Here is a 235198-nt window from a genome sequence, read left to right as displayed (position 1 = left end):
GTCAGAGGGGAGCCCACTGTCCTGAAGGGTGAGTCCCAGGCTTGGCAGCATTCATCATAAGCGGAGTAAACGGCCCTTGGGCCTTAACTGAACAGCAGTTGTTCACTGACAGTACTCCCTGTGGGCCTGTGGTGGTGGTAGACATGGGGAGAGACTCCTCTGCCTGGGGAAAGGGGAGGAAAGAGGGGGAAGAACTTTGTCTTGTGGTTTTAGCCACAGTAGAATAGAGTGCAAGGTAAATTTCTAAGGTTTTCGACTCCAGGCCCTGGCTCCTGGACAGCACCTCTGGACCCAACCAGAGTCTGGGGGACCTCACTACCCTGAAGAGAAAGACATGAGACTGACTGGCTGACTTTACTACCTGCTAATTGTAGAGCCCCAGGGCCTTGAGCAAACATAGAGGGTAGCCAGGTAGTGGTTACAGCAGGCCTTGGGCAAGACCCAGTGGTGTGCTGGCTTCAAGTCTGATCCAGCACAGTCCCAGTGATGGTAGCCACAGGGGTGCTTGTGTTACCACTCCCCCAGCTCCAGGGAGCTCAGCACAAAGAAAGAGACTCCATCTGTTTGGGAGAAAATAAGGGAAGAGAACAAGAGTCTCTACCTGGTAGTCCAGAGAATTCTTCCGGATCTTATCCAAGACTACCAAGGCGATACCTCTACAAGTTTGTAAGAACCACAGTGTTACTGGGCTTGGCATGCCTCCTAATGCAGATACAGCTACAGTGACCAAAAACTTAGATCACAACACTTAAGTCCCTTCAAATTGAAAAGACTTCCCAAAAAAGGCCAGGTACAAACAAGCCCAGACTGCGCAGACTACAATAAATACCTAACACTTCAATGCCCAGACACCAACAAACATCTGCAAGCATCAAGATCATCCAGGAAAACATGACCTCACCAAATGAACTAAGTAGGGCACCAGGGGCTAATCCTGGAGAGACAGAGCTATGTGATCTTTCAGACAGAATTCAAATTGGCTTATTTGAGGAAACTCAAAGAAATTCAAAATAACATAGAGAAGGAAGTCAGAATCCTAGCAAATACGTTTAACAAAAAAATTGAAATAATTAAAAAGAATTAAGCAGAAATTCTGGAGTTGAAAAATGCAATGGACATGTTAAAGGATGCATCAGAATCTCTTGATAGCAGAATTGATCAAGCAGAAGAATTAGTGAGCTTGAGGACAGGCTATTTGAAAATATAGTCAGAGGAGACAAAAGAAAAATACAATAAAAAAAGAATGAAGCACACCTATAAGATCTAGAAAATAGCCTCAAAGGGGAAAGTCTAAGGGTTTTTGGCCTTAAAGAGGAGGTAGAGGGAAAGATAGGAGTAGAACGTTTATTCAGAAGGATAATAACAGAGAACTTCCCAAATCTAGAGAAGGATATCAATATTCAAGAACAAGAAGGCTATAGAACACCAAGCAGATTTGGCTCCAGGCATTTAATAATCAAACTCCTGAAAGTCAAGGACAGACAAAGAAAGGATCCTAAAAGCAGCAAGAGGAAAGAAACATAAAATGGAGCTCCAATACCACTGACAGCAGACTTTTCAGTGGAAACTTTTCAGGCCAGGAGAGAGTGGCACAACGTATTTAATGTGCTGAAGGAGAAAAATTTTTACCTTAGGATGGCATATCTAGTGAAAATATCCTTCAAACATGAAGGAGAAATACAGACTTTCCCAGACAAATAAAAGCTGAAAGATTTCAGCTGGGCATGGTGGCTCACGCCTGTAATCCCAGCACTTTGGGAGGCCGAGGCAGGCAGATCGCCAGGTCAGAAGATTGAGACCATCCTGGCTAACATGGTGAAACCCCATCTCCGTCTCTACCAAAAATACAAAAAATTAGCCAGCCGTGGTGGTTCTGTTTACCTTTTAATCTTTCTACTTAGGGTATGAGTAATTTACACACCAGAATTATAGTGTTATACTGTTCCATGTTTTTCTTTGTTACTTACTATTAACTGAATTTTATACCTTCAAATAATTTCTTATTGCTCATTAACATCCTTTTTTGGCCAGACATGGTGAAAACAAGTGAAAATCACCTTCACTAAAAGGAAGACAAGAAGGGAGAAAAGAAGAAGGAAAAGGCCAGAAAACAAATTAATCAAATGGCAGGAATAAATCCTTACTTATCAATAATAACATTCATTAAACATGAATGGACTAAATTCTCCAATCAAAAGACATAGAGTGGCTGAATGGATTAAAAAACAAGACCCAACAATCTGCTGCCTACAAGAAACACACTTCACCTACAAAGATGCACATAGACTGAAAATAAAGGGATGGAAAAGATATTCCATGCAAATGGAAACCAAAAAAGAGCAAGAATAGCTATAATTATACCAGACAAAATAGATTCAAGACAAACACTATAAAAAGAGATTTAAAAGGTCATTATATAATGGTAATGGGGTCACTTCAGCAAGAGGACATAACAATTGTACATATGTATGCACCCAACACTGGAGCAACCAGATATACAAAGCAAATATTATTACAGATAGATAGATCCCAATACAATAATAGCTGGAGACTTTAATGCTCCACTTTCAGCATTGGACAGATTGTTGAGACAGAAAATTAACAAAGAAGGCCAGGCGTGGTGGCTCACATCTGTAATCCTAGCACTTTGGGAGGTCAAGGTAGGTGGATTGCTTGAGCTCAAGAGTTTGAGACCAGCTGGGCAACATGGCAAAACCCCATCTCTACAAAAAAATACGAAAATTAGCTGGGTGTGGTTGCATGTGCCTGTAGTCCCAGCTACTCAGGAGGCTGAGGTGGGAGGACTGCTTGAGCCCAGGAGGCAGAGGTTGCAGTGAGCTGAGATCGCACCACTGCACTCCAGCGTGGGCAACAGAGCCAGACCCTGTCTCAAAAAAAAAAAAAAAAAAGAAAAAGCAAACAAAGAAACATCAGATTTAATCTGCATTATAGCACAAGTGGACCTAATAGATGTTTACAGAACATTTCATCCAATAACTACACAATTCTTTTCTCAGCACATGGATCATTCTCAAGGATAGCCCATATGTTAGGACACAAAACAGGTCTTAAAATATTGAAAAAATGGAAATAATATCAAGTATCTTCATTGACCACAATGGAATAAAACTAGAAACTTGCCAGGAGCGGTGGCTCATGCCTGTAATCACAGCACTTTGGGAGGCCAAGGCGGGCAGATCACCTGAGGTCAGGAGTTCAAGACCAGCCTGACCAACATGGAGAAACCCCATCTCTACTAAAAATACAAAATTAGCCAGGCCTGGTGGTGCATGCCTATAATCCCAGCTACTCGGGAGGCTGAGGCAGGAGAATCACTTGAATCCAGGAGGCAGAGGTTGTGGTGAGCTGAGATCGTGCCATTGCACTCGCCTGGGTAACAAGAGTGAAACTCTGTTTCAAAAAATATATATATATAGAAATCAATAACAGAATAATTTTGGAAACTACAAACACATGGAAATTAAACAATATGCTCCTGAATGACAAGTGGGTCAATGAAGAGATTAAGAAGAAAATTGAAAATTTTCTTGAAACAAACAATAATGGAAACACAACATACCAATACCTATGGGACATAGCAAAAGCAGTAATAAGAAGGAAGTTTAGAGCTATAAGTGCCAATATCAAAAAAGAAGGAAAATTTTAAATAACCAACCTAATGATGCATTTTAAAGAATTAGAAAAGCAAGAGCAAATCAAACCCAAAGTTAGTAGAAGAAAAGAACTAATAAAGATCAGAGCAGAAATAAGTGAAACAAAGAAAACAACACAAAAGATCAATATAATGAAAAGTTGGCTTTTTGAAAAGATCAACAAACTGACAAATCTCTAGCCAGACTAAGAAAAAAAAAAGAGACAAAACCCAAATCAATAAAATAGGGGTGAAAAAGGAAAATTACACCTGATACTGCAGAAATTCAAAGGATCCTTATGGCTACTATGAGCAACTATATGCCAATAAATTGGAAAACCTAGAAGAAATGGATACATTCCTAGACATATACAAACTACCAAGATTGAACCATGAAGACATCCAAAACCTGCACAGACCAGTAACAAGTGAAAATTATTTCCTTTAGATTAAAGCCATAATAACTCTTCCTAGAAATAAAGAAGGAAATACTTCCAAACTCATTCTATGAGGCCAGTATTACCCTGATACTAAAACCAGACAAAGACACATCAAAAGAAGAAAACTACAGGCTAATCTCTGATGAATATTGATGTAAAAATGCTCAACAAAATACTAGCAAACCAAATTCAACAACACATTAAAAACATCAGGCCCGGTGCAGTGGCTTAAAGCTGGGTGCAGTGGCTCATGTCTGTAATCCCAGCACTTTGGGAGGCTGAGGTTGGGGAATCACCTGAGGTCAGGAGTTCGAGACCAGCCTGGCCAATATGGTGAAACCCGTCTCTATTAAAAATACAAAAATTAGCCGGGCTTGGAGGTGGGTGCCTGTAATCCCAGCTCAGGAGGCTGAGGTAGGAACATCACTGGAACCTGAGAGGCTGAGGTTGCAGTGAGCTGAGATAGTGACACTGCACTCCAGCCTGGGCAACAAGCACAAAACTCCATCTCAAAAAAAAAAACATCATCCATCATGACCAAGTAGGATTTATCCCAGGTATGCAAGGATGGTTCAACATATGCAAATCAATCAATGTGATACATCATATCAACAGAATAAAGGATGAAAGCCATATAATCATTTCAACTGATGCTAAAAAATCAATTGACAAAATACAACATCCCTTCCTTATAAAAACCCTCAAACAACTGGGTATAGAAGGAACATACCTCTAGCTGGGTGTTGTGGCTCACACCTGTAATCCCTACACTTTAGGAGGCTAAGGTGGGTGAATTGCTTTGAGTTCAGGAGTTAGAGATCAGTCTGGGCAATATGACAAAACCCCGTCTCTACAAAAAATACAAAAATTAGCTGGGCATTTGTGACTCATGCCTGTAGTCCCAGCTACTCAGGAGGCTGAGGCTGGAGAATTGCTTGCACCTGGGAAGTGGAGGTTGCAGTGAGCTGAGATCATGCTCTTGCACTCCACTCTGGGTTACAGAGTGAGACCCTGTCTCAAAAAAAAAAAAAAAAAAAAGGAACATACCTCAACATAATAAAAACTATATATGACAGACCCACAGCTAGTATCACACTGAATGGGAGAAAACTGAAAGCCTTTCCTCTAAGATCTGGAACATGACAAGGATGCCCACTCTCACCACTGTTATTCAACAAAATACTGAAATTCCAGCTACAGCAATCAATCAAAAGAAAGAAAAAAAAAGCAATCAAATTGGAAAGGAAGAAGTCAAATTATCCCTGTTTGCAAATGATATTATCTTATACTTGGAAAAACCTAAACACTCCACCAAAAAACTATTAGAACTGATAAATTCAGTAAAGTTGCAGGATACAAAATCAACATACGAAAATCAGTAGCATTTCTACATGCCAACAGTGAACAATCTGGAAATCAAAAAAGTAATCCCATTTACACTGAGCCATGATTGTACCACTGCACTCCAGCCTGGGTTACAGAGTGAGACTCTGTCTCAAAAAAAAAAGAAAAAGAAAAAAATAAAATTAGCCAGTCTTGATGGCGGGTGCTGGTAGTCCCAGCTACTCGGGAGGCTGAGGCGGGAGAATTGCTTGAACCTGGGAGGCAGAGGTTACAGTGAGCCGAGATCCTGCCACTGCACTCTGGCCTGGGCGACAGAGCGAGACTCTGTCTCAAAAAAAGAAAAAATAACTAAAAGATTATAATTGAATTGTTTGTAACACAAAAGATGAATGCTTGAGGAGATGGATGCCTCATTTACCCTAATGTGATTATTACACATTGTATGCCTATATCAAAATATCATATATATTCCATAAATAGATATACATACTATGTACCCACAAAAATTAAAAGTTAAAAAAATCATGAGATCTATAAACTTGGAGAGAAGAGCTGCATTTCCTATAAAGGGTTGCAGCCTGCACGTGGTCATCCTGACAGGCTGGGAAACACATCCTCTCTCAGAGACAAAAAGTAGGCACTTTAGAGAAAAAAAGGAGAGGCTGTGATTTGTGCCCAATGAGATTAGCTATATGTACATATTCAGTAGGTTACAGGATAATCTTACAGATATTTGTGAGGGAGGCCTAATGCATGCAGACTAGATAAACATATATGTTACATGTGACCCATGTTCACCTTGAAGTGGAACCTTAATATTTCGGATGAGATCAGGCACATTCAGGTCGTATGGCCGTAGACAAGCCTTAATATTTCAGTGCATTACAGTCAAGCCCTATACGTCAAAAAGTGAGTCAGGGATGCAAAGGCACTCAGTGCACAGCCTCTGTGAACCAGCCAAAGCCAGTCCGTGGTCAGTGGTCTCTTACCAGGAGAAAGGTACTGAAATCAGTCTCTTGTCCAATCAAAGCTGTAGCTACGGCTGGTGGAAAGAGGGTGTGGGGGGCAGGTAGGCAGTGTGTGGAGGTCAGAGGAGTTGTAATTGTTTCGATACTGCTTATCTCCAGGCCAGTGCTTGTTTCGCTGCTAGAGAAAAAAATAAACAAACAAAATCCCTTGTGGCAGTTAGAGCATAATTTATTCTTTAAATGTAGGGGTTCACCACTTAACCCTTGCCTGGCATGGTCTTGTTTATAATTTGGTATCTTATTGCCACAAAGACTCCATTCTGTCAGTCTTATGATCTCTATTTTACCATTAATGCTGGTCAGTTGTGTTTAATCCACAAAAGGGAGGGGCTGTAATGAGGCATGTGACGCTACCATCCCATCATGGTGAGGTACCCCGTTTTTAAGGGTTCTGTGGGGTCCTCTTGCCCAAGGGAGGAATCTGATCAGTCAGGTTGCGGGGAGGGTATTTTTATTTCTTATCCCTTAGTAGGAAGCCAGGTCTGAGGGAGGGGTGGGGAATCTGGGGTGAGGAGGAAGGGGCCAAAATTTTGCAGGCAGAGCTCCCAGATGGAACAGCATGACCTGTGCAAATGTGTGCTGAGGTTCACAGAGAAACGCAGGCTTGGGGCAGGCCGTCTAGAAGGAAGGGCTATGGAGATGAGGTGGGGCAGGAAGGCAGCTGAGCTGCAGGGCCTACGAAGCCTTCGTTAATGCCTCATCATTCGGACCATTCAAGTGTATGAAGCAGATTTAATTTTCTAAAGGCTCACTCTGTGGACCGGAGGCAAAGGGAAAACAAAGAAAGAACCAAAGCTGCACAAGAGCAAACATTTTCTCTCTGTGTTCCCGAGTGCTTAGCACAAAGAAGGTTATCAGAACAGGTTTGTTTCTGGGCGAGCACAGGAATGAAAGAGTGTTTACAGAAGGCTGGAGGAGGGCAGGGGTGTGTGGGGGTAGCAGAGGGGAGGCTGTGAGCTAATCCAGGTGAGAGTTGAGGGCAGGATGTACACGGAGGAAGGTTAAAGGAGTGAGCAAACTGGGTTTCCAGCCACAGGTAATGCCTCTGCTTCCTGAACCGGCTCCACATCCCTTCTTTTCTTCCTCATCCCGCCCTAAACCTGCTCCCTTTCCTTCTCTCCCTTCCCAGAGCATCACTAAAGAGTGCGGACTTGCAATTTTCCCTAACTCACTTGTTCCTAAAGCAAGACGTGGCCCTTCTGAAGTTCTCAATTTTGATAGTTGGTAGTGTAGGGGAGAAAAGATTTCTCACCCAGTGCACATTTCATAGCTGAGGCACCTGTCATAAAAGACAGATTAGCAAGAGGAAAGCATACACATTTATTTAAGTTTTATGTGACACAGGAGCTTTCAGAAATGAAAACCCAAAAAACAGGACAAACTGAGTTTTTTATGGACAGTCATGTAGAATTATGATTGGAGGACAAATAGCAATGAAATAGGGGGGAATTAGCAAGGCCAGTTTGGTTCAGGTTGTTGGCATCTCTGTGTCTTGAAGGATATACTTCCAAATATAGGGAGGGCACCTCCCTAATGAGGGTCTTATGGCCTACTTCAGAGAATTCTTTTATGGCCTGCTTTAGGAGGGAAGGATGGGTCAGAGACACCTTCTTGTTCTGGTTGTTCCCTCAAATGCCAAGGTGCCATATATTGGGGTAACATGTCCTGAACCCCATCAGTAGAAAGACAAAAACATGGTTTTATGGGTTTGTCTTTTTTTTTTTTGAGACAGAGTCTCACTCTGTCACCCAAACTGGAGTGCAGTTGCGCGATCTTGGCTTACTGCAATCTCCACCCCATGGGTTCAAGCAACTCTCCTGCCTCAGCCTCCTGAGTAGCTGGGATTACAGGCGCCCAGCTAATTTTTTGTATTTTTAGTAGAGACGGGGTTTTGCCATGTTGGCCAGGCTGCTTTTGAACTCCTGACCTCAGGTGATCCACCTGCCTCGGCCTCCCATAGTGCTGGGATTACAGGTGTGTGCCACCGTGCCCAGCCTATGTTTTTTCATATATTCCAGCCCACCCCTCCGCCACTTGGATGAGTTGACATATTCAAAGGGCTGCACAGTAAGATTCAGCTCACTGCTGCAGGAAGCAAGACCCAGGACCTTGTGTGCCAAGTCCCTCTTCCACAATGTCCAGATTGGAATTTTATTCTGTCTATTAAGTTTTAAATTTGACAGCAATATTTTCTATTTCAAAGACTTGTAGTTATTATTTTTCAAATCCACCTGTTGTTTTTTGTTTGTTTGTTTTTTGTTTTTTTCTTAGACGGAGTCCCGCTCTGTCGCCCAGGCTGATGTGCAGTGGTGCAATCTCAGCTCACTGCAACCTCCGCCTCCCAGGTTCAAGCAATTCTCCTGCCTCAGCCTCCCGAGTAGCTGGGATGACAGGTGCCCGCCACCATGCCCGGCTAATTTTTGTATTTTTAGTGGAGACGGGATTTCACCATCTTGGCCAGGCTGGTCTTGAACTCCTGACCTCGTGATCCACCCACCTCAGCCTCCCAAAGTGCTGGGATTATAGACATGAGCCACTGCGCCCAGCCAAATCTACCTGTTCTTTTCCCATTTTTGTCTATTATTTTGTTTCCAAATTTTGTGCAATTTTCAAATGGAAGATATTCCTTCATTTACTTCTTTGTACAAGCATGCTGAATACTGTTTTTAAAAGTCTTCATCAGACTGCTTCATATAATTAATTTTATTTTGAGTGAACTCTAGTTCTGATTGTTGATTTTTATTTGCATCCTTTTTCAGTATTAGATCTCTTCATGTGTTTTAAAATTGTGGTTTAATTTTGAACTAGTGAATTGTTTGTATTTTCTTCTTCACTCTTTCCACATTTATATGTACATGGTTTCCATAAACCCCGTCTAATCGTTTCATAGCTGCCTCTACTTGCCCTCATTCTTCCCCAGCTCTCAGTCCAGAACTAGAATTTAAAATGGTATTTTCAGGTTCCTGGATGGTGGTTATAATGGGGAAACCACAGATCTAGTCCCCAGGCTAGTTGGCAGCTTGGTTTACTTCCAGGTTGGGGAGCTGCATGGTGTCCTCCAGTCTCCATGAAAAGCCATTATCCTAGAGATCAATCAGCACAATTCTCTTTTGTTAGAGAATGGAAAGGGATAGAGGTTGGGGATGAGGGTTTGAGGCTGACTTTGTCTTTTGTTTTCTATCTACCATTGCTATGTTTTGGAGTACAGTGGGTACATCAAAGCTGGCCTGAAGTCCTAAGTAGCTTCCTTGTTTTTTTTTGGAGAGAGTCTTGCTCTGTTGCCCAGGTTGGAGTGCAATGGCGTGATCCCAGCTCACTGCAACTTCCACCTCCCAGGCTCAAGCAATTCTCCTGCCTCAGCCTACGGAGCAGCTGGGATTACAGGCGCCCCGCCACCATGCCCAGCTAATTTTTTTTTTTTTTTTTTGTATTTTTAGTAGAGATGGGGTTTTACCATGTTGGACAGGCTGGTCTCAAATTCCTGACCTGGTGATCTGCCCACTGTGGCCTCCCAAAGTGCTGGGCCCACAGGCGTGAGCCATCGCACCCAGCCCTAAGTAGCTTTCTTATTACCTTCTCCACTGCCACAAATCAAGGTCAGGCTAGCATCATCTCTTGCTCTACGACTGCAACGGCCTCCCAACTGGTTTCCTTGCCTCTAGACTTTCCTCCCTCCAATCTGTTCTTCTTACCACAGCCAGAGTGATTGTTATAAAATGTAATTCTGCTCACGTCACTACACTGCCTAAAGTCTTTAAATGATTCCCTGTTGTCAAAACCAGTAGCAAAGATGGAGTGAAATCACAAGCCCAACATGGAAATGGAAGGAAGGGGTTTAAGATACTGGCTTCTATTGCTCACAAGCAAAGAACATTAATTCATGTCTGTAACCATTTACGACAGAAAGAGTCCAAAATAATAAAAATATTGCCTCCTCAAAAATGTGTCTGTCCTCATTGTACAAGGACATAGATCAGAAATATTCTCTAGATCCCACATAAATCACCTTAGAATATGTGGCAGTCATTTAGAAATCAGAAACTGGTCGGGCACGGTGGCTCACAAAAAATACAAAAAATTAGCTGGGCGTGGTTGTGTGTGCCTGTAATCCCAGCTACTGGGGAGGCTGAGGCAGGAGAATCGCTTGAACCAGGGAGTCGGAGGTTGCAGGGAGCTGAGATTGCACCACTGCACTCCAGCCTGGCAACACAGCAAGACTCTGTCTCAAAAAAAAAAAAAAGAAAAAGAAAAAAAAGAAATCACAAGCTAATGTAATCTGGTTGGCAACGCCAGAAGTTAGGAGGAGTAACTGGATAACAATAGAAAACTTTAAATATTTGTTCAACAATTTCTTACTAAATATTTCCTACTGCAAGTCACTGTGGATGTGCAAGAAATACTTTCTACCTTCTAGAACCTTACAAGGTAGTAGGCAAGATCACATATTTCAATGAGTATCAAAACTATTGGCTGAGCGAGGTGGCTTAGGCCTGTAATCCCAGCACTTTGGAAGGCCGAGGCAGGCAAATCACTTGACTCCAAAAGTTTGAGACCAGCCTGGCCAACATGGGGAAACCCCATCTCTAGCAAAAATACAAAATGCAGGCCTCACGTGGTGGTGCACGCCTGTAATCCCAGCTACTCGGGAGGCTGAGGCATGAGAATCACTTGAAGCTGGGAGGTGGAGGTTGCAGTGAGCCAAGATCACGTGACCGCACTCCAACCTGGGTGACAGAGCAAGACTCTACTGAAAAAAAAAAAAAAAAGAATGTGGCCTTATTTGGAAGTGGGCCTGTTGTAGATGTAATTAGTTAAGATGAGGCCATACTAGAGTAGGGTAGGCCCTTAACCCAATATAAGGGGAGAGACAGGAAAGGAGAATGCCACCTGAGGATAGCGGTAGATATTGGGGTGATGCCACTGCCACTGCAGGTCAAGGGATGCCATGGACTAATGGTCACCACCAAAGGCTAGGAAGAAGCAAAGAAGAATTCTCCCCTACAAGTTTCAGAGGGCACATGGCTGTGTTAGGTCATTCTTGCACTGATATAAAGGAATACCTGAGACTGGGTAATTTATAAAGAAAAGTGGATTAATTGGCCCACAGCTCTCCAGGCTGTACAGAAAGTATGGGGTCAGCATATGCTTCTGGTGAGGCCTCAAGAAGCTTCCAATCATCAGTTGGAGACAACATTGGAGACAACAGCAACAGGAAGGTCCCTCTCACCTTCCTCTCGCTCTTCTCCCCTGAAGCAGGCCATAGCACTAGCAAAAGCGTCTCAGGCCTTCCCCTGAAGGCAGACCTAAGACTGTTATTCAAGAGGTGCCCTCCCTCTACCCAGACAAAGGAACATCCTTATCTCTGAAGACACAGGACCACAGAGATAGACTTCTGCCTTCTCGGCAGAAGGCAAAGGGGAGCCAGCATGTCACATGGCAAGAGAGGGGGCAAGAGAGAGAGTGGGGGAAGGATCAGGCTCTTTTAAATAACCAGATCTCATGTGAACTACTAGAGAAAGAACCCCTCATCCAAGGGGATGGCACTAAACCATTCATGAGGGATCCACCCTAATGATCCAATACCTCCCACCAGGTCCCACCTCCAACACTGGGATCACATTTCAACATGGGATTTGGAGGGGACAAACATCCAAACCATATCCAATATCCTTGCCAACACTTTGATTTGGGACACCTACCCTCCTAAACTGTGAGACAACCAATTTCTATTATTCCCCAGTTTTGTGGTACTTTGTTATAGTCACCCTAGGAAACGAATGTGACAGTTTTATAGTTAGGTTATAAACAAAATGTCGTGAAAGATCATTTCTAGCAGCCCTGGAGCTTGTAAAGGACATGGCTTTGTGCTGAGCTCTAGCAGCATGGTTTTGGTACGTAGAGATGACATAGAGGAGAAACGGCTTTATGTTCTTCCATGTCCATCCGAATTCTATGTTGAGGTCTAACCCTCCTAAGCAGCCTCTCTGGAAAACTAGTTGAACTTGAACCTAAACCTACTGTCAACTAGGCCACTAACTAATATGACTTTTAAGGCACAAAATCAGGGAGAACAGAATCTTTTATACATGCTTTATTACTCAAGCAGCAGTGTGCAGTGATTAAATACTTACTCGCTTTTACTACATTTCTCTGACACAGCAAAGGGTGACGTCTTCTTCATGGAGACTTTAGTGAGCAGTAGCTAATTTAAAGCTCAGTGTAGGCCGGTCGTGGTGGCTCACACCTGTAATCTCAGCACTTCTTTGGGAGGTGGAGGCGGAGAGGGGTTGGGATTCCTTGAGCCTTGGAGTTCAGGGCCAGCATGGCAACAGGGCGAAACCTAGTTTTTACAGAAAATACAAACATCAGCTGGGCATGGTGGCGGGCCTGTAGTCCCTGCTACTCTGCAGGCTGAAGCAGGAGGAGTGCTTTAGCAGGGAGGTCGAGGCTTAAATGAGCCCAGGTCGTGCCACTGCACTCCAGCTTGGGCGACAGAGCGAGAAGACCCTGTTTCAAAAAACAAACACAAAAATTCATTCTAACCAAAACTGAATGCTAGTAGCAGGAACTGGTATGAAGATTGCGGTCTGGAATCCCTTCTAATGCGTCTGACCTTGCATTGTGAAGTCTTCACAGTGATGCTTCTGGGTTCTATATGATTATCGTCATTGCTTAGCAACCTCTAGTTGTAAATAAATTCTTTAAATTTCCTTAGTCGTTTGCGGGGCAAGGAGAGGGTCATTTACATGCCCTTTCCTTCTCGCTACTCAATCTTAAATTTGGGTTACGAATCAAACTGATGGACCCTACATGGCTTCTACCCGAAATTACAGGTATCTACCGTTCCATCTTCAAGAAAGGGAGGGGTTCCGCCAAGATGGACGAACATAAAAATCACAGGAGGAGCCTTCTAACAATGTGCATTCTTCGCACACTGAGTGGGGAATGGCCTTGTCATGTTTGAAACAGTGCCCCAACTACTCAATGTCCCAGGAACCCCAGTGGAGCGAGTTCTGTACACAGAGAGGGCCAAGATCCACAAATCAGCTAAGGAATCATTTCCATAGTCTCCCTCCCCTATTGAGTCTCGATCCACAAAAGCTATCCCCTGTCCCTCTCATCCATCAAGGGCGTGTTTTTCGCCTCTCCTTCCCCGGCCTCCCGCGTCCGCCCAGCCTGTCCGCATCCAGCCCCGCCACGCCCCATGGGCGGTCCCGAGCTGCGGCCCCGCCCCCTCACCGCCTCCCCGGCCGCGGAAACCCCGCCCCAACGACGCGGAGACCGGGGGCGGCCCGCGGCCCGCGGCGGGCGGGCTGGCGGGGACGGACGCGGGGGGAGGGGGGCGACGGGATGTGGGGTGGGGGCGGGGCCTGGCTGGGCGCCGGGACGGGAGGAGTCCCGGCGGCGCCTCGGACTTTTGCTCCCACAAGTCCTGCCTCGGAGGCGGGGGAGCTGGACCAGCAGCCGCCTGGAGCGTCCGAGTCACCGTCGCCGGGGCTCCCGCGCTCCCCAGAACGGTGGGACGCGGGGCTCGGCAGCCGCCAGCGGAACATGGCGCCCTGGACGCTGTGGCGCTGCTGCCAGCGCGTCGTGGGCTGGGTGCCGGTGCTCTTCATCACCTTCGTGGTCGTCTGGTCCTACTACGCGTACGTGGTGGAGCTCTGCGTGTGTGAGTACCGTCCCCGGGGACTGCGGCGGGGCGCGGGCCGCGGCTAGGGCGCGAGATAGGCCTCTGCGCCCCACACCCGCCGCCTTTCTGGAGCCAGCGCCGGACGCCGGGCGTCCGGCCCCGAACGCGCTCGGAAGCGCCGAGGTTGCTGCACCCGCCGCTTTGTTCAATCCTGCGGCGCGGCCTTGGGGCGACCTGGGGCTCCTGAAGCCTTGCGGCGGCTTCCCGGGTGCAGGTCTGGCCCAGGGAGGCCCCAAGAGCTTCCTGGTTCCCGCCGACACCGGGGGTCTGCATCCTTCTGGGAAGGAACGTGCAGAACGGGAGTAGTCGAGCTTCTTAGAAGGTTTAGGTTGTGTTTGTGGCTTTTTTGGCTTTTGTTCATTTTTTTTAAAAAACCAAATCTGTTCCTTCTGGATTGTTTTTGTTCAAACTGCGCGAGAAGAAACGCCTGTTACCTGTAGAGCCGGCTGTGGCGGGTTGGGGGAAGGGAGGTGTGTCTTTTGGTGGCCTCGGGCTGGAGGCGGGTCAGACCTGGAGGACGAGTAAGCTCCCACTTTTGATTTTTGGTGGTACTCGACTCATTGTAAAATTCGTTTATTTCTACTCTGAATCCAGCCGGCTTTTGCAGAAGGTTAAGACAGAAAGAATGGGTGGGAGGAGACATAACCTGATTATTTTTTTCTTGGCTGATTATTAAGGAGGCTTATATTTCTTATACTCATATTTTGGCGTGTTAATTTTCGTTACTTCCATTTTCCTGATAAGTTCTTAGCACAAAATTCTCATCTGATTCCCTGGAAAAAAGGAGTAGCATTGCAGTATACTTCAAGGATTTAACCTACTGGCTTGAATTGGTTGCCTTTAAGATTGAAGGAAATTGGTTGTCATTAATCAAAAACACTGTTTAGGGGTGACTGCTACATTTGTGATATTGGGCAATTTCTCCAACATTGTTTTGTCTTAAGTAAATTGTTCTTAGGCTTTGAGTATGTGGGTATTTTACACTTAAACTGGCCTCAACTAGGGTGTTCTGTATACATCTGCTGCCTATATCAATTTTTTATGAAAACCTAGGACCAAATGGTAAGTGGTGTTTGTAAACGTTATTGTTATTCCAGAATGTTCTACTCTTAGTCCTTAGACTGAATCTACCATTTTATGAAGGACTGTTAAGTGTTCTTTGAATAACGAACCACATCAGCTAGAAACTAATGTTATGAATGAGAAGAATCTGTACCACCCACTCTTGAAAGTGGCAGAATCAAGACTTCAATTATGTTTGGATTTGTACAGCTTTCAACCAAGTATTTGGTTAAAACCCTAGTTCTATACATGGAAGAGAATGCTTTGGCTCAGAAAATTTATAAGTTTTGAAATTAAAACATCCAGTTTTAAAATTACTTTGTACCTATAGAACGTTTAATTTTGGGACGACTATCCCTGCAGGTAGGCCCAGAATAAATTAGTTGTGGAATACATTTCCAAATAATATTAATCTTTTCAATATCATTGTTTAGTCTCATGCTTTTGGATACCAGAATGTTTACTAAAAATGATGTTTGAGTCAATTAAAATTACTAGATTTTAATATTTCTGGGAGCTACTTCCAGAAAGTGGTAGTGATCATAGGATTCTCATCAACTTATGATGATACCTCCTTTATCTTCTTATTTACTCTGAAGTGGGCATTTATTCTAAAAGTTATGTCATTCCTATTCTGTCAGAAGATTATTCCTACCGTATTTTAATTCCCGTAGTGGTTTTGAAGTAAAGCTGAAGGAACACTAAAAATGTGCATTTATGTTGAGATTCCACAGCTTAACCTGTAGATGGTTTTTGTCAAAAATATTAAGAAATGAGATCAAACAGTGCTGTGAAAAGTCTTAAATTGCTTCTGATTTCTTTCACCACTTCAAATAAAGAAGGAGAAATGAACATGAATTGAGAAGTGCCATGTGCTAGTGGGCATAGAGGGGACATTTCATTCACCCTCTCCTTTAATTCTTTCAGTATGTCACAGCATAGGTATCTCTACAGGTGGAGGACGTGAGACTGAGCGAATAGGTCCTTTTGGTTAGGTCACACAATTGATTATTGGAATGTGACCCACATCTTTCCGTTCTTTCATATAACTTCAGTAAGCTATGAGGGTCAATGGAACTGTAATTGTTTGGTCCATAATGGTGTGGGGGGATAAAGGGGTTGGCATATTTTTGGAGATCACTTAGTTAGGCTTGAGGCCCATTCTGTAGAGATTATACCCTACAATTTCATTAAGTTAAAACATTCTATAACTATGGCCTGATGCTTGGCAGAATCTTAAAATATTTGGTGGTGAAAGGTCTTATGTAGAGGCTGTATTAACTTCTGAGTTATCTCATTTTAACTAGAGAGAATTTGGGAGGTCTGCAGTGTCACTGGAGTATAAAATAGTTGAGCATAAAAGTGCATTTACTCATATTAAAACTATCCTTTAAACTACTTGTATGTATTTGTTTTCATAAGTACTGACCCTCCCACTGAAATATGTATAGATATATTACTTTATAGGAGGACTTAAATGGAGGGAAGTGTGAGTTTTACTTAAAAGTGCTGTTTTAATACTTTTATAGGATATTCTTTTTATTTATATATGTATTTTTTGAGCCAGAGTTTCACTCTTGTTGCCCAGGCTGGAGTGCAATGATGCGATCTTGGCTCACTGCAACCTCTGCCTCCTGGGTTCAAGTGACTCTCCTGCCTCAGCCTCCCAAGTAGCTGGGATTACAGGTGCCCGCCACCATGCCCAGCTAATTTTTTTTGTATTTTTAGTAGAGACGGGGGTTTCACCTTGTTGGTCAGGCTGGTCTCAAACTCCTGACCTCAGGCAATCCACCCACCTTGGCCTCCCAAAGTGCTGGGATTACAGGCATGAGGCATTGTGCCCGGCCTATAGGATATTCTTAGATTCTGGTATTCTTTATCAAACTAGGAGGAGAAGATCATAATTATATCTTTACATGTATGTATTAATTCATTTAATCTTAATAATGATCCCCATAAGGTTAAGTAATTTGTCCACGGTTATAGAGCCAGTAAGTAGCATGGTAAGAATTGGAATTCAAGGGGTTTGGCTCCAAAGCCCATGCTGTTAACCACTATACAATTAATGACTAATCTATTTGGTGTCCAGATCTGGACACTCAGGGCAGATTTCAGTCCTGTATATGATATATTTATATAAAGTACTTTTCTCCTAAAAGGCAGCTGCAGAAGATTCCTAAATATCTCAGACAATAAAAATACCTGGCCCACAGTTGGCTGTAAGTTGAACAAATTGTTGATTACCAAGAGGCCCTCATTCCATCTTACCCTCTGTAACTTGCTAATTGTGTAATTAGACACACACACACACACACACACACACACACACACACACACCACTTCACTGGGAGTAATACTGAGGACAAAATTGAGGAAGAGGGTAATGCATGTAAAACGGCCATCTCACAGGAGTGATAAGCTGAGAAGCGAAGATTAAGTAATTAGTAATATTGGTCCTTGATTTTAAATTAGACTGAAATTCTCGTATGATTTTTTTTCCCCAGGGTTGATATTTAAAGTACGAATGGATTGAATAACTTCTTCTCTTTGGTCAAGGTGGTTATTTTTGAGGCAAGTGCTAATTCTGGTTCCCAAGGTTTTATCAGAATATCTTGTTGTTCAGGTCATCTTGTTAGTGGATGTGTACCTCTTCTTTGGCATGTAGAGAATCTTAGAACTTAAAGAGATTTTAAAGATAATCTCATTCAGTCCCTTTACTTCTGATGAAACTATTGCTCAAAAGAGCTATGTTGGCCAGGCGTGGTGGCTCACACCTGTAATCCCAGCGCTTTGGGAGGCCAAGGCAGGCGGATCACGAGGTCAGGAGATCGAAACCATCCTGGCTAACACGGTGAAACCCCATCTCTCTAAAAATACAAAAAATTAGCCGAGTGTGGTGGCGGGTGCCTGTAGTCCCAGCTACTCGGGAGGCTGAGGCAGGAGAATGGCATGAACCTGGGAGGCGGAGCTTGCAGTGAGCAGAGATTGCACCCCTGCACTCCAGCCTGGGCGACAGAGCGAGACTCTGTCTCAAAAACGAACCAACAAACCAACAAACAAACAAACAAAAGAGCTATGTTGTTTGTTCAAGGACAGGTATACCTTTTATATTTTTTTCAGACAAATTTGTGGAGTGGACTCTAACCTTTGAGTCTGTATTAAATATTTACTTGTGTCTCCTGCATAACTTCTTCAAATTTAGAGGCAGATTAAGATAAATAACTTAAGCACTATCATTGTACATGCTAGCTTGACACTGTTGATTCTGAAGTATTTTATTGATATTGAAAGAACCAGTTTTCTATTTCATTGATTTTTCTCTTTTCTGTTTTGTTGTTTTCCTGTCTGATCTTTACTATTTCCTTTCTTTTACTTTGGGTTTAATATGCTCTTTTTCTAGATTAATGTGGAAACCAAGGTCATTGATTTGAGCCCTTTCTTAGGTAGGTAGTCCTATAAATTTACCTCCAAATACTGCTTTAGTTTTATTCTATCAATTTTGATATGTTGTGTTGTGGTTGTCATTCAATTCAAATTATTTTCTTGGGCTGGGCACAGTGGCTCACCTCTGTACTACCAGCACTTTGGGAGGCTTGATGAAACCTCATCTTTTTGTTTGTTTGTTTTTGTTTTTGTTTTTGTTTTGAGATGGAGTCTCATTTTGTTGCCCAAGCTTCAGTGCAATGTGGCGATCTTGGCTCACTGCAACCTCCTCCTCCTGGGTTCAAGCAATTCTCCTGCCTCAGCCTCTTGAGTAGCTGGGATTATAGGCATGTGCCACCACGCCCGGCTAATTTTTGTATTTTTAGTAGAGATGGGGTTTTGCCATGTTGGCCAGGGTGGTCTTCAACTCCTGACCTCAAGCGATCCACCCACCTCGGCCTCCCAAAGTGCTGGGATTACGGGTGTGAGCCACCATGCCTGCCAAAACTCCATCTCTACAAAAAATACAAAAAATTAGATGGGCATGGTGGCTTGTGTCTGAAGTCCAGCCTACTCAGGAGGCTGAGACGGGAGAATACCATGAGCCCAGGAGTTCAAGGCTGCGTTGAGCCATGATTGTGCCATTGCACTCCAGCCTGGGTTACAGAGCAAGACCCTTTCCCAAAGAACAAACAAATCCTTTTATTTTGTTTTGTTTTAAGACAGTTTTGCTCTGTTGCCCAGGCTGGAGTGCAATGGCGCAATCTCGGCTCACTGCAGCTTCCACCCTTCAAAATTCAAATTATTTTCTAATTTCACTTTTGGTTTGATCTTTGACCCCATGGATTTAGTTTCCATTTATTTGGGGGTTTTCCAGATATCTTTCTGTTATTGATTTCAAATTTCCTTGTGGTCAGAGAACATACTTTGTATGACTTAAATCCTTTAAAATGTATTCAGGCTTGTTTTATAGCCCAGAATGTGGTCTGTCTGAGCTGTGTTCCATGTGTGCTTACGAAAAATATGTCTGTACTCAGCAATGTATTGTGCTGTTTGTTGCTGGGTGGAGTATTCTGTTATGTCATAATGCTCCATAAATGTCAGTTAAGGCAAGTTGGTAGTGTTATTCAAGTCCTCTATTTTCTTGCTTTCCTGTTTGTTCTCTCAGTTATTAAGAGAGGTATAACTATAATTGTGATTTATTTCTCCTTGTAGTTCTATCAGTTTTTGCCTCGTATTTTACATCTGTGTAATTAGGTGCATAAAACATTTAGGATTGCAATATCCTATTGACCAGTTGGCTCACTTAACATTATGAAGTGACTTTATTACCCCTGGTGATATTGTTTACTCTGAAATCTGCTTTGGCAGATATTAACATGGGCACTAATCTTTCTTTTAATTATTGTGAGCATGATGTATCTTTCTCTGTCCTTTTAATGTGTATGTGTCTTATATTTAAATTGTAATTCTCGTAAAGAGCATATATTTGGGTCTTTTAAAATCCAACCTGAAAATCTCTGCCTTTTAATAGGGGGTTTTGACCATCTACATTTAATGTGATTATTGATATAGGCTTAAGTCTATCATTTGCTCTTTTGTTTTATTGTCTGTCCTCTTCTTTGTTCCATTTTCTCCTTCTTTGACCTTCTTTTGAATTAATTGATCTTTACAATTTTTTTAATTTTGATTTTTAAAAATGATTCTATCTCCTTATTGGCATATTACTAGTAATTCTTTTTGTTACTTTATTGATTGCTTTAGGGCTTATAACATGTGTCTTTGAGTTATCACAGTCTACCTTCAAGTTACGTACTGTTTCATATATAATACCTTATAAAAGTATACTTCTATCTCTTCCATCTTGGCCTTTATGCTATTATGGTGCATTTTATATGTTGTAAACCTCACACTGTATTGCTACTATGTTTAAACAGTTGATTATATTAATAGTTTTTAAAGATTTAGGTTTAAAAAACCCAAAATATATGTATTTATTCCTATAGTTACCATTTCTAGTTCTCTTCATTCCTTTTTGTAAATCCATCTAGTGTCATTTCCTTCTGCCTGAAGGGCCTCTTTTAACGTTTATTGTAGTGCAAGTCAGCTGGACTGAATCATTTCAGTTTTTGTATGTTTGTAAAAGTTTTAATTTTGCCTTTAGTTTTTAAAGACAACTTGATCGAGACATAGTTTGCATGTCATAAAATTCACTAATTTAAGATGTACAATGCAGTTATTTTTAGTAAATTTGCCAAGTTTTGCAGTCATCACAACAATCCGTTTTTTGAAAATTTCTGTCGCACATTAAGATCCCTCATGCCCATTTACAGTTAATCCTTCTTCCCACCCCCAGCCCAAGGCAACCACTAATCCATGTTGTCTCCAAATGCCTTTTCTGAACATCCCATATAACTGGAATAATACATGCTTGCAACACATATACTAAAATTGGAAGAGTACAGAGAAGATTAGCATAAAAACCAAGAAAAATTTAAAAAGGGAAAAAAATAAATGGAATCATACAATAAGTGTTTTTTTGTTTTTTTTTTGGAGATGGAACTTCACTCTTGTTGCCCAGGGTGGAGTGCAATAGTGTGATCTCGGCTCATTGCAACCTCCGCCTCCTGAGTTCAAACGATTCTCCTGCCTCAGCCTCTCAAGTAGTTGGGACTACAGGTGTGTGCCGCCATGCCCTGCTAATTTTTTTTTGTATTTTTAGTAGAGACAGGGTTTCACCATGTTGGCCAGGCTAGTCTTGAACTCCTGACCTCAGGTGATCCACCTGCCTCAGCCTCCCAAAGTGCTGGGGTTTCAGGTTTGAGCCACCGTGCCCGGCCAATAAGTGGTCTTTTTTGTCAGGTGTATTTTGCATAGCATAATGTTTTTGAGGTTCATCTGTGTATTATGTATCAGTATTTCTCCCCTACTCTTCACTTCACATCCTAATTTGTATTTTTCTGTTTTCAAAACATATTCACAGTTTTATTTAGGAATATATTTCTAGTAAGCCTCCTCACATCATTTGTACATTGAATTAGAATATAAATTAAAAGTATGCACTTTCTTATATTTATTTATGTACCTGAATAATCCTGCTTACAAGACTTATAGTATAATTGGGTCCTGTTTGTTCTTGTATCCATTAGAGCCTAGTGCTAGTAGACTTTAAATTAATATAACTTGAATTGAATTGAATCATACTCTTGTAAACTCACTTGAATCGTGTTTGAATGTTAGGACACACAAACATCTAGAATAATAATACTAATTATAGTTACAAAACATGTATTTCACAATCTTTAGTGGTAAAGGCTACGTGAAATGGCTTATTGGTCCTACATACAGTCTTTGTTTTGGGTTATGAAACAGTGATTCTTTGAAATTATGCCGACATGGTTTAAAAAACCTATTTCCCTAAATCTTATCCTCAGTGGTTGGCATACTTATAGGAAAAGTTAAATGTGAATTAGAATTAAAAACAAAAAACTTTTGGCCAGGCATGGTGATTCATGCCTATAATTTCAGTACTTTGGGAAGCCCAAGTGGGAGGATTGCTTGAAGCCAGGAATTCAAGGGCAGTTTGGGCAACATAGCAATACCCTTTACAAAAATAAAATAAAAAATTAGCCAGGCATGGTGGTACCCACCTGTAGTCCCAGCTACTTGGGAGGCTGAAGCAGGAGGATTACTTGAGCCCAGGATTTCGAGGCTGCAGTGAGCTATGATCACACCACTGCACTCCAGCCTGAGTTACAGAGTGAGACCCTGTCTCCAAAAAAAAAAAAAACCACCTTTTTATTAATTTTATCATTTCGCATCTATTTTCAGATGCGAGAGTGTAGTAATTTTCTAGATAACTTGCCTTTGAAAGATACAGTGGCCAGAAGACCTGTTTATTTGAATTCTGCAGTTACCTTAGCCTTCTCTTTTACTTTTTGTTATTTTTGAAGAAAAAGTTTTTTTTCTCATGACTACTAGTGAGTTAATCTGTCCTGGTATTATTTTCTGTGTTACCAGATAGCATACTGGTCTGAGAGAGCTCTGTAAATATATATATTTAAAAACCCACCTAAAATCAAATGAAAAAAAAGATCTGTTTTATTTCCCCACATAAACTCAACCTTCTCTGGGGCTTCCCTGCTTTCTTGAAAGACAAGAAATGTGGAAGAGAAAGATGCTGGACAACCTAGAAACCAAGTCAGACTGTTCAGAAGAACCTTATGCCCTAGTCATGCAAGTAAAAGCCTGGCTGCTTCTCTGCCCGCTCCCTTTCCGGCAGAGAAGTAGTAGTATGCTGAATTCCGGACTCTAATCTGTTTACTTGACATCTCTGCTTGGAGATCTAATAGGCATTGTAGACAAAACTCTTGATTTTCTTTTTTTTTCTCCCTTGAACCTGCTGCTCCTAATAGCTCAGTAAATGACAGCTGTATCCTTCTACTTCTTGGGTTGAAAAGTCATTCTCCATCTGGATAATCAGCTTGTTCTGTCATTAAATGTCTAAAATCCAGCTGCTTCTCACCACTACTACTGCAACTGTTACACTCCTTTAAACCACCATGATCACTGCTTAGTGTAATAGATTGAAAAACATGACTATAATAATTTGCACCATCTGGGTGCAGTGGCTCACGCCTGTAATCCCAGCATTTTGGGAGGCCGAGGTGGGCAGATCACCTGAGGTCAGGAGTTCGAGACCAGCTTCATCAACGTGGCAAAACCCCATCTCTACTAAAAATACAAAAATTAGCACACACCTGTAATCCCAGGTACTCAGGAGGCTGAGGCAGGAGAATCGCTTGAACCCTGGAGGCAGAGGTTGCAGTGAGCTGAGATCATGTCACTGCTCTCCAGCCTGGGCCACAGAGTGAGACTCTGTCTCCAAAAAAAAAAAAAAGTATAATAATAATAATAATTTGTACCTTCTTCCATCAAGAAATAGTCTGTTTACCGCCCATTGAATCTGGGCTGGCCTTGTACTTGCTTTGGCCAGTAGAATGTGGTAGATATGTGAGTTCTGGAACTTAGGCCTCAAGACATCTTCTGCCTTAGCTCTTTTGGGACATTCCCGTCATCATGTAAGGAGTCCAGACTAGACTGCTGAGTGAGAGACCACATGGAGAAGAGGCCCAGCCAAGAGAAGCCAGAACCCCTAATGTGTGAACAAGGCGATTTTAGACTCCCACCCCATTCGAGCTGCCTGATGACTGCTATTAGTAGAGAAACATTCCAGCTGATCATAGCCCAAACTGCTGGCCCACACAATTGCAGGAAATAATGAACAGTGGTTGTTTATTTTTATTTATTTATTTTTTTTAATTTATTTTTTTATTGATAATTCTTGGGTGTTTCTCACAGAGGGGGATTTGGCAGGGTCATGGGACAATAGTGGAGGGAAGGTCAGCAGATAAACAAGTGAACAAAGGTCTCTGGTTTTCCTAGGCAGAGGACCCTGCGGCCTTCCGCAGTGTTTGTGTCCCTGATTACTTGAGATCAGGGATTGGTGATGACTCTTAACAAGCATGCTGCCTTCAAGCATCTGTTTAACAAAGCACATCTTGCACCGCCCTTAATCCATTTAACCCTGAGTGGACACAGCACATGTTTCAGAGAGCACAGGGTTGGGGGTAAGGTCACAGATCAACAGGATCCCAAGGCAGAAGAATTTTTCTTAGTGCAGAACAAAATGAAAAGTCTCCCATGTCTACTTCTTTCTACACAGACACGGCAACCATCCGATTTCTCAATCTTTTCCCCACCTTTCCCGCCTTTCTATTCCACAAAGCCACCATTGTCATCCTGGCCCGTTCTCAATGAGCTGTTGGGCACACCTCCCAGACGGGGTGGTGGCCGGGCAAAGGGGCTCCTCACTTCCCAGTAGGGGCAGCCGGGCAGAGGCGCCCCTCACCTCCCGGACGGGGCGGCCGGCCGGGCAGGGGGCTGACCCCCCCACCTCCCTCCCGGACGGGGCGGCTGGCCGGGCAGAGGGGCTCCTCACTTCCCAGTAGGGGCGGCCGGGCAGAGGTGCCCCTCACCTCCCGGACGGGGCGGCTGGCCGGGCGGCGGGGCTGACCCCCCCCACCTCCTTCCCGGACGGGGCGGCTGGCCGGGCGGGGGGCTGACCCCCCCACCTCCCTCCCGGACGGGGCGGCTGGCCGGGCGGGGGGCTGACCCCCCACCTCCCTCCCGGACGGGGCGGCTGGCCGGGCGGGGGGCTGACCCCCCCACCTCCCTCCCGGACGGGGCGGCTGGCCGGGCAGAGGGGCTCCTCACTTCCCAGTAGGGGCGGCCGGGCAGAGGCGCCCCTCACCTCCCGGATGGGGCAGCTGGCCGGGCGGGGGGCTGACCCCCCCCACCTCCCTCCCGGACGGGGTGGCTGCCGGGCAGAGACGCTCCTCACCTCCCAGATGGGGTGGCTGCCGGGCGGAGAGGCTCCTCACCTCCCAGACGGGGCGGCTGCCGGGCGGAGGGGCTCCTCACTTTTCAGACGGGGTGGTTGCCAGGCAGAGGGTCTCCTCACTTCTCAGACGGGGCGGCCGGGCAGAGACGCTCCTCACCTCCCAGACGGGGTCTCGGCCGGGCAGAGGCGCTCCTCACATCCCAGATGGGGCGGCGGGGCAGAGGCGCTCCCCACATCTCAGACGATGGGCGGCCGGGCAGAGACGCTCCTCACTTCCTAGATGTGATGGCGGCTGGGAAGAGGCGCTCCTCACTTCCTAGATGGGATGGCGGCTGGGCGGAGACACTCCTCACTTTCCAGACTGGGCAGCCAGGCAGAGGGGCTCCTCACATCCCAGACGATGGGCGGCCAGGCAGAGACACTCCTCACTTCCCAGACGGGGTGGCGGCCGGGCAGAGGCTGCAATCTCGGCACTCTGGGAGGCCAAGGCAGGCGGCTGGGAGGTGTAGGTTGTAGTGAGCCGAGACCACGCCACTGCACTCCAGCCTGGGCACCATTGAGCACTGAGTGAACGAGACTCCCTCTGCAATCCCGGCACCTCGGGAGGCCAAGGCTGGCGGATCACTCGCGGTTAGGGGCTGGAGACCGGCCCGGCCAACACAGCCAAACCCCGTCTCCACCAAAACCAGTCAGGCGTGGCGGCGCGTGCCTGCAATCGCAGGCACTCGGCAGGCTGAGGCAGGAGAATCAGGCAGGGAGGTTGCAGTGAGCCGAGATGGCAGCGGTACAGTCCAGCTTCGGCTCCACATGAGAGGGAGACCGTGGGGAGAGGGAGAGGGAGACGGAGAGGGAGAGGGAGAGGGAGAGCGCTCACATCTTCTATCTGTCCAAACTGGGACGAGTCCTCGGCCTCGGAGGCTCCACGCTCCCTCTCTCACAGCCCGCACCTCGGCGGTCTCTGGTTGTTTAAAGTAACTTAAGTTTTAGGGTGGGTTGTTAATGCCACATTATCACCTATATTGTAGTATCCTTGTAAACCTGTCTCTTCCTGTGCTCCACCCCCACCTTTATTCCATGTATTCTCCAGGAAGCAGTCAGAATGGTCTTTTTCAAATTAATACCAGTTTGTTACTCCTATTCTCAAGATCTTGACTGGCGTCCTTTCTTGCTCAGCAAGATATCTAAAAGCCTTACCATGGCCTTTAAGGCATTGTGTATTCATTACTTCATTACTTCTCTGACATAATTTCCTTTCCACTCTTCCTCTAATTTTATCTCTAGCTTAAGAAATCTATTTTCTATAGACAGAGGTGTGGGAGGGTGTGTTGTCTAAGGGAGGGAGCCCTCCACATCATCACCATGTGGGATTTTAAGATTAATACCTGACGCTATTCCTGTAAGCATATAAGCAACACATTTAGATACTGCTCAAATATGTAGAACATATACTTGAACAGATGGGCATTACACTTAAATGACTGATATAATAAAGAATAAAGGTGACTAGTTTTATGGAGAATAGATTCCCTTAAATAGAGATCCATAGGTCTTTAAAATAAAATTTAAAAAAAATTTGGTTTTAAAACATCTCTATTTTGGCTTTCCCAATGCATTTTACTATCGTAAACTTTGAACCACTCATTGGAATCATAGGAAGAATTAATTTTTATGGACATACTAATTCAACAGCATATAAAAACAAACACAAACTTATTAAATGTGAAGTCTTCTGGGAAGCTTTTAAAACTAATTGCATGAAAAGGATATCCTCAGCATCTGAAGGAAATAATACCAAATACACCAAAATATTAACAGTGTATGTTGCTGGGTTTGAGATTATACTGATTTTTTCCTTATGCAATACATAGCCTCTTAATAGACTTTCATATTTTCCCCTTACAGCATATTCTTCCCTTATCCCCCGAAGAGCTAATGAATCTGCTAAAAAAATACAAGTCATGATTATTACTCCTCTGCTCAGCACCCTCTGATGGCTTTCCACTTTGCTTAAAATGAAATTCAAAGTTGAAAATATATAAGGCTCTAGATGCTGTGGCCTGCCACTGCTTCTGACCTAATTTCTTCCTTTGCTCATTCTGCTTCAGCCAACAGGCCACCTTTCTTTTCATCTGTCAGGCCACCTGAGGACCCTTGAACTTCCTGTTCCTTCTGCCTGGAATGCTTTCCTCCCAGATTTCCGCATGGCTAGCTCTCACTTCGTCTAGATCGCTGTTCAGGTAGTCACCTATCAGAGAGGCATTCCTGACTACCCTCTGTAAAAGAAGTACTTCGTCTTTTAGTCTCCTCACCCTGCATTTTTCCCCCCTCATAGCGCCTATTATTACTTGACATACAGTTATTTTTGTTTCTCTCCAGTCGTATATTCACTGCTGTATTTCCAGAACCTAAAATAGGGTCTGGTATAATATGTTCTCAATAGATATTTGTTGAATGAGTGAATTGATTGTGTAGCCGCCAATTCGCATGCTAGTAGAAGAGGGAGAATTGGAATGTTTTCATATAGTAGACAACTTGCAATTATTGATAATCGGTATTATTGATAATCTTAAAGTTGCTTCTGGATTTCAGATAGCCTGTTCATTAGGCAGGTGAGGAAACTGTCTTGAATTGTCAGGAGGAAATGTTAATTATAATAGCTATTGTTATTATTGTTTATTGTATGCCCGTTGTGTGTCTGACATATAGTCTGAGGCAGTTCACTTATGTTAGGTCTTTTTTAATTCTAACTCTATTGGAGAGAGATTATTAGCATTATTTTGTGGATTAAAAACAAAGACTCATAGGTTAAAGATCTCTTTTGAGGCCATACAATTGATACATAAAACCAAAGCTCAGATCCACATCTGTGTAACTCTGTAAGTTTTGCCCTTTCCATTATACATTTGTCCATTAAAATATTTAATAATTTATAAGCTCTATTTGCAGGCCTTTCATTATATTTGTTATAACTAGTCAAATCTTGTGTTTGGGGCATGTAATGCAAATAAGACAAAACCTCTCCCATATATATATATAAATATATAAAACATACATGTAAAACATGTATGTGTGTGTGTGTATGTGTTTTGAGACAGGGTCTCACTGTGTTGCCCAGGCTGGAGTGCATTTGGCATGACCACAGCTCACTGCATCCTCAAACTCCCAGACTCAAGCAATCCTTCCACCTTAGCCTCCTGAGTAGCTGGGACTACAGGCGCATAACACCATGGCCGGCCAATTTTTGTAATTTTTATAGAGACGAGGTCTTGCTATGTTGCCAGGGCTGGTCTCCAACTCCTAAGCTCAAGCAGTCCTCCCACCTCAGCCTCCCAGAGTGCTGGGATTGAAGACATCAGCCACTGTGCCCAGCCCTATATTTTTATACAGGTGACATTTGGTATAACAGTACCTATCAAGAGCAGTTTGGAGGAAAAAGATCATAAAACGGTAGGGGACGGATATACCTACTAACTTTCACGTAGAGAAGGCTGATTTACTGGCTGTTTGTATTTATAACTATTTCAGATGTATCCTTATTTCTTGGGTTTATGGCCCAATACGAATAATTTAATTTAGTAGAACAACATAAATTTACTAATTTTATCATATATAATGTATTTTTTGAAAGTACCCGTTATTATCACTATCATTTTATAAAAGGATATTCTAATATCAAAGTATGAGACATAATCTGAATGAAGACTTCAGTGCCTTTAAATTATTGCAGTTTATGAAAAATTCTCTCCCTTTTGCTTATGTTTCTTGTTTTACTGTGGCCTGGGTCATGGACTTGGATTTGGGAGTCATTTCTTTAGCACGCCAATTTATCTCTCCAACTAGTTTCTATGTTGATGTACATAATAAACAAGTAACCTTCTGTGACTTCCAGGCAGTCTGTTTAGAGCCTAAAGCCTTAACGTGAAACCAGGGAGGTGAGGTATTCCTGGTTCTAACAACAAAATTTTACTCATTTATTTACTAATTTTTTTGAGACAGAGTCTCGCTCTGTTGCCCAGGGTAGAGTGCAGTGGCACAATCTCAGCTCCCTGCAACCCCCACCTCCCGGGTTCAAGCAATTCTCCTGCCTCAGCCTCCCAAGTAGCTGGGACTATAGGCACACGCCACCACACCTGGCTAATTTTTGTATTTTTAGTAGAGATGGGGTCTCACCATGTTGGCCAGGCTGACTCCTGACGTCAGGTGGTCCTCCTGCCTTGGCCTCCCTAACTGCAGGAATTACAGGTGTGAGCCACCACACGCAGCCAAAATTTTAGAACACAGACTAATCATAAGATGATGTTATCTATAGCCACATGTGGAAGTTCTAGAAAAATGAGTGTTGGCAGATAATATTTTAAATCCTTCTGAACAATATTGAAGGACCCCAGGAAATGGTAATAATTATCCTTACTATTCATGCATTTAATGCGCTAAGTAATTAAGTGGTCTGTCTATATCTTTTGATCTTTACAATAACTCTACAAAGGAGATGCATATTTTTCTTCAGTTTATAACTTGAGAAGTTGACTTAGTTCCTCAATTCAGACCTTTCCACATATCCTTCTAAAACCCATACAGATTAGTAAGAGCAAATAAAATCAACTATATAACCTGGGCCTATGGCATAGCTAGGACATAGAGAATTTTTGAAACCACAGTTTATATGTGAGTGGGGAAATAGTCATCTAAGAATAGCTAGGTGAACTCTGGTGACTGTATCAGAACTAAGAGTAAGGGACTCTGCAGAGGATAACAGGCTCTTTGTTCATCCTCAGAAGATGAGAACCCTATCCCGAGTGGGAAATACTGAAAACAGGTCTGTAATCTGGTGGATCAGAGCATAGCAACTGAGAATGCAAAAGAAAAGGGACTTGGAAAAGTGTTTATGACTTGAGATGGCAGCCTTAAAAAAAAACACCACTCCTAGGGGAGAAGGTAGCACCTTGGAAGTTGAAAGTGTCCCATGAAGTATTAATATTTAATAGTAAAGAGAAAGAAGGAAATAGCTGGAAGGATACAGCTGAAACCAAGAGTATCAAAGCGATAGAGGATAAATAAATGCACTGTCCATCTAGCAAATAAACTGTACTTCATTGAAGTAACAGAAGAAGGCACTGGTAGAAATAAGAAATTAAGCAAGCCCTTTTGCCCCAGAGGGTTTCTTGCTGTGGATGGTCCATGAAAATCAGTGTAACTCAGCATGAACAATAATTAAAACAGCATCCATGTAGATTTCTCTGATTCAAAAATGAGAATCAGTCTTTTCAGTAGATGAAAATACATTAAAAGGCAACAAAGAAGAGAACTAATTCAGTATCCAGACATAAATATAAATAAATATCTGCTGAATAAAAGAAACTGCAAGTCAAAAGTTTTTTGTTTTTTTTTTTGAGATAGAGTCTCGCTCTGTCGTCCAGGCTGGAGTCCAGTGGTGTGATCTCGGCTCACTGTAATCTCTGCTTCCCGGGTTCAAGCAATTCTTGTGCCTCAGCCTCCTGAGTAGCTGGGATTATAAGCGCATGCCACCACACCCAGCTAATTTTTGTATTTTTAGTAGAGACAGGGTTTCACCATGTTGGCCAGGCTGGTCTTGAACTCCTGACCCCAAGTGATCCACCCGCCTTGGCCTCCCAAAGTGCTGGGATTACGGGCATGAGTCACCGTGCCTGGCCACGTCAAAAGTTTTTAAAACTCAATAAAAACAGTCAGCGAGCAGGAAGATCTGAAATAAGAGCTGTTCAAACTCAGGAAAGAAATGGAAAATAAGACAGTATCAGAAACGAAGACTAAACTACAAGATGCCCAAAGGTGAACAGATGTGATTGAAGATACAGTAAAGGCATAGAGGATAGAAATGGAAAAAGCCAAGAACCTGAAATCACGATAAAGGGAAAGGTAAAAGGATTGGAGGAAAAAATGATAGATATACAAGCTAGGCTGAGATTCATTATTATAATTCACCATCTTAATGCATCTAGTAAGAAAAATCATTATTTCCATATATACCAAAAAGGAATTTGAAAAGTCCAACACATCCATTCTTGATAAACAATAAAATAGGGATACATAACGTAAACAACGTAAACAAAATTTATGATACCTAACGTAAACAAAATTTATGTACACACAAAATACTTGATAATATTCCACTATAAAACCAGGAATAATGATACCTACTATGTCTATTACTTGGTAACATTGTATTGACGGAATTAATTACCACATTCATTCAAGAGAAGATAATCAGGAGCATGAGACTTTGGAAGAGGGAAAACTATTTCTGTGTGCAGATTATCTGATAGTGTATGTTGAAAAGCCAAGAGAATAACAACAGAAAACCCAGACAAAAAGAATTGAGTAAAACGGCAGAATAAAAAAATTAGCAACAAAACCCAATACTTTTTATATATACAATAATTTAGTTTGAAAATATAGTGGAAGAGGGCTGGGCGTGGTGGCTCATGCCTGTATCCCAGCACTTTGGGAGGCTGAGGTGGGCGGATCACGAGGTCAGGAGATCAAGACCATCCTGGCTAACACGGTGAAACCCTGTCTCTACTAAAAATACAAAAAAAAAAAAAAAAAAAAAAAAAAAGCCGGGCGTGGTGGCGGGCGCCTGTAGTCCCAGCTACTTGGGAGGCTGAGTCAAGAGAATGGCGTGAACCCAGGAGGCGGAGCTTGCAGTAAGTGGAGATCGCGCCACTGCACTCCAGCCTGGGCGACAGTGCTAGACTCCGTCTCAAAAAAAAAAAAGAGAGAAAAGAAAATAGAGTGGAAGAGAACTATCCATATCTGGTAACATCAAAAAGAGAAAATACCTTAGAAAAAAAAACAAGAAAAATGTCACATTCACAAGAGGAAAACATTCTTAAAAGACCCAAAATGTGACTTGAACAAATGGAAAGACATTTCATACTTTACGTTCATAGACAGAATAATTCAACATTACAAAGATGCCAGTTCTCCCCCAATTAATGTATAAATGAATTCTAATTCCAGTAAACATTTTTTTGTTTCTGGTGCTAGACAAGTGGATACCAGAGGTCTTATGGAAAAATAAGAAAGAATAAGCAATCAGGAAATCTCTGAAAAATTAAGAGCAATAAGTAGGGGAAATCCCCCAGATTTTAAACCAAAAAGCCTTATAATTAAAACTGTGGGGGCAGGAAGTATATGAGGAACTTTCTACTTTCTGCCCAATTTTGCTGTGAACTTAAAACTACTCTAAAAAATAGTCTCTCTCTCTCTTTTTTTTTTAAACTGTGTGGTCTGGTGCATGGACAGATGTATTGACTAATGGAACAGTATATAATGTCCAGAAATAGACTAATTAAAGAAATTTAGAATATTGTAAAAATAGCACATCAAATTACAGAGGAAAAGATGGGACAATTGGATACATATTTTCTAAGAGTAAAATCAGGTCCATACCTCATGCTATGTTTTAGTATAAAGTACAAATGGATAAAATCTTTCTTTTGTCATATATATATATACACACACACACACACACACTTTTTGTTTGTTTGTTTTTGGACAGAGTTTTGCTGTTGTCACCCAGGCTGGAGTGCAATGGCATGATCTCGGCTCACTGCAACCTCAGCCTCCCGGATTGAAGTGATTCTTGTGCCTCAGCCTCCCAAGTAGCTGGAACTACAGGCGTGTGCCACCATACCTGGCTAATTTTTGTATTTTTAGTAGAGACAGGGTTTCACCATGTTGGCCAAGCTGGTCTCAAACTCCTGACCTCAGGTGATCCACCCGCCTCGGCCTCCCAAAGTGCTGGGATTACAGGTGTTGAGCCACTGCACCTGCCGTATCTTAAATTTTTAACTTTTTATTTTAAAATAATTTGACTTTTGAAAAACAGTACAAACAATAGTCATATAACCTTCACCCACATTTTCTAAGTGTTACTATTTGTCATATGTGCTTTGTCATTCATTCATTCACTCATTCTCTCTCTGAAATGTATGAGAGTAAGTTGTAGAGCTAATGCCCCTTTACCTATGTTTACCTTTATTTCCTAAGAACAAGAACATTGTCTTTTTTTTTTTTTTTTTTTTTTTTTTTTTTCTGAGAAACAGTCTTACTCTGTCGCCCAGGCTGGAGTGCCATGGCGCGATCTTGGCTCACTGAAACCTCTGCCTCCTGGGTTTGAGCAATTCTTGTGCCTCGGCCTGTTGAGTAGCTGGGATTACAGGCGCATGCCACCAAACCTGGCTAATTTTTGTATTTTTAGTAGAGATGGGGTTTCACCATGTTGGCCAGGCTGGTCTTGAACTTGTGACCTCAGGTGATCCACCTGCCTCAGCCTCCCATATTGCTGGTATTACAGGCATGAGCCACCGCGCCTGGGAATTAGAATATTATATAACCAGAGTGCAGTTATTAAAATCAATAAATTAGTATTGATTAAATACTACTCTTTAATCTGTAGGCCTATTCAGACTTCATTTGTCCACTCAGTTCCTTGTTCTGCTCCACAGTTCAGTCTAGGATCACACATTGCAGATGTCATGTCTCTTTAGTGTCCTTATATTTGGAAGAGTTCTTCAGTCTTTATTTCATAATCATGATTTTTTAAGAGTACAGGTTTGTTTTACTTTGTTTTGTTTTGTTTTGAGACAGGGTATCACTCTGTCATCACTCTGTTGCAGTGCAGAGTGCAGGCTGGAGTGCAGTGGTGTGTTCGTGGCTCACTGCAGCCTAGACCTCCTGGGCTCAGGCAATCCTCCTGCCTCAGCCTCTTTAGTAGCTGAGACCACAGGCATATGCCACCATGCCTGGCTAATATTTGAAATTTTTGTAGAAACAGGGTCCCACTATGTTGCCCAAACTGGTCTCAAGTTCCTGGGCTCAAGCGATCCTCTTGCCTCAGCCTCCTTACGTGTTGGGATTACAGGCGTGAGCCACTGCACTCGGCCAAGGTTTATTTTGTAAATGTTCCTCAATTTAGGTTTATTTGATCTTTCCTCATGATTAGATTCAGAGAATTGCAGGCATACCTTGGTGGGAAAATTGCAGGTTTGATTTCATACCACCACAATAAAGCAAATATCAAAATAAAGCAAGTCATACAAGTTTTTGGTTTCCTACTGCATATAAAAGTTACGTTCACCCTATACTGTAGTCTGTTAAGTGTGCAATAGCATTGTGTCTTTAAAAAATACTTTTTGCTAAAAAAATGCTAGCAATTAGCAGTCACCTAAGCCTTCAGCAAGTCTTGATCTTTTTGCTGGTGAAAGGTCTTGCCTCGATGATGATGGCTGCTGACTGATCAGGGAGGTTGTTGCTGAAGGCTGGGGTAGCTGTGGCAATTTCTCAAAACGACAAGAACGAAGTTTGCCGCATCTGTTGACTCTTCCTTTCACAATATTTTTCTGTAGCATGTGATGCTGTTTGACAGCATTTTACTCACAGTAGAACTTCTTTCAGAAATTGGTATCAGTCCTCTCAAACCCTGCTGATACTTTATCAACTAAGTTTATGTAATATTCTAAATGGTTTTTGTCATTTCATCAGTGTTCACAGTATCTTCACCAGGTATAGATGCCATGTCAAAAAAACCATTTTCTTTTCTCTTCCATACAAAGCAACTCCTCGTCTGTTCAAGTTTTATCATGAGGTTGCAGCAATTCCATCACATCTTCAGGCTCTGTTTCTTATTCTACTTCTCTTGCTGTTTTCACCACATCTGCAGTCCCTTCCTCCACTGAAGTCTTGAACTGTTTAGTGTCATCCATGATCTTGGACTGGAATCAGCTTCTTCTGTAGTCCTGTTAATGTTGATATTTTGACCTCCTCCCATGAAAAACGAGTGTTCTTAATGGCATCTAGAAATGATGAATCCTTTCCAGAAGGTGATCAATGTAGTTTGCCTAGATCCATCAGAGGAATCACTGTGGCATCGATAGCCTTATGAAATGTATTTCTTAAATAAATAATAAGGCTTGAAAGTTGAAATGACTCCTTGATCCATGGGCTGCAGAATAGATGTGTTAGCAGGCATAAAAACAACATGAATCTCCTTGTACATCTCCATCAGAGTCCTTGGGTTTCAAAGTGCATTTTCAATGAGCAGTAATATTTTGAAAGGAATCTTTTTTCTGAGCAGTAGGTCTCAACAGTGGGCTTAAAATATTCAATAAAGCCGCTGGGTGCGGTGGCTCACGCCTGTAATCCCAGAATTTTGGGAGGCCGAGGCGGGCAGATCACGAGGTCAGGAGATCGAGACCATCCTGGCTAACATGGTGAAACCCCATCTCTACTAAAAATACAAAAAATTAGCCAGGCGTGGTGGCGGGCGCCTGTAGTCCTACCTACTTAGGAGGCTGAGGCAGGAGAATGGCGTGAACCCGGGAGGTGGAGGTGGCAGTGAGCTGAGATTGTGCCACTGCACTCCAGCCTGGGCGACAGTGTGAGACTCCATCTCAAAAAAAAAAAAAATTCAGTAAAGCATACTGTAAACAGATGTGCTGTCACCCAGGTTTTGTTGTTCCATTTCTAGAGCATAGGCAGAGTGGATTTAGCATAATTCTTCAGAGCCCTAGGGTTTTTGGAACGGTAAATGAGCATTGGCTTCAACTTAAAGTCCCCAGCTACATTGGCTCCTGAGAAGAGTCTCCCTATTCTTTGAAGCTGGACATTGACTTCCTCTCTCTGGCTAGGAAAGTTCTAGGTGACCTCTTCTTCCAATAAAAGACTGTTTCATCTGCAGCGAGCATCTGTTATTTAGTGTAGCCACTGATATGGCGTGGCTCTGTGTCCCCACCCAAATTTCACAGTGTGAAAATGGACTAATATAGCTACCTTCATCAATTATCTCAGCTAGATCTTCTGAATAACTTGCTGCAGCTTTTACATAAAAACTTGCTGCTTCGTCCTGTACTTTTGTGTTATGGAGATGGCTTATTTCCTTAAACCTCATAAATCAACTTCTGCTAGCTTAAGACTTTTTTCCTGCAGCTTTCTCATCTCTCTCAGCCTTCACAAAATTAAAGAGAGTTAGGACTTTGCTCTGAGTTAGGCTTTGGCTTAAGGGAATGTTTGTGGCTGGTTTGGCTCTCTGTCTAGAAAACTCAAACTTTTTTTGTATCAGCCTCATTGCACTTTCTTATTCATCTATTCACTGGAGTAGTACTTTTTTTAAAATTAATTTTTTTTATTATACTTTAAGTTCTAGGGTACACGTACACAACGTGGGCCAAAGTTAGTGCCACTCCACTGGAGTAGTACTTTTAATTTTCTTCAAGAACTTTTCCTTGGCATTCACAACTTGGCTAACTTTGGCCCAAGAGGCCTAGCGTTTATCCTGTCTTGGTTTTTAACATGTCTTTCTCACTAAGCTTAGTCATTTCTAGCTGTTGATCTAAAGTGACAGGTGTGTGACTCTTCCTTTCACCTGAACACTTAGAGGCCATTGTAGGATTATTAATTGGCTTGATTGCAGTATTGTTGTGTCTCCGGAAATAGGGAGGCCCAAGGAGACGGAGAGAGATAGAGGAATGTCTGGTCAGTGGAGTGGTAGAAACACCACATTTATTAAGTTTTCCATCGTATATGGATGCAGTTGGTGGTACTCCAAAACAATTACAATAGTAACGTCACAGATCACTGATCACAGAGCACCAGAGCAGATATTATGATAATGAAAAAGGTTGAAATACTGTGAGAATTAACCAAAATGTGACACGGAGACACAAAGTGAGCACAAAGTGTTGGAAAAATAGCACAGATAGACTTGCTTAATGCAGGGTTGCCACAACCTTCGATTTGTAAAAAACATAATGTCTGCAAAGCACAATAAATCAAAGCACCTTATGAGATGTGCCTATATGTATTTTCAGCAAGAATGTCACAGAAGTAATGCTGTGTCATTATAACATTTTGGGGACCATTAATGTTGATCAACACCCAAGGTAGTGTGTGCTATGTTTCTCCATTCTATAAAGGTACAGTTTTTCTTTGTAATTAATATTCTATTAGACCACCACATCACACGGATTCCTTTTTGAGGAAGGACTTGTTGCTCAGTTTTGGTCAGTGCAGTCAGCAGATAGCTTCCAGCACTTTCTGCATGACTCATATCACCCAAGGTCACACCCTTCCTGGTGCAGCTTGCACACAATGCCTGAGTGAGATGGGGTGGAACTGCCCACTTCAGAGCTCCCTGCCGGTTGCTGAAGCCAGGACTATATTGCAGTGAGATTGCTCCCTTAGCCCAATTATACCTCTTCCCCCTTCCTTTCACATATGCTGGTCCCTAGTAAATACATTGCACCCCAAACTCTGTCTTAGCATCTGATTCCAGAGAACCCAACCTGAGTCATTTCTTATTGGGAGACATTTTGAAACCCTGTGAATAATCTGTTTGTTATTACTTTCACTTACTCCTTTTAGCATCTATTGAGAATTCTTGCTTGAAACAGTTATTACTGTCCTGGTTGCCAAATGGTGGTTTTCTAATTCCATGATTTCTTCTACATTTACTAGTTAGAATTCTACTGTATGGAAGAGATTATCCTTCTCCCATTTACTTATTTATTGATTCACTCACATATATCAGCATGCACCGGCAAATTCTATTTTGTGAATTATAATCTAACACGTATTTTATTGTTCAATTTGTCCCAGATTTGGCCAGTAGGAGCCAGTTTCCATCTTGTTTCTGTGTGCTTTGATGTGTCCTTATTGTTTTTTTAGTACTTCCTTTCTTTCTGGCAATATATTTCAGCATTGTTTGATACTTTTCCTGCCCCTGGAATTGGTCATTTCAACAGGGACCAAGAATGAATATAAAAAATGGAAACATTCAAGCATTAGAAGAAAATATGGGTGGATGATCTTAAGGCAATGAGGAAAGCCTCTAACATCTCAGAATCACCAAGCACAATAGAAAAAACAAACAAACAAAAAAGTAAGCAGATGTTTCACAGGAAAAAAAAAATGAAAATGACACATAAGCATAAGAAAAGATACTGACCCTCACTTATAAGATAAATACGAGGTAAAATTATCCTGCCATACCAAAAGATTGAAAACTTCATTGAGTAGACTGCAGAGAAACAGTCAGTTTCATTCATTGCTGGTAGAAGTATAAAATGGTACAACCCGTATAAAAGGGTTTTTGCAAAAAGCTAAAGACATGGTGGACAGATTTACTTTTGGTTCAGTAATCCCACTGTTAGGAATCTACACTGAAGATAAACTTCCACAAATAAACAACACATGCACAAGGTTATTTATTGCAACATTGTAGTGGCAAAGGATTGGCGACAACACAGATGCCCATCAATAGAAGGCTGATTGTATAACTGGAATATCCACACAACGGAATATTGTGCAATGCTTTAAAAAAAAAAAAAGGATGTCTCTGTGTGCTAATGGGTAGCGATTTCTAGAATTTGTAGGACATTTCACAAGACATCTGGCCTGATCTTTTCAAAAAGTCATCATCATATGGATTTAGGGAAGATGGTGGTAATAGTACATTATTTTTGAGTCACTCCAAATCACTGCATAAAAACAGAACATGAACAGTATCTGTAGCAAAACTAGTTTGCTAGAGAATGACAATGAGCTTCAGACAACCAAATTGACTGCAGAGATACAAATTAAACTCTAATATGAACATTAAATATTTATTTTCTTGTGGACCCAAGACTAAGACTAAATGAGGAATAATGTTTGTAATGGATACTATATGCTTTAACAATTTTGATTCAGCACAACTACTAGAGAATGGAGAGAGAATATATGAAAAAATTATTCAAACTTTTAAGTAATCATATTACTGGCAGTGTTATTGTCATTATCTCGAGATTATTGGGTAAGCAATATGGGGTATTCTAATTCTTCATCCCTTGTGTCCTTGAGAACCAGAATTCTCAATGGAAAAAGGAGATACAAATGTGAGATAGAAGATGTTAAGTAAAAACCCTGTAGACTTTAATTTTAATTGGAAATATCGGTATCAACTTATCAGGTATTTAATCTTCCTTTTAAAATGGTGTGCACGCACACACACAGACACACAGACACACACACACACACACGTAGGAAAGGAAAACAAACCCTGTTGATTACCAGACTAGTCATTTATGTAGAAAATCCCAAAGAAACTGCAAACAAGCTACTAGAACCGAAAAGTGAATTGAGCCAGCATACAAGGTCAATAAAAAAACTAAAACATATTTCTAAATACTATTCTATAGCAATGAGTAATTAAAATTGGAATTTTTAGAAATGCTGTTTATAATAGCATCAAAAACATGAAATATTTTAGGGATAAGTCTAATAAAATATGTGCAAGATTCTGTGTGATAGAGAAAATCTAAAATGGAGAGCTACGCCATGGTCATGGGCTGTAAGACAATATTTCAAAGACATTACTTCTCCCCAAGTTGATCTGTAAGTTCAGCCAGTCAAAATCCAGGCATCAGCCAGCACTGGATCTCCCAGAACAAACAAACAAAAAACAAAACCAGGCAGATTTTTGTTTGTGAATTCCCGCCTCCCACCCCCACCAGATGGAGTCTTGCTCTGTCACCCAGGCTGGAGTGCAGTGGAGTGATCTCGGCTCACTGCAAGCTCCGCCTTCTGGGTTCACGCCATTCTCCTACCTCACCCTCCTGAGTAGCTGGGACTACAGGCACCCGCCACCACGCCCGGCTAATTTTTTGTATTTTTAGTAGAGATGGAGTTTTACTGTGTTAGCCAGGATGGTCTCGATCTCCTGACCTCATGATCCGCCCGCCTCAGCCTCCCAAAGTGCTGGGATTACAGGCATGAGCCACCATGCCTGGCCTTGTTTGAGTATTTTTTTAAGGAAATCAATAAGATGAGTTTAAAATTTACATGGGCCAGACACAATGGCATGCAAGCTGTCTAGCTACTCAGGAGGCCTATAGTCCTAGCTACTTGGGAGGCTGAGACAGACAGACTGCTTGAGCCCAGGAGTTTGAGACAAGCCTGGGCAATACAGCAAAATCCTGTCTCTAAAAAAGGTAAAAATAAGTAAGTATTTATATGGAAATGCAAACCTAAAATAGCCAAAATACTTTTGAAAAATAATAAGTTGGAGGACCCATACTATCTGATTTCAAGATTTACTGAAAGCTATATGTAATCAAGACTGTAGTATCTGAGTAAGAATGGACATATAGACCAGTGGAACAAAATAGAGTTCAGAAATAAACCCTTACACGTATAGTCAGTTGATTCCCATAAGAAAATTCCAGGTTAATTTAATGAAGAACAAATAGTTATTTCAACTAACACTGTAAGAACTATTCACCATTCATATGTAAAAAAATTAACCTCAACCTTTACCTGTACCATATACAAAGTATCAACTTTTTAAAATGGATTACATGGGGGGGCATGGTGGGTCACACCTGTAATCCCAGCACTTTGGGAGGCCATGGTAGGCGGATCAGTTGAGGTCAGGAGTTCAAGACAAGCCTGGCCAACATGGTGAAACCCTATCTTTATTAAAAATACAAAAAAGTTGTCCAGGAGAGATGTCTCATGCCTGTAATCCCAGCACTTTGGGAGGCCGAGGCAGGTGGATCACGAGGTCAGGAGATCCAGACCACCTTGGCTAACATGGTGAAACCCCATCTCTACTAAAAAACACAAAAAAAATTAGTCAGGCATGGTGGTGGGCGCCTGCAGTCCCAGCTACTCAGGAGGCTGAGGCAGGAGAATGGTGTGAACCCAGGAGGCAGAGCTTGTAGTGAGCCGAGATCACGCCACTGCACACCAGCCTGGGCTACAGAGCGAGACTCTGTCTCAAAAAAAAAAAAAAAATTAGTGGGACACTGTGGTGCATGCCTTTAGTCCCAGCTACTTGGGAGGCTGAGGCAGGAAAATGGCTTGAACCAGGAAGCGGAGGTTTTAGTGAGCTGAAATCGCACCACTGCACTCCAGCCTGGGCGACAGAGCGAGATTCTGTCTGAAAAATAATAAAATAAAATATGAAATAAAATGAGAGCAAGACTCTGTCTCAAAAATAATAAAAAATATGAAATGATATAAAATGAAAATGAAATATATTACAGACCTAAATATAAAACCTATAAAACTTCCAGAAGAAAACATATGAGAAACTGTGACTTTCATAGGTTGGCAAAGATTTCCCAGGCATGAATGATAAAAGAAAAAAATTGATAAATTAAATTAAGACTTCATCAAAATTAAGAGTTTGTGCTCTTCAAAAGACACTGTTAAAAATATAAAGAGGCAAGTTATGGCCTAGGAGAAAATATTGGCACACACATATCAAGATTTGTATCCAGAATATATGAAGAACTCATGACTCAATAAGCAATACAGTTAAAAGAGGGGCACCATTGAACATATAACTTCACAAATAAGGGATAGTGATTGTTAAACACATGAAAAGATGCTGTAGTTATTAGAAAAACACAAAAGTGAAATGAAGATACCACTGCATATTTTTTAGAACAGCTAAATTTTAAAAACTGTCAATTCTAAGTATTGGTGAGGATGTGGAGCAACTATAACTCTGATCCATTGTAAGTGGAAGTGCCAAACACTTTGTGCCAAATACAGCCACTTTGAAAACAGTTTGGCTGTTACTGGTAAAGTTAAGCACATATTTAACATTAGACCCAGCAATCCCATTTTTAGATATTAAGTAATGAAAATTGATATTGTTTGGCTGTGTCCCCATCCATATCTCATCTTCAGTTGTACTCCTGTAATTTCCCCTGTGTTGTGGGAGGGACCCAGTGGGATATAATTTGAATCATGGGGGTGGTTTCCCCCATACTGTTCTCGTGGTAGTGAATGAGTCTCAAGAGAGATCTGATGGTTTTATCAGGGGTTTCTGCTTTTGCATCCTCATTTTCTCTTGCCTCCACTGTGTAAAAAGTGCCTTTTTGCCTCCAGCCATAATTCTGAGGCCTCCCCAGCCATGTGGAACTGTGAGTCCAATTAAACCTCTTTTTCTTCCTAGTCTTGGGTATGTCTTTATCACCAGCGTGAAAATGGACTAATACAAAAATATTATGTCCACCCAAAGGCTTGGTGAATACACGAGTAATCATAATAGACAAAAAGGTGAAATCACTCAAATGCCTATGAACTGATTAATGGATAAAGTTGTCATACCTCCATATAACAGAATGCTATTCGGCAGTAAAAGGACAAGCAGGGACTTCCAGTTCTGAGACAAGATGAAATAGAGACTTCTTCCTTTTCTTAGTAAGTACAGCTAAAATCCATGGAAAGTGTGCAGAAAACAAACCTGAGGAGACTCTGAAAGGTATCAAGAAGAAGCCAGATCAGCTAGGGACCTTGCGACCTGAGGAATAACATGGTGGTGTGTTCCCTAGATTTTTTTTTTCTTCATATATGTGCTAGAGAAGCTGTCAACCTGGAAACACCAATGAATACAGACCAAAACAAACCCTAGAAAAGACCAGTTTTATTAGTCAAGCCAGGAAAGGGACAACCTAGTAAGACAGAAAACTTGTAGACAATAACTGCCCTACTCTAGCCAAAAACAATAGACAAACTGTGCTCCATCCCCCACTCTCACCAGCAAAGACTGAGTATTGAGCTTAAGACCTCTCCTGCTTGCCCAGCTGTAACAAGACCCCCCTCCTGTGTCTCTTCCCCAGTATTCCTGCTGGGATAGTATCAGAAAAGGTGAAGCCCTAGTCAGGAGCCTAGATTTTCATTCCCACTGGGCAGTAATGATGTGTCCCTTCCATCCCCCCACCCCAAACAGTAACAAGTTCCCTCTCATGGTGTCAATGGAGGCTATCTGGGAAGCACTAAGGAGGCACCTCTACCCTTCCCAGCCAAGATATGTGTGCAGAAGCCTAGCAGGGAGCTGGGACTTGGACTCCCACCTGATGGCAACAAGGTGGTGCTCCCACATCTCTCACTGCACGGAGTCAGACGAGGCCTGCAAAAACAAATTTAAATAAGATCTAGAGTCTCAGCATAATACTAAAACATTTCAGGATACAATTGAAAACCATCCATCCTACCAAGAACCAGGAAAACTAAATGAGAAAAGAGAATAGATACTAAAACCAAAAAGACACAGATGTTGGAATTACTTGACAAGGACTTTAATGCAGCTATCTTTAAAGTGATTCAATTTGCTATTGAATTATGAAAAAATAGAATTCTCAACAAAGAAATAGAAGATGTAAAGAACCAGATGGAGATTTTTAAACTGAAAATACAATAGCCAAAATTTTAAAAAGTCAACTGAACAGCAGAATGGAGAGGGCAGAGAAAAAAAGTGAAGTGAATGAACTTGAAGATAAAACATTAGAAATTACCCAATCTGAACAAAAGAGAGAAAATATACTGAAAAATAAAAATGAACAAATCATCAGGGACTTGTGGGACTATTTTTAAAAGTTCTAATATTTGTACCATCAGAGTCCCAGGGGAGAAGAAAGACGATATGGTTGAAAAGGTATTCAAAGAAATGATAGCTTAAAATTTTCAAACTTGGCGAAGGACATATTCAAGAAGAACTTAAGAAGTTCAGCAAACTCTGAACAGGAAAATCCCAAAGAAATCCACTCCAACATACATTATAACCAAATTTCTGACCACTAAATATAAAATCTTGAAAACAGTGAGGACACTTTACCTATAGGGGAAAAACAGAATAACAGCAGATTTGTCATCAGAAACCGTGGAATTTAGAAGGAAGTAGTACATATTTAAAGTACTGAATGAAAAGAACTGTCAACCCAGAATTCTATATCCAGCATATAACTGGCCCATCAAGGTTGAAAGTTGACAGTTGTACATTCAGATAGCACATCCTCACATTATAAGAATTCAAAGCAAAAACAGGATAAAGGAAATAATAGAGCTTCTTTCTCACGTGCTTCTCACTTGTTAAGGAGGGCAAAAAAATTTTTTCCCAGTGACAGTTTTTCCCTCCCTCAAGATGTATCCATTTGCAAGAACTGGATCCCATAGCCATAGTAGATACAAGTATACTGATAAAGTGAGTATCTGATATTTTCAGGCTCAATAAGTGGGAGACAGGCAAGAAAAGGGGGCAATGAAGTGAAGAATAGGACATAGCCAGCCCTCATGTTCACAAAGAACCATAAATTAATGTTGTCTCTAAATGAGGTTAGTGTCATTGACAAGATTGAAAAATGACATTTCTTACATAAAAAAATGTATAAACATTTAGTGTGCCTAATAATTTTTGTTGTTGTTGGGTTTTTTTGTTGTTGTTTTGTTCTTTTGTTTTGTTTTATTTTGTTTTGTTTTTGAGGCAGAGTGTCACTCTTTCACCCAGGCTGGAGTGCAGTGGTGTGATCTTGCCTCACTGCAACCGCCTCCCAGGTTCAGGCGATTCTCCTGCCTCATCCTCCTGAGTAGCTGGGACTACAGGCGCACGCCACCATGCCCAGCTAATTTTTTGTATTTTTAGTAGAGATGGGGTTTCACCATCTTGGCCAGGCTGGTCTTGAACTCCTGACCTCGTGATCCACCTGCCTCAGCCTCCCAAAGTGCTGAGATTACGGGCATGAGCCACCACGCCCAGTCCTAATAGTTTTTATAAGCTTGGTTTTGTCATCAAAAGAATTTTTAAAAAACATAGTTTGGGCCTGGGTGCGGTGGCTCACGCCTGTAATCCCAGCACTTCAGGAGTCCAAGGCAGGTGGATCACGAGGTCAGGAGATCAAGACCATTCTGGCCAACATGGTGAAACCCCGTCTCTACTAAAAATACAAAAATTAGCCAGGCATGGTGGCGTGCACCTGTAATCCCAGCTACTCGGGAGGTTGAGGCAGGAGAATTGCTTGAACCTGGAGGGTGGAGGTTGCAGTGAGCCAAGATCACGCCACTTTACTCCAGCCTGGGTGACAGAACAAAACTCTGTCTCAAAAACAAAACAAAACAAAAAAGAAAAATATATTTTGGGATCCCCATAAAAAGGAATAGCCTCGTCTCACTGAGAGAGGTTCTGCAGATTGCTGTTCCCAGCCATGTCTTTGTCTCTGTAGTTAGAGGTGCCATTAGCAAATATTAAGAGTGTGTTCCATGCCGTACACTGTTTCAGATGCTGGTGAAAAAGTCATGTCCTCTACCTCCAGGAAAAAAACCTAGGAGGAACTATGAACTGTAAACCAGTAATTACAAGTGTCAGGGGTGTTATGAAAGGGAAAGTATAAAGTGTTGTAGGAATATATACCGAGATTTATTTAACCCATTCTGTGGTCAGGAAAGTCCTCTGTGAAGAAGTGATTCTAGCCATTGTTGGTTTGGTTTTTTTTTTTTTTTTTTTTTGAAACAGAGTCTAGTTCTGTTGTCCAGGCTGGAGTGCAGTGGTGCAGTCTTGGCTCACTGCAACCTCTGCCCCCTGGGTTCAAGTGATTCTCCTGCCTCAGCCTCCCGAGTATGTGGGACTATAGGTGCATGCCACCATGCCTGGCTAATTTTTGCATTTTTTAGTGCAGACGGGGTTTCACCATGTTGGTCAGGCTGGTCTCGAATTCCTGACCTCAAGTGATCCACCCATCTCAGCCTCCCAAAGTGCTGAGATTACAGGCGTGAGCCACCGTGCCCGGCCTAGCTTTGTTTTTATATGAAGCAGTTTTATTGTTCCCTGAATATCTTGGTGAGAAGCTGAAAGAGACAACCGCTGGAAACTATTAGCTAGATGTTATTTTAAATTCAGATTTTCTACTTGGAGGAGGGTGATAACACAGTATATTATCAAGTTTTCATCCTTACCAGTAGTCTGAACAGACTTTTAGTTCAAATCCCATCTATACTACATATACTAGCTCTGTGACCTTAGGAAGGTCATTTAATTATTTTGAGCCTTAGTTTACTTATCTGTAAAATGGAGCTAATGATAACTTGCAGGGTTGTTACTATTCTAAGACATGATTCCACACTTCAAGGAGCATTTATTCCAGTAAGGTGAGACAGACATATTGACAAGTAATTGAAAAAATAAAAAGAAAAAAAGAAAAATGAGATGGTGTGGTAAAGATGGAAGAGTGATCAGTGGTGATATAAAGGAGTGATCTACTCTGGCTAAAGAGGGACTCAGGAAGACTTTACAGAGGAGTATTCAAAACGGGCCTTGAAGGGTGAATAGACAAGGTACATGGCACATATGAAACAGCTTGATGCATTTGGGAAACCACAATTTGTTTAGAATAATTACACCAGAAATATGGGCAAATGACAGAAGAAACTAGAGAGGGCCTGGCGCGGTGGCTCATGCCTGTAATTCCAACACTTTGGGAGGCTGAGGTGGGCGGATTCACTTGAAGTCAGGAGTTCGAGACCAGCCTGGCCAACATGGTGAAAACCCATCTCTACTAAAAATAACAAAAATTAGCCAGGCGTGGTGGCACTCACCTGTAATCCCAGCTACTCGGGAAGCTGAGGCAGGAGAATCACTTGAACCTGGGAGGTGGAGGTTGCAGTGAGCCAAGATTGTGCCACTGCACTCCAGGCTGGGCAACAGAGCTAGACCCTGTCTCAAAAAAAAAAAAAAAAGAAAAGGAGAAAAAAAGGAAGAAACCAGAGAGGTAGACAGATTGTAGATTACAGAGGGCTTGTAGTGTTTGCTACCCTGAAGATTTTGGACTTCATTCTGAAAGTGACTCACAGGTATTGAAGAGTATTCATCAGATTTGCTAGTGGTGGTGGTGTGTTACACTGACTGCAGGAAGATGCCTTAAGCTGTTGCATTTGAGGAAGACAGTGGGGAGGGACTGAAGAATAGGTGACATATTATAAAGAGACTTAGATAGTAGAACCAACAGGACTCGAGGCCATTGAATTATCCAGGAAGAAAGAGTAAATAGCAGTTCACAGGGTTTCAGGCTTGGTAGACTGAAGTGGTTGTTGGCTTTATTCATCACAATAGTAATACAAGGTGGAAGAAAACATAAGAGAGGTAGACACTGAATTACCTTTTCTGTGCGTAGTCTGACTTCTTCAGTATTTGATTATTCAGAGGAAAAAAACACTAAAAATTAGCAGGGTAAGTTCCTCTACTTTTTTCTTTAGAAAAATACATTTGTCTTGAGTATAGATTCACAAAGAGGTTGATAAGAGTACATCACAGACTAACAAATAAGTTATGGGGGTCATAGAGGACAGTTCTGTTCATTCTGCAGATATCATTAAGGAAAGAGCTAAAGAAAACATTGCAGCTATAAACATGTTGATACACTTAAAATTAATAAAGTTCTGAAAACATTTAGTGTGACTGTAGCGTTAATGATAAAGAATTTGGATTTTAGTATTTTAATGGTTTTGGAGTTTTTTAAGTGCAATTTTGACTTTGCATTAGTGTCTACAATTTATAACTAAAGTTTATTTTTTTGAAAATGATATTAAGATGAATATTCAACCTGAAATAAAACTTACATACAAAATGTTTAAAGTATATTTATTCACTATTTTTTCTTCTATTCTAGTTACTATTTTTGGAAATGAAGAAAATGGTAAGGCACTTTTAGTTTCAATTTAAGTTAAATGCTTAATGATATTTTAATTGGAACATACTTTTTATTTAGTGATGAATGCATGTGTTTTTGTTTTTTAGAAATAAAATCCCTATCTTTACATTTTAAGTAATTAAAAGGAGATCTAGTAATGGGGTTATTTCCAGACCAAGACATTTCATGTATTCTCATTTTGTGTTATTTATGTAAATTAAAGTAGACATTATTTTGTACAACACCTAGTACTCAAACTTCTTTGTGTATTTATATAAATATTTGTCTCATATGTTCTTCAAAACTTTTTATTTAGATTTTTTTAATATGAGTTCTAGCTAGGTTGAGGAGACAATTCTGCTTTCATGATGTCTAAATTTTATTGATGGTTCTCGTTTAGGCATTTGTTAAAATCGCAATTTACAATGCACAGATATTTAAGAAAATAACCAGACTGTAAATTTGTAAATTGCATTACCAGTTTAAGGAAGCTAAAGTTTTTATAACAACTAAGTAAAAAAGATAGTGCCCAGAGGGAAAAATCATCTCTCAAAATTTCACTGGGATAAAAGCAAATTTCATAAGTCTGTTGAGATTAAATTTAAACAAAATTTAATTGGGCATACAAAACTCCAGAGGATTTCTAAAATACTTGAACAGTTAGAAATTATTAATAAATAGTAATTCCTCTTACTGGAGACAATTAGGCATTAAGTATGTAAATATTAAATTACCTTTAAATTTAATTTGTCAGTAACAGAATAAACGCAGACTCAATCTTGGTTGGCTTATTTTCTTTCTTTAAATCAAAAATGTTTCCTGTATGTTGGAAGCACAGATACAGAAAGCAAAGAATTTCAGAAGTTCTTATAAAAGAACTTTTAACTTAAATCATTATCTCTTGGGGCTATTTTTACCGTGTCTCTCAGAGTCTTTTTTTTTTTTTTGAGACAGAGTCTCGCTCTGTTGCCCAGGCTGGAGTGCAGTGGCGCAATCTAGGCTCACTGCAAGCTCCGCCTCCCAGGTTCACGCCATTCTCCTGCCTCAGCCTCCTGAGTAGCTGGGACTACAGGCACCTGCCACCACGCCTGGCTAATTTTTTGTATTTTTTTAGTAGAGACGGGGTTTTACTGTGTTAGTCAGGATGGTCTCGATCTCCTGACCTCGTGATTCGCCTGCCTCTGCCTTCCAAGGTGCTGGGATTATAGGCGTGAGCCACGTTGCCTGGCCAAAGAGTCTTTCAATACAGTCTTTTGTTGTTGTTAGCTTGTTTGTTTTTAAATTCAGTTACGGGTGATTTTTGAACTTCTGAACACAGAGTTTGGTATATAGGTTTCAGGTTTTTCTTTCAACTTTGATTTAATTTTCTCAGTTAACTATGATTTTACTTCCTATATTACTTGTAACCAATGGTTTAATAGCATGTATATGTAACCAGAAGTTTGCCTATTGATAATCACATTAATTTGAATTTAGTGAAAAGCATTGTTTTCTGTTACTCTTTACTCATTATAAGTTAATGATAACATCTTTTAAGTACTTACCATATTCTAGGTCTCGTGTTAAGAGCTTTATTTTATCTATTTTTTAACAGAATATATTTTTAAGCAAAACCATTTTCTTTTGTTTTCATGAAGAAAGGAAATATTCTAAAATTATATTAAATGTTTTTAAAACTATGAAGAGTATATTGTTTTTACATTTAAAGTATCTCAAAGTTACCATCTATCTCAAAGTTATATGATAGTGTATAGATGAGGAACAACAAGCCTGATTTAATATGGGGTCTAGGCAAAACTATTTATGAAGGAAGTAAGCAAAGTGAAGATAACATTGCATAGTTGTTAAATGGTCTCAGTGTTATCATAGCAGTAGGAAACTAAGTTCTTGCACACTTTTCCAAAGGAAAAACAAATGAAGCAATTATATGTAATATATAAAATATACATATAATATATATATTTTTTCTTTTTCTTTTTTTTTTGAGATGGAGTCTCGCTCTGTCGCTCAGGCTAGAGTGCAGTGGCACGATCTCGGCTCACTGCAACATTTGCCTCCCAGGTTTAGGCGATCCTCCCACCTCAGCCTACCAAGTAGCTGAGATTACAAGTGTGCACCACTACGCCCAGCTAATTTTTTGTATTGGTAGAGATGGAGTTCTACCATGTTGGCCAGGCTGGTCTTGAACTCCTGACCTCAAGTGATCCGCCCGCCCCAGCCTCCCAAAGTGCTGGGAATACAGGCACGAGCCACTGCACCTGGCCAAAGCAATGATACTGAGTCCATTGGGTACACCATGGGGTTCAACCTGAAGGGAACTGACAGGATAGAGAGAGCAGATTTTGAGAAACCAGTTTTTAATGTGTATGACAATCAATGTTAGTGGAAACAAGAAGAGCACATTTGAAAATAGAAGGAAGTTAGGGTTACGATTTTATCTTGGCATCAGATATTGGCTTAGAAGTGGAATATGACCATTAAGATGATGGTTTAAAACGTGGAGGAAACTATAATTTTAGCTAGGACATAGTGAAAAGAACCTTGGATTTTTGTCAAACAGATATGAGTTTGAATTCTGGCTTCATCATTTAATAACTAAGTGACGTTGGGCAAAGTATTAAATTCTCTGAGCCTCACTGTTTACATCTGTAAACTGGAATGATACCTTAGAAGACTTACTGTGAGGGTTAGAAATAAGGCATAGATTATATGCCTTCTAGTTGGCTTTCAGTACATAGGAATGGTGATTTGAGTACCTATAGTCAAATATGGTGACTGAGTAGTCCCAGGGTTTTACTAGGATGTGCTGGTCATGAGGTTGGAATTATTTCTTAGGAATTCCACAGCCAAGAGGGAAAAGAAACTATGAGCAACATATTTTACATCAACCACTGAGATGGATTGGAAGCAAGGAGACCAATTGGCTTTTGCAGCAATCCAAAGAACGTAGGCAACAATTTATGAAGTATGCACTGGCAGTGAAAATAATGATAATTATTGAAATTATTGAAAAATAACGAAAATAATAATAATGAGTTCACTTGGTGAGAAATTTTAGGAGCTAGAATTAGTAGTATTTGTACTGATAAGCTGTGAGATACAAGGAGTCATTTCAGGCCTGGATTTCTGCATTGGTCAACTGCGTGACTGGAGTTTCTGTTCTCTGAGATCTGGCATGAACCCAATACAATTTCAGAAGAAAAGGTTGGGTTGCAACAGGGTTGTCAATTATTATTATTATTTTATTTGAAAAGTACAAGCAATTTTTAAACCAAAAACATAAAGGAAAATAAACCTCAGTCCAAAGGAAGGACAGTACTTCAAACTGAATACATGTTAGCTTTTACAAAAGCTTCCTTACATTGTTCTTGGTCTTTCTTTTCTTTTTTTTTTTTCAGCGCAGACCAGTGAACACTTTATCACTTCTTAAAATTGAGAAACACTGATAAAGGGAATGCACAAAAAGGACCAAATTTTGGAGAAAATCATTAAAATACCTGGATAAGACTAATAGTAATAATATTAATAATCAGTATTTATTGAGGATTTATTGTGTGCCAGGCATCCTTCTAAGTGTTTTGCATGTATTACCTCATCAGTATTAAGCAGCTAACTTTACTGAAATAAGTACTTTAATTGAAATCTAAGCAAATTATTTGGAGAGTGCAATATGAAGAAGTAATGAATTCTGAAAGTAACAGAAAAGACCTTTGTGGAAGGAGTAGCATTTTATCTAAACTTTAAAAATGAGTAGAATTTCAGACTTGTCTGAATTTATTATCTTCAGTGGGTTTATGGTGCTGCATTACAAACTGAAAAAGAGTTTAAGCATCTGATAGATAGTTCTTGCTTCTTAAAGAAATCAGTACTGCTTCTTTCAAATATATAGAATACAACAAAAATCTTTTGAAATATTTTGGAATGTTAACATTAATCTACTTGGGAAACAGTTATGTTAGATATTCAAAATGGCCAAAACTTTTTCTTGTTAGCCTGTATTGAACAGGGGAATGAAATTTAGGTCACTTTTTCTGAACAATACAGGGAATGAGTTACTCAGATGTATTCATCATTTATGGTGATGGTAACTTATTTACTTTCAGTTGACAGTTCCTTGGATGTAATGTTCATAGTAATAGATTCTGTTTTAAATAATTTTAAGTCATTTAAAATGAGCTTTTGGAGAACTTGAAATATAGTGCGTGAAGAAAGTGTTTTAGCTTAAATCTTCAGCAATTTAATACAATCAAATCTCCTCTTAAATCTCATCTTATAAACCAGACTGATAATCCTTAAATATAGGAACAGAATATTTCTTCATATCTAGTAATGTTTCCTCATGCAAGTAAAGTTTATATATTTGATGTTTCAGTACATTTTAATTTAATTGTTTATTGGATTCGGCCTCCTGACCCAATTATTGTGTTTTAATGTAATGCTTTTTGCTGTTTTCACCTGGATTCAATGAACTGTTATTTGTTTTTATTTACCAGGAAAGACCGTTGTTTACCTTGTGGCTTTCCATCTGTTCTTTGTTATGTTTGTATGGTCCTATTGGATGACAATTTTCACATCTCCCGCTTCCCCCTCCAAAGAGGTAAATTTAATGTTGGTAAATTACCAAATGTTTTAACTGATTATGGAATTTTTTTTCCCTTGTGTTACCTTTGTTAAAACTTTACATAATGCATGTGTTCTGTTTCCATTCATAAAACTGCTTGGTTGCTCTGTACTGTGAATGTGAGTCATCAGCCTATTCTCAGATACAGTCCACTGACACAGCATAGTAAAAGTTCAGCGGTATAGAAATGCTTACTATTTTTCTGCCATGCTATGTGTCTTTAAAGACATACTTTATATTACTGGAATAAAAAGTCTCAAGGAACAGAATTGCGTTAGGAAAGTAGAGTTTATTTTTAGAAACTCTCAACATTTATATTTTCTCAGGCATGAACAGATATGCTGCAATTAAAGAAAGTTTTGTGATGGAAACAAATTGTCTAGGCTATTGCTTGCTGCACTTTAATATGACTAGTGTTTCTTCTAATTGGAGGTTCCATTTGGAAAATAATATAGGTAAACATTTATGTGGAGTAGGTTTTATGACCAGTGTCTCTCTTACCTCTCCATAGCTGACTGAATTCTTCCTTCACCGAAAATTTCTTATAGCAAGGTGGTTAAGAATATATTCTCTAGAGTTAGAGTTGTCTGAGTTTGATCTTTTGCTCTAACAATTTAATCTCTCCAAGCTGCAGTTTTCTTATCAAAAAATGGAACTAACAATTGTGCCTGTCTCTGTAGGATGTTTGTAAAGATTGTGAGGTTTATTCAGTTAAAACATGCATGTATTTATATATTTATTTATTTATTGAGATGGAGTTTCGCTCTTGTCACCCAGGCTGGAGTACGATGGCACGATCTTGGCTCACTACAACCTCCGCCTCCCAGGTTCAAGCGATTCTCCTGCCTCAGCCTCCTGAGTAGCTGGGATTACAGGCACGCATCACCATGCCCGGCTAATTTTTGTATTTTCAGTAGAGACGGGATTTCCCCATGTTGGTCAGGCTGGTCCTGAACTCCTGGCCTCGGGTGATCCACCCGCCTCAGCCTCCCAAAGTGCTGGGATTACAGGCGTGAGCCATTTACGCCCGGCCTAAGCTTTTAAAATACTAGTGTACCTGCCACATTGTTAGGACTCAAATATTAGATGATGATGATAATGTAATCGTTTCCCTTTGTGTTAAATTTATCAAAATCATTAAAAATTATAGACCATATGTTTAAAAATAGTATCAACTTCTATTTAACTTTGCAGTGAAGAACATATATACAAAAAGTATGCATATGTGTACACACCTGTGTAACTACCACCCAATTCAAGAAACAGAACATTACCAGAACCCCGTCAACCCCTGATGCTTCCTTTCAGTCATCCACTTCATAAGAGGCCACTCTCTTGCCTTCTAACAGCATAGATTAGTTTTGCCTGTTTTTGTATTAAATATAAATGGAGTTTTCTAGTGGTGTGTGTATGTGTATAGTCATAGTCATATGTGTGTGTGGCTTCTTTCATTAACATTCTATTTGTAAGATTCATCTGTGTTACGTATAGTTGCAGATCATTCATTCTCATTATTGTTTAGTATTCAGTTGTAGTATGTAACACAGTTTGTTTACTCGGTCTACTGTTGATGAGCATGTGGGTAGCCTCCAGCTTAGAGCTGTTACAAATAGGGCTGCTATAAACATTCTAGTGCATGTCTCTTGGATAATATATATGTAGTTCTTTTGGATAGATGCCTAGGAGTAGAACTAGTATATATACATTTAACATTAGCAAGTAATGCTGTATAGTCTTTTGCCTGCTTTTTCTATTAGATGCTTTTGTTTTAAAAGGTAAAGTAAACTATAAGTCAAATTTTAGTGTTGCTTCAAATGTATTCATCAGGCATTTGTTACTAATTAGTCAACCCTTAAAGTTATGTTACAAACTATCCATTTCTTAATCTTGAAATTGAAAAGGACTTAATTTTATTTAATCAATTACTAGTAGTGATGACTATTGAAAACATAGCATGTGTAAAAAGTAAATAATTCTCATTTCAGGAAATAAGAAATAGAATAAGAAAAATAATTGGTAGTACTTTTGAGAAGCAGTATAATGTAGAGGTTAAGAATGCAGGCCAGGCGTGGTGGCTTATGCCTGTAATCCAGCACTTCGGAAGGCCAAGGCAGGCAGGCAGATCACTTTAGCCCAGGACTTTGACATCAGCCTTGGCAATGTAGCAAACCCCATCTCTACAAAGAATAAAAAAAATTAGCTGGGCATGGTGGCATGCACCTGTAGTCCCAGCTACTCGGGAGGCTGAGGTGGGAGGATCACTGAGCCCATGAAGGTTTAGCCTGCAGTGAGCCGTGATCATGCCACTGCACTGCAGCCCAGGCAGCAGAGTGAGACCCTGTCTCAGACAACAGCAACAACAACAGTACCACACAGACTCTGGACTAAAACTGCTCAGGTTTAGCTCATACTTCTGCAGCCTACTAGCCATGTTAGCTGTGTGACTTTGGAGACTTTCCTTAGTTGATCCCTCCTCTGTAAAGTGAGGGTGATACTAGTACCCACCTCATAGGATAGCTATAATAATTGAGCAAATTAGCAATCTATGTAATTAATAATAGATATTAATATATGGAGTTAATAGTGTATATAAAGGGCTCAGAAGAATGCTTAGCACCTAATAAGTACCATCAAAATGTTGTTGTTATTTTTTTTGGTGGTGGTTCTAGCATATTGCATCCATTTAGCATTCAGCCCAGAGCTTAAGCCTTTACATCAACTTCTCCTTCATTCTCCTCTACTCCTATAAGGTCATCTGACTGCCCAAGCCTGTATCCAGTGACCTTGCTGTGGCATGCTCCATTTGCCCTGTCAGAGAACTTATCATCTGGTATTGTAATTGCCTGTTTACTAATATGCATCACATTATTAAATTTTAAATATTGTGAGGGCAGGGATATTTACGTTGCATTCTGCACTATATCCCTTCCCACACTATCTGGCACATAGTGGATTTTCAGTAACTATTAAATTAATTAATTATTAAATCTTCATGGGCCAGCTAAGCTAAGCTCTAGAGACAACCAAGAACAGGAATTTAAGATTCTCTTTGTCACTGAGCTTACAGTGTGCTGACTGAGGTAGGCCTGTATAAGCAATTACAAAGCTGTGAATTTGATGTTAATGTAATACCAAGCTCACAGCTTTGTTAGGAGGATTCTGTCAGCTCAGAAGTTGGTGCTAATATAACACCAAACTCACAGCTTTTATTAGGAGGATTCAGTCAGCTCAGAGGTTAGAACAATGCTTGGAGATCTAGGTCTAGGGGAATTGATTGGGTCTAAAAAGCAAAAACTAGGGCCAGACGTGGTGGCTCACCCCTATAATCCTAGCACTTTGGGAGGCCGAGGCAGGTGGATCACCTGAGGTCAGGAGTTCGAGACCAGCCTGACCAACATGGTGAAACCCCATCTCTACTAAAAACACAAAATTAGCCGGGTGTGGTGGCATGCTCCTGTAATCCCAGCTGCTTAGGAGGCTGAGGCAGGAGAATTGCTTGAACCTGGGAGGCAGAGGATGCAGTAAGCCAAGATTGCGCCATTGCATTCCAGCCTGGGCAACAAGAGTGAAACTCTGTCTCAAAAATAATAATAATAATAAAAAGTAAAAACTATAAATCTTTAAGGAAGTTAAGTTATAAATACGGGTGGGGTGTCTTTTCTTTTTTTCATTGTTTCAATCCAGTACTTCTTGACCACCCACCGGATATCAGACTGTGCTAGGCTTAAAGGTAGAGACAGACAGTAAACAAATAATTAAAAATTGTGATAAATTTAGAAAAATAACATGGTAATATGATAGAGTAGAACAAAGTAAAAGCTACTTTCGGGGAGAAAGAGCTACTTTAGATAGTATAGTCAGATAAATCTCCGAGGAAGTGGTATTTAAGCTGAGACCTTTATAAGTATCTCTTCCACTAAGCTTTTTGAAGGAAAAATCTTTGTTGTTTATTCCTGTATCCCCAGTACTTAGAATCAGACCTCGTATATAACAGGCCGATTGATAAAGACTTAAATGAAGAAATGGTGAGGAAGAGGCGGCAGCATGTGAATAGCTGATAGGTATTTCCCATCCCTTCCCTGACTATAATCCTACAGAGTTTGCCAGTTAGCTGTAAGATAAAGGTCATGTTCGTTTGCATGGTACACCAAATCCCTTCATGAACTAAAATCTTACTAATTTAATCTTCATTGCTTCTTCATGGAACTCTATACTCAAGCAGTGTATTGAGCTGAATATACTGTACTATTTTCACATCCTTGTGCTTTCTGTATGCTGTTCCCTTTGCCAAGATTTTCTTTTCTTCTCTGTCTTCCTGAAAGATTCCTGTTTATCTTTCAAAACTTAGGTACACTGCCTTCAAGAAACTTTCATTGATATCTCCCACTGCCTCCCAAGGGAGCTTTTATCATACCTTGTAATATATTATTAATGTTGTACTTTATGCTGATTCGTATTTTGTAATTCTTTGTTTATATGGCTCTCTTACTAGACTATAGAAATATACTTTTTGAAGGCAATGGTTGTTTTTATTCATCTTTGGATCTCTGATATCTGGGACAACACCTCACTCTTAATTGGCATTTAATATATATTTAAATAGAACTGTCTGAACACTGAATTTAAGACAATAATAGCATTTCATAGTTTGAATTCTGTTCACTAGTTTTGAATAAAAAGACAAACTTGTAGTACTAATTCAAAATTATGATCTGTTTGAATATTTGTTTTGTTCCATTCCTCATCTAAAATTCTGATGTCTCTTGAAATTTTCGTTTGGTTTAAGCTTTTCATAATTTTATAACCTTCATTCTTTTTTTTTTTTTTTTTTTTGAGATGGAGTCTCACTCTGTCACCAGGCTGGAGTGTAGTGGTGTGACCTCGGCTCACTGCAACCTCCACCTCCCGGGTTCAAGCAATTCTCCTGCCTCAGCCTCCCGAGTAGCTGGGACTACAGGCGCATGCCACCACACCCAGCTAATTTTTGTATTTTTTTTAGTAGAGGCGGGGGTTTCATCATGTTGGCCAGGCTGGTCTTGAATTCCTGACCTCGTGATCCACCAGCTTCGGCCTCCCAAAGTGCTGGGATTATAGATGTGAGCCACCACACCCAGCCCATAACCTTCATTCTTAAGGAAAAGTAATGATGTTGAGTAGCAGTAGAGAGGCTTGAGGCCTGGGATACTACTGCAGACTAGGAATAGGATAGCCCAGGGAAATCTGTTGAAGTTTTATAAGGAATCTGTAAAATTTGATCAGAACATCTTCTATTCAAATATATTTAACATGTTACCATGTGATTTTTATACTCTACTATGAATATGTAAGAGACACATCATGTCAGGAAATAACTTTCTAACAAGTTAAAATTCTCTTAAAAGAGAACATGCCATCTTGCAAAATAGAAAAATATTTCTCTCAAAGTATTCAAGAGGGGCCCAATCTGTCAGAAATGTCTGAAGACCCCTGCTTGTGATGGAAGATTAGATAAGGGGCCTCCATTGTCTTTAAGACTTTTTCATCTTTAAGATTATGTGAGTCTTTCCTGACTTCTTACTGTCCTGTTCATCTGTCCATGTTGCTTCTTGTCCCCCATAAGTAATTTGGGGGTTTCTTGTCCCATCACACTTTGCTTGTGGAAGCTGAGCTAGGTAATCTAAATAGACTCTTCTATTTCCTAAAGTATGGTGTTTTAGTCAGGTTAGAGTAACTATCTATAAAAAGCAAAAACATTTATTTTACACTGTAATATAGAGGAAAATGTACCAGAGTAGAACACAGAAGACCCGTATTTTACTGTTGGCTCTGCCAGTAGTTCTGCAATCTTAGAAAATTGCCTAAGTCTCTTAGAATCATAATTTCCTCAACTCAGAGCTCTCTCTACTATGCCAAGCTATTGCCTTGTTTATAGCAGAATACCGTGTTGTTAAGCTAATACCATTAGCAATGATGGGGCAGCAAGAGGAGGAGACATTTTGGTATTTGAGTTAGCAACTAGACCAAATACTCCTTAAACATGGAAAGTCAGGATTCCTTAGGGCTTTTTAAGCAGAACCTTACAAGTAAATAAAAATTGAGGAATTGTATTATTAAAATATAAAACACAATGAAGAACAAATCTCAAGCCATTCTTAGTTTTGTTTTTTTTTTAATCTATGAAATAAAGACTGATAGAAACCTGTAGTTCCTGGTAACATGAAATTAAGGTGTAAAACTTAGGATCCTTGAGATGTTAGGATGACATATGAAAAGAACAATTAAACATAAACAAGTACTCTGAAGGGAAAATGCTATTAAGAGAAACGAACCAGAGGCTGGCCACACATGGGAACAAACAGTAAGAAGTGAAAACAAGAAACAGCCCTAGGCCGGGCGCGGTGGCTCACGCCTGTAATCCCACCACTTTGGGAGGCCAAGGCGGGCAGATCACGAGGTCAGGAGATCGAGACCATCCTGGCTAACACGGTGAAACCTCGCCTCTACTAAAAATACAAAAAAAAAAAAAAAAATTATCCGGGCATAGTGGCGTGCGCCTGTAGTCCCAGCTACTCGGGAGGCTGAGGCAGGAGAATGGCATGAACCCGGGAGGCGGAGCTTGCAGTGAGCCGAAATCACTCCACTGCACTCTAGCCTGGGCGACAGAGCAAGACTCCGTCTCAAAAAAAAAGAAAAAAAAAAGGTCTATAAAGGACTCTGTCCTTGAAAAGGCAACTATGCTTGCCTTGACAATCTTTCATAATTCTGGTGAAACTAAGTCCTATTGGTTAACTTTTCGAAAGCTAAAAATGGTTAAAAAAAAAAAAAAAAAGACTCCTTGGCCTTCATGAGACATTTGGCTAGAAATTAGCGGGACCCCATGACTGTGATTTAGCCTTTCACCCAAAGCAAGTAAATCTTTGGACATTCTTGCAAAAATTAAAAATCTCTTGACAGTAACTTTTAAACAACTAAAATTTTTACTAATGGAGACTATATATTAAGCCTTTCCTGTGTAGAAATTTAATTTTATTTGTGAAAAACGAAGATGGAAAAATATTTAGTTCATATTCTTTGCCATCTGGTGTGGAGGGCAAATATTTTTTAATATGCCAAAGGTATACAGTTTTTGTTAAAATGTACTTGATTTATCTGCTTTTTTTTGAAGACAAGTTTTGTCTTCATAAAATAGTTTTTGGTTTTCTTTTTTCTAGATAAAACTTTTTCTGAGCATGATAATTAACATCATGGGATTAAAAAAATTTAATAGTCCTCTTTCCTTTTATAGTTCTACTTGTCCAATTCTGAAAAGGAACGTTATGAAAAAGAATTCAGCCAAGAAAGACAACAAGAAATTTTGAGAAGAGCAGCAAGAGCTTTACCTATCTATACCACATCAGCTTCAAAAAGTAAGAAAAAGAATAAGTTTTCCTTTTCAAATGATTTTTAAAGTATGCTTATTCCTGCCAGGATATATTTGCATGGTTTGACTATTAAATGGATACTATGATTGCCATAAATAATATCTGTAGCAACAAGACTTTCCTGTTTCCTTACTGTATTTCAGATGCAGAAATAGATATATAAAAATAATAATCAATATAAATTGTTTAAGGGGCCCGCTTTAATATGAATCTCTTCTGTACTTGTTTTTTTCCCCCAACTCAACTTTCATGGCTAAAAATTTTAATTATTATTCTTAGTAAACTGTCATTTGGAAGTCTGAATTTGAGTATTATGTGTCATCACTGAGTAATTAAAAAAAAATCCAAAAGTGTGCTAAGAATGGGGAACAGTAAGAGACACAAATAGGAAGAAACTTGTTCAGATGTATAAGGCTAATATTCTGAGAGTCAGGCTGTGAACTCAGGTTTGTCTAGTTCCAAAGCCCTTGGTGTTTCCTCTGTACTAATGCTTCCACTGAGATCCATGACTGTAACAGCAGCTTCCTGTTCCTAGGTTGTAATCTTATGACAGGGAAGAGTCTATAAGTGGCTGGTCGTTTAAATACAGGGAATTGTTTTATTTTGTTTATTTAAAAGAATTTTTTTTTGTTGTTTGGGAAATTGTTTTTTTTTTTTTTTTTTTTTTTTGAGACGGAGTCTCGCTCTGTGGCCCAGGCTTGAGTGCAATGGTGCAGTCTCAGCTCACTGCAACTTCCACCCCCAGGGTTCAAGTGATTTCCTGCCTCAGCCTCCTGAGTAGGTGGGATTGCAGGCACATGCCACCAAACCCGGCTAATTTTTGTATTTTTAGTAGAGATGGGGTTTCACTATGTTGGCCAGGCTGGTCTCGAATTCCTGGCCTCAAGTGATCTGCCCACTTTGGCCTCCCAAAGTGCTGGGATTACAAGTGTGAGCCACCGTGTCTGGCCTATTATTTTATTTCATTTTCCCTTGATTGTAGGTCTTCTAGGTGGTCTGTATCCAGGGCCTCACTTCCTTCTAGTGAATTCCAGGCAACGGGCTTTCATTCTCCCTACCAGGATCAGTGGCGTTTTGTCATTCTGTCTTCTTGAAACGCTTTCCTCTTTGTGTTTTTCAGTAGTTTTATACTTCTGTTTTTGTTTACTTGTATGATTGTTCTTCTTCATCCCACATTTGTTGTTTTCTCCTATGTCTTAACTTCACAGTGGTGCCTTACCCCATTTTTTCTGTACTGTCCTTTCACCTGTTACTTTTAGCCTTGGAATTCTAGTACCACAATATTGTGATCATTTGCTTATTGTGCTGCATAATTTGTTTTATTTAATAGTTTTCAGTAATGAGTTACCTTCTTAATAGAAATTACAACAGATTCAAGGATGTTAACATACTGGCATTCACCTACATTCCAAACCCTTTCTTGTGTGCCAGGCCCAGGGGTAGATTTGCAGCTGCATTCAAGGATTGCACGTCTACAGAGTGGTCTGCAATCTAGCTGCACCCTGGGATGCAGCACCCTTCCTGTTGTTTCAGAGGTGGGAGCTGCAGACCTCTGCCCAGAGCATCCAATCGCCACTATCAAGACTTCATCATTCACCTTGGCATGTGCCCTTCAATCCAGCGTTTGTAGCTCTCACTAGAGCTCCACTCGTGTATTTGCAGCTTCCAAAGGATAGCTGTACTTGAATGGCCTATTATGCAAAGCTTCAAGCTCCTACAATACTGGATTCATCATTTAAAACCTAATATCTTGGGGGAGGGGCCAAAAGTCTGCCTCGTTCACTTCTATATTTCCTGCATCTAGCAGTATTTGTCACGTGGTAGAAACTCTAAATATTTGTTAATGAAAAACACTACCCTCACACAAACTCAGCTCTATTTCTATCCTTGGCACCGTCATTCTTCTAGCTACCCTAGAAACTCAGATTTCCTTTGATTGCTACTTTTTGAGTTCATTCTGCTCAGTCATCAAGCCTCCTTTTCTTACAAGGTCTGTTTGGTTTAATCCCATCTCAGAGCCTAGGTAATTTCACAGCCTTTGCAATGTCAGAATGTTGAGTGGAGAAGGGTAGGGGAAAGAGAAAAGAAGATACTCATTCCTGATGTTACCACTCGCTTAGCCATACAACCTTCAACAGATGACTTTCTAACCTTTGGGGTGTCTTTGATCTGTAAAATGGAGAGATTGAACTAGGAAATCTCTAAGGTCCTTTATAGCTCTACTTTTTCTACATTATATGGTTTTACCTCCCTAGTGCCTAACCCAGGCAAGGTGTTATAGAAGGCCCTCAATAAAATATAACATACTCGGTCAATCGGGGCAAGATGGCCAAATAGGAACAGCTCCAGTCTGCAGCTCCCAGTGAGACCAACGCAGAAGGCAGGTGATTTTTGCATTTCCAACTGAGGTACCCTCTTCATCTCATTGGGACTGGTTAGACAGTGGGTGGAGCCCACAGAGGATGAGCAGAAGCAGGGTAGGGCGTCGCCTCACCCGGGAAGCACAAGGGGTCGGGGAACTCCCTCCCCTAGCCAAGGGAAGCCATGAGGGACTGTGCCGTGAGGGACAGTGCTATTCGGCCCAGACACTATGCTTTTCCCACGGTCTTCGCAACCCACAGACCAGGAGATTCCCTCGGGTGCCTACACCACCAGGGCCCTGGGTTTCAAGCACAAAAGTGGGTGGCCATTTGGGCAGACACTGAGCTAGCTGCAGGAGTTTTTTTTCGTACCCCAGTGGCACCTGGCACGCCAGCAAGACAGAACTGTTCCTTCTCCTGGAAAGGGGGTTGAAGCTAGGGAGCTGAGTGGTCTTGCTCAGCAGATCCCACCTCCACAGACCCCAACAAGCTAAGATCCACTGGCTTGAAATTCTTGCTGCCAGCACAGCAGTCTGAAGTTGACCTGGGACGCTGGAGCTTGGTGGGGGGAGGGGCTTCTGCCATTACTGAGGCTTGAGTAAGTGGATTTTCCCCTCACAGTGTAAACAAAGCCGCCAGGAAGTTCCCACTGGGCAGAGCCCACCACAGCTCTGCAAAGGCACTGTAGCCAGACTGCCTCTCTTGATTCATCCTCTCTGGGCAGGGCATCTCTGAAAGAAAGGCAGCAGCCTCAGTCAGGGGCTTATAGATAAAACTCCCATCTCCCTGGGACACAGCACCTGGGGGAAGAGGCAGCTGTAGGCACAGCTTCAGCAGACTTAAACGTTCCTGTCTGCTGGCTCTGAAGAGAGCAGCTGATCACCCAGCACAGTACTCGAGCTCTGCTAAGGGACAGACTGCCTCAAGTAGGTCCCTGACCCCCATGCCTCCTGACTGGGAGACACCTCATACAGGAGAGCTGCAGCTGACATCTAGAGGGTGCCCCTCTGGGAGGAAGCTTCCAGAGGAAGGAGCAGGCAGCAATCTTTGCTGTTCTGCAGCCTCCGCTGGTGATACCCAGGCAAACAGGGTCTGGAGTGGACTTCCAGCAAACTCCAGGAGATCTGCAGAAGAGGGGCCTGACTGTTAGAAGGAAGACTAACAAACAGAAAGCAGTAGCATCAACATCAACAGAAAGGATGACCACAAAAAAACCCCATCTGAAGGTCACCAACATGAAAGACCAAAGGTAGATAAATCCACGAAGATGAGGAAAAACCAGTGCAAAAAGGCTGAAAATTCCAAAACCAGAATGCCTCTCCTCCTCCAAAGGGTCACAACTCCTTGCCAGCAAGGGAACAAAACTGGACCGAGATTGAGTTTGACAGATTGACAGAAGTAGGCTTCAGAAGGTGGATAATAAACTCCGCTGAGCTAAAGGAGCATGTTCTAACCAAATGCAAGGAAGCCAAGAACCTTGATATAAAGATATGGGAACTGCTAACTGGAATAACCAGTTTAGAGAAGAACCTTTGACTTGATGGAGCTGAAAAACACACCACGAGAACTTTGTGAAGCATACACAAGTATCAATAGCTGAATCGATCAAGTAGAAGAAAGGATATCAGTGATTGAAGATCAACTTGATGAAATAAAGCATAAAGACAAGATTAGAGAAAAAAGAATGAAAAGGAACGAACAGAGCCTCCAAGAAATATGGGACTCTTTTAAAAAAGATTAACAAAATAGACCACTAGCCAGACTAATAAAGAATAAAAGAGAGAAGAATCAAATAGACACAATAAAAAAATGATAAAGGGGATATCACCACTGATCCCACAGAAATACAAACTACCATCAGAGAATACCATAAACACCTCTACACAAATAAACTAGAAAATCTGGAAGAAATGGATAAATTCCTGGACACATATACCCTCCCAAAACTAAACCAGGAAGAAGTGGAATCCCTGAATTGACCAATAACAAGTTCTGAAATTGAGGCAGTAGTTAATAGCCTACCAACCAAAACAAGCCCAGGACCAGACGGATTCACAGCCAAATTCTACCAGAGGTACAAAGAGGAGGTGGTACCATTCCTTCTAAAACTATTCTAAACAATAGAAAAAGGGGGACTCCTCCCTAACTCATTTTATGAGGCCAGCATCATCCTGATACCGAAACCTAGCAGAGATGTGACAAAAAAAGAAAATTTCAGGCCAATATCCCTGATGAACATCAATGTGAAAATCCTCAATAAAATACTGGCAGACTGAATCCAGCAGCACATTAAAAAGCTTATCCACTATGATCAAGTTGGCTTCATCCCTGGGATGCAAGGCTGGTTCAATATACACAAATCGATAAATGTAATCCATCACATCGAACCAATGACAAAAACCACATAATTATCTCAATAGATGCAGAAAAGGCCTTCAATAAAATTCAGCAACCTTTCATGCTAAAAACACTCAATAAACTAGGTATTGATGGAACGCATCTCAAAATAATAAGACCTATTTATGACAAACCCACAGCCAATATCATACTGAATGGGCAAAAGCTGGAAGCATTCCCTTTGAAAACTGGCACAAAACAAGAATGTCCTCTCTCACCACTCCTATTCAACATAGTATTGGAAGTTCTGGCTAAGGCAATAAGGCAAGAGAAAGAAATAAAGGGTATTCAAATAGGAAGAGAGGAAGTCAAATTATCTGTGCAGATGACATGATTGTATATTTAGAAAACCCCATCGTCCCAGCCCCAAAACTCCTTAAGCTGATAAGCAACTTCAGCAAAGTCTCAGGATACAAAACCAATGCGCAAAAATCACAAGCATTCCTATACGCCAATAATAGACAAACAGCCAAATCATGAGTGACCTCCCATTCACAATTGCTACAAAGATAATAAAATACCTAGGAATAAGCTTACAAGGGATGTGAAGGAGCTCTTCAAGGAGAACTACAAACCACTGCTCAAGGAAATAAAAGAGGACACAAACAAATGGAAGAACATTCCATGCTCATGGATAGGAAGAATCAATATCGTGAAAATGGCCATGCTGCCCAAAGTAATTTATAGATTCAATGCTATTCCCATCAAGCTACCATTGACTTTCTTCACAGAATTAGAAAAAACTACTTTAAATTTCATGTGGAACCAAAAAAAGAGCCTGTATAGCCGAGACAATCCTAAGCAAAAAGAACAAAGATGGAGGCATCACATTACCTGACCTCAAACTATACTACAAGGCTACAGTAACCAAAACAGCATGGTATTGGTGCCAAAACCGATATATAGACCAATGGAACAAAACAGAGGCCTCAGAAATAACACCACACATCTACAACCATCTGATCTTTGACAAACCTGACAAAAACAAACAATGGGGAAAGGATTCCCTATTTAATAAATTGTGTTGGGAAAACTGGCTAGCCACATGCAGAAAACTGAAACTGGATCTCTTCCTTACACCTTATACAAAAATTAACTCAAGATGGATTAAAGATTTAAATATAAGACCTAAAACCATAAAAACCCTAGAAGAAAATCTAGGCAACACCATTCAGGATATATGCATGGGCAAAGACTTAATGACTAAAACACCAAAAGCAATTGCAACAAAAGCCAAAATTGACAATTGGCATCTAATTAAAGAGCTTCTGCACAGCAAAAGAAACTATCATCAGAGTGAACAGGCAACCTACAGAATGGGAGAAAATTTTTGCAATCTATCCATCTGACAAAGGGCTAATCTCCAGAATCTACAAGGAACTTATATTTCCAAGAAAAAAACAACCTCATCAAAATGTGGGCGAAGGGTATGAACAGACACTTTTCAAAAGAAGACATTTATGTGACCAACAAACATATTTTAAAAAGCTCATTATCACTGGTCATTAGAGAAATGCAAATCAAAACCACAATGAGATACCATCTCACACCAGTTAGAATGGCGATCATTAAAAAGTCAGGAAAGAAACTGGGTGTGGTGGCTCACACCTATAATCCCAGCACTTTGGGAGGCCGAGGCAGGTGGATCACAAGGTCAGGAGTTCGAGACCAGCCTGACCAACATGGTGAAACCCCATCTCTACTAAACAAAATACAAAAAAAAATTAGCTGGACCTGGTGGCGGGCACCTGTAATCCCAGCTACTCAAGAGGCTGAGGCAGGAGAATCACTTGAACCTGGGAGATGGAGGTTGCAGTGAGCTGAGATCACGCCACTGCACTCCAGCCTGGGTGACAAAGAAATAGAAACACTTTTACACTGTTTGTGGGAGTGTAAATTAGCTCAACGATTGTGGAAGACAGCGCGGCGATTCCTCAAGGATCTAGAACCAGAAATACCATTTGACCCAGCAATCCTATTACTGGGTATATACCCAAAGGATTATAAATCATTCTGTAAAGACACATGCACATGTATGTTTATTGCAGCACTGTTCACAATAGCGAAGACTTGGAACCAACCCAAATGCCCATCAGTGATAGACTGGATAAAGAAAATGTGGCATATATACACCATGGAATACTATGCAGCCATAAAAAAGAATGAGTTCATGTCCTTTGCAGGGACATGGATGAAGCTGGAAGCCATCATTTTCAGCAAACTAACACAGGAGCAGAAAACCAAACACTGCATGTTCTCACTTATAAGTGGGAGTTGAACAATGAGATCATATGGACACAGGGAGGGGAACATCACACACTGGGGCCTGTCGGGGGGTGGAGGGGAAGGGGAGGGATAGCATTAGGAGAAATACCTATTGTAGATGACAGATTGATAGGTGCAGCAAACCACCATGGCACATGTATACCTATGTAACAAACCTGTATGTTCTACACATCTATTTTATAACAAAGTATAATAATAAAAACATAGAAAAGCACAAATAACAGAAACCTGGTTGAAATGCTTAACTAGAGTCAATTAGATGTGCAGGAGTAAGTAGTATAAGAAGAATCAAGTCCAGGAGTGATCGGGAAATGAGTATTAAACAGTATTTGAAAAAGAGAAGATGTCCCAGGGCCCAAAAGTCAGAAGGGACCCACCAGCCAGGCAAGTTGCTTAGATGCTGTAAGTAGGTGTAGCCAAGGGAAGCCAGGAGTATTTGATATATGGCAGCAGGGGTTTATGGCTGCCAGGGGGAAATAACTGGTCAAGTGTTGGGCTTTCAGTTAAGATCTGATTTAATTTCCTTTCCCTCATTCTGCAGCAATCAGAATACACAATCTTAACCACTCAGTCCTTAGTGGTTTTGTTCCATTTTACGTTGGATGTTTTCACTGCCTCACAGAGTCCGTTTCAAATGTTTTGGCTGAAAGGGCTTTTTGCATTTGTATGTTCTGAGTTCAGATCCTGCTGGTGCACCCAAGCATTATGGAAGCAGGGACTTAACTTAGCCCTTCCAATTAAGTGATGAGGGATTCTGCTTTTAAAATTTGTAGCATTTATCTTTTTATATAAGGTTTTCATTTACAGTTGAATAGGTCTCCATATTTTTCCATCATTAGACAAATACTAAAATGGACTAAATAATTTTAAGCGATAGTGGAGGAGAGGGTGTACAGATTTCCTTCTTAGAGAGTGTCAAAGAATATGCTCCCAGTAGTGGAAAAGGAAGATTTTCAGTCTAGCAGCTAAGTACCTCCTACACATTGCTCATCAATCAGAAAACAGGTGCACTAAAAGCACCCTGAGAACTCATATGGTAATTTCAACACACCCAAAATCAAGGGCCCAGATGCCAGCAGCTGCAGCAAACAGGTTTTTCCTCCCTGTTGATCAAGACAGGTGAGTGAGACAGAACTTGGCTTTCTTATGTGATGTGGGATTATCTTGTGACTTGTGTCTTTTTCCCTAATGTGCTAGAGGGAAAAAAATAGCTGAGCTAGATTTCTAAAGCGGTAGCTCTCTATTTTTAAATGAATTTGAAAAGTCAATTAAATTATGTATTTTATTGCCTCTGTATCATATTAAATGAATATTTTATTTTAAAGGCTTAAATAAATGAAAATGATTTTTGTTAAAAATAACATTTAATAAGTAGATATTTGTGTAAATTCCCTTTGTTCTAGAGAAATTCTTATTTACATTATAGAAGTAATACATGTCCATTATTTAAAAAAAAAAATTTTTAGGGGCACCAAAAAAGATTGAGTCTACACATCTCACCCATGACACCACTCATCAGAGGCTACCACCTTTTCTTGTGTATCCTAGCAGAAATGTTTTATATATAACAGAGTATTGTAGAACTATATACAAGTGACAATCAAATAGCTAAATATTAACTAATGCAAATTTGGTTACCTGGATAGAGCTTTCTATGAGCTATAGCTTCTAACATTGCTTCAAAGTATACTCTGTTTCCCTGTTATATATATTAATTGACATCCGAAAGATGTATGCATTTTATTGGGATAGGGTATATAGTTATAAAAAGAAAATATATATTCTTTTCCCTTTGGAGATGGGAACTCTATTCTGCATGACTTGCTTTTTTTTTTTTTTTGAGATGGAATCTCGCTCTGTCACCCAGGTTGGAGTGCAGTGGCGCGATCTCAGCTCACTGCAAGCTCCGCCTCCTGCGTTCACGCCATTCTCCTGCCTCAGCCTCCCGAGTAGCTGGGACTACAAGCGCCCACCACCACGCCCAGCTAATTTTTTGTATTTTTTTAGTAGAGACGGGGTTTCACCATGTTAGCCAGGATGGTCTTAATCTCCTGACCTCGTGATCCACCCGCCTCAGCCTCCCAGACAGAGTGCTGGGATTACAGGTGTGAGCCACTGTGCCCAGCCCTGAATTCCTTTTTTTCCATGTAATGTCCTTGTATTTTTCCATATTAGGGTTGTCAAAAACCAAAATTTCAACAAATTGAGTTTGAAAGATCTAATTGCCTTTCATTAATGATTTATGAACTAGGCCTCATGCAGTCTACAAAATAGAAAGGAGCTCCAATGAGCTGGACAGGGGAAGTCGGCTTTAGAAAAGGCTGAAGAAAGTGGAAACAAAGAACAGAAAGAAGATTGGTTATTTCCAAGTGAGCCACCGCACCCAGTCATAAATGTATTCTGTATGGAAAATTTTTGTTAAACTCCGCATAGTGTTTCACTGGATATACCAGTAGATGGTTAACTATTTTTATAATTCAAGTTATTCCTAGTGTTTTAGTAAAAACAATGCTGTAATGAACATCACTCTTCTTTGCTAATCCTTGAACAAGCCAAGCATACTCACACCTCAGGGTCCATTCTCTGATTAGAATCCTCATTCTCCCCGCCAGCCACGGTGGCTCACGCCTGTAATCCCAGCACTTTGGGAGGCCGAGGTGGGTGACTCACCTGAGGTCAGGAGTTCGAGACCAGCCTGACCAATATGGTGAAACCCTGTCTCTACTAAAAATACAAAAATTACCTGGGCATGATGGCGCACACCTGTTGTCCCAGCTACTCGGGAGGCTGAGGCAGGAGAATTGCTTGAACCCAGGAGGCGGAGGTTGCAGTGAGCCGAGATCGTGCAACTGCACTCCAGCCTGGGCGACGGAGCGACACTCCGTCCCAGAAAAAACAAAAAAACAAACAAAAAAGCAACTTCTTTCTCCCTGAGGGACATGACTCACTAACTTGCTTCTTTCAATTTCATTTTTCTCACATCTTTCTAAAATTACAATTCCCCAATGTTTCCTTCCCTGCTATCTATATTATCACTGTCTAATACATTATTTATTTTGTTAACTTGTTTATTATTACTCCCCATTGCTTCCTGTAAAATGAAAGGTCTGTGAAGGCATGAACAATATCTGGCACCTAGCAGGTGTTCCATACATTTTAAATGAACATATGTATTAGGCAACAATAGTATATATTAGGATTTAGTGGAAAACAATTCAGAGTTTTTATTCAAAAATGCATTCCCAGTTTTATTGTTTATCTGGGGTAGGGATGGCAGATAAAAAGTGTTTTTTTTTTTTAATAAAACTATTTCAGAATTTCAAAAACAATCCCACAGGATGCCTTAAAAGTCTAAATTTTGATATTACTGTAGGCATTGTGGTATAATAGAAAAAAACACTGGACCTGGGACTTACTAAATCTTGAGTTCTGGTCTAGTTCTGCTACTCACCCTGGTGTTTGACCTTGTATGAGTCATTTATTTGCTTTGCATCTACTTTTCATCTAAAAATTGCTGAGCAAACTACATTCTGATGTTCTCTTTTATCTCTTGACATTTTGATTTGAGAAGCTCTCTAGTATAATACATTTTGGTATTGTTGGTATTGTTTTAAAATTATTAGTTATCAATTACCCAGAGTTATTTTTTTTAGAAAATCAAGTTTTAATGTCAAATTAGTTAAGTTTGTACATCCTTCAGCATCTTCCTTTTACTTCTTTCATGTAGCTATCAGATATTGTGAAAAATGTCAGCTGATTAAACCTGATCGGGCGCATCACTGCTCAGCCTGTGACTCGTAAGTGTTACTCACACATATGCTTAATATCTAGCACTGGAAATCAGTGATGGGAAAGTGCAAGGGGAAGGAACATTTTATATGCTTTACACTTGACAAGAACACTTCATCCTCTCCCATTATTTGCTGTGCATACAGGGCAGACAAAAATATTGATAAAAGCTGGAATATACTCACAAGTTGTATCTTTGATAACAGTTCCTATACCAGTTAATAGAATTTTCTTGGACTTTATGCTGTCTATGCTTGTGCTTAATGTAAGTCTTTGTGTACATGTAAGGAGATAATATGTTGAAGGAAAGATCGTTAGTTTGGAATCCCAGATAATCCTTGACTTTTAGTAACACAGTTACTTAACTTTCTAAGTATTAGATTACTCATTTTGTTATTTTTTTTAGATGATCTGTGGTCTACCTTCATATAAGTATAGAATACATATTCTAGTAGGGAGGCAAATTTGGAGTTTGGTGGGTTTTTTTTATTACAAAAATACAGTAGTGCTTATGCATAGGGTAAAATTTTATAGAATATGTGGAAAAATAACCATCTCCAAGCCCATCAGTGTTAATATTTTGACTTATTTCCTCCTAAACTTTTGTTTTTATGACCTGCATATGTTTAAAATAACATAGGGGCCATCTGTATTGCATTTTATCTCCTTCAGCTAATTTGTTAGCTGGATCTAATGTACCAAGTACTGTGTACCAGATCTGAATTTTGTTTTTTTCAGGACAGGGTCTCACTATGTCAGCCAGGCTGGTCTCGAACTCATGACCTCAAATGATCCTATCGCCTCCACCTCCCAAAGTGCTGGAATTAATTACACGCATGAGCCACTGTGCCCAGCCCAGATCTAAATATTACAGTATTATTTGATGTGGTCTAAGGCAGCTGAATATGTTCAGCTGAATTCCCAGTATAAAAATCATGACTTTTTACCTATGAACATTCTTGTGGAAGCATCAGAAATTATCTCTAACCTAGTTTCTGGGTTGATTCTCTTAAGATGTAGTTGTAAAGGGAATTTTAAGTCAAATAAAAGAAAATTATGAGAAGTTAGAATTAGAAGAATTTTTCTGCATGGATTTTCTTATGCTTGTTTGTTTCCTAGATGTATTCTTAAGATGGATCATCACTGTCCTTGGTATGTATAAAAAAACAGAAGAAATTGCATTGGTGGTGAGAGAGAGAATTTAGAGTAACTTCAGTATTCCTAAATTTTGAAGGCCAGTTTACTCATAGATATTAAGATTGATCTCTTTACATATATGCATAGATTTGTATGTAAACAGTTATATTAAATGGTTTCTATTAAAATATCTGCTGAAATTAACCCAAATAACAATGTATTAAGAATTAACATTAAAATTCCACATTCCTTATGGAATTTATTAAATACAAACATTCACAATTAAGACACCACTCAACTTCCCAGATGACCCATTTCTAGGTAATAATGATTAAGTTTTCTAGTTTTCTGATTTGTCTTTCTTTGTGTTTGTTTTGTTTTATTTTATTTTTGAAACAGGGTCTCTGGTTGCCCAGGCTGTAGTACAGTGGCATGATCTTGTCTCACTGCAGCCTTGACCTTCTGGGCTCAGGTGATTCTTCCACCTCAGTCTCTCAAGTAGCTGGGACTGCAGGCATGCACCACCACGCCTGGCTGATTTTTTGTATTTTTAATAGAGATGGGGTCTCTCCATGTTGCCCATGCTGGTCTTGCACTCCTGGGCTTAAGCAGTCCACCCGCCTTGGCCTCCCAAAGTACTAGGATTACAGGCATGAGCCACTGCACTCGGCCCAATTTATTTTTTTTAATTATTATGTTTTAATTGTTTTAAAAAACATCGAAGAGGTCAGGAGTTCAAGACCAGCCTGGGCAACATGGTGAAACCCCATCTCTACTAAAAATACAAAAATTAGCCGGCTGTTGTGTTGGGCGCCTGTAATCCCAGCTACTTGGGAGTCTGAGGCAGGAGAATCACGTGAACCTGGGAGGCAGAGGTTGCAGTGAGCCGAGATTGTGCCACTGCACTCCAGCCTGGGCAACAGAATGAGACTCCCATAAGATGTACCATGTTAACCATTTCTTAGGGTACAGTTCAGTAGTGTTAAGTATGTTCAAATTGTTGTGCAATTAATCTCCAGAACTTTTTCATCCTGCAAAACTGAAATTTTATTCGCATTAAAAAGCTCCCCTTCCCCACACCACACCAGCCCCTGGCAGCCTCCATCCTACTTTCTATTTCTGTGAATTTGTGATTTGTCTTACTTTTATAATGTGGCTTTCTTTATTTTTCCAGGGTGAATAACTGTGTGGGATTTTCTAATTACAAATTCTTCCTGCTGTTTTTATTGTATTCCCTATTATATTGCCTTTTCGTGGCTGCAACAGTTTTAGAGTACTTTATAAAATTTTGGACGGTAAGTCTTTTTTTCTATCTTGAAACATGTATTTAAGACTTTAAGATGCTATCTTCCTAATAAATTACTTTATTTTTTATGACAAGTAGATATACTTTAATTTTACAAGTTAGAGTTTTATAAATCCATCAGAGGACAGATAGGGCTACAATTTACTTTCATATACACATGTTTATTTGTAAATAAATGTGTATTAAACAGGATATAGTGAGCCTCTTTTAGTGATCCAAATTATTTTCACCCACATTCTAACAAAGACATATTCATTTTAGGGAGGTAAATTGCTTTTCTTTGAGTTGGTGAGACTTACTGCAATTTTATAGTAATAAAATCTATAAAGACAGGAAGCAGTTTAGTGGTTGCCTCAGCCCCAGGCAGCCACTAAACTGCTTCCTGTCTTTATAGATTTTACAGCATTTCTTAAAATGGCAAATGAATGAAAACAATCAAATGTCTTATCAACTGAGGTCCCCTGAAACTATGACACATCTATACAAAGGAATGCAATGCAGCTTAAGAAAGAATAAGGAAGCTCTTTATAACAAATGATGTGAAGTGATCTTTGAGATCTTTTATTAACGTGAAAAAAACAAGGTACGGAAGAATGCATATAGTATGCTGCCGTTTCTACAGCAAAATAACATGTATATATATTTGTATATGTTTTATCTGGAAGAATGCAGTAAAAAATTCTTAACTGGTTGCCTCTGGGGAGGGCACTTAGAAGGGAGACATGCTTTCTACAGTTATCCTTTGGATTTTGTATAACATGGACAAATAGTAATATATTCAAAACAGATAAATATAGCTTTAAAATTTTTTTTAGTATGGAAGTATATATTTTTTGAGGAAAAACTACCAAAAACATTGAAAGTAACTGCCTCTTGGAAGTGGGAGAACTGCTGTTTTTCATTAATAGCTTTTTAGCATTATTTTAATTTTCTCTGTGCATGTGCCATTTTTTAAAAATTTAGAAATTATTTTATATTTTATTTTATTTTTATTTTTATTTGATTTTATTTTTATTTGAGACGGAATCTTGCTTGGTCACCCAGGCTGGAGTGCAGTGGCGCGATCTCATCTTACTATAACCTCTGCCTTCTGGGTTCAAGCGATTCTCCTGCCTCAGCCTCCCTGAATAGCTGGGATTATGGGTGCTCCACCACAATGCCTGGGTAATTTTTGTATTTTTAGTAGAGACAGGGTTTCACCATGCTGGCGAGGCTGGTCTCGAGCTCCTGACTTCAAGTGATTTGCCCGCCTTGGCCTCCCAAAGTGCTGGGATTACAAGTGTGAGCCACTGCACCTGGCCAAGAAATAATTTCAAAATAAATGAACATTTTCTCCTTCATTTAAACTCTCTTTAAATTTCAAGATAATATTAATTCCTTTCTCTTTCCCCTTCAGCCCTTTAAATATAGGTTCAGTCCTGGGCTGTCTCACTGTTGGTTCTTTCTACTGTGTTTCTGGGTTGTTGCGTGTCCCCCTGTGGCATTCACAATTGCTGTTCCTAGCCCTAGCGCTCACATGGGCTGAGCCCATTCCCCTGTTTCCAGTTGCTATTTATTGAACCAGTAGACATGAGGAAGACACCATAAAAATCAGCACGTCTCAAACCAACCTCATTTTCATTTCACTGTTCTTTCTATGTTTATCTGATTGATTGGGAACAACATCTTTACAAATCTTATCAGTTTCCAAGCTAGAAAAATTAATAGCATCTTGGAACTATTGTTATTCCTGTATGAAACTGAGGTATAGAATCAGGGTGGTATACTAGGGGAAAAAAATGAGCTTTCTTTACATGTAAATGCCATGTATGTATTTATTTGCCAGAATCTAAGCTCCATGAGAGCATGAATATTTGTTTATTTTGTTTGTTTATGTTTCTTTCCTTTTTTTTTTTTTTGAGACGGAGTCTCGCTCTGTTGCCCAGGCTGGAGTGCAGTGGCGCGATCTTGGCTCACTGCCAGCTCCGCCTCCCGGGTTCATGCCATTCTGCTGCCTCAGCCTCCCGAGTAGCTGGGACTACAGGCACCCGGCACCTCGCCCGGCTAATTTTTTGTATTTTTAGTAGAGACGGGGTTTCACCGTGTTAGCCAGGATGGTCTCGATCTCCTGACCTCGTGATCTGCCCGCCTCGACCTCCCAAAGTGCTGGGATTACAGGTGTGAGCCACCGCGCCCAACCTGTTTGTTTATGTTTCTTAGTCGCCCAGTACTGAACACACAGTAGGTGTTCAGTAAATATTTGCTGAGTGAATAGCCAGAATCAAGATACTTAAACTTTAGACTCTTTGTTCTTTCATTTTTAAAACTGAGGTAATAACTTATAGGATTGATGTAATGATTAAAATAAATAGTGTAAATACATGGAAAGCAGTCAGTAGATGTTTTTTATTTTGTTTTTTCCAACTCTGTGCCTCAAATCATTCCTATTCCTAATATCACAGACATGGTTTAGACCCTCCATCTCCTAATTTCCTGTCTTTATTCTCTCCTTTCTTAAGTACAATCCCTGCCAATTTATGAGCAGAGGAAAATTTTTTTTGCATATGCTTATGAGGATATGCTTGCTAGCTACTGGCATGTCTTTTTTGTGAAATTTCTATTGTGTTCTTTGCCCATTTCTAGTAGGTTTTCATATTTACACATGAAAAGAGTTTGTCTTATATTAAAGATACTAATCTTTTTTGTTGTTGTTTTGTTTTTTGAGATAGGGTCCCACTCTGTCTCCCAGGCTGGAGTGCAGTGGTGCGATCACGGCTCACTGCAGTTTCAATCTCCCAGGCTCAAGCAATCCCCTGCCTCAAGCCCCCAAGTAGCTGGGACCATGGGCAGGCACCACCATGCCCGGCTAATTTTTGTATTGTTTGTAGAGACAGGGTTTCACCATGTTGCCCAGGCTGGTCTATAAGTCCTGATCTCAAACAGTCCTCCCACCTCGGCCTCCCAAAGTGCTGGGATTACAGGTGCGAGCCACCGAGCCCAGCCACTAATCGTTATTCTTGACCTTGAGTTAGATGAGGATTTCTTTTTTTTTTTTTGAGATGCAGTTTAGCTCTTGTCACCCAGGCTAGAGTGTGATGGCACAATCTCGGCTCACTGCAACCTCCACTTCCTGGGTTCAAGTGATTCTCTAGCAGAGACGGGGTTTTACCATGTTGGCCAGGCCAGTCTTGAACTCCTGACCTCAGGTGATCCGCCCGCCTCGGTCTCCCAAAATGCTGGCATTACAGGCATGAGCCACTGCGGCCAGCCCAAATGAGGATTTCTTACATTGAACATAGCAATCACCATAAAAGAAAAGATCAATAAATTGGACTTCATTAAAATAAAGAACTTTTTATAAAAAGGTGACTTTTGGAGTGAAAAAGCAAGCTACTGACTGGGAGAAGATATTTACAACGCATATATCTCACAAAGGACTCCTAACCAGAATATGTGAGACACTTCTAAAGATATTAATCCTTTTTCTGTCATGGGTTGCAAATGCTTTTTCCACATTTTCTGAGTTTTCTTTCTTTCTTTTTTTTTTTTTGAGACAGAGTCTCACTCTGTCATGCAGGCTGGAGTGCAGTGGCACAATCTCAGCTCACTGTAACCTTCACCTCCTGGATTCAAGTGATTTTCCTGCCTTCGCCTCCTGAGTAGCTGGGACTACAGGCATGCACCACCACGCCTGGTTAATTTTTGTATTTTTAGTAGAGACAGGGTTTCGCCATGTTGGCCAGACTGATCTTGAACTCCTGACCTTAGGTGATCCACCCACCTCGGCCTCCTGAAATACTGGGATAATAGGTGTGAGCCACCATGCCTGACCCACATTTTCTGTTTATGTCTTACATTTCTGCTTTCTTTTGTTTTTGTCACATCAAAGTTTTATATTTTTAAAGCAGTTCTTTTTATATATGATACCTGTCTGTTGTCTATTCCATATAAATTTATACAGATATTGTCCTATTTTTTTCCTCTGGCACTTTTGTTATTTTTGGTTTTACCTTTAAATCTCTGATTTTGGAGGAGGGATTATTGTAGTTAAAAAGTACTTTTACATCTACTCTTTCTAAAAACCTTTTGAAGGTGTTTTACAATGTAGGTTTTGTTATTATTCAGGTATGGTGAGGCCAATAGATCAGGAGACAATTGCCACTGAAAAGATAGTTTGTTACTCACAGCGCCAAGAGGAAGGGGCCCCAGGATAGGAAGCACCACGTGGGAACCAGAGCCTTTATTGTGGTTCCTGTGGGGAAGGCAGGGTAAGCAGATTTTGGATTGGCTGGCTGCAGGAATTGCAGAGGACTCAGGTATCGGGGCTATCTCTAGTTGTCTTGTACCTGGTCCTGGGATGATGAAGGCAGAGGACTGCTGCCTTCTGGAGTGTAAAAGGCAGATAGAAGAGGTGGTTCTCAGTGTGGGATCTGGATTGTTTAGTTTATGTATGAAAGATGTGCTCCTGGGTGAGTGGTTTGCTGTCTCTTAAGAACTGGCTAGCCTGGGGAGGGGCAGTTTCTCCCCAGTTAGTGAGGCCCCAGATGCCAGAGCCTCAGAAATATAGAAAATAAGAAAATAGGGTTGGGGCGCGGTGGCTTATGCCTGTAATCCCAGCACTTTGGGAGGCTGAGGCGAGCGGATCACGAGGTCAGGAGATCGAGACCATTCTGGCCAACAATGGTGAAACCCCATCTCTACTAAAAATACAAAATTAGCTGGGTGTGGTGGCACGCACCTGTAGTCCCAGCTACTTGGGAGGCTGAGGCAGGAGAATCGCTTGAACCCGGGAGGCGGAGGTTCCAGTGAGCCAAGATCACGGATCACGCCACTGCACTCCAGCCTGGCGACAGAGCAAGACTCTGTCTCAAAAAAAAAAAAAAAAAGAAAAGAAAAGAAGAAAATATGGTTTATATAGAAGGGGGCCATTATTATTTCAGTTTTCAGAGTTGGAAACAAATTGGAGAAATTATGCAACTACCGAAGGTCACATACTTAATAACATAGGAAGAATTTAGGCCGGGCGCGGTGGCTTACACCTGTAATCCCAGCACTTTGGGAGGCCGAGGCAGGTGGATCACGAGGTCAGGAGATCAAGACCATCCTGACTAACATGGTGAAACCCCGTATCTACTAAAAATACAAAGAATTAGCTGGGCCTGGTAGCTGGCGCCTGTAGTCCCAGCTACTCTGGAGGCTGAGGCAGGAGAATAGCATGAACCTGGGAGACGGAGCTTGCAGTGAGCTGAGATTGCACCACTGCACTCCAGCCTGGGCTACAGATCGAGACTCTATCTCAAAAAAAAAAAAAAAGAAAGAATTTAAACTAAAATCTGGCTATTCCAGCATCCAGCTACTTTCCACTATAACTTGCTACTCATAGTTAGGAAGAATATAATTATAATTAAAGAATATAATTAAAGTAGGAGATACCTACTACATTTTAGAAGGATTTAAACATCATTAGATGTTTAAAGTTTGGGTATGTAAAACCAGGGGATCCTAACACTTACAATGCCTTTGCACATATTAGAAGAGAACACCCCTACCTGTGTGGTGTCAGCCTCATGAATTTTGGCTTTTGATTTCCCCCTTAGCTGGGCACCTTTGTTCAGTTCACAACATACTAACCATACCCCTTATTTAAACAGATTTAGTGCCAGATAGATGAAATCTAAATTACCTAATTTCACATTTCTCTATCAGAAAATTCAGCAATGTTTGTGTGCAATGATTTATTAAAGAATGAATAACTTTTTTGGATTAATTCTGAGTAAAAAAAGACTTGTAAACGTAAATATACCTTTTTCTTCATTCAATAAATATGTATTTAGTACTTACTGTATGGCAGGTAGTACTCTAGAGACTTGTAGTATATCTCTGAAAAAACGGGCAGAGTTCTCTCTTTGTAGAGCTTGCTTTTGAGAAGGAGGGGGACAAGTAATAAATAATGAGCAGGGTAAGAGATTTAAGTATTGGGCGGTGGCATGATAGGGCAGGTGGCAATATTGAATAGCACAGTCAGGGTAGACCTTATTTAGAAGGTAGGATTTAAGCAAAAACTTGAAGGGAATTAATGGATATCTGAGAGAAGAGCATTCAGGCCCAGAGAACATGATACGTGTCCCTGCCATGTTTCAGTAACACAAGAAGGCTACTGTGGCTGGGGTAGAATGAGCAGAAAGGAGACTGAAAGGAATGGACCAAGAGGGGGCCAAAATGACAGAGGGCCTTGGAGAGTATTGAAATGACTGTGGCTTTTACTAGCAGCCAGGTTGGGACATGATCTGATTTGTGCAAGGCTCACTCTGATTGCTGAGCTGAGAATAGATGGGAGAGGGCAAGTGCCAATACACAGGCTGACATGGTAGGCTGTTGCAGCATCCCGGCTGGAATAAGGTAGAAGCAGTGAAGGTGGTTAGAAGTCATCAGATCTAGTTTTTGGAAACTAGTCAGAGGTTTGTTTGTTTGTTTTCAATATTGGCTAAAAACATTTTATTTTATTCTTCCCCAGACTGAAATGTGTCTGCAGGCCCAGCGCAGGTGGCTCACGCCTGTAGTCCAGCACTTTGGGAGGCCAAGGCGGGAGGATCACTTAAGACCAGGAGTTAAAGACTAGCCCTAGCTCTGGTGCCTTAGTGAGACCTTGTACCTTTTTTTTTTTTTTTTTTTTTTTTTTTTTTGTGAGACTTGCTGTGTCGCCCAGGCTGGAGTGCAGCAGTGCGATCTCGGCTCACTGCAACCTCCACCTTCTGGGTTAAGTGATTCTCCTGCCTCAGCCTCCCAAGTAGCTGGGATTACAGGCGTGTACCACCATGCCTGGCTAATTTTTGCATTTTTAGTAGAGACGGGGTTTCACCATGTTGGCCAGGCTGGTCTCGAACTCTTGACCTCAGGTGATCTGCCTGCCTCTGGAGTGCAGCAGTGCGATCTTGGCTCACTGCAACCTCCACCTTCTGGGTTAAGTGATTCTCCTGCCTCAGCCTCCCAAGTAGCTGGGATTACAGGCGTGTACCACCATGCCCGGCTAATTTTTGCATTTTTAGTAGAGACAGGGTTTCACCATGTTGGCCAGGCTGGTCTCAAACTCAACCTCAAGTGATCCGCCTGTCTCCGCCTCCCAAAGTACTGGGATTACAGGTGTGAGCCACCGTGCCCAGCCAAGACCTTGTATCTTTAAAAAAAAAAAAAAAGAAAAAAGAAAAGAAATGTGCTTGAACAGCTACATGTTCTTGTCTATTTTTTCTTTTGTATTTCTTGAGAAAATGTTATAGATGGCCATTAGAAAGCAACATCTTAGTGTTCTTTCAACAGGATTTATAAAACTAGTGTTTAGGATAATTTTGCATAAAAATTGGTTTCTTAATATATGTCTCTATTTGCACAAGCTTTGCCGCAGGAAGTCTACAGAGAGTTGTCCAAAGGTAAAATACATCATTACCATGACATTCTCATGATCTTTGTGACATTTATAGTGAATATGTTTAATAAAAATTTGCTTCACAAAATGGTCAGAAGACTCACTTGATATGTTTGAAACATTTGAAACATGTTGGTTACTCTGGAAGAAAAGAGAAAAAGATCAATGTCACAATAACCTAATGCTAATAGTCTTCTTTTAGTCTGTAATACTTTTTAAATCAAGCAGAACAGCCTCGTGTTCTGGTGGAGTAGATGCTTTGCCTATATGGTTTATTTTAAGAGCTAACATTTAAAGGCTGCCTCCTTCTATTAAAGGTACTAATTTCTTCTAGGCTCTAGTTTGCTTCTGTTAAAATGTATATAGCCATAAGAAGGGATACCAGAGAAGCTGTTTTCATTCATTAATACCTGTGGTAAATTTATTTATCAAAATTGCTAACTATGCACAAAGGCTCTGTAGACATACAGATGAAAAAAGTAGGAATTGAAGCAGCTGAAGGCATGGGTAAGGTGGTCTGAAAATAGAGATTAAAGAAGTCCAAAAATATTTCACAATTAGTTTTTAGTTAGCAGCAAATCTAAATAAAATAAGCAAATATTTTTGTATAGATATGGGGAGCTTATATATGTCGGATGTTGGAGAAAGCTTGAATATATACATAAAGTACAAAAGAAAATTTGTTGGGTAGAAGAGTCGATCTTTTCACTTTATTACTGGAAGTATTGCTATTGTTTTTTTTTTTTTTTTATGAGACAGGGTCTCACTGTGTTGCCCAGGATGGCCTAGAACTCCTAGGCTCAGTGACCCTCTTGTCTCAGTCTCCCCAATAGCTGGGATTACAGGTATGCACCACCATGCCAAGCTAAAATTAAAAAAAATTTAAGAGCAGTATTTTAAATAACTCTTCCTGAACTCCTAGATAAGCAGGTTGCTTTGGTAATACCAATTCTTTGCTTTTGCCCTTGTTGCATTGGGATATATTAAGTAATTTATTAGTTTTCAAATATGGCAAGTATTTTGATATATTCAACAATCTTTAGACAGAACTAACTTGTAAGTTATATTTTAGAGGTTGACCTCAAAATTAACTTCTTTTTTTCCTCAGAATGAACTGACAGATACACGTGCAAAATTCCACGTACTTTTTCTTTTCTTTGTGTCTGCAATGTTCTTCATCAGCGTCCTCTCACTTTTCAGCTACCACTGCTGGCTAGTTGGAAAAAATAGAACAACAATAGGTAAGTAGGTTAAAATAAATTATAATTACTTAGGACAATGACCATAAATAAATATGAAATCTAGAGAAGAACAAGGGTCAGATGATACAGAAGTGTAAGACAATTCTGACTCTGGAATTGGTGGCACGTGCCTAATAATCCCAGCTACTGCAGAGACAGAGGCGGGAGAATCCCCTGAGCCCTGGAGGACACCCTAGACAACATAGGGAGACCCAGTCTCTAAAAAATAAAAATAATAAAATAATTCTGTAGTAAAATTAATTGTGACTGGATGGGAACAATGGTTTTATAATAAAGGTTCATTATTTTGGAGAAGGTTGAGGAAATGAGATTGACTTTTTAACACATTTTCAGTAATGTGTTATATATAAAAGTGGAGAACTATTTTATAAATTTTAATAAATGAAAACTTTCCTGCATTCATACAGTGTCGTTTCAAAAATTAATCTATAAGAGGCAGGGCACAGTGGCTCACACCTGTAATCCCAGCACTTTGGGAGGCCAAGATGGATGGATTACTTGAGTGCAGGAGTTCGAGACCAGCCTGGGCAACATGGAGAAACCCTGTCTTTACTAAAAATACAAAACAAAACTAGCTGCAGTGAGCCAAAATTGCACCATTGCACTCCAGCCTGGGCAATGAGAGTAAGACCCTATCTCAAAAAAAAAAAAATTAATCTATAAGGGATAGACAGTAGATTTACATGCTTTAAGGAAGTTTGTTCTCAAATAAGAAAACCTTTATATCCTCAATTACAGCTTATCTTTTAGCTAAAACATAACAATGTATTTCATGTATATTCTTTTTTTTTTTTCTTTTTTTTGAGACAGAGTCTCACTCTTGCTCTGGCTAGAGTGCAGTAGTACCATCACAGCTCACTGCAGCCTTGACCTCCTGGACTTAAGCAGTGTTCCCACCTCAGCCTCCCAAGTAGCTGGGTCTACAGGTGTGCACTACCACACCCAGCTAATTTATTTATTTCTTATGGAGATGGGGTCTTGCTACGTTGCCCAGGCCTGTCTCAAACTCCTGGGCTTGAGTGATCCTCCCACTTCGGCCTCCCAAAATGCTAGGATTACAGATGCAAGTCACCTTGCCCAGCCCATATATATTCTTTACTTTTTTCCCCCACAGTTAAACACATTTAACTGGCATATGTTCCATGACTGAGGCTAAGGAATAGTGCTTTTGACATGCCTCATTATTTCCATATTTGTGTCAGTTGTCAGTGAGACTTACGTATTGTGTCACTAGTATTAACATTTATTTCTCTTTTTGTTTGCTCATTTTAAAAAATGAAAATATAGGGGGAAAAGTAAGGTATTCACGTAATTGGACAAACATTCCCTAAACAGCAATGGTGGCATTGCTCACTGAGCTATTGACATGTAAGAAGTACTGCTATGTTATCATTGAAATATTCATGTATCTGCTAACATAACCAAGACACAAAATAAGGATTTTTACGGTAGTGTTTTGTAAAAAAGTTAAAATCCACCTGCAATCTGCAGCCATATATCTGCCAGGTAAGTTGGAGGGAAACAGTTTTTAATTACAGAAAAATTAAGGGATTTGGGGTGAGACATGTAGATGCTTTAGTTATTGGATCATTTTAACGTTGTGTTACTGAGCTGTGTTGTAAGTTATGGTGGGCTTCCAGTGTGAGGATTTGTTCCTTCTCTTCCAGTTCCATCATGCTTTCATCCCTTTTCCATGTAAATAAAATTTCTTATCCCTATTAACTACTTTTTTTTGTCATCTTTATAGAATATTATGCCATCTCTTTACCTTTAATTGAAAATGATAAAAAGGCAGCCTACAGGCAAAGTCCAGCCCTTAAGTTCTCCCCAACCAATAAAATCTATGTGAGTGATTTCACAAAGAAAACCAGATTTCTTCTTTTCAAAACTGATCAATCTAGTGGTAGTAGGCCCGTTTTCCCACTTGGCGTCAGTGAAATGGAGCTAAGCAGTGGTGGACTGCCCAAGATAGGGCATGGATTTAGATAGGGTGTGGACACTGTCATTTGCTGCAGGTCTTGCCAGTCGTGCCTTCTTTGTTTCCTGCCCAGCCCCCGTAGGTATGTGAGAGATTGGCATTTCTAGGGAACCTGCTATTCTCTTGAACAATCTTTTTCAAACTTTTTTTTGCCGGTGGCCACAGTAAGAAATGCAGCATTTCATATCATGACTTAGAACATGCACAAATATTTATAAAATTATATAAATAAAACAAGCAAAAGTTTCACAAAACCTTTTTAATCTCTACTATATGCAGTATATTCTGATATTTTCTTTTCTAGTTTCTTAAAAGGAAATGCGGGTTGCAAGTCACTCAGTTGATTATGTGGTCTGTTAAGGTGTTTTAACCCACACTTTGAAAAAACATTGCTTAGCACACCACTTTCTAACAGCTTCATCTCCCACAGCCCTGGTCTTTAGCTAGTTCTCCACTGATTCAGATGTTTGTTCTTGGGTCTTTTGAGGGTGTCTTATTCTGCTGTATCACCTCTGTCTTCTTCATAACTGTCACCTACCCACCTTGAGATCGTTTACCCTCATTTAGTGAGTTCCTACATTTAAGCTAATGCCATTATCCTGAACAAGCAAGCTAGTCCCTTTGATTCTGAGTTTTTTAATCGCTTAGAACTGAAGAGCCCCTGAAAATGAAATTTTAAACTTGAATATGTTATTCTCTATTTGCTGTATTCTGATGTACTTCCTGAGTCTTCTATTCTCCAACAATTTTCTCCTAAGTTTTTCTTTCCCTTCTGGTTTTATTTCTCACCCATGTCCATTCTAGATCCTATGATAAATGACTTTAACAGCTCTTGACAAAAACAGCTCCTTACATCTTTGGTGCCTAGACTTTCTCCCATTATTCCTTTGCTAATTCATGGCTCTGGTTATCCAGCCATCCTCTATCCGCGTGCACAGTGGGGCTGTTGAAAGCTGTAGAAGGATGTCTTACTCCATAAGGTTTGCTATAGCTACAGATTTAAGATGTTAGGCCTCATGGAGGGCCTTAGCTCTGTTTGGCAGTAATGTCACATGTTTCTGGTCAGGTCCCTCACCTGTTACCCAAGATGGTTATTCCAGATTTTCATAATTCTCCCACTCTCCTTACCCATTTTATGAGTTCCTAGTAGAAAAATTAGAAGGAGTCACAAGTAAACTCTCATCTTCACATCTTTATAGCCTCATACAAACATTTCTTGTTTCACACCCATCACTCTCACCTTCCTCTAACTTCTGAGGAAGAAAGATGTCTTTTCTGGTATTCAAGGTTAACCTTTACAACTTTTCTAGACTCCTTCCCATCTCTTCTAGGATCCCTTTCTTCAGTTTTTATTTTACTTTTTTATATCAGCAATCCCTCCCAATGCCCTGGGTTCTTATCCTTAGCTTATAAAACACACTGAAGTGCCTTGTTTTTAAATTAAAAAACATTTTTTGTGAAGCCTGTATCTTTCTCCAGACCTCACTCTACATCACTTAACAACCAAGCTTGAAATAATGGTCTAGTCATCCTCAGCTTGCTCACCTTTCCCTACAAGCACCCCCGAGGCACACATATGTCTCTATCGAGACAAAATTAGCTTCCTTCACCTCTGTGCTCCCAGTACGTCATGGCCATGTTAGCACTTATAACACTGTAATTTTTGCTAGACTCTAGGTTCTTTGGTAGGAATTTTATCTAATTTATCTTTGAATCCCAAATACCTGGTACAGTGCTATCAGGAACATAGTAGGAAATTCATAAATAATGAGTGAAGTTGCAGGAGTTAGAATATCTTGTAGAAAAAAAAAGCCAAGAGATACTGAGCACACAATACTAGATTTTCAGTAATATTTGATAATTATTTTGACATGTTACTTTATAAGGTTGATGAAATATTAAATGTGCTATTTTTTCCCAAAATAAGTTTCATAAATTTATCTTTTAATTGCTACTAATGTATTATTTATTTTAAATTATATTTACAGTTTTTGTGTCAAAGATATAAGCAAGAAAATTGGTAATTTCCATCCCTCCTATAATTTTTAAATAGATTAATTAGTTTATATATGTATGTATATTTAACAGAATCATTCCGCGCACCCACGTTTTCATACGGACCTGATGGAAATGGTTTCTCTCTTGGATGCAGTAAAAATTGGAGACAAGTCTTTGGTGATGAAAAGAAATATTGGCTACTTCCAATATTTTCAAGGTAATTTATAAAATGTGGGTCTCAGAGATTATGGCATCTGTGGTAGTCTCTTTTTCTGGTTAAATGTCTTCAGATTTAGAGAATATAATATATAATGATATTCTCACAGACTTTGAGAATGAAAACTCAAAATATCTTTTTTTATACATAAAATATTTTATTTTTCATTTTTTAATTAGATAAGGTTAAGGAGAGTTTATATATTTGAATGGGAAGTAGAAGAAAAAGATGATTCACTAAAAAAATAAGATTTTTTCTTCAAAATGCAAATAACTTGTTTGAAGTAAAGAATTATAAAAATTTATAGTTATTAGCCACAACTTCAAAGATCCTATCACAGAAATGAATTGTGTATTCTGTTGTGTCCTAAATCAAAGAAGACCAACCACATACTGCAATTTTACCCCAAATGTAAATGAGAGTATATTCTTGAGATGATTGATAGTTTCCATTTCTTTCCAGTTTCCATCCTTTTTAGGCCAGCTATATACCAAAGTCATCAAAAAGAAGGGAAAAATATTTGAAGATTGAGTGACATATTTGTAAGAGTTATGGGTTTTTTCCCTAGATTAACTGAATTGCCTTTTTTTGGTCTGAAAATGACTTATTTGCTTTCATTTTTTAAAGACATTTTTGCTTGGTATAAAATTCTAGATATTAGCCAGACACAGTGGGTCATGCCTGTAATCCCAGCACTTTGGGAGGCCGAGGCAGGTGAATCACTTGGGGCCAGGAGTTCAAGACCAGCCTGGCCAACATGGTGAAACCCGGTCTCTACTAAAAATACAAAAATTAACTGGGTGTGGTGGCGCACACCTGTAGTCCCAGCTACTCGGGAGGCTGAGGCACAAGAATCGCTTGAACCTGGGAGACAGAGGTTGCAGTGAGCTGAGATGGTGCCAACACATTGCAGCCTGGGCAACAGAGCAAGACTGTCTCTCAAAAACAAAACAAAAAATTTTAGATGTTGCTAAATGTTATGCTTCTGGGTTGCATTTTTCTAATAAGAAATTGTGATAACTCTTATTTTTGTTAGTCTATATATGTTTTTTCTATGGCTACTTTTAAGACTATCACTACTTCATGCAATTTGATTATGGTATATCTTGATCTAGTTTTCTAGTTTCTTGTGCTTGGTATTAGTTGAGCTTTTTGGATCTCTGGTTTTAGAGCTTTAATCAAATTTGGAAAATATTGTTAACCATTATTTTGTCATCTCCTTCCCCCTATTACTGTGAGGACTCCAATTACACATGTTATCAGTCACTCACAGTCCTCCCACAGCTCACTGATGCACTGTTCATTTTTTGTCTTTTTTCTGTGTTTCATTTTGTATAGATCCTATTGCTGTATCTTCAAGTTCATCGATCTCTTTTGTATACTTTATCCATTGTCTCATGTATTCAAGATTGTCCCCCTCCCATTGGTTGGAACACAGATTACTTGTTTTGAAGTTATTTCCTCTAAACAGAAATTTTGAAGTTATTTTCTGTAAACAGTGAATTCTAAGTCGATAGGATTTTGTTGTTGTTTTTTGTTTTCCTTCCTTTAAAGATGTTCCATTATCTTCTGGTCTGCATTGTTTCTAATGAAAAGTCAGCCTGACTCCCATCTTTATTTCATTGTTTGTAAATTACTATCCTTTCCCCTCCTGTAGCTACTTTTAAGAGTTTATCCTTATCATTGATTTTAAGTGGTTTGATGAGGTTCCTTGGTGTTTATCCTCCCTGGGGTTCATTAGGCTTCTCGGATCTGTAAGTTCTTAGTTTTCATCAGATTTGAATAATTTTCATCAGTTACGTCTTTATTTTTTTCTGCCTATTCCCCTCTTTCCACCTCCTCCCTGACCAGCTTTTCTGGTACTCTTGGGTATACATATGTTAAATAGCTTGATAGTGACCCACAGGTCATTGCTATTTTGTCCATCTCTGCCATCTTCTTTTCTCTGCTTCATTTTGGTTAATTTCTACTGCTAATATCCACAAGTTCACTGATCTCTTCTATAATGTCTAGCCTGCTGGTAAGCTCCTCCAATGAATCTTTCACTTAAGATTTTTAAAATATTTATTTATTTATTTAGAGACAGAGTCTTGCTCTGTCGCCCAGGCTGGAGTGCAGTGGCACGATCTAGGCTCACTGCAACCTGTGCCTCCTGGGTTCAAGCAATTCTTGTGCCTCAGCCTCCAAAGAAGCTGGGATTACCGGTGCGTAACACCACACCTGGCTAAGTTTTATATTTTTAGTAAAGACAGGGTTTCACCATGTTGGCCAGGCTGGTCTCAAACTCCTGGCCTCAAGCAATCCGCCCACCTCATCCTCCCAAAGTGCTGCTATTACAGGCATGAACCACCGTGCCTGGCCCAGATGTTGTATTTTTCAGCTCTGGAAGTTTGGTTTGGTTTTTTTTATATCTTACGTTTCTCTTTTAATTGTATCTATTTTTCCTTTTAATTCACAGGTACATTTATAATCATTTTAAAGTCTTGTTTGCTAATTTTCACTGAAATTGCTAATTTTCTGATTTTTTTCTATTGACTTTTTTTTTCTTAGCTATAGATCACATATGTGCTACTTTTCATGTCCAGTAACTTTTGATTGGGTGGTGGACATTTTGAATGCTACTTTGCTGCCTATGTAGATTGGCCTCCCGAAGGGCTAGGATTACAGGCATTACTACTGCACTTGGCCTGAGGCTTGTTTTAAGCTTTATTACGTTGAGTCCAGAGTATTACGTTCTGTAGTGCTAGTTTAGCGCTCCAATAAATGGAATTTCTACCAAATCCATGTGTTCAGTGAGATCGCCCCAGTCAAGCTGGTCAAATTTGAATGCTTCCCAGTGCTGTGAAAGCTCTGTGAATTATTCATCATTCATTATTCCCAGTTGTTCTTTTCCTGGATTCACAAGTGCAGCTTAGTATTTATCAAAAGACTTCAGGTACACCACAGTGCAGATTTCTGTAGCCATTTCTCTGCATATCTTGCTCTCTCTCAACTCTGTCCCATAGATTTAAGTCACCTCAGCCCCTCTTTTTTTTTTTTTTTTTTTTTTTGGAGATAGAGTCTCTGTCTCAAAGTGAGGCAGGCTGAGTGCTCAGGCTGAAGTGCAGTGGTGCGATCTTGGCTCACTGCAACCTCCGCCTCCCGGGTTCAAGCGATTCGTATGCCTCAGCCTCCCTAGTAGCTAGGATTACAGGCGCATGCCACCACACCCAGCTAATTTTTGTAGTTTTAGTAGAGATGGCATTTCACCATGTTGGCCAGGATGGTCTTGAACTCCTGACCTCAAGTGATCCGCCTGCCTCAGCCTCCCAAAGTGCTGGGATTACAGATGTGAGCCACTGCACCCGGCCCACCTCAGCCTGAAAACTCCCACCTCTGTCATCTCAATTCAGTGAAACTACCTTGTTCTGCTTGGTTTCCCACCCCCCATAGTGCCAGGGTCCTGGCAGAAAGCTGTAACTTAACTTGGTTTTGTTTTTCTTTGTTCTGAGACCACAGTTCTCTACTGCCTATTTTGAAAACAATTATTTCGTACTGTTCAGTTTCTGACTATGTACAGTTTACCAGTTATTCCATCTTGGCTAGAAGTAAAAGTCCCTATAGTATACAATTTTGATGTGTTTAGATAATATGAAAATAAGGCATAAGTATGCTCTTTTTAGACCGCAAGCTTCTTGAAGGCAGAAATTTTCTTCTCTTTTGTTCACTATTTCCTATATCTGTAGTGCTTAAAATAATACCTAGAACATCATAGGCATTCAGTAAATATTTGTTTAATGAATATTGTTGAATAAATAAATATGTGGAACTTACATCATGAATTTCAGTTTGAGCCTGAATGATTATGATAAGCAGGTCAGTTACCCAAATACTTGAATACCTATGCTTGGGGTGCTATACTAGGCATCATAATCTTAATAGGCACAGAAGACATTGTTTCTAAATGTATGTAAATTATAAAAGAAAAGGGCTTATGTCTGCAATAGAGGTATTAGTCTGTTCTCACACTGCTAATGAAGACATACCCGAAACTGGGTAATTTATAAAGGAAAGATGTTTAATTGACTCACACACGGCTGAGGAGGCCTCACTATCATAGTGGAAGGCAAGGAGAAGCAACTCACGTTTTATATGGTGGCAGACAACAAGAGTATGTGCCAGGGGAACTCCCGTTTATAAAACCGTCAGATCTTGTGAGATTTGTGCATTATCATGAGAACAGCACAGGAAAAACCCTCCCTCATGATTCATTTACCTCCCACTGGGTCCCTCCCTTGACAGTGGGAATTATGGGAACTACAATTCAAGATGAGATATGGGTGAGGACACAGCCAAACCGTATCAAGGTAATAACCCCTAAATTAGAAATTTTAGGAGTTACTTCCTTATATGACAAGTTATGATAATGTATGCCATGTCTCTGAAAAATGAGTGTTAAATTTGACCATTTTGATTTAACTTAACATTATTTAAATTATTACTCTTTTTCATTATGCAGCTTGGGTGATGGTTGCAGTTTTCCAACTCGCCTTGTGGGGATGGATCCAGAACAAGCTTCTGTTACAAACCAGAATGAGTATGCCAGAAGGTATGCTTATTGTCCTTATGCTTTTCTATATTCATCATAAAGCAAACCGTATACATGTGTTGTGTGTACATCTTATGAGTAAATACAGTAGTGATTTAGTAAGCCAGCATAGTTAGGGAAAGAGAAATTTAAATTTTTTTAACTGAGGTTTAATAAAAGTATATGTGCTAATAACCATAATTTTTTATTATCTAAACCAGAACACTTACGAGTAGGAAAGAGAATGCTTGTTTATTAATAGTTAAACCAGGATAATCAAATAAAGCTGGAAATGTCTGGGCAAGCTGGGGAGCAACTAAGACCTTTCAAGATTTGATTAGATTGGTTTATGTCAGTTATGTTTTTGCAAATAAATTAGTCATTATACTAATCACCATTTTATTTTGATAAATTTTAATATACTATCAAAATAATGAGGATTCAAAAATACAAATTTTTTTCATTAATTCATCTTAGAGGAAATTTTCCCATAATATTTGCATGGCAAGTAAACTTTCATACATTCAGTGTAATAGTTCCTTTTAAATGAAATTTTAAAGAAGCTAGAGATACTTCTGTCCACGTAAAACATTGGTAATTTATTCACTACAGAAATAAGTTGTAGGAGAAGAGAAAATGATAAGTTCTAAGCTAGCATATTAATATTGGAAGAACCATAAATCTTAGAATGTAGCTTAAAACCTTAGACCTTTGAGCTCTAACATTTGTTAGGGTTCTGGCCAAGTCACTTAAACTATGAGCCTCAGTTTCCACCTCTATAAAATTAGGATAATGATACTTACCACCAAAGTTTATTTTGAGGGTTGAGATAATGTGTATAAGATGCCTAGCATCGTGTCTGGCCCATAATAGGGAACCAACAAATGTTAGTTTCCTTTTCCTCTTCCTTTCCTTCCTCCATTCCCTCCCTCCCTGGATCTTTTAGCTAGAAAAATAAGTCTACGCTAAATCACTGAATCATTTTTTCCCCTTAGATCTAAACTGCAGAGGTAGAAAGCAGAAAACTTGGCAAATGACAGGTAATTGTTTTGTACTGGCCACAGATATAGATCCTCACCTGTCCTTGTACTACCTATGGCTCCTGATTAACATATTAAGAACATTTCAGACTGGCCTCTGAAGCTTTTTAAATTTTGACTAATTGTTTTCATTGGCAGTGTTGGAATACAGATTCTTGGGTCTAGAGAGCCATTTAATGGGGGGTTGTGGGCCTATTTTTATTTTGAAGATAGTTTTTTCAGAGTGCTAAGATCTCATGAGTTGCCCTCACATATTTAGGAGAAGGAATACTAATTTGCTGCTTATTAATTTATTAAGTATCCATAGTTGAGCATTAAGCTGTTTACTAAGTTGTTTGCTCTTCTTTTCAGTAGTGGCTCAAATCAACCTTTTCCTATCAAACCACTTAGTGAATCAAAAAACCGCTTGTTGGACAGTGAATCTCAGTGGCTGGAGAATGGAGCTGAAGAAGGCATCGTCAAATCAGGTAATAGTTCTCATTTGAAACACTGCTTTGTCTGGTTCAAATGAAAAGCACCAGATATAATACATGTGGAAAAATCAAAATAATGTAACATTTTAAAAATACTAAAATATGTGAAACTTTTAAATATATGCTGGGCGCGGTGGCTCACGCCTGTAATCCCAACACTTTGGGATGCCGAGGCGGGTGGATCACAAAGTCAGGAGAATGAGACCATCCTGGCTAACACGGTGAAACCCCGTCTCTACTACAAATATAAAAAATTAGCCGGGCGTGGTGGCGGGCGCCTGTATTCCCAGCTACTCAGGAGACTGAGGCAAGAGAATGGCTTGAACCCGGGAGGCGGAGCTTGCAGTGAGCTGAGATCGCGCCACTGCACTCCAGCCTGGGTGACAGAGCGAGACTCCATCTCAAAAAATAATAATAATAAAAAATAAATAAATAAATAAAATATATATAGGGTGTTTGTGTTTCTTAGTAGCTTCTATGAGGAAGGGATAGAGCGAGGAGAGTATAGCGGCTCATGTTTTCTTCTATGCAACTGCAGGTTTTTGTTAACCCAGCCACATATTTCTCCACTGAGATATGGAAAGTTCTTTTGGCATTGGCTGTTCTGAATAAGCAACGTTATTCTTTTTTTTTTTTTGAGATGGAATTTCGCTCTGTCACCAGGCTAGAGTGCAGTGGCACGATCTCTGCTTACTGCAACCTCCGCCTCCCGGGTTCAAGTGATTCCCCTGCCTCAGCCTCCCGAGTAGCTGGGACTACAGGTGGTTGCCACCATGCCCAGCTAATTTTTTGTATTATAGTAGAGACGGGGTTTCACCATGTTGGCCAGGATGGTCTCGATCTCCTGACCTTGTGATCCACCCGCCTCAGCCCCCCAAAGTGCTGGGATTATAGGCATGAGCCACCATGCCCGGCCAGCAGTGTTATTCTTTAGGGTCCCAGCTTTTGCTTAGTTGAAAATAATTCTTGAAAAGCATTACATCCTTTGCTGCCTTAGTTAAAAAAGAGCACACTGGCCAGGAACGGTGGCTCACGCCTATAATCCCAGCACTTTGGGAGGCCGAGGTGGGTGGATCACAAGGTCAAGTGTTAGAGACCAGCTTGGCGAACGTGGTGAAACCCCATCTCTACTAAGAATACAAAAATTAGCCAGGTGTGGTGGCACGTGCCTGTAATCCCAGCTACTCGGGAGGCTGAGGCAGGAGAATCGCTTGAACCCGGGAGGCGGAGGTTGCAGTGAGCCGAGATCACACCACTGCACTCCAGCCTGGGTGACAGAGTGAGACTCCATCTCGGGGAAGAAAGGAAAAAAAGGCTGGGCACGGTGGCTCATGCCTGTAATCCCAGCACTTTGGGAGGCCGAGGCAGGCGGATCACGAGGTCACGAGATCGAGACCATCCTGGCTAACATGGTGAAACCCCGTCTCTACTGAAAATACAAAAAATTAGACGGGCGAGGTGGTGGGCGCCTGTAGTCCCAGCTACTCGGGAGGCTGAGGCAGGGGAATGGCGTGAACCCCGGGGGTTGGAGCCCGCAGTGAGCCAAGATTGCACCACTGCACCCCAGCCTGGGCGACAGCGAGATTCCATCTCAAAAAAAAAGAAAAAAGAAAAAAAAGAGCACACTGAATATATTTTAACCTTTTCTAGGTGACTCTTAATCATTTATGAATTGAGGATTAAGGTATAGAATAGTCAGTAAAATTGAAGTGGGAATTTTCATCAGACCTGGGTTTAAAATATTGTCTGGCTACTTAACTAGCATTACAGTCTAAAACACATCTGTTTTTTAATGATAATAGTAATAACACTGATTATTTCCTTGCACTATAGAAAAGTGGTTTTGGGTCAGGCACAGTGGCTCACACCTGTAATCCCAGCACTTCCGGAGGCTGAGGCAGGAGGATCACTTGAGCTCAGGAGTTTGAGACCAGCCTGGGCCATATAGCCTATCTCTACGAAAAACTTTGGGAAAAAAATTTTCTAGGCCTGATAGCATGTGTCTGTAGTCCCAGCTATTCAGGAGGCTGAGGTGAGAGGATTGCTTGAGCCTGGGATATTGAAGCTACAGTGAGCTATGATCATGCCACTGCACTTCACCCTGGATGACAGAGCAAGACCCTGTCTCAAAAAAAAAAAGGAAAAAGAAAAATGATTCTGGACATTTAGCTCCATTTGTACTAACTAGCAAATACCCTAAATACCCTTAAAGACCTACTGTTCGAATTTCTGAGGTTTTTTTGTTGTTGTCTTGACTTTTAGCAGCATTTAAAACATTCTCTTAAATTAGTATCTTTAGGATCTTCATTGGGATCATTACATCTTTTGTATAAGGTCAAGGAAAAATTCCAAAGTTTAAGGCCAGCCTAGGCAATACTATTAAGGCCCGTCTCTAAAAAATAACAATCTAGGGAAAAGTTCATTTTGTGAACTTCTTAATTATTGCTGTTTAACATCTTTAAAGCCAATAGGTATTTCCACAAGATAAACATAAAATCAAACTTTTGACTGCTAATGTTAGCTCTTTACTTACTTCTAGGTTCTATAAGAAGACAAATGGTTGACACCATAAGCCTATTTTGTATTTACATGATAGTCATTTTTGCTGTCATTTTACCATTTAGCCAGAAACTTAATACTTCTTTTTTTTTTTTTTTTTGTCATGTCATATATAATTATATGCTTACAGGGACAAATAACCATGTAACAGTGGCAATAGAAAATTGAGTACCACTTGTTCATAACTAACCATTTGAATAAGAGCAAGGTAAGACAGTATAAAGGTAATCCTTGAATAAATGCAGCTTATTTGCATATTTCATAATCTTTAAACAATTTGCAGTTGTATTTTTTTAGTCTTTTTAATTATATCAGCAAAATTAGGCAGTACAGGAAAGACTAGAATGTAACATCTGCCCAAATCTCATTTTCCTTATTCCTTATAGAATAATCTTAGTAATTATTTGTTGGTAAATTAATGAAGAAACTAATAAAAATAGTTTAGGACTAGTATGTGGACCACTGGCCTTTTCAGAAGGCAGTACCTTATTAATTAAAGAAAAAAAGGTGGGCAGGCAAGGTGGCTCACACCTCTAATTCCAGCACTTTGGGAGTTCAAGGTGGGAGGATCACTTAAGTCCAGGAGTGAGAGACCAGCCTGGGTCAGATACTTAAATTAGTATAGTGAGACCTCATCTCGACAAAAAATAAAAAATTAGCCAGGTTTGTGTTGATGCACACCTGTATAGTCCCAGTTACGTGGGAGGCTGAAGTGGGAGGATCACTTGAGCCCAGGAGGTCGAGGCTGCAATGAGCCAAGATGGCACAAGCTGCACTCCAGCCTGGGTAACAGAGCAAGGCCCTGTCTCAAAAAAAGAAAAAAGAAAAAAAGGTGACTTTTGTCCACTATTGAGGAAATTCGACCCAGAGAAAAATGACCAAAATTAAAGGCTCTAAGAAAGAAATAAGAGGTTTATCTATGTTATATGGTTTGTAAAAGACACAGCAAGAGAAAATTGCTAAGTAGGAAATTACCACAAACATGGAGCTTATCGCATTTATCATCCTGTTCCTGTATAACAGGAGTTTGTTTTTCTAGAGGCATCTTATCTTTAGTGTCAGCTAGAGGAGCATCTGTTTCCTCACTTGTGGGCTTGTCCTCAGCAGTTAGGTCCTTGCAGAGGACCTGGAGCCTGCGGGCAGGGCTGCAGCCAGAGCCTAAGACCCAGGACGGAGTCAGATCACAGGCACTAGGGGTGGAGGTCACGTCGGGCAGAGTCAGATCACAGGCACTAGGGGTGGAGGTCACGTCGGGCAGAGTCAGATCACAGGCACTAGGGGTGGAGGTCACGTCGGGCAGTCAGATCGCAGGCACTAGGGGTGGAGGTCATGTCGGGCAGAGTCAGATCGCAGGCACTAGGGGTGGAGGTCACGTCGGGCAGAGTCAGATCGCAGGCACTAGGGGTGGAGGTCACGTCGGGCAGAGTCAGATCACAGGCACTAGGGGTGGAGGTCACGTCGGGCAGAGTCAGATCACAGGCACTAGGGGTGGAGGTCACGTCGGGCAGAGTCAGATCGCAGGCACTAGGGGTGGAGGTCACGTCGGGCAGAGTCAGATCGCAGGCACTAGGGGTGGAGGTCACGTCGGGCAGAGTCAGATCGCAGGCACTAGGGGTGGAGGTCATGTCGGGCAGTCAGATCGCAGGCACTAGGGGTGGAGGTCACGTCGGGCCGAGTGCGCTGCAGTCAGAAGAGGAGCTGTGTCCCGCATACGGTGATTGTAAGCCAGGTCCATGCCACCAAGAGCTGGAGCTGTGGAGTAGTACTTGGTCCCCAGAAAAGCCCTCAGTCTGAGGTCCACATTTCTTCTTAATGTGGGCAGAAATAATTGCTGATGCTTGTGGTGGTTGAGAATCCTCAGCTGCAGTTCCTTTAACAGTTGCTGTGGGAAGTTTTCTACATCTTGCGCCAATCTTAGGACAGGTGTAGGTGGACCAGATGTCTTCTCAGATGATGTCCAAGTTAGCAGTCTGGGAGTACTGTAAGATTCTTCCTTTTAAAATACTCTTTTGATTGCTTCTGGGGAAGACAGTAATACCCACTCATTTACTGCTACAAAAATCTTTATTGTTATAATATTAGTAGTGTTAAGGAATTCATTTTCCATCTTGTTATATTAGTAGCTTTGTACCTTAGCCCACAGAACCATTTAGTAAATATTTTCAGAAATAAAAAATCAAGTTTTAACCAATAATTTGTTTCTTTTTTTGTAGGTGTATGAAAACATTATAGACTGGTATTTTCAATTTTCATTTGCAAGAAAATGATCAGTGGAATGAAATAACTGAAGTATAACAGAAGATATATTTTTTAAAACGGAAAGCCTTTGTACAGTTCCTGGGATTCACAGAAGCACTACTCCAGAGCAGAATGATGCCTTAATCTTAAGTGTCCATTTGTGCAGCATTGACTTAGAGCTACAAAAGTGACTTAATGTTATTCTGGAAATAATACTTACCTGTTATGAGTTGCTATAATATGAGCTGTCATCACATTTTAACATGCATATGTATTTTTTGATACCTGAATTACATTATTAGAATAAGTATCCATATACATTTTCACTCCAAAAACACAAGCTTAAAAACTTTAAAGTACATCTAGGGCAAATGGTGGCTGAAAGTGAATAATATTCAAATTACTGTTGCTTGTACTGTATAAGGAAAACTGCTTTTTTAAATTGGGTATTTGCTAATTTATAATTACTATTTTATACTTTTCAACATTTTTAATAACTTTTTTTATTGTTGGCTATAACAGAAGGATTCAGATATCTAAATATCATTTAGAACATAGAACACATTGGTCTAATTCATCGAAAGCTTAGTTATGAGCATTAATACAACCATGTAGTAGAGCAAGTGCCCAAGGTTTAAAGGGAACTTGGCAGTATAAGAAATATTTTGGGTTCTCTCTGCTATTTTATAGCTTTTTTTGTTGAACTTTCAGGGGTATGTACATGGGCAGAGAAACACAAAGGTACATGTGCTGGAGAATACTGGACACAGTAGGAAGAAGTATAGGTGTCCAGAAGAAAATCTAAGAGGAATATTGTAATTTGTTAAAAAAAATAGTTTTGAGTTTTAACAGCAGTTAGAATAAAGCATGCTGTTGACTTCACTTTCAAATTTCAGTGTAGGTAATGACTAAAAATTACTTTGAAACTTTTTACAGTAATACTGTAATAGCTTAAACAGTGATTTAAAATGCAATTTAAACTAGGCAAAAAAAACTTTAGAGTAAGTTTTCCTCCTGGCTGTCAGTTGGAAATTCTAACCTGAGTGGTCATTTTACATTCCCAGTCTCTTGAGAAGTGGATTCTACTCTTAGACGCACAGTCTGAAGTCTGACTTCCTAACGGCAACCCCTTTATGACTAGACACATTTCTCCTTTTTCCTTTTAAAATCTAAGCGACAGGAGGTGTTGCATTAACTCCAAGGAAAAGTACAGAATAAACAATGTAGAAATGTCACTCCTCATTTACACCTTTTAGACAGACAGACACACACACACACACACCCCCCCCAAAATAATTGATTGCTTCCAGTGAGTGGGTGGAGATGAATCTCAGCAGCATCTGTGAGTACTACAGGTTGGAGCTTCCTGTCTGTAAAATGGGACTGCAGGGGAGGGGGTGTTGTGAATAAGTTGGACTGGATGACTTCTAACATTCTGTGATGCCTAATTTTGCAAAATCACTTTTCATTCACCCAATAAATTTTTTTCTTCTTTTTTCCACAGAGTTTTGCTCTGTCTCCCAGGCAGGAGTGCAGTGGCGGGATCTTGGCTCGCTGCAACCTCTGCCTTCCAGGTTCAATAGAGTCTCCTGCCTCAGCCTCCCAAGTAGCTGGGATTACAGGCTCATGCCACCATGCCCGGCTAATTTTCACATTTTTAGAAGAGACGAGGTTTCACCATGTTGACCAGGCTGATCACTAACTCCTGACCTCAAATAATCCACCCACCTCAGCTTCCCAAAGTGCTGGGATTACAGGCGTGAGCCACCACGCCCCGCCCCGGTAAATTTTTTGGAGTACCTTCTGTATGCTAAATAATAAACTAGGAATAGCTCTGTCATTTCCTAGTACAGCATAAATTTTATGGTTGCTACTGTAGGTTTATAATTTGTTTATAATTTGGCCTAATTTCCATCAGCCATACTAATATTGGATTTTAAAAGGAGGCAACTTTTTTTCTTTTTGAACCAAAGGAATGAGTTAGCTTTGAAAACATAATTTGGGATATTATAGTATGGATTCTTCTACCTTTGTTTCAACTCCTTAGTAATCTTGATTCTAGCAAACTAGAATGAGATTTAAGAGATACCAATTATTGCTGGGTGTGGTGGCTCATGCCTGTAATCCCAGCACTTTGGGAGGCCAAGGCTGGCGGATCACCTGAGGTCAGGGGTTCGAGATTAGCCTGGTCAAAATGGCAAAACCCTGTCTCCACTAAAAATACAAAAAAACCCCAAAACTGTCCAGGCATGGTGGCACACGCCTGTAGTCCCAACTACTCGGGAGGTGGAGGCAGGAGAATCACTTGAACCCAGGAGGTGGAGGTCGCAGTGAGCCGAGATCGTGCCACTGCACTCCAGCCTGGGCGACGAGTGAAACTCCATCTCAAAAATATATATATATATCAATTACCAACTAAAAACATAACTCCAGTTTGGCAGTTTGCATATTATAAGGAGATAAATGTTAAAACATACTTGACTACTTTCAGAAATGTTCTCCTGGTACTTTTTGCATTTCTACATTCAGATAAAAAGATTTGCATGCACCTGGCTAACGCCAAGGGAACTTCATTTTTTTCTTCACTATTATGCACTTTCATGGTATAGTCTTTCTCAGTTCTTTTAATTTTTGTTATTTAACATCTTTAATAGCACAGCAAACATCTTTTCAGAAATTTTCAGTTAAAGCCTTTGAATTACTTATCTTTGATTTAATTTACAGCCAGCATTTTGCCACGTTCTAAATAATATTTAGCTCAACTGATTCATACGTATTAATGACCATTCTAGCAAAGGCCTACAAGTGGTGTGGGAATCAGGGAAAGGCTGCCTCTTTGGTATCTCAACTGGTATTGATTATTGCTATCAACTATTTGGGGAGAAAAAATCAAAATGAAGCCCTGTCAAATTTTAGAAGTACTATCTTTGGTCCTTCAAACACTTTGTGATGACACCTTAAGAAAAATAAAGTTGAAGTTCAGGTCTTGCCATTGCCATTACAGACAAATTAGGAGACTTGGTTTACCTGGGAACAAATTTACTTGAATATTCAGTACCTGAAACTATGCCAAACCAAAGAGCAGCTGCAGTACATTCGTTATTTTAAATGAACAAGTTTACAAAGTTTATTTTCATCTATACGTAAGGATGATTTTTTTAAAACTTTTTACATATTAGTGGTTATGATCCAATGTGTCATGAGTGAATTTAACTGTAAGGTGGTTTAAATCAAATATGCAATGTTTACTTGAATTGTATTTCTATTAGCAGATTTTGACTATGTTTACAGGACGGTTTAAATTAAGGATTATCAGGCATGTGAGATCTTTCAGTTATCTTTAAAGTAGATGTATATTAAGGGCTTAGATTTAGGATCTACATATTCTGGGCATTGAATAGGCAGTAACTTACAAATAAGTTTTGCTTACCTTTTGTTCTAGGGACTAGCACTGCTATCAATGGAAAGTATTTTTAACTAATCTGTTATTAAGAAAGTCATATTTTTGCATTTCAGCCAAAATAAAGACCGCCTGTAATAATCTGTTAGAAACAGATAATACATGTCTGAAATCCATATGTTTCATATGATCTAAACTGTATTTTCCAATTTAAATTAAAAATGTAATATAGATTCAGAAAGGTTCATATTTTTCTAATGACTTCATTCTATATTATTTTGTTAGGTTGCATAAAGAAGCAAGGAATTGTACTTGTATTAAAAGATGAAGAAAGCTATTAGGTATATTTGTACATGACTGCAAATGAGTCTATGCCCGTTTAAAAGAAAAGATGGACACTATTTTAAAGTGAGCTTTAATATGCTTTTATATAAACAAATTTGAAGTACAGTTTAGTTTGGTTGTGTTTACCTAACAAGTACCATAAGCCTTGTGTTTGTTCTTATTTGTATAATCCTAGCCTGTGACTTAATGTTGATGCTTTGCTTTGTCTTTTGGCTGGCCTAACCTACATTGACATGTACACAGAACATTTTAAAACTTTTTTTTTCAAAAGTCATAATGAATTACTTTATTAATAAACAAAGTCTTGTATTTGAAGTGTTTTCTTTGTTATAAAGTGGTATTTACCAAATGAGAGAGTAACTTATGTTTATCAACTTGAAAATCTGGTAAAATAGTGCTTGGTTAGAGAAAGAGATTGGCTAATAGTTTGGGGAAACCACTTTTAAGATAGGTATTATTTTAGTGCAACAAAATTGTTGTTTACTTAGGTTTATTCAAAACCTAAAGAGTTTAACTTAGCTTTTTACTGAACATAATTTAATTTCAGAAGTCATTTAGGATCTTGAGAACCTTCAGATCACTGTAAGTTGTTGAATTGTGATTGTTAAAATGCTGAATAATTAATAGATTTTATTATGTAGAATTATTTTATGGCATCTGTGTTCCAGTGCCCTTCCAAAGAGGCCAAGTTTGTTATTAAAGCCATTTAAAGATTTCCTGTAGCTATATTTATAAAAATTGAAGTATCTCCACCAGAAAGGAAAGATCTTGAAGACGGGTAAAAATATCAAATTGCAGGCCGGGCACGGTGGCTCATGCCTGTAATTTCAGCACTTTGGGAGGCCGAGGTGGGTGGATCACTTGACGTCAGGAGTTCGAGACCAGCCTGGCCAACATGGTGAAACCCTGTCTCTACTAAAAATATAAAAATTAGCCGGGTGTGGTGGTGGGTGCCTGTAATCCCAGCTACTTGGGAGGCTGAGGCAGGAGAATCACTTGAACCCAGGAGGCACAGGTTGCAGTGACCCGAGATCGTGCCACTGTACTCCGGCCTGGGTGACAGAGCAAGACTCTTGTCTCCAAAAAAAAAAAAAAAGTCAAATTGCTGAAATCTGCAATCTGCATATAATGTGATCCCACTTAAGAGTTTTACAGTATCCATGCTGTGTACCTGTGTGTTAAACTCAGCCTATTAATTGAGCGCCTACTCCAGGGAATGGGTGAGTAGTGGAAATAGAGCCACAGGCATCCTGCCTTTCCAGGCAGTGGTCCTGTGTGGGGTACAGGCATACAGGTACAACACCCCTCTGGGTGTTAATTGATAGAGGGAGTGAGAAATGATGGCTTATGGTTTGTCTCATTCAGCCACCGGAAGTGACAACCCTCTATTTAGAAGATTTACCAACTATGATCCTGTGCATATAATGTGGACCAGCTGCTGTTAAGTTTTTACCGCAACCTTCTAAAATAAATGTGAATTATTTGCAACATGTAGAGCCTCTCTAGATGTGGAGAGGTTGTCAACGATGCTAAAAGTAAAATGAGAAAAACTTGTTTTCCAACCCTTTTGTTAAGATTCACTGGAAAGGAACATTGCCTTCTGGAAATCACTTACGGGAATGCAATTTTTACAGCATTTCTTGGACTCATGCCCTCGTTCGTTTCATGGGTTGAAGGAAGGGCAAAAGGCAGTGAAGGAGGGGAAAGGTTCCCGCCAGAATGTGCATTTAGAAGCATTGATCCACAGGCGTGCTATTACTCAGCACTCCTGTGGATACAATGATAAACTTCACTCAGCACTCCTGTGGATACAATGTTAAACTTAGGTCCTTCATTCAAATGCCTGTATCTAGCTTTTCTACGTGTTTAGATGTGCTCACCACATATTAAAAATAGATGTGGAGTAGTGTTTGAAAAATATTGAAAATATTGAAAAATATTTTCAATACAGTCATCTCTTGGTATCCATGGGGATACTGAGGTCTGCTTGAGCATCCTCGGATTTTGATATCCGTGGGGATTGGTCTAGGACCTCCCACAGATACCAAAATCCACAGATGCTCAAGTCCCTGATATAAAATGGCCTAGTATCAGGCACAGTGGCTCACGCCTGTAACCCCAACACTTTGGGAGGCCGAGACAGGTGAATCACTTGAGCTCAGGAGTTCAAGATCAGCCTGGGCAACATGGTGAAACCCTGCCTCTACAAAACAAAAAAATTAGCCAGGCGTGGTGGTGGACGCCTGTAGTCCCAACCATTCGGAAGGCTGAGATGGGAGGATGAATTGAGCCCGGGAGGCTGAGGCTGCAGTGAGCAGTGATGGAGTCACTGCACTCCACCCTGGGTAAGAGAGCAAGATCCTGTAAGTAAATAAAATGGTCTAGTATTTGCATGTAATCTATGCGTATCCTCCCATATACTTTAAATCACCTCTAGATTACTTATAATACCTAATATAGTGTAAATGCTATTAATACATATAGGAGTTATATTTTTTATTATTATAATTATAATTATTATTTTTGAGACAGAGTTTTGCTCTTGTTGCCCAGGCTGGAGTGCAATGGCATAATCTTGGCTCACCGCAACCTCTGCCTCCCAGGTTCAAGCAATTCTGCCTCAGCTTTCCAAGTAGCTGGGATTACAAACGTCCCACTATGCCCGGCTAATTTTGGTTTTTTTTTTTTTTTTTTTTTTTTTTTTTTTTTTTTTTTCAGTAGAGACAGCGTTTCTCCATGTTGGTCAGGCTGGTCTCGAACTCCAAACCTCAGGTGATCCGCCCGCCTCAGCCTCCCAAAGTGCTGGGATTACAGGCATGAGCCACCGCACCCGACTTTTTATTTGTATTTTTTATTGCATTGTTATTTGGGTGAAGGGTTCCCTGAATATTTTTGAGCCATGGTTGGCTGAATCTGCAGATGCAGAACCCGTGGATATAGAGCATTGCTTTAGAAAGATTGTCTCCCTAATAGAAAGTGCTAAACCACCTACAGCTGTACCGCCCTAAACATGCCTGATGTCATCTGATCTTGGAAACTAAGTAGGGTCGTGCCTGGTTAGTACTTGGATGGGAGGATGTTAAACCACTGAAAATTACATTAATCTATGCTCTTCTCTGAGTGGTTGGAGGATAGGGAGAAGGGAATTATGCACGTTTATTTATTAGAAGTATATATTCTAATTTCATATGACACATTTAATGTTGCTGTATACATAGGGTATATAAAAGTATATGTTCTAATTTCATGACAAATATCGAGTTAGCAAATATATTTTAGGATACTGTTGGTTAAATTCAGAGGAAAGTCTTTTTTGTTTGTTTGTTTTTTGAGACAGAGTTTTGGTCTTGTCACCTAGGCTGGAGTGCAATGGTGTGATCTCAGCTCATAGCAACCTCTGCATCCCAGGTTCAAGTGATTCTCCTGTCTCCCGAGTAGCTGAAACTACAGGCATCTGCCACCACACCTGGCTAATTTTTGTATTTTACTAGAGCCAGGGTTTTGCCATGTTGGCCAGGCTGGTCTCAAACTCCTGACCTCAGGTGATCCACCTGCCTTGGCCCCTCAAAGTGTTGGGATTATAGGCATGAGCCACTGCACACAGCCAGAAGAAAATCTTTTAAACATTGCTTTTTTAAAAATTTTTAAATAATGTCAACATATTTATTTGAGAACAGGTGATGAGACTGGCTAATTTTTGTATTTTTCTGGTGGAGACGGAATTTCACCATATTGCCCAGGCTGGTCTCGAACTCCTGGGCTCAAGTGATCTGCCCACCTTAGCCTCCCCAAAGTGTTAGGATTACAGGCGTGAGCCACCACGCCCAACCTTCAACATTTAGATTGAAGGGGAACGTGCAGATTTGTTACATAGGTACATTGTGTTGGTCCTGAGGTTTGGGGTACAGTTGATCCCATTGCCCAGGTAGTGAGCATAGTACTTGATAGACCTACTGTCTACTGTTGCCATCTTTATGTCCATGTTTACCCAATAAACATTGCTTTTATTTTTTATTTTTTTGAGAGGGGTCTCAGTCTGGTGCCCAGGCTGGAGTGCAGTGGCACAAACATAGCTCACTGCAGCCTCAACCTCCTGGGCTCAAGCAATCCTCCCACTACACCTTCCTGTGTAGCTAGGACCACAGATGGGCATCACCATGCCCAGCTCATTTTTTTTCTGTAGAAACAGGGGTCTCACTTTGTTGCCCAGGCTGGTCTTGAACTCCTGAGCTCAATCTTCATACCTTGGCCTTCCAAAGTGTGGGGATTACAGGTGTGAGCCACCATGCCCAGCCCCAAACATTGCTTCTAGAAATGAAATTTGTAATCTACCTCTGTAGTATAACATATCTGTACTTTGCCCATTGGGAAGTGTTCTGAACCAAAATGTCCATATTCGGATTATAGCCATTATCCCCAATGTGCACTTCATTCTACAAACAGCTGTGTGTAGAGTGGATATATTAAGTCCATATTTTAATATCTAGTACTAGGTATTTTGAAGTGAAGATGTTTGTGACAAATTTTTAAAAATGAGATGGTGAACTGGAGTTGGCCCACAGGCCATAGTTAAGCAACCCCTATGTTAGCAGCTCCATGCATTCCACACCAGTCTCTATAGTAGCAAACAGGAAGCCCTGCTCCTCCCCCACAAAAAGTGACATTTTTGACACATTTTTGGGTTGTTAAATTCAAAACCCAATGTCCTTTGGCAGCATTTGTAAAGGAGGAAGGACTCTCTCCAACTGATGGTTTTTTTTTTTTTTTTTTTTTTGAGACGGAGTCTCGCTCTTTCACCCAGGCTGGAGTGCAGTGGCGTGATCTCGGCTCACTGCAAGCTCCGCCTCCCAGGTTCATGCCATTCTCCTGCCTCAGCCTCCTGAGTAGCTGGGACTACAGGTACCCGTCACCACAGCACCTGGCTAATTTTTTTTTTTGTATTTTTAGTAGAGACGGGGTTTCACCATGTTAACCAGGATGGTCTTGATCTCCTGACCTCATGATCCGCCTGCCTCGGCCTCCCAAAGTGCTGGGATTACAGGCGTGAGCCACTGCACCAGGCCAACTGATGTTCTTAAGCCATCTCTTTGAGCTGTAACTCATTAATGAACGCTTTACTGGAGAAATCAGAAAAGCATAAAAGGAATGGTTCTATTTGTTTTTAGAAAACACTCCAGATTATACTGTAGTTCCACTTAACACAGCTGTGTTGCTAGTGGATGAAATTAAGTCCCTTGTTTTGAAACACCTTAGGCTTCTGGGTGTTCGGAGGTGATGACACATGATAAAGTACAGCTAGTAGAATAATACATGTTATAAATATCTCTAATTATTTTAACAAATGAAATACTATTTTGTAGGTGGGATTGTTCATTCAGTACTTATTCCTGGGTTTGTGAGTGGGAGGGAGAGGCAGCACTAGGGTAGGTTTCTACAGATGTGTCTTTTTTTTTTTCTCTTTCTTTTTTTCGTTTGAGATGGAGTCTCACTCTGTTGCCCAGGCTGGAGTGCAGTGGCGCAATCTTGGCTCACTGAGACCTTCACCTACCGGATTCAAGCAATTCTTCTGCATCAGCCTCCCGTGTAGCTGGGATTACAGGCATGCACCACCATGCCCGGCTAATTTTTTGTATTTTTAATAGAGACAGGGTCTCACCATGTTAGCCAGCCTGGTCTCAAACTCCTGACCTCAGGTGATCAGCCCACCTGGGCCTCCCAAAGTGCTGGTGAGCCCCTGCGCCCAGCCAGATGTGTCTTTTTAGATGACAGGTGCAGAGTGATCTGTGCCTGTATTTTATATGGCTCTGGCTGTGTACACACTCTTTTTTGAGACAGAGTCTCACTCTGTCACCCATGCTGGAGTGCAGCAGCACAATCACAGCTCACTGCAGCCTCCACCTCCTAGGCTCAAGCAATCCTCCCACCTCAGCCTCCTGAGTAGCTGGGGCCACAGGTGCACACCATCAGGCCCAGATAATTTTTTGTATTTTTTGTAGAGAAGGGGTTCCACCATGTTGCCCTCACTGGCCTTGAACTCCCGGGCTTAAGCGATCTGCCTGCCTTGGCCTACCAAAGTGCTGGGATTACAGGTGTGAGCCACTGCGCCCAGCTAACACTGTCTCATTTACCATTACATTCCTAGTGACTAAAACAGTGCCAGACACATACTAGGCGGTCAATACTTTCTGAATGAATAGTGTAATTCCCTATATATGAACAATCACTATGTATATATGGAAACCTGGGAGGATGTATACCAAAATATCAACAGTAGTGTTTTCTGGTTGGTAGACATTAGGGTAATTTTACTTTCTTTTTTTGTTTAAATTTGCTACAACAACTACATATTATCTTTGTAAACAAGGTAGGGAAAGTTTATTCACTAATTCCTTCTCAGAGTATGATTATGGTGGCATAAATTGATGCAGTATTACAGGCACAAAGCCACTTCAGCAAACCTTTTTTATAAGGGCCCTAATACATTCATGAGGGAAGAGTCCTCATGACTTAATAACTTTCCAAAAGGCCCCGCCGCTTAATACTACCACAGTGGGGATTAAGGTTCAACACGAATTTTGGAGGGGCCACCATCATTCAAACCACATAGGTGGTATCAGAGAAGACTACGTGGAAAATGGGAATTTTTATCACCATCCAGCGATAATGAGGCCTCACACCTCCCATGGTGACATTAGAGACCACATGGGGAGCAGTAATGAGGCACCCCTCCCCCGCCCAGCAGAAGTGTTGTCAGTGGAAGCCAACTGGGGGGTCCCAAAATACCACTGCTACCAACAGTAATGAGATACTCCTCCTACCTACTGGAGTATCAAAGGAAGGCAAAGGGGGAACTTTCAAACACACACCGTAGAAATGAGATATGTGTGTGGTGAGTTCAGTTCACATGGCTGTGAGTGTTTAGTGGGTCTGGGGTTAGTCGAGGGAGGAGGCAGACAGAGGGGAAGGAAGGTGCAGCACAGAGGTAGAAAGAGGCCAGAGGTGTTCAGATCTGCAGGTGGCTCCTGGGGCGGAAGATAAAATGGGCCTGGAGGGGCAGGTCAGGGCTCTGTTAGGTAGGCCTCCGTGACAGGCTCATGAGTGGAAATTTCACCCTGAGAGGAGACCGCAGACAGATTTTAGGCAAGAGCCTGACATCAGAGAGACAGAAAGGTGTCATGTGGGGAAAAGTGCAGGGAGGAAATGCTGCTGGCCTGAGGCCACACAGGCAGTGGTTGGAACTCAGGATGTCATGAGACCCAAAGCAAGCCAGGCCTGGTGGGGCTGAGAGGTGGGCATGGGTCTGAGATGTGTTGTAGAAGGCAGAGTGTGCAGGGTTTTGTGCTGAGAGACGGGGGAGGTACTGAGGTCAATATCTGACGTTTTAAGCTCCAGGAAACTGTGAAACATTAAGATAGTGTGATGGACAATTTAACATGTCATCTTGGCTGGGCCACTGGGTGCCCACGTATTGGGTCAAACATTATTCCGGACATGTCTGTGAGGGAAGTTTTGGATGAGGTTAACATTGGTTTATCATCCCAAAAATGTATTATCGTGGATATGACTTATGTTTTAAATATGTGAGCATTATTGTGCTTTCTTGGACATCCACTGCCTAGGGCAGACCTCTGCCCTGATGGGTGTTCAGGCACTGAACTACCCATGTCTTTACTTTTCTCTATTCATTCATGATACTTTGACATCTGGGGCATTGCTGACTCTGGGGGGACTGCCCCACCTTCCCTATCAGGCTCTCACACGAGGGCTACTATCCATCCACCTGCTTTAGTCACCCCAGGGCCATTGCCAGACATTAGGGATAGTCATCTGCCCCAGAGCCCTGAAATTAAACTAGACAATCCTAAGCCTGTGTGCTCCGCTCACCCACTCCTCCCGTGGAAACCATAAAAAGGCTCCAGCCCACAGTTCCTCCGTCTCCCTCTGTTCCTGACTGGCCCAGTGTCTCCTATGAGGCCCCGTGTGCTGTGCTGGGCCTCCTGTTTCTAGGAATGTATGAGCAGAATAAGCTTCTTCTTCATGAGAGTCATTTTTGTGTCTGTGTGCCTTATCATCCTTAATTAAAACAGATCCTGGGGACCCTTAAAACACAGGTAAGCACTTGCTCATCCATTCTTCAGGAGGCTAAGTCTGGATCATCCGCCTCTGTCTCTTCTCAAACCCTTTCAGGGCGTAGCCTGGGGCTGGGGTTGCAATAAGAGCTCAACGAACGTGGCTGGCTGAGTTCTCCTGTGCTGTCCACCAGGCCTCCCCATCGGGTCTGTGCCTCCCATGGGGCTGTCTGTGTGTGTGTCTGATGTGGGGTGCCAGCAGCACAGACACACCAGTGTGTTGTGTTTCCCTCAGAGGCAGCCTCGGGGCTCAGCCTGCTAAGGGTGAGGACAAGGAGGTGCTGGGTGGTGACGTCTTAGACTTCATCTGAGCCTTCAGTGAATCAATCTTTTTGCTAGTGGAGGGTCTTGCTTCACTGTGGATGGCTGCTAACTGATCAGGGTAGTGGTTGCCAAAGGTGGGGGCGGCTGTGGCAATTTCTTAAAATAAGACAACAATGAAGTTTGCCTTGGCAATTGACTCTTCCTTTCGCGAAAGATGTCTCTGTAGCACGTGATGCTGTTTGATAGCATTTCACCCACAGTAGAATTTCTTTCCAAATTAGAGTCCATCCTCTCAAGCCCTGCCACTGCTTTATCAACTGAGTCGACGTAACATTCTAAATCCTTTGTTGTCATTTCAACATGTTCATGGCATCTTCACCAGGAGTAGATTCCGTCTCAAGAAACCACTTTCTTTGCCCATCCATATAAAGCAACTTCTCACCTATTTAAACTTCATCATGAGATTGCAGCAATTCAGTCACATCTTTGGGCTCCACTTTTAATTATAGTTCTCTTGCTATTTCCACCACATCTGCAGTGACTTCCTATGGTAAATTGACCAAAGTCTCAATTGAGCTTTTCGAAGGCATCCAGGGTTGGAATCGACTTCTTCCGAACTCCTGTTAATGTTGGCATTTGACCTCCTCCCATGAATCATGAATGTTCTTAATGGCACCTGGAATAGTGAATTATTTTCAGAAGGTTTTAATTTCTTTTGTCCAGATCCATCAGAGGATTCACTATCTGTGGAAGCTATAGCCTTACAAAATGTATTTTTTAAATAATAAGAATTGAAAGTCAAAATGACTCCTTGATTCCTGGGCTGCAGAATGGATGTTGTGCTAACAGACATGGAAACATTCATCTTCTTGTACATCTCTATCAGAGCTCTTGGGTGACCTGGTACTCAATGAGCAGTCACATTTTCAAAAAATCTTTTTTTTTCTGAGCAGAAGGTCTCAACAGTGGGTTGAAAATATTCAGTAAGTCATGATGTAAGCAGATGTACTGACACCCAAGGTTTGTTGTTCCATTTATAAAGCACAGACAGAGTAGATTTAGCATAAGTTTAAGTGCTTTAGGATTTTTGAATGGTACATGAGGACTGGCTTCAACTTCAAGTCACCAGCTGCATTAGCCCCTGACAAGAGAGTCAGCTTGTCCTTTGAAGCTCTGAAGCCAGGCATTGACTTCTCCTTTCTAGCTATGAAAGTCTTAGGTGGCATTTTCTTCCAGTAGAAGGCTCTTTCATCTACATGAAAAATCTGTTGTTTAGTGTAGTGACCTTCATCGATGATCTTAGCAAGATCTGGAGCACTTGCCACCTCATCTTGCACTTGATGTTACGGAGATGGCTTCTTTCCTTAAACCTTATGAACCAACCTCTACTAGGTTCCAACTTCACTTCTGCAGCTTCCTCACCTCTCTCAGCCTTAATAGAACCAAAGAGATAGGGTCTTGCTCTGGATTAGGCTTTGGCTTAAGGGAACATTGCGGTTGGTTTGCTCTTCTATCCACACCACGCACACTTTCTCCATATCAGCAATAAGGCTGTTTCGCTTTCTTATCATACGTGTGTTCACTGCAGTAGCACTTTTAATTTTTTTCAAGAAATTTTTCTTTGCTTTCACAGCCTGGCTGTTTGGCACAAGAGGGCTAGGTTTCAGGCTGTCTTGGCTTTCAACATGCCTTCCTCACTAAGCTTAATCATTTCTAGCTTTTGATTAAAGTTGAGAGACATACCACTTTTCTTTCACTTGAATATTTAGAGGCCATGGTAGGGTTATTAATTGGCCTAATTTCAATATTGTTGTGTCTTAGGGAATAAGGAAGCTTAAAGAAAGAGAGAGAGAGAGAGAGAGAACAGCCTCAGTCGAGCAGTCAGAACACACACAACATTAATTGATTAATTCATTGTCTTATGTGGGTGTGGCTTATCATGCCCAAAAACAATTACAGTAGTAACACCAAAGATCACTGATTACAGATGAGTATAGCATATATAATAACAATGAAAAAGGTTGAAATATTGCAAAAAACTACCAAAATGTGACAGAGACAGGAAGTGAGCACCTGTAGACTTGCTCGATGCCATGTTGCCATAAACCTTCAGTTTGTAAAAAATGCAATCTCTGCAAAGCACAATAAAGCCAAGTGCAATTAAAATCAGCTATGCCTGTATAAAAAGTGCCCGGCATATGGGAGATACCCCATGTGTGGTACTTATTAATATTGGTAGTTTTCATGTGCTGCCCCCAGGAATACATAGATAGATTAACTCAAATGAACTCTAAGGAAACTTACGTTAAGTCTTATGTCTCTTTCCTCCAGATGTCATGGGAACAGACATGTCTTGGAGAGGTGCACCCTGGGATCTGTCCAGGATCAGAAACTCTTGGAGCCAGCCCAGCCAGAGGTACTGCCCAAGGACTTGTTCTCCAAAGCTTCCAGTCATGAAAGTGCTCAGCCCAAGGTGGGTGCCAGGGTGACTGTGCCCCAGGGATGGCTGGGCTTCTTTCTCTATCTGGTTCAGCCCAAGCCACTTTAGGCAACTGTGGATTCACAGCAGTACCTCTAACTCTTCCCACCCCATGGAGACCTGGGCATGCATGAAAGGCTAGGAGGACAGCATAGAATTTGGCCACTGGCCCCTACGGCCATGGGTGGTGGTTGGTGACTGAAGAAAGAGATGAAGGCTTGTCAGGGAGGTGCTTGAACCCTGTCTGGTAGCCCGCAGAACCGAGATCAGAGGCTGTGGAGGCACTGCTGCCTCCTGGGCTCTAAATGAGCAAATGTTTGGGAACGACGGTGCCAGAACAAAGCTGCCTGCGCTCCTGTCCTGCCCTTCTCAGCTCAAGTCACACACGTGCTAAGAGGCTTTTGGCTCCAAGTGGCTGGTAGACATTGGTTGACAGATTTGGGATGTGATAAGAGGCTGTTGATTTCATTCGTTTGTGCAATGTCGGAGATAAATTTTAACAGTTAAAACGGGGAAAGAAAAAAAAAAGCCCTAGAACTTTGCCAGCATCACAACTCTGCCTGTTTCTTCTAACGGATTTCTTGAAACTGTCAACTGCCTGAGCTGGAGAAGCCCACTTATAAGGAACGTTGTCATGTGTCTCCAGGGGAGCCAGGACCGTCCGTGGGGTTGGCTGGCCCTTCACAATGTGACCCCACTTCCATGGGCTCCCTCTTTCCTCCTGCACAGCCCTGGGGTGCAGGGCTCCCTCTGGAAGGCAACAGCTTCCAGCGACTCAAAGGCCTGCAGGGTCGTGTGATCCCAGCATCACAGGTCTACCCATAGAACCAGCAATTTTATCAGTAGTATTAATTATCCTCTGCAAAAAGAGACACTGAAAACAAAGTTCCCTTTCTCAAAGAACTCTGATGAGAAATTAAAAAATATATTTGACCTTGGAGGATTCGTTGTTTTGGAAGCCACAGAGACCTGCCTCATGCAACTCAAAAGAAGGATTACATCTGTGATGTGTGGGACGGGCACGAGGGGCCTCTACAACCAATCTACCCTGTGTCTTGACTTCTCTGAGAGTTGCATTGGGTTCAACAGTGATTCCATTTCCTCCCAAAGGGCCACTGGGAGATAAGCAGCATCGAGCTTATATCCAAAAAGCTCTATGTAGTTTCAAGGTGTTTCCAAAGCACCTCCTCTGATCCTCATACCCTCCAGGGTGGCAGGCAACACAGGGCATTTGCGTTTGCTCTGAGATGAAGATACGACCATAGGGTTGTACCCAGAAGTTCTCATGACTGGACATCCAGCTCTTTGCACCACACTCCGAAGGGAGAAGTGATCCAGGTTGCCCTTCTGAGAGTGAATATCACTTCCAGCACAAGCGGCAGCCTGCATCCCAGCCAGCCCTGCTGATGCCTCCAAGGATGTGAGTGAGAGTTGCCCACATCATGGGAACCCTTTGCTGGTCTGCAAAATATCCCAGAGGTTGTTCCTTTGAACCCTGTGTGGGGAGAGCTTTGACTTAAATGTGTCATGCATAGAATGAACCCCTGCAGGAGTGTGTCACCCCTTGGCTTCCCAGGAAGACCACCCGCTTTTCTGACACTGTCCCTGGAATGACCAATTGTGGCCTTTTTACAAACTCTTCAGGCTCGAGAAGTGCACATCCTCATTTACAAGGGACATGTGGAAAGTCTTGAAATTGGATCCGAAAAGTGTGGTTTCTCCAAGAACTAAAGCTCCCGAAGCAGTTTTGAGAAGAGAGGGACATAGGCTAGCATGGATTCTTTTCCTTTGCTCTTAGGATGTGTGTGATCCCGAAGAGTTTGCCGGCAGGCTATGGGAACTCCATCCCCACACACTCAGCCACTACCTCAGGTGGCAGGGGCCCTGGCTAGGGTTTGGCTGTAATATTCAGGACTGACTGAGCATCCTGCACAGTGGTGAAGGGAGGGGTCCTCTGGAGACCATGCCTCTCCTACAGTAAGCCCCACCCCCAGGTGGGAGGGATGTGCCAGTGCCTTCTCACCCCCACGTGCCTGCATGTTGCCCTTCGTTCTGCTGTTTCCTAATCACACCTGCTCTCAGGAACAGGTGCAACACAGTCCCACTAGGTGCATAGCTACTCACACTGTGACACGGACACTCCCAGGAACACCAGCCCCATAAAGCCTCGGAGGAGAGGGCTAGAATTCTAGGCAACCTTGAGCTAGGGAGGGCTCCTTTGAACTGGGAGATTCTCAATGTCTTTGGCGTCTTATTCTTATCAAAAGTCCCTCTGCAGAAGCCTCGTCTTGGGGATTGGCCAGAGGGAAAAGTTTATGGCAGCACTTGCATCAAAAGACACCAGAGCATCACATCAACCAACGACCAACTGTAATGATTTCACTTTTATCAGTATACACATGATTAGAAATTTTGGAAACTGGACCACTATTCTGTTCTACTAACCAAACACTCAATACCATGAATCATGTGAGAGGACTGTTGCCCATGTTAGGTTATGTGACCTTTTTCTTTTGGCTGGGGATGGCATACTTCATTGATGGTGCATGACAAGCTGGAGCTGCCTAAGCCCCTGTCCTTCCTCCAGGAGTCTGGAATGGAAACTGACTTTGGGGAGCCTGAGTGGGGCAATGACTCCCCAGCAGCTGGGGGTTCACTCTTCCTCTCATGCTCTTGATGGAGCTGGTGGTCTGGGGGTCTTACTCCTTGGAGGCCGTGTGGACCATAAGGTCCACCACCCTGTTGCTGCTGCCAAATTCATCCCAGGAAAGGAGCCTGACAAAGTGGCCATTGAAGGTAATGCCAGTCGTGGCATTGAAGGTAGAAGAGTGCAGGTGCCACTCTTAAAGTCAGAGGAGACAACTTGGTCCTCAGTGTAGATCAGAATGCCCTTGAGGGGGCCCTCCGATACCTGCTTCAGCATCTTCTCATGCCATCATATTTGGCAGCTTTCTGCAGATGGCAGATGAGAGCCACAACCAACATATTATGGGTGGGAACACAGAAGGCCATACCTGTGAGCCTCTTATCTGGCTCAGGGATGACCTTGCCCATAGCCTCGGCCACACTAGTAGATACAGGGATGATGTTCTGCAGCAGTCACGCCAAAGTTTCTCCAACAGTCTTCTGGGTGGCAGTAGTGGCATGGACTGTAGTCATAGATGACCTTGGCCAAGGGTGCCAAACGTTGATAGTGCAGGAGGCACTGCTGACAATCTCGAGAAGATAATTCATACTTCTCATGGTTCACACCCACCACAAACATGGATCTGCACAAGAGCACAAGGGGCAAAGATGACGACAGTTTTGGCTACTTCAAGTGAGCCCCAGTCTTCTCCGTAGTGCTGAAGACGCCAGTGGGCTCTGCACCATATTCAGCACCAGTGTTGCCTCATTTGATGTTGGCGAGATCTTGCTCTTGGAGGATGGAGATGGGCTTCCCTTTGATTACAAGCTTCCTGTTCTCTTTCCTTGACTGTGCCATTGGACTTGTCATGAAATATACTGGAACATGTAGACCATGGAGTTGAGGCCAGTGAAGAGATCATTGATGATGACAGTGTCCATTTTGCCGAGTTGAAAGCTGCCCTGGTGACCAGGTATCCAATATGGCCAAATCCATTGACTCAGACTCTCACCATTGTATCCTGGATGAGGCTGACACTGCATGAGCAGATGGAGCTGTTTGTCGAACGAGGAAGAGAAGAGAGCCACAGCTTTTTTCTTTTAAAAACAGACTTCATTTTCTGAGCAGTTCTAGATTCACAGAAAAATTGAGCAGAGTACAGAGATATCCCAGGTACCTTCCCCCCTACACATGCACAGCTCCCCTCATTATCAACATCCCCCACCAGACTGGCATGTTTGTTTCAATTAATGAACCAACATTGACACATCTCTATCACCCAGAGTCCATGGTTTACCTTAGGGTTCACTCTCTGTGTTGGACATTTTATGGGTTTTGACAAATGCATTATGACATGCATCCATCATTATAATATCAGAGTAGTCTCACTGCCCTACAAATCCTCTGTACCCTACCAGTTCATCCCTTCCTCCCGCTCCCCCCTTGGCAACCACTGATCTTGTTATACTCTTCATAGTTTCACCTTTTCCAGAATGTCATACAGTTGGAATCATACAGTATGCAGCCTTCTCAGATTGGCTTCTTTCACTCAGTAATATGCATTTAAGTTTCCCCCATGCCTTTTCATGGCTTCGCAGCTCAATTCTCTTTGGCGCTAAGTAATACGCCATTGTCTGCATGTACCCCAGTTTATCCCCTCACCTACTGAAGGATATCTTGGTTGTTTCCAACTTTTAGCAAATACGGATAAAGTGGCTCTAAACATCCGTGTGCAGGTTTTTGTGTGGAAAAGGTTTTCAACTCCTTTCATAAATAAGGGGCGTGGCTGCTGGAAGTTAACGCAACTTTTACTTTGCCTTGATGGCTCTCAAGCGGGGCTGCCCATTATAACCACCTGGTGAGCATTTAACAAATCCCTGTACCCACCCCCACCCAGGCCACTTTAAACCAGACTCGGAGATGGGTGGGGCTTGAACAAAGTGTTAACCAACCCATTGGGAGGTCCTGAAGTGCAGCCGGTGTTGAGGATCACCAATTCAGAGGCTGACACTAGATTCCCGAGTTTCTGCAGATTTCTAGTCAGCTTCTCTACCAAGAGATATTTAGACATTGAGAGCAATAAGAAAATGGTTAAATGACCAAGTATTTATGTTTTATAAAACATTTTTTAAAAAATTTATATATATGTGTGTATATGTGTGTGTGTGTGTATATATATGTAGAGAGAGAGAGAGAGAGAGAGACTCACTCTGTTGACCAGGCTAGAGTACAGTGGTGTGATCATGGCTCACTGCAGCCCTGAACCCAAGGGCCCAAGTGATCAAGTGATTCTCCTGACTCAGCCTCTCAAGTAGCTGGAACTACAGGCACATGCCATCACGCACAGCTTTTTTTTTTTGAGACTGAGTCTTGCTCTGTTGCCCAGGCTGGAGTGCAGTGGTGCAATCTCAACTCACTGCAACCTCCACCTCCCAGGTTCAAGCAATTCTCCTGGCTCAGCCTCCTGAGTAGCTAGGATTACAGGCTTGCGCCACCCTGACCAGTTAATTTTTTTTTTTTTTTTGTATTTTTAGTAGATATGGGGTTTCACCATGCTGGCCAGGCTGGTCTCAAGCTCCTGACCTCGTGATCCTCCTGCCTCAGCCTCCCAAAGTGCTGGGATTACAGACGCCCTGCTAATTTTTAAAACTTTTTTGTAGAAACGGGGTCTCCCTATGTTGCCTAGGCTGGTCTCAAACTCTTGGGCTCAAGTGACCCTCCTGCCTCGGGCTCCCAGAGCGCTGAGATTTCAGGTGTGAGCCACTGTGCCTGGCCTATGAAACATTTCTATTTTCATTTCTAGAAAAATCAATGTCATTTTTCTAGAAAGTTTCTATATGAAATTCACATCTGCCCCTTTTCACCCCCTTTGACTGACAACAGGCCCCAGAAGGTCCCCTTTTCATGAATTTCAGCATCCCTGGGCCCAGCCAGGCCACCATGGGCATTCCAATCAATTCCAACTTCTCCCAGCTCCCAGGGGCAACAGTTCTTGGTGTGAGGAACATGGACTTGCCCTTCCCTCTGCACCAGCTTGACCTGGCCAGTTCCTTGTGGCTAACAGAGTGGACATCTGTCACTGTCTGCCTGGGGCAGGGTGAAGACCAGGAGATGTCTGAGGTAGAGGGGTCCTTGGTGGGGGGTGGGGGTGGGGTCTAGGCCAGTCATCTATGTGTTTATGTTAAAGCATTTACATATTTATTTATTTATTTATTTATTTATATATTTTTTGAGACTGAGTCTCGCCCTGTTGCCCAGGCTGGAGTGCAGTGGTGCAATCTCGGCTCACTGCAACCTCCGCCTCCTGGGTTCAAGTAATTCTCCTGCCTCAGCCTCCTGAGTAGCTGGGATTACAGGCACCTGCCACCACGCCCGGCTAATTTTTTAAATCTTTAGTAGAGACGGGGTTTCACCATGTTGGCCAGGCTGGTCTCGAACTCCTGACCTCGTGATCTGCCCATCTTGGCCTTCCAAAGTGCTGGGATTACAGGCATGAGCCACCGAGCCCAGCCCCAGAACGTCCTTTTTAAACACATTGAACAGATATAAACTGAGTAGCTCTCCTTGGATAGTGGGCTGGAGGGTCAGGCCCCCCATGCAACATCCCCTGCTTGACGACCTGGTGGCTCAGACACTTTTAAGAAACTTGTAGAGTCCCAAAGGAGACATGTTGAGCCTTATTTTCCACAGTGACATGGGGGTAGGAGTGGGCAGCAATCCAAGAAGAAATCCCCTCATTTCACAAGATCTGTTGGGGCCAGCCTTTCAGTCTTTAGATGTGTCTGTGTGCGAGGCACTGTAGCTGCTCTCCAAATGGTGTCAAGTGTCTCCCTACTCTCCTCCACCTTGTTCCTCTCACCTGTGCTCTGTCCTTGCCCTCCCTGCTCTCTCCTTCCCCTCCCCTCCCCTCCTTCCACCTTCCCTCCTCCCCCTCCCCAGGCTAGCTCTGAAGGACAGATGTCTTCCCCCGAGAGGCAGCTGCTCTCAGATGAGGAGCTAACCTACGAATGCATCAGATGTCCCAATGTTAGGGGAAATCATCTTCCTTGAAAGTCAGAGCCTAAGCATTTGGGCTCTCCCAGGCTTCCCTCTGCCCGAGTGGAGCCTGGAGCCACTGAATTCAGATCCAAGTGAAAAGCAAGTCCCAGGGCAGCCGAGCAGGCAACTTGTAAGCAAACGAGTGTGGGGCTCGGAGTGGGAGAGAGGAGGAAGTCTGAGAGTGAAAAAGGAGTCTGTTGCTCTTCCATTTCTTCCTCCTCTCCTTCTACTTTCTCTGTTGCTTTCTCTGCCTTTGTTGCTTTGACTCTCCAGAAAGTCTCCCTGGAGCTGGAAAGTGGCATTACTGAAACATTCCAGAAACGAGCTGAAGTCACTCAAGGAAGGCCTTGGGAACTAGGGTTTGGCCCGGTGGGCAGCGCATGGTAGACATTCACACGCGCTCCAGCACTGAACACTGCGACCTGGCAGGTAAGTACTCAATCTTTATGATGGCGGTAATGAAGCCCGGTGACACCTCCAGTGCACGCTTCCTTTCTCTGCCCCTGGAACATCGCTGACGTGCGTGTGATGCAGAATCTTTGAAGCGGTAATTATGAAATGTTTGGCACTGGGCTCTCTGCTCTGACCCAGGAAGAGGTGTTAGAGGAATTCTGTGAAAGGTTTGCAGAGGTCATTGACCCAGGATGCTGCTGGAACCCCAAGCAGGAGGGGAGGTCCCAGGAATAGCACATCACCTGTCCTGCATAAAGGGAACCACTGGGAGCCCGCACCAGAAAACACCATGCGCTTCTTACTCCTGCTGCAAGGGAAGAGGAGAGACCCGGAGAAGGTTGCAACAAGAGCAGCTGAGATGACCACGATTAAGGAGATGTGGCTGCAGAGGTCAGACTCCAAAAGGACTCTCAAAGGTGAGTGGCTGGGGGTTGTTAGGGCTTATTCATGAGGATGCCTACCACAAAGAGCTTTAAAATAGGCAGCAACTCCAAAAAGTCAACAATGAAAGCACAAACGTCCCAATTAAAAAGCAGAGAGAGGACTTGAGCAGACATTCTTCAATGGAGACAGCCATCAAACACATGAAAAGGGGCTTAACCTCGATAATCATTAAGAAAATGCAAATCAAAACTACAATGAGATCCCACCTCACACCCGTTAGAATGGCCATAGCTAAAAATAAACAGAAAATAGCAAGTACTGAAGACATGGAGAAACTGGAACCCTCATGCACAGTCAGTGGGAATGTAAAATGGTGCAACCACTGTGGAAAACAGTATTGAGGTTTCTCAAAAAAATAAACATAGAATTATCATATGATCCAGCAATCCCACCTCTGCGTATACAACCAAAGAATTGAAAGCAGGGGCTCAAACAGATATTTGTACACCTATGTGCCCGGCAGCATTACTCACAATAGCCTAAAGATGGAAGCAACCCATATGTCCACTGAAGGATGAATGAATAAACAAAATGTGGTCTATCCAGACAATGGAGTATGATTCAGCCTTAAAGAGGAAGGGAGGCTGGGCGTGGTGGCTCACGCCTGTAATCCCAGCACTTTGGGAGGCCGAGGCGGGTGGATCATGAGGTCAGGAGATCGAGACCATCCTGGCTAACATGGTGAAACCGCGTCTCTACTAAAAATATAAAAAATTAGCCGGGCATGGTGGCGGGCGCCTGTAGTTCCAGCTACTTGGGAGGCTGAGGCAGGAGAATGGATGAACCCTGGGAGGTGGAGCTTGCAGTGAGCCAAAATCGCGCCACTGCACTCCAGCCTGGGCGACAGTGTGAGACTCTGTCTCAAAAAAATAAAATAAAATAAAATAAAGAAAGAAAGAGGAAGGGAATTCTGCCACATGCTACCACATGGATGACCCTTGAGAACATTATGCTCGGTGAAACGAGCCAGGCACAAGAAGACAAATTCTCTGTGATTCCACTCACATGTGCACCTACAATTGTGAAATTCACAGACAGGGAGTGACATGGTGGTTGCCAGGGACTAGAGGGAGGGAGGAATGGGGCGTTAGTGTTAATGCATTCGGGGTTTCAGTTTGGGACAGTGAAAAAGTCCTGGAGCCGAGTGGTGGTGATGGCTGCACAACAACATGCACGTGCTTAATACCACAGAACTGTGTCCTTAAAACTGGCTAAGATGGCACATTTTATATTATGTATATTTTATTGCATGATAATATTTAAAAGATGGGCAGGGAAGGAAGTAGTGATGAGTGTGGGCAGGGGTTTGAATTTGTGTCCCAGAAACCAGAACAGGGCAGGAGACCAGGAGAGAGAACTTACAGGAGAGGCTCCCACACACGGGCCCTGCAGAGGGTCCTTCCCCCAGGCCTGTGCGTAGGTACCCAGGGGCCCAGGTGCCTTGAGGGTGGTATGAACCCCCTGCAGGCAGGGCCTGGCAGAATCAGAGCAGCAGAGGATTCCAGTAAATGTCCCCAGGGGCAGGAGGATGAGGCTGCGCTGAGGTCCCTGGCCTCATCGGTCAAGGGGTTTAGAGAAGAATGTCAGATAGCACTAGTGCCCCTGGGGCTTCTGGAGCGAGCACCGAATCTTGGATCAGCTTCCTCCACAGGATCGGCTTCCTCCACAGTCACATAGAAGGCTGGAAACGCGTCATACAGGGTCCTGAACTCTCGGGGGCAGGTTGGGGAGTCTAGGGACAGGGAACAGAGTCTCTATTGGCCACCACTGCCATGACGGGAGGACCTGGGTGGGAGGTTTCTGGAGCTCAGTGACAACCACCAAGCCAGCATGTGTGACCAGGGCTGGGTTTGAAGGAGGGGCTCAAGGCAGTAAGAGAAATGCAGCCTCAGTGGTTGAGGTCCCTCCACATTCATGCCTTTAACCAGCTTGACCCTCTCCAGCCCCTTAGCAGAGACAATGAAGCATCCCTGCTTCCCTGCCCATTGGCTGGACCTTCTGTGCTCAATCCCACCTCACTTTCTGCTCCCAGTTCCTCGTTTCAAGTGGAAATCTCACAGTTTCTAACCCTCTTGGCAGGACTTCTGTCTTCTGCTCTTAACTCTTCCTGAGACTTCATGTCAGGATTCAATCTCTCTAGTTTTGACCCCTCTGGTTCTTCCCATCCTTGAACCCACCTCGCCTGGCTCTGGCCCCTGGGTCTTCTATATGCATCTGCCTAGACCCTGTCCCCTGTGAGAGAAACTGACCATGGGATGATGGGTGTTCAGGGCTGCCTTCAGGACGTGGCTTCAAAAGGCAACCGCCCCTGAGTCCCTGCGGTGATGAGGAAGGTAAGGAATGGGGAGAAGGGGGACAACCCACCCTGCCCCAGAGCAGGCTGCTGAGGAGGTGTCGGGGAGGACTCTCCCCCTGTTATCACAGGCCCCAAGGCTTGCTGGACGGGCCTGGTGGTGAGCAGCAGCGTGGTGTGTTCGTGCTCTTGTGGGAGGTAGCAGGAAACGATCCCAGAGGCAGGGGGGAATTGCCCCGGGTCACCCACAGGCCAGCACTCAAGACCCAGCCGCAGCACTGGGCTTCAAGCCACCAGCCATCCTCTCCAGATGCTGCTCCCTCAACAGGAGAGCAGAAGGCTCCATTCCACCCCCACCATTAGTGCCTCTTCTCAGACTGAAGCTCACTAACTTCTCAGAGTGAGGCTCACTAATGTTCACTAACTGAGCCTTGAAGCACACTTAGGGGAGGCACGAAGGAGGAGCGCCAGGCTCTGAGTCCTGGGGAGAAGGTGACGCTGAGCACTGTTTCTGCACTACATGCACGTGAATCAGCCTGTCACTTCCTCTAGCTCAGGACTTGTCCCTGTCCCTGTCCCTTTTTTAAGACGGAGTTTAACTCTTTTTGCCCAGGCTGGAGTGCAATGGCGTGACCTTGGCTCACTGCAACCTCCGCCTCCTGGGTTCAAGTGATTCTCCTGCTTCAGCTTCCCGAGTAGCTGGGATTACAGGCTCCCGCCACCATGCCTGGGTTAATTTTTGTATTTTTAGTACAGATGGGGTTTCACCATGTTGGCCAGGCTGACCTCGAACTCCTGACCTCCGGTGATCCACCCACCTCAGCCTCCCAAAGTGCTGGGATTACAGAGGTGAGCCACCATGCCCGACCATCCCTGTCACCTTTAAACAGCATTGTCCACAGCTCCGTCTGCAGGGTCAGGGCATGGCCTCTCTCCGTGTTCCTGTGAAGAGCCTTCATTGGAATCATCCCGGGACATACAGCTTGAATGTGCTGTCTGGCTAGCCCCTCCACTAGGGCAGCAAGGAGAAAGAAGCTTTTTAATTTATCTTAAGTTAAAGCAACAGGAACTCAACTAAATGGCAAGGAAACAAATCCAGACAGTCTCCCACTTATGATGTTTCCATTTACAATTTTTCAACTTTATGATGATATGAAAGTGACATGCATTCAGTAGAAACCATACTTCCATACCCATACAACCATTCTGTTTTTCACTTTCAGTACAGTATTCAATAAATTACGTGAGATATTCAACACATTACTATAAAATAGGCTTTGTGTTAGATGATTTTGCCCAACCATAGGCTAATGAAAGTTTTGAGCACACTTAAGGTAGGCCAGGCTAAGCTATGATGTTGGGTAAATTAGGTGCATTAAATGCACTTTTTAATTTTAATATTTATTTATTTAGAGACAGGGTCTCACTCTGTCACCCCAGCTGGAGTGCAGTGGGTCCATCTTGGCTCACTGCAACCTCCACCTCCCAGGCTCGAGCAGTCCTCCCACCTCAGCCTCCTGAGTAGCTGGGACCACAGGCATGCTCCACTATGCCCAGCTAATTTTTGTATTTTTAGTAGAGATGGGATTTCGCTATGTTGCCCAGGCTGGTCTTGAACTCCTGAGCTCAAGTGATCTGCCTGCCTCAGCCTCCCAAAGTGCTGGGATTACAGGCATGAGCCACCATGCCTGGCTTAAATATACTTTTGGCTTACGGTGTTATCAATGAACAATGAGTTTATTGGGACATAACCCCATTGTAAGTCAAGGAACATCTGTAAATCAATTAAAAAAATGGACACCGGACCTGAATAGACATTTCTCAAGAGAAGACATACCAATAGGTGTATGAGAAAACGCTCATCATCAATCATCATGGAAATGAAAATTAAAACCACAATAAGATAGCACCTCACACCTGCTAGGATGGCTAAGGATGTGGAGAAAAGCAAACCCTTGCACATTTGTTGGGGATGTTAGTACAGCCATTATGTAAAACAATATGTAGGTTCTGCAAAAAATTAAAAATAGAACTCCTGTATGATCCAGCAATCCCACTACTGGGGATATGTCCAAAGGAAATGAAATCAGCATGTGGAAGAGATATCTGCACTCCCATGTTCACTGAACATTCTTCGCAGTAGCCAAGACAGGGAGTATCCATCAATGGATGAATGGATAAAGAAATTATGATGTATATACACAATGTAATACTATTCAGCCTCTAAAAAGAAGGAAATCCTGTCCTTTGCAACATGGATTAACCTAGAGGACATTAGGTAAGTGAAATAAGCCAGGCACTGAAAGCCAAATACAGCATGATCCCAGTTACATGGGGAATCTACACTCACAGAAACAAACTCATAGAAACAAAGAATAGGATGGTGGTTACCGGGGTCAGGCTTGAGGAGATGTTGATTAAAAGATTAAAATTTTCATTTAGACAGGAGGAAGTTCAAGACATCTATTGTACAACATGGTGACTATAGTTAGTAACAATATATTGTATACTTGAAAATTGCTAAGAGTAGATTTTAAGTGTTCTCATTGCAAAAAAAGTATGTGAGATAATGCACAGGTTAATTAGCTTGGGTCAGCCATTCTACATGTCAAAATATCAAAACACGCTGTACACACAAATATATACATTTTTGTCAATTAAAAAAAGTTATGGATTTTACTTTATCTAGAAAAAAACAAGAGATACAAGAGAACAAACCAACACCAGAAGCCACTGTGACCACTTGAGCCCACCCATGGGGGGACGGGTACTTTACATGTGTTATATCTTATCTGGCTCTCTCTCTCCAACCCTGCAGGGCAGGTGGCATCTCTACTTAACCATGAGGGAACAGAGGCTCAGCCAGCACATTGAGGCACCAGAATTCAAAAGCCCAGTATCCTCCCAGGACTCCATCAAAGCAGATGTGCAGAGGGCAGTAGGGCCTGAGCCAGAACCAACACCCCTGGGGGAGGCCCATGAGACCTTTAGGAAAATGAGACAGGCACAGGAAAGAGATGTCTAAAGCCACCATTCTGGGTTTGGGAATGTAAAGAACTTCAAATCAGATAAATGAAGACTGCAGAAGAAAGAGGAAGAAATGGAAGTTGCTCTCTGACAGGACATGAATTTGGCAAGGGGTGGATTAGGCCGAGTGCTATCTGCAGTGATGAAACGCAGCAGCTGGTGGTCATGAAATAGTTATGAATGGGGAGAGGACACTGTATTCTGCAGTGTAGCACAGGGGAAAGCGAAGTTTCAAGAATACTGTAATAGCAAAACCCTCCATTAATTATCGGAAGCAAGCTGTAATGCCAGTTCCTATGGCAACGGGGTCCCCAATGGATTTTGTACTTTTTTTAAAGCTGCTCCCATTTACTATGGTACATTGTGTTTGTTTTTTACCAGAGATTTTGTGCTTGTCCTCTGCAAATGAATTCATCCTGTCCTCACAATGGCTGGTGTGGAGACCCACAGGTGGGGCCTGGGGAAAGTTAAAGATGATGCAACTTAGAGCTAAATGCTCTGTAAGGGCATTGATGACCGCTATGAGCACCTTCACTTCTGAGGGGAAAAGGAGGGGAGGGCAGGAAAGAGGTGTGGGAGGGAATAACTAGGGTGCATGGCTAATTATAGGGCATCTATCCTAGCCCCCACATGCATGGTCTTTGCAATCCAGGCTTGCACCAGGGAAGAGTCCTTGAACCCAGCTGGGCTCTCCAACAACGTGCCTGCTGCAGCTGCAGTGGAAGCTGATAATTGCTCAGAAAGCTCAGACACAGAGTCCTCTGGGGTAAGGGTGTTGGAGAGAACAGTGGCTTGGTTCCCAGGGGAGCAGGCTGCCCCTCCCAGAGAAGCACTGCAGGCCTCCTCCACCTGTAGGCCCAATCTCTCTGCACCCCGTGCCCCATTACTTATCACTTTCCCCCCCTCAGTGTGAAGTGGGAGTTTAATTTGGTGGCCCTTTGAATGCAGGTCTTCCAGGGGAGATGTTCTGTGCTTGCCTGGCCATGGGCTGCTGTTCACAGAAACATTCTGTCCCAGGCCACAGGAGCGCCTCAGAGCCACTCCGGGGCGTGGGCGAAGCGGTCAACAGCGGCTTCCTCCATGCTGCCCTGGATGAATGACTCTGACAACTTGATGGCGGGGCAGCCTGCCACTCACTCAGGAAGAGGCTGCCTCCAGGTGGGGAGCTTGTATGTTTCCCTCTCCGGGCTGCAGCTGTGGCTTGGGAGGTGTCCTGTCTCTTTGGCGGCCTCATGAGGGCTGTGTCAGTCCTGATAAATGGCATAGGATGGGGAGTCCCCTTAATGGGGGACAGTACAGGTCTCCTGTCCATGGGGCTATTCCAGGCCAAAAATAGATTCTACCACTGCAGAATGATTATGCTGGCTCTACTGTGCTTTCTAAGTCATCAAAGGGACTCACAAACGGGTGAGTAGAACTGGGAGGACGCCAGAAGAGGGATGAAATAAAGATTGTGTATGTGTATGTTTCCTTTTGTGGAATTCTACCTGGAGCCATAGGAACGCGACTTACCACTCATGGGAAAGGCTGTGCCCAGAGCCAAGGAGGAGCTGTGGGGACGTCTCTCCCAAGTCATCCGTTCTCCCCATTTAGACTTCATCCTTAGGACGGACCTTCAGGCACCCAGGCTGCCTACTGACCTCCCTGGCATGGGTGGGAACCGGGAGCTCGTTGGTAAGCAGGAGGATTCAGGACTATCGACTGAACCCCACCTCCTCTGTGGCACGCACCGTGCTGTGTCTTTGCAGTCATCATCTCATCACCTCTGCACAGGAAGATTATCTCCCCCATTTTGTGATGAGGAAATGGAGGCTCCAGGTGGTAAGTCATTGCCCAGGCCACACTGCTCCTCAGAGGCAGAGATGAGATCAGAACCCACTTCTGTCTGACCCCAAAGCCTGTGCCAAATGCCTTGCTCAATGGCCTCTTGCAGGAAAGGGCAGTGTCCCATTACAGCCAGACCCTAGCATAGTACCAGGCTCTGCAGGCTCTGTATCACTTTCCCAAGGCCCAGAGGGGGCACACCACAAAATGCTGGGGGCGTAGGAAGAAGATATCAGAAATTCTAGTTGTGATTTCCTATTATCCTAGTAAAATATCAACTTTTATGTCATTTGTGATGCATTTATTAGCTCAGTAGCACATTTATAGAATTTATAAATCAATAAACCTTCGCATTGTGGAACACATGCTTAAGTTCATTTTACTGATATTGAAAATGAGGAAAAAGACTAGAGTCACATGTTCAAGACAGTGACCAGGGTCCACCCCAGGGCTCCTCGGGGGCCAGAAAGGACGGCTTGCCGAGGGGGCCTCCATCTTCCCTGCAGCATTGTTTGTTCCCCGGGATCCTTCCAGGCCTGCTCGACTCTCATCTCAGTCCCCTGTGCATTTCTGTAGGAAGCTCACTTTTACTAGACCTGAGAGGGCTGGTTGTGTGCTCTGCTGCTGTTTGCCGTCTGCGGGGGCTCTCCAGTGGTCCAGTGGGCATTACAGGAGCACAGGGAGGATGAGGGGAATGAAGCGGGGAGTGAAGGGCACACACACTTAGACCCCACCGGCCACCTACAGAAGGCCTGAGGGGACAGCCCTTTCTGAAGTGATGCCTTCCTCTGTTGGGAAGCCAGGAGCCTCCCCTGGTGGGATCCATGAGGCCCTGGGTGTGGGGCAGGATATGTGGGACGGGCACAGAGCCCCTTCCATTTCCTTCTCAGGCCAGAATCATAACTGTCCATGCATTCCTTAAAAGCAGAGAGGGACCCTCTCCTTCCCCATCCATCAACAGCCTTCGGAGTCTAATTACATGCACGGAGCTTCAGTTCCCTTCTCTGTAAAATGGGGCTAATACTAATAAGACCTCTTCAGGGCAGTGTAGGAAGTCAATGAAACTCCAACATCTCCAAAACCACCCAGCAGATCACAGGATCTTGAAGTAAGCACAGTGTTTGGCATACAGTAGGCGCTCATCAATGCTGGTTCCTTTCACTCTCTGCCACTTGCTGGCTATGTGTGACTTAACCTCCCAATGCCTCCGTTTCTTCATTTTGAAGTGAAAGATGATGCCTATCCTCAACTTCAGACGAGATCCGGCACGTTCAGGGTGGTATGGCCGTAGACCCCAACTTCAAAACAACAGGCACACCCATTCAATTCAGGTAGCACCCTCCAAATGTGCCATGGGCTTAAGAGGCAGGAAGAGAGCCTGGTATGAGCCCACGGCTTCGGCTCCTGTTGCTCACTCTCTGCAGATCCTTGTGCAGTTCTCTGGGGTCACTTGCTGGTCTTTTTGAGTTTCAGTTTTCTTATTTGTAAGCTGGGGATGGTCATATCTCATTAGATTTTTTGGAGGACTAAATGGGACAATAAATATAAAACGCTCAGTACAAAACTTAGTCTATGGTCAGTGTTCAACAAATACTAGTCACTGGTAATAGTAGAACCACCTGCATTATGACACTATTATTTCTAGGCTCTTATGAGGATTCTCATTTACCAGGCATACTAGCCCTGCAAAACGGACACTATTGCTTCCATTATACAGATGAGGAAACTGAGGCTCAGAGAAGCTAAGTAACTTCTTCAAGGTTGCCCAGGCTGGGCGCAGTGGCTCATGCCTGTAATCCCAGCACTTGGGAGGCCGAGGAGGGCAGATTACTTGAGGGGAGGAGTTTGAGGACAGCCTGGCCAACATGACAAAACCCCGTCAATAAAAAATATAAAAATCAGCCAGGCGTGGTGGCACATGCCCGTAGTCCCAGCTACTCAGGAGGCTGAGGCAGGAGAATCGCTTGAACCAGGGAGGCAGGACTTGAGCATGCCACTGCACTCCAGCCTGGGCAATAGAGCAAGACTCTGTCTCAAAAACAACAAAACAAAACCAAACCAAAAAAAGGTTGCCCGGTTGCCCAGTGACAGAGCCAAGTCTTGCTTTCCAAGCTTGGGCTCACTCTCCTACACTAACTACCTGGCCCCATGCTGCCCAGTCCTGGGCTAGCTGCAGGAGGCTGCCGCATTACCCACCTCAAGCCACACAAGCACTGGCAGTAACAAGAGGCCGTAGAGAACCTAGAGTTCTCCAGCGGATGTGGTTCTCTGGCTGCCGTGGGCTGCCAGGGATCCCTTAGATCGCGGACTCCACAGTTCTTTCTTGCCACCTCCAGAAGGAGGCTGCAGCCCCATGAGCCAGGCAGCAGGAAGGGAGGAAGTCTCGCTTCTTGCCAGACACATTGTTTAACTGCAACAGTCAGTCCTCCAAAAACTCTGCCGGAAGTCCACCCCAGAAACTCAAGGGAGGAAACTGACTGCCTTCTTGGGGTTTTCTTAACTGTGCTTTTTCTGCTCTGCAGGAAAGATGCAACCTGGGCCAGAGGCCCCTGGAGGTTGTGCCTGAACCCAGACAGATCACACAAACCTGAGCAGCCATTAGCCGCTGTGTGGGCTCCTTTGCACTGTGGGGCTGCTCCTGGGGTAAGTGTGTGTCTTTGTGTGTGTGTGGGGTTCGGGGGCTGGGATGGCTGACTTACAAAGGACACGCTGTGGCCCAGCCCTGGGCAGCATCCAGCCTGCTTAGGTGGCCTTCTGTGGGCTTGGCCAAAAACACTGAGGCCTTTCTCTGTTTCACCTTCTTGTGCCAACTTGGCTGTGTGTGAACAAAGAATCACAAGCACACACCTGAGTTCACACTTGTGTAAAATTGGACTGAAGAGCTTGGTGAATCAAAGTTCAAGAAGGGTGACTTGGCCGGGCATGGTGGCTCAGTCCTGTAATCCTAGCACTTTGGGAGGCTGAGGGGGAGCAGATCACTTGAACCCAGGAGTTCAAGACCAGCTTGGGCAACACAGAAAGACCCTGTCTCTACAAAAAAATTTAAAAATTAGCTAGGTGTAGTGAGGTGTGCCTATATTCCCAGCTACTCTGGAGGCTGAGGTGGGAGGACTGCTTGAGCCTGGGAGGTTGAGGCTGCAGTGAGCTGTGATCATTCCATTGCACTCCAGCTTGGGTGACAGAGTGGGACCCCATCTCTTAAATTTAAAAAAGAGAAAGGAGAAGGAGAAGGAGGAGAAGGAGAAGGAGGAGGAGAGGGAGAGGAGAAGAAGAAGGAAGAGGAGGAGGAGGCGGGGGGGAGGGGGAGGAGGAGAAGAAGGAGAAGGGAGGAGATGGAGAAGGAGGGCACCTCAGAAGCCCTCAATAAAAACAGGGAGGAAGAGAACAAACACATCAAAGCTGCTGAGTCTGGTGCCAAGAGCAGGGGACTTAAAAGCTGTGTGACTTTGTCATTTGAGTTAACCTCTCTGATCCTCAACTTCTTGTTTGTGAAGTAGGAATAAGATTTTTTTGTGAGTTTGTTCTGAGGCTCATTAGTAACGTACGTAAAGCTGTTGGCTCCTGGTCTCTCTTATCATTCAGGGTTAAGCTTCGAAGTGGGCACAGGTGCTGGCAGCTATGGAATGGTGGGGAGGTTGCAGGGTGGGTCCCCTGGTCACAGAGAGCTTCTCACTGCCAGGGCTCAGAAGCCCCCTCACTGAGAGGCCTCACTGCCAGGGTTCAGAGCTCCCTCACTGGAGAGGGACTTCTTGAGTGTTGCAAGCTACATGGACAGACCATCTATGAGATCAAGCGTCCAGGCCCCTGGGCCAAGCAAATCTTGGGCCAAGATTGTGTGGCTTTAGGGGACATTATGGAGCCTCTGAGGGCCTCAGCTCCTCCTCTGTGAACTGGGGACTGTGGTGGTGATAATGGTACCTACGCATACAGAGATTGACAAGTACTGCTGAAACACAGCTAGGGATGTCTGTCTCACATCAAAAGGCTTTCAAACAGCTGTTTTTAATAATAATAATTATTAATTATATTATAGTTATTAATATTTACTTATATTATTATATGTAATAATTATATATTAATTACATTATCATATTAATTATTAAAAATAGAATAATAATTATTATTAGCCCTGGGAGAAGGTTATCATGAATTTTTTTTGGAGGGAGGTCAGATGACAGCTTGTCAAGGTAACAGAGTGCAAGAGAAGAGCCTGCCTCGGTTGGGGGTGGTCAGGGCCTGGGCACCCCACGGAGACACAGGGGAGCCTAGGGGAGGACTGAGACCCCTTCTCTTGCTCAATCAACTTTTTCAAGTCAACAGTGACATGTGTGCCAGGCTCTGACCCCTGATCACAGCTTCCCCTGACAGGGGCCTCTGTGGGGATGTCTCACAAGGCCAGGGAGGACCTGGAAACACATCCCTCCCATAGGCTACATCCCATCGTCAAAAGGAGACCTCGGGGGACCCACCTGCTCCTCCTGCCTGCCCCTGCCCCCAGCCCAGAGAACCAAGCTGAGCCACCTGCCTGTGCTCCCAAAAAGACACCCCTTCTGTCCCAGCTTGATTTCCACAAAATTACCTGTGGGGCATGTGCTGGCCAGAGGCCAAGTGGGCTCATCTATCTGCCCAGGGCAGCATTTTAGAACAGGGAGTGGAAATAGTGTCCAGGTTGTAACGAGTTTTTGGAAGAGGGGAGGGGGTGGAGAACAGAGAAGGAGGGGGCCAGGGAGCGGGAGAGAGGAGTCACCCGAGGCTTCTCCTCTGCGGCGTTTAATGGGAAAATGAGATATTTCCTAGGCAATTGCTTTTAGGTGACTATTGAAATTAATGCCTCGTTCCAGCAGCACATCTTTGTTAGAACATTAGTCTCTCAGAGGGAGCAAGAAAATGAGAAGGGAAAACAAAACAAAAACAAATTACCTGAAATGAGCCCAGTAGAGAAGGCTGAGGACAGAGGACTTGGGACCATGGAGAGCTTGAGGGTGAACTGACTGTGGGATCATGCGAGGGGCCTAAGCGCTGAGGAGCCTTGGTGGCCTGGCGAGACTGTCCCGCCCAGGGGCTGCCCTCCTCTGCCACCTGGGGCTGGGGTATGGTTGCTGAGTGACAGGGCGACTTGGGGTCCACTGGACGGGTCCTGCCGAAGTCCCTGCTTGGCCTCTGGGCTCCCTGGCCTTCTGAGGTGACGGGGAGGCTCTGAGCCCACACGTGGTCTCTCACAGGCTTTGGGGCTGCATTCACAGTTTCTCAGTTTCCCTGACAGTGGGGGTTCACTGAGATGTTAGGGACCCCTGTAGTGATAATATCCGCTATGACTTATGAGCGCTCCCTACCTGTCAGCCACAGTCCCGGGAGGAGCAGCCTGGGTTCCTGCTGGGGAGAACCCCTTGAGCCAGCGTGAAGGCTGTGACCTTCCCAGGTCTTATGGGCGGGGATTCCTCAGAGAGACTCGTGCCTTGCTTCACTTGAGGCCTGAAAAAGCTCCTGTTTGTTCTTTGATTTGGGAGGGGGCGGGGGTTGCATTTTCCTTGTTTTTTGCTTTGTTTCCGTGCATGTATAGAATTGAGCCAAATGGAATAGATGCTTTAAACTCTGAATGCATTTTGCCATTGCTGTTTAAAAAGCTTGTTCTCGTTTAAATTCACGTCATCAGTGAATGAGAGTGTTTACCTCACAATATCCTCACCGGTTTTATATATCATGCTTTTCAAATTTGTGCCAATTTTAGAGTGGGAAAATGGTTGTGAATGTGAACTTATAAAGGAAATAATTGTTGGCTGTTGTGAAAAATGAATATTTGTGTTCATTTCCTAAAAACTAGAGTTGGATCCCTAAGAATACCCAACATTGTCAAACAACAGCAGGCGGGCCAGGTGCGGTGGCTCATGCCTGTAATCCCAGCACTTTGGGAGGCCGAGACAGACAGACCACTTGAGGTCAGGAGTTCGAGACCAGCCTGGCCAACACGGTGAAACCCCGTCTCTACTAAAATACCAAAATTAGCCAGGGGTGTTGGCGGGCGCCTGTGATCCCAGCTACTCAGGAGGCTGAGGAAGGAGAATCGCTTGAACCCAGGAGGCAGAGGTTGCAGTGAGCTGAGATGGCGCCACTGCACTCCAGCCTGGACAACAGAACAAGGCTCTGTCTCAAAACAAAACAAAAAAACAAAAAACAACAACAGCAGCCACCTGCTTCTTGAGCAGCCTTGAATGTCTGTTCTCCTGTAAGCTCTGGTGAGGAAAATCCTCTCGGAATTTGCTGCCGTCCTCCCCTCTAGGGCTGGGACATAGGATGAGTACTCCAGGCTGGATTTAATAGAGATGCAGTTGGATATCTGAAACATGGACTCCAGCCGGAGGCTAGCACACTCTGTCCTGCCTTGGAAACTCCAGAACTAGAGTTTGGGGGTGAAGTCAGCACAGTTGACACAGTTGTCAGGGGAGGGGGGTTGGTTGGCTGTGATTCTGGGCCACTGGGGACACTTGGGAAGGTTGGCTTTGCTATGCTGCAGTAGGAACTTCTTGGACACGCAGTCCCCAAGGTTTGGATATTCCCTTGCTGGGCTACATGCATCCAGGATGAGCTAAACCCTGGTCCCACCTGCTCTGACCATAGCCCTCTCTGGAGCCTCTTCCAAGCCTCAGTGCTACTGGGTGGAATTGAAGGAGAGACCCTTTTAGGCTTGAGGAAAAGGACAGTCACTGGATAGCCAGAGCTGTGGAAAATAGGGACAAGGCTTGGCCAGGCAAAGCCATCGATTCAGGAGAAGGCAGGAGAAGCTTGGGTCAGGTGGGGCTCCAGAGGGGCTTCTTGCCCCCAGAGGGGCCTTGGACTACAAGGTCCCAGAGCTCCCCTGATTCCAGGATTCTGCAAAAGAGTGAACCAAGAACAACCTAGAGCAAACGTCTCTGAATCAAAAAAGGGACAGCACCTCGGGGCACAGAGGTGGGCATAGAGGGAACAGGCTGTTACGCACCTGTGTGACCCCAGGCATGTCACTTAACCTCTCTGGGCCTAACTTCTTCACCTAGAAAATGACAGTTAGGGCAAACTCTGAGGAATGATTTTATTTTGGGATTTGTGCATGCAGCCAGGTCTATGTGAGCCATAAAGATAACTCTTCCCTCTCTGCATCTTCCAAACCTACCAAAGAACCGAGGCTGACAGAATAGAAACGGGGACGCTGAGGAGGTGGGACTGGAGGCGTCCTCCTTCCTTTCTTGGTATGGCCGGAGCTCCCTCTGCCTCCAGACAGGCCACTCCTTGGGCTTCCATTTGCACATCTTATCCCTTTGATGATAGAACATGCCCTACCTGCCCGCAGGTTTGACAAGGCAAACATTTGGTTCCGTTTATTGGGGTAGCTCAGGTCCACTGCTTCGTAGGTGTGATTTCACTCAGTCCTTCACACAAACCGTGAGGTTGACCTCATGTTCATCCCCACAACACAGATGAGAAAACCAAGGGTTAGAGGACAGGCAGTGAGGGGCAGGCAAAGCCAGGGGTCAGATCTGTTCTGGCTTCAGAGCCTCGACTCTGTCTCACAAATAGAATATTTTCTTCTAAAAGTCATAGCACTGTCTTTGGGGTGGGGTGGGGCCACGGATTTTCTTGTCGAAAAAGATCTAGAGCTCTCATATGGAAATGGGTCCACAGGGGCAAGGAGCCTGGCCAGGAGTTGGAACACTGATGGATGGATACTTTTGGAAGGTGCTGGGAATGGGCACGCTGTCAAAGTCACTGGCCACTGCTCTCACCTGTACATGGTATTGAGTACTGGTCCACGTACTCAGCCAGTTCCTTCACAAGTCTGCGAGAGTGGGCACATACCTGAAGAATGAGGATGGGGCGGGGAGGGTGAGGAGGGAAAATGGGAGCATAATGCAGGGTCCTACCTGGGGGACTGGATATTGATTGGGAGCTTCCCGGACAAGTGAGGCAGGTAAGACTAGGTGAGGGCTGGTGAAGACAGATGAGGCTAGGTGAGACTAGGTGGGGGCAGGTGAGAGCAGTGAGACTGGGTGAGGGCAGATGAGTCTAGGTGAGGGCAGCTGAGGGCATATGAAGCTAGGTGAGTCTGGGTGAGGGCAGGTGGGGCAGGTGAGAGCAGATGAGACTGGGTGAGGGCAGGTGAGGGCAGATGAGGCTAGGTGAGACTAGCTGAGGTCAGGTGAGGGCAAATGAGACTGGGTGAGGGCAGATGAGGCTAGGTGAGACTAGCTGAAGGCAGGTGAGGACAAATGAGACTGGGTGAGGGCAGGTGAGGTCAGGTGAGACTGAATGAGGGCAGATGAGGGCAGGTGAGGGCAGGTGAAGCCAGGTAAGGGCCTGGGCTTTACTGGGAGATGCAGAAAGGCAAGGACAACCCTGAAGAGCAAATGCAGACTTGCTGAGCCTGAGGACATCCAACCACATGCCTTCCCGGAGTCCCTCTGTTTCCTGCTCCAGCCTCATATGACGACCCTCCCCCCACCCGACCTGCCTCCACAGACACAAAGGTGTCATGTGACACTGGCTGAAGAGAAACCTGTGCTCTGTCCTGAAGAGAATCTTCACAGTGAAGGGACTAGAAAATAGAGTGAAGATGACCACCGAGGGGAGCAGGTACATGGGCCCTGCTTGGGGCTGATGGGAAGACAGGAGGGAACTACATGGGCTGCCAGCTCCAGAAGGACATGAGCCAGTATGTGACCCTGCTCTGACCACTCTGAATACTGCAAGTGTCCACAGAGGCTGCACTGTGGCTCCTTACAGATGTGACGCCTGCTGTCACTGCCTCAGTTGTTCCACATGCCAAGCATCCAGGAGAGACGACAGATTTTCTCAGGTTCCAATGATACACTGTAGCAAAGCAGAGAGATGAGCTGAACACCACTGCTGCTGTCAGAGATGCCAGGAGAAGCCAGCAATTTCTGCCCCTCCCCTGGAAGGACTTTGGGAGTCCTGACACCTGGTGGTAGTCAGCCACCGACCAGCGCAGCTCTTCAGGACACTACTAGAAAAGTGTCCCCTCGCCTCCCCGCTACTGCTGCCCAAACAGAAGCTGAGTTTCTGCTCTACTTTTCTGCAAGTGACCTTCTGCCAGCAACTAGGGTGTTCTATCCTTTAGAATTCTCATCCTTTCACAGATCTCTCCAGCCTTCCCTGTGGAAACAGATCAGCAGACACTCTTGAAACCACAACCTGTAGTCATCCATCCAGGGCTTAGAGGAATTCCTTGATTTCAAAGAAACCTGAAATGTCATGTGTGTGGGGCTGTTGCATTAGGAAGCCTGGATTCCCTTCATACTTCTACTTACACAGCTGTGTGACCTTGGACAAGTCACTTAACTTCTCTGGGCTTGTTTCCTCATTGATAAATGTACACCAACCAGATGACCTGGAAGGTTCTAGCCAAACTGAAACTCTGCGACTCTTGCTGAGATCATGCAGCAGTTTCTCTTCCCCAGGCCTAGGGAAGCAGATAGTGCAGAAATTTGTCACTGGAGGTTGGCTTAAACATAATGCAGGGTCCTACCTGGGGGACTGGATATGGATTGGGAGCTTCCTGGACAAGTGAGGCAGGTAAGACTAGGTGAGGGCAGGTGAAGACAGATGAGGCTAGGTGAGACTAGGTGGGGGCAGGTGAGGGCAATGAGACTGGGTGAGGGCAGATGAGTCTAGGTGAGGGCAGCTGAGGGCATATGAGGCTAGGTGAGACTGGGTGAGGGCAGGTGGGGCAGGTGAGAGCAGATGAGACTGGGTGAGGGCAGATGAGGCTAGGTGAGACTAGCTGAGGGCAGGTGAGGGCAAATGAGACTGGGTGAGGGCAGGTGAGGCAGGTGAGGGCAGGTGAGGCATTGGGGTCTGGGGACAGGTGACCCTGGGCACAGTGACTTATGTTCTTCCCACCCTCACCTATGACATGCCAATTTAGACACCACCTGTGAGGCTGTCCTTACTGATTTCCATGACAACAGCAGAGCACTGGGCACAGGACAAGCTTGCTACCCCTGGGTGTGGGGCTGAGCAGGCCTGGAAGAAACAAGGCTGCTGGGCTGAGCTTGGGGCCAGCCGCTCATTTCACCAAGCTGAGCTGTAATCACATCCCCAGGTAGCACTGTGCCTTCAGAATATGACTGAGCAGCATTATGTCTGCAGTGCTAAGCAGGTGTGATCAATAGATGGAGAGCTGTGACCAGCTGGGCTGTGATGCGGAGCCTGCAACCAAGCTGCCTGGGGGAAATTCAGGAGGCCAGCCATCGTCTTTAACCAGGGCAGCCCCGAGAGTGTCTGCAAGGGCTGCATGCCCTGAGTAGATCCTCGCAGATGCTGATCAGGGTGTCTTCTGGGCTCCACCTGGCACAGAAAAGCCAGCAAAGCTCCAGGGGCTTCCCTTCTTTCCTGGCAGAGAAAGAGCAGGCAGATTCAGAGCCCCGTGAGGCTGTCTTGAGCTCCACCGGGATCTAGGGAGAGCCAGCAGCACCACCAAGTGAGTCCTGATAGATTGTCTCAGGCTCTAGGATGGAGGAGGGGGCATCAGAGCTACACACTGCTGGCCAAGGACAGCAGCAGCCCAGGTGGTTACTTGCAGAAGAAAGGCAGCCACTTATGAACATTAAAATCGCAGGGGAGGCCTTCTCCAGGAAATGCTGGGCAGTATGTGTGCCAGTGGAGGCTGGCCGGCTCCTGGTGCCGACTCATCACTTCCCAGGGATGTGGCCCTTTGGGGAATGCCTCACAGTTTTCTCCTCAGTAAAATGGGCCTAGGTTACAGAGTGTGTGGGGGTGAACTGAGATGCTTCCCATGAGCTCCCAGGATGTAATAAATGCTCTCTTTATAAGGGACAGGGAACCTGCCTTAGAGATTTTTCCATGACTGTGTTAGAGGACTAAGGAATCCTTCTCTCCAGCCAAGCGCTGTGTTCCTTTGAAGAATCCTTTGGTCAGTTGGGCATTGAGAAAGGGGTGGCTTGGAGATGCAGGAAAATGTAAAATGTTCCCTGTCCTCTGGTTCTCAATTTGAGTGTGTGGACATGGAGCAATTAGAAATAACACTCCAAAATGCAGGATCCGATGTCATGCGTATACGAATTGTTCCCTAATGCTTAACTCAACTCCCTGTCCTTCCAGAATTAATAAACTAGTGAAAATAGTGGGAGGGACAATACTCAATCCATTTGAACATAGGTGCTGCATTTCACTCTGGACAGCAAATATGTTTCTAGAAAGTTCCACATGGCATGGGCATTTTGTAAATTGAATTACGTATTTAAAAAAAAAATGCTTTTTGTTGATCTATAATGCACGTGCCCAAAAGCGCACCAACTGAACACACCTATGTAACCAGTCTAGATCAAGAAACAGAACATTATCTAAACCCCTACATTTCCTCCAGTCATTTACCCCCTCAGGGTAACCACCAACGTGGCTTCTAAGAATATAGAATAATTTTGCCAGGTTTTACTTTGTTTAAAAGGATTCATATAGTTTATACTCTTTTGTGTCTATCTTCTTTGGCTTAACTTGGTGTTTGTAAATTTCATCCATGGTGTTCTATGTAGTTGTAAGTTTGTGCTCATTGCTGTAAAATATTCCATTGTGTCAATATATCACCATTTCTTGATATCCATCCTACTATTAATTAGCATTCATAGAACCACCAGTTTTATTCTATAACAAATAGTGCTGCTATGCATATCCTAGTACATGTGTTTTGGTGAACGTATATGTGCATTTCTGTTGGGCATATGCCTAAGAGTGGAGTCTTTGAGTCAAGGTTATGTGCATACTCAGTTGTACAGAAGTTGTACCAATTCAGCCTCTCGACAGCAGTGTGTAGGAGTTCCAGTTGCTCCACATCCTTGACAACACGTACTATTTCCTGTTTTCCATTTTTTTTTTTTTTTGAGACGGAGTCTCACTCTGTCACCCAGGCTGGAGTGCAGTGGCTCGATCTCAGCTCACCACAAGCTCCGCCTCCTGGGTTCATGCCATTCTCCTGCCTTAGCCTACCAAGTAGCTGGGACTACAGGTGCCTGCCACTACACCAGGCTAATTTTTTGTGTTTTTAGTAGAGACAGGTTTTCACCGTGTTAGCCAGGATGGTCTCCATCTCCTGACCTCGTGATCCACCTGCCTTGGCCTCCCAAAGTGCTGGGATTACAGGCGTGAGCCACCACGCCCAGCCCTGTTTTCCATTTTAACTATTATGGTGGGGGTCTATTGGTATTAGATTATGTCTTTAACTTGCAATAAGCATATTCTATGTTTATTGGCCATTTAAAGGTTAGATCCCCTAACCTTGTAAAGAAAATGCCTATCCAAATATTTTGTGCATTTTTCTATTTGAATATCAATCTTATTCTTGTTGATTTGTAAGAGTTCTAGGAAGACAATTCCTTTGAAATTGGAGAACTTTTTGTGATATGAATAATGTTTGGGTCTACGTTTAGAAATCTGAATACTGGATTTTCTTAGAAGCAGGTCACTGTATACATACTTAAGAATTTCAACAGCGAGGTAAATCTAAGCATGGGGAAAATCAGCCTCAAATGTTCCCAGATAGAAAGCTTCCTCTCGAAAGATGAGAAGATTACTGCTTTTTCCTCCAGTTTATTTCATGGTGGTGTGGCAAATGGGGATGGGCAAGGTCATTCCATATGGTGTGCTGGAACAAGGACAGTGAATTAAGTGGCTGGTGGACAACGAGGAAAGAGATAAATGGGCCAACCAAAAAAGCACCTACAGTTCCGCGACTGGGCTTGATTCCCAACTGGGCACATCAATGTGCTCAACAGCACGAGTGGGATGAAATTTCATCTGATAGGGGATTGCTGACAAATAACAAATGAGTGGCAGGGGATTTACAAGTTAGATAAGCAAGTATCTAGAGAATCATTGTTAGCTCAGCTAAGAAAAATGCCTTTGCTTAATTTGGGGACCGTCGTAAAAGCCAAAACATGGAACAAAAGTATCTCTGGAAGCCACCCAGAAGAGTGCAGATGTGCTACCAGGCATACTTTAGGACTTCTCTGTTATCCTAGGTGTGAGGCACAAGGACTAGCCCTCAAATCCTAAGTCCACGTTTCAGAGAGTGGCCCAGCCACCAGCTGTGGTCTGTCACCTACCCTGCCATATGCAGCCCTTTGGTGCTACTATTAAAGGAATTTCCCTTTAATTTCCATTTTACACGATGTAATATAGCAATATAAACATAATTATCCTTAGTGAAATTAAAATGAAACCAAGGAAAAGTATTCTTGGCTTTCATTCATTCAATAAACTTAAGCACCTAATATATGCCAGGTATCATGCTAGAAGACAGATAAATAGCACAAGTTCTTCCCCTCAGGGAGCTCACAGTATTGTGGGAGAAATGAAGAAGTAAATAGTTAATTTTAAGATAATGTAGTGGCTGTGAGATGGAAGTTTTCAGGGTGTTAACAGGGATGGGGGACCTAACCAGTGGCTGAGGAGGAAGACAGGCAGGGGTGAGAAGTATTGGGAAAGGCTTCCAGAAAGAGTTAATGCCTTCAAGTCTATTTCTTCCTATCATCCGTGAGGGGGATATGTGGGAGAAAAGTTAGGAATTCACAAACCCCACCATGCATCCGATGAGAAGGAAAAAATTTTCCTTCCAATTTTCTATGCGATGCTATTATTCCTAGGGTCCTCATGACTTATATTAGTGAACATTTTTTTGCCTCTCATTTTGAACATGAATTCAATGAAAGTTAATTAAAATGATGTAAAATGTGACCTTGTGTGAATTAATTAATGTTAGTAAAAATGAGCCTTTTTCCCCCTTTTTTTTTTTCAATTACTCACATATGGAAACCCAAGAAAACATTTGCCATCACTTGACTAAGCACTGTCAGGACTCATGGTTTTCAACATCTTTCTCCTGCTTACAACCATAAGAACAGGCAGGTGGCCAATGAGGGGAGGAGGGTAAAAGCGAGAATTTGTTACGCTGGAATTCAGCAGAGCCTCTCTCTAACATGTGGGGTTTAAGATTAGTGGAATCATGAGTAAGAGAAGTGGGAAAGAGTATAAACTAAGAATCTACTTAGAAAGCTGACTGAGCCACTAAGAAAGGGGTTGTGGTAGTCAGAAACTCTTTCTCTGCTCTTCTCAAAGAACATGGAACAAAATATCAGTTGAGTCATTTGGAATGCATTTGGCTGCAAGTAATAGAAACCCTAATTCATCATAATTGGAACAATTAGATGGTTTGTTATCTCACATAAGAAGAAGTCCGGGGGGATGGCAGTTCCAGGGTTGATTAATTCACCAGCTCACCAGTGTCTTAAAGATCCAGGTTATTTCGATGTTTCTACCCTGCCATCCCCAGTGTTCTGGTTTATCCTCATAGGCTGCTGTCTTAATGGACCCAAGGTGCTTTGGTTCCAGGAACAACACACAGAGCCCAAGTCCAGAGGCAGAAAAGCAAACATTTTTATCTTGTGGCTTTTTCTTTTTTTTTCCAAGAGAAACCTTCCCAGAAGCCCCATCAGCAGATTTCCTTTTTTAGCTCCATTGGCCCAATTGCGTCACATGCCTGAACCAATTGTTTAGCAGGGGAAATCACTCCGTCCTCTCTAGCTTCAACCATGAACTCTCAGTCCTGGGTAAGAGGGCAGCCTAGCCTTCCCTAAAGGACTTGGTAACTTGGAATAAGATGAACAAAATCAGAGTTCTATGAACAACGAAGTTGGGGGATGGCAGAGGGGACAGCGACTAACACGTCCATGTTAAACAAGAGTTCTCTGCTTTCTCTTCTTGAACTTGAGGGGCACAGCCTTGGGGATTTGGGGGATGCCCCTTTGATCATCTCATTTCTTCTCCTTGGTAGCAAGTAATTGATAGAATCACACCAGAAAAAAGAGCAAAATATGACAAAGAAACAACTTTAATACAGTGAGGATACTGGGGAACAGACCAGATGTGAGCAGACAGGGAAGTCTTTAGCAAAACTGTGGAGTGCCCAAAGCTTGGCTTCTGATGCGTGGAGCCTTTCCGTTTTGTGTTCTTCCTCCTCACTCCACATCCCACCCAAGAAACCTGGTATTTTAATATTCTCCTCTTTGCTCCATTAAAGCATCAAACATATTCACACAAGGTTTACGTGACCAAGGAGTGCAAGATAGGGATTAAAAAATAGACTTGAAATACCAGCTCTGCCATCTGCTAACTTTCTGACCATTTTGGGCCTCAAGTTCCTCACCAACAAAGTGAGAATAATGATACTACCCAGCAGGTTGTTACCGCTATGTTTATTAGTGTTCATCCTATTGGAGCAAGCTGACTGCTAACAACTTTAAAATCATGATGGCTTAACACAAGTTTGTTTCTCACTAACACAGAGTCTAGTGTCGATGGTCCTGATCGGGTGGCTTTCTGGTGACCTGAGGACTCAAGGATACTGCCCTTGCATTTTAAGGTGCCACTGTCTTCAACACAGGATCTTTAGGTTTTCGTTTGAAAGTTGTGGCTGCTTTAACTTGGCTTGGAAGCATTTCGTTGTTGAGAACTAGGACCCGAGATCCAGGGTGGGAGCTGGAATAGAAAACTTTGCTATGTGCCCAGGTAGAGATGTGATGAGCATCAAGCTAGTCTCTGCCACATTATTATTATGGCTGTTGCTGTTATTGTAACTAATCCTGTGTATTGAAACGGCAGTCATTTTCCAGATGTAACTACGGACCCTAACAGTTCACTGATGTTCATGGCCATAATTCCAGGAAGCCATTTCTGAGAGCTTATGTACCTTAAATCCCAGTTTGAGGTGTCTAGGGAAGAGACAATAGTCCATTAAGGATGACAGCAGGGAAGTCTAGTAACTTCTCTCCTCTCCACGATACTTAGCATGGTGTTGGACACAGCAGGTGCTGACCCAGTGACTGTGGCACTTACTCATGGTGGATGCACTACTCTATTTCCTTGGGTCCCTTTCCCATTTTCACACCCCTTGGCTCCACGTTTGCTTTTACTCTCGGTATCCAGAACCCATGCTTCTTTGTGAGAGGGCTGCCCTCATGCTTCTGGAGTCTCCTTTACCTGTGTGCAGAGAGAGTGGGGGATACCTAGAAACATGCATCCCTCTGAGATGGCCCTTGACCAATGGAGGGAGGGGCTCTCAGTCTCCAAATCTCCTCTGTGGGAGGAGCCAGTGCCCTGCAAGCACGGGACCTTGCTTGACATTGCACTCTTGCTTGGCTTCCTTCTCACTGTCTTGCATCCTCACTTCCCTGCAGGGGACACTGCCCAACACATCACTTTCTCACAAATCTGCATCTCTGGGATGCTTCTGGGGAACCAGCCTGAGACAGGAGGTAAGCTGAAGAAGCAGAATTTTGAAGATTCTGGGCTCTGTTTGAATGGAATAGCTGAGACGGGTCTTTGAGAACATCAGTATTTGCCTCCCACCTCAGTTTTTACATTCACAAATTAAAGGATCACACAGGCAGACTTTGGTATGATATGCAGTTCCTGAGCAGTGTTGGGACTCAAAGACGTTTATGGCAGCTCATCAGCCTGCATCCAGTGCTTCAAAGGGTTCTAAGAGACTGGCTCAGCCAACTGCCAGCCTGGTCATTTCGAAACTGAAATGAAAGCAGCAGAGAGAGTTATATTTATCAACTGAGTGAGACTTGCTTTTCTCAACAGGATATTTACGTTGTGAACTGGTAAAATCTGAACTGCAGAATATCAATTTCCAGACATTCTTCCTAGATGATGCCGTCTGCCACGGGTGAGTGTTTTCAGCTTTATGCTGACTATGTATTAATATAAAGCCATTCCTTACTCTTCTACCTTAATATATAGTCTCCTTGGTTTTAATTAGGTCTCTCCTTGCTTCTGAACTTCTGGTTTTCCCCAGTAATGTTTAGGAATGACCTCAGACCAGGTACATACAAGGTACAACGTGGTATGTACAAGGCTGTACCTCAAGCCACGTGAGAGGCTACCTTGGCCTTGGGCACTATGGTGAACACTGTAAAGTGCCACGTAGATCCCCTCAATAAGGACTTGCAGTCCCAGTGGTGCAGAGTGCTGCTGGCACACAGAGGTTGCCTGGGCTGCAGAGAGCAGCCTTACTGATGTCACACCCCTGCCCATGGCACCCAAATCTAACAACTGATTGATGTGGACACATAAAGATCTGGCCATCTCAGACCAACTTAAAACAACTCTGAAGGGCCATTTGAGCTTCCAAGCCCTGCACCTGTGGGACTGACCAAGGCTCTCTTTGACCTTGGCTCAATTTCTGTTTCTGCATACTGCTTCCTCCTCTTTACACAGGTGTTGACCCCTTAATAGGCATTCTACACAAAAAACTCCATCTTAGAGTCTGCTTTCAAGGGAACCCAACTTGTAACAGTCACATTTCCCTCCCTCACCAGCCAGACTCTCCCTGAAGACATCAGGGAGGAATAAGTAGAGTGGTCCTTCAGTGCTGGATGCAGCTTGGCTCTTGCTTTCAAACCCTCTGGGTGTCTGGTAAGGATAGGATAAGGAGAAAGAAGGGTGCAGTTTGAGGATTGTATGATGGCAGGGCTACCTCATTTTGATGCAGGGAAAGGGGTAAAGAGGCCTTCGCAGTCTCTGCAGGGGCCCTGCATTATAATCCCTGAGCATCTTTAACCGGGGCAGCTCTGTGTTCATTCCAGACATCGTCCCTGAGGGCTCCTTCTCCCTCATCCTCACACTCAAATGCTGAAGAGGTTAGCAAGTCCTGCTGACTCTTCAAACTGTATTCTGAATCCATCTACTCTTCTCCCTTTCCTCTGCCTCCACCCTAGCCAAAGCCACGACCATCTCTTACCTGGCTAAAGTGTGTCTTACCTCCTTGCAATTCATTCTCCTCACTATAGCCAGAAAGATTTTTGAATACTGATATTTTTCACTCCCAGGAATTTCACTGTTTCTTTTCATAATTGCCAGCTCTTGATTGTAATGATCTCCTCTCATTTGACATATAGATACCCACCCACATCTCTCCAAAATACGAAGTATACAGATTATAAGTTTCTGTTCTGATTTGACTATTAGCTCGGTTTCCTCAGTTATAAGTTTTTTCTTTTGTGGAGTCTGGTGATGCTCTTGTATGGAGTTTAGCATCTTCAAATGGTTGATGTATTTAGATTGTGTGTAAAGCTCTGTGCTTTCTGCTTGTTGTTGAAATGCAGCCTGGTTTCCTGCAGGTCCCTTGGGGTGTGGGTGGGAGCTGATGCCTTGGCTTGCATTGTGGGGAAGCTCAGCACAGACCACAAGGCAGGGGCTCACTGTCCCACCTGCGTGTAGAGGCTGCCTCTTCCTCCTGGGTGTCATCAGCCATCCAAAGCTCTGACCTGGTCTCCACCCCAGATTTCACACTGACAGGTACTGCTGGGTGCAGAAGCATCACTTCCTGACCTGGAAATCGTTCCTAATAATGCAACCGAAAGGCCATCCCACATTTTTTTCCTTCACGACACTGACCATAATGAAGAGTTAGTAAATATTTACTCATTTATGGCTGTATTTGCCCACTAAAGCAAGCTCTATGAAGGCAGAGATAAAGTCTGTTTGGGTTACCACCAGGTACCCAGTTCTCGACACTGCATTTGACACACACTTATTTCAAGAAATCGTTATTGAATAATGTGTTGTTTAGGCTTCCATAACACCTTTCATTTAAAGAAAGGGTTCTTAGCTCAACACAGTTTGAAATCAACCACGAGAGAGGACACCTTATCAAAGAAGGAGCAAAGGACCTTGTGCTTCTGTGTAGGTTCTGTGGGGAAAGGTACCTGGTGAGGTCTGCTGCACAGGCCCCTTGTCCAGAGGGAGCTGCAGTCCTGCCGCTGTCCTAGGCTGACTTCACCTTCCCGAGAGCAGGGAGCTCATTTTCCTCTGAACTCGCAGACTGCTGCCTGCAGAGAGGCGGAGCCTGCAGAAACTGCTGCAGGGCCATTATGGGGCATTCCAGGAGACGATTACATTAGCTGCTGGGTCCTGGGGGGCTCAGCAGGCAGGAGGTAGAAGGAAGGAGGGAGGAAGGGCTTCAGCCTGCACCGCTTTTGAGTTATCCTGAGGTGCCAGCACCCCCAACCCCTCATCAGCACCACTGCCATCTGCACCCACCTGCCCACTGCTCTTCGCAGTGGTTGCCAGCAGTTGGTAAGGGACCTTCCAGAAAAAGAGAGTGTTCATGCCACTTGAGGAAGAGGGGGCTGTAGAGATCACAGCTTCTCTCCGCACCTCATTCTATAGCTAAGGGAGCTGGCCCAGAGCACAGATGACTGGCCCAACGTCACACAGGCAGTAATAAGTGGGGCTAGGGCCAGGATGCAAAGTTACTGATCCCCAGGGCACTGGGACTGCAGCAGACTGCCCTCTCCTTCTCTCTCTTTTCCTCCTGTTTCATCCCCTTTCACCTTGTCTGCTTCATCTTGTTCCCAGCCTCTTACCACTTCAGCCCTGTGCCACCACTACAAAGACACTACCGCACCACTGACACCCCAGGCTCCTGGGCCACTACCATGCATTTTGCCTACTCCTGCTTGGGGCTGAGGGGCTTGCTGGCCTCTGACCAAAGCTCTCTCTATGGTTTCAAGCAGAATCTGGGAGCTGCAGTATTAATAGCAGGGAGGGCCTGCACCAGCCCAGGATTCCCACGCCTCTCCAGGAGCACTGGTGATTCATTTTACTCCCAGGCTCGCTCTTATCCCAGGAGAACAAGAGCCTGATTCCCAGATTCCAGATCCGATTCCCTGAGATGAGAATATTCCTGAAGCCCCTGGACTGTGCATGGCTTTCATTTGACAATCTCGAACACATACCTTTGTCTTTATCCTCTCTGATCGCCTTCTGCCACAGCTCCTCCTGCTTGCCCACCTCCCCCAAACAAGATCATTCCCTTGAGTCACTCTCATATCTGACATTACGCCTCGACTCTTGTACCCAGCACACTGTATTGCAATGACCTGCTTCTTTCTCTGTTTCTTAGTCCTTTCAGGGAGCACCTTCAGTGCAGAATATGTCTCCAGCACCTAAAGAGCTGGCGCTGAGAAGGTCCTCAATCATTGTCGGTTGCAGGGGATCTGGCCACCTGGGATCCAGCTCTGTGGTGCAAATGGGAGGAAGGGAGGCAGAGCCAGGTTTCCCATCCCCAAACCGCCCAACCCCACCTCCCACCTCCCACCCTCAGTTGGAGCCTAAGGTGACAAGGGGCTGCTGCTCCTACCTTGCTATGTTACAATTTTCTAACTAACCAGAGCCTGTCCCCTCAGATGAATGTGTGGGAGGGAGAATAGCCCGAGTGAGGAGGCCCTCCCAGCATTCCTGACCAGCTGGGGATCCTGGCGGGACGGATCCTCCACAGGAGCGTTTTTCTAGGGTGTGTTCTATGGAACGCTGGACCTGTGATGTGCTCCGGGAATAAAAGGTTCAGAGGTTGCTTTTGGGAAATGCCGCTTCCTACAAACCTGTCTGTCCCTGTTGTAGCTTCACGGTACACCCTGCAGCACGAAATGTGAATTGTAAAACAGTAAAAACAAAACATTAACAGCGGGGGACATTCCTCTGCTGACCCCAAAGTTCAGCAGGTGCGGGACAGGGGAGGGGCGGGCTCTCTTGTCTGCATCAGGCTTGGGGAGCCATCTCCGCCTCGGGGCTCGCAGACAGGGCTTCTCTGCCAAAGCAGCACCTCGGGGCGTGTTCTCCCACCCATCTGTGTTCAGGCATCCCTTCCCTCGCATCTGGATTTTGTTTAGGCCTATTTGCAATTCCTTAAAAAAAATCTAAGAAATAGTTGGAGCCTGAAAGAGAGCTGGCCAATGAAACGCCCCGTTGGGGCATTACCGCATCGGTGAGTGGCTGCCCTGAGGCGATGGCTGCGTTTCCGGGGCACCGCCGTGCGCCGGTGCCCACGCGTACCAGGCTTCAGGGGAGCACTCGGGAAGCGCGGGGGGTCGCGTGCCCTTGGCCGGAGGCCTGGTCGCCCGCTGGCCTCGCCATTCTCGGCTCCGCTGCTGTTGCCTGCGCGCCTGTGGCGGAGCAAGCCTGCCTCCAGGGCAGCCTCACTGCCGGGATCCTGGGCAGACCTCCCACGTGATAACCGTGATCACGGTGTTGATGCTCACTCTGGGGCAAGGGTGCTCACGTGTTCTCGTAATTGGGCGGAGTAGCCCTTCCTTCAAAGTCAGCCCCGGTCCCCTTGCACTGTGCAGCCCCTCTCTGCCGGACCCTGCCCGCATTAAATCTCCCCTTAACCTCTAAAATGCTCATTGCCAGCGCCCTTCGTTTGGTATTTGTAGCAGATACTGTCTCCTGCTGTAGCGCCATGTCTGTTCCCCCTTTCTACCATGATATAAAACCTCCTGATTTTTAGCTGGGCGCATGGTTCTGGAATCATGACTATGTTCCCAATTCCCTTGCAACTAGATGTGACTAAGTTCTGGCCAATGGGATGGTCATGTTCTACTTCCAGGAAGTGTCCCTAAAATAAGGGAATATGTCTTTTTAGGTCCCTTCCTCTCTCCAGCTGTCTGGAATGGAGCTACCATGTCTGGTGCCCAAGCAGCCAGCTCTGACCCAGAGTTAACATATTATGGATTGTGGAGCCACAGGATGGAGTAGCCTGGGTCTGATGGTTCTGTTAGTCAAGGCTAGTCAAAGAAGCAGGACCAACAGGAAATACATATGTTTATGTATGTATATGTTATGTATATGCTATGTATACACATACACACACACACAGATACACAGAGAGAGAGAGAGTTAAGAAAGTGGATCATGTGATTGTGGGGCTGGCAAGTTCAAAATCTGCAGACCCACAGAAGAGCTGATGTTGCAGCTCAAGTCTGAAGGCAATTTGGAGGCAGAATTCCCACTTCTTCAGGGGACCTCAGTCTTTTCTCTTAAAGCCTTTTACTGATTGAATGAGGCCCACCCACATTATGAAGGGTCATTTGCTTTACTCAAAGTTTACTGATTTAAATGTTAATCACATAAAAAAAACCTTCACATCAATGCTGGTGGGTGATTGAAGGTGGTAAGCAAGGAGTGCCAAGGTCAAATTTGGATTTCAGAAAAATCTCTCTGAAACCAGTGATGGGTAGAGGAGAGTGAGATTGCAATCAGAGAGTCCGGTTAAGGGTTGATGTATAAAGATAGGTAGAAGATAGATACAAAGGGACAGTGGATGGTGGGAAGAGGAGAACTGAACAGCACATTGGCAGGAGGAATAAGGAAGAGGGAAAACCGAGGGAAAATCCCAAGTGTCTCATTTGAGAGGCTTAGGGGGATGATGATGTCACCAACTAAAGTCGAGAATGCAGCTGATTTCCCCTTTTGTGGTGGTGAGCCTGGTGCAGCATGAAACAATTCATTTGCTTTTAGGCATGTTGAGTTTTATCTGCCTTTGAGACATCCACACAGGGATTCCAGCAGGCAGTCTGATATGCTAGCATGGAGCTCAAGTCTGGTTGGAATCCAGATTTCTATGTCTGTTTCCATCCAGCAATTAAATTTCCAAGAGCAGTGAACCTTCCCATCACACTTGCATGTCTCGGTCCTAGATCTTCCAAACACGCATGACTATTTGCTTTTGTTTTCCTTTTTGGCCATGTTATCCCAATAAGATCAATTTCAGAAAGGATGTAGGCACCATTGAGGACCCCTTGCTGCACGATAAAGACCCAACTGTAATTCATAACAGACATGAATCGTATTCTACTGTTCTGGGGGTCTAATTTTTTTTTTTAATTCAGAATCTTTGAATCTCTCCCCCAAAGACCTAAGACTAGCTTGAATGTTAGAAGGATCTGTCTCTGGGCTGTATGGAGAAGTGTGGCTGCTATATGAGAGCAGATTCTCATGGAAAAAACATTTTTCCCCCATGGAATTTTCTTCCATGAGTCTAAACCCATCCTGGCTCAGGGCCCTCCCAGTCTCCTGCACTGAGCAAGCAGGTAGGGAGAGAGAAAAGAGGGGTGGTCTGGAGTTTTAGGATCTGCATTTGAATCTCTCCTCTTGATTTGTGACCCTGGGCAAGGCTCTGCCAATCTCTTGTTACCTAGCACCTGGTCTATGCCAGGTCCCAGAGCTTTTTGGGTTCTATCTGGGCCTCAGCATCCACATTGGACAAAAAGGGTAAATATTCCTGCCATGCAGGGTTATTATGACAAATGCAATGAAATAATAAATGTGGAAGGGCTTCTCACAGTGCCTGCCTCAGAGTGGAAACTCAATAAATACTAGGGCATTCTGTGTCTGAAAATCTCACCTCTAATTATTCTCTTTTCCTTCCCTATTATACAAAACAGCAGCAGCAGTAACAGCGACCACAAAATGCACTCCAAGATACTTCTAACCATTTCTTGCTGGGGGAATGTTTGCATCCTTGGTTAGTTAAAACTTTTGTGTTCCTCCCATGTCAGAAGCCCCTGGATCTTGTGTGAAGCTGTGCATTCCCTGATTAGTTTGTTTCTGTCCTTCTGTGGCTTGTTCTAAAGGGCTTTGCTGCTGCCTTCATCTGGGGAAATTCACACACTAATGCAGTGGTATCTCATCCCAATCTATTAGGTGTGACAACTACTGGCAAGAAATAGATTTGTGTTTAATTCTTTGTTGCCCAGCAGGGACCTCTATCACCCAAAGGGAAACAGCCGTCTATCTACGAAGCTGTGATCTCCCCTACAAGCAAGAGAACTCAATTGCCAGGAGGTCTTTGCTTTTTCTGGCTTCCAGAGAATGCAGAAATTTCAAGGAGCCACTATTGGGCTCCTTCCCTATAGGATGTTGGGCCAGGCAACAGAACAAACCTCCTGAGGCACTTCTACCTGGGAATGCCCTCCTGAGGCCAATGGCAGCCCTCTGATGAAGATACTATAGTATTTATTTTTTGTACACGCTGGTGATCATCCAGTGTACATCTCTGCTTAGTGAACCTTCATGAACTGGAGGCTGAATATTCTCATCCTGCATTGATAGAACCACGTAGGCTGGTTCTAGGCTGTTTTCTGTGCAACACTCAACATGACAATAATAATGATGATGATGCTAATGATGATTGTAAAATCCGCAGTAGTTGCCATTTATTGCCCTATTTGGCTTGTAAGACTTGGCAGATCACAGTGACATACACACACACACACTCTCTCTCTCTCTCTCTCTCTACTGTGTGCCAGGGACTGGACAAAGCACTTTGCATGCATTATAACACTTTTCCTAACAATCCTGCAGCAGGCAGCAGTAGCATCCCCGCTTTATAACTAAGGAAGGTAGAGTTCAAAGAGGTGAAGAACTTGCCTTGAAGTTCAAGGCCATACAGCCCAAAGTGGCAGAATCAGACCTGTACCCAAGTCCATCTGCACAAAGCTGGCGCTTCCACCCTGTACAACATGGTGTGTTTCCAGTGGGCTGTGACTCTCTGGTGGTGGAACCAGCCTTGTCAATTGCTGTCTGCCACATCCAGTCTGACCTGGCTGCCTGGGCATTCTCCCACGCCACGGGCAGCAGTGGTTCTTGCTGCCAGGGCTCCAGGGCATGGGCAGCAGATGGGAGGGAAGGAAGGCCAGCTGTGCAGCTCTGCCAAGCTGAGAGGCGGGGTGCCTATTGATTGACTGAAATTCGATTTGTTGACACAAACTGCCAGCATTTCACAGTGATGAAAGGATGGCCCACCAACCTCATAACAAGCAGAGATTTCCCTGAGGGTCACCAGAGCTGCTGATGTGGCTCCTCTGTGAGGAGAAGAAAGCAATTAGGAGAATGGATGAGGTTATTAGGTCTTATTGCTTCCCTCAGCTCCTGCACACACTGAGTGCTGTGCGGCGTGGGATTTCAGGCTCCCTGTCCTACGTGCTGCGGATTCTGTTTGCGCCTCTTCCACTGCAAAAAGCCAGCTGGGGGACAAACAGCTCATGTACGCTGACTCCAAGCATGTGGAGAATGCACACACAGATTTAGGACACCAAAAGAAACCTGCAGGTGGAACCAGCTTTAGCAGACTTTAAAAATAACAAGATCATTGGAGTATAAATACAAATCCATGAATGCATGAGGCACACCCGTCTCTCCCTCGCTTTCTCCATCCCTTTTTATGTTTTGTCACATTACAAATATTTAGACTGGTTTGATTTAAAAGATCTATTCAGGTAAGCTGGCCAACTACACGTCTATGCAGATGGGCAGGGGAGGAAGAGGAGAGGAGGGTATGTTCTGTGAGGACAGCATTGGTTTAGCAAGTGTTTATCAAAATCTGGAATATGCACAGCAGTAGGGGTGGGTGTATGAGGGGGAGAGGTAAGAAAATATCAGGAATAATGTCACCTTATATTGTATAAGTGGGTTTTTGCAGCAAAATATACATAACATAAAATTTACCATTTAACCATTTTAAGTGCACAGTTCAAGAACATTAAGTACTTTCACATTATGTATGGCACAGCCATCACCACCATCCACACCATCCATCTTCAGAACATTTTTATCTTCCCCAACTGAAACTCTGCCCTCATTAAACAATATCTCCCTATTCCCCACTGCCCCCAGCTCCCGACAACCAACATTCTACTTTCTGTCTCTATGAATTTCACTACTTTAGGTGCCTCATATAAGTGAAATCACGAAGCATTTGTCCTTTTTTTTTTTGCTGGGCACATGTGTCTAGTGTTATGAGAGGAGTTGGGAATGTTTGAGGGTTGGCCAGGGATGCCCCACCCCCTCCTAGGGGCTGGGCTCGGGCGTTTCTGAAACGTCCCTGAAAGCATCAGGGACCAGGCCCTGGGAGCTGGAAGGTAGAGGCAGACCTATCTGGGCCGGCCGGGGCAGTGGGCTGATGGGTCTCACAGCCGGCCCAATCTCTGGCCACTTTGGCACAGGCCTAGGGGATATACAGGCCCCAGATCCAGCTCTGACAAGTACTGAGAAGGGACAGCTTTAGTCCCCAGAGGGCAGAAGCCTGAGTCCAGGGCAGCAGGGGCAGGCACAAGTCTTACTCAGAGGCTAGGGGTGGTCAGCACCGTGCTGAAGGCTCAGGGGTGTGATCCTCAGCCATCCAAGCTGGGTCGGAGGAGCCTTAAGTTTGGCAGTGGCTCCTCTGCCAGCTCCCGCTCTCCCAGCCAGGGCTGGCTGCCCCCAGGAGCCAAGGAGGGGGCGCCAGGTCTGTGGCAGGAACTAAGAATGCCCTGGTCACTATATACATTGGTACAAATACATAAATACAGAAAGCCCCGAGCTCCACGGAGAAGAGCTGAAGGGACGCACCTTTGTCCCAGGGATGGCCCAGGCCCTGCCAAACTCAGGCAGGCCAGGGGCTGAGGGGGCAGAGGACACTGGGGACAGTTCCGTCTGTGTTCCCCAGGCCACAACTTGAGTGGACAATGGGGAAGTCCACTGTGCAAAACTGTAAAAGGCACTCGGAGTAGCTACTACCGCCCACTGCCCGTGGGGGCCTCTGGCTGGGGGCTAGAGGCGGGTAGGGAGCTCTTCCTCGCTGTCCCCGCAGTTTCCACAGCAATCCTTTGGCGACTGAAGAGTCTCTGCAGCAGTCCCTTGCAGGTGGCTGGCCCTTCCAGTCCAGGTCTGGGGGAACTGAGCCATCCAGCCCAAAGACATTCAGCTCCTGGAAGCACTCAGTCTCCACCATCCCCTTCTGCCAGGGGATGGGCACACTGCCTGTGGCAAACTTCTGGTAGAAGTCTTGGTCGGTAGCCTCCAGCTCCACACCCTTGACCCTAGAGAACTGTTTAATGTCCAGAATATCCTTGCAGTAAATGGCCCGAGGGTCAGGCTTGAAGGGCGGCTCCAGCATGCCGGCTCCCACCCGCTTGAAGTTCAGCTTCTTCAACAGGGGGTGCTCCTTCACTTCGCGGGCACTGCCCCCACGACACCCCAGGCGTTCAGCGGGGTCCTTGCAGAGGAGCTGTGAGCAGGCCTGCGGGGAAAAGCGCTCGGAATACTCCTCGGGGTCCTCCTTCACCAGCCGCTCCACCTCCTCCCGCTTGATCATCTTCTTCCTCTGCTGGAAGAGCGACTGGCCTGCAATCATCTCCTGCGGGAGGCAGCCTAGCGCCCAACAGTCAGAGCTGAAAGTGTACGGTTCATTCTTCACCACCTCTGGAGCCATGTAGCTCACGGTGCCCACACGGCCTTTGATGGTCTGGCCCTCGGGCACGTGCACAGCCAGTCCCAGGTCGGAGACGAGGATGTGGCCGTGGTCATCCAGCAAGATGTTCCTGGCTTCAGGTCCCTGTACACTATGCGCTCCCGGTGCAGGTCCTCCAGACCGCAAGCAGATCTCGGGACGTAGAAGACGGCCTGCGCTTCGGGGAAGCCAGCCCGGCCCATGTGGCAGATGTGGAAATTGAGGTCGCCCCCGTTCATCAGCGTCAGCACCAGGCACAGCGCCTCCTTGGTCTCACAGGTGTAGGCCAAGCTCACTATAAACCTACTGTTCACTCTCTCCAGGATCTGCTTCTCGTTCAGCGCCATGGCCTCCCCTTTCTGCTTCTTGATCCGCTTTTTTTCTAGCTTCTTGAAGGCGTACATCTTGCCTGTGGCCCGCACCTGGCAGGCGCACACCTCCCCAAAGCCACCTTTGCCCAGGACTCGGTACTGCCTGAAGGTATTTTTGGTCACTGGCTGCCTTTCCAGCCACTTCCACTGCAGGAAACGGTTGAAGTAGATGCTGTTGAGGTAGTCGGCAAAAGGGGCCATGCTCAGGTACCCGTGGGTCACCCGGGTGAGTTCCTGGGAGAGTTCTTTGCAGGGCCCCTGCTCCAGCCGCTGGGTGCAGTTCGTCACCAGCTGCCGGGGGGACCTCAGGGATGAGGTCAGGAACCTGTGGCTCAAGAAAATTCTGCATTAGCCGCCGCCCACATGCCTTCCGCTTCTCATCCGGGGTCGCTTCATACTCGGCCATCCCATCCTGGAAGGCGATGCAACGGCTCAGCTCCGGCCTGGTGGCACAGAACTCTCAGAACAGCAGGCGCCCGATGGGCTGCCGCTCGCACAGGCTGTGATAGTCACGTTCGAGACTGAGCCGCAGCTCTTCGCACTGGCTGATGTGGGGGAACTGGAGCATCTGCCGCCATTTCTTGCTTTTGCCTTTGCGATTTCCACCGCTACCTTCCCGGGCCTTGAGGAGCACCGTGTCCGCTACGATGTTCTCGAGCTCCATGGGCCGCGCTGCCGGCCGGGATCGCGCGCGAGTGCCCAGGCCGGATGGCGATCGGCGCGGCTCTGCTCGGCTCCCAGCGCGGCGGCTGCCACCCACTCCCCCACCTCTCCCGCCCCGCCTCCCCAGCCATCGCCTGCGTTTGTCCTTTTGTGACGGGCTTATTTCACCGAGCATAATGTTCTCAAGGGCCATCCGTGTGGTATAGTATGTGTTGGAATTTCCTTCCCTTTAAAGGCTCAGTAATATTCCATTCTATGGCTAGGCCACATTTTGTTTATTCATCATCGGTTGATGAACACTTGGGTTGCTTCCATCTTTTGCCTATTGTGAATACTGCTACTATGAACATGAGTGTAAAAGGATCTGCCTGAGATCCTGCTTTCAATTTCGGGAGATAATTTCCAGAAGTGGGACTGCTGGATCATACAGTAATTCCATGTTTAATTTTTTTGAGGAATTGCTGTAACTTTTTTTCTACAGTAGCTTCATCATTTTACTATTTTACATACCCACCAGCAATGTGAAAGTGTTCCAATTTCTCCACGTCCTTGTCCACACTTGTTATTTTCTGGGTTTTCTTTCTGGTTCTTTTTTTTTCCATAATAGTCATTCTAATGGGTGTGAAAAGGTATCTCATTGTAGTTTTCATTTGCATTTCCCTAATGATTGGCGATGTTGAGCATCTTTTCATGTGCTTATCGGCCATTTGTATATCATCTTTGGAGAGATGTCTATTTAAGTTCTTTGTCCATTTTTAATTGAGTTGTTTTTACTGTTATGTTGCTTTTTATTTTTATAATGGCTAGGTTTAGAGTTGTGGATTTACCCCATTTTGTGGAGAAAATGAAGGTCATGGAAGTTCAGGAACTTGCCTGATGTCTCCCAGTTGGGTGGGACTGAAGTGCAGCCTTTTGGCTTCTTTTTTTTTTTTCCGTATTTTTCTTTTATTTTATTATTATTATACTTTAAGTTTTAGGGTACATGTGCACAACGTGCAGGTTTGTATGGCATATGTATACATGTGCCATGTTGGTGTGCTGCACCCATTAACTCATCAGCCTTTTGGCTTCTGACCCTGTCTTTCTCCTCTGCTCATGCTGTCTACTCCCAGATGGCGAGATGTGGTTCACACCTTTCAGACTTCACATTTGACTTAGGAACAATACAGGATGACGTAAAAGATGTGTCAAATGAAGGTTACAGAAGATGAATTTTATGGACATTCAGAAAAAGGGGCCTGCTGTATGGGTCATTTGGGAAGGTTCTGTGACAAAGGGGAACCAGAGGTGAACATTAAAAAATAGTGTGATAGCAGCTAACGTCAAAATCAATGGGGAAAAACTGAAAGCTTTCCCTCTAAGATCTGGCACAAGGCAAGGATGTCCACGCTCACCACTTCTATTCAACATAGTGCTAGAAATCATAGCCAGAACAATGAGACAAGAAAAAGAAAGACATCCAAGTTGGAAAGGAAGAAGTAAAATTATCCCTATTTGAAATGGATGATATGGTTATATACATAGAACCCCCTAAAGACTCAACCAAAAACTGTTACAGCTAATAAATACATTCAGTAAAGTTGCAGGATATAAAATCAATATATGCAAATCAGGTGCATTTCTATACATAAACAGTTAGCTGACAAGGAAATCAAGAAAATAATCCCATTCACAAAAAAGATGAGAATACTTAAAAATAAATTTAACCAAAGAGATGAAACACTTGTACACGGAAATTGTAACAACAATGAAGGAAGTTAAAGAAGATACAGATAAGTGGAAAGATACCCATGTTGACTGAAATAATTAATATTGTTGAAATGTCTAAACTACCCAAACTGATTTACAGATGCAAAGCAATCCCTATCAAAATCCCAATGATGTCCTTTACAGAAATAGAAAAAACTACTCTAAAATTCATATGCAGCCAGGTACAGTGGCTCTCACCTCTAATTCCAGCATTTTGGGAGGCCAAAGTGGGTGGCTCACTTGAGGTCAGGAGTTTGAGACCAGCCTGGCAAACATGGTAAAACCCCACCTCTGCTAAAAATAGAAAAGTTAGCTGGGCATGGTGGCAGATGCCTGTAATCCCAACTACTTGGGGGGCTGAGGCAGGAGAATCACTTGAACCTGGGAGGCAGAGGTTGCTGTGAGCCGAGATTGCTGGACTGCACTCCAGCCTGGGCCACAGAGCAAGACTCTGTCAAAAAAAAAAAAAAAAAAAAAAAAATCATATGGAACTACAAAACACCCAAGTAGCCAAAGCAATCTTGAGCAAGAAGAACAAAGCTGGAGGCATTACCCGCTCTGATTTCAAAATATATTACAAAGTTATAGTAACCAAAATAACATGTACTGGCATAAAAACAGACACATAGAACAATGGAAAAGAACAGAAAGCCCAGAAATAACTCACACATGTGGTCAACAAATCTTCAACAAAAGTGCCAAGAATATATAATGGGGAAAAGTCTCTTCAATAAGTGGTGTTGAGAAAACTGGATATCCCCAGGCAAGAAAATGAAACTGTATCTTTATCTTACACCATACACAAAGATGAACTCAAAGAGACTGAAACATAGCCCTGAAACTGTAAAAACTCCCAGAAGAAAATATAGGGGAAAAGCTTCATAACACTGGTCTTGGCAATGACAGTTTGGATATGAAACCAAAAGCACAAAGGAACAAGTGAGACATCAAACTAAAAAGTTTCTGCACAGCAAAACAATCAACAGCAACAAAAAGCAACCTACAGAATGGGAGAAAATATTTGCAAGCCATACACATTAATATCCACAATATATGAGTAACTAGTACAACTCAAAAGAAAAAAATAAAACTTGATTAAAAAGTAGACAGAGGAGTTGAGCAGACATTTTTCCCAACAAGACATACAAATAACTAACAGGTACATGAAAAGATGTTCAACATCACTAATCATCAGGGAAGTGATAATCAAAACCACTATGAGATGTCACTTCACACCTGTTAGGATGGCTATTATCAGAAAGACAAGAGATAACAAATATTGGTGAAGATGTGGAGCAAAGAAAACCCTTGTCCATGGTCGATGGGAATGTAAATTGGTAGAGGCATCATGGAAAACAATATGGAAGTTTCTCAAAAAAAAAGGAAAAATAGAACCACCATGTGATCAGCAATCCCATTGTGAGGTCTATATCCAAAGGAAATGAAATCAGTATCTTAAAGAGATATCTGTTCCTTGCAGCATTATTCACCATAGCCAAGATACAGAAATCACCTAAATGTCCATTGACAGATGAATGGATAAAGAAAATGTTGCATATACATATGCAATGAAATATTATTCAGCCTTTAAAAAGAAGGAAATTCTGTTACTTGTGACAACATAAACCTGAAATCCAAAAATGTCAAACTCATAGAAACAGAGAGTAGAATAGTCGTTACCAGAGGCTGAGTGGGGAGGGATATGGGAAGATGTTGGTCAAAGGGTATGAGCGAGGTCTGTTATGTAAGGTAAATAAGGTCTGGAGAACTACGTACAACAATGTGACTACAGTTAATAATATTGCAGACTTGAAATTTGCCAAGAAGTTAGCTGTTAAGTGTTCTCACCAAATCAAAAAATGATAATGATGTGAGGTGATGAACGCATTAATTTGCTTGATTGTTGTGGACAGTTTACAACATACACATATATTGAATCACTGAATTGTACACCTTAAATATATACAATTTTTAATTGTCAACTATACCTCAATAATGTTGGAAAGAAAGAATAGTGTGAAATATTTTATATAAATGTATTAGCTTCTTAGGGTTGCCATAATGAAAGTACTTCAAATTGGGTGGCTTAAAACAACAGAAATTTAATTTCTCACAGTTCTGGAGGCTGGAAGTCCAAAATCAAGGTGTTGGCATGACCATGTTCCCTCTGAAACCTGTAGGGGATTCCATGCCTCTGCTAGCTTCTGGTGGTTTGTGGGTAATCTTTGGCATTTCTTGGCTTGCAGCTGCATAACCTCAGTCTCTGCCTCTGTTGTCACATGGCATTCTCCCTGTGTGTGTCTCTGTTTTCACAGGGCTGTCTTTCATTCTTTTCTTTTCTTGTTTTTGTTTGTTTTTTGTTTTTTTTAAGACAGAGTCTTGCTCTGTTGCCCTGGCTAGAGTGCAGTGGTGCAATCTCGGCTTGCTGCAACCTCTGCCTCCCAGGTTCAGGTGATTCTCTTGCCTCAGCCTCCCGAGTAGCTGGGATTACAAGTGCCTGCCACCGTGCCCAACTAATTTTTTTGTATTTTTAGTAGAGACTGGGTTTCACCATCTTAGCCAGGCTGGTCTCAAACTCCTGACCTCATGATTCACTCACCTTGGCCTCCCAAAGTGTTGGGATTACAGGCGTGAGCCACCGTGCCCAGCCCGTGGCTGTCTTTCTGTAAGGACATCAGTCATGTCAGACCAGGGCCCACCCTACTCCAGTATGACCTCATCTTAATTTAAGTATACATTTGCAACAATCCTGTTTCCTAATGAAGTCAGTTCTGAGGTACTGAGAGTTAAGATTTCAACATCTCTTTCTTGCACGGGGAGGGGAGACTGATTTAGCCCCTACCAATAAGAGAAAAAATACTATAGCACAGTCTGGATGTAGTGATTTCTTTCTACAGTCCACACACACACACACACACACACACACACACACACAGAGCTGATGCAAGCACATGCTGTCAATGCAAAGGAAAAAGACAGATGTCTCCCTACGCTTTTCTAAGCTTTTATATATTATACCTCACATTGTCAGCTCTAAAATCCTGTATCTAATACATTTATCTATCTAATAGATTTTTTAGATCTAATACATTTATTTATTTGGTAATAAATAAATAATAAATTTACCAACTGTCTTGGTGAAAAGGAGTGCATGCTGGATGACGGATGAGGCCTTGAATAATGGCCTTCCCTGTCACTATGGCCACTCTCCACTCAAGGATCTATTGTACAAGAATTGGGGTGGCTGGGGACAGAGATGACTGACATCTACCAGCCAGTTAGCCGGTTCCTCTGTCTACCTGCTTAGTGAGTGTCCTGTCTGTGCCAAATCTTCTCTAGTGGCAATGATGTGAGACACAAAGATCTGCACATTTTGTGGCCACTTTCAACAGTTCATCTACATGCTTCTTCCCAGACCACTTTGTCTCTGATCATCTAAACTTGCCCCTTCTAAACCCCAGACCAAGACCAGCCAAGTTATTTGCCACTACATGGAAGTCCATATATATCCTTATCTCATACCACTTCTGGCATACAAAGTGGACAAACAAGAATACTGCTCACAGCTCTACCCTCTAGGAGGGTTTCCCCTCATCACTGTCCTTTAGGGCCACCACTGAGTTGGGTGGTAGTGTTGACAGCTGCCCATTCTCAGGCAGCATTGAGTATCTGAACCAATCTATCCATGAACCAGGAATGAGCTGTGTTGTTCCTCCTTCATCAGTGAATCATAGAGTTCCCTCACTCCTGCCCCCATATTTATAGATGTGAGCTGAGAGACATGTCAGGACAGCAGAGGTAGGTGACATGGAGCCCTGGGCCACCCTATACCCTCTGGACTTGCTCAGATCTGGTCCTGAATATACCATTTCCATCATACCTTACCACCTTGTTGGATCTGACAATGTCCAGCTCGTAATAGGAAACTCCTATCATATAATCACTTGATGTCCCACTTTCAGGTGCTTGATCTCTCTTGACCCCTTATCACATCAGAAGCTGTTTTTCTGAGTAGTGAGTAATTAAACAATAAATAGTCTCTTGAATGGAGTAGACATGCCTTTCTCCAGAACCCTACCCATTCTGTACTGCAAATCTATTAGGGTTTGTCCAAGATTTCCTATAGCATCCTTTCCTACCATGGATACCCCGAGCACTGTTGGATCTGTTGAATTATATGGCCTCAACAGCAGAGTATGTTGTCCTGAAGCCTAGAATTTCTTCAGTTTTCTTATGCTTTGGGTTCCACTCAAAACTGGTAGACTTCTAATGACCCAAGAAATGAGTCAAAGAAATAATCTCAAGTGCAATATTGGCTGCCTCCTAAAATCCAAAGTCGCCCACCAAACCATATAACTTTTCATAGGGGTAATTGTTTACCTTAGGATGCTGCAAACCATGGGACTCCTAAAATCTTCATCAATATGGCAGGACTTTGATACTGTAAATGATTTATGTTTCACCTTCATGTGTTTTACTATGACATCCAGAGTACCGGCCACTTTCTGTTCACCAAGTCCAATTAGCATAATGTCAACAACATAGTATACCAGCATGATATGTCAAGGTGACAGAGAGAAAGAGAATACATATAGCCTTGGGGAAAGACAGTGAATGTGTACTCAAATCCTTTCTTAATGAGACAGAACTGATCTTGACCATCCTTCCTGAGGAGGTTGGAAGATGACTTGTTTGCCAGATGGATAGCCACAACCCAGGAACCAAAGGCTGTGCTGCTCTGTTCCAGTAAAGATACCACATCCAATTAGGTAGCTACATACAATTGGGACGCAACTTAGATAACGTTCCGGTAGTCTGCTGTTATTCACGAAAATCCATCTGTTTTTTGCAGAGACCATGTAGATGGATTGAATGGGGATATGATGAGGATGACCACCCCTGCATTTGCTAAGTTCTTGGGAGTGGCATCGATCTCAGCCATTCCACTGGAATAGGGTATCGCTTTGATTTTCTATCTTTGGTGGGAATGGGCACTTTCTGGGTTTCCATTTGTTTCTTCCTTCCTGGTTCTTATTTCACAGGTCAGGAAACAAAACGTGAGGGCTCTACCAGCTGCTCAGTCTATCCTTTCCAATTGAGCACACTGGAACTGAGGAAGCAAAGACAGGGTGAGCCCTAACACCCTCATCATCACTGCTGAGCCTGCCTTGACAAGAACTCCATTTATCACCCGCCTCCATAATAGCCCATTCTAACTAGCTGTCATCGTGGCATTTCAGGTTCTGCTGATGTCATTGTAAGGTTAGACCCTGTATACCCTGAAAAATCTGTATATTTCCATTTTCTTAGTGTAAAGTTACACAGGTCCCTTTGGGGGAAGGTTTGTGGCACTGCAGGGTTTTTTTTTCAAGGGGGCCCGGCCTCCCCTTCAATCACTAGGCCAGGGGCCCGAGAACTGACTCAAATCTGGGAGCTAGGTGAGGGATTATCATTTTTCTTTTTGGCAGCAGACATCAGATTTCAGCTTACCTTCTCTTAATATTTTTTCTGGTTACACAAGTCAAGAAATATTCACAGTGGGTACTCACCCATCTTTCTTCTAGAAATGCCCTATGTGTACAGGACCCTGGCTGGCACGTTGGCCTTGCTGCCATATGGTAGTCATATTCACTTTGTGGTAGTCATATTCACTTTGATGGCAAATGCTGCGACTTGGCCTCTGCTACTCCAAAATATCTTCATCTTCAGTAATATTAGAGAGGTCAGTTCTGTGGCAGCATTTTCTACTGTGAACCATAGACCACGGAAGACAATCACTAGTGAGATTCCCAACAATGCTGGTGGCCCCTCACCAGTGAGTTTCTTGTTTTTGTATAAAGGGCATGTCCTCTTGGCCTCACAGGGAACAAGATCAGGGTCTCTGGTCTTGCATAATAAAACCTCCCTGGACTGTCTGACTCCTTCCTCAATACCATGCCATGGCAAATATGGCATCTTTCCCCCAGGGAAAGATGATAAGGCTGTCATCTTATCCAAGCTTCAAGAAACCTCTGACCAGCATTATTAGGATAGGCACAATTGTCCTTTTGAGGACAGTGAATTATAGGATAGAGTCAGTAGACCTTCCCTAGTCAATCTTATGTATAATACCCAAACCTCCTGACCCAAAACTCTCAAGATCTGCCCCCTATGTGTTTCTCTGACTTCTCCTGGTAAGAATTAGGCCCTTCAACTCCTGATGAGTAAACCAGTCATCAAATACTTGGTGAAGAGCTTTCATCAACTGCCTTTGCAATGGGACTTCATTTCCTTCTCTGGGGTTTTGCAGATAATGGACCTTAACTAGTGGGCTGAAGGCAATGAGGGGATGTGAGGATGCATCTTGTGAAGGACAAAAGTCATCCTGTAAGTAGTCCCCTCAGGTGAGGACTTCCTGTGGTACCCAGGTAATGGAAAACCACAAATCTGACTGGAGGTCTCGACATCCTTTATAGCAGTAGACCAAATGTTAGCTACATCTACCAACACTTCCAAAACTTTTTATGGAACAAACAGCGACAAATACCAAATGCCAAGTAACCAAGTTACAACACCTCACTTCCTTTAGGCGGTGCTGTCAGAAGCATGGTTCAATTCTCACTTTCAAGTTTGAGGTAACTCTAGACCCACGCCCTGCCCTCCAAAACTGTAGAAAAAATACTGCGAAAGATGTCTTCTTCATGTTCCTCAAGGTAGTTATTCTCACCCAGAGAGCGGCAAGTACTTGGAATCTTCCTGATATTTTTTTCTCCTCCAGAGTTTTAGTGATGAAAGATGTTGGGAGAACACAGAATGCTAAGCCCCACAAATCTTGCTGGAGAGATCTCCTAGAGAAATCAGAATCTTTCAAGATTGTTTTAGAGAAATACGCTACCACTCTGACTCCATTCTAACAACTCCTCTGTGACCCAGCTGGCCTGACAAACTAAATCATGATACTCTGCAAAACATATCCTTTCACACATGAATGCCCACGGCAATGTTTCCTAACCATTCATGAGTCATAAAACCTATGGCAGAAACCATTCTACGTGTTCACCAAAACATTTCATTTTCCCTCTGGGCACCAGGAAAACTTTTTTTTTTTTTTAACTTTTTCTAATCTAAGTGAGGCTATGTAAGGAGTTCTGCATAATAAAATGTGGGCAAAATTGATGTCAGCCACTTCCAGATCATGCCCTTAAAGTGTCCTACAGAATTATCATCCACACTCTATGTCTGTTATCATTAGCTGTCAGGATGCAGAGTATCAAAAAAGGACTTTAACTTATTTATTTATTTTTTGAGACGAAGTATCACTTTGTCACCCAGGCTGGAATGCTGTAGCGTGATCACAGCTCACTGCAACCTTGACCTCCCAGGCTCAAGCTATCCTCCCACCTCAGCCAAAGTAGCTCACACTACAGTCGCATGCCACCACTCCCGGCTAATGTTTGTATTTTTTATAAAGAGGAGGTTTCACCATGTTGCCTAAGCTGGCCTTGAACTCCTGGGCTTGAGTGATCTGCCTGTCTTGGCCTCCCAAAGTGCTGGATTACAGGCATGAGCCACCATGCCCAGCCCAAATGAAGAACTTGGAGTCCATGGTGAAAGGCAGAACCTCCCCAACTCAACTGAGCTGGTCATGAGTGAAAAGTACATCTTTAAGCCACACCTTTCAAATGGGTCAGCAAATTTGATAAATTTGGCAAATTTCAGCTATTCCCACCCACTACGTATACCTCTCTTACAATTTATAGTAAGGGAATTAGCACTTTCTATGGGAATTTAAAAGGTGTTAAAATATATACTGGGGGGAAAGAAATTTAAGAAAAAGTGGTGGTTCTTAATGGTTTAAGAAACTTAATGGTCAAACATTTCTAAGAATGCTTGCCCCTGGGTAATATTTCTAACTGGTCAAGTCACAATTATTACAGAATGGATCTCCCCAGTATCAATTGCTTCCCTATAGCTTCTATGTGCAGCATATTTATGCCCTGAGTGTATAATGTCTGGCCGTAATGACAGGAAAGGTTGGATTCTAGGGGTGGAATACATCAAATCGCTAGGATGTCACCAAGCCCACTGTGTGGGTTAAATGCTACAGGCAGAGGGTTGTGCCACCCATTCCCCACCTTCCCTAACTCCCATCCTACCCAAAGCTTCAGCCAAAAGGAAGAAAATGCCTCCCACATGGCCACAGGCTGAAGTGCAGCCCCTCGGTGGCCAGAAGTCACTCACATGCAGGCAAAGATGATGTTAACAATACAAAGAATCAGAAAAAGACTGAATTCCTTAGATCAATCTGTTTAGCTTCAAAAGCTAGAATCTCAAAAGTCTATCTCCTGCTGACTTTATTTGTCTTTCAACTTTTCAATGCCATTGCTCCTGCCTGAACAAAAGACAAGAAAGTCCAGTCTCATCCCAGAATAGACAGAGCTCTACACCACTGCGGGACTAGAGATTATTCCTCATGCTGGGCAGGGCAGGGTAGAAAGAATAGAACCCATCAAAGCAAGAGGTGGCTAATTCCCCCAACAAAACTAAATTAACAATATTAGCCCAAGTGAGGAAGCTGAATCTTCTCAGGGTGTTAAACAGTTTGTTCTGTTTTCTATATTAAAGACCCAAGTGTAGTTTATTGTTTTTATGGAGCTAAGTTAATTCACATGTTAAATTTAAAAGGTTGGGTGAGACAGGAGATTTTGTTTGTTTCTAGTATTATTTGGCAGAGTATAAAAGTCCCTGGACTTAGAATTGGAAGGCTTGGCCTCAAATCCACACCCTTCCTGGTACCAGCCCAGTGCCCCTGGGCAATCACTCAACCCATCTCCTTCACTGGCGGTTGTGGCAGCCCTTCTCAAGCAGCGTTGAGAGACCTTAGCTCCCTAACCCAGTGGTTCTCCAACTAGCGAGTGCTCAGAATCACCTGGAGCGTTGGTTAAAACAGCACTGGGACCAGTCCCGAGTACTCCTGGAATACAGCCTGAGAATTTGCCTTTCCAGCAAGTCCCCAGCCTGGCTGAATGCCATTCCCAGCCCACCCACCCCTGGCTCCACTTTCTCTTGTACTAGCTGATATCGGAAATTCCACCGAGAGCCCCAACCCAATTTAGCTGGGAAGCTTTACTCTTATTAAAAGGTACATACACGAAACAATATTAGCAGTTAGACTGTATCTTTCACGTCTTATCCTTCTTTATCATTCCCGTGTCTCCCTTGCTGTATTGCGTGCACAAGTTCACACGTTTGAGGAACGAAACTTCAAACATAGTCTGTACCAAGAGGCTTTACTCTTTTCTTTTTCCTCTCTACCCCTTTCCCCTAGAGCTTGGTCAAGATGTCCTAATGGTCTAAAATGTCAAAAGAAAACTAGATGAGGAAAAAGTAATAGAAAATAACTCTATTATAAGCTTCCTTATAGTTCAGATTCATCTCTTTCTTGTAAGAACCACCCACCAGTTCCTACTCAGAGACTCAAGGATACTCCTGTTCCTCAGTTGGTTCAAGATAAAAACACTGAAGATTTACATCAATCGAAGGGTTTCTGTTACCATTCACATGGGCCTTCCCGAATGCTAGTGAAACGTAGATAGTCATTACCCATCAAAAAACACTCACCAAGAAGGGCCAGACTCCCACACATGGATCCCAGAAGTCAGGGAGAGAGTGAGTGTGGAGGCCTACCTCCTCCCAACCTGCTCACCCACGGAGCCACTCCATGGCAAAGGAACAGTAGCTCAGAGGCTGCCCGCACTGCCCCCACTGCAGAGGTTTAAGGAAATCTCCCAGTAGTATGTTTTATGTTGGAAGACCCTGAGATAAAGCCCATACTTCAGTCTGTATTTGTCCTCCCACAAAATGAAGAGTGCTTGTCCATGAGACCAGCCCACGTCTAATTCGGCAGGACACAGCATGCAGAGAGCCTCGAGCAGGCAGCCCACTGCTGACTCCTTCCCAGGGGCCTTTCCCCGAGAGGCAAAGCTTTCTCCCAGGGAGTCCCCACTTTCAGCCCTGTCAGCATGCCCAGTGTCTGCACTCTGCAGGGCCCCGTTCTGTCCCATTACGCAAGTTGGTTTTCAGCGGCTATGGGGAAAGTCACACACGATTGTGCCAAAGTGAACAAATGTTGGCGACCTGGGGAAAAGCAGCAGCTGCACATCCTGAAGCGTTGGGTCTTCCAAGGAAGCCTCGTCTAACCAGAGAAGCCATCACTCTCCTCCTCCAACAATTTCTGGCATATGAAATTGTCTTATCGTGTTACCCCCTTTTCCCTGTTGTAAATCCACGCTGGCGAGCCCAGGGCTCTCCCTAGCTCTATACACTGCCTGGCATGGTGCCATGCAGCTAAGTGTGTTGGAATACAGCGCTGTCCACCATTCAGTTATTTTAACAAGCACTATGGAGCTCTTATAAGTGGCTTAAAAACACTCACATTTACCCCAAAATCACTTTAAAATAATTCACTCCATCACAGCCTCAGCCAGAGCCTGCTCCAGCTCTCCCACAGACTTTCACAGCCTCCCTAGACTCCCCTAATTCCAACTCAACAGGGACCACAAGGACACTGTTTATAGAGCGTTTTGGCTTCTCGCCCCGTGGCCCACAGCCATTGATGCAACAGCAATTTAATCAAGCGATAATCTAGTAAGTCCAACTTGCCACTAGGACACTAAAAAGCCCTTATTTAAGGTAAGTGATAATGGTGATGACAAGAATCCTGGGTGTCTGTCATCTCAGATTATCAAGTGACACCTTTACATTGATCTCATTTAACACTCACAAGGACCCTGAGGCAGGGTTAACTTTATGACCCCATTTACAGAGAAGGAAATGACTGAGAGAACAGACAACCAGCCCTGAGGCCCAGTGCCTGCCTGCAAGGTGAGCCAATGGCCTGTCCTGAGACCTCCCTCCGGCCACCCCTGGTCACACACACCTCCCACCCTGCTGGGCGGGGGACAAGCACTATGGACAAAACTGCCTACGGCACAAGTCCATGAAACCGGATCACCCAGGACTTGGCACGGAGGTGGGGAGGGGAACAGCACATACTTCTCTACCATGGTGCCAATACTTCTACAAGCTTCTTCTGCGACTTCCCTGAATGCTGGCTCAGGGTGAGCGATTTTCACAAAATCAGCCTAATAAAGGGGAAAGACGAAACCAAAAGGGAATTTGATGGGAAGCTTTCTTCCAGGATCTGGGGGTGAAAATGAAAACTGGGTTTTAAGATGTGCCATTGGCTTGGCCTATGCATTTCCATTACTGACTTTTTCCTAAGCGAGTAAAGCAAAGCAGCTGCTTTCTGAACATTTATTTAATTCTGTTATTCCTTGAAACCAAGTTTGTTTCTTTCCAAAAAAAATAATTTTATTAACTTTGTTTCAGAAAAGTTTTTCTCCTTCAAATATAAACACCAAGCAAATTCTTCCTAACCCTTTATTAAATCAAAAGAGCAGACACTGGTTTCAAATATTCTACAACTTTCTGGCTAAAATTCTTTGCAGTATGGTTCTCACAGGTTAACCTAGCTCCAAAAAACAACTCTTAGAGGCTTGTTTTCTTTAACTGACACATAGTATAGTTTCAAAACTCATTTAACTACACTTTAGTCTTTAACTACATTCTAGTCTTTGTGCAGAAAACAAAGGCACAGTCTCTTTAGTCCTTTTAATAAAATATGAGTTCAGTCTCCATGTAATACTGTGTACAACTACTACTGCTGCTGCTACTTAAGTCATTAGAAATTAAAATGAGCAACAATTTTTTTAAAAAGATAAAATGATGTAAAACTAAATTTTCGTTTTCATGTCAATTGTAACAAAAAGCAGAGAAACTACAAAACACTACATATTTTATTTGCCAAGAAGATGTGTGACTATAACATGAAATAAAATCACCACAAGGTAAAATTTCCTGATTTTATTATCAAATAGTTTTTAATGCCAAAACATTTAAATCCATAGTTTGGTATATTTGTTGTAAGAATTGGTAACGATAAAATAACATTAGTACCAAAGTATCTGAAAAATGAGTTACATAAATTTACATTTTTTTTTTTACAAATTACTAATCTACATGTGAATTTATAATCAATATTAAAATTCAAAACACTAGCATGCACATTAACAACTGATTTCTAATAGTGATGAGGAAAACAGTTCTGTTACGTAAAAACTGTGTTGAAAACAAAGAAAACAAAATGACTATTTAGTGAAAAAGTTTATAAGACGATTGCCTTATAATAGTACCAACATTACTGGTAGGTAACATCTCAAAAATTCAAAAAGGAGAAAGGTTCTTTTTTACCCGGAGAACTACATATATAAATCACATAGTTTTTTTTTTTTTTTAAGTTTTCAAAATGAGATATTATACATAATATTAAAAATGTCAAAATAAGATAAGATACAGGGCAGAAAAGTTAAAATATTTTAGTGAAGACCACAAGCAAAAATGTAGAAAAAAATCCTAGAATACTGATTAAGATGAAGACTAAGACAACAAATACACAGTGAATTCTGGGATTTGTGACAGCCATGCCAACAGTCACCCCTCAGTATCAGTGGGCAATGGTTAGATCTTCCTACAGATACCCAAATCCACAGATGCTCAAGTCTCTGATATAAAATGGTGTAGTACTTGCATATAACTGACGCACAGCACACTCCATACATCAAATCATATAACTGACACACAGCACAACCCTTACACTGAATCATCTCTAGATTACTTGTAATACCTAATGAATGTAAATAATATGTAAATAGCTGTTACACTGTATTATTTCATGCAACAGCGACAAGGAAAAAAGTCTGTATGTGTTCAGTACCGATGCAATTTTTTTTTCCAGATATTTTTGATCCAAGGTTGGTTGACTCTACAGATGCCCGAATCTGGAGGGGTTGACTGTACTTGAATAGTGAAATTCACTGACACAGATTTTCCTTTTCTGATTTCTGTGACACAATCAGGTGAACAGGGTATGAAACCTCCTTTTGGCAGTGCGTTCCACAGCTCCCCCATCATTCAAAGACACATTTCCTATGCACATACGGGAGGCACAGAACAAAAACCCAGCACAACAGAACTACCCAGAGCCTGCAACTTCACTCCAGAGAAAAACCCTTTACAATAAGATACTTTATCAGTTTCCTTAAGAGCGGGAGGCTTGTGGTGAACATATAATCATCTGAAAGGTGTTAATGCTCAAATCAGGTGTATGGGTGGAAGGAAATTTTCCAAAAAAGGAAAAAAAATAAAGATGGGGATGAGTTATGCTGGGTGAAAGAAGTCAGTCAAAGGTATACAGGATTCCACCTATGTGACATTCTAGAAAAGGCAAAGCTATAGGGAGAGAGAACAGATTAGTGGTTGCCAGAGGTTAGTCGGGGGGGGGTGTGGCTATACAGGGAGATTTTTGGGGGTGGATGGAACAGCTTTGTATCCTGATTGTGGTGAGGGCTGCACAAATTTATACGAGTTAAAATTCATAGAACTGTACCATCCTCCAAAAGAAGTCAATTTTACTGTATAATAATTTTAAAAACAAGTATACATTTTTTTTAAAGATGGAGAGGCTAACAAACTTTGCAACCTTTCCAGGTAAGGATTCATGAGACCTGAGCAGCCAGCCAGCCCTGAAATGGTTGGAACAGGAGAAAGAAGAAGAGCTCGACAGATACCCTGCCTGGGCTGGCAGCTAGCTGCACCACAAGCTGGCCAGCTGACAGCGGGCACATCCCTTCATCACCCAGTGCCTTTCTTCCCTCTTGTGAAAATGGAGATATGCTGAGAAGGTTACTTCAGCTCATCCAGAGAAAGCTTCTTCAGCTAACTAGGCTGTAGAAAGGGCCTACAGCCTAAATTTTCAAAAACAAGTTAATGCCAGAATATAAACTCCGTGAAGTAACAGATTGTGTCGGTTTCATTCCTGCATGTATCCCTGGTGCCTAGACAGTGTCTGGCACACAGTAGGTGCTCAACATTGACTGAATGTGAGGGAAAAACCTATGTAGTTCAATACTATGTAGACAAGATCATAAATGATCACTATTTAAATTGTGTGTGTTTTCCTTGACATGAGTAACCAAGAGTCGGCTCCTTCAGGCTGATAGAAAATCCTGCTTCCTGGAAATGAGCAAATAGAAGAGATATCTGCATTTCCATGGTTGTTGCAGCTCTGTTCACAACATCCAAGATTAGGAAGCAACCCAAGTGTCCATGAACAGATGAATGGACAAAGAAAATGTGGTACTTACAATAGAGTGCCATTCAGCTATAAAAAAAGAATGAGATTATGGCCAGGCATGGTGGCTCACACCTGTAATCCCAGCACTTTGGGAGGCAGAGGCGGGTGGATCACGAGGTCAAGAGATCGAGACCATCCTGGAAAACATGGTGAAACCCTGTCTCTACTAAAAATGCAAAAAAATTAGTTGGGCATGGTGGCGCATGTCTGTAATCCCAGCTACTCGGGAGGCTGAGACAGGGGAACTGCTTGGAACTCAGGAGATGGAGGTTGAGCTGGGACTGCACCATTGTACTCTAGCCTGGGCAACAAGAATAAAACTCCATCTCAAAAAAAAAAAAAAAAAAAAAAAAAGAGATTGTGTCATTTGCAACAACATGGATGGTCATTAAGTGAAATAAGTCAGGCACAGAAAGACAAACATCGCATGTTCTCACTCATTTGTGGGACCTAAAAATACACACAATTGAATCATGGAAATAAAGAGTAGAAGGATGGTTACCAGAAGATGGGTAGGGTAGCAGGGTGGTATGGGGGAGGTGGGGATGGTTAATGGGTACAAAAAAACAGGAAGAATGACTAAGACCTACTATTCGATAGCACAACAGGGTGACTACAGTCAATAATAATTTAATTGTAGATTTTAAAATAACCAGAAGAGTATAATTGGATTGTTTGTAACACAAAGGATGCTTGAGGGGATGGACACCCCATTTTCCCTGATGTAATTATTATACATTGTATGCCTCTATCAAAACATCTCATGTACCTCATGAATATATACATGTACACACAAAAATTAAAAATAAAAAAAGAAAAAGAAAATTTTGCTATCTCAGCAATGGATTTCCTAGTTGGTGAAGAGATCTAGGTATACACTTCTATTTCAAATTTAAAATGTTAAAAAAAAAAGTCTTTACAATCATTTTGATGTGAAAACTTGGTTTTTAATTAAAAAAAAAAGCATTCCTGAAAAGGTTTATGAAAACTGGTTTTCACACCTCTTATGAAAAAGAAGTGGCTCACACTTATAATCCCAGCACTTTGGGAGGCCAAGGCAGGAGGTCACTTGGGGCTAGGAGTTCAAGATCAGCCCGGGCAACACAGGGAGACCCTGTCTCTATTAAAAAAAAAAAAAAGATAGAAAAAGAGGAATTTTGTTGTAAATGCACACATAAAGTGTTCTTAGAATTTTGGGAGAAGCTTTCATAAATAAAGAATCTCTGTCAAATGAATATATATGTAAATATATATTACCCAAATATAGCAAATATTTGCCATATCAGTAATCATTCATTCATTATATATTACAGGTATATTTTATTAAATACACATATTAAAGTACAAGTTCTAAATGTCACCTTTTCCTATAACATTTTCCCCATTCCTAATGATGTATTTCATCACAAAAAATTATACCCAATGGATCTCAAATAGTTTCAGACATTTTTAACTTTATAATCTAATATTAACAGTAAACAACAAAGGATAAATTTCACTTAAATTTTAACAGGTTGAAAGAGAGGTAGCTTCAAGTCTGAGGCAAAGCATCTTACCAAGTCGGTCACTCTGCACAAGGAATCCGAGAGCTCATCAAGGATCAGCACGGTCTGGGGCCCAGGTGGGGTGGAACACGCACGGTCCACAAGCAATTCTGTCTTTCTCAAGGCTTTTTCTTGTGCAGTATGAAATCCTTCATATTTCATATGAAGTATGTGCCTTCTGGGGCACTGAGCTCAGGAACTCCAAAAAGACCCTTAGAACCAAGGAATACGTCCAATTTACAACCAAAATTCAAAATTGTGCTTTTTAAATATTTACTAAAATTACTTTTGTCACAAAGCAAATCTTGACTTTCATTGGTATATCATGTTATACCTGTGATCACGAACACCACTATCATACTCCTCATATCACCCCACATAAATTACACCAAAAATGATTTCATAACATCATTTTTAATTTTTTTTTTGAGACGGAGTCTCACGCTGTCACCCAGGCTGGAGTGCAGTGGCGTGATCTCAGCTCACTGCAACCTCCGCCTCCCGAGTTCAAGCGATTCTCCTGCCTCAGCCTCCTGAGTAGCTGGGATTATAGGAGCGCACTACCACGCCTGGCTAATTTTTGTATTTTTAGTAGAGATGGGGTTTCACCATGTTGGTCAGGCTGGTCTCCAACTCCTGACCTCAGGTGATCCGCCCGCCTCAGCCTCCCAAAGTGCTGGGATTACAGGCTTGAGCCACTACGCCCGGCCAATTTTTTTTCAATTTTTAATTATTTTTCCGAAAAACAAAAACTGAATGGTATGGGTTCAAAATCCAGCTCTGTCACTTCTACAGAACCTAAGAGTGGCCACAAGGATTAAATGAAATAATATATATATATATAAAGCAGTGTTTGGCACAGAGCATTTACAGATGTTAGCCATAATTATTATTAGCTTATAACCCTGGTCATGTTATTTCTCCTCCTAGGCCTCATATTTTTTTCATCATGTACAATGGGAATGACGATACATACCTTACAGCATGGATACAGGTACTAAGTATATGTAAAGTACTAACAGCAGCATCTGACAAAGTGAGATCTCAGTACATAGTACCAATTATTCTACAACTATCAGAGAGGATGAGTTCACTATGAAGCAATAAATATTTTAGAAAAATTTAATGAACATATTAAAATCATAGGCTGAAACTGGGAGCAAATTTTATACGTTCCAAAGACATTTCAATATCTTGATAAAAACAAAAATCACTGATCTAATGGGAATGACCATTCTTTTGTTACCTATTCAATCCCACTTGTTAGCACACTCAGGAAGGCAGGGAAAGAAAGCATTTAATATGCACCTACCGCATACCATGAAGTGTACCTGCTACTTTACATAGGTTCTCATTTAAATCACACAATCCTACAGAACAGAGTATCATTCTTTCACAGATCAGGACACATGCTTTAAGAGGTTAGAAAAAACTTGTTTGAGGTCACAAATTAATATTGGGAAAGACAGAACTCGAACCCGCTCTGTACATCTGTAAAGCCCACACTTTTCCATACTTCTCTATTACAATTTATCTGTTTGAAAGTCTTCTCTCCTGAAAAGGTGAGCTTCCAGACCCAAGAGCCCTGCCCTTCATTTCTTTAACCAGCTATCCAATAGAATGTCTAACACATGGGGGAACTCAATGAAAGAAACAAGTGACCGGAGCAGATGCTAGGCTTTGTTAATTCACTTTGTAGGTGCTTAACACATAGATTTTCAGAAATACCAACAGGTAAACCTTCAGGCCTGACAAGCCCTACTGTTTCTACAAGAAGGGATGGATGAAGTTAAGCTAGCAATCTCTCTTCAAAATATATTACAAATTAAAAAAAAAAAAAAGAAAGTCAGTGGGGGACAAAGCAGAATCAGAACCAAACACAAATGTCATCTTTATAGTGATTTAATTTGATTCAAGCACAGACTACTTCCACTTCCCAGTACAACCTGCCCATATTGTTCTCAGGAATTCTAACTCTCGGATTACCAGTGACCGTAATGCTAAAAAACTGAATAAACCTTTTTTTTTCAAGGCAAAAACCAACTCTAAAATTTGAAAATCTGCTATTAGTGCCGAATATCATGATACAAAAGAGAAAAATAAAGCTAAAATTAGTTATATCTCATCTACCCAAAATCAGGCTTCCCCTCACGTCTTTCTGCTCAGCGCCTACAAGTAGTTCTCACACCAACTATGTTAATACCAACACTACATACCCTTAAGGAAGGTGGTGTAGCAAATTTCACACAAAATAATTTTAAAATCGACAAAGCTGATAACGGAGATAAAACAAGAATTATACACCCTTTAGCTCAGTGCAACAATACCCCAGACTCCTCTTTATAAGGCAATACAGTATAATGAAATTTTAAAAGGCAAAAATAAAAGTAATCCTTAACTAAAATGGACAAAATGTACAAACTCCAAGTAGAACAGGCATCAGGTAAGTCCTTTCCAACTTTGCCTTCCTCTCACCTTTCATTCGCTCACTGAACAATTACTGAGTGCCTACTGAATGCCAGGTACGACACTAGGCATGGTACATATAAATAAGAAGCAAACAATGCAGTCTAGTGACTTCCTGGGGTAAGAAATCAAAGTGGCCAATTCCATGGCACTATATGAAGTCAGACTCGTCTCAACAGAGTTTTGTGTCTTAAAACAAGAAAGCCCAAAGCTTTGAAATAAATTAATAGGTGATGGAATTTCAGGTATCAATTAAATTACTATTACTTGACTGCAGGCAGCCTTGTCCTTGGAAAAAGACCATGTGATGCCGCCTGTGAAGGCACAGGTATAAAGAGGCCTCTTAAGACAGGCCTGTAGCGATGGAGCTAAAGGGCTTTAGCCGGGGTGCCGCTGAGTGTAGGCAGAGGGCGGGTCCTGGCAAGCCAAATTCACCGCCACTGCCAGGACGAACTATTCAGATTCACGTGGAGCAAGGGGCTAACGCAGGCAGTTCCTAGATCCAACACTCTGGGGAGAAGACCACTAAACCCGGCCCCTCAAAGCAGAGGTAACCTTGCCTGTCACTGAGAGCGCACACAAGACCCCACTGTACAAGTTGGGTTCGCTGCCTGCCTCCTCCCAGGCCCAAACAATCTCGCTCTGAGTGTCGCTGGCCGCGCGGAGCAGGGGCCGGCTTTCTTCCGGGACCTAGGGGAGCTCCTCCTGCGCCGCTCACTCCGCGCTCGCCAAACGGGTCCAAGCGACTGCCCTGGAACTTGACATTGAAGGCGGCGCCCACCGGAGACGAGCTGGTGCTCACCCTTCGGGCCGGATCCCGGCTTCAAGGCTGCCCCGACCCGCCGCCTGCGCCGCAGAGCCGCTGCTCTGGCTCCGAAGCCGCCCGGCTTTTTGGCGCACAGCGTGGTATCCCGCAGAAGTCCTTTCCTCCACCGTGAGAACCCTGTCCTGGGCGTAGCAGCCTTTACCTGGAGCGCGCGCTCTGCGTTTCCAAGGCAGCGGCCCACGCTGCCCCACGTGACGGCCCCGCCTCCGGGTCTGGGCGCGGCCTCGACGTGGGCACGTCGGCGTCCAGAGCAAGAGCGTCGCTCCCACGCTTTCTCTGCCGCCGTCGCTGCATAGCGCCTCCTGTCTCTAGAGTAAGGAAAGGCTAGGGTTGCGCTTCCCTCCTGCTGTGACTGGGGGCGCGGGGGCAGGCAAAATCATGACATAATCGAATTCCAGTGGACATTATTTTGTGAGAGATGGTAGGTTCTTGAGTAAACAAGAAATGCCCACCATAGGCCTGAAGGAGAAGTTTCCCTTTTAACCTACTCTCTTGGTAAATTCATCCTGCACTTCTAACTCTAGTTTCTCTGTCGGATAACTTGTTTTTACTCTTGCATAGCTCATTTAAAAATTTTAGATGGAAAATAGTGAAAGCAGTCTAATGGGATTTTCCCTGCAGGCTTTCAGACTTACTTGGGACCCATGATCCCTTTTTTCCTTCCCCTTTCTCTCTTTTGGAATGGACTGTCTGTCCTATGCCTGCCCCTGGCCCCCACTGTCTTTTAAAAGCCAATTAACTTGTCTGGTTTCACAGGATCACAGATGGAGAGAAATTTTGCCACAGGATGAATCACAGTAGGTCTCCTCTGTAACTTAAATGATGTAGATGGTGAGAAGAGTTGATGTGGAAAGTGTTAAGACTTTTGGAAATGTTGACATGGGGCGAAAATGTATTTTGCACAGGTGAAGGAAATCAACTTTGGGAACCAGAGGGCGGATTGTTACGGGTTGAGCTGTGTCTCCCCAAAAAGGTGATGAAATCCTAACCCTTGGTACCTGTAAATGTGACCTTATTTGAAAATAGGGAGTTTGCAGATATGATTAAGATGGGTCATACTAGATTAGGGAAGCTGTCCTTGTAAGAGGAAAATTTGGCTGATACAGGAGGAGGACAGCCACCTGAAGATGGAGGCGGGGACTGGAGTGATGCTGCCACCAGCTGCCAGAAGCTGGAAGCAGCAAGGCCGGATCCTCCCTTAGCCCCTTTGGAGGGAGCACGGCCCAGCTGCTGCGGTGATCTCAAACTTCCAGCCTACAGAACTGTGAGAAAGTCCATTTCTGTTGTTTAAAGCCTCCCAGTTTGTGTACTTTATTAGGGCGATCCTAGAAAACAAGTAGAGATTCAAGTCTTATTATTTTAATAATAAGATATTGATTTGTTGGCCCACAGTTTGAAAAGATGCTGAATTACGGGAGGGACAATCAGTAGTTCTAATGTTGGGATATAATCAGAAAAATTAACCTCTTATTCCCCAGAATTTCTAAACCAATAGGACTCAAGACAAATGAATGTGATCCTAGGTTAGAGTGTGAATGGAATTTACATTATGTATATACGTAGAAGAGCTGGATATATAGTTGTTTAGTTTTTTATATAATACCAAATTATATTTCAGAGATACTTATTTTTGTGTTTCTTGGAAACTTAGACAAGTTATTTTAGAAAAATCCTAATGATTTTTTTCTCTTCACCCACTCCCTTCTCACTAAAAAAGGATTGCTTCATTGTCATGAAAATTAAATCTAGAATCCTAAAAAAAAAATCAGAATTCTTTTTTAACCACTCATTTCAAAATTACTAAAAACATTAAAATTATCAGATTTTATTGAACTCATAATTAAGCAGCTGATCATTTGGTAAACTTTGGATAAACTATTTTGCTAGTTTTACTATACCTTTTGAGATACTGTTTCAAAAGAGAAAATATAAAGAATATAAGCATAATCCCAATTAGAAGAGTCAACAGGTGCTGCTTTCTGATGCAGGGCAGTTCAATCATTATAATTCTAAATTACAAACCCTTTCAAGTCTGGCAGAAGAAAATGAATTGCCAGCGCATTTTCCTTTTTCTGCTTCAATTTTTAAATTATGAAGTACAAAGAGGATTTTTTTTTCTCTTTATCTTTAAAGATGTTTTCTTTTTCTTTTCAAAATTTGTTCTCTGTGTTTCCAGGTGCAGCAGTTTTTCCTGTTAGCCTTCGCATGTTAGTTGAGCCCATCAGTCCCAGACTTCTCGGACCCTGAGAGAACTTACGGTTCTTGTTCCAGTAGAAGAAAATAGCTAATCATTTGTTTGATTTGACCTGTATGATGTGATATTGAAAAATTGGTTACTAACACTTAAAAGTCTTGGAATTTCATAGAAAAATACAGATTTTTTAGTTCTTTTGCACCTTCCTGCATGGCAGTAGTCTGTGGCACTAGGCTATGATAATACAGGCTTTTCTCAGCGAGGAATGGGCTTGCTGGCTTAATGACATTACAATCACTCCATTTTCTTTCATATTGTCCTTGCTTCACTCGTTTTCATTGCTTGTCTTAGACCTGTAAATATTCAAGGTTTTGTAATGCCTTGAGTTATACAAACCAAATTTCTTAGAATTTAAAAAATTCAACATTTATCTTAAATATTTTAGTTACTGTTTTCTCATAGTATACTCGCTGGACGGTGGTCAAGTTTTCTCATTCACATTTATCTTTTCCTGTCACTTTAGACTTTCTTAGCATGCAAAAAAATTCAACTTTTTAATATATTTAATTTTTTTGTTTTTTTTTTCAAAGAACTAAATTCAGTTTGAACCTTAAAAGGAGAAATTAGGAAATGTTTTAGAAAAAATTTTAATTTTTTTAGTGTAAACATTATAAAAAGCATGTTGACATTTATGGGATAAAAGAGACCAACAGGTTTATTTAACATTTTAAGTTTTTTCTGACTTTATTTTTCAGTTTACTACATAGTTATAATTTTGTTTCTGTTTTAGCAAAAGGAATCATTTTACTTCCAAGAAAAACATTTTTTTGCTAAAAGTCATGTTAAAATATTTAGAAGATTCTTGTTTCATGTAAAATCTGCTCATTATAGAAAGACATTTAATATTTTACAATTAAGTAGCTAATCAGTTTTGTTTTCTCTTCTCTTGGATTATATGTGATTTATTTCAAATATATATTGTGCTTTACATAGAGAATAATCTGGGGACAACTTTGAAGCTCTAGAGTAGTTCATTAAATTATAACCATTATATGGAAGAAAATACAAGCTCCTTTGTAGAAGATGCTATTTTTTATATTGCCTCACTAACTTTGTTACTGATTCAGTGATACCTATCACTTGTTTTCTCAGCTTTGTTTGTAAATTAGATAAAAGTGAATGCCTGAAGTGCTAAGATCATCAAGAACTAATGACTCTTGATAGTGAGAGGTAGGAAAGTAGAAACAGAGTGAATAATTAGACTCCAAATAATTCATAAATGTAATTTTGGACACAAAGTTATGTTTATTCTGTAAGCAAATAATTCAGAGTGACAGCAAGTGAGAGAGAAGAATTGACTTGTTTTAATTTCTGATAACAGTAAATGGTAGGCCAAGTTTGGTGGTTCATGCCTGTAATCCCAGCACTTTGGGTGGCCAAGGTAGGCAGATCACTTGAGGCCAGGAGTTTCAGACCAGCCTGGCCAACATGGTGAAATCCTGTCTCTAACAAAAATACAAAAAATTAGCTGGGCATGATGGCACATGCCTGTAGTCCCAGCTTCTTGGGAGGCTGAGGTGGAAAGATTGCTTGAACCCAGGACGCGGAGATTACAGTGAGCTGAGGTTGTACCACTGCACTCTAGCCTGGCCAACAGAGCAAGAATATCTCAAAAAAAAAAAAAAAAAAAAAAGAAAAGAAAGAAAAAAAAGAAAAAAGGAAATGGTGAAATGGCCCAACATTTGCAAAAAGAGAGGGATGAAGGACATCTATAAGTGGCTCCCAAATCCCAGAGAATTCATGGTCTCTGCGATTAATATTTTGCCATACTTTTACTGTCCTTTGTTACCACATTTCCTAGGTGTAGATTTAGATTGCTGGTGTTCTCTAAACTAAAATAGATTGTTATCTCAGTTATCATGCATATTGCAATGACATAGAAAAATATAGGAAATTATTTAATCTGACAACTACAATGAAGATAAAACCAATAGAAAGTCAACTCGAAACAGAAGGTCATCTAGCACATTTACTCACAATTTCTCTAAGTCCTAACACATATACCCTGTAAGTCAAAAAGAAAAAAATTCTTGGAAATAAATTGCATTGTTTTTGTTTTACTAAAGAAAATAAATTTAAAAGAATATGTCTGTATTTTAATTGAAACTTCTCAGGAACAGAAAGTCAAATCCTGCTTGTTCTCACTTACAAGTGATAGCTAAATAATGTGTACACATGAACTTCGAGTGTGGAATGATAAACACTGAAGACTTGGGAGGCTGGGAGAGTGGCAGGGGGTGGGTACTGAGAAATTTCTTAATGGGTACAATGTACATTATTCGATTGATGGATGTACTAAAAGACTAGACTTCACCACTACACAATATAACCATGTAACAAAATTGCACTTGTACCCCTTAAACTTATACCCCCCAACAAAGAGTGTGCCTATTTTTTTTCAATTGGATGTTTCTCTTCTTTTCCTCAAGGGCACTGGCACTAGCACACAGAGTTGGCATGATCCATCGGGAGACACGTCCTGGGAGCCCCACAGCTTCTGACACAGGTGGTAGTCTTCTCCACAGGTGGCCGAGCTATCCTTGGTGTGGACTCACGATGGAAACCTTGGAAGTGTCTCCTTGGTGAATCACTGGAATTCTTATAACCACTGACTCTCCGGGTTCTTTGGGTTCAGTGACGTTAAATTTGGTTTCTCCAAATTTAATAAGTCTCTAAAATTGTGGAAAACACAGACAAATGAAATTGCTAGTAAGGGGAATGCTTTTCCTCCTTTTCTATGTTTGTTTCCATGTGGGAGGGGCTTAATAACTATTACACTCCTGGCTTCTGTCTCCTCCCTCAAAATTAGGGTATGTGTGGAAGGAAAAGCTGGCATGTGTTGCCCAGCTCCTTCCTGGGACTTAACCAGCCCCCAGAGAGCATGTGCTCCCAGCTGTCCCTATGTGCCATAAAGTACATGTGAACAGGCCATGAAGGTGGGTGGGGAGGGAGGAAACTGTTGGTACCCCTATACCCAAGGGTGTGTATAGAGGAGAGGGCAGGTATGGATGTTTGGGATTCAGTGTTCAGATATAAGCCATATTCTCCAACATCAGCTTTATCAGTTTTAATGGTTTATTCTGTTTCCCATTTGCTTTGTCTTTTTCGTATTTCTCAATTGCTTAAAAACCCTAGTCAGAAAGCAGGGGAGGGGTGGCGGGTTTCTGAACCCCTTAAAACCTGGATTTGGATGGATTTCACTTCCCAACTTACAGCTGAAGCACAAAAAATGACTTCTTACTATCAGCATCATCTTGGATCCTTGAGAGTTTCTTTTTGTTCACCAACTGCAGCCCCAAAGGGAGAGTTGCTTTGTGGAGTGTCGAGTACCAGGCGGAGCTCCTCTACTGCCTCATAGAGCACATCGTCCATGAGCTCAAGGATGCAGGGGTTTTCAGTCTCACCTGGAAGAATAACGTCAGCAGGTCAGTCACATCCCATGGGGATATACCTACAACTAGAATGTGAGCACCGTTAGGGCAAGGATGTTGATTTTTCCTTCCGTATCACTGGAAGAAATAGAGTTTGGCATGTAATAAACCTTCAATAGGTATTTGCTGAATAAGTGAACAAATGTTTGAATATGTGCAATGACCAGCCCTTATTTGTATGGGGAATTTATTTAATATCTATCTTTAAGCTCTGCTGCTCATCTTAGAAAATAAGGGGAAAAAAGCAAATGCCAATTTTGTTTATGAATTTCTAGCATTACATTCAGAAAGCAAGATTAGTAGCCTTGCACTGGTTGGTCATTGTTAATTTGACCTCAGTACTAGTTTCTAGTATTATTAACTTTTGACTTAGTAGACAAATCATTGCACCAAGAACCCTGCCTTACGTTTAATTCCCAGCACAGTGTTTTCTGTGTGGGCCTACTGTGCTCCGAATTGTGTCTTTGGAGATTTGACAAGGTGTGTCTTTAAAAACTGCTCTTAGTTAATACATGTGTGATTCAGTGAAAGAAAGCCGCATGTCGTACATTCTTTGTGTGCCATGTGTTGCTTATAGCCTTTAGGGCTGCATATGCATATCTTCTTGGAAGCGCTAACGTGGCTTCAAAAAAATTTTCCCCGAGCCTGTACAAAATGCGTTTTTGAAAAGTGATCAATGTCAACATCTTGAATTCAGTGAAAGAAAACAGGACACCATCTGGGTTTTTGGCACAAAGCTTGCATTTACTTTTTAAGACTAGATACATTTTCTGTATAGGCCTACTATGCTCAGAATTGTGTTTTCTGAGGTTTGACAGGATGTGTCTTTGAAAACTGCCCTTAGTTAATACATGTTGAATTCAGTGAAAGATCACGGCAAATAATAAATTATTTTTGTGCCATATCTTTCTTTTAGCATTTAGGGCTTTATGTGCATATATTCCTGAAAGCACTAACTGAGGTTTGAAATACTTTATTCTGAGCTTGTGCAAAATGTGTTTTTAAAAAGCGATCAATATCAAAATATGTTGAATTCAGCGAAAGAAAAGACCACGGCATGTAGGATTTTGGCACAAAGCTCGTGTTTACCTTTCAGGGCTAGATACTCACATTTTCTGTGTAGGCCTACTGAAAAGCCAGGGCTGCATGAGTACGCTCAGACAGTTGCAAAGTGGTTCCACTCTCTCACCTTGGGGTTCACTCCCATTCCCACTATGTCCGCTGTCAGCAGGAAGAAGCCAGAGTGATCAACGGCCTTTTCCCATCTTCATAGCCTGCACCTTAAGATTAAGGTGTTATAAAACTCAAAGGGAGGGATTGAAACTGCCTTTGCAAAATTATGACTGAGACAGTGAAAGAGATCTAACCTGACTCCGCCTTGCTTGTAACCTCCTTGTTCATTCCTGGGTGTAGGCTGAACTAATGTTGGGAGAAACTTAACTTATAGTTTAAACAAAGACGGTAACAGCCCTTTCCCAAAGCAGACCTCTTTCTTGCCTGGGAACTAGATTGCCTTTCTAGGACTAACATTAGCCACAAGATTAGAAATTGTGCTTTAGGAGTCATGTAGCTGGAGGCTACAGGATTCTGACCCTCCCTAAACTGAAATGACTGGAAAGTAAATTATAAACAACCACATCAATACCATGTCCGTAAAGCAGAGACAACATCAAACTTCATTACAGAAGCCAAGCCCGACCCAAATCAAGGTCATTGGAAGCTGTGTACCAAGCACCCTGGTGAGAGTCTGGATGCTGTATCGGCTGACATACTAGTATTGCAAGTGTCATGTCAGTCTTGGGGGTGTCAGTATTACGGGTGTCATATGAGTCTTAGGGACGTCACAGCAGTCTTGCAAGTGTCATAGAAGTATTGCGGGTGTCATATCAGTATTGCGGGTGTCATATCTGTATTGCGGGTGTCATATCTGTATTGCGGGTGTCATATCAGTATTGCGGGTGTCATATCTGTATTGCAGGTGTCATATCAGTATTGTGCATGTCATATCTGTATTGTGGGTGTCATATCAGTATTGCAGATGTCATATCAGTACTGTAGATGTCATATCTGTATTGCGGGTGTCATGTCAGTATTGCAGGTGTCATATCAGTATTGTAGATGTCATATCTGTATTGCGGGTGTCATGTCAGTATTGCAGGTGTCATATCAGTATTGTAGATGTCATATCTGTATTGCGGGTGTCATATCAGTATTGTGGGTGTCATATCTATATTGTAGATGTCATATCAGTATTGCGGGTGTCATATGAGTATTGTGGGTGTCATATCTGTATTGTAGATGTCATATCAGTATTGTGCATGTCATATCTGTATTGCGGGTGTCATATCAGTATTGTGGGTGTCATATCTGTATTGCGGGTGTCATATCAGTATTGCGGGTGTCATAGCAGTATTGCGGGGGTCATATCTGTATTGCGGGGGTCATAGCAGTATTGAGGGTGTCATATCTGTATTGCGGGTGTCATATCTGTATTGTGGGTGTCATATCTGTATTGCGGGTGTCATATCAGTATTGCGGGTGTCATATCTGTATTGCGGGTGTCATATCTGTATTGCGGGTGTCATATGTGTATTGCGGTGTCATATCAGTATTGCGGGTGTCACATCTGTATTGCGGGTGTCACATCTGTATTGCGGGTGTCACATCTGTATTGCGGGTGTCATATCAGTATTGTGGGTGTCATATCTGTATTGTCGGTGTCATATCTGTATTGGGGGTGTCATATCTGTATTGCGGGTGTCATATCAGTATTGCGGGTGTCATATCAGTATTGGGGGTGTCATATCAGTCTTACAGGTGTCATCAGTATTGCAGGCATCACATCAGTCTTACGGGCATCATATCAGTATTATGGGTGTCATATGAGTCTTAGGAGTGTCATATGAATCTTGTGGGTGTCACATGAGTCTTATGGGTGTCATATCTGTATTGCGGGCGTCACATGAGTCTTATGGGCATCATAGCCCTCTTGCAGGTGTCATCTGTATTGTGGGCATCACATCGTCACATCAGTATTGTGGGTGTCACATCAGTCTTATGGGTGTCACAGCAGTCTTATTGGTGTCACAGTAGTCTTGTTGGTGTCACATCTGTATTGCGGTATCACATTTGTATTGGGGTGTCACATGTGTATTGCAGGTGTTATATGAGTCTATGGCTGTCATGTCAGTATTGTGGGCATCATATCGGTCTTACGGGTGTCATATCAGTATTACAATATGTCATGATATGTCACACCAGTATGACACCTCTTCCGAAAACACCCTCACAGACATACCTAGACATAGTGCTTTAGCAGCTCTCTGTGTATCCCTTAATCCAGTCATGTTGACACCTAGACTTAACTATCACAGTAATTCATGGCAAAAATTTTAGAATTTTTAAACATTGTATAATGAAAGCTGGGCAACATAGCCAGACACTGTCCCTACAAAAATATTTTTAACAATTAGCTGGTTGTGGTGGCACGCATGTGTAGTTCCAGTTACTCTGGAGGCTGAGGTGGGTGCATCTTTTGAGCCCAGGAGATTGAGGCTGCAGAGCTAGGATCGTGGCACTGCATTCCAGCCTGGGCAACAGTGTGAGGCTCTCTCAAAAACCAATCAGCAGTACTAATATTCTTAGGAATAAATTTAACCAAGGTACCAGACTTGAACATGGAAAATGTCAAAACATTGCTGAAATAAATTCAAGAAAGCATAAATAAATGGAAAGACACTTCATGTTCATAAACTAGAAGACACTAATTTTTAAGATGGCAGTACTACACAAAGCAATCTACAAATTTATTGCAATTCCTGTTAAAATCCCAAAGTCCTTTTGGCAGAAATCCACAAGCTGATCCTAACATTTACATGAAATTTCAAGGGATCCAGAATAGCCAAAATAATGTCAAAAAAATGACCAACTCAGAGGCTCACATTTCCAAATTTCAAATCTTACTACAAAGCAACAGCAATAAAAACAGCATGATGCTGGCATAAGGACACATGTATAGATCAATGGAACTGAATGTTGAGTCCAGAAATAAACCCATACTTCTATGATCTTTTTTTTTTGGCAGGGAGACTCACTCTGTCTCCCAGGCTGGAGTACAGTGGCACGATTATGGCTCACTGCAGCCTCTATCTCCTGGGCTCAAGTGATCCTCCTGCCTCAGCCTACCAAGTAGCTGGGACTACAGGTATGCACCACCACACCTGCCTAATTTTTTTATTTTTTTGTAGAGGTGGAGTCTTGCTATCTTGCCCAGGCTGGCTTGAACTCCTGGCCTCAAGTGATACTCCCCTCTTGGCCTCCCAGAGCATTGAGATGATGGGTGTGTGCCACCACGTCTGGCCTGTTGATTTTTAAAAATGGATTTTTTTTCTTTTCTGTCTTTTTTTTTTTTTTTTTTGAGGCAGGGATTCACTCTGTTGCCCAGGTTGGAGTGCAGTGGTGTGAACACGGCTTACTGCAGCCTCAACCTCCCAGGTTCCAGCAATCCTCCCTCTTCTGTCTCCCGAGTAACTAGGACTACAGACATGACCCACCACACTCAGCTAATTTTTAAATTATTTGTAGAGACAGGTTTCCTTGAGTTGCCCAGACTGGCCTCAAACTCCTGGGTTCAAGCAAGCCTCCAACCTCAGCCTCTCAAAGTGCTGGGATTACAGGCATGAGCCACCACCTCCAGCCTGGAATCGTTTTCATCATTACATTCTGATGTTTGTTGCTAGTGTCTAGAAATACAACAGATTACCATGTGTTGACATTTTGTGCTGTAACTTTGCTGAATTTATTCACTAGTTTTAATAATTGAATAAGGAGGAGCAGCGAGGACGGCGTGGGCTGTGGAGCCGAGCACAATGACAGCGCCTTCCTGGAGCCTGGGTACGACGTCTGCCTGGAAGATCTTGGCGATCTCCACAGAGCTGCCTGGAGGGGCATAGTCCCCAGAGTGGAGCTCATTCTCATGCTCAGGGACCCTGGCTTGGACAAGAGAGACAAGAAGAAGAGGTAATGGGCCGGGCGGGGGCTGGGAGGGTGGGGAACTGGGAGAAGCCCTTTCCCTGGGGGATGGGGTGGGTTGCGCCCTCCTGTCACCGGCCCAGCTTTCTCGCCCCCGCAGGTCCCGCAGCACCTGGGATGTGGAATCCCTGGAGGAGTCACAGGGCCCAGGCCGCTTCATGAGCCCCCAAAACGAAAACCACACGCAGCCGTGATTTCCCTATTTCTCCTGATTTCCCTCTTTCTCCTGATTCCAACTGCATCTTTATATCTAAAAATTTTTGGCTTACCACACGGGGAGCTAAAAAAGCAACTCTTACCTGATATGTACTCAGAGGTGCTCTGGGTTTTAAACTGTCCATCACACAAGCCAAACCAGGCTCCACAAAACAGGAACAAGGAACCTAAGTAGTTCCATTGTTTTGTGCTCAAAAACATGGGGTGCTGTATCCCGAGTTCTGAAGCAACTGAAATCTATGTTGTCACTTGCAATACTAGTGAGAGGATGACTGGAGTAAGCTATTTTGTTCTGCAGCAGAAGACTCTTGTGATCAAACTGATACCTTAGGTAAACTGTTGGAGTTATTTTCAAACCTTCATAAAAGCATGGCCAGTTAAGGTTGTGTCCAGATTCAAATAGAGTTTGTACCAGGTCAAAAAGAGTCTCGTACTCTTTATTTGGTTGTAGAGAAGAGAAAATTAAGTTTCTTTACCTATGACTTCTCTCATGTTTCTCTGGAGGGCTCTCTTAGAGACTATTTCAACAAATATGACATTTTCCCTTCCTTTGGCTGCGGTTGTGAGAGCCTGGATGAAACCAACTGGCTCTGGAATGTTCCTGTATCAATATTTGCCAGTAGTCAAATCTTCACAAGCTGTTTTTCCTGTTGTTATTGAAATCAGCTCCATTTCTGGCTCCATCCTCCCCAAATTCCCAATGCTCTCTTTAATGTCTTTGCACACTGGATCCATCATATAATTGTGATTAGCAGCTGGAACTGACAGAATATATGAAAATATCCTGCTTTTCTCAAACTGCTGAGCCACCTTTCATGACACTTGGCTGTAGCTTCTGCCTCTCCTGACAGGATATAGGAGCAAGGACTGTTAAAGGCTGCCATGCACATTCTTCTGGAGAAGGACACTACAGCCTTCGAGATTTCTGTTCTCGGAATCTATAAAGGCTCTAAAAAATGAAGTATATATCTTTTAAAAATAAAAAATAAATAAATCATAACTGCATACAATTAGATCTAGTACATACTGCACTATTGTAATGATCTCATAGCCACCTCCTGTTGCTATTGCAGTGAACTCAAGTGTTGCAGGTATCCACTTAAAACGCCAAATGATGCTCATCATCTCCACAGATGCAGTTCGTCTTGCCAGCAAATCATGTTTCATAGTGAAAGTGACCTCTTGTGGTACTCATGTAGTTTTCTTTTTAAAATTATTTGTATGAGGCATAGTAGGTATATATTTATAAAATACATGAGATATTTTGACAGAGGCATACAATCAATGCATAATAATTATATCAGGGTAAATGGGTATTCATCACCTCAAACATTTATCATTTCTTTGAGTTACAAACATTCCGATTACACTGTTTTATTTTTAAATGTACAATAAAATATTGTTGACTGTAGTCACACTGTTCTGCTATCAAGTAGTAGATCTTATTCATTTTATCTAACGATATATTTTTTACCCATTAACCATCCTCACTTATCCCCAACCCCCATTACCCTTCCCAACCTCTGGTAACCTTCATTCAATTCTCTATGTTCATGAGTTTCATTGTTTTAATTTTTAGCTCCCACAAATGAATGAGAAGTCTTTCTGTGCCTGGCTTATTTCCCTTGACATAATGACCTCTAGTTCCTTCAATGTTGTTGCAAATGACAGTATCTCATTCTTTTCTATGGTTGAATAGTGCTCCATTGTGGGGGTGTGTGTGTGTATATATATGTGTGTGTGTATATCTCACATCTTCTTTATCTGTTTGCCTGTTGATGGTCACATAGCTTGCTTCCAAATATTGGTTATTGTGAATAGTGCCGCAGTAAACTTGGAAGTACCAATCTCTCTTGGACATACTGATTTCCATTCCTTTGGATAAATACCCAAATGCTCTCTTTAACATCTTTCCACACTAGATCCATCATATAATTGTGCATAATAGCAGCTGGAACTGACAGGATATAGAGAAATATGCTGCTTTTCTCAAACTGCTCAGCCACCTCTTCATGATACTTGGCTATAGCATCTGCCTCTCCTGATGGGGTACAGGAGCAAAGACTGTTAAAGGGGGATTGCTGGATCATACGGCAGTTCTTTTTTAGTTTTCTGAGGAAGCTCCATGCTGTTCTCCATAGTGGTTGTACTTATTTACATTCCCAACAACAGTGTATGAGGGTTCCCTTTTCTCTATATCCTTGCCAGCATTTGTTGTTGCTTGTCTTTTGTATCAAAGCGCTTTCTAGTGGGGTGAGATGTTATCTCATTGTAGTTTTGATTTGCATTTCCTTCATGATCAATGATGTTGAGCACCTTTCTATATACCTATTTGCCATTTGTGTGCCACTGTGTGCCTGTTTGCCATTTCTTCTTTTGAGAAATGTCTATTGAGATATTTTGCCCATTTTAAAATCAGATTATTAGATTTTTTTTCCTATTGAGTGGTTTGATCTCCTTATATATTCTGGTTATTAATCTCTTGTCAGATGGATAGTTTGCAAATATTTTCTCCCATTCTGTGGGTTATCTCCTCACTTTGTTGATTGTCTCCTTTGCTGTGTAGAAGCTTTGGAGTTTGACATGATTCTATTTGTCTATTTTTGCTCTGGTTTGTGCTTCAGGGGTATTACTCAATAAATCTTTGCCCAGACCAATGTTCTGAAGTTTCCCAAATGTTCTCTTTCAGTAGATTCATAGTTTGACATCTTAGATTTAGGTCTTTAATGCATTTGATTTTTTGTGTGTGATGAGAGACAGGGGTCTAGTTTCATTCTTCTAAATATGGATATCCAATTTTCACAGCACCATTAATTGAAGACACTGTCTTTTCACCAATGCATGTTCTTGGTATTTTTGTTGAAGTGAGTTCCCTGTAGAGGTATGCATTTATTTCTGTCCTCTCTATTCTGTTGCACTGGTCCATGTGTCTTTTTTTTATGCCAGTTACCATGCTGCTTTGGTTACCATAGCTCTGTAGTATAATTTTAAGTCAGGTTATGTAATTCCTTCAGTTTTATTCTGCTCAGAATGGCTTTGGCTATTCTGGGTGTTTTCTGATTCCATCAGAAAGTTTTAGGATTATTGTTTCTATTTCTGTGAAGAATATCACTGGTATGTTGATAGGGACTTCATTGATTCTGTAGATTGCTTTGCATAGGATGGACATTTTAACGATATGGATTCTTCCAATCCATGAAAATGGAATATTTTTTTCAATTTTGTCTCCTCTTCCATTTCTTGAATCAATGTTTTATAGTTCTTACTGTAGAGGTCTTTCACTTCTTAGGTGAAGTGTATTCCTACATATCTTATTTTGTTTGAGCTATTGTAAATGGCATTAGTTTCTGATTTCTTTTTCAGATTGTTCAATGTTGGTATATACAAGGGCTACTGATTTTGTATGTTTATTTTTTATCCTGCAACTTTACTGAATTTGTTTATCAGTTCTTAGGGAGAGTCTTTAGGTTTCCCAAATATAAGATTATATCATCTTCAAACAAGGGTAATTTTACTTTTTCCTTTCCAAATAGATCCCCTTTGTTTCTTTCTCTTGTCTCAATGCTCTAGCTAGGACTTCTTGTTTTTTTCATCATGTTTAATTTAATAGTGTAAATCATAGAACCCAAAGAAAGTACCACTAGTGATGCATAAAGTGCTTCCAAGAAGCAGAGAAATAACATAACAATATAAGAAAAAGCTGATTTGCTTGATATGTACCACGGTTTGAGGTCTGTAGCTTTGTCTGCATTTTTAGAAAGATGATTCATCTCAGAAACACATGAAGTAAACTTATGGTATTGATAAATTCAGTACAGTACTGTAAATATACTTTATCTTCCTTATAATTTTCTTAACATTTCCTTTTCTCTAGCTTACTTTTGTACAAATATGGTATATAATACATAAAACATACAAAATATGTGTTCATTGACTGTTTATGTTATGGGTAAGGCTTCTCATCCATAGTAAGCTATTAGTAGTTAAGTTTTGGGCAGTCAAAAGTTATATGTGAATTTCTATGATGTCCCTACTCCCCAGATTGTCCAAGGGTCAACTGTACTTAAAAAAAATTAGAATGAACCATGTGGGATTGAATTGAAATAGAAAGTATCAGCAAAAACTCATGGTTTTGAATATATTTTGACACTGAAATGTGGATTAATGTAAGCATGTATGCCTGCGTATTTATGTATATCCATATATTTCTCTGCTTTGTTCATGGAGTAGGTCTCTGAGCAATGACAATCCCAATGCAAATATCCACACCTACCTCAACTAGTGGCCAGAATTTGGTTTCTAAATACCATTCTCCCCCAGAAGAAATCTAGTCTTCTAGGAAAATAGCTGATTTCAGATCTGGGGCCGAGAAATAGATGATAAGCTTGGAACATTGTGTGCCATAAAATAAAGAAATATTTAAACGATGGCAATGAATTGATGTCCAAAAGACATGAAATCAGCTTGAAATGGTGACCACTGGCTGAGTCTGGGAGTATTTGAGCACCAAAAGAATATTTTCCCTTCTCCCCTGTTTATTGCTTTTGTTTTGTTTCATTTTTTAATCCATGTAGAAGGCATGACAGAATAAGAAAATCATCATGTGGCCACCATCATCATAATTAATTCAAGTAAGAATCATAAAGCAGCCAGGCCCAGTGGCTCATGCCTATAATTCTGGCACTTTGGGAGACTGAAGGGAGCTGATCCCTTGAGCCCAGGAGTTAGAGATACAAGCCTGGGCTACATGGCAAAACCCCATCTCTACAAAAAATACAAAAATTAGCCAGGCATGATGGTGCATGCCTATAGTCCTAGCTACTTGGGAGGCTGAGGTGGGAGGATTGCTTGAGCCTGGAAGATTGAGGCTGCAGTGAGACAAGATTGTGCAAGTGCACTCCAGCCAAGGCAATAGAGCAAGACCATGATCTCCAAAAATACATACATAAATAAATAAATAAAATAAAAGGAAAAAATCAATGCAATGCTAAATCTAGTGGGTGAAATTTTGAGGAGTAACTGGAGATTTATACAGCCACAAAGTATTGCCACACAGGATATTGGTGAAATACAAAAGGTAAACAGTAACTTTACTATGGACAAATCTGACTGACGAAACTCCTTAACCAAAGAATCAAAGTCAACACTGGCCAGCAATGAAACCAAGTGACAGCCTACAGACATGCTGCATTCGGAAGAAGTCAGCATTACCTGTGTGACATTCCTGCCTCAGTGACATAATCTGAATCTAATCATGAGGAAACATCATATGAACCCAAACTGAGAGAAAAATCAGTAAAATAAGTGACCCATACTCTTCAAAAACATGGATGTTATGAAAATCAAAGAAAGAGTACAAAACTGTCCCAGATTAAAGGAGAATAAAGAAAGAGGACAATTGGACTCAACACATCATGAATTGTAAAAATCTCCCATCTTGGATTTTCTTTGGCTATAAAGGATATTATGGGGAAAATTGGCAAAATCTTAATAAGATCTGTCGATTATATATTAACATTGAATCAATTTCAATTTCTTGCTTTTGATAATGATCACCATAGTTATGTAAGAAAATTCCTTCTTTTTAGGAAATATATAGTAAAGTATTTAGAAATAAAGAGGCATCATGTCTGTGACTCACAAATAATTCAGGAAGAAAAATCTATATTATGTACCTATATTTATATTTGTCTAGAAAGAGAAGAGGAAAAGAAGGAGAAAGAGTAAAGCAAATGCAGTAAAATATTAAAATTTGGGATATGGAACTCAAGACTTTTTGGTCCTATTCTTTTAATTTTTCTTTAAGTCTGAAATTGCCAAAACAGAACATGTCTAAAAAGAAAAACAAATTTTTAGAAATATTAACAAATTATATCCCATTGTATGAAATAAACCATGCATCCATGTTGATCTAAGTAAATGAATAAATTGAAGATTTCAAGAGGAACAGAGATATTTACCTAGTCTTAAACTACCTCCCCACAATATACTAACTGATTACAAGATTAAAAAGCAACACTGCAGAAAAGAAACCCAGCAGATACCACCATTAATGATCAATGCTAATATCACTAGTAATAAGACAAATCAAAATCAAGGTCAAATGACAGGATGCAATGAGAAGATCAGAGGATCGCCTCTGAGATACTCTTGCCAAAAATAATACAATCTAAGCCTATTCATAATGAAACATCAGAAAAAACCAGCTGAGAGACATTCTTTATTTTGAACTTTACTCTTCAAAAGATTCAGAGTCATGAAAGTCAAGGAAACCTGAGGAACTGTTCAGACAGAAGGAGTGTAAGTGACACAACAACTAAATGTAACCCATGGATCTAAATGGGATCCTTGTGCTATAAAAGACATGGCAGACAATTAATAAAAGCTCAACAGAAGCTGAGGATTGGATGATATGATGCTTTGATGTTAACTTTCTGATTATCAAGGTTGCATTGTAGTTATATAGAGTGTCCTGACTTGTGGGAATACCTACTAAAGTAATCAGGAGTGCTGGCCTAATGTCAGCAATTTACTCTCACATGCTTCAGGGGAAAGAGTTACTTGTATTAAAACTTGGAACTTTTCTATAATTTCAACAGTACTTCCAAAAAGTTCATAAATATAAAGATAGATAGATAGATAGATAGAGTGAAAAGCCTTAGGGAAACTTTATTTTTCCTGAAGAAAAGATGTGTATAAATCAGTGCTTAAAGCTGAAATTATCTAAGTTTGATGGCACTGTAACTATTGAAATACATTGAAACATTGCAATGGCCACAGTATCAGTATACCAAAATGATGTCTGTCTAAATCAGAATCTATCACTATATATATAGTGATAAAAATTATAAAATAAGAATAAATCATCACTTCACTAAAGTATTAGTGACAACTTAGTTATTTGACTGTTTAAACAGCTGACATTTTGGCAGTTTGAGTATGCAAAACTCAAAAATACTAGTTTTCATTTGCAAGATCTGCTTGAAAATTAGTTAAGGAGGCCAAGAAACATCATTTTAAACACAATGTAAGTTTTCACAAGACATGCATGATACAAAAACATTTTCCTTCAATAAAGACTTACCCATGTCAGGGATGCCCTCTCTCACCACTCCTATTCAACATAGTGTTGGAAGTTCTGGCCAGGGCAATTAGGCAGGAGAAGGAAATAAAGGGTATTCAATTAGGAAAAGAGGAAGTCAAATTGTCCCTGTTTGCAGATGACATGAATGTACATCTAGAAAACCCCATCATCTCAGCCCCAAATCTCCTTAAGCTGATAGGCAACTTCAGCAAAGTCTCAGGATACAAAATCAATGTGCAAAAATCACAAGCATTCTTATACACCAATAACAGACAAACAGAGAACCAAATCATGAGTGAACTCCCATTCACAATTGCTTCAAAGAGAATAAAATACCTAGGAATCCAACTTACAAGGGACGTGAAGGACCTCTTCAAGGAGAACTACAAACCACTGCTCCATGAAATAAAAGAGGATACAATCAAATGGAAGAACATTCCATGCTCATGGGTAGGAAGAATCAATATAGTGAAAATGGCCATACTGCCCAAGGTAATTTATAGATTCAATGCCATCCCCATCAAGCTACCAATGACTTTCTTCACTGAAATGGAAAAACCTACTTTAAAGTTCATATGGAACCAAAAAAGAGCCCGCATTGCCAAGTCAATCCTAAGCCAAAAGAACAAAGCTGGAGGCATCCACTACCAGACTTCAAATTCTACTACAAGGCTACAGTAACCAAAACAGCATAGTACTGGTGCCAAAACAGAGATATAGACCAATGGAACAGAACAGAGCCCTCAGAAATAATGCCGCATGTCTGTAACCATCTGATCTTTGACAAACCTGACAAAAACAAGAAATGGGGAAAGGATTCCCTATTTAATAAATGGTGCTGGGAAAACTGGCTAGCCATATGTAGAAAGCTGAAACTGGATCCCTTCCTTACACTTTATACAAAAATTAATTCAAGATGGATTAAAGACTTACATGTTAGACCTAAAACCATAAAAACCCTAGAAGAAAACCTAGGCAATACCATTCAGGACATAGGCATGGGCAAGGACTTCATGTCTAAAACACCAAAAGCAATGGCAACAAAAGCCAAAATTGACAAATGGGATCTAATGAAACTAAAGAACTTCTGCACAGCAAAAGAAACTACCATCAGAGTGAACAGGCAACCTAAAGAATGGGAGAAAATTTTTGCAATCTACTCATCTGACGAAGGGCTAATATCCAGAATCTACAATGAACTCCAGCAAATTTACAAGAAAAAACCAACCCCATCAAAAAGTGGGTGAAGGATATGAACAGACACTTCTGAAAAGAAGACAGTTATACAGCCAAAAGACACATGAAAAAATGCTCATCATCACTGACCATCAGAGAAATGCAAATCAAAACCACAATGAGATACCATCTCACACCAGTTAGAATGGCGATCATTAAAAAGTCAGGAAACAACAGGTGCTGGAGAGGATGTGGAGAAACGGGAACACTTTTACACTGTTGGTGGGACTGTAAACTAGTTCAACCATTGTGGAAGTCGGTGTGGCGATTCCTCAGGGATCTAGAACTAGATATACCATTTGACCCAGCCATCCCATTACTGGGTATATACCCAAAGGATTATAAATCATGCTGCTATAAAGACACATGCACACGTATGTTTATTGTGGCACTATTCACAATAGCAAAGACTTAGAACCAACCCAAATGTCCAACAATGATAGACTGGATTAAGAAAACGTGGCACATACACACCATGGAATACTATGCAGCCATAAAAAATGATGAGTTCATGTCCTTTGTAGGAACATGGATGAAGCTGGAAACCATCATTCTCAGCAAACTATCGCAAGGACAAAAAAACCAAACACTGCATGTTCTCACTCACAGGTGGGAATTGAACAATGAGAACACATGGACACAGGAAGGGGAACATCACACACCAGGGCTTGTTGTGGGGTAGGGGGAGGGGGGAGGGATAGCATTTGGAGATATATCTAATGTAAATGACGAGTTACTGTGTTCAGCACACCAACATGGCACATGTATACATATTTAACCTGCACGTTGTGCACATGTACCCTAAAAATTAAAGTATAAAAATAAAAAGAGTTATCCGTGTCATATACATAATGAGAAATAAAATGTCACGTAAACAGCCCAGTAATCACATTTTACTGTCTTTCCACTCATATGTATCTGGTTAAAATCAGTACGTATTTCTATAGTATTTCCAAATTATATCTTAATTTATGTTTGACTTACCACCAGGTCCTAGATGAGGAAACACATGTGATCCCAATTCAAATTCAGCAACGTCTGGAAAGAAAAAAGAAATAATTATATTTTTATCTAAAATATTCCATATTTAAAGTAAGTTTAAGTTAGTAATAAGAGTTGAGAACTTTATCAGTGTTAATAAAAATAAAAAATACATATGTAAAATTACAACACAAAATTACTGTGATATATAATTGGATGATAGTCACAGATTGAATTAATTGTCATTGTGGTTAAGTATCAGAGCTTCTGGTTTTCTCATTTTTCATTCATTTATTCAACAACCATATGCTCAGGGACAAGGACTAGCACTGGAATTACAAGATGAAGATGATACAGTCCACCCCTCAACAATTGCATGCTACAACCTGAAAAACAAACAGACACACATGCAATTTCCACAGAGAGTCACAGAAAAGAAAAGATAAAATAAAATATACTCATAGAACATTTTTTGTCTTACCAGTAAACAATTTTCCAGGCTGGGCATAGTGGCTCACGCCTGTAATCCCAGCACTTTGGGAGGCCAAGGTGGGAAGATCACTTGAGCCCAGGAGTTTGAGGCCAGCCTGGGCAACATAGTGACACCTCATCTCTGAAAAAAAAAAAAAAAAGTGCCTGTGGTCCTCCTTACTAAAAAGGATGAGATGGGAAGCTCACTTGAGCCCAGGAATTCAAGGCTACAGTGAGTCAAGATCCTGCCACTGCACTCAAGCCTGGGTGACAAAGTGAGACTCTGTCTCAAAGAACACCAAAAAACAAAACAAAAAAACACCCACACATTTCTCCATAGTCATATTAGTGTAAACAATGAATACAGATCTAACAAAAAATTGTGATGTATCTATATTGGAAGGATGAGGAGAAGATATATACACTAGATGACATCTAAAATAGATAGAAGCATATAATTTAGAAATATAAAAAGTAAAATACATCTAAAAGATTAAAAGACGTTGACTCTGAGAACAGGCCTAATAGGTGATAAAAAGAACTGCTTCATAAGCCTTGTGCTTTATATTGTCACCTTTTATATTAAACCAAATGCTTACTATGATTTTTAAAATCAAATTATTTTAAAAGAAGGCAAAGAGACAGACTGGGAAACATATTTCCAACACATGTAAGAGTTTAAGAATTAAAGCCCATAATATATTGAGTTCCTACAAACACAATTAACAAAGAGCCCAACAGAAACAGTCAAAGGATGTAAAAAGGTAAGTCACAGAGGAAGTACAAATAGCCAATAAACATATGAAAAGACGTGTAATCTGGTTATCAATCAGCGAAATGCAAATGAAAACACCATTGATATCAGTTTTTACCCAGAACATTTGCAAGATTAACAATATCCAGTATTAGTTAGACTGTGGAAAAATAGGATTTTTACATAGTTGGTTGGAGTGGGTCAACTGGCTATCATTTCAGAAGAGAATTTGTAAGTATTTATTGCAATTTAAAATACACCTATTCTTTGACCCTTCTAGGAATTGAAAGTATTCAAACATGTACACAAGAACATGTGTAAAAGGATCTACTATAGCTCCATTATTCAAAAGGAAAATGGTAAAAGAAATTATGGTCTGCGTTCAGAACAATGGGACATATAGAACTATGAAATGAATAAGGTCTATCTGTATGTACTGACAAGGAAATGCTTTCAAGACATACTGCTATGTAATAAATAAATAAATAAATATATATATATATATGCACACTGCAGGACAATATATGTATAGTATGTTCCCATACAAGTCAAATAAAACAGCAGATAAATGTGTAACTGCCATTTAATGTGGATTGAGAGAACACATATCAAACTATCGAAAATGCTTATTTCAGAAAAAAAGAGAAATGACAGGTAAAGTATAATTTTTTTACACCATTTGACTTTTTTGCAGGTAAACTTTCATCATTATTTATGTAATTTAAAATATTTTTAATAAACCAAAGAAGCACAATACAGTAAAGAAAACATAAGAGATAGTGAAACATTAAACATAAGAAGGAAATTCTATATGATGCACAATCAAATAAGGTGATAGGTTAATTGTGTCTAATTCTGCTTTAAGTATTGAATAGACTTTAAAAATATGGTACAACAAATAAAGGGTGAATTGCAGTTAGTAGCAATGACCAATTCTTTTTGAGAAGGGCATAGTAGAGCACTGAACCAAATTCAGTCATTTTCACTTTGAATTGTTGTTTTCCACTTCTATGTACTATCAAAACTATTATTTCTTTTTCTGTCAGTACTTTAAGGCTCTTGTTCCCAGGCCATAATCTCATCTAAAACAACAAACAGATCCTGCTACCTTTCAGTTAGCACCTACCTAATAATCTTTACACTTTCCCTAATTTTCTCCACACTATACTTGCCCAAATAACAGAGCCCTTCTTTAGGGTTTTATGGTAATTTGAACTTATCTCAATGTTCTTCTTGGCTCATATTACAGCATATATTTCAGATACCATAGAGGATATGTAAGAATTGAAAAGGTTTAAACCAACTAAAGAATACAAACAAAAGTGTGATTAACATCCATCCTGACCTTCTTTCGCCACTGAAGCCTCTAAATTGAGAGTTACTCTAGGAAAGCATATCAAAAATAGCCTTAGACTAGCCATATGCAGAAGACTGAAATTGGACCCCCACCTTTGACCATATACAAAAATCAACTCAAGATGGATTAAAGGCTTAAATGTGAAACCTAAAACTATAAAAACCCTGAAGAAGATCTAGGAAATACCATTCTAGACAACAGCCCAGGCAAGGACTTCATGACAAAGTCAAAAAGCAACTGTAGGCCAGGTGCGGTTACTTACTCCTGTAATCCCAGCACTTTGGGAGGCTGAGGCGGGCAAATCACCTGCGATCAGGAGTTCAAGAGCAGCCTGGCCAACATGGCAAAACCCCGTCTCTATGAAAAATACAAAAAAAATTAGCTGGGCATGGTGGCGGGCCCCTGTATCCCAGCTACTTGGGAGGCTGAGGCAGGAGAATCACTTCAGGCTGGGAGGCAGAGGTTGCAGTGAGCTGAGATCGCCCCACTGCACTCCCCTCCACAACAAGAGCAAAAACTCTGTCTCAAAAAAAAACAAAAGCAGCTGTAACAGAAATAAAAATTGACAAGTGTGATCTAATAATGATCTAATAAAACTAATGAGCTTCTGCACAACAAAAGAAATTTCAATAAACAGACAACCTGCAGAATGAGAGAAAATATCTGCAAACTATGCATCCAACAAAGGTCTAATATCCAGAATCTATAACTCAAACAATTGAAGAAGCAAAAAACAATCAACACTATTAAAAAATGGGCAAAGGACATGACCAGACGCTTCTCAAAAGAAGACATACACATGGCCAGCAAACATTTGAAAAAATGCTCAATGTCATGAATCATCCGGGAAATGCAAATCAAAACCACGAGATACCACTGCACACCAGTCTGAATGACTATTATTAAAAAATCAAAAACAACAGATGCTGGTGAGGTTGCAGAGGAAGGGGAATGCTTATACACTGTTGGTGGAAATGTAAATTAGTTCAGCCACTGTGGAAAGCAGTCTGGAGATTTCTCAAAGAACTTAAAACAGGACTACCATTCGACCCAGCAATCCCATTACTGGGTATATGCCCACATGAATGTAAATTATTCTATCATAAAGACACATGCATATGTATGTTCATTGCAGCACCATTCACAATAACAAAGACATGGAATGGAATCAATCTAGGTGCCCATGAGTGGTGGACTGGATAAAGAAAATGGGGGACATATACACCATGGAATACTATGCAGCTACAAAGATAATGAGATCATGGCCTTTGCTGCAACATGGATGGAGCTGGAGGCCATTATCCTAAGTGAATTAATGCAGAAACAGAAAACCAAATACTGCATTCCTCATTTACAAGTGGGAGCTAAACACCAAGCACATATAGGCACAAAGAAGGGAGCAACAGGCACTGGGGCCTATTCGAGGGGGGAGGGTGGGAGGAGAATGAATATTGGGAAACTACCTACAGGTATTATGCTGATTACCTGGGTGACAAAATTATCTGTACACCAAACCCCCATGACACTCAAGTTACCCATGTAACAAGCTTGCACATGTACCCCTGAACCTAAAAGTTGGAAATAAAAAAAAATAGGAGGAAAACAAAAATTAGAGACACAAATAAATGAGAGTTTTAAAAAGAAGACATAAATTAAAAAGTGAAAATTTAGCTATTTGAAAAAAATAATTTCCAATTCCCTAACAACACATGATGTTTTCATATGCCATCCTTATATGTTCTTTGGTAAGGTATCTGAACAGATATTTTACCATTTTATTTTTATTTATTTTTATTTTTATTTATGCATTTTTTTTTTTTGAGACGAAGTCTCGCTCTGTCACCCAGGCTGGAGTGCAGCGGCACAATCTCAGTCAATGCAACCTCTGCCTCCCGGGTTCAAGCGATTCTCCTGCCTTAGCCTCCCATGTAGCTAGGATTACATACATGTGACACTATGCCCAGCTAATTTTTGTGTTTTTAGTAGAGATGGGGTTTCACCATGTTGGCCAGGCTGGTCTCAAACTCCTGACCTCAGGTGATCCACCCACCTCAGGCTTCCAAAGTGCTGGGATTACAGGCGTGAGCCACCATACTAGCCCATTTTATTTTATTTTATTGAGACGGTCTTGCTCCATCACCCAGGCTGGAGTGCAGTGACAAGATCTCAGCTCACTGCAACCTCCCTGTCCTCAGTTCAAGATATTCTCATGCCTCAGCCTCCTCAGTAGCTGGAATTACAGGAGTGTACAACCACGCCTGGCTAATTTTTGTATTTTTAGTGGAGACAGGGTTTCACTGTGTTGGCCAGGCTGGTCTTAAACTCCTAACCTCAAGTGATCTGCCTGCCTCAGCCTCCCAAAGGGCTGGGATTATAGGCGTAAGCCACTGCACCCAGCCATATTTTGCCATTTTATAATGGGATTTTTCATTTCTCATTGTTGAGTTTTAAGATTTTTATTTTATTTATTTATTTATTTATTTATTTAGAGACAGAGTTTCACTCTTGTTGCCCAGGCTGGAGTGCAATGGCACAATCTTGGCTCACTGCAACCTCCACCTCCTGGGTTCAAGTGATTCTCTCGCCTCAACCTCCCAAGTAGCTGGGATTACAGGCGTCCACCACCATGCCTGGCTAATTTTTGTACTTTTAGTAGAGACGAGGTTTTACCATGTTGACCAGGCTAGTCTTGAACTCCTGACCTCAGGTGATCCACCTGCCTCGGCCTCCCAAAGTGCTGGTATTACAGGCGTGAGCCACCACACCTGGCCAATAATTTTTAATATATATTTTGTATACCTGTCCTTTATCACAGATATGTGTTTTGCAAATATTTTCTTCTACTCTGTGGCTTGTCTTTTTATTTATATTTATTTATTTATTTATTTATTTATTTATTTATTTATTTATTTTTGAGATGGAGTTTCACTCTTGTTGCTCAGGCTGGAGTGCAATGGCATTATCTCGGCTCACCACAACCTCCACCTCCGAGGTTCAAGCAATTCTCCTGCCTCAGCCTCCCAAGTAGCTAGGATTACAGGCATGCACCACCACGCCCGGCTAATTTTGTATTTTTAGTAGAGATGGGGTTTCTCCATGTTGAGGCTGGTCTCGAACTCCTGACCTCAGGTGATCCATCCACCTCAGCCTCCCAAAGTGCTGGGATTATAGGCATGAGCCACCGCGCCTGGCGTCTTTTTATTTTTTAACAGTATCTTTTACAGTGCGGACGTCTTATTTTAAATATAGTTCAACTTACCACTTTCTTCTTTCATGGATCATGCTTTTATGTTGTATTAAAGAAGCCCCCCCACAAATCTCCCCTCCCCCATAAAAACCAGCCTTAGAAACACTCTGTTACTGGGTAGGCATAAATGTGATTAAATTTAGTTAAAATCAAAGTAGAAGCTAAAATAAAAACGATGTCATTAACAATCTAACATATAAAACTAGTACCAAATCTAAGTGAGAACAATTCCACCTAATAGTTCTTGTAAATCTTTATGCAGGCAAAGCACAAGAGAAGGGACTAACAAGTTCTTAAAACAGAAACAGAAAGCTATTCTAAATTGGAAAAATAATTTATACGCATTAAGTGGCAAAACAACCTTAATTTTTATATAATGGAAAAACAACATAGTGCGCATTAAATTGTAAATACATGACATGTCATTTTGTCATTTTCAATATTATGTTCCAACACTGACCCAGTGAGCTACTAAAAACAAAACAAAACATCTTTCCCCAAAAACATCCAAGTAAATCTTCATAAAGCTAAATATTAGTAGGGAAAGAAATGTATTTCAGTAATCTCAACATTTAAATATAAGAAATATCAAAGAAAGTTATTGAATTGTTGAGGCTCCAGGTTACAATGCCAGTTTCTCAAAGTACAAGTTTCTAAGTGTGTACCCAGGGCAGTGATCAAAGTGAGAGTTTCCACAGTCCTTTCCTGTTTTTACTTCAGATAACAATTGCCTTAGGGAGCTGGAAATGAGTTACCCACCACCTCCTTTTCCAACCCTGAAATATCGATAATATGCACAGTGACATGTGGACAATTGTCACATTTATCTCCTCAACCTGACCAAAAAAACCATGTTTCTCTCCTTTTTTAGAAATTAAATTTTCTCAGAAACCAGGTCAAATTTAAGATAAATTCCATTGGAGTTTGATCACTCATGATTTTGATGCAGTGTTTCACTGCTGATGACAATATACTACCAGTTCGTGCTTTCCTAGCACCCTGTTTGGTGGTTCCCAGATAATACATACTATCCTTGTTAATATTCTAAGATTTAAAATGTTCCAGTATAAAGTAAAATTTTGAAAAATAAAATGTTACTGTATACAACGGAAAACAGTTACAGAAGCAAACCCCCTCACAATGTTGTTGCTGTAGAAACAGGGACGATGATGGTGATGATGCTTTACTGGTTAACCTCACTTACTCCTCATGCCAATCTCATATAATGACCACTATTATTATTATTCCCATCACTTTAGAGATGAAGGAAGTGAGGCTTGGAGAGATCAATTCTGTAACTCACTCAGGATCTTGAACTTCTAACCACTATGCTTCACTGACTCTCCTGAATAAAGTCACATTATTATACCTCAATACTGTTATTTTTTCTTTCTTCCTTATGTATGTATGTATTTATTTATTTATTTCTTGAGACAGAGTTTCACTCTGTCACCCTGGCTGGAGTGCAGTGGCACAATCTTGGCTGCAACCTCTGCCTCCCGGGTTCAAGCAATTCTCCTGCCTCAGCCTCCCAAGTAACTAGGATTACAGGCATGAGCCACCGTGCCTGGCCTAATACTGGGTTTTCAAATTAGGTTTTTAAACATAAGGACTTGGAACACCCAAGTTTCTTCAAATAATGAAATCCAAACATGTTGTAAGAGTAGACCAAATCTTTCCTTAATATCAGATATTATTTTACAGAAGAGGAAACTAAGGCCCAGGTGCTTAAATAATTTCCTCAAAGGCAAATGGCCAATAATGGACAGAGCTGGTACTCAGGTTGGTACAACTTAAAAAGGCGTTGGTCTTTTTACCTTACCCTGATATCTTCCGGAACACAGAACCATACTTTAAGCAATACATACATTATGTAATACATGAAACACAGTATGCTGTATTATTGCAAGTACAATATGAATATACAGGCTGGCTATGGTGGTTCACGCCTGTAATCCCAGCACTTTGGGAGGCCAAGGCGGGCAGATTACCTGAGGTCAGGAATTTGAGACCAGCCTGGCCAACACTGCGAAACCCTATCTCTACCAAAAATACAAAAATTAGCTGGGTGTGGTGACACACGCCTGTGATCCCAGCTACTCGGCTGGGGGATGAGAATTGCTTGAACCCGGGAGGCGGAGGTTGCAGTGAGCCGAGATCGCACCACTGCACTCCAGCCTGGGCGACAGAGAGAGAATCTATCTCAAAAAACAAAAACAAAAATATGAATATACAAAATATTAATAATTTGCTAAAAGAATCTGTAAGTCTCTAAAGTTTTCGTATAAAAAGCAACACTTTATATTAATTATATTATTTACATATAAGACTAAATATTTCTGATATTTAAGCTTCCGTTCCACCTATTAATCCAACAAATTAAAGATTATCAAAAATTAAGATATTACAATGATACCACAACATTATGAAGGTTAAAATATGGACTACATTTTCCTAAGACTTATTCAGGCTCTTCCAACTTCTAGCTAATCTTACCCTAAAAGTAAATCAATCTTTTCTAATTCAAAATACTTCTATAAATTCAATTAAAATGTTTAACTGATGACAACATGGGTATCATAAAAAATAAATAGCATAGTAATACTGTTTTCCTTTTGATTTAGGAAGAGGTAACATCTCCAAAAACTACCCAGTGAAGTAGATGATATTCTGTTGCCAGTTCAAAGCATCTATATTATGCAGGCAAAGATTTCCAAAGCCTACGATGTTTTTGCTTTGAGTTGCTCATACAAATTCCCTGCACCTCATTAATGCAATGGTTTTATGACTAAAGGACACCAGCATGAGACTTTAAGAGTTGTAATGTTCTCCAAAATTGAAGTATAATCTCATACCCCTTATTTAATATATAGAAGATTCATCAAGTAATATCCTGTTGAGCGATTAGAAAACTGCAATCATTTGCAGTTCTCAGTCCTTTTATGTCATAGAAATTCATGATGCATTTTTGCCATCTAGTTTTACTTCTTCATTTTCCTTATCAAGCATCTAAAAATAAGTGAAATTCTAACGTCGTTTTAAAAAAACCTTGTCAGATTTCTTTTAGGACACCATGAAGATATCTACAAAGTGTTTTGAAATTCATGTAAGTATCTACACTCTGAAAGTGAATATCTGGCAGAAATAATTTCAGTCAATAAATTTTATAACCCCCTGAAATTAACACTTAGCTGCTTCATTGTTAACTGGGAACTCCCACAGTTTCCCCTCTTTTGTCCACAGGATCAGCTCTTCAAAGCCATTCTGAAGGGGTTGTTCATTGACTGTGGCTAACTGCTTAGCAAATTCCACATCCCAAAGTGAAGGTGATGTGTCGTATAATAAAAACATTTTAAGTAAGAACAAGTCAATGTAAATATCTTTCTTTAAAAAGTTATAACCAATCCTGAATTGATCATGTATTTTTCAGACCTTGACACTCATAATTAAATAGTATATAATAAAAAGTTACTGAGAGATAACTGCAAAAATTATATTAAAAATTATAACTACAATAATGGCAAGCTTAACTTTTGTTTTACAACAATGCCAGGTAATCACTGCCCCCTCTACTGGAAAGAAAAAAATAAATTTTGTTTAAGGGTATTTTTATGAACGTGAATGTTTTTTGTACAATATGTGAGTCTGGTTTTTAAAGTCTAGCCTGTTTATCTTTATTTTTAGTCTATCAAAATTAGTCACTAATGTACTACTGTTAACAACCAAAGAAGTTAAATTAACAGAATGATGATAAAACTGCCAATGAATACTGAGTACTTCCTCTGTGCTTAAATGCTTTTTATGCATTAGTGCACGTCATCCTCACAACCAACCCTATGAGTAACGTATTATCATGTTGGCTAATTACCACCATCATATTACATGTTTCAATAACTTATTTACTTTTGAAACTTCAGATCATCTTTTGAGAATGAGCCATATTCCCACCAGTTACTGCTGCTGGGAACGTAAAATGGTACAATCACCTTGGAAAACAGTTTGATGGCTTCTTAAAAAGTTAAAAATATATCTATTATTCAACATAGCCATTTGATTCCTGGATATTCACCCAAGAGATAATACATGTCCACACAAAGATTTGTACACAAAAGTTAATGGCAGCTTTCTTTGTAATAGCCAAATGTGGGTTGTAATCTGGGAAACAACCCAAATGTCCACTAACAGGTGAATAAGTACAAAAATGTGATACATTCATACAATGGTATACTACTCAGTAATAAAATGTGTTACTGGTACATGTAACAGCATGGATGAATCTCAAATCATTATGCTGAGTGAAAGAAGCCAGATGCAAAGGAGTACATACTGTGTGATTTCAGTTACGTACAATTCTAAAAGATGCAAAGTAGTCTATTGTAACAGTAGATCAATGGTTGCCTGCATACTGTGTGTGTGTGTGTGTGTGTGTGTGTGTGTATTGCAAATGGACACAAGGAAACTTTGGAGGGTCATGAAAAATGTTCAAAATTATAACTGGCAGTTTCATGGGTGTATATATTTGTCAAAACTAGTCAAGTTATATACTTTAAATATGTGCAGTTTATTGCACACAAATTATACCTTAATAAAGTTGTAAAAAGAAAGTGAATAACAATATCTATCCCTTGGCTACCTTTTTCCCTATATTTTTATTCTTTAGTTACTTTTACCAACATTTTTTATCTTTCTTATTTTTTTATGTGTGATCTTGCTTTTTAAAACAAATGAGGATTGGCCGGGCGTGGTGGCTCACGCCTGTAATCCCAGCACTTTGGGAGGCCGAGGCTGGTGGATCACGAGGTCAGAAGATCAAGACCATCCTGGCTAACGCAGTGAAACCTGGTCTCTACTAAAAACACGAAAAATTAGCCAGGCATGGTGGCGGGTGCCTGTAGTCCCAGCTACTCAGGAGGCTGAGGCAGGAGAATGGCGTGAACCTGGGAGGCAGGGCTCGCAGTGAGCCGAGATCGTGCCACTGCACTCCAGTCTGGGTGACAGAGTGAGACTCCGTCTCAAAAAGTAAAAAAAATAAAAAAATAAAAATAAAAAATAAAATAAAATAAATGAGGATCGTATGGTTTGGTAATCTACTTTTTTTCACTGAATGCTTGCATCAGTATCCCATTTTATATATATATGTATCACAATCCCCTACTGTTGAATATTTTGATCATTTATATATTTTCTCTTTTAAATACTATAATGACAAATACCCTTGTATTTACACTTTTGTGCATATCTGTAATATTTCCTTAGAACAAATTCCTAGGAACACAATTTCTGGGTTAGAGGCATAGATTGCATATGATCTATCCTCCAGCTTACCTCTTTACTCACTCTTGCCAAGCCCACTAAAGCATATCAACAACTAGCTCATTTACTCTTCTAACTGTGTAAGCCTTATTTTATCTATTTTGCTTTTCCTGAATCTGTTTCTGAGCCTTTACGTGCAGAAATGTGTCTAACCACACTGCTAGATATTAAGTATTTTGGCCTAGATCATCTGATACTGGGAAACAATCAGTTGTTAGCCTTAACTAGCCACATTTACAGAGCAATTACACCACTAAAATAACTTAATTGTCTCAGTTATCTTTTACTTGGTGGTCACTGACTGACCTATGTCTTTTCCATCATCACTGGGATCATCACTATATTTTTACACTTGCTAATAGTTGCAAGCATTTATTAAATATGTACTATGTTCTAGGCACCTCAAGCATTTATTAAATATATACTATGTTCCAAGCACTATGCCTGACACTTTCTCAGATTACCTCATTTAATCCTTGACATGTATGTACTAGCCCTCATTTTATAGGTGGGGAAAGGTTGGTGTGTCAGAATCTGAATTTGAATCCAGTTCTACACAACACCAACACTCTTTCTGTTAAGCTATATTACCTGTCGACTCTAGGATAACCACTGGGGCCTATGACTGTATCCTCTGTAGCAGTGGTAAGAACTTAGTGTGGAAAAAGACGTGGGAATCATGGAACAGAATAACTCATTCAATCGGTCAATAAAAAAAAATTACTGAATGCCAAGTATATTTCCAGCATTATGTGAGGTGGTTGGAAAACAAGAGTGAACAATTGCTAAATTTACGTTTCCACATTTTGCTATTCTTGTACTTAACTGGGAACAAAAATCACTCTTTAGACATATGCAAGTGTAGCATATTCAAACAGTACCTTCATTAGAGTAAATTATTACATAAACTTGTGTGCTATTTTCCTCACTAGAGTAGAAACATTTGATACTGTTTGATAGAATACATAAAACTTGAATGCTTCCTTGCCAACTAACTTCAGTTTTAGAAATAAGATTTTTTTATTTTAAAAAGTAAGCTGGCTCCTTCAAGAATCTCAAGAATCTTCAAGTGTCTGTTTTGGCTGGACAACAGCCGCTGCCCTGCCCTGACAACAACAAATTTCTTTCTTTCTTTCTTTCTTTCTTTCTTTCTTTCTTTCTTTCTTTCTTTCTTTTTTTTTTTGAGACGGAGTTTTGCTCATTGTCCAGGCTGGAGTGTAATGGTGCAACTTTGGCTCACTGCAACCTCCGCCTCCTGGGTTCAAGTGATTCTCCTGCCTCAGCCTCCAGAGTAGCTGGGATTACAGGTGGCTGCCACCATGCCCAGCCAATTTTTGTATTTTTAGTAGAGACGGGGTTTCACCATGTTGGCCAGGCTGGTCTTGAACTCCTGACCTAAGGTGATCCACCCACCTCAGCCTCCCAAAGTGCTGAGATTATAGGCATGAGCCACTGCGCCCGGCCAACAAATTCCTTTCCGATGCACGCTTAACCATTTGAGCTGGGGAGAGACGAGAGTCATTGTCCCTATGCATTTTGCACTTCCTTTTTATCATACACAAGAGAATGCAGTTTTCAGAATACAAGAAGGGGGTTGTTCTTTTAGCTTCACTTTCAGTTCAAATGAACAAACACTGAATTAACTTCTTTCCTCTATAGGTGTATATTTTATAGTACAATTTGTTCAAAAAAGAATTTAAGATTTAAGATAACTAGTTGCTATGATCTGTAAGCCACATGAGTAGGTGCTACATGAATGAGATATAGCCCCTAATAGTATATTAAATAGGGGGAAAATCCAAAGTTTGTATAAGTAACTGGTAGAAAGATTAAATGAGCCCTTGGAGGCCAGCCTAGGAACTTATCTATTATGTACAACATTCTCCCCCCCACCTTTGAGTTGGAATCTCACTCTGTTGCTTAGGATGGAGTGTTATGGCATAATCGTGGCTCACTGCAGCCTCAAATTCTGGGCTCCAGTGATCCTGCCACCTCAACCTCCCAAGTCGCTAGGATTACAGGCATGTACCACCATGCCCGGATAATTTTTTTCTATTTTTTAGAGAAAGGGGCTCACTATGTTGCCCAGGCTGGTCTTGAACTCCTAGTCGCAAGCCATCCTGTTGTCTCAGCCTCCCAAGTCCATATACAACATTATTTCTACCAAGATCCAAAAAACTTACTTCTATTCTTTAGAAATGCTCATCATTTATACACTGGAGACCATTTGTATTGAGTTTCTTCATTGATTTTACTGGTAAACCAAATTTAATGTCAAGCAAGAGGACACTCTTATTTCTCTTTTAGACTTAAAATGGCAAATTACTTACCCAAAGAAAACACTACAAGTCTGTTAAATATATTCCTTGAATGTTCTTCCCATCTCCTGAACAATCACTAAGTCACTTCAGTAAGTTTTTTTTATAAATGCTATCTCCTCTTCTAGGCAGTAAGCTGCCTAAGGGCAGGAACCAGTATATCTTTATGTAATAGCATAGAGGTACACTGTAAATGGTAGTTGATTATTAATGTTCTAATCCAAATTAGTAGCTAATCTGAACCTCTGGATTCGGTAATTGGTAGTACTTACCTCCCACTGTCTCACAGAATGCAACATTTCATGGGGGAAACCTGACCAAAACTAGCAATATTGACAACTGTAGTGTGATGTGTCCCCCACCAGGTTACTTAAGAGTGTACATGTGTTGCTTGGATCCTGAATGCTGGGCAGGGAGTCAAGGCCCTGGTGCCCAGCTGAGGAGCAGGGATCCCTGAGAACCCAAACATCCCAGGGCATACCTGAGAACATGTCAAAGAAAACACTGTCATCGTGCACACAGAGTAGGCAAACAGTCAGAACATTAGCTGAAAGGCAGCTTAGAGACGGGAGGCAGGGTGACTCTAGAGCTGCTTAGGAATGTCCAGTATGTAAGTCCTAGTAAACTCATCTATTCATCAAGCTGGACTTGCCCATATTATTCTTTGGTCTCTCGACGCTTTCCCAGTTTGGGGGGATGTTACAGTGCCAAGTTTTCCTTATAACAACCACCACATTGTAAGCAGGATCCAGGCCAATGACAGGATGGAATATTAAAATATTCAACTATTATACCGTCAGAACACTAAGGAAGGACATCTTGGAAAGATGGAATGTTTCTCCACCTGAGAAATAGTGTTATTCTTTCTTTTTTCAAGTTTAATTTTTAATTTATTAGAACCCAGTAAATGATGATTTTTAAAAGCAGAGTTTATACCAAATTAACACTTAATTCAGGGCAAAAATACACTTAAAAAACCTAAATCTTAAGGCAGAAGTAAAACACTATAAAAACAGTATGTCTAATACAGACTGTAAAATGTCAGATTTTTAAGAGATTCACATAGTATTTTATAGCACTAAAATATTAATAGTCAGAAATATTATCAATTGGTCCAAGATTTCTGTTTATAAAATGCCTAGACTGCTAATTGAAGAAGTGTTGCTGTATAAGTAATAGCTACAATCCAACAAACCAAGGGACTGTTTTTATGACAAAAGAACTAAAGTAGGTAATTACATGGTTTCTATTTGTAAAGCTTTTGCAGTATTAAATATAAAGTATTACTAAGGGAATATTTTGATTCATCTCCCTACCCTAATGCCCCCAGAATGTACATCACTTCCCTTTAACTCTATTTTTAAAATTCTGTGAACCACCATACCTATTAATTGTAGGCCTGACCCTATAAAGGCATGAATTGTTTACTTTGATATGGTGGAAGAACAAATTTGGTAAACTACTACACCTTTTCCTAGTCATTGAGCAATTTCAAACAGAAGTCTTAAGAATTGTTGCACCTCGACAAGTGAACAACCTGTTTCTTTACCACTATTAAGTTTGAATTTTGTCTGGAATCTGTTAGAGTTGTCGATATTGCTAGTTTTGGTCAGGTTTCTCCCAAGAAATGTTGCATTCTGTGAGACAGTGGGAAAACACATTTCATGTTTATGTGCAATTAACAGTAGCCCTTCTGAAAAACAGGGTTAACATTCTTACATTTCCCCTTGTGATCAAAACCTTTTGTTTTTAGGGAGCAGGATAAGATTTAAAAGTGCTTTAAATCAGAAAACAAGAATTAGCTAGCTTACACATTCCACTGAATAGTGTCAAAAAAGATAAACGCATTTAAAATAAGTTGTAAGTCCAGCAAATATAAGCTTGATGGGTTCTTAACTAAGATATTAAGTAATTACAAAGATTCATTTTTTTACAAACTTTTAAGCTATTTTAATAAAATGGCTATAGACCTCACTATACTTCTATTTATCTGTGCATTAATAAAAACCTGTTAAAATTCCTTATTTAGTACTTCTGAAAAAGTCTAGTCAAATAAGATCACTAAAATTACCAGAAAAGCTTTGAAATACTGATTGCAGATTCATTTCAAAGTAGATTTAATGCCTTTCAGGATCTGGTGTTTAAATCATGAATGTCTTCACCGACTTCAACTCTGAAAATATAAAAATTTTAGTCAGTGCTGGCTATAGTTAAACAATACTGATGTTACTTGAAAAAATAGAAATAAAAAATACATTGTCAATCATGCATTCCACAATTTTCTTTTTGAGCTCGATAGTATATATATTTTTTCTCATTAAAGATTCAAAACCAAAAGCGGTTTCTCTTTGCAGCAAATATACATTAAAATAGAGTCTCTGTACAGCCAAAGGCTCTGGGCCCTGGCTTGCCCCATGTCCGTGCGCCTCCCTGGCCAAACCCAAAAATAAATATAGTGTTACTGCTCTGCAGGGCATAGAGGCAGTGCTCTCCTACCCCCTGAGGAGGCTGGGTGGGAGCTGATGGGGAAGCCCTGGCCACCCCAGGGGTCCAGGGGCTGGAGCCTGCTTGGAGTTATTGCTTCAAGGGGGGGCACTAATGCCCAGTGCAAATGATGAGAGGAGGAGCAAAGGGAGCATGGGCCTTTGCTCTCCGAGTCCCACTCTGCTCTGAAGAGGCGGCAGGATTAAGCAGCAGCAAAAGCATCACCCACTGGGAGACTGTGGCCTGCATCCCCTTCCCTCCCTGAGATAGGCTTCTGCCTCCCACACATCCCCTGCAGCCCCCTGTGGCTTCGGCAAGGCCCCCTACACTCTTGGGGCACGCTATGGCTTGCAAGGGGCAGCACTGTGCCCAGAGCCCGGACACACGTTTCCAGCTTCTGACATCCCCTAGGAGGGGGGAGGGGAGGGAGTGGGGCCTGCTCCCAGGGGCTGATGGCATTGCCCTGGCCCTGCCAGCAGGCTGTGGCACTGCCCAGACCCCAGCTCCGCCCCAGCCCTTGGGGCTGACCCCATGCTAGGCAGGTCCTGCCAGAACCCCCACCAGTCCCACCCCTCGCCTCAGTCCATCATGGCCTCGAGCATCTCCAAGAACAGCTTGTGCATGGGCACCTTGCCCTCCAGCTTCACCCCATAGAAATGGGCCAGCACTTTGCCCGCTGTCTGGTGGAGGAGCGGTAGCGTGAACAGCAGCCTGCCTGGCCGCCGCCGCTCAGCACCCCCTCCGGTGCCAGCCCGGCCGGCTTCATACTCCAGCAGGGCCTCGTGCGGAGCTTCTGGCAGCTGCTCCACAGCCTCGGCATCTTCGATGGGCACAGAGTCTGAATTGGCAAGGGCCAGGGCCTTCAGTAGAACGTACTCCCCTCGCTCCAGCCGCAGGGACTGCAGCCGCCGCACCAGTTGCAGCAGGGCAGTCCCCAGTTCCCCCAGGCCAGCTGCCCGTGCCCCCTCTTCATCCAGGACTCTGTCCTCAGTGAAGGCCAGCTCATCCTGCAGTGGCAGTGAGCGCTGGGCCACACCGGGCACCAGCACCTCCATCCACACGCTCTGCAGTACTGACATCTGGTCAGACAGCGACAGCAATGAGAAGCCTGGGATGCTCTTGGCCCAGCTGACGGTAAATACGATCTCTCGGTCAAAGAGGTCACAGAGGGTAGCCACGGCTTAAAGGTGCCCATCAGGGCCCACGGGGTCGGGCATGGCATAGAGCTTCTCAGGCTCAACCACCAGCAGATGAGACACCAGCGCATTCACTGGGGTGTCTTCTGGGGGCCTCCAGCGACTGCCAGGGGCCCAGCAGGGAAGGCGCCCGGGAAGGGCAGCGGGTCCACCTCTGGCACCGCTTGTACTTCTTCCGCCCACCCCGGACGCGATCCAGGCGCACTCCCGCAGGCACTTGGTGAAGCGGCAGGCCTGACAGGCCTTGCGTCTCCGCTTGATGATCTCACACTTGTTGGAGGCCGGACAGCTGTACTTGATGCTCCCCTGGATGGTCCTCTTGAAGAAGGCTTTGCAGTCCTCACAGGATGACACACCGTAGTGGTAGCCGGAGGCCACGTCCCCACAGACCAGGCAGAGGCTCTTGGACAGGAAGCTGAGCACCAGCTTCCCACCGCCCAGCTCGCCAGGCCCAGCCCCTTCCCATCCTCCTCTTCCTTGTGGCCTGGGAGGCAGTGGGTGGGAGCTGGACCAGGGGCCAGGGCCACAGGAGGCTCGGGTCTCCGTCTCCGAGGAGCCCTTTGGACTGTCAGGCCTGGCCGGCTCTGCCATGATGTAGAGAGGCTCACTGCCCACCACCTGGCTGGACATGGTTCTGGTCACCTGACACGCGGCTGCCCTCCTGCCCCAGCATGCCGATCCCAGGCACAAAGCGGGCGCCACCCACTCCACCTCCTCGCGACCGGCCTGCAGGTCCACTCTTATACTTCCGCTGTCGCAGAGGCCGCCACCTCCCGGGGCGCCGCGCCCCGCCCCCCAACCTGCGCACACCTTTGGGAAGTTCCCTGAAGTTGCTACGCCTCCCCCCAAGCCCCGACGCCCGCGGGAGACCGCTACCAGGTTATCAGGAAGTAAGTGGGGAGAGCCAAGGAAGAGGAAGTTCTTCCCGGCCATTGCGATGACCTTTGACCCAGAGAGCAGGGTGGCCCCAGACCCCTTAGAGCGCCCCCACGTGGTCTTCAGAGCCCCTTTCCCGACATAGAGCCCTCCGCGTCTTGCACCCTTGCCAGCCCCAGGGACTTCGGCAAGTGCGGGATTGAACCCTGCCCTGGGGCGGGCTGGATAGGAGGCCCAACCCTGACCCGGGCCAGGACCCGCAGCCAGAGCCAGATCCTGCCCCAGGCCTGCCCACCAGAACTCGGACGCCGGATCCCGCCTGAACCCTGACCAGTCCGGCCCTCCACTGGGTCCCGACCGTGGCCCAGACTGGCCCCAGAGCCAGACCCCGCCTGCAGCCCGCCCCGCCCGCCTCCCTGCCGCCGCATTCGACAATTTCAAGAACTAAGTGGTCGGGCGCGGTGGCGGAAAGTAGGATATACCAATATCTAACAGTAGCTTTGGATCAAAAAGTAATTAGATTGCCGTTGTATCTTTTATTGTGTTCTCTTGCAAATATTAATCTTAATGTTTCCTGAAATGTGATAACACTTCCATTTCATTTGGATAATAATGAATAATAGTTAAGTCCTCTTGTGTCTGCCCCAATACCTTCTTCCTCAGCACCTGTTTGGTGCTGGTGTCCAAGAGGGAGTTATCAGCCAGGGCCCCCAGCCGCTGCTCCCTAACCCCCCCCCCCCCGCACCCCGTCCCCGGTAGCAGCTCACACAGTGGCTCCTTCTCACTGGGCAGGGAGTGAACTCTGGGCTGCGCTGAGCTGAGGTTATATGTTCAACCAAACTCCTCTTCACGGTACCCAGCTTGTGTCTCGCTCCATGTGTGACTGGCCATGAAAAAGCCTGGATTCACGGGGTGGGGGCTGGAAGGTGGAATTAGTACCTTTTCAGTTTGTTTTAGAAAGTTATTTTCCAATAAAAAGATAACTAAGCAAAAAGAAAATAGTGTTAAGACATGAGCTCTAAAGCCAGACTGCCTGAATTCACGTCCCAACTCTACTGCCTTATGACATTTCTCTGGCCTGTTTTCTCATTTGTAAAATGGGAATAATGTTAATGCTTACGTGGAGGATAAGGTTTTGTGAAGATTAGTGAGTTTCAGTACACACAAAATTCTTAGCACAGTACCTGATATATAGAAAACATTGCCTTAACTATTATAGCTATAAATGTCCATGTTAGTGTATTAAATAAATGCTTTACATGTATTTAAATGAGTATATTAGGGCTTGTGTATAAACTTCTTCTTGCCTTGCTAGGAGTTGCTGTATGTACTTAAAGGTGTAAATAAATATTTCAAAACACGTTTTTCACTGCTCTTACATTTTACCAATGATTTTGCCCATCTTTTTCTTTTTCTTTTTTTTTTTTTTAGATAGAGTTTTGCTCTGTCACCCAGCCTGGAGTGCAGTGGTGCGATCTCGGCTCACTGCAACCTCTGCCTCCTGGGTTCAAGCAATTCTCCTGCCCCAGCCTCCCCAGTAGCTGGGATTACAGGTGCCCACCACCACGCCAGCTAGCTGGGATTACAGGTGCATACCACCACGCCCAGCTAATTTTTGTATTTTTAGTAGAGATGGGATTTCACCGTGTTGGCCAGGCTGGTCTTGACTTCTTGACCTCAGGGATCTGCCTGCCTCAGCCTCCCAAAGCTCTGGGATTATAGGCATGAGCCACCGTGCCCAGACTATTACGAGGTTGTAATGCCTATTATCTGGGTTTAGCAGAAGGACCAAGTTATTTTTCCCCCAAACCAATATTTTTCTTTGTCCATTAGAACATGCTTTATACTGCATGTGGAGAGATATGTGTGCCTGACAGTCCCTGACCAGCACCTTGTATCTTGTTGAGTTATTAATGATTTCTCTATGGTTATTTCTTTTCTGAAAATAAGTAATCACCATGGCAATGCTGTCACTTATTAATGATGCAATTAAGACTTTACGCATCTCTGCAAATCTACTTAAAAATAAAATAGTTTTTAAAAAAATTGCCCTCACATTTGTATCAATTACTCATCCTATCTTGTGCTTTGTTTGTTTGTTGTTGTTGTTGTTTTCTGCCTTTAGTTTTGCCTGCTTTTGCTTTGTCAGAACATAGGGCCTATAGAAAGAAAGCATAGGCCAGGTGCGGTGGCTTACGCCTGTAATCCCAGCACTTTGGGAGGCCTAGGCAGGTGGATCACGAGGTCAGGAGTTCGAGAGCAGCCTGATCAACATGGTGAAAACCCGTCTCTACTAAAAATACAAAAATTAGCTGGGCGTGGTGGCACGTGCCTGTAATCCCAGCTACTCAGGAGGCTGAGGCAGGAGAATCGTTTGAACCCAGGAGGTGGAGGTTGCAGTGAGCCGAGAGCATGTCACTGCACTCCAGCCTGGGTGACAGAGCGAGACTCTGTCTCAAAAAAAAAAAAAAAAAGGAAAGAAAGAAAGGGTAGAGTTTAAGATGGTTTGATTCTCTAGATTGTGTTATTCTCATTTTTCATTTGAAGAAATGGAGGCACTCTGAGGCATATTTATTATACTGTAGTCTGGTCAACCAGAAAAACAACCACACAGAGACAAGGTACCCCTGTCCTAACAGCTGCACCCACCTAAAACCCAGATACCCACATGGCCAGCAGCAGCAGCCCCCATATGTCTCTGCAGCCACGTTTGCCTCAGTTTCTCTCTGTAAAGTGGGTATAATGCCTCCCTCACTCATATCACCAGGGTAACTGAGACCTTGCCTGAGAGATGGCTTTGTGTGAAGGGGTAGTGCTAGACAGTGCTAGGAGGATGTGATTGATCGTCATGCTCTGGGCACTGCCATTCATGAGATGAAAGTTGGGAAACCATTCTCAGGGAGAGGCCTCACCCTTCCCAGTCCAGGCAGCCCTCTTCACATCCATATTGGATACTGGTTCCTGTCCTCTGTTACTATCTGTGGATATAAATATCTATCTGTCAGTATGCACAATTAGTGGAAGACTTAGGTTGCCAAAAACCATATTTGTTTAGTATGAAAGATAAACAGGACCTTTGGGAAAGTTGTCTATTCATTGGTTCTGGAAAGTTTTCCCTCTGTGTGCATAAAATTAAGAATTTGGAATTCACGGCAGCATGACAGAGTTTACAGGAAGCTGAAAAGGCCCATGATTGTTGTTTTGAAGGCTTGCAGCCTTAAAAGTGTGCAAAATTACAGAGGCCAAGAAGCCATTTTCACAACTGGATTTGCAGCATCAATTATTCAGCATCTGTTTACTGAGAGCCTGGTATGTGCCCAGCACCAGGGATGGCTCCTGACTTAGCACCAAGTGCAGCTGAGGAGAGAAAAGCAACGCCCAAGAAACAGTTTCAGAACATTTAGTGCTCTCTTGACTAGGAATACAAAAAGAAGTTAAAAACAAAACCCACGCACACACATAGAGAAATGAGCGTCGGCCATCGTGGGCAGCAAGGGGATTTCAGAAAGCCTTTAGATGAGTTATATTTTGCTTTTTCTTAAAAAACCAAAATCTGTCATATGTTGGCTAGTGCTGCTCCTGAAGAAGTTGAACATCGTCCCAGAGGGCAGCAGAACCCTCAGCATCTCACACAGGCAGTTTCCAGCAGGTGTGTGCCAGTTGCTGGGTATACTTGTTTGCTCTGAACCCTGGCACCCCCCTCCAGCTGACAACTGCTTTGTTGAAACCACTGTTAATGCTGAAGAGGGAGTGAAAAGAAAGAAGGGCATCGTGAGGTGTCCTGCCTCTGCAGGTTGGGGCATGAAGGGGTTCTTTCTGAGGAGCCAGGCCCTTAATTCCTGATGCACTTTTAAAAATGGTCACAGTAAAATACTTTCAGTTTAGCGTCAGAACCAGATGCTAATATTATGACTACAAATAATGACTTAGTACTTATGGACCCACGGTGACTACACTAAAAACTTTTCATGTATTTCTTAGAATCTTTACAATAACACCGTAAAGAAAGTACTAAGAGTGTCCCATTTTGCAGGTGAGGAAACTGATGTTTAGAGAATTTCAAAATCTGTCTTACGTTACACAACTATCAGGTGGCCCATATGAAATTGCTTTTTTAGGTATCAAAAAACAGTCACTTATTAAAAATTTCATGTACTTTATGCTGACAATTTCTGGCAGAGCCATTTCTACCTAAGTTTGTGTGTATATATCAATGTAAAACTCTCCATGGCTGGGCTAACTTTTAGTCAGATTTCACCAAATTAAAAAACTGACCTTCTACAAAGTTAAAAAAATTTTGTTTGCACTTTCAGCAACATAGCTCTTTATGTTAAACTCTGAGACATGGAATACTAAAGTTTATGATATTATTGTGGTTGCAACAGTGTTGAACTTGCAGATTCCATGATGGTTGATGTTTGACTACTTGAATGTGTTGCCCTGCCTGCAGGGTGAGCTGTGACGCTCACATAGAGACATTTGAGTTGTATTAAAATGGAGCCAAGGCCTAATGGGCTGTAAGAAATAAATGTGCTGTGGCTGTGTGTCTGGTGATTTCCAGCCCTCATTCATTCATTGTTAGACCAGTGACATTCTCTAAACAAACATCTTACCAGTCGATGGATGAGTGCTCCCTGTGTCCAATACATAATTCTCATGCTTAAAAAGTAATTGTAAAAACAAAATGGTCAGTATGCCTAATACATCACTGTTCTTCCTTAGCAATTAGAATCTCTAAAATGAGTGAAATTAGAATAAAGAAGAACATTTCTATCTTGGTTGCATGGGCAGCTAGGTCTTGGACCTCTGGAAATTCAGCTCAGTCCACCAGTGTTTACTGAGCACCTGCAGCCAGGTGAGAGGCATTCTGCAGAATTTGTGGAAGATTCGTACATAAGTGTTCCCTACTGTGTCCCAGTCTCCCTATTTATAAAATGAATAAAGACAGCTCTACTTCCAAGAGATTTCATTTGTATGGCAGCTTAAAATTTTCCAGAGAAACATGGCTGCCATTTACATTATTAATAAATCAAATTGTTCTGTAACAGAAACCAGCTCAGTCAACCTGTCTATATTTACAATTAGAGTGGTTTGTTTGTTTAACAGATCCTTAAGCCTTACTTCCAGGTACTGTTTTAAGCATTTCACGTATTTTAAAAAATCCTGTTACATAGATATTGTTACTGTTCACATTTTACAGATGAGGAAACTGAGACCTAGAAAGGTTAGATAACAGTCCCAAGGCCACAGGACTCTGAAAGTAAGCGAGGAAGCCAGGTTAAACCCAGGCAGTCTGGTTCATACCCTTCCTGAATGTGATAACCCTGCAGTCTGTTCCATCCCGGGCACAGGCAAGTGGCTATTCTCACTGTGGACGTCTGTTTTGGAAGAGTCCTTCTTTGTGTCCCTAAATATGATGCATTTTTCACTTATTTCCTGAGGAGACTATTGCTGTTTCTTAAAGGTTCAATGGCCTTTTTTATCCAATTTTTGATGGATTAAAAAATGGAAGGAAGGATTTTTCCAGGAGGTATCTCTGTTTCTGTAATGGAATAGCCATTAGTTCTAGTTTCTCCACTTAGCTAGCTCCCCCCGATATTCTCTCTCTCTCGCTCTCTCTCTCTCTCACACACACACACACACACACACACACACACACACCCCTTGAGTGTTCGGATGAGGACCCTGCGGCCCGTGAGTTCCTGCCTGACAACATAAGAAGTTGGCGTAGAGTCAGCCCCTTCCCACTGCCTGTCAGAATTCTACTTTCTTCCTTTTAGTTTTATAAACCCATTCATCCAAGCTGTAAGATTAAAAAAAGCAAAATTACTACCCCCTTAAAGAATTGGGTAATTTTTGCAGCAGCATCATCTCTTCTCCACCTCAGCAACCCACCATCAGAACAAACAAGCAGACTTTTGGTTTGACTTTTCAACACTCAGCCGTATTTGGAAGTAATGATTACTTCCAAATTTCGGAATTTCATATATTTTAAATGTGGTTTCAAAGGTCTTTTTAAAATTAATTCCTCCTTCCAGCTTTCCTCTCTCTTTTTCTCTCCCCTCTTCCCTCTCTCCTTCCCGTGTGTGCCTGTGCATGTGTGTATGTTTCTGTATTTTAAATGTATTCTTTGAAGACAGACCATGTTAGATTTTGTCAGTGGCACATTTCCTTGATGGCTATTTTATCAGCATGTTTTTCTTCACCTTCCATAGGTACGCATCTGCCCCCAAATAGTGTTTAATGAAGAGGTCTTCGAAATAAATCTCTCAAAACAAAAGTTACTTTATTTATTATCTGCATGGAGAGCAGCCAGGGAAACTCATCTGTGAAATGCATCGTTAGGAACCAGAGGACTGTGTTTGTGCATTTGCCGGAGAGTGGGGAGATATCGATGGTGTTCATAAAATCCTGATTTTCAGTTCCTTCTTCTCCGATCAGAATAAGAATTAGGTTACACAGAAACTGAGTGACAAGAGGCAGCATAGAGAAGAAAAATGCATTATTTTTCTTATTGTAATGTCCTTCTTCCCATATTCTTTTTCATACCAAAACATGGTGCTAAAGGTCTTTAAGATTCAGATATGTAAGCTATATAGGAAAAGAAAGCAGAATTCTGTGGGGAAAATAAATATTTACTTTTCTGTAGACTAAAAGTAAAAATCTTCATATTTCTGTTTTACTGTTTTTTATTTTAAAATATTTAATTGACAAACATTTATGTATTCAAGGTATACAATGGGATGATGCGATGTCTGCATACCTTGTGTAATGATTACTACAATCAAATTAATTAACATATCCATCACCACTCAGTTATCATTTTTGTGTGTGTGTGAGTGTGTAAGGACAATTAAAGTGTGCTCTCATCAAATTTCAAGTAAACAATACAGTATTATTAACTATAGTCACCATACTGTATATTAGATCCCCAGAACTTATTAATCTTATAACTAGAAGTTCGTGCCCTTTGACCAACACCTCCCCATTCCCCCACCCCCAGCCCCTGGCAACCACCTTTCTACTCTTTGCTTCAATTAGTTCGACTTTTTAAAGATTTCACATATAAGTGAGATCATGTAGTATTTGTCTTTATATGTCTGGCTTATTTCACTTAGCATAATGTCTTCCAAGTTCATCTATGTTGTCACAAATGGCAGGATTTCCTTCCTTTTTGTGGCTGAATAATATTCCAACATATTATATGTATAATATTCCATTATACATATAATATTTCAATATCATAATCCATTATATATAGAATATATACACACATATTTACTTATATTTACATACACACACTTATATACACATACATATATATGTCAATTTCTTTATTCATTCATCAATGACACTTAGGCTGTTTCAAGGTATTAGCTAGTATAACTAATGCTGCAATGAACATGGGGTACAGAGCTCTCTTCTAAATACTGATTTCATTTCCTTTGAATATATACCTAGAAGTGAGATAGCTAGATCATATGGTAGTTCTGTTTTCAATTTACAGAGGAACCGCCATACTATTTTCCATAATGATTTTTTTTCAGGTAGTTTATTATTAGTGTATAGAAACACAACTGATGTTTGTTGATTTTTGTTTCCTGCAACTATACTGAATTTGTCTATTAGTTCTAACAGATATTTGGTGGGATCTTTAGAGTTTTCTATAAGTAAGATCATATTATCTTCAAACAGACAATTTATCTTCCTGCCATATTTGGATGCCTTTTACTTCTTTTTCCTGCTTAATTGTTCTGGCTAGCCCCTCTAGTACTATGTCAAATAGAAGTGGCAAGAGTAGGCATCTTTATCTTTTCCATAATCTTAGAGGAAAAGCTTTCAGCCTTTCAACTTTGAGTGTGATGTTTACCATGGGCTTGTCATATATGGCTTTTATTGTGTCTAATTTATTGAGTGTTTTTATGATGAAAGGGTTGCATTTTGTCAAATCCTTTTTCTACATCGTTTGAGATGATCGCATGATTTTTATTCTTCATTCTGTTAATGTGGTGAATCACATTTATTTATTTGTGCATGTTAAACCATCCTTGCATCCCAGGGAGAAATTCCACGTGATCATGGTGTATGATCCTTTTAATGTGCAACTGAATTCAGTTGACTAGTATTTTGTTGAGAATTTTGGCATCCATGTTCATTAGAAATACTGGTCTGTATTGGAAAAAACTACTTTAAAGTTCATATGGAACCAAAAAAGAGCCTGCATCGCCAAGTCAATCCTAAGTTAAAAGAACAAAGCTGGAGGCATCACGCTACCTGACTTCAAACTCTACTACAAGGCTACAGTAACCAAAACAGCATGGTACTGGTACCAAAACAGAGATATAGATCAATGGAACAGAACAGAGCCCTCAGAAATAATGCCACATATCTACAACCACCTGATCTTTGACAAACCTGACAAAAACAAGCAATGGGGAAAAGATTCCCTATTTAATAAATGGTGCTGGGAAAACTGGCTAGCCATATGTAGAAAGCTGAAACTGGATCCCTTCCTTACACCTTATACAAAAATTAATTCAAGATGGATTAAAGACTTACATGTTAGACCTAAAGCCATAAAAACCTTAGAAGAAAACCTAGGCAATACCATTCAGGACATAGGCATGGGCAAGGACTTCATGTCTAAAACACCAAAAGCAATGGCAACAAAAGCCAAAATTGACAAATGGGATCTAATGAAACTAAAGAGCTTCTGCACAGCAAAAGAAACTACCATCAGAGCGAACAGGCAACCTACAGAATGGGAGAAAATTTTCGCAATCTACTCATCTGACAAAGGGCTAATATCCAGAATCTACAATGAACTCCAACAAATTTACAAGAAAAAAACAAACAACCCCATCAAAAAGTGGGCGAAGGACATGAACAGACACTTCTCAAAAGAAGACATTTATTCAGCCAAAAAACACATGAAAAAATGCTCATCATCACTGGCCATCAGAGAAATGCAAATCAAAACCACAATGAGATACCATCTCACACCAGTTAGAATGGCGATCATTAAAAAGTCAGGAAACAACAGGTGCTGGAAAGAATGTGGAGAAATAGGAACACTTTTACACTGTTGGTGGGACTGTGAACTAGTTCAACCATTGTGGAAGTCAGTGTGGCAATTCCTCAGGGATCTAGAACTAGAAATACCATTTGACCCAGCCATCCCATTACTGCGTATATACCCAAAGGACTATAAATCACGCTGCTATAAAGACACATGAACAAGTATGTTTATTGTGGCACTATTCACAATAGCAAAAACTTGGAACCAACCCAAATGTCCAACAACGATAGACTGGATTAAGAAAATGTGGCACATATACACCATGGAATACTATGCAGCCATAAAAAATGATAAGTTCATGTCCTTTGTAGGGACATGGATGAAACTGGAAACCATCATTCTCAGCAAACTATCACAAGGACAAAAAAACCAAACACCGCATGTTCTCATTCATAGGTGGGAATTGAACAATGAGAACACATGGACACAGGAAGGGGAACATCACACTCTGGGGACCGTTGTGGGGTGGGGGGAGGGGGGAGGGATAGCATTAGGAGATATACCTAATGCTAAATGACAAGTTAATGGGTGCAGCACACCAACATGGCACATGTATACATATGTAACAGACCTGCACATTGTGCACATGTACCCTAAAACTTAAAGTATAATAATAATAAAATTTAAAAAAAAATAGAGACACTTCTCTTTCTAATGAAATGAATGGCACTATGTATATGCCTGACAATTAATTCATGCCCTAATGATGCCAAACAACCATTAAAATGATGTTGCCGGATATTTGATTACCTGGAAAGATGATCAGAATATATTGTAAGATGGGAAAAAAAAAATACTGGTCTGTAATTTTCTTTCTTTTTTTGTAGTACCCTTATCTAACTTAGGAATGAGATAATGCTTGTCTCATAAAACGAGTTTGGAAGTGCTCCTTCCTTTTAAAATGTTTGGGATAGTTTGAGAAGGGTTGTTGTTAATTCTTCCTTAAATTCTTGGTAGCCATGTTTCTGTTTTAAAGAGTATTGGCCCTTAGGATTGGCTTTTTGGAGTTTTAAAGTCCTTGTAATCCTGATATGCCAAGCCACATTACTTAGAAGACTTATTATAATATATTCTCTATAAACTACCAAGGTTGAGGAATGGAATTATCAAAATGTGTGGCTAATGGAAGCTATATGACTTAATAATATGAATCATCTCCTGATAAGAGAACTAAATGCTTTTATTATAAAAACTGTATTAGTATTTAGTCAGTACATTAATATCTGGCAACATTTAAAGATGTACTGTCACTTACTGGGTTGCTCTTTGACCTTTGTCAATTCATTTAACCTTTTTGGGGCTAATTTTCTTCATCTATAAAATGGAAACAAAATCATTTCTAGTTCATAAAGGTTATATTAAGGAATATGTAAAACAGTAAATGTCAAAATATCCTATACATATGTGAGATTATTTTTTGTTATCTTGCTATGGTTGAAGTTTTAGAGTCACAGTTGATAGAATTTCAGATTAATGGAATCATAACAACAGGATTTATTTTAATTGAGATTTTAGGTTAGTGAGGAAAAGGTGGGATCGTAAGCTAATAGATTTCTATACCTGAAGTACCGTTTCCAAAAATATAAGGTTTGCAAATAATTGATTTGGCTTAGAAAATCCACATTGCTCAACCCATAATTACAAGTTTTCATTCATCTTGCTTTAGAAGTCATCCTTTCCACCACAGTGTATTCCATGCTGTGTTTCTGGCAAAGATTTCATGACTCAATTTGGAGACATAGATTTTCTTACTTGAAGATTCACAAAGCCCATTAGTATTTTAAAGATTCTGAGAATCTTAAGAAAGAAACCTGAAATGAATATTTCCCTAACTTACTTGACCATGAAAAATCCTTTTAAAGAGAGCATCTATTAACATTCTTTGGGTCTAATATCCTATACCACCTCAAGTTCATGAGCTCTGGAGGTGGACTGCCCTTGTTCAAATCTCCATTGTGTGACCTTGAGCTTATTACTTAACTCTCTAAACTTCAATATTCTCATCTGTAAAAGGGCAACAAAGATATTTATCTCATAAGGTTGTTAACTAAGCTAATATATCTTTTAACACATGTTGTTTAATGGGATAGTATATGTAAATTATGAAATAACAAATTTTAAGATAGGTAAAACCCTGACTGTGGTGGGAATGGGAGGTAGGAGCAGGCTGGAAGCACTCGTGGGCTAGTGGTCCTCGCTGGCCTTTAACTCCCCAATGAAGGTGACAGCTGGACCTCTTCATAGTGAAGATTCCCCTTACTGTGAAGCATGGGTCCTTATTCTTCCCCAAGGCAGCCGTATTCCCTCCTGTTCTTAGTCTCTGAACTTAGGGTCACCTATTCAATTGTGTACATGGGCCAGGCAGGGGATGCAAACATGTTAAGGCGCCCAGGGTAAAGGGCAGGGGGAAGTGGTGTGGGCATGGGCAGCAGGGCATTGCCAGCCTGTCCTGCACAGGACCACGCTGTGGCCCCCTGGAAGCCCAAGGCCAATCTGCCTTGACTTTTATTTTTTAAAAGATAAGTTAGAAATCTGGAAGATGTTAACTTTCCTGATTTTCCTGTAGACAAATTGTTCAGATTAAAACACAAAGCAGCACACTGGCTCATGAGCTGTCAGTTTTGCAGTGTCTGCATATAAAAGCAAAGTCCTAGGGACCTCTGCTAATGGGCTCCTGGGCACTCCCCTCTCCCTCCCCTGCCAGCTTGCTCACCTTTTAGCTTTGCTCTGACCTCTGCCCTTTCCCCTTGCTAAGAAGAAAGAAAACCCATGTCTTCTGTTCAACCAATGGGTTCCATTAGTTCTGACTACTGGGCCTCTGTTTCCATCACAGGACTCTTTCTCCAAGTGTTTCCTACCCAGTAATCACCATTTATTTGATTGTCCACCAAGCTCCAGACTTGCTAGGTTCTTTCGGGTGCAATTCTCTGTGGGGATCCAGCTGCCTCATCTGTGATCCCCAGGCAACCTGACATTACAGCCTTCAGTTCTGTTTTCATCCCAAGGCCACACCTGCCTGTTTCTCTATGCCTTTCTCTATATTCACATCATCGCCATAGGCAATCAGCTCTTTGGGACCATTTTCCAGGAATTAATACTCTATGAAAGGGAACTTTTCCTGATAGTCTTTCTTGACAGTTTTAGGTTAGTCTTTACTATGTTGCTCCTTTAGACTTAAACAAACAACTGGCCCTCCAAGTCCCAGCTCCACGGTGATGGGTGTGTTTCTCCGCTTCTCAAGGAACTGCATCTCTGATATCGTTATAATCCCAAGGCCTGTCACACAGCCTGGTCTGCAGGGAGGGGGTGGTAAAAAGCCAAGTAGCTGGAGCCAGCTCCCCCCACCCAGGTCCCCCAGCTCCAGTTTGGCTGCTTCCTAACTTAACCCTGGGCAAGTTTCTTAGCCTCGCTGTGCCTCAGTCTCCTCAGCTCTGATGAGGGGTTGGTGTGAGGATTAACAGAAAGCCCCAAGACAGCACTTGGCAGGTAGCTAGAGCTACCCTTAGTGGTAAAATTAGTATTCATGTGGCAGGATTGCAGTACATGCTTATCAGAGGACAGAGCTCCGAATACTAGTTTGTCTTTGGCAGTAATCTTCTCTTGAACGATACAAGAATCATCTTTTATTTTGGAGACAGCAAGAACCGCGTAGCTTCACTTGGCAGTGTCATGTTTTTCAGAGCCTGCTCGATTTGTACACTGAGTGCGGCTACTTCTGCAGATGTGCCATAATGCAGCAGGCTCACTGCAGTGATTCCTTAAGTGTTAGATGAAGCACGTTGCAATCTGCTGAATCTGGGAACGCCAATGGTATCCTGCTAAGAGGCTGGATGCTGAGACTGGACAGAGATAAGTGGCAAAATATTTTATGAAAATAAATGCTGAATATATAAACTTTTGGTAAATCATTTCCAAGTAGATACTATATTTTTCTCTATTTTATGGATAATTATGTGTCAACTAGCTTTTTGTTCATAGATGCAGAGCACATTAAAAACCTGAATATTCCATACATGTAAATGAGCTGCTATATCCTAGTGATTAGAGGCATAAACTTGGATGCCGAGCAGAGAGCGTTTCCATCCCCAGCTCCATTCTGCATAGCTATGTGACTGCACAGTCACTTAACTTCAAGTTACAGTTTCTCCATCTATGAATTGGGAAACCAGTATAGTACTTAACTCCTAAGGTGGTTTTTGAAGATTATATATCAAAATGTATGTAAGGTCCTCAGTTCAGTACCTGGCATACTGTAAGTGCTCAGTAATGTTAGATAATATATTTAAAGTTGATGGTGCTACTGGACTGGATCTCAGTGCAGGCAAATGTGAGAGTGAAGAATGATTCATAGATGACCAGCAGCATTTTATAGAGTGAAAAAAACACATTGTATGAGGCTCGAGCAGTGCTTCCCCATGCTCCGTATGTGTCCAGGTTCTCTGTGGAGCTTTCAGAGGAGACTGATGCCCGGTGCTATTCCTGGAGATGTAGATTCACTTGAAAAGAGTCTCAGGTACCCACCCAGCCCGGTTGAGAGCCCTTTGGCTCCAGCACAGTGCTCCACAGTTACTGAGGTCACAGCTACCAGCTGTTCCTTGGTGTCATCTAGCACAGAGGTGTTCACTGTTTGAGAAGAGACAGGCTGGGGATCTGAACATTCATTCAGATCCATCCCCATCTCTGAGAAAAAGATTCCAACATAGCATCTGTTGATATGGATTTGAGTAGGAAATGGGCCTCATGCACTATTCACATTCATCTTTTACCCCTCAATCCCATATGTGCAGTCCTCATCCCAGTAGACTTTATATTAGTCAGTGGAAGGACAGCTTTGTACATTGTAATGAAGCTGGCCAGCACTTTAATTTTTTGAGGGAAGAGGTATTTTGCTCCATTTTTGCATTTGGCCTATCATGTCTTATAAACATTTCTAGGCTTTTCTCTTTCTCTAAATTTCAAACTCCTCTTGAAGAATACCTATGTCTTACTTATTTTAAATTTCCTAACAGCTCATTGCTTTGCACATTGCAAGCTTAGAGTGAAATTCCTGGGAAATGGATTAACCATGAGAAATTACTAAGCAGTCATGGAGATGAGCTGTGAAAACGTATTCTGGTGATACGGTGTAAATTATCCATATCAATCACACATAAAAAACATGTAGATTTAAGAAAATAAGGCCGGGCAGGTGGCTCACGCCTGTAATCCCAGCACTTTGGGAGGCCGAGGCAGGCAGATCACGAGATCAGGAGATCGAGATCATCCTGTCTAACATGGTGAAACCACATCTCTACTAAAAATACAAAAAATTAACTGGGCGTGGTAGCAGGCGCCTGTAGTCCCAGCTACTCAGGAGGCTGAGGCAGGAGAATGGCGTGAACCTGGGAGGTGTAGCTTGGAGTGAGCCGAGATCACGCCACTGTACTCCAGCCTGGGCGATAGAGCGAGACTCTGTCTCAAAAATAAATAAATAAATAAAATAAGTGCAACATTACACTTTCACAATAAACCCAGACTTCTGTTTATTGGACCTTTGGGAATGGATGAGGGACTCTTTTGGTGTTAATGCCATTGAGTCTTGGATAAGAAAACCCTACCTTTTCATCTTTTATGACAAAGTTATAAATTAATTTCCTGGAACTTAGAGAAAATAATACCATACTTAAATGAAGTTTAGGTATCTGAAAGTCACACTAAGGCCAAGAAACAGCAGGAACAAGGGAAAACACTAGAACCAAGTGGTCCTAGATGAGGTGGTCAGTTTTCTGTATTTGAGAGTTGATTGAATATGAGAAGAAATTTTATGTCCCCTCCACAACTTACATCAGCTTCTCTCAGCACAGTTGTGACCACTCTGTTGGATTCTTTGGGGAGGATCACAGAAAAACAAGACGTGACTTTTCTGCTCTCACGAGGTTTGCCTCTGGCCTGAATGCCTCCTCCAGATATAGGCAATCCAGGTGTGTGCTGGCATGTCCACTCGGATGACCTGTTGTGTTTCACATTCGACATACTAAACCTCATTCATCTAAACCATGGCATGTGGAGCTTGGAGGAAACTTAGCTTTACCTCCTAGGGTTTGCTGATGGAATATTGTTGCCGGACTCATTTCTTCTTGCCCTGAGGATCCTTTCCCGTTCCACTCCTGCCATTATACAATCATCAATTCACACAGCCCCTCACTGTGATCCTCCCAACAGATCATGATTGCACTTTGGATTCCTATAGTACTATGTTTGTACTTCATTCCTTAACTTAGTGTAACCAATGTTTAAATTAAATATTTAAATGTATTTAACCCATACTTACTTCCCCATCACTTTGCGAATGTCTTGTGGAAAAAGAGTATCTTACTAATCTTGTGTGCCTTTCATGTTTCTTTGCACATAGTGTACTATAAATATTTGTTGAATGAATGAGTGAAGAGAAAAGGAAGACTGTCTAAGATGGGTCAATTGATGCCAAAGTATTTGCAGACAATACATTTTGTAGATGCTCATATTTTTATATCGCTGCTCTAGCCTTTTAAAATATGCCATATTTGGCCGGGCGTGGTGGCTCACGCCTGTAATCCCAGCACTTTGGGAGGCCAAGCTGGGAAGACTGCTTGAGCTCAGGAGTTTGAGACCAGCCTGGGCAACATGGAAAAACTCCATCTCTAAAAAAAAAAAAAAAATTAGCCAGGCATACTGGTGTATGCTTGTAGTCCCAGCTACTTGGAAGACTGAGGTCAGGGAATCACTTGAGCCCAGGAGGTTGAAGCTGCAGTGAGCCATGATCACACCACTGTACTCCAGCTTGTGTGACAGAGTGAGACGTTATCTCCAAAAAAAACAGAAAAAAAAAAAAAAAAAAAAAAAAAAAAAAACAAGAAAAAACAATCCTGCCAGATTTACTTTGATTGGTTCAAATCTTTAGAGACACAGCCTCTACTATCACTTGTAATATTTTAAATCCCTTGAAAACAGTGGTGTGATCTTACAGTGGAAAATTCACCAACCTGCCAACCCTGAAATAGACTGAGCCTCTACGCCAGACTCTTTCTTTGTTTATTGGATTTATCTAGTGCCTTTGATTTAGAGCTGAGAGCACATATGCTAGTCACCTGGAGAGATCCCGTATTTCAAAACAACCGATAGCCAATAAGAATGGGGAAGACAGCAGACACTGTCTCTGATGTTGACATATCCTGCTTTGTCTCCCCTCGCTTTCCCTTAGCAAAGAAATATTTCATATTCACAGCACAGTCAGTACTCCTTGCCTGCCACCAGGCCCGGAGCGAGAAAAGCCCAGAAAGGAGGACCTAGCAGGTACCCAGGCCTCTCGAAGTCACAGCTGGTGGCGTGAGGGACCAACCATCCATCACACCAGACCACACAGCGTCTGGTCTCAGCCTGCTCATGGCCCAGCCTCTTAAGGCGATCGGCTCTTCTCCTCTCTCTGCCTCATCTCACAAATCTTCCCTCTGGCCCTCACCCTCCTCCCATCTCTGCTTTCTGCCTTATCTCCTTGTCACAGTACTAGAAAGGGCGAGCCGACCAAAGCCGTCCTGAGAACTGCCGTGGTTCTGGTCCATTAGCAGCACACAGAACAAGTGAGGAGGGGTGGGCAGAACAGACAGGATCCTGCCAACTGTGAGTGAGTAACAAGCGTATCCATGCAAGGTTTTCCAGCTCACGTGAAGCCGTGTCTCTTGGAAGGTTACCCCTATGGCTCCTCCAGGAAGGAACTGCACCTCCCGCCTCTCAGCCTCTGCTGGCACCTTTCCAAACACAGAGGTGCTCTGCCGTACCCAGCAGACAGTTATCTTCACAGTGCAGGGACAAAGTGATACCTGTAAGAGAAGGTGAAGCAGAGAAAGCTAGAGAAAATGTTGCAGAGAAACCCTTCCAACTGAAATGATGAGCCAGTAGTCGTCTTTTTATGCCCATCCTCTTCCACCTCCCTCTCCACAAAAATAAATAAATTAAAGAAATTCAGCACCTGTGGAAAACTCTGCCAAGAGGAAATTACCTCCTGTGTGGTTTGTCAGATTCATGTTCTTCACACTTTCCATGGGAACAAAGGCTGTCTACATATTTCCTGTCAAGTGAAGACAATGGTGAGGCTCTGAAAACCATTTTGAATCCTTGGGTTATCTGGGGAGGAAGTTATTGAAAAAAAAATAGCCTGTAGGAAAATGTTTGATTCCATTTTATTCAGGCTCGGGATAAATTTCTTATGGCATTTCAGGGCAGTGGAGAAGTCACGGGGACAGGAGAACAGTGGGTGAGTCCTGTGTCAATCAGAGTGCAGGGCTGTGTTTTCTGGCTATTGCCATGTAACAAACTGTTTCAAAACTTTGTGACATAAAGCACTGATTTTATTATGCTCATGTGTCCTTGTCTCCATTCTGTGATGCTGGGGCCTTGTCACTGGCTGTCGGCTGGGACGTGCTGGGGTGATGGCTGGAGAACATTTGACCTCTCCAAGCGGCCTGGCCTTCCTCACTGCAGTGGCCTCTGAATTGTTAGCTTCCTTACATTACAGCAAGTGTGCGAGTCGGCAGGTGGAAGCTCTGCTGTCTTTGTCACCTAGCCTCAGAAGTCACATAGCATCACTTCCGCTGCCCTCTCCTGGTGGGAACAGTCATAAAAGCCCACCCATTTTCAAGGCAAGAGGACATAGCCTGCGCCTCTCAAAGGGAGGATTGTCAAAGCCGCACTGGAAGATCACGTAGGTTGGAAGATAGCATGGCTGCTGTATTTGAGAGATTGTGCTGTGCTCTATGTAGAGGTTTCTGTAGGAAATAAACGAGTTGAGTTCTCTGGTGAAAACACATCTGAAAACGTGTTAATAGGAATATAGCTAATCCTTAGCATTTCTTGTAGTAGCTAAGGTCAGTGTACCTGAGCAGTAGTCTTGATGCTAAGCTAACAACAGGTAGCCAAAAGGAGTGTTTTCTAGCTATTTGGAAATTGAAATTCAACCAAAAAAGCTACTGCCGCTCTGAATCAGTTACATCATGATACCTTAGATCTAAGCTACCTTTTTTCCTGAATAATAGAAGGTTACATTGATTAGAAATTATGGGAAAAGTAGATTCCTTCATATAAAAATTGATTAAAGTTTGATTCTATTCTCTGTTAAAGTAAGAAGCTTTTTAAATAATTGAGTTCTTTGAAAGAATTTTTATATTTTATATTTTTTTACCTATTTAGCCATGATAAATAGAATCAGATAAGAGACCAAGTGTGAATATTCCCCACAACCTTCAACCAGGTGTACGTATGTATTTCTCTCTATGTTCTACAGGACTCAGCAATGTGTAGTGCTTATGAGTTCTCATTTGACAGAGGAGGACTCCTGTGTGGAATGCCATGTAATGGCCAGGTGCGGTGGCTTATCCCTATAATCCCAGCCCTTTGGAGGCCTAGGCAGGAGGATCGCTTCAGGCCAGGAGTATGAGACAAGCCTGGCAACATAGTGAGACGCCCCCACACACACATACCACTACAAAAAAAAAAAAAATTAGCCAGACTTGGTGGCACATGTCTGTAGTCCTGGTCACTGGGGAGGCTGAGGTGTGAGGATCATCTGAGCCCTGGAAAAGTTCGAGTCCTCAGTGAGCTATGATCACACCATTGCACTACAGCCTGGGTGATAGAGCAAGACCCCATCTCTAAAAGAAAAAAACAGATATATATATAAGTGCCATGTAATCATTTACACTTTTATTTCTTGTCTCAATTCTGGTTTTTTTTCTTGAGCAATTTCTTCTTTTCATTCTCATGAAAGTTAAGGTGATGATATTTTATAGATATAGGAATATCTATAAAGATACAAGGGAAATGATTAACAATTATTATCTACTGAGGACTGGAATTGGGGGTATTGTCTACTTTGCAGTTCATATGCATACAATCACCCACAAACTGTGTATCCACGTAGCCTTCGCTGCCATTTGTCCTGAGCCTTTTCAAGAAGCTCAAATCCTAGAATGATTGAAACATCTTAGATCCCAAAGTGACTTAAGAACCATGCTAGGAATTAATCCTGCTTCCTAGAAAGTTACACAACAGCAGCATTTGTGGCAGTGCCACAGCAAGCCGGGGACTGGCCCACGGGCGGTACGCTGTCATTCCCAGTGCTCTCTCTGCCTTCCAGAGTAACAGGAATTTGCCTCACGTCTGTGACTCATTTGCTGGAGCTGTTAAGTGATGATGGTTTAAAATCTCAGGGAAGTAAAGCCACCACTTACTGAGCACTTCCTGTGTGCCGTGCACTCAGTTGTAAACACATGATTTTATTTCATCTTGACGATAATCCTTTAAAAGAGCTTTTATTATCCCAATTTTCCAGATGAGGAAATTGAAGTTCTGGGAGGATGGGTAACTTGTAGAAGGTCACACCGTATGTGAGTAATGGACCCAGCCTCTCCACCTACTCTCAGCCAATTATAGAGATTAAATTAGAAGCAGCTCTTCCTTTCTTGGAAAAGTAAACCTAATGGGAACCTCAGAAGCCATAAAGGAAAAGAGTGATTAATTTAGCCACATAAAAATCGAAGGCTTCTGCTCAAAAAACTGCACCAAAAACTTGGATCAGGGATGTATAACAAACTAGTGGGGTGGGGAAGGAGACTGCCAAGCTGTGATAAAAGGCCAATTTTTAAAACATAACAAAGAACTTTTTAACAGTCAGTAAGCACGAGACATACAGACTGCTGTGAACATGGGACGGGATGCTCAGCTTCACTCGTGATTAGAGAAATACAAATTATTTGCTGCAAATTACATTTTCAGCTGTAGGTTTGACAAGGATTTTAGAAGTGGATAATGTTAAGTGCCGTCAAGCGTGCAGGACAACAGGTACCCTCCATCTCCATTATCTGTGGACATGCAAATCGGTACAATTCTATATAAAAACTGAAAATACACATACTCTTTGACTCAGCATTTGTTTATTCCACAAATATTTTAGTATAGGTATTCAAAGATATGGGTACTGTTCTATTCATTGCCATGCCAGAAACTTCATCAATAGATGACTGATTAAATAAATTGTAGAATGTTTATACTACCAAACACTAGTAGCCATTATTATTTTTTTTTACTTGAATCTTGTTTTTTATTTTAGCACTTTATACAGCTTGTCTCATTAAGTGTCACCTAGCTAAGATTTTTTTTATAGGGCAAGGCACATATATTTTGTTTTGTTTCATTTTTGCTCTGGATCTCATGTGTAGCAAGTAGAGATATGAAATTAAATATTCCATAATAGGTATGCCCCCTAAGTAGCCATTATAAAGTGTTCTATACACCATTAAGTAAAGAAGACAAAGATATATTGAAAGAACTAAGGTATACAATATTCTATAAATTATTCCATTTTTTGTTTGTATAAACATGTAGACTTTTGTGCATAGGAAATATCTACAAAGATACAAGGGAAATCATTAACAATTATTATCTACTGAGGACTGGAATTGGGGGTATTGTCTACTTTGCAGTTCATATGCATACAATTTAAATTTTTTACTATGAACATGTATCATCTTTTATAATAAAATGCTAATTTCTAAAAATACAGTGTAGAGGACATTCATTTATTAGGGCGCTATTTGCAGGAAGCAGCATAAGTAAATCATCCCATGTTGACAGATAGAACTTATCCAACCGTAGTGAACAGATATCAATGACTTAATAAGCAGTAAAGATAATAAAAAATTTAGCAAAACCAACTAGAACCTCTTGGGAGTGAGTTTCTCTAGCTAGATGAGTTCTTCAGCCTAGCAGAAATAGGAGAAAATAGTTTTTTTGGAAAAATACTTTCTGAAATCTTATCCAATTCCCTGTATATGTTAATACCTTTTTTTTCTATTTACTGAAGTGACACATTCATTGTCAAAATCTGGAAAATACCAGTAAACTCACATGGGCTTTATTTTTAACAGGCTACAAATTTAAATACAGATAACAATTGCAAGATTATGTCTAAGCATAGAGAGGAAATTGATGGCTGAACTGATGATTGATTAGAATGACTTTTGTCTTTTTAAAACTGAGTTATATAAGAGGTAAAGGAAACAGACTGATGGCTGGAGAATTTGACAACGTATAAGAGAATCTGAGAATTCTTTTGAAAAATACTCAAATTTCCAGCCAAGATAGAGTCACATCCACCATTGAAGGGAATCTTAAACCATCATTGCATTAAACTTTGGAGATGAAAGTCTTCTTACTCCTTCATTTTACAAAGAAAAATCGGGGTCTATTTTTTTCATTAATTCAATTTTAAAATAACAAGTATCCAATGCAATACTCTTTCCACTTCCTGATCCTGTCTGATGCAAGAAGAATATTTTTCTAGGACATTGCCCATTATTCACTTGAGGAATAAGTATGGCTTTCAACAAACAAAGGCAAAATCATGAGATATAACTAAAATTGATGATTCACCTTTGAAGTAGTTTCAGGTCATTATTTTAATACCTTGTTCACACAGAACCTGTTTTACATTCATTTGCAGACTTCAAATAACTCATTTCAGGGTGAAGTTTAGATGAGTGACGTTAGAGCCCTCTGAACTCTCTTTGGTTTGGCATGAAGTGAGAGGTCTGAAGAGAATATCAAGCTAAATGCTCAACTTAAAAGCAACACTTGTTTTTTTAATTTAAAAAATCCAATATTATTTCAATTTTCTTAACGACAGATTGTGTCATGCTCTTTAGTTAGAACTCAATGTAGAAAATGGAGCATGGGTTGAAGTAGACAGCAGAAGTGAAAGCCAAATAAAGATGTCCAATTCTCACTCGCTGTGATATGGGAGGACAAGGGAAGAAAAGGTAAAGCACCGCAGCCAACAGCACTGATTGAGGAAATATCTTACTCGCAAGGTTTATTAGGCCATTCTTGCATTGCTATAAAGAAATACCTGAGACTAAATAATTTATAAAGAAAGAGGTTTAATTAGCTCTTAGTTCTGCAGGCTGTACAGGAAGCATGATGCTGGCATATGCTCGGCTTCTAGGGAGGCCTCA

The 235198-nt window shown here is 42.1% G+C and overlaps 2 protein-coding genes, 4 long non-coding RNA genes and 5 pseudogenes across 37 annotated transcripts, besides 13 other annotated features; 4 read left to right on the top strand and 7 right to left on the bottom strand.

Moving 5' to 3' along the window:
* Nucleotides 1–12540: 12540 nt before the first annotated feature.
* Nucleotides 12541–13640, bottom strand: LOC124903131 (uncharacterized). The gene is made up of 2 exons (XR_007063713.1): nucleotides 13008–13640; nucleotides 12541–12804 (listed from the first exon to the last, which is right to left on the bottom strand). It is a non-coding gene; the product is annotated as an uncharacterized LOC124903131 (long non-coding RNA).
* Nucleotides 13559–13728: an enhancer, noted in NCBI's record as "experimental_32537 CRE fragment used in MPRA reporter constructs". NCBI's record gives its function as "activates a minimal promoter by MPRAs in K562 erythroleukemia cells, with activity observed for both the introgressed and non-introgressed 13:22033683 or rs80289919 variant alleles {active_cell/tissue: K562}" and the evidence as "EXISTENCE:reporter gene assay evidence [ECO:0000049][PMID:34662402]".
* Nucleotides 13559–13971: a biological region, named in NCBI's record as "ATAC-STARR-seq lymphoblastoid silent region 5161".
* Nucleotides 13592–13971: a silencer, noted in NCBI's record as "silent region_5161". NCBI's record gives its function as "represses an Ori minimal core promoter by ATAC-STARR-seq in GM12878 lymphoblastoid cells {active_cell/tissue: GM12878}" and the evidence as "EXISTENCE:reporter gene assay evidence [ECO:0000049][PMID:35858748]".
* Nucleotide 13643: a transcriptional cis regulatory region, noted in NCBI's record as "Neanderthal adaptively introgressed variant 13:22033683 (GRCh37/hg19 assembly coordinates) or rs80289919 in the experimental_32537 CRE". NCBI's record gives its function as "modulates activity of the experimental_32537 enhancer by MPRAs in K562 erythroleukemia cells {active_cell/tissue: K562}" and the evidence as "EXISTENCE:reporter gene assay evidence [ECO:0000049][PMID:34662402]".
* ZDHHC20 (zDHHC palmitoyltransferase 20) lies at nucleotides 13884–100616 on the top strand. Of its 17 annotated transcripts, NR_104486.2 has the most exons (15): nucleotides 13884–14133; nucleotides 47509–47535; nucleotides 52023–52126; nucleotides 59415–59535; nucleotides 68845–68962; nucleotides 70321–70390; nucleotides 71502–71534; nucleotides 72694–72814; nucleotides 81333–81465; nucleotides 85553–85679; nucleotides 90178–90267; nucleotides 91242–91286; nucleotides 91638–91753; nucleotides 94449–94526; nucleotides 96532–100616. NR_104486.2 is itself a non-coding variant. In XM_047430243.1 (14 exons), exons 4-13 carry the CDS (start codon nucleotides 52067–52069, stop codon nucleotides 94484–94486), a joined length of 909 nt encoding a protein of 302 aa, XP_047286199.1. In that variant the 5' UTR covers nucleotides 13884–14133; nucleotides 18617–18659; nucleotides 47509–47535; nucleotides 52023–52066; the 3' UTR covers nucleotides 94487–94526; nucleotides 96532–100616. The 17 variants fall into 17 exon arrangements, 14 of the variants coding, with proteins under 14 accessions (XP_047286199.1, XP_006719859.1, NP_001316988.1 ...); XM_047430243.1 differs by lacking the exons at nucleotides 68845–68962; nucleotides 91242–91286 and adding an exon at nucleotides 18617–18659; NR_104487.2 differs by lacking the exons at nucleotides 68845–68962; nucleotides 94449–94526.
* Nucleotides 62532–63389: an enhancer, noted in NCBI's record as "H3K27ac-H3K4me1 hESC enhancer chr13:21983937-21984794 (GRCh37/hg19 assembly coordinates)". NCBI's record gives its function as "activates a minimal SCP1, AML or CMV promoter by ChIP-STARR-seq in primed H9 embryonic stem cells {active_cell/tissue: H9 hESC(primed)}" and the evidence as "EXISTENCE:reporter gene assay evidence [ECO:0000049][PMID:30033119]".
* Nucleotides 80264–175062, bottom strand: MIPEPP3 (mitochondrial intermediate peptidase pseudogene 3; annotated as a pseudogene). Of its 2 annotated transcripts, NR_046461.1 has the most exons (5): nucleotides 174825–175062; nucleotides 171569–171768; nucleotides 121908–122039; nucleotides 81370–81437; nucleotides 80264–80365 (listed from the first exon to the last, which is right to left on the bottom strand). The product of NR_046461.1 is annotated as a mitochondrial intermediate peptidase pseudogene 3, transcript variant 2 (transcript). The 2 variants fall into 2 exon arrangements; NR_038939.1 differs by lacking the exons at nucleotides 80264–80365; nucleotides 81370–81437; nucleotides 121908–122039 and adding an exon at nucleotides 141116–142464.
* On the bottom strand, nucleotides 94605–96498 carry LOC124903130 (nitric oxide synthase-like). The gene has a single exon (XM_047430813.1). It carries the CDS (start codon nucleotides 95941–95943, stop codon nucleotides 95593–95595), a length of 351 nt encoding a protein of 116 aa, XP_047286769.1. The 5' UTR covers nucleotides 95944–96498; the 3' UTR covers nucleotides 94605–95592.
* Nucleotides 95727–96243: an enhancer, noted in NCBI's record as "H3K27ac-H3K4me1 hESC enhancer chr13:21951083-21951599 (GRCh37/hg19 assembly coordinates)". NCBI's record gives its function as "activates a minimal SCP1, AML or CMV promoter by ChIP-STARR-seq in primed H9 embryonic stem cells {active_cell/tissue: H9 hESC(primed)}" and the evidence as "EXISTENCE:reporter gene assay evidence [ECO:0000049][PMID:30033119]".
* RNA5SP25 (RNA, 5S ribosomal pseudogene 25) lies at nucleotides 103288–103397 on the top strand (annotated as a pseudogene).
* GAPDHP52 (glyceraldehyde 3 phosphate dehydrogenase pseudogene 52) lies at nucleotides 113876–114811 on the bottom strand (annotated as a pseudogene).
* Nucleotides 126387–126590: a silencer, noted in NCBI's record as "fragment chr13:21920736-21920939 (GRCh37/hg19 assembly coordinates)". NCBI's record gives its function as "represses an EF-1alpha promoter that drives an FKBP-Casp9 reporter gene in an ReSE screen in K562 erythroleukemia cells {active_cell/tissue: K562}" and the evidence as "EXISTENCE:reporter gene assay evidence [ECO:0000049][PMID:32094911]".
* LINC00539 (long intergenic non-protein coding RNA 539) lies at nucleotides 128328–169675 on the top strand. Of its 2 annotated transcripts, NR_103840.1 has the most exons (6): nucleotides 128401–128521; nucleotides 142529–142613; nucleotides 160632–160735; nucleotides 160822–161036; nucleotides 162069–162145; nucleotides 169367–169675. It is a non-coding gene; the product is annotated as a long intergenic non-protein coding RNA 539 (long non-coding RNA). The 2 variants fall into 2 exon arrangements; NR_103841.1 differs by lacking the exons at nucleotides 160632–160735; nucleotides 160822–161036; nucleotides 162069–162145 and having other exon boundaries at nucleotides 128328–128521.
* Nucleotides 130476–130979: an enhancer, noted in NCBI's record as "H3K4me1 hESC enhancer chr13:21916347-21916850 (GRCh37/hg19 assembly coordinates)". NCBI's record gives its function as "activates a minimal SCP1, AML or CMV promoter by ChIP-STARR-seq in naive H9 embryonic stem cells {active_cell/tissue: H9 hESC(naive)}" and the evidence as "EXISTENCE:reporter gene assay evidence [ECO:0000049][PMID:30033119]".
* Nucleotides 134129–134685: an enhancer, noted in NCBI's record as "H3K27ac-H3K4me1 hESC enhancer chr13:21912641-21913197 (GRCh37/hg19 assembly coordinates)". NCBI's record gives its function as "activates a minimal SCP1, AML or CMV promoter by ChIP-STARR-seq in naive H9 embryonic stem cells {active_cell/tissue: H9 hESC(naive)}" and the evidence as "EXISTENCE:reporter gene assay evidence [ECO:0000049][PMID:30033119]".
* Nucleotides 135603–136185: an enhancer, noted in NCBI's record as "H3K27ac-H3K4me1 hESC enhancer chr13:21911141-21911723 (GRCh37/hg19 assembly coordinates)". NCBI's record gives its function as "activates a minimal SCP1, AML or CMV promoter by ChIP-STARR-seq in primed H9 embryonic stem cells {active_cell/tissue: H9 hESC(primed)}" and the evidence as "EXISTENCE:reporter gene assay evidence [ECO:0000049][PMID:30033119]".
* GRK6P1 (G protein-coupled receptor kinase 6 pseudogene 1) lies at nucleotides 151084–154151 on the bottom strand (annotated as a pseudogene). The gene has a single exon (NR_144554.1). The product of NR_144554.1 is annotated as a G protein-coupled receptor kinase 6 pseudogene 1 (transcript).
* Nucleotides 174721–174800: an enhancer, noted in NCBI's record as "active region_7435". NCBI's record gives its function as "activates an Ori minimal core promoter by ATAC-STARR-seq in GM12878 lymphoblastoid cells {active_cell/tissue: GM12878}" and the evidence as "EXISTENCE:reporter gene assay evidence [ECO:0000049][PMID:35858748]".
* Nucleotides 175063–175095: 33 nt separating the features above from the next.
* LOC101928764 (coiled-coil domain-containing protein 144B) lies at nucleotides 175096–189700 on the top strand. Of its 10 annotated transcripts, none has more exons than NR_172129.1 (6): nucleotides 175096–175343; nucleotides 177025–177156; nucleotides 179532–179684; nucleotides 180396–180527; nucleotides 185361–185552; nucleotides 185665–189700. It is a non-coding gene; the product is annotated as a coiled-coil domain-containing protein 144B (long non-coding RNA). The 10 variants fall into 10 exon arrangements; NR_172130.1 differs by lacking the exon at nucleotides 175096–175343 and adding an exon at nucleotides 176031–176112; NR_170115.1 differs by lacking the exon at nucleotides 177025–177156 and having other exon boundaries at nucleotides 175096–175161; nucleotides 179532–179608.
* Nucleotides 175291–175390: an enhancer, noted in NCBI's record as "active region_7434". NCBI's record gives its function as "activates an Ori minimal core promoter by ATAC-STARR-seq in GM12878 lymphoblastoid cells {active_cell/tissue: GM12878}" and the evidence as "EXISTENCE:reporter gene assay evidence [ECO:0000049][PMID:35858748]".
* Nucleotides 180419–213174, bottom strand: LOC105370105 (uncharacterized). 3 transcript variants are annotated; one of them, XR_001749768.3, is made up of 4 exons: nucleotides 213098–213174; nucleotides 210613–210714; nucleotides 195085–195138; nucleotides 180419–180506 (listed from the first exon to the last, which is right to left on the bottom strand). It is a non-coding gene; the product is annotated as an uncharacterized LOC105370105 (long non-coding RNA). The 3 variants fall into 3 exon arrangements; XR_001749771.1 differs by lacking the exon at nucleotides 180419–180506 and adding an exon at nucleotides 192892–192918; XR_001749770.1 differs by lacking the exons at nucleotides 180419–180506; nucleotides 195085–195138 and adding an exon at nucleotides 204103–204204.
* ESRRAP2 (estrogen-related receptor alpha pseudogene 2) lies at nucleotides 210825–213096 on the bottom strand (annotated as a pseudogene).
* Nucleotides 224600–225101: an enhancer, noted in NCBI's record as "H3K4me1 hESC enhancer chr13:21822225-21822726 (GRCh37/hg19 assembly coordinates)". NCBI's record gives its function as "activates a minimal SCP1, AML or CMV promoter by ChIP-STARR-seq in primed H9 embryonic stem cells {active_cell/tissue: H9 hESC(primed)}" and the evidence as "EXISTENCE:reporter gene assay evidence [ECO:0000049][PMID:30033119]".

This window comes from Homo sapiens, chromosome 13, assembly GCF_000001405.40.
Source record: "Homo sapiens chromosome 13, GRCh38.p14 Primary Assembly".
In the NCBI taxonomy this organism is placed as follows: domain Eukaryota; kingdom Metazoa; phylum Chordata; class Mammalia; order Primates; family Hominidae; genus Homo; species Homo sapiens.
This window is presented reverse-complemented; position numbering and strand designations above follow the sequence as displayed.

What these genes read in the sequence shown, in the direction of transcription:
- ZDHHC20 (NM_001330059.2), top strand. Translation starts at nt 14,016, where the DNA reads ATGGCGCCCTGGACGCTGTGGCGCTGCTGCCAGCGCGTCGTGGGCTGG. An exon ending in TACCACATCAGCTTCAAAAA is followed by an intron (nt 59,536 to 70,320) that starts GTAAGAAAAAGA and finishes TCTTTCATGTAG; the next exon opens with CTATCAGATATTGTGAAAAA. An exon ending in AAAAAATAGAACAACAATAG is followed by an intron (nt 81,466 to 85,552) that starts GTAAGTAGGTTA and finishes TATATTTAACAG; the next exon opens with AATCATTCCGCGCACCCACG.
- LOC124903130 (XM_047430813.1), bottom strand. Translation starts at nt 95,943, where the DNA reads ATGACCTCCACCCCTAGTGCCTGCGATCTGACTCTGCCCGACGTGACC.